General features: G+C 49.8%; 6 protein-coding genes across 10 annotated transcripts; 4 read left to right on the top strand and 2 right to left on the bottom strand.

The window, feature by feature from the left end:
- Positions 1-36,689: 36,689 nt before the first annotated feature.
- TCF7L1 (transcription factor 7 like 1) lies at positions 36,690-183,026 on the top strand. Its single transcript, XM_058667682.1, has 12 exons — positions 36,690-37,395; positions 37,502-37,565; positions 37,784-37,911; positions 161,895-161,978; positions 178,243-178,375; positions 178,962-179,064; positions 179,237-179,320; positions 179,733-179,876; positions 180,424-180,583; positions 180,680-180,787; positions 181,749-181,824; positions 182,520-183,026. Exons 1-12 carry the CDS (start codon positions 37,150-37,152, stop codon positions 182,951-182,953), a joined length of 1,764 nt encoding a protein of 587 aa, XP_058523665.1. The 5' UTR covers positions 36,690-37,149; the 3' UTR covers positions 182,954-183,026.
- Positions 183,027-190,051: 7,025 nt separating this feature from the next.
- TGOLN2 (trans-golgi network protein 2) lies at positions 190,052-195,189 on the top strand. Its single transcript, XM_058668335.1, has 4 exons — positions 190,052-190,097; positions 190,317-191,044; positions 193,222-193,305; positions 194,507-195,189. The coding sequence occupies exons 1-4, from the start codon at positions 190,052-190,054 to the stop codon at positions 194,510-194,512; spliced, it is 864 nt and encodes a 287-aa protein (XP_058524318.1). The 3' UTR covers positions 194,513-195,189.
- A 3,344-nt stretch (positions 195,190-198,533) lies between these two features.
- Positions 198,534-210,307, bottom strand: RETSAT (retinol saturase). Of its 2 annotated transcripts, XM_004590797.2 has the most exons (11): positions 210,063-210,306; positions 207,937-208,119; positions 207,375-207,616; positions 206,666-206,867; positions 205,742-205,939; positions 204,604-204,723; positions 201,965-202,103; positions 201,591-201,700; positions 201,351-201,517; positions 200,992-201,151; positions 198,534-200,369 (listed from the first exon to the last, which is right to left on the bottom strand). In XM_004590797.2, the coding sequence occupies exons 1-11, from the start codon at positions 210,229-210,231 to the stop codon at positions 200,233-200,235; spliced, it is 1,827 nt and encodes a 608-aa protein (XP_004590854.2). In that variant the 5' UTR covers positions 210,232-210,306; the 3' UTR covers positions 198,534-200,232. The 2 variants fall into 2 exon arrangements, with proteins under 2 accessions (XP_004590854.2, XP_058523666.1); XM_058667683.1 differs by lacking the exon at positions 207,937-208,119 and having other exon boundaries at positions 210,063-210,307.
- Positions 210,308-210,388: 81 nt separating this feature from the next.
- Positions 210,389-232,792, top strand: ELMOD3 (ELMO domain containing 3). 2 transcript variants are annotated; one of them, XM_058667684.1, is made up of 11 exons: positions 210,389-210,566; positions 216,140-216,217; positions 216,683-216,752; positions 223,318-223,386; positions 224,369-224,460; positions 226,384-226,507; positions 226,735-226,857; positions 228,557-228,687; positions 231,187-231,263; positions 231,403-231,530; positions 231,946-232,792. In XM_058667684.1, exons 1-11 carry the CDS (start codon positions 210,537-210,539, stop codon positions 232,146-232,148), a joined length of 1,125 nt encoding a protein of 374 aa, XP_058523667.1. In that variant the 5' UTR covers positions 210,389-210,536; the 3' UTR covers positions 232,149-232,792. The 2 variants fall into 2 exon arrangements, with proteins under 2 accessions (XP_058523667.1, XP_058523668.1); XM_058667685.1 differs by lacking the exon at positions 210,389-210,566 and adding an exon at positions 211,686-211,824.
- Positions 232,793-234,981: 2,189 nt separating this feature from the next.
- Positions 234,982-248,587, bottom strand: CAPG (capping actin protein, gelsolin like). 3 transcript variants are annotated; one of them, XM_058667686.1, is made up of 10 exons: positions 248,519-248,587; positions 242,214-242,249; positions 241,905-242,074; positions 241,661-241,815; positions 241,351-241,518; positions 239,553-239,702; positions 239,171-239,263; positions 238,361-238,493; positions 235,942-236,030; positions 234,982-235,157 (listed from the first exon to the last, which is right to left on the bottom strand). In XM_058667686.1, the coding sequence occupies exons 2-10, from the start codon at positions 242,234-242,236 to the stop codon at positions 235,092-235,094; spliced, it is 1,047 nt and encodes a 348-aa protein (XP_058523669.1). In that variant the 5' UTR covers positions 242,237-242,249; positions 248,519-248,587; the 3' UTR covers positions 234,982-235,091. The 3 variants fall into 3 exon arrangements, with proteins under 3 accessions (XP_058523669.1, XP_058523670.1, XP_058523671.1); XM_058667687.1 differs by lacking the exon at positions 248,519-248,587 and adding an exon at positions 247,396-247,530; XM_058667688.1 differs by lacking the exon at positions 248,519-248,587 and adding an exon at positions 247,011-247,164.
- A 16,399-nt stretch (positions 248,588-264,986) lies between these two features.
- Positions 264,987-270,510, top strand: SH2D6 (SH2 domain containing 6). The gene is made up of 13 exons (XM_058668334.1): positions 264,987-264,994; positions 265,352-265,424; positions 265,525-265,642; positions 267,430-267,452; positions 267,828-267,871; positions 267,975-268,044; positions 268,168-268,262; positions 268,608-268,648; positions 268,918-268,976; positions 269,214-269,297; positions 269,415-269,573; positions 269,763-270,117; positions 270,461-270,510. Exons 1-13 carry the CDS (start codon positions 264,987-264,989, stop codon positions 270,508-270,510), a joined length of 1,179 nt encoding a protein of 392 aa, XP_058524317.1.
- The last annotated feature ends 7,747 nt before the right edge of the window (positions 270,511-278,257 follow it).

Raw genomic sequence — 278,257 nt, 5'->3', positions numbered from 1 at the left:
AAGAAAAAAAGAAAAGTGTGTAAATAATGGTCTCACCCAATATCCCCTGATCCTTGACCCTTCCCACCCTGATCAACTATGTAATCATCAAAAATAAAAGTTAAAACAAACAAACCAAAACATCAGGCCCCAGTTTATAAACACTGACTCCAGCCAGCCCGGCTTGCTGACACCCAGCTTATAGAGAAATTAGAAAGGACTAAAAGATACTGCTCCCAAGATACTCAAATGGACAACAAGCACAGGAAAATATCTGCAACATGGTTAGTCCTTGGGGGAAATGCAGACTAAAACCATAGCAGAATACCCTTTCACATTCACATGGAAACAATTAAAAATAAGGAAAAAAAAAAAGAGCAAGCATCGGGGAGGATGTGAGGAAGGTGGAACTCTTGTGCACAGTAAGATTGCTCAGTGGCTAAATCCTCACTTTGCACAAATCAGGTTCACATTTGAATGCCACTTCATGTCCCTGCTGTTCCACTTCCCATCCAGTTCCCTGCTTGTGGCCTGGGAAAGCAGTCAAGGATGACCCAAAGCCTTGGGATCCTGCACCCATGTGAGAGACCTGGAAAAATTTCTTGGCTCCTGGCTTTGGAGCAGCTAAGCTCTGGCCATTGCAGCTGCTTAGGGAGTGAACCAGCAGCAGATGGAAGATCTTTCTCTGTCTCTCTTCCTATCTGTAAATCTGACTTTCAAATTAAAAATAAATAAATCTTTTTAAAAATTGAAATTATTTCTTTTGTTAAAGATTTATCTTTTTTTGTTTTTTTAGAAAGGCAGATTTACAGAGTTAAGAGACAAAGATCCCTTCCAAGCCATTTATTCAAAAGATTAGCAAACGGGTCCAGTGCAGCAGCCTAGCGGTTGAAGTCCTCATCTGCATGCTTTAGGATCCCATCTGGGTGACGGTTTGTGTCCTGGTGATCCCGCTTCCCATCCAGCTCCCTGCTTCTGGCCTGGGAAAGCAGTCAAGGATGGCCCAAAGCTTTGGGACTGTGTATCTGCATGGGAGACCAGGAAGAAGCCCCTAGTTCCTGAACTGATGAGCAGTTAGCACCGGCCGTTGCGCTCACTTGGGGAGTGAATCATAGGATGGAAGATCTCCCTCTCTGTCTCTCCTCCTCTCTGTATATCTGAATTTACAATAAAAATAAATCTTTAAAAAGGATTAAAAAGCAGGGGGTCAATATTACGGCACAGTGTGCTAAGCCACTGCCTGCCCATATCAGAGTGCCAGGTTGAGTCCTAGGTTCCTCTGCTCCTGACTCAGCTCCCTGCTAACGCACCTGGTGAGGCAGGTGGCAATGGCCGAGTGCTACAGCCCCTGCCATTCATGTGAGAAATGCTAATAGAGCTCATGGCTCCCGGCTTTGGCCTGGGCTAGCCCTGGACACTGCTGTCATTTGGGAAGTCAGACCTCTGTCTTTCTCTCCCATTCCCCTCTCTGTAATTCTACTTTTCAAATGAATAAAAATAAATCTTCAAAAAGAAAAAAATGTGGACAGATCTTGAAAACATACTAAACAAAGAACCCAAAGTCCAGGCTGTTGCTGTGGCACAGTATGTTAAACTTCAGCCCGAAGGCATGATTTAAAAAATTTAGCCCGGCAGTGTGACCTAGTGGCTAAAGTCCTTGCCTTGAACGCCCCGGGATCCCATACAGGCGCCGGTTCTAATCCCAGCAGCTCCACTTCCTATCCAGCTCCCTGCTTGTGGCCTGGGAAAGCAGTCGAGGACGGCCCAAAGCCTTGGGATCCTGCACCCGTGTGAGAGACCTGGAAAAATTTCTTGGCTCCTGGCTTTGGAGCAGCTAAGCTCTGGCCATTGCAGCTGCTTAGGGAGTGAACCAGCAGATGGAAGATCTTTCTCTGTCTCTCTTTCTTTCTGTATGTCTCTGACTTTGGAATAAAAATGAATAAATCTTTTAAAAAAATTGAACATCATCAAAAGATAAACATTTTTTCTCTGGGAAAGACACCACTAGGGAGATGAAAAAATAGGTGAGAGATGGGAACAAAATATTTGCACATCATATATATTCTTGTATGCAGAATATATATATATAAAGCCACATGAGCTGGGTGTGGCTGTCAGTGAGTCGGGCTGGCTGGAGTCAGTGTTTATAAACTGGGGCCTGATGTTTTGGTTTGTTTGTTTTAACTTTTATATCCAAATGCACATGGAGTATATAGTAGTACATTGGAGCCTGCAGAGGACACCTGATACCATAACAGAGGTTGGAGGACAGAACAAATGGAACAACCACCCCAGTCAAGTGTTGACAGTGAATATCTGGGCAAACGGAGACTCTAAGGTGGACTATGTCAGCCAGCGGAATCTGGAGAGATTTCATCGTGATTGGAGTGGCGAGATCGGCAGTAATACAGAACTGTTGAACTATCAAAAGCTCTTGAGCAGTGCCCTCGGAGCATGCCCCACATTGGGGACCCTGGGATGGTATAGGGAGGCTGGATGGGGCTTCTCCCCAGATACAAGAATGAAAAAAAAAGAGAATGTGGAAATGGTGATCTCACCCACTTTCCTGTAGCCCCTGACCTTATACCCTAATTAACTATATAAAAATCATCTAAATAAATAAATCTAAAAAAAAAAGTACCTCTATATAGGCAGTCCCCAACATATAAAAAATTGACTAAATGATGAAAAAAAAGATTTATTTATTTTTATTGGAAAGGCAGATAGAGAGAAGGAGAGACAGAGAGATCTTCCATTCAAAGATTCACTCCCCAAGTAGCCACAATGGCCAGAGCTGAGCCACTCCAAAGCCAGGAGCCTCTTCTGGGTCTCCCATGTGGGTGCAGGGTCCCAAGGCTTCGGGCCATCCTCCCCTGCTTCCTCAGGGTACAAACAGGGAGTTGGATGGGAAGTTGGGCTGCCAAGACACAGAGAGGTGTCCATATGGGATTCTAGCATGTTCAAGGGAAGGACTTCAGCCGCTAGGCTACCATACCGGGCCCCCAAGGAAACTTATTCTAGGACCAGAGGCTTCTTCTAGGACCACTCTCAAGCCGAGAGCCCGAAAGTGCTTCTCCCTCACTGGTCTCTACCCTGTGGCCCCTGGCCCAGCTCCTGTAGTCCCAGCATGCTGCTTCTTCAACTAGGAACACCCCTCATCATTCATCCTGTGCTATCACAGATCGTGTCTCTGCCCATGGCCCCCAACCCTGGTTCCTGCCCACACCTGCCCCTGTGGCCAGTGGCCAAGCCTGGGCCATTGCCAAACCCTCAGGTGCATCTGTGTCCTGAGAGAAGGGCAGGCTGAGACAAGACCATGACAGACAGAGGTTGGGGAAGACCAGGATTTGGTGCTAGATCATGCGCTCTGGGAAGGGCCCAGCTCACAGCTGTGCAGGCTGTGGGCCTGTCCAGGGCTGTTGGGAAAACCAGGCAGTCTATACTCAGGGTTCTAGGACAGGGCAGTCCTAGGCCACAAGACAGCCCAGGAAGGACAGCAAGAATGGGATTCAGTGGGCAAACTTTAGATTAAGCACTGACTGGATGTCTCGCAGGAGAGAAACTGAGATGCCGCCCACCTGCTCCAAGGCCTTTGTTCCAATAACAGCACTTAATACTCCTGCTTTCCACATTGGAAATGCTCCTGGTTCTTCCTGATTGGGAAAGTAACTAAAGAGATGTGAAAATCGCAAGCCACAAGGAAGCAGACAGGAGGCGGAGGGGGTTCCCTCTGCTTCTTCACACTCCTTATTCCATCCAGCTCTCTGCTGGCAAAATCTGTAAGTGAAGAGGAAAAGCCGGCAGGCCTGGGTCCTGCAAGCCTGGGCAAGGGTGGGCTTGGCAGAAGAGGAGCAGAGTGGGAGGCAGAGGCGCAGAAGGCAGGGCAGGGCAGGGCAGGAGCTGTATCCCTGGGAGGACCTGAGGCTCAGCGGCAGGTTGACCCTCATGAATATTGCAAGCCCAGCTGGGCCTGGAGCTGGCAACCTGCACAGGACTTCCATCCCAGGGGCTCCAACGCCCTCTCTCTCCTGCCTCACTCACAAGCAGCCTGAGCCGCAGGCTGGGGAGAGAGAGCAGCGCCCCCAGCTTCCTCTAATGAGCCCCAGGAGGAGCTCTGGCTGTCAATCACCCGGACTGACAAACACTGCTTCAGCCTTTAGAGGAGGAACAGGCTGGTGTGTGGGAGCCAGGTGTAGGCGACACAGCTCGGGCAGCCCTCTGCGGGACCCCTAAACGAGGCAGGACCCTTAACAACCTTTCTTATGTCCCTTGACACTTCCGTGTCTCTCACCAAGTGGAAGGTTCCTGGAAGAGAGAAGCAAGCTGAGGGGTTGAGGACAGCCAGGCAGTGGGTGCTTCCTGGCCACGAAGGCTGTGGGGGATACAGGGCACCCCATTGTAAGGCGTCACCCGCGGAGGTCCCGGCTGCTGCGGGATCATGCAGACACCCAAGAACCAGGTCTGAGTGCCTCACTAGCCAGCTCTTGGGCTCAGCAGCTCAGGAACTCCCAAGTAGGAACTTCAGTTGTAGCCATCACTGTCCACCCTCTGACACCCAATGTAGAGCCCCCCCCTTGATGCTTTGATGTGCAGAATCCATTCACTCCTGCCCAGACCCCCCAGTCTCCTCCCATCATGACGTCAGCTTGAAGTCCAATGTTCTTGCATCTGAAGCAGGTCCAGGTGGGGTCAGACTCCTTCAGATATGTTCTGACTTTCAAGTACAGTTTGGTCTATAGATTTTTTTAAGGTTTACTTTTTTTTTTTTAATTGAAAAGGCAGATTTACAAAAAGAAGGGAAACAGAAAGATCTTCCATCAGCTGGTTCATTCCCCAAAGGGCTGCAACAGCTGGAGCTGAGATGATCTGAAGCCGGGAACCAGGAGCTTCTTCCTGGTCTCTCACACAGGTACAGGATCTTAAGGCTTTGAGCCATCCTCGACTGCTTTCCCAGGCCACAAGCAGGGAGCTGGATGGAAGTGGAGCAGCCAAGACACAAACTGAGACCCAAATAACAATTTACATGCCGTCCTTCCTCTATTTTCATGCCTGATATGGGTTTTTCTAGCCTGTTGCCTTTAGTAGCGTCTCAGGGGTGAGCAGGTCTCTCTCATTTTGCACATTTCTGCCCTTTGTGGTACAAGCTAATCGTATGGTTGCATCCACATTTTTCTCAAAGCTTTTTTTTTAAGATTTATTTATTTTTTATTGGAAAGTCAGATATACAGAGAGGAGGAGAGACAGAGAGGAAGATCTTCCGTCTGATGATTCACTCCCCAAGTGACCACAATGGGCAAAGCTGAGCTGATCTGAAACCAGGAGCCAGGAGCTTCTTCCTGGTCCCCCACGCGGGTACACAGTACCAAGGCATTGGGCCATCCTTGACTGCTCTCCCAGGCCACAAGCAGGGAGCTGAATGGGAAGTAGGGCCACTGGGATTAGAAGCAGCGCCCATATGGGATCCTGGCGCGTGCAAGATAAGGACATCAGTCGCTATGCTACTTCGCTGGACCCAGTGTTACATGCTTTTTAAAAAGCTCTCAGTAGCTAATTTATATACCAATGAGTCACTTATTTAAAATCTACAATTCAACATTTTAAATATTTTATTATGTTGTGCAATAATCATCAAAATTAATTTTAGAACATTTTCACTCACCCTTAAATATCACAGCCCTTTTTTCTCCTTCCCTCTCTTTTTTAAAGATTTATTTATTTTCATTGGGAAGGCAGATTTACAGAGAGATAGACAGAAAGATCTTCTATTTGCTGGTTTACTCCCCAAATGGCCACAACGGCTGATGCTGGGCTGATCTGAAGCCAGGAATCAGGAACCTCCTCTGGTTCTCCCCTGTGTGTGCAGAGGTAGAAGAACCACACCACCCTCCTCTGGTTTCCCAGGCCTTTGGCAGCAAGCTGGATTGGCAGTGGAGCTGCTCAGCACATACAGGTGCCCACGTGGGATGCCAGAACCCCAAAGCAGAGGACTGGCCTGTAGAGCCATTATGCCGGCCCCTCTCCTCCTTCTCTAACCCTTAATCCCTGGGGCCATTTAATGTTCTCTGGTACTGTGGGCTTTCTTATTCTGAACACTTTGTACAAGTGGAATCGTGGCACTTGTGGTCCTTTTTTGGCTGGCTTCTCTCACACGACTCATCCACTACTAGGACGTGGATCAGTACTTGTCCTGTTGAACAAAATTCCGTTGCACAGAGGGGCATCACTTTGTTGATGGAGTCAGTGATGAGCGTGACACATGAAGCTGCTCTGTGCTGCCTGAGTGCCCACACCTGCTCTGCTTGAACTTTCCCCTGGCTATTGCCCATCTCTGAGACCCAGCCCTGATCATGGGTAAGCACTGAGTGTCCTTGCTGACTTCATCTTGCACTTTCCCTCCTGCTGTGGTCACAAGTTTAAAATTCATGGGTTCAAACTGACTCCCCACTGTGGAGGCCTTTGGAACCTGAGCCTTTATGAAAGATTTTTTTTTTTAAGATTTATCTCATTTTTTAATTGGAAGGGCAGATTTATAGAAAGGAGAGACAGAAAGAAAGCTCTTCTGTCCACTGATTCACTCAAGTGGCAGTAACAGCCAGAGCTGAGCCAATTTGAAGCCAGGAGGCAGGAGCTTCCTCCAGGTCTCCCGCACAGGTTCAGGGTCACAAGACAGACCATCCAGGTCGGCTGAGGTCTCAGCCACACCTTCAGGTGGGCGGCACCAGCATTGCCCACCCATTTCCTAACTGATTAAGAGACCACCAATGGGGAACATCTTACCTGTAGGTTCCCTGCCCAACAAGGAGGGGTCAGGGAATACTTAAAATCCCAAGACCCTTCCTCAAACCTTTGGTGTCTCTCTCTCCCCACCCCCCTTTCGAGAGGCACCCCACCTCCTGGCTTTCTCTCCGGAGGTGATTTCCGCTTCCTTCTCCCTTCCCTGCTCACCTGGTCCCTTTGCAAATAAACTTTTCTGTCTGCAACAGATTTCCGGCTTTTTATTTCTATGCTAAGCTGAGAAAAGAACCCACCGGGCATTTCTGGTAACAGTCCTCCACTGTTTCAGAATGGAGCTGAAAGGGAAATGGAACAGCCAGGATACGAACTGTTACCCATATGGGATCCCAGTGCATGCAAGGCGAGGACTTTAGCCACTAGGCTACTGCTCCAGGTCCAGATTGGTGTCTTTAAGGGTTATTTATTTAAAAGAGAATGACAGAGCAAGGGAGAGATAGAAAGAGTTAGCCCGTTTGCTGGCTCACTGTCCAAGGTCCACAACAGGCAGGGCCAGGGCAGCCCAAAGTCAGGAGCCTGGAAGTCTGCCTGAGCTCCGACATGTGTGGCAGGGGCCCCCCCAGCATTTGGACCATCTTCTGCTGCCTTCCCAGGTACAATAGCAGGGAGCTGGATCCGAAAAGGAGCAGGCAGGACTGGAACTAGCACTCATATAGATCATGGGCGTGGACTTCGCAGGGCTACAGCACCGGGCCCTGGATTTGAACCTTTTATGAGAACCGGAGCCTTTAGTTGCTGCTCCTCTGTCCCTCCTACATGGAGGGGTGACAAACTGGTGCCCATATGGAATCCCAGCACTTGCAAGGTAAGGATTTAGAAATTGAAACATCATGCTGGACCCAAGAATAAATAAATCTCTCTCTTTTTTTTTTTAAAGAGCTGTTTCTGTTTACATGTTACCCAGACTCAGGTCTTTGCTCATAGCTGCACAGGCACTCCTTAGGTGTTGAGCCAAGGTTCCCCTCTCACCATACTCCACACAAGCATCCTACACACCCAGGTCTTTCCTGCCTGCTCCCCAACATGTCCCAGTGACTCCATGTGGTCCTCTATGCATGCTATGTCTCTCTTTCAAGGATCTGCTAGTAGAACCTCCTTCCATTTCCTGCCTCTTCTCTAAGTGCACTTCCTGCAGGATGCCTGCGGTGACACCCAAATGCCCGCAGGGGGACTGGCTCCCCCATCCCCTCCCCAGCCACACACAGCACCCCAAAATCATTTCCACTTTTCCACTGTTATGAATCATGCTGCAATGAATGTTTGCATCTGAGGTTTTGTGTGGACACGCTTGCATTTCACTTGCGTATATACTTAGGGTTGGAATGTCTGGGTCTTAAGATAACTCTGTACATTTTTGAGGAACTGCCAGATTATCTTCTATAATAGCTGCACCGTTTTACATCCCTGCGAGCGAGCGGCGCAGGAGGGTTCCAATTACTCACATCCTCATCCACACTTGCTATTGTCCATCCACGCAGTAAACAACCATCTGCGTAGGTGCGAAGTGCAACCACCCTATGATTTGCAAATGCATTTTGCTAAGGATTCATGAGATGTTGACCAACTTTTCACATGTGTATTTCAAATGATCCCTTGAAAATGTTAACAAGAAAATAAATACCTGAAATTGTGTACCCTGCAAAACCATCTTCATAAAGCAAGGAAGAAATTGTTTTATAACAAAAGACATTTTTTAAAAGATTTAATTAATTTTTTAAAGATTTATTCATTTATTTATTGTAAAGTCAGATATATACAGAGAGGAGGAGAGACAGAAAGAAACATCTTCCGTCCAAAGATTCACTCCCCAAGTGACCGCAATGGCCGGTGCTGCGCCGATCCGAAGCCAGGAGCCCAGATCCTTTTCCAGGTCTCCCACATGGAGGCAGGGTCCCAAGGCTTTGGGCTGTCCTTGACTGCTTTCCCAGGCCACAAGCAGGAAGTTGGGTGGGAAGTGGGGCTGCTGGGATTAGAACGGCGCCCAAATGGGATCCTGGCATGTTCAGGGTGAGGACGTTAGCTGCTAGGCCATGGCGCCGGGCCCTAAAGATTTAATTATTTATGGGGCCAGCAGAGTAACTCAATGAGCTATAGTTCATCTTCAAGGGAGAAGTTACAAGAGGAGGAGGAGAGACAGAGAGAGATCTTCCACTCACTGGCGCACTCCCCAAACATCTGCAACCGCCAGAGCTTGGCTGGTCTAAAGTCAGAGGTTTATTTCAGGTCTCCCACATTGGTTCAGGGTTCCAAGGTTTTGGGCCATCCTCTGCTGCCTTCCTAGGTCCTAAGCAGGGAGCTGGATCAGAGTGGAGCAGCTAGGACACGAACCAGTGTCCATATGAGATGCTGGCACCAGCAGGTGGAGGATTAGCCTGTTACACCACCATACCAGTCCCCAAGCTTTGTGAACTTAAAAGAGGGCTACCAGGGATAGGCATTTGACATGACAGTTAAGAGACCATATCAGAGTCCCTGGGGCCAAGCCCCGACCCCACTCTATAGTCCAGTTTCATACCTATGAGCACCCTGGGAAGCACTGGTGATAACTGAAGTACTTGGGTCCCTGCCACTGACACGGGAGACATGAAGTGAGTCCCAGGCTACAGCCTGGCCCAATACTGGCCGCTGCAGGCATTTGGGGGGCGGCCCAGTGGATAGAGCTCTCTCAGCCTATCTTTCTGACAACCAACTAATAGTTAAGTCTAACAACAGCTAAAAGGCCTTGACAAAATCATCAGTCTATTGCTTCCACCATGCCCTCTCCTCCACAGACTCCATCAATTGAGTTCATTTTATTTTACTACTTATCTCTATTAGCATTCACATTCTGCCTCTCTTGAAAATCAGTCTTATGGGCCCGGTGCCAAGGCCTAGAGGCTAAGATCCTTGCCTTGAATGCGTTGGGATCCCATCTGGGCGCCGGTTCTAATCCTGGCAGCCCTGCTTCCCATCCAGCTCCCTGCTTGTGGCCGTCGAGGACAGCCCAAAGCCTTGGGACCCTGCACCCGCATGGGAGACCCAGAAGAGGATCTGGGCCCCTGGCTTCGGATCGGTGCAGCACCAGCCATTGCGTTCACTTGGGGAGTGAATCATCAGACAGAAGATCTTGCCCTCTGTCTCTCCTCCTCTCTGTATATATCTGACTTTGCAATAAAAATAAATAAATCTTAAAAAATCAGTCTTATTTATCATTCATCATTCATGGGCTACCCAGCATGCAAAAACCAACTTTAGCTCTGTTAAGCCCACTCGTCCCCAAGTATGTCACAACATGGAGTGAAATCCATACCCGGCTTCCATGATTGTGTGCTCACAGCTGAGAAGGTGGGGCCTTATGAGTCTATCTCTTTTCTGATATGTGTGTTTGCCTCATTCTCTTTTCTTTTTTTAAAAAAGATTTATTTGTATTGGAAAATCAGATTTTGCAGAGAGGAGAGACAGAGACAAAGAACTTTCATCATCTGGTTCACTGCCTAAATGGCCACAACAGCCAGAGGAGCTAAGCCAATCCAAAGTCAGGAGCAAGGAGCTTCCTCCAGGTCTCCCATGTGGGTGCACGGGCCATCCTTGACTGCATTCCCACACCACAAGCCGTGAGCTGAAAGGGAAGTGGAGCAACCGGGACCCGAACCAGCACCCAGGTGGGATCCCAGTGATGCAAGGTGAGGGTTTTAGCCACTAGTCTATCACACTGGGCCCATTCTCTTAAAAAAAAAAAAAAAAGAATATTCATTTTATTTATTTGAAAGGTAGGATAGAGGCCTGGTGCGGTAGCCAAGTGGCTAAAGTCCTCGCCTTGTACAAGCCCAGGATTCCATATGGGCACAGTTCTAATCCTGGTGGCCACACTTCCCATCCAGCTCCCTGCTTGTGGCCTGGAAAAGCAGCTGATGATGGCCCAAAGCCTTAGGACCCTGTATCCACGTGGGAGACCCGAAAGAGGCTCCGGGGCTCCTGAGCTTCGGATGGGCTCAACTCCAGACATCGCAGCCGCTTGGGGAGTGAATCATCGGACAGAAGATCTCCCTCTCTGTCTCTCCTCCTCTCTGTATATCTGACTTTACAATAACAATAAATAAATCTTTTGGAAAACAAACAAAAAAGGTACGATAACAAAGGAAGTGAGAAAAGGTGATCTTGCTAGTTCCCTACCCAACATCTCCAACAGCTAGCACTGGGCTAGGCCCTCAACCTGGGTCTCCCACGGAGGTGGCGGGGACCAAAGTACCTGAGCCATGCCCTACTGCTTTTGCATATGCACTAGCAAGGAGCTGAATCAGAAGCAGAGCAGCCAGGGCTCAAACTTGAATTCATATCCGGTATCGGAATTCTAAGTGGTAGCTTAACTCACTGCAAACGGCATTGGCCTCTCGTTCTCTTTCATGTGTGTAGCTTTTTCAAAACCTCAGGCCACATGTTCCCATATTCCTACAGCTCTAGACAATGCCTCCTTGCATGGTTTTCTATAAAATCAGTCACTCACTCAGATATTTTCCTGGAAACTTCCATCCTAGGGATTCAGCCCACGTCCCCTGCTCCAGGCTGAACTGGTGGGTGTCAACTGTGACACACAGCAGCCTCTGGGGAAGGTCACATCTGTTGCTTGCTTCTCTGTTGGTTGTTTCCCTTGTTTACTTTGCAAGTCAAAGTACATTATTGTTTCACATATACTTCATGGGTGATTTGGCTAGGCATGGAAAGGGTTCTTGAGTTAAAAATACCTCATCAGAGCGTGGCGCAATGGCTTAGTGGCTAAATCCTCACCTGCGCTATGCCTGCATCCCATATGGGTACCAGTTCATTTTCTGGCAGCCCCGCTTCCCATCCAGCTCCCTGCTTCTGGCCTGGGAAAACAGTGAAGGACGGCCCAAAGCTTTGGGACCCTGCACCCACATGGGAGATCCAGAAGAGGTTCCTGGCTCCTGGCTTCAGATTGGCTCGGCTCCAGCCCACTGTGGCCACTTGGGGAGTGAGTCAGCAGACAGAATGTCTCTCCTCTCTCTGCAAATCTGCCTTTCCAATAAAAATAAATAACTCATAAAAAAATATTAAAAAAAAAACCCTCATCAGTCAAGATCTCCTTGGCGTGTCTCTACCACTGTTCATTTTTCAATGTTGTCACTCCTTTCCAAAATCAGATACTGTTTTATTCCAGTGTCATGGAAGTAGTATCTTATCTAAGAATGTTACTTATACTTCATTGGGTCTATTCCTGCTCAGCCATTCTGAACTCAGCACTCCCTCCTCTCATGATCCGAAGTTAATCTTAGCAAGTTAGGCCCAGGTGGGCGCAGGGCAAACGCTTGACATGGTCCTCCACCTGCAGTGTCCATTCTGACATGTGTGGGGCTTCACAGATCTGCACACCCAGACTCCTCTGGCCTAAGATACACTGAGACGGCAGGGCCGGGCTGGGAAGAAGCTCCTTAGCAAGCCTGTCCAGCCACCTTGGAAGGCGCCCTGCTGCTGAACGGCTCCGGGATTAGATGAAAACTCCTGACTCAGCTTGGACGTGTGCATGGCATCATCCTACAGGCTGGAACTTCCTGGGGAGCACAGCAGGATGCCATCCTCCCCCTGCGGTGCAGGGGCTCCTCCACCACCTAGCCTCCTCCCACAAAGGCAGCAGGAATGTGGGAGAAGCAGGGTTGGTGCTGTTTTCCTGGCCGAGGCTTGTACTGGAGTTGTTTCTTTTCACTTTTTAAAGATGTATTTATTTACTTGAAAGGCAGAGTTACAGAGAGATCTTCCATCTGCTGCTTGACTCCCCCACAGGATCACACTTGGCTGAAGCTAAGAGCCTGGAATTCCATCTGGGTCTTCCATTTGGGTGGCAGGGGCCCAAGCACTTGGGCCATCTTCCTCCTGTTTTCCCAGGTACATTAGCAGGGAGCTGGATCAGAAGTAGAACAGCTGGAACATGAACTGCACCTTTCTGGACTCTGAAGTCACAAGCAGCAGCTTAACTGGCTGTGCTACAAGCCTGACCCTGCACTGGAAGGTTTACAAGGTACCTGTGATGCTACAAGGGACACTTGGCCCCAGACCTCAAAGTCTCCAAAGATGAAATGCAGAGTCTGGATTTGGGGGTACTTGACCCCAGCTGCCCAGTAGGGATCATTTGCCAAGGTCAAGGTTGACCTCGCGACATTCTGACCTCATGGGCCTGGAGTACAGCCCAGGCATAGGTTTGTTTTAAGACACTCCTGAGTGATTATCTCCTATGCATCTGGCAACAGGATCTAGAAACTTCCAACAATTCTAAAAATGCTGAAAGGCCTGCTGGGGACTGGCAGGTCACAGGCACAGATGGTGGTATCGGACGGGCTGAGGCCCCACAGCACTTGTGGGCTCCCCCATCTCTGCTCAGCTCTAGCACGACCCACCCCCCAGCCAGATGGGCCCCCAATTCGCAATGCCCAGAGTGACTCACATGTTAAAGAGTCACAGCTGTGCACCTGCCAGCAGGCCCCAGCACACTGATGCTCATAGCTGGGGGGTGGCGCTGGGGATGGAGACAGGGGGCCCCAACACACTGACGCTAGCAGTCAGGGGATGGGGGTCAGCTGTCAATGTAGCAAGCAAGCTTTAGTGTCCACGCATTTGCAAACCTTGGGGAGTGAGGGCCTCCATGTGGGAAGGGTTGCATGTTTAAGGAACGTGCTTAGGAAAAGGGTTTTGACTTCATTAAAGTCACACATAATCATTATTTAAAGAAAAAATTCAAAACACAGAGTCACATATGAAGGAAAAAAGAAACACAGCTGAAAGTCACCCTGACACCACCAGCCAGCCAATACCCTTGGTTAGCATTTTAGAATGTGTAACGGTTTGGTCTGAGACCTGCACCGTTGGAGGACTTGGTCGTTGAGCAAACATCATGGAGTGTATTTACACAAACAGAGATGGCAACACTATGATCAGCCAGAGGAATTTTGCGGGGCCATGATGGTACCTGGACTGGCACATGACTGTGTTGGCAAACATCCACGTGTGCTTTCGCGTGTCTCTCCGCTGTGCTCAAAGGCTGGGTTTCACCTTTAAGGCCTGATGCGATTGTGCAGCATGCTGGAGGCAGCAGGTGAGCAAGCCAGGGGCAAGAAGCTGGCCCAAAGCAACTCACACCGAGCTGCTGTGCTGGCTTTCAAGGTTAACTCTCTCCAGCTCCAATGTTCTACAGTGAACCTCGCGAACGGCTAAAACACCAACATCCTCACATCATAGGACTTGTCATTCTAAAGAAAGTTCTAGATCCATTTTCATTATACCTGCTGATGGTTTCCCCCAGATCACTGAAATTCCCCCTTCAGTTTCTCTAGGAACCAAAGGGCAGAAAATCAAAGCAAGGAAGCATTGTTCACATATTGCACTGAGGACATTCCAAATGGCCAAACACTGGGGTTGTGTGGCTAAAACCGCCCCATAGGGGTACCAGTTGAACTCTGGCTACTCCACTTCCAACCCAGCTTCCTGCAAATGGCCTGGGAAAAGCAGCAGAAGATGGCCCAAGTGCTTGGGGCTCTGCACCCAAACGGAGTCCTGGAAGAAGCTCCTGGCTTCAGCCTGGCCCGGTGCTGCCTGCTGGCAGCTAATCTAAGAAGTGAACCAGTAGGTAAAAGGTCTCTCTCTCTCTCTTTCTCTCTCTGTCTTGCTCTGTAACTCTTTCAAAACACAAAATAAATTTAAAAGAAAGATGTCCACACATAGGTGGAATTTTGAGATGTTCAATTGCCTTGATTCAGTAATCCTATTTTAAGGAGCCATCCCAAAGAAATAGAAAGGTGACAGGAATTTTATTTGCAAGTATATTTGAGTGTAGAGAGGAGCAGAATATTCACCATGGCATTATTTTGAGCTGTGAAAATTGCTATGGAAAGGAATTTGAAAGCACGGCACGTACCTTCAGAAAACTATACCAGCCTTAAAAATCATGATATAAAATATATTCTATAGTAAATGAAAGAAAATATTTCCAGTATACATAAAGCATAAAAAAGTTGAAGACAACCCTGATATTGTAAATTCTGTGTAATGAATACATACAAATTAAAAACCAGGGGCTCAGTGCAGTAGTCTAGCGACTAAAGTCCTCACCTTGAACATGCTGGGATCCCATATGTGCACTAGTTCTAATCCCGGCAGCCCCACTTCCCATCCAGCTCCCTGCTTGTGGTCTGGAAAAGCATTTGAGGATGGCCTAAAGCTTTGGGACCCTGCACCCATGTGGGAGACCCAGAAGTGGCTCCAGGCTCCTGGCTTCGGATTGGCTCAGTTCCAGCCATTGCAGCCACTTGAGGAGTGAATCATCGACTGGAAGATCTTCCTCTTTGTATACCTGTCTTTCCAATAAAAACAAATGAATATTAAAAAAAAAAAAAAAAAGGCCTGGTGCAGTAGCCTAGCGGTTAAAGTCCTTGCTTTGCATGCCCGGAATTCCATATGGGTGCTACTTTTGATCCCAGCAGCCCTACTTCCCATCCAGATCCCTGTTTGTGGCCTGGGAAAGCCATCAAGGATGGCCCAAAGCCTTGGGACCCTGTACCCATGTGGGAGACCAGAAAGAAACTCCTGGCTCCTAGCTTCGGATTGCTGCAGCTCTGGCCGTTGCAGTTGTTTGGAGAGTGAATCATCAGACGGAAGATCTTCCTCTCTGTCTCTCCCCCTCTCTGTATATTTGGCTTTCCAATAAAAATAAAATAAATCTTTAAAAAAATTAAAAATCAGGTTTTGGGGTTGGTGCCACAGCATAGCAAGCTAAGCCTCTGCCTGTGATGTGGCATTCTCTATGGGTGCTGGTTTGTGTCCTGCCAGTTCCATCTCCCATCCAGCCCTCTGCTTTTGGCTGGGAAAGCAGGGGAGGATGGACCAAGTCCTTGGGCCACCAATCCATGGGGGAGATCCAGAAGAAACTTCTGGCTCCTGGCTTCAGATCAACTCAGCTCAAGCCCTTGTGGTCATTTGGGAAGTGAACCAGCAGATGGAAAATCTGTCTGTCTGTCTTCCTCCATGTAATTCTGCCTTTCAAATATAAGCAAAATAAATCTTTTAATAAAAAAAGCAGGTTCCTGATAATCCAAATTGTGAAAAGGAAGTGTTACCAGAGCCTTTGCAGCGGGTAACCCACACAGGAAGGGCCGAACTCCATGCCAGATTTCCCGGTAGAGGCACAGCTCCTCTCACAGGGATGCGCCTGATGGGCTGCACCGAGACAAGTAGCTATGCAAGTTCAAGGAGAGACCGGTGTGAGGGCCAGAAGGGCCCTGGCAAAGTGGGCAAAAAAGCTGGTTTCAGACATGTGCTCCAAATTCACAGTGCCAAGGGGCACAGGCTCCAATTTACAAGTGCCAATTTGCAAGCAAGTTGCTTGAGCCAAAAGTAACCCTGAGGTGTGGCTTCCTGGAGAGAAGCGGAGCACTGTGTTGACTTAACAGTGGTTCCTGACACTCTGGGTTAAGCAGGAGGCCAGGGCTTTGCAAATACAAACAGGAATAGCTTAGAAGAAAGGCTCACTGTTAGCAATGTTAACCCTCCACTAGTGGGATTAATCAGTTCCTTTGTATTTCCTACACATGTCTGCATTTTCTAATTTTTTTTCAACTCTGCACTTTTCTTAAAAAAAGATTTATTTATTTTATTGGAAAAGCAGATGTACAGAGAGGAGGCGAGACAGAGAGGAAGATCTTCCGTCCGATGATTCACTCCCCAAGTGGCTGCAACGGCCGGTGCTGAGCCAATCCGAAGCCAGGAGCCAGGAACTTCTTTCTGGGTCTCCCACGCGGGTGCAGGGTCCCAAGGCTTTGGGTCGCCCTCGACTGCTTTCCCAAGCCACAAGCTGGCTGGGAAGTGGAGCTGCCGGGATTAGAACAGGGGTCCATATGGGATTCTGGAGCGTTCAAGGCAAGGACCTTAACCATTACGCTATTGCGCCGGGCCCAACTCTACCCTTTTTAAAACTTCTTTAAGAAATTTTCCAAGCTGCAGCTTGAGACACCAATATCCCATATCAGGACCCAGTTTGAATCTTGGCCTTCAAATAAATAAATATACCTTGCAAAAATAAGTAAATAAATAAATAAATAGACAGAAAAAAAGAAAAAGAAAACTGTGAAATTACTAAAAGTAGGGTTCTAGTCCTTGCTGCTCCATTTTCCAACCCAGTTTTCTGTGAAGCTCTTGAGAAAGCAGCAGAGGATGGCCCAAACACTTGTGCCCGACTTACATGTGGGAGACCAGGATGGAATTCTAGGCTCCAAGCTTGGGCCTGCTGAGCCCCCAGCTATTGTGGTCATTTAGGGAGTGCACCCGTGGATCTTTCCTTCTCTCTGTGAATCTATATCTATATCTATATCTATATCTATATCTATATCTATATCCATATCATCTATATCTATATCTATATCTATATCCATATCTATATCCGTATCCATATCTATATCTATATCCACATCTGAACCTTAAAAGAAAGAAAAGAAGGAAAGACAGAGTTACAAAGAGAAGACACAGAAAGATCTTCTATCAGCTGGTTCAATTCCCAAATGGCCAATCCAAAGCCAGGAGCCAAGAGCTTCTTCAGGTTTCCTAATGGCTACAACATCCCAAACATCTGGGCTATCTTCCACCACATCCCACGGCCACAAGCGAGGAGCTGGATGGGAAGCAGAGCAGCCTGGACACAAATTGGCACCCATATCAGATCCTGGCACTTGTACGTGGTAGGGATCCTTTTTTTTTTTCTTTTTTTTTTTTTTTTGGCTTTCTAAAAATTTATTTTTATTTAAAAAGTAGAGTTACAGAGAGAAAAAGAGACAGTGCAAGATCTTTCACTCACTGGTTGACTCCCCAAGTGGCTGCAACAGCTGGAGCCAGAAGCTTTTTCTGGGTCTCACAGTTGGGTGCAGGGTCCCAAGGCGTTGGGCTGTCCTCAACTGCTTTCCCAGGCCACAGAAAAGGAGCTGGATGGGAAGCAGAGCAGCTGGGACACAAACCAGGCACATGTGGGATCCCGGCATATATAAGGTGAGGATTCAGCCATTAGGCTATTGCCCTGGGGCAGAAAAGCTGATTCTAATATTAACTTGGAATTGAAAGGGATATAGAATAGCCAAAATATCTTGCAAAAAGAAGCACAATGTTGGATGAGTCTAATTTCCTGATATGAAAACTCAACTACAAAGCAAAGTAAACAAAATGATGTTACTAGCATATTAACCTTTTTTTTTTTTTAAGCAGATTAGATTGTCAGAAAGAAAGAAAGCTTTTCCTTCCGCTGGTTCATTCCCCAAATGGCCAAACACTCAGAGCTGAACCAACCCGAAGTGAGGAGCCAGACGTTCTTCCAGGTCTCTCATGCACTTATTGGGTCCCAGGCTTTGTCCATCCTCAACTGCTGTCACAGTCATATGCAGGAAGCCCGATGGGAAGTGGAGCAGCCAGGACATGAACTGGCACCCATATGGGATCCCAGCAACACTTTCAACTTTAGCAACTGAGCATCGCATCCGGCCCCTGAACATTGACATACTGACTGACATATATTGATCAATTCTTAAGAGATTGGAAATAAAACCATGTGTTTATACTCAACTGATTCAAAAGTCCATTTATTGGGCCCGGTGTGGAAGCCTAGCAGCTGATGTCCTCACGTTGCACACGCTGGGATCCTATAAGAGCGTCGGTTCATATCCCAGCAGCCCCACTTCCATTCTAGCTCCCTGCTTCTGGCCTGGAGGGCATTCGAGGACGGCCCAAAGCCTTGGGACCCTGCACCCACGTGGGAGACCGGGAAGAACCTCCTGGCTTCTGGCTCCTGGCTTTGGATTGGCTCAGCTCCAGCAGTTGTGGCCACTTGGGGAGTGAATCATTAGATGGGAGATCTTCCTCTCTGTCTCTCCTCCTCTATGGATATCTGCCTTTCCAATTAAAAAAAAAATTTTTTTAAATCTTCAACAAAATGTAAAGGTTCATTTATTTTCATCTGCTTGAAAGGCAGAGAGGAAGGGGACAGGAAAACAAAATAGAGATCTTCCTAAATACCCACAAGCATCAGGGCTGGCTCAGACCAAAGACAGGAGCCTGGAACTCCATCCCAGACTCCCACATGGCCAGCAGGGGTCCAAGAACTTGAGTCATCATGTGTTGCCTTCCAGTATGAATAAGCAGGAAGCTGGATCAGGAGTAGGGTAGCCAGGACTCAATAAGCACCATGAAATGGGATGCAGATAGTATATATATCAAGGGATTTGATATAAATATATGAATAACACTGAACTATAACTCGATTTCCACTATAAATCTGTGTCCTTCTTGCTCTCCCTCTCCCCTTGCACTGATATGCCTGGTGGATAAGAAAATCCACTCAAAGGGCTCAGCACAATGGTTTAGTGTCAAAATCCTCTTCTTGCATATGCTAGGATCCCATATGAGTGACCCAGATGCTCGTTCATGTCCCAGATACTGCACTTCCCTTCCAGATCCCTGCTTGTGGCCTAGAAAGACAGTAGAGGAAGACCCAAAGCCTTGGGACCCTGCATCCACAAGGGAGACTGGTAGGAGGCTCCTGGTTCCTGGCTTCAGATTGGCTAGGCTCCCACCTTTGCAGCTACCTGGTAGATGGAAGATCTTTCTTTGTCTCTCCTTCTCTCTGTAAATCTGCTTATTAATAAAAATAAATAAATGTTAAAAAAAAATCAGACCCAGTGCGGTAGCTCAGCAGCTGAAGTCCTCACCTTACATGCGCCCCGGGATCCCATATGGGCGCCGGTTCTAATTCCGGCAGTCCCACCCCATCCAGCTTCCCGCTTGTGGCCTGGGAAAGCAGTTGAGGATGGCCCAATGCTTTGGGACCCTGCCCCCATATGGGAGACCTGGAAGAGGCTACAGGCTCTTGGCTCCTGGCTTCAGATCTGTGCAGCTCTGGCCGATCTGGCTGCTTGGGGACTGAATCATCGGACAGAAGATCTTCCTCTCTGTCTCTCCTCCTCTTTTTGTATTGATTTTTCAATAAAAATAAATAAATCTGTTTTTAAAAAAAAAGCAATATGTAGATTCAATGCAATCCCAATCAAACTCCCAGCAATATTCTTCTCAGAAATAGAAAAGATGATACAGAAGTTCATCTGGAACCACAAAAGACCACGAATAGCTAAAGCTGTCTTGAAAAATAGAAATCAAACCGGAGGAATCACAATTCCAGACCTCAAGACATACTATAGAGCAGTGGTTATCAAAACAGTCTGGTACTGGTACAGAAATAGAGAAGAAGATCAGTGGAACAGAATAGAAACACCAGAAGGGGATCCACACATGTATAGTCAACTAATCTTTGACAAGAAAACAGAAAACAATCCAGGTAAAAAACCAGGTCTATTCAATAAAAGCTACTGGGACAACTGGATAACAGCTTGCAGAATAAAGAAGCAGGACCCGTACCTGTCGCACTATACAAAAATCAGCTCTAATTGGCTCAAGGACTTAAATCTACACCCAGAAACCATTAAACTACTAAAGGAAAACATAGGAAGCACACTCCAAGATATAGGAACAGGGAAAGACTTTTTAGAAAAGACGCCTAAAGCAATGGCAATCAAATCCAAAATGAACAAATGGGACTATATCAAACTAAAAAGTTTCTGTACAGCAAAAGAAACAATTAAAAAAGTGAAGAAACAACCTACAGAATGGGAAAAAATTTTTGCATTCTACACAAGTGACAGGGGACTAATATCTAGGATCTACAAAGAGCTTCAGAAATCCAAGGATAGTGAAAAAATAAACCCTGTAGCAAAATGGGCAAAGGAAATGAACAGACGTTTCTCAAAAGAACAGATACAAATAGCTAATAAATATATGAAAAGATGCTCAGGCTCTCTAGCCATCAGAGAGATACAAATGAAAACCACTTTGAGGTACCACCTAACTCCTGTGAGACTGGCCTACATTCAGAATTCGAAAAACAACACATGCTGGCGTGAATGTGGGGAAAAAGGTCCCCTCCTTCACTGCTGGTGGGAGTGTAGGCTAGTACAATCATTGTGGAAATCCATATGGAGAGTGCTTGGAAAATTGCAAATAAACCTGCCATATGACCCAGCAATCCCGCTCTTAGGAATATACCCAACAGAAGTGAAATCTGCATACGAGAAGGGGATCTGTAATCCTATATTCACAGCAGCACAATCCACAATAGCAATGTCATGGAAACAAACCAGATGTGCGTCTAAGGAAGAATGGTTTAAAAAATTGTGGTACATCTATTCAATGGAATATTATTCAGCTGTCAAGAACGATATTATTCTATTCAAAACCAGGTGGTCCCAACTAGAAACTATTATGCTCAGCGAAATGAGTCAATCACAAAAGAATCAATACCATGTATTCTCTCTCATATAAGAAAGCCAACATGGAAAGGTAGAGTTCCTCAAGTGCCCATGGAGTTCTGATCTAAATATAGATTGCTGCAAGTCAGGTCCCACGGCAAGAGATGGTGAAAATTCTCTGTTCTAGGCATGTTGGCATTTCATGGATGAAGTAACAGCAGAGTATATTTAGCATGTTGTGAACATGAATATGGCAAATTGGCAGTTTCCGTCAGTAGTTGCTGGCAATAGTTTAGAGTGATGACAGATATTATTTTGATTTTTTTGTGTGTTATTTAGTTATGAGGAAAGTGTATGGTAAGCAGTCCATTTGATGGTTTACTAATTTCCTTGTTGTTGAGAAGTCCGAGTTGATTATGTATTTAATATGATAACCATTTGTGTGCTGTGAATTGCATTAAGAGTTATGTAGGGCAGAGATGATGCTTACTAAATGTACAAAATAGATTGATGAGATTAGCCAGTTAAATCTTTTCACCAGTAAGGCACTCAACAGCCCATGAGATATTTATTAAAAATGTCAAGTAAATCCTCTTATTTTTGTATCATAGTGTCAAATAGCAGTAAAATAAACATGTTAAGATCCTTAATCTACTGCTATGTTTCACTGTAAAATTTACCTTTGTTAAAATTTGCTTCTGTTCAAATTTGTTGAGATCGCACGTAAAAGTATCCTAATATTACTTTGGCTGGTATTTTCTAATTACTGTATAATATTTGGGAAATGCAAATTTTATTTGAATGTCAACTACAGTTAAGCATGTGCCGTTTGTTTTTCTTGCTCAGGTTTTGTAATTTGATGGAATGTTTTTATTATAGTTTAATAAATGTTTGCTTTATTAAAAAAAAAAAAGAAAACCCACACAAGAACAGGTTGCTAACATGTTATACAAAGTGCACAATCCAAAAGAAAGAAAAAAATAAAAAACAACACTCTCCATCCAAAACAGCATTACTGTTAATTTTTGGATGATTATAACCATAGCTTATTATTCATGCTAATGTACCATATGCTGTAGGCAAATGTATTTTTGCAGGGACCTCTGAGACCTCAAAATTACTTTAGGAGTTCATCTGCAGTAAACAGGTTGGGAAAGGCTGGTCCATAGGTAACCATTTACGATTTGTTTTCTTCCTCATGAAAATGTGTATAAGCTAATACATTTATATATTCATTCCCTCCATACTTCTCTTCCTTACGTAAAGGACAGCACCCTTGCTGCAATTACACCTTGCTATGTAGCAGTGTATTCTGGGATCGCGCCATGTCATCAGCTTGTGATTTTCCTCTATGATTTTCACATCCATCCAATCCTCTGCTGCATGGATGTAACATTCAACCAGTTCCCAAACATGTGGGCTGTTTCCCGTCTTCTGTTACCACTGTCTTTCAGTAGGTCTTCTTCCTTGCACTCTGTTTCTTAGTCATGCCATTTAGTCTTTGAGACAGATTCCTAGAAGTAGAATTGTTTACCCAAAGGGTAAACGCATGTTCCATTTTGCTGGGTACTGCCAAATTGCCTTCCATAAGGCATGTGTCATTCTGCATTCCACCAGCGGCGTGTGAGAGTTCCCAGTTTCCCACATCTCAGAGTGTGTTGTCAGACTTCTAGACTTTTGCCAATCTGATAGGGGAGAAACGTTATCTCAGAGTAATTTTAATTTGCATTTCCTGTACTATGAAAAACATGAATACTTTTGCCATTTTCCTTTCTTTTTCTATGATTTAGGTTCATATTTTGTGCCCATTCTAAAAGCCAGGAGCAATTCATATTTTAACTCTGTGATTTAAGTTATCAACACCTATTCCAGGTTTGTTAGTTTGTCTTAGAAAATGCATAGTTTTCTCCTATCTTTTTCTCACTTTCTCTATCTGCAAAAGCACGTTTGTCTTGATGCAGTAAAATGATCAATTTTTTCTCTCATGATTTGATGACCAAAGCTACAAATGCGTTCCTCACTCCCAAGATACAAAGACTTGTGCTTGGTTTTCCTTCTGGTATTTCTGTGTTTTCATTTTTTACATGTAGATCCTAGCCCTTAGTCGTTTCTCAGCTATTCTGGCATTTTAGAGGAATCAAACTGATGCAAACTACTTCCCTTTGGAGACACAGTTGTCCCAACTTCGTTTATTGAAAAGTCTGTCTTTTCCTTTTTGCTTTGAAATACTTCGTTTTTGAATACCAGATTTCATTTTGAAGTAGGGCTATTTCTGGATTTTCTACTGAGTTCCATTGATCTTTGTATTCATATGTCAATACTATATTCTTTTTACTGTAGAAAATTCATAATGTTTTAATATCTCAGAAAGCTAGTCCTTCTACAGTTTTCTTTTTTAAAGACTTTTTCTGGGGTGAACGTTGTAGTGCAGCAACGAGTTAAGCCGCCACTTGAGATGCCTACATATCTCCGACATAACATAGGGGAGTGCTGGTTTGAGTCTCAGCTTCTACTTCAGATTCAGCTTTCTGCTACTGCCTGGGAGGCAGCCGAGGATGGCCTGAGTGTCTGGGAGTCTGCCATCTACGTGGGAGATCTGGGCTGAAGCCTGGCTCAGCTCTGGCTGTTGCAGATATTTGGGGAGTGAACCAAGGAATGAGACAATCTCTCTCGTTGCTCTGCCTTTCAGGTAAATTAAAATAAAAATAAATAAACAGTATGAAAAGAATTTTACTAGCTTTTCTTGCTTGCTTATTCTTTCAAAAGAGATTTGTATAATCAACCTGCATGGGGCCCGGCATGGTAGCCCAGCAGCTAAAATCCTCACATTGAACACGATGGGATCCCATATAGGTGCCAGTTCTAACCCCGGTGACCCCACTTCCCATTCAACTCCCTGCTTCTGGCCTGGGAAATCAGTGTATGGCCCAAGGCCTTGGGACCCTGCACCCGCGTGGGAGACCCGGAAGAGGCTCAGGATTCCTGGCTTTGGATCTGGACAGCTTCGTCTGTTGTGGCTCACTTGGGGAGTGAATCATTGGACTGAAGATGTTCCTTTCTGTCTCTCCTCCTCTCTGTATATCTGACTTTCCAATAAACATTTCAAAAAACCTTTAAAAATAATAATAATAAACCTGTGTGGGTCTATAGAATAAGTATATGAATTAATTAGGGAGAATCAACATCTTAATTTATTGTTCACTTATTTATTTTTATCTACTTGAAAGGGAGATTGACAGAGAAGAGAAGGAGATAAAAAGAGAGAGAAGAGAAAAGAATGATGATAATAGCCAGGGATGGGCCAAGCTGAAGCCAGGAGCCAGGAACTTCAACCAGGTCTCTCACATGGTAGCAGGGACCCAAGAACTTGAGCGAGCATCAGCTGCTTCCCAGGATGCACATTATATTATCAGGAAGCAGAATCAGAAGCAGAGTAACCCAGATTTGAACCAGGAACTCCAAATATGAGATGAAGGTGTCCTAAGTGGTAATTCAACTACTGTGCCCCCAAATACCTATTCCCAAAGCTAGCCTCAGGATTGATAATTGGCATAAACCAAGAGAGGACTCTGAAGTAGTGTTGCATTATTTGAGAAGCCCTAAAAAGTGATCACAAGACAGTCTTCCCAGTGGTAGGTCGGGGTTTGGGGTGTTACACCTGGTCATTCACTTTGTGTGGAAAGAGACAGTGGCCCAAACATTAAAAGATACGTAGGTTCGATAACCGTGGTAAATGGCCTAATTAACCAAGAACATGAAAGGAAAAGGACTGGAAAACTGAGGACAATATTGAGAAGTAGTAAGTTTGATGAAAAGTCTGTACATTTTTTACTGTAAAGGGCCACAGTAAATATTTCAGACTCACAGACTATACGGCTCCTATGGCAACCACACAGCTCCATGGTGGCAGTATGAAAGCAGCCAGATTCAATACATAAATAAACCAGTGACCATGGCAGGGTTTCCATAGAGCATTATTCACCAAGCAGACAGTGGGTGGATTTGGCTTGTGGGTTCTGGTTTGCCAACCCTGGGTATAGACATACCTAGGATGTGGGAAAAAGTGTGACAATCTTGTTACTGCCTTTCTCGTTGGTCACATGAGACATCCACCAACAGAAGAGTGACTAGACAGCCGAACAGTGACTCAGCCAGTTGCTGTCAGTCTCCTGTTAGCACCCACCCCAGCTCAGGTCCAATCAGCTTAAGAATAGCACTGCTAGAGCCCAGGCATGAGCTCCTACCCACCAGGGCTGATGCGGCTACTCCTGGTGAATCCGTAATAGAGGGCCATTCCTCAAGCCCCTGGTGCCAAGATGGTGATCAGGCCCCTTCTATTCTAAAAGGAGAACTATTTCATCTTATCTGAAATCAACACAACTTCTAGCTAGTCCTCTTCAGCTTGCGGGGCCTTTGACAACCTGAACTGGGGACTTGCAGAGTGATTCACTGGAACAGAATTCTAACAGGGACCAGTGCTGAGGCATAGTAGGCTAAGGCTCTACCTGTGCAGCTGGCATCCCATATGCGCACCAGTTCTTGTCCTGGCTGTTATACTTCCCACAGCTCTCTGCTTATGGCCTGGGAAGGTAGTAGAGGATGACCTAACACTTTTTTTCTTTCTTTATTTTAGACAATCTTTCCATATTTCATTAGGGCACAAAGGTTCAAGGGCTACAGGAAAGTGGGTAAGACTATTATTTCCATATTTTTTTCCTGTATCTGTGGTAAAGGGGGAGATAAAGGGAGAAGCCCCACCCAGTCTCCCACCCATCCCAGGTCCCCAATGTGGGGCATGCTCCAAGGGTCTTGCTCAAGTGGTTTGGATAGTTCAACAGTTATGAATTGCTGCCAATCTCGCCATTCCCAGCACGATGAGGTCACTGCAGAATCCACTGATTGACATAGTCCACCTTAGAGTCTCTGTTTGCCCAGTTTTTCACTGCCAACATCTAGCTGGGGTAGTTGATTTGTTTGTTCTGTCCTCTGCTGTGGTGCCAGGTATTCTCTGCAGGTTCCGATAGACTGCCATATCCTCCATGTGCAGCTGGTTATGCTCTCCACTGCTCCGTCTGAGCTTCTGAGGAGGCTGGGCTCTGGCACTTGCACTCCATGGCAGACCATGGAACCTGCACCTCACTTCATGGTTAGGGTTCTGAGTTCGGCAGTTTGATTGGGGAGATCCCCAAAGCAACTTTGAGGTGTTTCCAGACCAGATTCTTATGTGTACTTGCAAGTACAGGGCCTGGCACAGTCCATCACCCCAATCAGTTTGTGGTTGCAATTGCTGGGTCGGTTCTGTCTCCAGTCCTGTCTTCCACTGGAAAAAATGGGTGTTGCAGTCCATCTTGATTCTGCCCAGCACACACTCAACCCTCACATAAACCAGTGGGAGCTGCAGCCTAGTCGAAGCAACCCACAATAACCCCCTCCAGGCCCATCCCTCTGTCCTGGTTCCCGTGTTTGCCAGTATGTGTAGTAGACCAGTCTAGTCTGTCCCACATCCCATTCAGCTCTAACACATGTCAATGGGCATTGAAGGCTAGTTCAACCTAACCAGCTCCACTATCCAGCCCACACAGATGCTGTTGGGTATCTTTCTATCTAGCCACCCCTGCCCCTGTCCTGGTTTTTGTGCTCTCCAGTGGAGTGGTAACCCAAGAGGGAGGAGCCCACTATTTCCCTTCTAGGCCAATCCCACTCCCAGATTAGGCACTCTCCAGGTGATTCTGGAATTTAACTTGACAGATTTAGCCTCCAGTGCCAGTTTCTGCCAGCTGATGCTGCGGCAAAGCCCAACCAACCCTCACCCACTCTAATTTTTGCTTGCACCAGTCGGAACAGTCAGCCCAACCTGGCTTTTCCCTGATCTAGTTCACATGAGGTCCATGTTGTAGCCCTGCCTGGCCTGGTCTGCCCCATCCCAACTCACACTCTCCAGTGGAAGTGGTTTTCCAGCAGGGGAGCCCACAATACCCCTGCTGCCTTTGCTCCCTCCCTCCCTGGTTCTCACATGTGCTGTTTGGGTGCTGTGGCCACATCTGGTACAGGTCACCTCACCTTGGCATTCCATAATGTGCACTGGTTTTTGTCGCGGCCTAACCGGGCCCGACCCACACTTTGTTCTGGCATCCAGATTCGCCAGCGGGTGATGTGAACTCGTTCAGCCTGGTCTGCCTCTGTATGCCAGTGGGTATCTTTCCATGGCCTGTTCTGGGCTGTTCCCTATAGTGCTTCTTGCACTTACCTGCAGGGACTGTGTCCTGCCAGAGGAGTTGCCCAGGCTCCTCCATCAGAACCTCTGCCAATGCCAGATTTTGCGCATATCGGTGGGTAACCTAAGATCTTGGACCCCTGCCCCACACATGGGAGTCCCAGAGGATTTCCTGGCTTCTAGTTTCTGATTGGCTCAGCTCCGGTTGTTGCAACTATTTGGAGGGTGAACCAGCAGGTAGAAGGACTCTCTCTCTGTCTCTCCTTTTCTCTGTGTCTTTCAAATAAAAATAAATCTTTTTTAGAAAAAGAATCCTGCATAAAATCACCCCTGACCAACAAACTATTTACAGCAAGAAAGTATGGCAGGGGCCATAGGACAATTTGACCCACAAGTCCTATCACATTCCACATCACTGGGAAGCTTCTGGAGTAACATAGTAAAGTGAAGGAGTCACCTTTTGAAGAGGATACGCAGAAGAAAAGGACAGTGTCCCCAAGAGGCAGCAGATGGCCTAATTTAACGGACATTCTAAAAGACAATGTCAATGTAGAAACCAGAGAATCTAGGTTCATTTGGCCCAGTGACCATCTTTTTATTGGTGTTCCTGGAAACTTTGTGTTTTCTGCTCCCTCAGAGTGTAATGAGCCTGGTACCCAGAGGGGAATACTTCCACTAAAGGCCATGGTAAGAATTCCTTGTAGTTTCTGCCAAGGCCTCTTGAGTTCCTCATGCCAAGAGACTGGCAAGGAAAGAAAGGTGCAACAACACCATCAACTGGATATATGGATATACTCTTCTTCTTTTTTTTTTTTAAGATTTTATATTTATTTTCATTGGAAAGGTGGATATACAGAGAGGAGGAGAGACAGAGAGGAAGATCTTCTGTGCAATGATTCACTCCTCAAGTGGTCGCAACAGCCAGAGCTGAGCCGATCCAAAGCCAGGAACCACAGGTGCAGGGTACCAAGGCTTTGGGCCATTCTTGATTGCTTTCCCAGACCACAAACAGGGAGTTGGATGGGAAGTGAAGTAGCCAGGACACGAACTAGTGCCCATATGGGATCCCAGAGCATGCAAGGCAAGGTCTTTAGCCACCAGGTTATTGCTCTGGGCCCAGGATATATCTTTTAATGAGGTATCTGTGCAAGTCTTTGGCCAGTTCTTCCCTTAAGTTGTCCCTTTTTGTTTTTTCTTTTACTTGAAAGACAGCCAGAGATCTTCCATCCACTGCTTTGCTTCTCAAATGTCCACAACAGTCAGGGCTGGGCTAAACTGAAATGAGAATGTCTCCCATGTGGGTGGCAGAGACAAAACTACTTGAACTGTCATCTGCTACCTCCCATAGTGCACTCTAGCAGGAAGCTGGAATTGGAAGTGGAGTAGGCTCTCAAGCCCAGGTATTCCAATATGGAATACAGGTACCCGAACTTAACCACTATACTAAATGCTCATCTCTCTATTTTTGTATGGATATATTTAGGATTTTTATCTAAATATGATTTTCTCGGCAAGTATGTGTAATGCAATTTTTATTTGATCTAATTTGCATTTTATTCAGTAATAATGTCATTTAAAAAACAAATTCTTGGGCCCGGCAGTGTGGCCTAGCGGCTAAAGTCCTCGCCTTGAACATGCCGCGATCCCATATGGGTACCGGTTCTGGTCCCGGCAGCTCCACTTCCCATCCAGCTCCCTGCTTGTGGCCTGGGAAAGCAGTAGAGGACGGCCCAGAGCACTGGGACCCTGCACCCGCGTGGGAGACCCGGAAGAGGTTCCTGGTTCCCAGCTTTGGATCGGCACAGCACCGGCTGTTGCAGCTCACTTGGGGAGTGAATCATCGGATGGAAGATCTTCCTCTCTGTCTCTCCTCCTCTCTGTATATCTGACTTTGTAATAAAAGTGAAATAAATATTTTTAAAAAATTCTTTTTAAAAATATTATATATTTATAAAAATAAATATATTTATATTGCAAAGGCAGATTCACAAAGAGAAGGAGAATCAAAGAGAAAGATCTCCCATGCACTAGTTCACTCTGCAAACGGCCATAACAGACAGAACTGAGCCAATCTGAAGCCAGTTGCCAGGAGCCTTCTCTTAGCTTCTCATGTGGGTGCAGGGCCCCAAGGCTGTAGGCCACCCGCTATTGCTTTCTCAGGCCACAGATAAGGAGCTGGACGGAAATAGAGCAGCTAAGACACAAACCAGCTCCCACATGAGATGCTGGTGCTTGCAAGTGGGGGATTGGTCAATTGAACCATCATCTGACTCCAAGAATATAAATTCTTTTTTAAAAACTGAGTAAGTTGCTGATTTATATTAAAGTTATTTAATTATAGACACACAACAAAACAGAAATGTCGTTCACATCTGCTGGTTCGGTTAGGGCTGGACAAGGTCAAAGTTGGGAGCTGGAAACTAAATCCAAGTTATCTCACGTGGGTGGCTGGAAACCAGCTGCTTGAGCCACCATCTGCTGTGTCCTAGGGTGTGCACTAACAGGCAGCTGGAATCGATAGTAGAATAGGGACTTAAACCCAGGAACTCTGAGAGCGGACACACACATCCTAGCCAGCATCTTAATAGCCAGGATGAATGCCCACTTTGCGTGAGAAATTTTTTTAAAGATTTATTTTATTTTTATTGGAAAGGCAGATCAGGTCTACGGAGAGAAAGACAAGAAGATCTTCCATCTGTTGATTCACTCCTCAGATGGCTGTTACAGCTAGAGATGAGCCCATGCGCAGCCAGGAGCCAGAAGTCAGGAGCCTGGAGCCTCTTCTGGGCCACCCGCATGGGTGCAGGGGCCCAAGCCTTGTGTCATCCTCTACTGCTTTCCCAGGCCACAAACAGTGAGCTGGATGGGAAGTGGAACAGCCGGGACACGAACTGGCACCCATATTGGATTCCGGCACTTGCAAGGTGAGGATTTAGCCACGGAGTCATCGCACTGGGCCCACAACAGAAATTCTTAGGTTTACATGAAGGTATTTGAAAAATCTCAGGGGAAAAAGAATGAAGAAAATATTTAGGGTGGGCATTTAAATTAGGTTACACTGCTGCTTTCAAATCCCATATTCCATATCAGAGTCCTTCGATCCAAGTCCTTGCTCTGCTTCTCACCCAGCTTCCCAACAGACACCCTGGAAGACAGCAGGTGATGGCTCAAGCATGGGGCAGATTCTGGGCTCCTGGTTCCAGCCTGGCATGGCCCTGTCTGCTGCAGACACTTGGGGAGAGAACCCGTGGATGGAGGATTTTTCTCTCTGTATACCTGCCTTTCCATTAAAAATAAATAAAACAAAAGAAGATAGCTTAAGGGAAAACAAAACAAAACAAACGAAAACCAGTTCGCTACCTGCATCAACCAAGAGCAAGCGGCATGCCACACAATGCAGGCCACACCAAACGGCCCCAGGGACAGTCAGGACAGAGGTAGAAGAAGTTAAGAGCCTTATCACAGGTAGGAATGTAAGAGGCAGGTGAACTGGCTAAGCAAGTTTAGTCCAAGCTAGTTCGGAAAAAAAAAGCAGGTTGCAGAGTAGGGGGTCTGTCCTGAGGTGACTGATACCTGGCCCTGGGCGATTAGGGCAGGGGAATTCTGGCCCAGAGTGTAAGTGACCTGGGAGAGCCCAATAGAAGAGGCTGGGTTGTTTTGCATATGAAAGGTTCCCTCACTAGGTAATTAGTTATCCAGCCCTGGGAGAGACAGCCCAGCCCAGATCAACAAGGCCTCCAGGAGGTCAAACACACAAAAGAATAAACACCTAGACTGTTAACACGTTGCTATTTCAGAACCAGTTACATACATAAATTGGCTGCAAGTCTTTGTTGGCTTCACACTAACTCACTAAAACAGTTTGGGAAGAATTAATATTTTTTTATTAACACTAAGTCTTTCCATTGATGAAAATAAAATACTCTAATTTTTCTTTCTTTTCGTCTTTTTTTAAAAGATTAATTGTATTGGCTCAGTAGCCTAGCGGCTAAAGTTCTCGCCTTACACACGCTGGGATCCCAAATGGACACCGGTTCTAACCCCGGTGGCCCTGCTTCCCATTTACCTTCCTGCTTGTGGCCTGGAAAAGCAGTAGAGGATGGCCCAAAGCCTTGGGACACTGCACTGGCATGGGAGACCCAGAAAAGACTCCTGGCTCCTGGCTTTGGAGCTCAGCTCCAGACGATGTGGCTATTCGGGGAGTGAATCGTTGGACAGAAGATCTTCCTCTCTGGGCTCGGCGACATCGCCTAGCGGCTAAAGTCCTCGCCTTGAACGCGCCCCGGTATCCCATATGGTCTCCGGTTCTAATCCCAGCAGCTCCACTTCCCATCCAGCTCCCTGCTTGTGGCCTGGGAAAGCAGTCGAGGACGGCCCAGAGCTTTGGGACACTGCACCCGCGTGGGAGACCCGGAAGAGGTTCCTGGTTCCCAGCTTTGGATCGGCACAGCACCGGCTGTTTTGGCTCACTTGGGGAGTGAATCATCGGACGGAAGATCTTCCTCTCTGTCTCTCCTCCTCTCTGTATATCCCGCTTTCCAATAAAAGTGAATAAATCTTTTTAAAAAAAAAAAGATCTTCCTCTCTGTCTCTCCTCCTCTTTGTATATCTGACTTTCCAATGATAAAGTAAAATAATAAAATCTAAAAAAAATTAATTATATTTATTTGAAAGAGTTATACATATGCATATACAATTATATCTGAAAATGATCATTTTAATTTTCCCTTTCAATTCACGTACTTTATTTCTTTGCTTATATGTTTATGCTGGCTGGGATCTTGTGCTGTAATGTAAATAGAAGTGACACATTTCTTATACCCAACCTCAGGAAGTTTTCAGTATTTCACATCAGCTTTGTATGTATCTTAATGTTTTGCTATGGCAAGCACATATTTCTAGTTTTGTAAGAACTTTTTTTAAAAAGATGTATTTATTTTCATTGAAAAGTCAGATATACAGAGAGGAGGAGAGACAGAGAGGAAGATCTTCTGCCTACTGATTCACTCTCCAAGTAACTGCAGCAGCTAGAGCTAAATTGACCTGAAGCCAGGAGCGAGGAACTTCTTCCAGGTCTCCCACGTGGGTGCAGGGTCCCAAGGTTTTGGGCTAAACAAGGTTATTTTCTCTGGAGACACTTCTGTGGCTTATCACAATCAAACATGATAAATCAACTAACCATCAGTAAATAGCTTTCATTGCTTGACCAACACTGAGCCTCTAGGAAACTTTGTGATGAAATTCTAGTGTGATGAGATAGTTTGCTTTTCCTTTCTAATTAATTGTTCTGACCAGTTGTTTCCAGTCACTGGGGAAAATTGCAAAGAGTGCTAATCTTGGAATGTTCACACATTCTTCAACAGAGCTGGTGTGGCTGCATAACGTAATGTTTTGTCATCTCATTGGATAAGCAAATAATCCATGATTCCTTGTGCTTCAGTAACGTAATCCTCACAGAAGATCCCAGCCAGCATAAACATATAAGCAAAGAAATAAAGCACGTGAATTGAAAGGGAAAATTAAAATGATCATTTTCAGATATAATTGTATATGCAGGAGATTAAAAATAATTTTTAGAGAAACTATAGAATTACTGTCTCTCATGGTGTCATTGTGCGTTTCACATCGCTTGCAAGGCTGGTGGCAAGTTTTGGGGGCCAGGTTCCCACTAGGATCTGGGTTTAAAGAAGTGGAGGACATAAGAAAATAAAAAGCAAATCCAGTTTTCCCACACCTCAAGATGTCTGTGCCTCAGAGGCTCTGTGTGTCGGCAGCAGGGAGTCTCCCCTTGGAGTCACCAGCACTTCTCTCAAAACTTGGGACTTCTTACTCTGGTAGTGGGGCACTTGAGCTATTATCTGCTGCCTTCCAGGGCATATCAGGAGGGAGCTGGATCACAGGCAGAGGTGCAACACTCGGATGTGAGATGCAGGCCGTGTCAATGGCGGCTTCCCTTGATGGGCCACACCTGTCGCTCTTGGCTAATTTTAATTTTAACTTGCTTCTTTCCACATTGATGAATGCATTTCCAAAATGTCTCAGTAATTACATTGGATAAATACACCACAAGTTTATTTCACAATTTCCTCTTTGGGGACCCAGAGGTTGTGGTTAGCTTTTCAGAGGAATGAACACACTTCCGCAGGCTACTTGTACAGCTGTACAGTACAAACTCTTAGGAGCCCGTAGACAAGTCACAACATTTATACTTTCAGAGGATTTTCCCAGGGATTGCCAGAATTCCCTTCAAAAACATTACATAATGGCATGCCCAGCAGCTACAGGTGCCTTTCAGCACGAAGCCAAGGCTGGCTGTTACCATTCTAGCCTCCCTTTGCCAATCAGATAGATAAAAAATGGCATCTCCGTGCTGTTTCCATTTGCATTTCTTTGAGGTTGACAGGTGTAGTAGGCTGATAATGGCTCATCCACAAAGAAAGGCCCATGACCTCATGCCTTGAACTTGCGGATGTTTAGGAAAAGGTGTGAAAAAATCAAGGTTCTTGACACAGTGGATTATGCAGGGTTAGTGTGGTGAATCCCAAATGCCATTACAAGTGTCCTTTCTAATAGGAAAAAAGGTTTGTGTGTGTGTGTGTGCATTTTTAAAAAGATTTGTTATTTGAAAAGTAGAGTTATGAAGAGAGAATGAGAGTGAGAAAGCTTACATTTATTTGTTCACTCCCTAAATGGTTGATATGGCCAGGGTTGGGCCTAAAGCCAGGAGCCAGGAGCTTTATTTGGGTCTCCCTCGTGGATGCAGGGGTCCAAGCACTTGAGATATCTTCTGCTGCTTTTACAGGCGCATTAGCAGAGAGCTGGATGGGAAAGGAAGCAGCCAGGATGCTGCTGTGTTTCAGACTGTAACTTAACATGATACACAACAACACCAACTCCAAAAGGAGAGATGAGACACCGACAAGATTCAGCAACCTAACTCCAGATCCAGGGACTGGAGGAATGTGACCACAGGTTAAGGAATGAGAAGAGAATGCTAGAGGAAGGAGGCTAGACACATTGCTTGTGGCGCCTCCAGAGAGAGCTGTTCTGTCTTTTTAAAAGTCTGTCTACCTATCTTAAAAGGCATAGTGATACACACACACACACACACACACACACACACACCTTGCAGTCTCTGGTTCACTCCCCAAATAACCCGCAGCAGCTGGTTGGGCTAGGCTGAAGCCGGGAGCCAGAACTCCATACAAGTCTTCCTGTGGGTGGCAGGATCCAAGCACTTAGTTCATCATCTACTGCCCATTAGGTGCGTTAGCACATAGTTACATCAGAGGCAGAGGAGCTGGGACTCACTCAGCCTTCGGGAATGAATGTGGGGATGCCAACCCTCAGTTTAACTGTGGCATCACAGCATCCATCTCTACAGCTAATGAACCTGATTTTGGACTTCTGTCCCTCACACGTGTGATGGAAGACATTCCAGGGGCTGGTATGGTGGCACAGGAAGTAAGTTACTGCACCTTATATCACATTGCTGAATATTCTACTTCCCTTCCAGCTCCCTGCTAATGTGCTTGCAAAGGCAGAGGTTAATGGCCCAAGAGATTGGGCCCTGGTCACCCGTGTGGGTAACTCAGGGTTTCAAACTTGCTGGTTCTGCCTGGCCTGTCCTTGCTGTTGTGGGTCTCTGGGGGAGTGAACCATCAATTGAAACATCTCTATCTTTTTGTCTGTAATGCAAGGAAAATACAACCAATTAAAAAAAAAAAAACAGATATAATTCAAGGGAACAGGTATTCGGCCTAACTTGGAGAACATCTGCATCCCATATTAGAGTACCTGGGTTTGACTGTGGACTATGGATGGCTCCCGATTTCACCTTCTTACTAATAGGGCCCATGGGAGGCAGTGAGGATGGCTCAACTAACTGGGTACCAGTAGGCCACCTGTGAGCCCTGGAGTGAATTCCTGGCTTCAGCCCAAACCCAAGCCCAGCTAGAGTGAGCATTTGGAAAATGAACCTGTGGATGGCAGTTCTCTTCCTTAAAACAACAAAAACAACAAATACATACATACTCATGATATATGCTTTTTGGAAGCATTGTATGAGGTTATTTTTATATATGGTCTAAAAAACACCAAAGGCATGTCTGCTTCTTGTAATTAAACACTAATAATATATGTGAAAGTCAAAAAGAACGCTTCCCCTCTCCTTATACTTACCTTCTTTCCCAAAGATATTCATGGGTGAGAACTGAACTCTCAGGCCAGTACTGTGGTACAGTGGGTTAGGCTGCCACGTGCTTCACCAGCATCCCATATGGTCACAGGTTTGAGTCCCAGCTGCTCCACTTCCCATCCAGTTCCATGCGGCACTGGAGAAGGCAACAGAAGATGGCCCAAGTGCTTGGGCCTCTGTACCCTCATGGGAAACCCAGATGAAGCTTCTGGCTCCTAGCTTGTGCCTGTTGTGGTCATTTGGGGAGTGAACCAGTGGACGGAATATCTCTCTCTTCTGAAACTCTGTCTTTTAAAATAAACAGAATGAAGATTGTAAAAAATAGAATTTTTTGGAAACGAGCAAAATGGTGTTAAAGATAATATCTTACACTTATAGGTGTTTCTTCAAAACCATTCCTGGTCCACGTGTCACATCCTTTCTCTTGTAGGAAAAACGAAGACTGTGTCCCTGGTGCTTGGCTCTTGGACTGGCTGGCTTCCTCTCCATTCGCAGGAATCTTTGTAGCAAAGTCCTCTCCGCCAGCTAGCTGCGCTTCAGGCAGTTCCAGGCTGCTCTCCTTAGTCCATCCCCACTGTGGGAAGGGTTTTTGTTGTTGTTGTTGTTTGTTTGTTTTTAAACTTGAAACTGGTTGCAGACGTTTGGTATGTTACTGTCATTCACTGTAACATTGTATTTCTCCACTTGAGAATTTTTTCTTATAGTCACTGACCTCCCAGTCAGGCTTTGCAACGAATGCAATCGAAATCCATTCTGAAGCCAGGACAGCGATGATACAAATTTGGAGTCGTGAGGAGAAAAGCGTCGAGGCCCTCTATGGACACCTGGACGTGTGGAAAGCCTGGGCCGGGACGAGAGGCGCGTAGAGATTCTTCCTCAGGAGAAAGATGCGGAATTCGGGAACGCCGCAGATCCCTCAGGACCCATGTTCCGCGCCCCTGACTGGCGGCCTCGCGGGAGCCGTCGGAGTCCCGCATTCCAGGGACGCGGGGCGGTGTGGGACCGTGGGCGGCCGACCTGCGCGGCCCAGGCTTTCCCGCAGGGGGCAGTGCCGGCCGCTGGGATTACGCGAGGGGGTGCGACGAGGCGCAGAGTTCTGGGGGGTTCTTGGGAAGAAAGTTCGGAGTTGCGAGGGGGCGGAAGCAGGGGCGGCGGGGCTCGGGGCGGGGTGGCGTGGGGACGCAGCCCCCGGAAGGTGCGAGCGAGCCGGGCGCGGGGAGCACCGAGTGAGCGCGCCGGCTCTCCGGGCTCCGCGGGCGCGCGGGTGTCAGCTTGCAGCCGGGCTCCTCCCTCCGGCCCCCCTGCCCGGCCGCGCGGTCCCTCCCTCCTTCCCTTGCTCGCCCCTCCCCGGCGGGCCAGGCGCTGGGACGCCCCGACCGACCAGGCGGCGGCGGCGGCGGCGGCGGCGGCAGCGGGCGAGTTGGGGAGCCCCAGGCTCGGTGCTGCCGCAGACACCGGAGCCGAGTCGTCCCCGCCCCGGCCGGGCCGCGCCGGGCCCGCTTCCCGCGGGGCCACGCCCTGTCAAACTTTGTTGCTGCGGCAGCGAGCGGAGCCGAGCGGGCCGGCCAGCAGGAGGGAGGGGCGCCGGGCCGGGCCGGGCGCGGGCGGCCAGGGGCTCCAAGAAGCGGCGGCCCCGGCCCCGCGGCCCCACCATGCCCCAGCTCGGTGGAGGCGGCGGCGGTGGCGGCGGCGGCGGGGGAGGCAGCGGCTCGGGCGCTGGCGCGGCCGGCGGAGGAGACGACCTCGGGGCGAACGACGAGCTGATCCCCTTCCAGGACGAGGGGGGCGAGGAACAAGAGCCGAGCAGCGACAGCGCCTCGGCGCAGCGGGACCTGGACGAAGTCAAGTCATCCTTGGTCAACGAGTCGGAGAACCAGAGCAGCAGCTCGGACTCGGAGGTGAGGCGACTTAGCGCGGCCGCCCCTCTCCCCAAGCCCCCCGGCAGGAGGGGGACCCCGGCCCGGCTCCCGCTCACCCGCCCTCGCCTTTGTGTCTCCTCCACAGGCGGAGAGGCGCCCGCAGCCCGTCCGGGACGCTTTCCAGAAGCCGCGAGACTATTTCGCCGAAGGTACGTGCTCGGCCGGCCAGTTCTGCCCCCGGCCCGCGCTGTGCACCTCGTTTCGTGCGGCCCACGCGACCCGGCTCCCTGCCCTGCGCCCCTCTCGTCTCTCGGCCTCCTGGGATCGCGCGTGGGGAGGTGGTGGTGTAGGGGGTGACATCGGAGTCCTTCTGTCGGGGCGCTGTCCGGGGGGCCCGGGCCTCACCCCGTCTTGGTCTCATCCGCAGTGAGAAGGCCCCAGGACGGCACGTTCTTCAAGGGCCCCCCGTACCCTGGGTACCCCTTCCTCATGATCCCGGACCTGAGCAGCCCGTACCTCTCCAACGGACCCCTGTCTCCGGGAGGAGCGCGCACGGTGAGCGTCCTTGGAGCTGCGCCGGGGCTGGCGGGTGGGGTCCGGGACCGACCCGCAGGATGCGCCCTCCACCCCTGCCCGACCGGGCCGTGGGGGGATGGGGCCTCCTGCACCGGTCGCGGGCAAAACTTGTTTGCGGAGTTGAACGGCTCTGGCGGCGGAGGAGAGGGCGAGGCTGCTTTGGCGGCTGCTTGGATGAAAAGTAAAGTTATTACAACTTCTCCAGTTCTGTGGGCCGTGGCCAAGGGGTCCACCTCTAGGATCTTCCTTGGTTTCCAAAAGTCTGTGCCCGCAGCACAGAACTTGGGAGTGTGTGTGTGCCTGCTCCTGGGGGTCTCGTTTTTTCTTCATAGGCTCTCCTTGGCAGTTGGGTGGGGAGCTAGGAGAGCTGAGGTTGGCAGTGTTGCATGGGCTCTCTCCTCTGGTTTCCTCGCGCGGGCGGACCGGCCGGGAGCTGGTTCCTAAGAAACCCAGTGCTGATGGCGGGTTATTCACAACTCCGCTCCCCGCCCCCAGGCCCCCCCCCCCCCCCCCCCCGCTTCTCTGCCGGCCTCAACTTTTCTGCGGGGCTCTGGATTTCAAACCGCCCTGAGGATCTTGAGGGCCACCCGAGGCATTCTTCAAGTTGAGGAACTTGGCTTTTTCCTTCTTTTGTTACTGGCTTTTCTCATTTAAAGCGAGCGCTGGGACACTTTAAACCTGTTAATGGGCATGCATTGTGTGCTGCAAGCTGGCATTTAGAGCGGTGATTAAGCAAATTGACCAGGGCCCCAGACGACCTGCAAATGAGGGCGGATTCCTGCGCCCCCCCTTCTCTGGTGCTCCGCTCCCGCCCCCCGCGTTGCGAGGGGCACGGCCTGGGACTGGTGAACCCTTTGTGTCCCTGGAGCCTCTGCCCTATTCCCAGCTTCCAGCCCAGGTGTTGGGGTTGATGGCTGAACTTGGCTGCGTCGGGGCCCCTGCCTCCTCTCACAGGGTCCGCACCTCCCCATCCCTGCTCACTTTCCAGGGTCTTCCAGTTCATTGTTGGTTGGGGACATACGGAGGCCTGGCTCTTAGAGGCAGGGTCCGAATAAACACACCTCATGCTGTAGCTGTCTTCAAATCATGATCATAGTTAGAGAAACGCTAGCGGCTGGAATGGGCCGTTCTGGCTGGTATTGATGTGGCCAGCTCTTTGGATTCAGTGGGGGCCGTTCTCACTGTCAGACTGGGTGTGTGAGTGTGCTCTTTACTGGAGGGAGCAGGAATGGGGCCAAATGGACCTTATAGCCTTGGACTTGATGCTCTGGAGCACCCCAAGAAGGTTTGAGGGTGTCATTGTGCCAGGAAACCTGGCTATGGGATTGTCTTATTCCTGGTGAAAGAAAAAAAGGTGTGTCTAGAAGCTGAGCCAAGCAAGCTGTGGCAGCTTTGGCGTTGGTGCCTGCAAATGGTGATGAGAGTGTAAGTCTGCAGCAGTGGTTACAGGGCAGGGTCATGTCGCTGGAATCCCGCTTGCCCAGTTACCATTGGGAAGGATTTGGGGAGAAAGAGGGACCTGCAAGAGCTGCCTTCCGAGTATGAGCTCTGAACTATGAGCTGGTGATGTCGAAGTCACTGAGTGTGACTGCTTCTGTTTGAAGCAGGCTGTTGCTCTTCCAGTGCTCTAGTTCACATCTTGAACCAGGATTGCATCAACTGCTCAGTCTGCAGCCCTGTCACCAAGGAGCCTACACGAAACAGGCTTTCTGCCTGTGTCCCCTCCTCCCATCCTTCTACTGTCTTTTGTGTTTTTTAGCCTAGAAATTTCCAAAAGCTGATTATTGCTGATATTGGGAATTCTTGGTTATTAAATCCAGGCCTGTGTGGGATTTGGGGGCCCTACTTGGGCAAGCTGACTCTTCTACATCCCCACTCATCCATGCAGCTGCTCCTTGCCCTGACCCATGTCACCATCCTGCCTTTTGACCCAGTCAGCATACCCACCACCCACTCTCTCAAGGACTTAGCATCCTACTCCCATACCAAATCTTGTCTGCTGGTGAATTGTTCTTTGAGAAGGAAGTTTTGTTTCCCTTGTGTTTTTGTGCCCCTCATGCCTGTACTGTATTGTCAGCCCACCTGGTTGGTCGTTGATGGACTGGGGAGGTTAGCTTGGTGCAGTGAAACCTTTGAACTGGTCAGTGCCCTAGGTTATCCTGGCCAGTAAGGAGACACCTGAGTGCTAGTTTGGACTGCAGGGCTGAGCTGATTAACACAGTCACCTCTGGGCGATTGTGTTAATGGTAGTCTCCCTGTAGGTGAAGGATAGGTACTGATCCAGTGGCCCTCTGTTGATTTCTCAGTCTGGTAAAATGATGTGCTGGATAAGGGGTGGGGAAGGAGGAAGGCAGGAGCCAATGGGCTTTTAGTGAGGAAAGGTACCAGGCATGTGTGAGCCAGTGTCTGTTCTTGATATCTTAGGTCTAAGTTGCACAACTTTTGGTGTTGTTTGCTGTAAGGGCTATAAGGGGTGTAAAGTTAAGTGACCCCAGTTCTCTGCTGCTTTAACACCTTCTGAAAGAAACAAGACAGAAGCAAAAGTGAAGCTGGTTGGATGTTAGAGGACCTTCAAATAGCAGGCAGCAGGCCCCAAAACCCTTATCCGCTGGTATAATTCTGCCGACCCAGCTGGGGGCGGCCAGTCCTACAGTCTAGCCACCTCCTCCCCCTGCAGCGTCACCTTTGCCCTCCACTCTTTCTTGGCCGGGAAGTGGCTTCTTCCTGAGGCTCTTTAGAGAAGAGGTCCCCTTAACCTGGGGTGTGTGCCAAGCTTTTCAGCTGCATGCAGCTTATCTGCTCTGGGACCCTGGGGCCTTAGCAGAGGGCAGGGGCTGCCACGAGCCATTTTCCACCATTTCTCAGAACTATATGAAATCATCCATTCATTCAGTATGTGGCTTTCTGGGTTTCCCAAACCAACTCTGTGCTGCTGAGTAGAGGTCTGTCGGGAAGATGTCATTGAGCACATTAGAAACTGGAGGCCAGAATGAGCTGGAAGGTGATAGCCAGAGAGCACCGACTGTGGTTCTGCAAGTTGACTGCAGAGTGGGAGAAAGGAGATCGGCTGGGACTGCCGTGGGAGTGTGCTGGTGACATTTAGGAAGGAAGTGGCCCCAGGAATGGCCACCTGGGGAGTCTGATTTGAGGGTCAGTGTACTGAACCAGCAGCTGCTACCCTGTACCACCAGCACAAGTTGCTCGTGTCTTTCAACTGTACGAGATGTTCCATAGGCTCATTTTAGGTCCTTTGTGGCCCACGGTTTAGCATGGACGGTTTGACCGTGCTCTGGATGTTCCTGTTACGCAGACAGAAAGGGGCCCCAGCAGCAATGCTTTGTATATGCGTAAAGACTGTTGAGGGGTTGTACGTAAATGCTAAGGAAAACCTTTCCTTGTAGAAGTTCAGAGTAAACATGCTGCTTTTGGTAAAATGCTTTAAAGACGTTTCATCTAAATATAGCTTCTGTTCCATTTTTTTTCTAAATATAACACAGGGTTTAATGAGGGCTTTTCACATGGAGGGAGCTTTGCTGAGGGCCCTGCCTGTGTGGCAGGAGTTTTGGCATTGGGGTTGCTGGAATGACATTTGGTGACAAACGCTGGGGAGGACTTTGAACTGTGTTCATCATTTTTCTTTGTGTGGGTGAATCTGACATGGTGGGTTATAATTTCCAAAAGTTACAGTTTGGTCTCATTTTTCATTGAATTTTGAAAAAAATCAGGCTGGCTCACTCACACACACACACACACACACACACACACACATTGACCCTTCAAGAAAGAGTGTTCCAGCCTTTTCTGTGATATACAGTGGTACAGAAAGAATTGTGGGATGAAAAAGAATTAACTCACTGGAAAATCTTGTCAATGGAAAGCTCTGCTGGCATTCCGATTTACAGGTAACTTCCATTTGTTAAATTGGGAAAATTCAGGTGCATGTTTTAAGCTTCACTAGTAATGCTTTGATTTTAATGGCTGATGTTTCTTGAGTATGTATCATGGCCAATGGCTGAGGGAGTATGGAAGATAAGATTATTGGATGCATTTTTTGTTGCAGAGAATTGGAAACCTGAGTTTTGATGAGGTAGTGTTAGTACTGCAGAAGAAAATCAGAAGAAAAGTTTCCAGAATAGAGAAGTCTGAAAACATTGCTTTGAGCAGGGGTGATTCAGAAGATAGGTAGAGAGGGTTGTAGTAAGCGAGTCCTGCAAACTCACTCATTTTTGAATTCAAAATAATCCTTATTAACTATTTTTAAATTATTCAATGCAGAGATATTTGGAGTAAAACATAAAAATCTTATGTCCCATTTTGTTTTATTTTTTAAGATTTATTTATTTTCATTGGAAAGGCAGATTTATACAGAGAAGGAGAGACAGCCATCAGTTGGCTTATTCCCCAAATGGCTGCAGTGCCTGGGCCTGAGCCACTTCAAAACCAGGAGCAGGAACTTCCTCTGGGTCTTCCATGCAGGTGCAGGGTCCCAGAGCTATCCTCCATTGCTTTCCCAGGTCACAAGCAGGGAGCTGGATGGGAAGTGGAGCAGCCTGGACATGAACCAATGCCCATATGGGATCTTGATGCTGGCAGGGGAAGGATTAGCTAGTTGAGTTAATGTGCCGGCCCTATTACATATTTTTTTTTTAAGATTTTTTTTACTGGAAAGTCAGATATACAGAGAGGAGGAGAGACACAGAAGAAGGCCTTCTGTCCGCTGATTCCCTCCTCAAGTGGCTGCAATGGCCAGAGCTGAGCTGATCTGAAGCCAGGAGACTCTTCTGGGTCTCCTATGTGGGTGCAGGGTCCCAAGGCTTTCCCAGGCCACAAGCAGGTTGCTGGAAGGGAAATGGGGCTGCCGGGACACGAACCAGTCCTTGTATGGGATCCTGGCGCATGCAAGGCAAGGACACTAGCCACTAGGCTACTGTGCCGGGCCCCCCATTCCATCTTTTTTCCTTAAGATTATTTATTTGAAAGAGTGACACTCCTCAATCTCTGGTTTACTCCCTAAGTGGCCACAATAGCCGGGGCTCAGCCACGCCTATGTCAAGAACCTAGAACTTCCTCAGAGTCTCCTGTGTTGGTGACAAGGACGCAAGTACTTGAGCCGTCATCTGCTGGCTCCTAGGATGGATTTGTAGACAGCGTGATTAGAAACTGAGGAATCAGTACTCGGACACTGATGAAATGCAGGAGTCTTTAACACAACTTACCCCACTGTGCTGCAACACCTGACTATTCTCATCTTAAGGTAGAAGCCAGTACAGGGAGAGTGAGTTTATGATGGCAGTTCAGGGTAATTGGAATACAGCTTACTTCATTCTGTTTGCCTGCAAGGCTAAGGGACCAGGACATGGGAGACCTTGGATGCCAAACAGGGACGCTGATCCAATTCAAGAGGCAGCACAAAACAATCAAAAGTTACACTGGGGGCCCGGCACCGTGGCCTAGCGACTAAAGTCCTCGCCTTGAATGCCCCGGGATCCCATATAGGCACTGGTTCTAATCCCGGCAGCCCTGCTTCCCATCCAGCTCCCTACTTGTGGCTTGGGAAAGCAGTAGAGGACGGCCCAAGGCTTTGGGCCCCTGCACCCGCATGGGAGACCTGGAGGAAGTTCCTGGTTCTCGGCTTCGGATCGGCACAGCACCGGCCATTGCGCTCACTTGGGGAGTGAATCATTGGGTGGAAGACCTTCCTCTCTGTCTCTCCTCTTCTCTGTATATCTGACTTTCCAATAAAAATAAATCTTTTTAAAAAAGGTTACACTGGAAGTGACCTGTATATCTATTTGCAAAGATGATGATAGTTTGGAGGGGATAATTGGAAGTTGTAGAGCAGTTAGGAGGTTCATGGGAGCCAAGCCTGAGGAGTAGCAGAGAAGTGGGGTAGGCTGGGAGGGACTGTGATGGTTGTCTGTATTTGCGTGGGGGAGGGCAGAAAATGGGTGATGTCACAGTTAAGTGCTGGGATCTGAGCCAGGTTGACTTGGGGAGTGGTTTGTGCAAGGGGAGTGCTGGCCTTGTGTCCTTGCCTCCCCAGCACTGGACAGATGCTGTCCAAATAGCTGGGCAATAACCAAGCCTGCACAGGACGTGAGAGGCTCCCATCTGGAGGGATTCAGCTTCATTGGAGACACTCAGGGGTTGAGGGTACGTTTGAGGATGTGGTTGAGATTCTAGCAGCTGGATGATGCAGAGTAACAAGAGAAGGGGGCAAAGAGCTCAGGAGAGAAAGAGGCAGGTGGGAAGGAGGCTGGAGAGCCCAGGGATTACAACATCCTGGAAGCTGATGGCAAAGAAAGGGGTGTGCCTTCCACACCTCACCTTCTGCCCATAGTGGTCCAGAAGATGCTGGGAAACCAGGCCAGAGACAACCTGGTTAAGTAGATTGGCAGTGGGAAGAGGGAAGGGAATAACTACAGGCTTAGGACAAAGCATATTCAGGATACTGCTGTGGAAATTTGTAGGACAGGGCTGGAGATGAATGGGGGAGAGACCATAGTGGAAGAGGAAATGAGACTGAGGGCTGGGCAGGAAGACTTCTCCCTTCACTGTGGAGGATGCTCTGCAGTTGATGTCCTCCCAATTTTAAGGATTAGTTCAAGAGTTAAGGATAAGGACACAGGAAATTGCAGAGGTGTGGAGCTGGGGAAAAAGGGAGATTGTGCTTTGGATAGCTGGCTGGCTTTTTGTTATTCTCAGTGACACTCAGGGCAAGTTGGCTGGGAGGGTGGTGGTCCTGGAGTCCTGTTGGCAGCAGGGAGACTGTGGACCCTTCATCTCTACCTGGCTATGAAGCTGCAGATGAAGTATATATTAAGTAATGCATTGATTGTTTGTGCATTGATTGTACTTGCAGGCACAACTGGGAAATTTTTCCTCCATTTCTGGAGCTGGATAAAAATGGTTTTGAAGGAGGATAGAGATGGGAGTCAAAATACAACCTGTTTGCAGTTGGCAGCAGAAACTGGGGTACTGGATGAGTCACTGAGAATGTGGAAGTACTTGGTATGTAGGAAACTACCCCAGGTTTTTAAGCAAGTGTGTACTTACTAAAGGTCTTTTACCCCGCCCCTTTTTAAAACTGATGCTCATCCAAGAGATAATGAATCAGTTGGCCTGGAATCCAGAGCTCAGCATCTGGATTTTTTTTTTAAAGACTTAGAGAATTTCCATCTACTGGTTCACTCCCCAGGTGACCATAATTGCCAGGGCTGGGCCAGGCTCAAGCTTCATCCAGGTCTTCCACCTGAGTGGCAAAGGCCCAAACAGTTGCTTTTTCCCAGGCCTTTAGCAGTGAACTGGATCAGAAGAATTACAGCCAGGACTTGAACCGGCAACCCTATGGGAAGCCAGTGACTTTATTTGCTATGTCACAGTATTGGCCCTTGCTTGTCCTTTGCATTATCTCATCCCAAACTGGATTGGATTTAGGAAATGGTAGAATAAATGCAGTTTCCAAAACCTTGGCGTTCAGGAATGAAGGGAATTTGAGGAGGTAGGGAACTGGCCTTTTACCTCCACCAGCAGGTGCTGCCCAGAAAACAATTCTGGGGTGCTGTACGGTTTTTTCCTGAGACTGGAGATGCTCTGACTCACCTTGGTTGATACCTTTAAGATTCTAGAGCAGATTAGCAAGCCCTCCATCTTTCCTTTTCCTTGTGTGCACCATCTATAGAGACTCATGGGAAAAAGAACGTAGACTTTACAAGTACACTTCTGACTTTGACACTAAAATCATACACGTATTTTCCTCAACCTAGCCCTTTTTAGGAGTTGTTATGGAATCATAAAAAGGTGATAATTGTTACTGGGAGTCCTTAGGACAGGAAATGAATTCACACTCATGCTCTCCGACGGTTACAGCATTTTTGGAAAACTATTTCCATTTCTATTCCAGAGGGGGAACAAGGCCTCAAGTGTTTACTGTAGTGCAGAAAATAAACATGAAGTTCACAAAAGAGCAAGTTGGAAGCGGTTCTTAAGTATGTGAAGTTGTGTTCAACCTCCCAGGTAGTTCAAAATATGCTAATGAAGGCAAGGATAATTTTTCTGGCCAGTAAAACTAACGTTAAGTTTGTCTGACTAAGGCCTTTGAATGCTGGAGATTGTGTGTTAAATGGCTGCTCTTTCTGGCTCTTGTTGAAGGGTGTACATAGCTCCACCCCATTTGGAAAACACTGGGCAATGGCTACACTAATCTTAGTATTTTTCATAGCTGCTGACCTGCTGAGAAGCTGATGCTTGTTACTCCCATTTTGCTGCTGTGCAAATAGACTTGTGGAGGTGAAGTATCTTGGACAAGGTTACACGACTTGGTAACCTTGTTACCAGCTTGGTTGTGAGTCAAAAGTCTAAGTCTTCCCACTGTACCTTTCCACACACGCCCGGTGACACCAGCTGCTCCTCCCTCAAGGGGAAGGACATAGACCTCTGTTTTCCCAGTTCAGCAAGCCCAGTCTGAGTTGTCTGTTGGGTGGAGAGCAAAAAGAGTAGCTCCAGCTTTACAAGTTGGGTCTGGGAGTGGATTCTCCGAAACAAGACCATGTGTCACTGAGTAGCAGCCTGTAGTAGTTATCCTCCTAGCCATGCTGCCCTGTATGGCCTGGGCCAAGGACCACCACACAGAACCTCGGACGAAGTGGGGCCTGCTACCATTCTATTCTGTTCGGAAGTGAGAGGTTGTTTTTCCTTGCTGGCATCAGTGAGAGTCTTAGATATGGGAGATTGTGGAGCAGTCAGCTTGCTTTCTCTCCCTGGATTTTGGATTATAGCACAGTTTGGCTAACAAGCCAAGCTCCGGCAAACTGAGTATGCAAATTCTATTTCTTCGTGGTTCACTTTATAAAGTACTTTCATAAATTGGTGGCTTTCTTTAAGCTGTCTACAAATCAAAGATCAGGCCTAGTCATCTACCAAAAAAAAAAAAAAAGCTATTTTGGTGTAAACTTAGTATTAAAGCAATAAATACTAAACATTTACATAGACTTTATTTTAAGAATGCAGAGGAGGTGTAAGTCTTTTTCCTGTTCCGTTCTCTCCATCTCTCTTTTTCTCTGTGTGTATATTAAGATACTTGCAGTTGGAAATCATGAAATTCAGTAGTTCAGTCTTGACTTTCCAAATAATCTCCAAGGTAGGTGGTCTCTGAAAACATTAGGGCAGAGGACGCCCTTCGGAGACTGGTTGCTGGAAGTTGGGGAGGCCCTTGGGATCCTAACTGAGCACCCCTGGAGATCTCAGGGTGACATACGTCCCTTAGACCTCATAAAAGAAATAGGGCCATTTGTTGTAGGTATGACTGCAAAATGTGCAGAAGAAAGCAGAAAGATTGTAAGTATGAGAGGCGGGAACTGAAATGAAGAAACAGATGGATCTGATGCTGAGGGAGAAAAACAAGAGGTCGGAATGAGTGGTATGAAAATCGGATCAATTTACAAGTCCAGAGTTGTTGGCAGTCACGATTTCTGATGGCTGGAACTGCACTCCCCTCCACAAATTCCAAAAAAGGATATGTCAGGGTCATTGAAATCAGTGGAGCGTGGAAGACATGCCTTCTAAGGGTGGAGTGTGCTGGATGTTCCCCGCCAAGGTTCTAATCGGGGACCCTCTGGGAGGGCTCTATAATCCTCAGAGCAGATGTACCTTTCCAGTCTGTCCCACAGGTGTCCAGGTTTGGCTCGGGAGGCCTGTGGCCTGAGAGTGGTAGGGCTGTCCTCTCTCTACCTCCCAGGGAGGTCCTCAGTCAGCCCCACAGACAATGCACCTCCAGACACTGCTTTATCTGAAATAAAACACCTGGTCTGTGATAAGAGGCTTGAATGTTGACACCATTGAATATTTAAACATCAGTATTTAAAAAGAACAGGCCTGTAGGCACCTTCTGTGTTCCCAGGCACAGTCTCGTGGTGTTACAACTGGTCCGGAGTGTTAGGCTGCACTCTGGTGCATCTGATACTGTAATCTTTGTTTCACCCTTGAGGAAGCTGAGATTTTGGAAGAAGTGAGGGGCCCAAAGTCTCCCCTTCCTCAGCAAAAGGTGCTAGAGCCTGCATTCCAGTTAGCCCAGTGGGTGGAGGTCTGGTTCCACAAGGTTGCAGCTTCACTACACGGAAAGCCAGTAGCCACATGAATGTGAAAAGCCCGTTTGGAGCAAGATGCAAAGAAGTGGCGTATACAAGTAAACGATGAGTAACATCTTGCACGTTCCCCATTTTCAGTGGCATTTCCATGCCTTTCACTGCAGTGCCTGGGGTGGAGTTAGAGCTCCACTGCTGCTTTATTTATGGTCTTAGAGGTGGTGTTAATTGCTGTCTTAATCTTTCTTTGCCTTTCTGCGAGTCACAGCTCTGTTTTTGTCTGTATTTCCTTCCTCCAAATTCCCTTGTGCTTTTCTAAAGTGTTTGTTTTCCAAATGATCAACTTTAAAAGTTTTTAAAAATCTTTAAAAAAGTGTGCGTGAATGGAAGAGAGGCCGCAGGGAAGATAAACAGCACTCTCCTTTGCTGGTTCATTTCTTAAATATCATTTATGGCTGGGACCGGGTCAGGCTGAGAGCCAGCAGAACAGTCGGCATCCAGTCACTTGATTCATCGCTGCCTCCTGTGGGTCTCTAGGAGTAACAAGAAACAAGTTAGGAGCCAGAGCTGGGAATTGAGCTGGGGCACAGGATGTGGGCCTCTTACCTGTGAGACTCAACACCCACCTCTTTTCTGACATCTTGGAGCAGTGAGACACTGGTGCTGAAGCTTTGGAGAAGGAATGCGGTCTTGACAAGGAGCTTTGACCATTGTTGTGGAGTGGGGACAGCCCTTATGTGCGGTGCCTTTGACCCAGCACTGAAGACTGGTGTAAGGCTCCAGGATTGAGGGGTGGTGAGCTCGGGACCTGCTGACAGTCCGCCTTCTCTTTCAGGGCCTGGGGGTATGGGCCTTGGGTCTTGGCCACTGTCTTTCTTGCCTTGAATCCTAGCCCACTGTGGGCTGGCTGTGCGCCTCAGAGCCCCAGGGCCCACTACAGCAGAATGAGATAATGGGAGTACTTTGAGAAGCCCTGAATTAACATTTAGGCTAAATGGACTGAGTTTAACATCAGAATTTGTCCAAGGGTGAGATGTTATTATCAGCATCCTAGAATCAATCTCTGACTTATAAAAAGGCATAGAAATGCCATCAAAGTAATTTGTGCTATTATTGCAACTTAATTAGGATGGCCCAGATTTTTTTAGCCAATACTTAATAAGTGAATACTTTTTTGTAATATTTTGAAATATGTTTATATTATTAAATAGTATACAATGAGGAGAACCCAAAAAATACTTCAGCAAAAATGCTTGAGCAACAGCCTTAGTACTTACTAAAGGCTTTTTAAAAAATGATTTGTTTTATCAGAATTTCTTGACTTTTTTAAAGATTTATTTTTTACAAGATAAATAAATTTATAAGTAAACTGTATATACACATATTCACCAAGAAGAACTGTATAATTGAGACTAGCATACCAAGAGTATGCTCCCGAATAAAACTGTTAAATATATCCTGACAATAGGATGCTGGTCTTTCTACCGTTGTCTATATCTTCAGTGCCGTGATACGCCTAAAAAGCAGTGTTGGATTGGTGACTGTTGCTCAAGGACTATGTTGTTGTAATAATATGGGGCCCAGCATGGTAGCCTAGTGGCTTAATTCTTCACCTTAAACGCACCAGGATCCCATATGGGTGCCGGTTCTAATCCCGGCAGCTCTGCTTCCCATCAAGCTCCCTGCTTGTGGCCTGAGAAAGCAATTGAGGATGGCCCAAAGTCATGGGGTCCTGCATCCGCGTGGGAGACCTGGAGGAAGCTCCCTGGTCCCTGGCTTTGCATGGGCTCAGCTCCAGCTGTTGCGCTCACTTGGGGAATGAATCATTGGACTGAAGATCTTCTCTGTCTCTCTTCCTCTCTGTATATCTAACTTTGCAATAAAAATAAATAACTCTTTAAAAAAGAAAAATTAAGGAAAAGATTTATTTTATTTATTTGGAAGACAGAGGGAGAGACAGAGAGGGGGATCTTCCATCTACTAGTTCACTTCTGACATGGCTGTCATGGCGAGGGCAGGATCAGACAGAAGCTGGAATCAGGATCTTCACTGGATCTCATCTTCCAAGTGAGTGCAGGGGCCGAGCACTTGGGACAAGGTCATTGTCTGCACATTAGCAGTGAGCTAGAAGGGAAGTGGAGCAGCCGGAACTTGAACTGGCACTCATGGAAGGGTGGCTTTTCCCACCATGCCACAATACCCATGCTTTTGGTATAGGTTTTGCCTTTATGTAATTCCCAGTTTGTGTGAATCCATAGTCAACATAAGTTATCAATACATTGGCATATGGGTTTATTTATACACACACATTTTACTTACATGTAAATTAAAATTTATACATAGAATATGAAGGTATTTCAAATAATTTGTGAAAAACTTGCCCTATCTCCTAATGTAAGAACACTTGGAAGCTCCTCTGTTTACAAGTAGTATAATATTATATGAGGATGCTTTTAAAAGTTCATGAAAATGGGATTAAAAGATGTATCTTTTGATGCAAAAACATTTTTTTTAAGATTTATGTTATTACAAAGTCAGATATACAGAGAGGAGGAGAGACAGAGAGGAAGATCTTCCATCCAATAATTCACTCCCCAAGTGAGTGCAACGGCCGGTGCTGTGCCAATCCGATGCTGGGAACCAGGAACCTCTTCCGGGTCTCCCACGCGCGGGTACAGGGTCCCAAAGCCTTGGGCTGTCCTCGACTGCTTTCCCAGGCCAGAAGCAGGGATCTGGATGGGAAGTAGAGCTCCCGGGATTAGAACCGGCAACCATATGGGATCCTGGGGCGTTCAAGGCGAGGACTTTAGCAGCTAGGCCACGCCGCCGGGCCCTTGATGCAAAATTTTTGAAATCCACACAAAACTTTTCCATGGACTCTTTGAAGATCTAGTGTATGTATGAATCTGTTTTTGTTTTTGTTTTTTGCACCAACGTGGGCTTATCTTTTGATTTCAGTTTCCATGAACTTTTTGAAATACTCTCATAAATGTACTTTTAATTTTGGAATGATTTCCAAAACAGAAAAGATGCAAAACTAATACAAAGATTTCCCATGTACTTTCCCCTAGAATTCCCCAAATGTTAATACTTAGTGTATTTTCTTTATCCTTCTTGTTTGGTGTAACTTTGTACTTAACAACGCAGCTGAGCCACCTGAGAGTACTTGCAGACACATTCCTCTTAACATGGCACATCAGAATGATTTATTGTTTGATAGAGAGAAAAAAAGATAGAGATGAGAGAGAGGAAGGAGCATCTTCCAAGCACAGGTTTACTCCTGAAAGGGCTGCAATGGCTGGGGATGTCCAGGCCAGAGCAAGGAGCTGGATTTAAGCAGAGCAACTAGGACTTGAACTGGCGCTCCTCTGTGGGATGCTGCCATCGTAAATTACACTTTATCCCACTGTGCCCCAGTGTGGGCCTGGGGAGGACATACTTAAAAAAAAGAAAGATTTATTTTTGTTGTTGAGAGAAGAGGAGAGACAGAGAGGACAATCTCTGTCCAATGATTCATTCCCCAAGTGACCGCAGTGGTCAGAGTTGAACCGGTCCAAATCCAGGATCCAGATCTTCCACACGGGTGCAGGGTCCCAAGGCTTTGGGTCGTCCTCAACTGCCCTCCTGGGCCACAAGCAGAGAGCTGTATGGGAAGGACTAGAACCAGTGCCTACATGGGATCCCGGTACATTCAAGGCAAGGACTTTAACAGCTAGGCCACCGTGCCAGGCTGGAGGGCAAACTTTTTTAAGTTGCTAGATTGTTTGCGTGACACCACGCAGCATGTTTGTGATTGCCAAGTAAGATAAAGGGATGAGGTTTGTTCCAAAAACAAGGACTTTCACCCTGGTGTAGCCAAAAGCAGAAATTTAGCATGGAAGCTTTACTGCTTTTTCACGTAAAGATCTGACTCAAGTTTTGGCAGTTGTCTTTTTAATTAATTAGTTTATTCACAAGGCAAAGTTAAAGAAGAAAGATTTTTCATGTGTTGGCTAACTTCCTGCAGCCAGATGCCAGGACCTCCATCCAGGTCTCCCACATACGTTGCGGGGACTCAAGCTTCTGGACCGTCACCCCCTGCTTTCCCAGGCACATTAGCAAGGAGGTGGATCAGAAGCAGAGCAGCTGGGATTCCAACCAGGACTGGAACCAGTGTTGCAAGTGGTGGTTTAACCCACTGTACCACTAACCCTGGCCCTGCCAATTGTCTAATATCGTTGATAGCAAACGAAAAGATTAAAAAAAAAATAGTTGCTGTGTAGCTTGTTTTGGATGCAGGATGAGTGCTAGGTCATGTGTGACATTTATGGTCTTGTCCTTCAGTCTCTTTCTGAAGTAGTTCTTTGTGCTGTATATCTGGTCTTGATTTTTTTTTTCTTTTTGAAAAATTACAAGCCACCTGTTTTGTAGAAGGAATTGACTTTTGTTTTCGTTTCTGGTATTTTCTTCTTGAGTAGATTCAGGCTGTGGATTTCCAGCAGGTATGATGCTGTCATCAGCGCCCGACTTCAGAAACTCCATCTGTTTTGACCTGTGTAGGTTGTTTCTTTGGATGACTTGATTATGGTCATGTCTGCCAGGTGTCTCCCAGGAAGCTACTCTTTTTCATTTTTGTAACTAAGTATTTCATGGGAAATACTCTTGGAGACTATGTAAAATACCCCACCTGTCATCTATATTGACTCATACTTGTTAGTAGACAGAAGCCCTTGATGAGTCATGCCAGAAACGATTATTAGTTGCTAAATTGGTTTTTAAAATTTGACACAGTGTAGTGCACTGTTGTCAGATTTTAAAAAATCTAACATGGTACAGGAACCATAAATTCTTTGCTTCTGTGACAGCATATGACATGATTCACTCTCCTAGTGCCCTCAGTGGCTGGTGCTGCACCAATCCAAAGCCAGGAGCCAGGAATCTCCTCCAGGTCTCCCACATGGTGCAGGATCCCAAGGCTTTGGGCTGTCCTGAATTGCTTTCCCAGGCCACAAGCTGGGAGCTGGATGGGAAGTGGGGCTGCTGGGATTAGAACCGGCGCCCATATGGGATCCCAGCTCTTGCAATGCAGTGATTAGCCACTGAGCCATGGTACTGCCCAGGGCCCTTTTTTGCAAGATTGCTTTATAGATGTTGCTCCATCATTGATGACCCTTTCAGTATATTTGTGTCTCAGTGTTGGTAATAATCACGGTCCATCAGCACCCACATCGTAGACGTCATTAGGTGTAAACCGACTATTGGTCATTTCCATCATTCCTTTGGCATCTCTCAGCTGCAACATTTTTCGAAAGAGAAATTACTGTATCAACTATGCAGTTACCCTAGATCAAATGTCAGCGAACTTTGAAGACAGACTGCCACTTACTATTGTAAATAAAGTTTTACTAGAACACAACATGCTCATCCCTCTGCATATTGTTTACGGCTGCCGTGTGCTGCAAGGTTCCATGGTGCAGTGGTGATTGAGGCCATATGTGGCCTACAGAGCTGGAAAGATTTATTATCTGGCCCATTACACAGTCAGTTTGCTGACCTTGCTCTGGAAGTGGGAAAAGCTATTTAAATGCTTGCCTCTTCGCATTTAATTATGTTTCTAGTTGGTTTCTTGTCACTCTGTAAAGGTGACCAGAGGGGTTTTTTGGTTATTGGTGGTATTGCTGTTTTGTGTTAATATTATCGGCTCATATAGTTAAACCCACTTTGGATCTTAAATTTGCAATCATTATCCTTATTGAAACTCAGATTGTCTCATCATTACTTGCTAGTAATCTCCTTAAGCTGGCTGCTGAGTTCCTGCCACGTAATCCTGGTGGTCTTTTATTTGTTTTACAGAAAGGTTGTTTTGGAGGGCAAGTGTTGTGATGCGGTGAGATAGGCTGCTCCCTGGGATCTCTGTGTCTCCTATCCGAGTTCTGGAATCAAGTTCTGCCTCTCCTTCTGATCCAGCTTCCTGCCTGTGTTCCTCCATGGCAGCAGATAATGGCCCCAGTCTTCCATAGGGGTGGGAGTACCCTGGTTACTTGAGCTGTCACGGCTGCTTTCCTGGGTCTGCATGGGTGGGAAGCTGCAGGCCTGCACTCTGATAGGGATGTGGCCTAAATGAACTCTGCAGTCCTGGTGGTCCTTGAGGCATCCTGCTTACTGTGTGCTTATCCATGGCAGGATATCCCAGACTTCTCACATGCATTTCCTGCCTCCTGTTTGTGAAAAAGATCGTCTAGAGACCACTGTCAGAGCACAAGGGTGCATTCCCATATAGCTACCAGGAGTGGTTCTGGCCACTATTCGTGAGTACACCATGCAATTTGGTAGAGGTCAAAAGGATAATATAATATGCCCATTCTAATTTTAAATCGTCATACAAACACTTATTTACCCTAAAAATAAATAATGTTATCTTTTTTTTTTTTAAAGATTTTATTATTATTGGAAAGCCGGATATATACAGAGGAGGAGAGACAGAAAGGAAGATCTTCCATCCGATGTTTCACTCCCCAAGTGAGCCGCAACGGGCCGGTGCGCGCCAATCCGATGCCGGGAACCAGGAACCTCTTCCGGGTCTCCCACACGGGTGCAGGGTCCCAAAGCATTGGGCCGTCCTCGACTGCTTTCCCAGGCCACAAGCAGGGAGCTGGATGGGAAGTGGAGCTGCCGGGACTAGAACCGGCGCCCACATGGGATCCCGGCGCGTTCAAGGCGAGGACTTTAGCTGCTAGGCCACGCCGCCGGGCCCAATAATGTTATCTTTTGTGGTGTACTGTTAATATTAATAATGGTGTTGTTAGTTATGTAGTAATTATAATTATGTATTTTCTATAAACTTAATGTCCTCATATTTGTTAGATTTTTTTTTTATTGGAAAGGCAGATATACAGAGAGGAGGAGAGACAAAGATCTTCAGTCTGATGGTTCACTCCCCACAACAGTTGAAGCGGAGTTGATCCAAAGCCAGTAGTCAGGAGCTTCTGGATTTCCCATGTGGGTCAGAATTTCAAGGCTTTGGGCCATCCTTGCCTGCTTTCCCAGCCACAAGCAGGGAGCTGGATAGAAAGTGGAGCAGCTGGGACATGAACTGGTGCCCATATGGGATCCTGGTGGATGCAAGCTGAGGATTTAGCCCCTAGGCTATCGTGCTGGGTCTCATGTTTATTATTTTAGTTAAAAAATAAGCATATTTGAGAGTACTCCAAAAATTCATGGCAAGTGGAATTAGGAGATAGCGTGTTTTGCTGCAAAATATGTATAGGATTTTTAAAAAATGATGTGTTTTATTTGTTTGAAAGGCAGTGTTGCAGAGAGAGAGGGAGAGATAGAGAGAAAGTGAACCCCCATCCTCTGTTCAGTCCTTAAGTAACTGCAATGGCTAGGACTAAGCCAGGCCAAAGCCAGGAGCTAGGAGCTTCTTCTGGGTCTTCTGTTTGAGTGCTGCTTTCTCAGGAGCATTATCAGGGAGCTGGATCAGAATTGGAGCAGCCGGGACTGGAACTAGTGCCCACATGGTATGTCAGAGTTGTAGGTAGCAGCTTACCGTACCGCACCACAACAACAGCCCCATAGTTTTGTTCTGTTTTTAAAATTTTAAAACAATTAAAATTAAAATAAAATTTACTGTAAGGCATAGTTAACAGAGAGAGTGAGGCAGAGAGGTCTTTTGCTCCTTGGTTTACTCACCAAATTGCTGCAGCCACCAGAGCTGATCTGATCTGAAACCAGGAGGCAGGAGATTCTTTCAAGTATCCCATGTGGGTGGAGCACATTAGCAGGGAGCTATATCAAAAGTGGAGCAGCTGGCTATCCAACCTGTTCTTCTATATGGGATGCTGGGATTGCAGGTGGCAGCTTCTCTTCTGCTTATCCCTAGTGCGGTGTCACTGGCTGAATGCGGTGCCTGTGTGGTCACTGATCCGGTAGAAGTTCAGATCTTCAGAAAGTTAAAACCGACACAGAATGACAGGACTTAGGCTGAGTGCCAGGACTGAGGTCATGCCTGAGGTGTTCCCAGGACCCACCTGATAACAGCAAGGATGATACAAGGCTGTATGTGAGCAGGTGGAACAGGCTAAGGTACACAGCATGTGATGGGGCCTGGTTTCCAGCCTCTCACAGCCCCTGTGAAGTTGAACCTCTCCACTAGATTCCCAGGACATTGACTTATTTAATTGTGGATGGCTGGTTTGCTAAGATCCGTATTCCCAAGGACTTGGCCTGTCATAATTCCCCTCTGATGGCCATTACCCGCTAAAACCGTGCCTTGCCTACAGAGCCTGTCTTCTCTCCGTGCATGTGGATGTCTGCAATGTTTGTTTACATTTCTGTCATTTTTATGTGATAAAATAAACAGCAGAAGCCTGCCATCCTCCTGGACATTTTGAGGCTAACAGGGAAATCATTGTTCACTGCTGGCATCTCTTTGTGAGTAATCTTTGATAAGCAGATAACTTTTGTTTTGCTTTTTGTGGACATTGTCTCAAATCATGCCAGATTTGAGGCCGTTCATCCTTTTAAAAATAAATAGAGCAGAGATCCGTGCTACAGGGAGACCCTCACACTCGGCTCCCTAGCTTGTGTCTGTGGACTTCCCTTCCGTAACCCTGGGAGTGTGTGAGCAGTTCTGGAGGCCTTTGGTTTTTACAGGCCCGGGCCAAGGAAAACACTCGAGAATTACATTAGCAACTCCAAGGTATTTTGGTTATTCTGAGAGGACACACGCTGACTCGCTGACTTTCCAGTTAAGTGAACACAAACACAAACTTTTGTTTTATGTGCTGGAGTTGCTTAGCGGCTGTGAGAACAATAGTGCCTCTGTCAGCATGGCCCAGGGTAACATCCTCATATGCTCACAGGTAGGGCTCACCTCCCTTGTGTCTGCAGAACTCCCCGAGTCTAGGAGGCACAGACCTGTGCCCTCCCAGGGGAATCTCTCAGGCAGCATTCCTGGCGCCCAGCTGACCATGCATTTGGAATACCACTGTCCACCTTGACTGCTCTCCTCTCCCTCAGTCCTGCTTGTTTGCTCCCAGACTTCCATGCAGTTCCCTGCATTTGAACTTGTCTCGGTGCTCCCATACTCACTCAGTCTATGTCAATCCTGGATCCTGCTGCAAAAGGCAGGGGATGAGGATGGATCTTGTGGCATTCCCTGCCCCACATGTGTTGTAGAAGCTGTGAGTATGAATCTGTTTAAGGAACACAGGATTGCAGAAGCTTTTCCTCCCCGTTAGCTTCTCCTGGGACCAGCCTCCCACAGAACCTGCTTTGAGAGCTGGTGCCGTGGTGCCACTCTATTCTTGCTGCTTCATTTTTATCTGTTACTATGTATAAAGATTTATTTGAAGGAGTTACAGAGGAAGAGGAAGGGAAAAAGACCATCCTTCATGCACTGATTGTCTAAATTGCTGTATCAGGGTGAAGGCAGGAGTATGGAACTCTGGTCAGGCAAGGGCACAGGTACTTGGGTCATCCTCCACTCCTTTTGTAGGGAGCTGGGTTGGTAGCTGAGCAGCTGGAACAGTCTCTCATGTGGGATGCTGGGGTCACCACACGACACCACAACGCCAGCCCTTGTTCCTTCATTTTTTAAGTGCAAAATAACTAGGATTTTGTGGCTCTTCATACCCTTAGTTAATTTACTCAGTGCATCCAGCTAGTGGGGAGCTGTTAGTTTATTTAAAGATGAGGCCCAGTGCTTGAAATAATAACCTGTCTCCACTGCACACAGTGACTCAGCTATGATTAGGACCTCAATTTCCTGATACCTGTCCTCGGGGCCCCTTCCCCACCAGGCCCGCCTGCGCCCCAGAGTAACACTGTTAGTTGCATCAATGGGAACCAGTGTTTCAGCCTGTTGGGGGAGGGAAGAAATCAGATGCCCCTTTGTACACTAATTAACGCAGGCAGAACAAAAGGCCCAGCTTGGTTCTCAAGTTCAAGTTTGGCTCATACGTGGCCCTTAACAAAGATTATGATCTTGGATAAATTAAAAACAAATGTTAAAGAAGTCATAATGAGGTGGAAAGGGAGTTCAGGATTGTTGTTTTAAGCATTTGGGTAAACAGGCCTCTCTTAAAAGCAGACAGTGTCCACCTTGCCCCTTCGACAGTGCCCACCCCTGCCCCATGTCTACTCTCAGCCCCTGTTTTGAACTTCAGGTGCTTGATCTTGGTGTTGTTCATTTTCTCTGCATTAGCTAGGGAAGTAGGGACTTAGGAATGGGCTCAAGTCAGTGCACACAAGCTTTGCCAGCCAAGAGGGTTGGTCACATCCACAACGGGTGTCTGAGGGAATGGCACGTTTGGCAGCATGCCCTGTGCCTCGGGAATGGCTGCCCTGGCCCGCCATGCCGGCCCAGCTTCCTTTTCCTTCAGCCTGCTCCCAGCCAGGTTCAGGAGGGAGCAACAGAATCCCCTTGTGTTCTGCAGCCCCAGGCCCGGCTCCCCAGCACATTCCTGCCAGACGCCGGAGCGCTGGGGCCCAGCGGGCTGACACTCTAAATAGGACTCTGTATTATGCCAAACGAAGTCTGCAGGCCGTCTTTATGAGCACAGTAACCCATTTACGGACGGCAGGACGCTCAAACGTCTTGTACAGGTTTGCCGCGTCCGTGCCCATGAAGTTTCCATGGGGCCCATCCGCGGAAATTCCCTGCCCCTGCTCGCAGCCTCCTTAGCTTATGTTGTGTAAGAGTCTGCTTCTGTGTGTGTGAGTGTGTACACGTGTGTGCAGACCAGTACCAAGAAGAATCTCAGCTGGGGGAATTTTGCTCCCTGAGAGACATTTGGCGACATCTGGAGGTATTTTTTTGCTGGTGGACTTGGCAACATACAGGCGTATACTGTTAGCATCTAAAGGGTAGTGGCCAAGATGTTGCTAAGCCTCTTACAGTTGGTCACAACCAAGAGTTAACTGTCCACATCAAGGTTGAGAAACCCTGGTGTAGCCATACACATTTCATATGATCATTAATAAAGCCACAAGCAAATGGTTTTACTCATTAGAGGGGATTGAAGAGATAATGAGTCAAGCTGGTTTTTTTTTTTAATTTACTTATTTTTATTGGAAAGTCAGATATACAGAGAGGAGAGACAGAGAGGAGGAAAGACAGAAAGGAACATCTTCAGTCTGATGATTCACTCCCCAAGAGGCCGCAATGACTGGAGCTGAACCAATCTGAAACCAGGAGTCAGGAGCTTCTTCCGGGTCTCCCACGGTGGTGCAGGTACCAAGGCTTTGGGCTATCCTCCACTGCTTTTCCAGGCCACAAGCAGGGAGCTGGAAGAGAAGTAGAGCAGCCGGGATACGAACCAGTGGCCATATTGGATCCCAGTGTGTGCGATGTGAGGACTTTAGTCACTAGACTACCGTGCCAGGTCCTGAACTGAACTTTTTGCAGCTGTGATTGTTCCGTGCTTTGATCCCAGGTTCCCAAGGAGATTGCATCTGTGACCTCGCTGACTCCTCAGTGTGACCTGCAGGTGGGCACAGTGCTTGTTTCTGCTTTGCTGGAGAAGGGATGGTGGCTCAGTAAAATCAGCACCTCGCCTGAGGCCGCTTGGGCAATCTGGGGGTAGCAATTAGAACAGCCTAAGAATGCACGTTTATACAGCCTCCACCATTCAGCACCACCTCACCTCTCATCGGTCTGAGGTCTATATGGTAGAGTCTGGGAGCTCTCTTCAGCAATTGCATTCTGGGGCTGTTCTTGGGCATGCTCAGGAAAGCCTGAGCTCTGTCACTGCAGGGCCCTGAGCTGCAGAACTTGTGGGGATTTCAGCCCCTGCGCTCTCTGATAGGTATGGCCTGCAGGACTGTGCATGCAGCACAGGCACTGGGGTGGCCACTTGGTCTGTGTGGGCCCACACTGGCTCTCCTGGCCCCCCTCACCTCCTTCCTTGCTCAAGGGAGGTCTTGGGGTTAGTGGGAGGTAAGGGACAATTAGTGGTAACTACTCATCATTGGCGTGCAAAGGAGCATGGCTTTCGAGGTACCTTCTGGGTCCATGAGAACCTGGGGTTTGTAGCGTGCTGTGTGGAGGACAGAGTGGGCAATCTAGGGGCTGAGGCTGGGTATAGCATCGCTGGATACGAGGAGCCAGACTCACCTTGCTGTGAGCACAGCGTCCACAGCCCTCTGCATCCACCCTGTAGCCTGTCCCAGGAGCTGACCCATGGCGTGTGGGCTGCACTTGGCTTCCTGTCTCTGCAGGCATGGGGCTCAAGACCTTGAGAGATCTGGGCTGCCTCTCTCTCTCACCTTTGGGTTTGCTGTCCCAGAGGCCATGTTCCAGACCCTGTGTGAGGGCTCCTCTGATGCTGCTCCGGTGTGTTTTTGTTGTGGGGAGGCTCATCCCTGGTTAAGGCTGATTTCTGTTGGCTGAGATGTGCTGTGGCCAGCAAGCAGGGCTGCAGTGACCTGTTTAGGAGAAGCATTGTGTTTGAATGGCCAGAATCCCAGTGGTTTAGGCAAGGTTCCCTCTTAGGAGATGATAAGGTTTCTTGTTCTTTTGAAGAAAAAAAAAACCATTCTGGAGTCTTCTGTTCCAGCTGCATCCTTCATCTCTCTGTGTGTCCTACTTTATAAAAATGTATTCAAAAGGTAGTTACAGAGATGGGGAGAGAGAGCTTGCACGAGCTTTCACCTGCTGGTTTATTTCCCCAGATGACTGTAACTGACAGGGCTGAGCCAGACCCAAGCCAGAAGCCAGGAGCTTCTTCTGGGTCTCCTATGTGGGTGCAGGGGCCAAGCACTTGAATCATATCCTCAGCTGCTTTCCCAGGCACATTAGCAACAAGCTGGATCAGAGGTGGAGCAGCCAGGACTTGAGCCAGCAAAGGTGGTGGCTTCACTTGTTCCAGCCCCTGTTGGTCCCACGACCTGCCTTTAGAAAATGCATTTCCTGGTGAGGCCTGATCCTTTGGAGATGGCCCCAGACCCCAGGGCCACAGCACACCTGCTCGAGCCTCTGCCACATACTCTGACCTCTAACAGGTTTCCTTCCTGGGAGAATGGCCCTTTACCTCAGCCTGTGTCTGCTTTCCTCAGGCCAGCCTCTGAGTCAGCACAGGCTGTGAGGAGATGGGAGCACAATTGTGCTTTGTGGTGCAGGAGCGCTCCCCGCCCCTACAAGGTGGGGTGCACCCCCTGTATAAATAAACAGCAGCAGGCTCGCGCCACAGGAGAAGGACATGCCTGGAACCAGGGGGACTGGCGTGCAGGACAGGAAGTGCTTCCTGGGGTCCTGCAGCCTCTATGGCTTCTTCCAGCCTGGATGTGCTTTCCTGGGTTTGCAGGCAGTCCCACAGCCTGTGCACTTCTCCTTCAGCTGCTGCCCTGGCTGCCAGCACAGACCTTGTGCCCCAGGAACCCCATCTGCACCTGCTTGTGGTCCCTTTGTACCCAGTGCATCTCCCCAGCCTGCAGCCCGCATGGGGGCAGCTCAGTTGCTCTGGGTCCCTCTGAGAGCAGGTGGGCAGCTTTGTTCTTCCTCAGTCTTCAGGTGGTGGTCATTCTCTGCTTGCCTTATGATAGCTTCTCCAGAGAGATCGCCTATGCTCCAGAAAGTGCATTCGTTGGTTGCCTGTTCTGTGGGAAGATGAAATGGGCAAAGAGGCAGCCCCTATTGCTTTTCTTGTCAGTGTGGCCCTGTGTCCTGCCGGGGGCAGGGGGATGCGGGGGGGGGGGGGAATGTCCTTTGATCTGAACAAGATAGGAGACGCCCTGGAGACGTGAAAGGTCAACGTCAGGCTTCTCTGGCTACTGTCAGGACTGCTTTAGGACAAGTGCGGCTTCCGGCAGTCCTTCTGAGTCCTCCCTCAAGGCTGCCAGCCAGGCCCCAGGAGGCCCCTCCTGCCATGCCACGCCTTTTTGGTTGCTTTTCTACTGTTTTCTAAGACCCTTGAGTTAGATGTTCCCCCATGCCTCTGTTGCTGCCCTGTTGTCTCAGCTTACCCTTTGCGCCAGGCACCTGACTGCTGCTGCCTGGGTTCTTTGGGTTTCAGTGCCTGCCTGTCCCAGAGCCATGCTGGCTGTATGTCCCACATGAACCCTGGGACACTCACACCTCCTGTGCGCAGGACATCACATGTCTTGTCTCTAGCCAGTTCTTTGTCCCCTCAACATAAAGATGTTCTTCTCCAGAGCAGACTCTTTGGGGGATGTGGTTGTGTTCATTGTAACATGGCTTCATCTCACCACCATGGCAGAATCAAGTTATTAAACCTCCTCCTGCAACCGCTGTCTGTTCTCTACTGTCCACCCACATATCTTGGACACATTGTGTGCATCTTAGAGTAAAGTCGTGGAGAGCAACTCCACCCCTCGGCAGCTCCGGCCTCGCATTGCCCCTGCTCTGACCGCACTCAGCTCATGCCCAGGCCAGATGGCAGCGGATCCTCAAGGAGAGACTGATGGTGCCTGCTTCTCATGGCTCTTCTGCATGCCTGCAGCTGCATCTGTGCTGCAGCATTTTAAGTCTTTCCTAGCGTGAGTTCCCTGTGCACGTTCAGAATGCTTTTCTTAGGCCAGAGATTCAAAACTGCAGATATTGGAAGAATCAGATATATTGTACGTTCACAGGATTCTATCTGTAACTCTATGTCAAATTGCCCAACAGGGAAAGAGTGGAGAAAAAATGTGCAGGAAACTTTTCATTTTTTTTAAATTGAAGTTGATTTTATTTGAGAGAGAGAGAGAGCTCAATCTAACCCACTGTTTTACTCCTCAGATACCCGTAACAGCTGGGTGTCTTAAACACTAGGCCCAACACTTACCCTGCAGTGTCGGCAGATTTGAACCGATCCCTTATTGCAGACATCTTTGTCCACCTTGTGAAAGCTGAAATAGGTTAATTTTGTTCTAGCACATTATTTGCAAGCATCAGTGAGAAGTCACAGTTCATTCCTGTTTTATCACAAGGAGCATTTGGTGGAGTCTGCCTGGGTATCCCTGGATTGAGAAGAGATAGGACCATAGTTGCTGCACACACACACACACACACACACACACACACACACACACACACACGGTGGGCTGGCTCTGGGAATGCACTCTCATCCCCACCCTTGCCCGCTGCACAACCTCCCTCCCCTGCTGGCGGCCTCCTGAGATGTGCCGCAAGCCTCAGCTCACAAAGGAAGTTTTTCTCTTCTCACCGAGTGTCGACTCTGGAGGTTCCAGGAGAATGTACAGTTTCCCAGTTTCCTGGTGAGGTTTCAGATGCTCTGGTGGTTTGCAGGCATGAATAAACTCAGGATATTGTTTAGGATCACTCTGTTCTGTAAAATGTGATGTGGGTGATTGCCCTTGCGTGCTGGAACTAAAGTGGTTTGCCATTGTTAGAGGGGATAGAGAGGAGTACCCGCCAGTGTGAAGTTTTCTGCAGGGTGAGGAGACACTGTGAGTTACATGAAGGGGTGCTACCTGGGGTGGAGGGCTGCTTTGCTGAGCTTGGAGCACTCGTGCTGGCCCAGGGCTTAGTGCTGCTGCCTTCTATAGTGGGGATTGTGGGGAAGGAGGAAGGGACAGTGTTCTGCCTGCGGAGCACAGCTACACTCCCATGTTGCTGGACATAGTACCATGTCTGTGGCACTAGGGGACTTACGGAAACACAGGAAGCAGAGAAGTACCTGTTGTGCATATTCGGTGCAACACTGGATGGTGGGCAGTGGTGAGTCACTTCTGGTGGGGCCTGTACCCTGGAGACATCTTCTTTCTGTAGGCTTGTGGGTTGGAGCCAGAACCTGGGGAGGAGGGAGTGGTGGACACGGAGGAGCCCTGGACCTGCCCAGGTGCTTCCAGGAAGAGCTCTGAGGTTTGCAGTGGTCAGCCACAGCCTGAGGTGGGAAGCAGGCCCAGTAGAACAAGCCAAGTGTTGGGCCACAGGCTCCTCCTTGAATTGCCCTCTGTAAAGAGGTTTGCAGATTTAAAACCTTGACATCCTGTGCTCGCTTTGGCAGCACACACACTAAATTTGAAATGAAACCTTGACAATCCCTGAAGGTTTTGCCCCCAGAATTCCCTGGGGCCCATGCTTTTTTAATGAGAGTATACTTGCCTGCCCATGAGGCCCCAGGTTACATGTTTATTTAAAAAGCTGGTGCATAGGCCAGGCAGGCTCCAGACCCTACCTGTGGCAGCAGTGGCAGCTGAGGCTGCTTTGCTGATAGAGCCAGATAGACCTGGCTAGAAGATCCGGCTCTGCCTCACCCAAAGCAGGCCTTCCCTTGTGAAATGCGGGTTTGCAGCAGCAGGCTCTTCAGAGCTCTGGATCACTGAAGATACCTGTTTCCTGCTTCCAGCTAAACAGAGCTGACTCCATCCTCCTGGGTCAGGCCTGCCCTCCCAGCTCTCTTGTCTTGGTGGAAAACGTTTTTGCTTCTCTGTTAAGACCCTCAGTGGCTCTGAGGGTGGCAGTGGCCCACTTCCTCCCCTAGGAGAACCTACATGCACTTTGGTTCTGGTGATGCATATTGCGCACAGCACCTGTCAGCTCTCAAATGATGTTGAGCTTCAAAGGTGTCTGGTTACTTGACTCTAAGCCATCTCTGAGCTCCGGGTGTGTAGGAGCTCTGTAATCAAAGCTTTTGTTTTGTTCTTAAATATTTATTTTTTTCTAAAGATTTGTTTATTTTCACTTGAAAGGCAGATTTACAGAGGAGACAGAGATCTTCCATCCCTAAGTGGACACAATGGCCGGGACTGAGCCGATCTGAAGCCCGCGGACTCTCCTGGGTCTCCCACAGAGGTGCAGAGTCCCAAATATTTTTTTTTTTGAGCCATTAGCAGGGAGCTAGTTTGGAAGTGGAGCAGCTGGGACTCAACTAGTGTCCATATGGGATGCTGGCAACACAGGTGACAGCTTTTGTCACTGTGCCGTAATGCCGATTACCAAAGATTTATTTGTTTTTTTGAAAGGCAGTGTTATAGGGTGGGGATGAGGAGGATCACCCCCCCATGGGTGTGTGTGTGTGTGTGTGCGCACGTGCGCGCACACACACACACAGATCTTCCATCTATGGTTCATTCCTCAAGTGGCTGCATTGGCTGGGATAATAAGGTCTGGTCTCCCACATGAGTGCAAGGGTCTAAACACTTAGATCATCTTCTGCTGCTTTTCCCAAGTACATTAGCAGGGGATGGGAAGAAGAATAGTTGGGACTCAAACCAGTGGCCCTCTGGGATGCCAGCATGACAGGCAACAGCTTTATGTGCTACGCCACATTACCTGTCCCAACCAAAGCTTACTGAATTGATGCTTCAATGAAAGGAGAAGGCTGTTTCAGCTCCCTGTATTCCCATCTGTTTTCCCCCAGAGTTGCACACTCCCTCCCAGCAAAGGGTGCCTGAGACTGAACCTGAAGCACAAAAAGATCCAGGGAAGTCCCGGAGCATGCTCCCAAGAACCTCTAAAATAAACACAAGTGCACTCTGGCCGAGTCCGGGGAAGGAGAGGCCCTCAGAGGTCACAAGGTCCAGTGGCTCTCAACCCTGGCTGCACAGCACAATCATCCGGGGACCTTTTCAGACATGCTCATGCCCAGCCCCCGTCCAGCAAGATTTTTGTTTCAACTTGGTCTGTGCTGGTTCTCCAGCTTGGGTGGAAGTTTCTAAAACGCTCCCCAGGGCCTTCTCCTAGGCAGCCAAGTTTGTGAAGCTCTGCTCTGGTGTAAAGCTCCGGGCTGAATACTTGAATGAGAGGATTTGAAAGCTGCCTGCCTGGGCGGGGTGGTGGCGGCCCCGCCCCTGCAGGACCCAGGGTTGCTGGTATTACTGCCAATAGTTCATCCCTGGAGCCAGCGCCCAGCCCTGTCATCCAACAGGCCTTGGCTTCAGCCCATCCCTCCCGTCTGGAGACCAGAGGCAGAACTCATTGTAAATTCATTCGTGGCAAACATTAGGAGACAGAGTGTGATGTGCTTGTTTTCTGAGGCTACACATTTAATTTTTTTTTTTTTTTTTTTGCTTTGAGAAGGGCCTGATGCAGTAGCCTAATGACGAAAGTCCTCTCCTTGCACATGCTGGGATCCAATATGGGTACCAGTTCGTATCCCAGCTGCTCCACTTCTCTTCCAGCTCCCTGCTTGTGGCCTGGAAAAGCAGTGGATGACAGCTCAAAGCCTTGGTACCCTGCACCCGCGTGGGAAACCTGGAGGAAGTTCCTGGTTCCTGGCTTTGGATCAGCTCAGCCCCAGCCTTTGCAGTCACTTGGGGAATGAACCAGCAGATGAAGATCTTTTTCTCTCTGTCTCCTTTCTATGTAAATTTTTCTGGTTAAAATTAATAAATCTTTTTTAAAAAAGAAAGAAAATCTCCTTGGGTCTGTCTCTCTTTACATTTTTTTTGAGAGGTAGAGATGACTGAAGAGAGAGGCAGACATGGGGAGAGCTCCTATCTGCTGGTTTGTTCCTCAGATGCTTGCAGTGACTGCGTGGGGCAGGACTGAAACAGAAGCTGGGAGTCAGGAACTCAGTCTTGCCTTTCATGTGGGTGGCAGGAATCCTGTGATTCAGACTGTCACCTGTGTCCCAGTACTGCATTAGCAGGAACCTGGAATCGGGAGCTAGGGCTGGGTCTCGAACCAAAGTACTTCATTCATGCTGCCATCTTACTGATTAAGTAAACTTAGCTGCTCAAACACCCACACTCATACACTTGTTTCTGAATATTGCAGTAATTTGCTACTGACTGCTGCTAACAAAGAGTACAGGCTACGTGGCTTCTCCACACAAGTTCGTTGTCACATGGTGCTGGGGGCTGGTGTCAGAAGGATCTGTCCCAGGCCCTCCTCCTTGCGATTATCTGTCTCCTCCCTGCCTTCATACTATGTCCTATGGATCTGGACCAGAGTTTGTCATTTCAATAAGGATGTGAGTCTTCTTGGATTATGACCCGCTTCATGATCTCATTTAATATGATGACCTCTGTAAAAATGCTGTGTCCCAATCACAGGGTTCCTGAGGGCTAGAACTGCAGGGTGCTGATGAACAGTCCCCGACTTACAGGGGCTCAGCTGAAGTATTCTCAACAGAAGTGATAAACACTGTGTTAGAAATCATACTATGAATATTTAAAAAAAAAATTTTTTTTTAATTTTACTTGCACGTCAGTGTTAACAGAGAGAGCAGAAAAAGACAAAAAGACATCTTCCATCCACTGGTTCATACCCCAAATGAGCAAAACGGGCAGAGCTCAGCTGGTCTGAAGCTGAGAGCCAGGAGCTTCCTCTGAGTATCCCAAATGCGTACAGGGACCCAAGGCCATTCTCTTCTACTTTCCTACTAGCAGAGAGCTAAATTATTAGTGGAGCAGCTGAGACATGAACTGCTGCCCACCTGGGATGTTGATAATACAGGCAGAGGATTAGCCTGCTTTGCTACCCATGCCTGCCCTGAATGTTTTTTTAAATTTATTTATTTGAATGAAAGAGAGAGGGAGAAAGAGGGAGATCTTATCCTTTGGTTCATTTCTTAAACTGCTGCAATGACCAGGGCTGATTTGATCCAAAACCAGGAGCCCGAAATCCCATGTGGGGTCTCCCACAGGATGGCAGGAGCCCAAGGACTTGAGTTATCATCTATTGCTTTCATTAACAGCTGGATCAGCAGCTGAGACCTGAATGGGCATTCTGATAAGGGGTGGTAGCCTTGCGGATGGCGGCGTAACCAGTTGGCACTTGCCAGAGGGCTGGCACTTGCTTAGAGTGCTGACGTTGTCATTGGTAGACAGGTGAGGGATTGCCAAGGTGTGGAGAGGAAGCAGTGCTGGATTCGAGTCAGGGATGCTCCAGATGGATACTTGAATGGGGAAAAATTCATCTTTTCTTGAGCCACTGGGAATTAGCTTCTCTTTCAATTGTGGATGTTGGCGACTAACCACACTAGTTTTAGAGGTACCTACAAATTCTGTCAATACTGAGTTTCTATGTCTTGAAACATTGTTAACTTTTTCACTACTTCAGAATTTAGGTGGTTATGCCAGGTCTTATTTAATGTGTTAGTGGAATATAACCGTAGTGAAAACGTTGATAATTTCGTCTTAGTGTGATTATTTCCCCTTCAGGGCCATGTATTTAATTTGTGCATTTAATACCATTTAGAAAAGGATTCGTGGGCTTCCTTCCCCCGACTACCAAGGTGGGGTTGGTAGCACTGAGGTTGGTAGCACCTGGTTTGCATCAAATTAGCTGTTCTCTGTCCCCTGTCACTGGGTGAATCCTATCAACAAGAGCTACAGTTAGACAACCACTTGATTTGGTTAAAATTAACAGCTTTTCTTTTTGATTCCTTGATGCTAAGCTGTGTTTGCATGTGTATATACAACACACTTGTGAACGTGGACTCATATTTTCAGAGATACCAAGGATCTAGTGGATGGCTTGGAACAATCCCATCCTTGGGTATGCCCCACCAGTCCTCTAGGCTCCTGCTTAGGAAAGCTGATCCCTGGGCCTTGCCATTACTCTAGAGTAGTGGAGCTGAGAGGGGCTTTTGGCAAAATAACCAGATGCTCTGAGACAGGTTCTGGATTGCTCTGTGCAAACCCCAAGCCCAGTGCCTGAGCTGCTTGTGTTGGAGTGACGTTGTCCTTCTCCCAGTGGTGACATCCAGTGGATCTGCAGCTCTGTGTCAAAACCAGGATGTTGAAAATGCTGAATTACTGTGAACTGGTCTGTAGATCTTCCCCTCACCCTCTTTCATTTGTCTTTGTGTCTAAGTGTATGTGTGTAGTTCTATCCCCTGTGTCAACTTGTGTCACTCCCACCACAGGACTTTTTCATGGGACATATTTTAAAAAAATGTGGTTGCAAGGCAAATAGTAGCAAGTCTTATCAGTTCGGTTAGACCATGCTTCAGCCCGAGGACACTATCTCTCCTGAGTCACCTGCCTGCTCAGCCCCCAACCTGGAGCACTGGGACTCTGGTGTGTGGCCTGGAGCATTGAGGCTGGATTCTCAGGTGGTGATAGCTCAGGGTTCCCCACAGCTTGAGTGTTCTGGGTCTAGACCTTGGAGCTCAAGTCCTTCTCTGAGTTGGAGAGGAGGGGAAAAAAAAAGGAAGAGACAGGAAACAGGAGCAAGCCAAGCTCTCTGTGGTTCAGAGGTGGGCTGCAGATCCAGAGACGGTGAGGAGGCAGATGAGGAATAGGTTCCTTGGCTGGGCTTGGGCACACATGACAGGCATTGTTGGGCATCATTCATAATGGGTGGCATTTAGCCTGGGGATTAACATGATGGTTAAGTTGCCCACATTCCCCATTGGAGCCCCGAGATTCAGTTTCCAGTGCCAGCTCCGGCTGCTATTGATAATAGAGGCCCTAGAAGGCAGCAGTGGCAGCCCCAGCTGTTGGGTCCCTCCTGCCCCCTTGGGAGCCCTAAATTGATTTTCCAGCTCCTCTCTTTGGTTCTAGTCCAGCATCAGGCATTGTGGGCATTTGGGAAGCAGATATGCAGGTGCTATTTGTGCCTCTTGCAAATAAATAATTAAAAAATTAAAGATAGGCTAACGGCTGAAGGGTCCATCAACAGATGAATAAGTAATGAGAATATCACATGTTGCACAATGGAATATTATTCACTCTTAAAAATGGAGGAGATCCTGCCATCTGTGACAACATGGGTGGACCTAAAAACATGCTGAATGAGATAAACCAGTTTGCAGGAGAAGATGTTGCATAATTGTACTCAAGCTTATAGTGGCCGAGTATAGCATGGCAGAGTGGGGAGGGCAGTGGGAGTTGCTTGCGGGATATGAAGCTGCAGTTACACCAGCTGAGGGATCATGGCACCTGTAGTTGATGCACTGTATTGTGCACTCAGATGGCAGAGAGGCTGAGAAGGCAGCTGTCATGTTAAGTCTTAAACCTCACCCAGCCCAAAGACACCAGGAGAAGGTGGTGATGGGATGCATACTATCCTGATTGTGGTTGAAGGAATCATGAGTGTATGGGCATGTGCCAGCACCTCAACTGTGTGTATTAAATGCATGTAATTTGTGGGGTATAGCCATCACACCTCAGTGAAGCTCTGTGTGGGGGAGGGTAGGGGGAAATAAGGAGTAAGTACTCGGACTTTAGACTGAGGAGGGGGAGGGGAAAGGGTGGTTTGGAGAGGCAGATCCAACCCCAGCCCCAGAGAGGAACTGAACCCCCAGAAGGGATGGAGCTAGGGCTGTGTGGGGGTTAGGGAGCCAGGTGCGGCCACACCGAGCACCGTGCATGCCTGATAAGGACAGGCTTGTGACAGCGTCCCTGAGCTGCAACTGGGCAGGTTACCAGTGGAAGACCTCAGATCCACTGGTAAATATTAATTTTTTAAAAGGCTTTATAATTTTTTTTTAAGATTTATTTTTATTGGAAATCCAGATATACAGAGAGGAGGAGAGACAAAGAGGAAAATCTTCCTTCCAAAGATTCACTCCCCAAGCAGCTGCAATGGCTGGAGCTGTGCTAATCTGAAGCCAGGGGCCCAGAGCCTCTTCTTGGTCTCCCATGCAGGTGCAAGGTCCCCAGGCTTTGGGCCATCCTCCTCTGCTTTCCCAGGCCACATGCAGGGAGCTGGATGGGAAGTGGAGTTGCCGGGATTGGAACCAGCGCTCAAATGGGATCCTGGCTCATGCAATGCGGGGACTACTGCATCAGGCCATGTAATTATTATTATTTTTTTAATGTTATTTGAAACTCACAGTAACCAGGACAGAGAGAGGGAGATAGTGAGAGAGAACTTGCATCCTCTGGTTCACTCCCCAAATGTCCTCAGCCAGAATAGGGCCAGGCCTGTTGCAGGAGTCAGGAACTGCTTCCTCCCAGGAGCAATTTGCAGGAAACTCGGGGGAACTCTCTCCCAGGTACTCCTATGGGATGTGGGCCTCTCAAGTGGTGGCCTAACTGGCTGTGCCACAGTAACTTCGTCTATGCTCTATTTGTTTGCTCGCTTTTATTTGAGAGGCTGGTTATGCCCCAAATATTAGCCAGAGGAAGTCCAGACTCCGGGAGCCAGAAACTCAATCCAGGTCCCCCACATGGGTGGAAGGACCCATCCATGGGAGTCATCTCTGCCGTTTCCTAGGGTGTGCACTACTGGGAAGCTGGGGGCTGGACAGGGAACTCAGGCACTTCAGTTGGGGATCTTAACTCACATCTCATCCCGCTCAGCCAAATGCCCACCCCTGTAAGTATAATTTTTGGAACTAAGTTTGTGGCAGGAGGCCAGGGTTGCCACAATCTCAGGACAGAAATCTGATGGAAAACATCCTGCCTGTATTTCCTGCACTCAGCCACCCGCCCCTTAGTATCAGTTCCATCTTCCAAAAACACCATCATGTGTGAGTTCATGTCTAGGAAGGCTGCAGTTGCTCCTTTCAATTCACACACCGAACTTCCACGTCTCTGGCCAATTCTCAAGTCCGCTCCCCGCCCACCATGTCTGACCTGCCTGCTGGGAGCAAACCTTACTTCTCATTCCTTCATGCACATGTCTCTGAACTCCAGCCCTCATCCTGCAATGTGTGCAGCTCCGTCTCTCCAAACTCCACCCCGCAACATCCCACTCCTATCCCAGTCCCAGTGGCTTTGGTGACCGGACCTCAAGTAGCCTGCTGTCCACATTTTTTCATGGACAGTTATTTATTTATTGCCTTAGCACTTGTGTTAGTTATCTGCAGTAGAGGAGTAAACGAGAGACCATACTGATTCTTTGCATGTGTAGGCTCATCTCCCCAACCGGAAGAGGGCAGGCACCTGTGGCATGTTTTTTCTGCCTGCCTTGTCCATCAGTGCTTACTGGGCAAGGGGTGTGGCCAACTCCCACCATGGAATGGGCTCTGGGCCCTTATGCTGCGGGCTGTTCCACTGCAGGCTGGAATTTATTGTTGCAGTTGTCATTAGCCTGGAATGCAAGGGGCTGGCAGTGAGGGTATTTATTTTAACTGACATGCAGGTTTTGTTCAGGCACAGGATAGTCAGTTAAGCTCATTTGAGATAACTGAAAGATCAGAGTTAAAAAAAAATAAAATAAACAGTATTTTCTTGTTACTACAAATAGTTGTAACTGAAAACTGCTTTGTGCAAACCTCGGATGCGGAGTTTGACTAGGTAGAAGACATCTCAGAGGCAGGGAGATGCCCGGGCCGAAGGCAGCCGCAATTTGCTGTTATCTGAAATAGCTCCCTTAGCCCAGAGTGGTGATGTCTACACCACCTTCCCTCCGTGCGCACAGAGGAAATAGCTTAGTTTTACGGGGTTGCTTATGGTTTGGAACTGAGACTGTGTCTCCCATAGGTGGGCTTCACTTTCAGAAACATCAATAAGCTGGGCTCTCTCTAGACTGTAAAACCAAGTCAGTTTTGGAGGAGAAATAAGTCCCTACATTAGAAATAAGTCCCTGTATGTGCCAGAGTCAGGAATCAGTTGGGTTTTCAGACTGTTTGAGGCAGGGATTGTATCAGAATGACACAGGGGTGCTGTTTCTGGATGCAAGTCACCAGGTTTCACACTGGCATGTCCCGGAACCCCTGGGGGATGCCGACAGCACCCCAGCTTAGGAGTCTTGCAGTGTGCTCCCATACACAGGACAGAGCAGGAGGCTAGGGTGGATAGATCTGCCCCTGCCAAGGACCTCAGGAGTGTCTGGGATGTTTGGAGTTCCGTGGGAGGGTTCGTGGGAGGCTGCTGTTTCTGGAAGCGACAAATAGTTGATTCCCACTCCATGTGTTTGGATTGCTAGAAAGAGCCAGGACATGGTATCTACCCAGCTTTGGAGTCCAGCATCTCCTACCTTCTAGATTTGAAGTTTTGGCCAAAGAATGGGCCAAGCCTCATCTTGTCATCTGTAGAGTAGGCATTGTGATAGCTCCTTTGCCCGACCAGCATGATGTATATACATCACATGTGTTAAGTGTCACTGGTACTCAGCGGCTGCTGCTCTTGGGGTAATCTCCCCTCGCACCTCCCAGGTCTCTGAAAACATACCCTTCATTCTGCTGCTGTGCTGGTAGCACCCTGGGGAGCTCCGTGTGTTCTGGGTCCTGCAATAAGATGGGTTCTTGTGAAATGTCTCCCCGATGTTGCATTGCATCTAGCTGTGCATCCCCCGTGAGAACCCCAGAGCGTCTCATTCTACTCTATCATGACACCGCAGTGTAGCCAACTCCATGTTCCCAACGGGGACATAGACAGACATAAGTAATCACATGATTGTCAAGGGACTATTGAAGTGCCAGGCTGTCATCTCCCATCAGAACTGGTCTCCCATGAGTCCTTTTGGGCCTCGCTGTGTTTGATCCCTACTTTCTGACCTCAAGCCCAGTTCTTGTCCAAGGGCCTTGGCACATCTGTGGGTCCTTCATTCAGAGCTTTGCTTCTCATCACTGCACGGCTTGTTCTTCCTGCCTTTTCTCTCCAAAGGTTTGGCTGTTACTTCCTTAGTGACCATACCATTTCCAGTGGCAGTGTCTGCCTCCTCAGCCTACTTTCTTCTACTCCCCCATGTTTTATTCTGGAGTGTGTACCAACAGCCTCTATCTGCACACTCCTGGGTGGGGCTGGGTCCACTGAACCATTTTAAAACATTGTAGTAATATATAAATAATAAATTGTTTAATGATAAATAAATAAATAATGCCAAATCAGACACCTGCTCCACGTCAGTTTCTGAATAACCATTTTATTGAGATTTACATATTGTAAAATTATCCTTTAGAGTCTTGAGCCATGGTGTAGCAAGCTAGTCTTTTGCCTGTGGTACCAGTATTCCATATAGGCACTGGTTCCAGGTCCAGCACTCCACTTATGATCCAAGTCCCCGCTAATGGCCTGGGAAGGCAGTGGAGGAGGGTTTGTACCCATGTGGGAGACCCAAAGGAAGTGCCTGGTTCCTAACTTTGGACTGCCTGGGCTCTGGCCATTGTGTCCATTTGGGGAAGGAACTAGCAGATGGAAGATCTCTCTCTTCCCCTCCCACCCCCAGTCTTAGTGTTTCCTTCTCTTCTTGTAACTCTGCTTTTCAAATTAAAATACAATAAATCTTAAAAAATTATCCTTGAAGGGTCCAATTTCAGGCAGACATTTCCTGCATCGCATATCAGAGTGCCTGGATTTGAGTCCTGCCACCCAGGTTGAATCGAATTTCTTGCTCACACATGCATGCCCTGGGAAGCAGCACTGATGGCTCGAGTAGTGAAGTCCGTATGGGAGACCTGGATTCGGTTTGGGGCTCCTAGCTTTCTCCTGGCCCAGTCCCATCTGCTATAATTGTTAGGGGGAGTCAGCTAGTGGATGGAAGATCTCCCTCTGTATCTGTTTGTGTCTGCCTGCCTTTCAGGTAGAAAAGAGATGAATGAAAGTTTTAAAATAATGAAAGGTACAATTCAGTGGTTTTTTTTAAAAAACCGTATGTTTACTCACAGAGTTACATGGCCATCAGAATGATGTAAATTGAGGACATTTTTGTTTTTGTTTTTTTTTTTAAAGATTTTATTATTATTGGAAAGCCGGATATACAGAGAGGAGGAGAGACAGCGAGGAAGATCTTCCATCCGATGTTTCACTCCCCAAGTGAGCCGCAACGGGCCGGTGCGCACCGATCCGAAGCCAGGAACCAGGAACCTCTTCCAGGTCTCCCACGCGGGTGCAGTGTCCCAATGCATTGGGCCGTCCTCAACTGCTTTCCCAGGCCACAAGCAGGGAGCTGGATGGGAAGTGGAGCTGCCGGGATTAGAACCGGCGCCCATATGGGATCCCGGGGCGTTCAAGGCGAGGACTTTAGCCGCTAGGCCACGCCGCTGGGCCCGAGGACATTTTCAGTCTCCCTGCAGCAGGCCCTCTCTATTCTCCTTTCCCCTGAGCCCTTGGCAGCCACTAACTCTTTTCTGTGTTCTGAATGTATCATGTACATGAACAAACATACATGGTTTTCTGCCTGGTTTTTTTTTACTTGGGGTCTCTTCATATTGTGGCATCTGCCAACACTGCATTTTGTCTTGCTTTATAAACAGAATGCCTTTGCACCAGTTCAGTCTCAATGCCCGCCTCAGCTGGGGCCAGGCCGAAGAGCTAGGACCTCAATCTGGTCTCCCATGTGGGTGTCAGGGGCCCAGCTACCGAGGCTTCATCATTCACTGCCTCCTGGGGTGCCCACTGCCTGGAGGCTGGAGTCCAGAGTGTGATCAGGACTTGAACCCAGGCACTCTGGTATGTGATATAAATGTCCTGTGCAGTCTTAACTACTGCACCATTTCTTTTGATGGCTAAATACTATTCCAGTGTATGGACACTATGCTACATCTGTGTGTCTGTTCCTCAGGTGATGACCATTTGGGTTTTTCTGCTGAGCCACTTTGAAATCTAATAAAAGGCAGGTCTGGTACAATGGCTCAACTGGCTACCGTTTCACCTTCAAGTGCCACGATCCCATATGGGCGCCAGTTCGTGTCCCAGCTGCTCCACTTCCCATCCATCTCCCTGCTTGTGGCCAGGGAAGACTGTGGAGGATGGTCCAAGGCCTTGGGACCCTGCACCTGCACAGGAAACCCAGAAGAAACTCCTGGCTTCAGTTCGGCTCAGCTCTAGCACTGTGGCCATTTGGAGAATGAACCAGCAAATGGAAGATCTTTCCGTCTCTCCTTCCTGTAAATCTGACTTTCCAATAAAAATAAATGACTTTTTAAAAATTAAACTTAAAAAGAAGGGAAAGAAATGTAGCAAAAGGCTTATTACCCACTTCGGAAATAGGCAGTGTTGCCCACCTAGCAGGTGTGAGGTTCAGTGGTGATGCCTGCATGCTGTTGTACTGATGTTTCTCTACTGTGATTGAAGAGACTTTCCTGCGCTGGTGTACAGTGTGTGAGAGGAGCTGCATGGGTAAGTTCCTCTGAACTCACCAGCATTTAAAAGTATCCCTCTGGGGCAGTGCCACCCTCATTTCTCTCCACCTTCCCTATTGGGATACCTAACCTCTTCTATTGTATTCTAGGCAGCAGTCCCTAACTAGCTCCACCTCCCCTACCTCTCATTAGGCCAACTCCCCAGGCCTTTTGTGCAATTACTGTCTCAAATTGTTCCCTGTGCTTAAGTGCATGTTTCCTTGTCTTTGTGTGTGTGATTTTGTGTCATTGAAGCTGTTGTCTTGCCTTATGGCCTCCACCAAACCCTGTGACCCTGCACAGAGTGCTTTGGGACCTCCTTGTGTCCAGGCCTTGTCACGGTGGCTAGCTGGCTGTGAATGCTGGTTGATAGGGAGTGTGGGAGTTGTGAGCCCTTTGCCATGTAACTGGAGAGAGTGGAAGGTGTGAATGAAGGCACCTGCTCAGTTGTACATGGTCTTTGGAGGAGATCAAATTTAAGTCATTGCAGTGTGCTTTTATCCCCTCATTGTTATTTCCTGAAAGCACAAGGTTGAACTAGGAGAAAGAGTGAACTGAATTTTGATCCAAACTCCAGCCTTTGATTTCCTCTCTGACTGCCCAGCTATGTCATTGCTACAGAACAGTAGCAGATGCTGGTCCCCAGCCTTGGAGATTTGTAGAAACTCCCCTGATGTGAGGAGCCACAGGGCTTCCCCTCCTTAGTCCTCACAGACTTGGTGTGGGGCTTGGAGGGGGTGGTGTGACTCCAGATAAGCACACTGATAACAATGCAGTTTACCCTGCTCTTTGTCCACTTGTCAACTTCTGATTGCCTGGTGGATCAGGTGATCAACCATCGCAGGTAATTGAGTCTTGCACTGCCTCTTGTCTGGATTCATTGTCTGTTGAGATAGTAGCCAGTAGAGAGAAAAGAAAATTAAAATAGGAGGCCCAGAAGAACAGGAAGAGAGGATCTGTAGCAAACCTGGTGAACAAAAGTTGACTGTAACATGAACCAGGATATAGAAGAGCCACCAAGGGCTTCTGATGGTCTAAGCGCAGGCCCTCAGCCATGTCACATGGCCAGGGCTCCTACCCTGGCTATGAGCAGACATTGTGAGCTCACTGTTTTCTTCTTGGCTGCAGTCCCTGAAGAACAAGGGAGGCAACCAGATGAATCTCCTAACACCAGGGTTGTGAGCTAGTTGGGACACTTCCCTTAAGGAGAACTTCCTTCTGATGAGCTGTTTACCCACGTGTTGGGAAGCCATCTGGTCCCTTTTGCTATGGTGCCGCACTCTAACCCCTCCTGCCTTCTGGCAGGGGTGGATAGTTATGCTGTTTGTACAGTACCCTGGGATGATACCCCATGGTGATGCAATATCCCACACCCTAGGGAACTCTGGTGTGGCTCTCCTGCATGACTCAGACCCTGGGGGATTGCCAGTACTCCACTGACCATGTGTTGACCTTGAAGCCGGTAGTAGTAAGAAGTGACACCTTGAAGCCCCTGAGGTCCCCAGTTCCCACAGGTTGCTGCTTGTTATGTTGCCTCCCACACATTTTTATGGTCAAGAGACCACCCTGGCCATCAACTCCTTCTGGTGCTGGACAGCTCCACTTGGGGGACTATCTTCCATGTGGCTGTTATCTTCTCTGTTCCATTTTCCAGAGTGTCCCCATTTTCCAGAGTGTCCCCTCCATGTATCTCTGTATCCCCTCAGATGGCCCTGGTTCTGATGGCTTTGGTGTAGACCCCCTCCCATCTTGGCAGAGCAGTGGTCACTTGGCATCATCATCTGTTTGGGCTATACCCAAGGACTGTGAGCTGGCCAGCTTGTATGCCAGGGACATATATACATTCCAGTTTTGGAGGGTAGAAGTTTAAAGTAGGGCTTGGGCAAGCATGATCAGGTTTGGGTGAGGGCTCTGTTCCAGGTCACTGAATGCTAACTTCTCACTGTCTCTTCAAGCAAGCAGGCTACCTCAAGGGCATACATCTCCTTCAGAGGGAATCTCCCTTCATTACCCCCTGGAGCTCCACTTCCACACTGGGATTTTGATTCCTACAGAGGAGGGTGGGGGTCAGGGCAAGGGATCTTGGAGCACAAACCTTCAGCCAATCGCACCTGATGCATTACCATATTTAAACATGTTTTATAAAGTAGTGCCTGCCACATTATATATTAAAGGGAAGAGAAGGCTGTCATCCTGTATTTCCTTGGCCTTAATTCTGACAAATATTGAATTTGTATAGTTGTAATCAAACAAGTTTTGGCTGACTCATTATTGAATAATTTTCTCCCACAATTCTAGGTGAGCGAGCACCAAGATCTCGCTGTGGAGGGGATGGAGGGTCATTTAGTGGCTGGTGACCCTGATCAGAGAGCAGGTCAGTGACAAGTGTGGCCCAAAGCCCTGAGCATAGCAGGACCTGTGGCATAGTTAGGGGAAAGGTGGTTGAGGTTGGGTCATGTTCTAGGGCTCCTAGGAGCCCTTCCCTAGATTGGATGGTGAGCTCTTCAGACAGGAAAGGAATATGCTTTTGAAGTATTTCAATCCTTTAGAAGAAATAGGAAAGCAGTGCCCTTCTTACACACTTTTCAGAATTTCCGGTGTTTCTACCTCCTATTCCTGGTTTCTGCTTCGGCTTCCTTTCAGGGTAGTAAACACTGTTTTGTTTGGCATTTCCTTCCCCTCAGATACCATCCCTGATCAGTTCTGCCTGGCCTGAGTCATACATTCATGTCCCTTTCCTTCCTCCTGTCCCCTCCCTCGCTCTATCTGTTGTACTCTTCTCATGTCTTCGAGGTTCCAGAAGGGACTGGAATCCCAGAATTCCCTGGGAGCACCCAGTTTGCAGTTATCTGTGAGTTTTGTAGACAGAAGAATTGAGGCCTTCCAGTGTTGGTTGGGACTTCTCCAAGGCATGGTGGAGTGAAGAGAATTTGAGGTGGGTATGACCTTCCTGAAGTTCTTACATGCCTGTCCTACCTGAGCTTTGAGGACTGCAGGGACGGGTCTTGAAACACTAGGTGCCTCAAAGTAGGAGCCACTTTGGGTCCTCTTCCATCCCGCCCTTAATGGAGGCTCCTGACCACAGCCTGTTTCAGGGGCCATGGCAAGGCGGACAGGAGAAAGGTGAAAGGAGAAAGATGGTGTGCCTGAGATGAGAGAACATGGGCACATGGACCCTTGTGCTGAGGAGGGCGTGCTCCTGCAAGGGTGAGCTGGTGTCCCAATGTTGTGCCACTGGCACCTGCATTGCCTCCAGGTGGTCCTGTGATGCTTGTCACAGCAGAGATGCTGTGCTTTCACAGCCATGTTAAAACCAGCAGCCCAGAATGAGCGCTGAAACTGGGAGCACCTGTTGTGTGTCTCCGGCTGGCGGGCACACAGCTGATTCTTGTTTCCCTGGCTTAGTGTGGCCCTCAGAGACATCCACGTCATCTGGAGAGCCTGGAACACACTGCTTGGTTCTTGGCATTTATATTTCTAGCAGGTTCTTTTTGATGTTGCTGATGTTGCTGCTGGTCCAAGCCCACACTTTTGAGGAGATGCCATGGAGTCTCCATCATGGGCTTTTGTTTTCGTCTTCATCTCCCCAAAACTTTACCCAAGATGTGTGATTGAGAGCAGTTGTCTTAACAGACTTTTGCTCTCTCCTCCACGCCCCCACCCCGACCTAGAGCACTGAAGAGTTTGGCCAAGTCTCAGAGCTAAGCTGCCTCCTTGCCCCGCCCACATCCTTGCCCCAACTCTGAGGCCTGCCAGTTACCTGCCACAGTGTAGGGATTAGATTAGGGCTGAGTGGGCTGGTCTGACAAGGGCCCTGCTGTAGTGTTGGTTTAGCTCTTTTTAGCACGAGGAATTTGATGAGCTAAGCATTTTCCAAGGCAAGTGTATAAAAAAGATTTCTTATCCATGTTTGAAGGAAAGATCCTCTTTCTCTGGAGTCACAGCTATTGTTAGAAGTGCATGAATAAAAAAAATGCTCTGTTTCCAATCCATTTTCTCTGGGTGACTTTTCTGGCCTCCAAAGATCTCCCAAATTAATTCTTAATGATCTTATAGGTTGTCTGTGTGCGTATGACTCTATGTATGGGCATCACTGTCTAGAACAGGGCTGGGCAAGGTCCTGACAAATGCCCTGAGGCTGAGTGGGGCTGAAGAGGAGGGAGGGTCAAAGAGAGAGATGTTGGTGAGGCTGCAAGCCTGATACTAATCTCCAGACTTCCCCAATGTCAAGTGCTCCTTGGTTAACTCAGAAGTCGCAGTGTGCTTGCCAAGGGCTCAGTTGCCTGCTAGGGTTGCTCACCTACTGTCCCAAGGCCATCTCCGCCTCCTTGGGGCCAGACCCAACATTCTTCTCCTCTTTCTTTGTTTTTTATTTTTTTTTAAGATGTATTTATTTTTATTACAAAGTCAGATATACAGAGAGGAGGAGCGAGAGAGGAAGATCTTCCGTCCAATGATTCACTCCCCAAGTGAGTGCATCGGCCAGTGCTGCGCCGATCTGAAGCCGGGAACTAGGAACTTCTTCCGGGTCTCCCACGAGGGTGCAGTGTCCCAAGGCTTTGGGCCATCCTCTACTGCTTTCCCAGGCCACAAGCAGGGAGCTGGATGGGAAGTGGAGCAGCCGGGATTAGAACCGGCGTCCATATGGGATCGCGGCGCGTTCAAGGTGAGGACTTTAGCTGCTAGGCCATGCTGCCGGGCCCTCTTGTCCTCTTTCAATGTGCCCTCCCCCATTCCCAGTCTTTGTAGTTTCCAGCCTAGTTTTTGAAAGACAGAGTTGCAGAGGAAGAGAAAGGGCTTCCCTTCACTGGCTTGCTCCCAAAAGAGCCGCAAAGGTCAGGACCAGGCCGAAGTTAGGTTTATCTGGGTCTTCCATGTGGGTGACAGGGGCCCAAGCACTGGGACCAAACTCCACTGCTTTGCCCAAACCATTAGTAGGGAGCTGAAAAGGAACTGGAACAGCCGAGACTCAAGCTGGCACCCATATGGGATGCCAGCACTACAGGCAGAGGCTTTATATACTGTGACGCAGAGGACTAGTGCTGGCCCCCATGAATCCACTCTGGTGTTCATGGAAGCTTCCACATCCCCTGGCTCCCAGGGGCCTCTCCTTCCTGCTTTTCCTGTCCATTGGAGGCCTCTGGCTTCCTGAAGTGAGAATCAGGGAAATGATAACAGTAACAGCTGACCTCTGTGGATGTTTCCTGTGTGCCAGGCGCCATTCGCAATGCCTGTATTTGTTCGCCCAGGTCACTATGGCAACCCTGGGTGCTTGGTTAGCACCCTATTACAGATGGGGAAACTGAAGCATAGGATTCCCAGCCCCCCACCCAAGTCCCAGCTTGCCCTGGGCCTCCAGATAACCCTCCTTGACCCTGGTGTCCTGAAGTAGCTCTGCTGGCAGGACAGTCAGCTGTTTCTATGCACTCACCAGAACAGGGAGAGTGGAAGGCTGTGGTTTCAACTTTCTTAGACCTCCGAGGCCAGTGCCCATTGCCCTGTGTAGCCAGTGGCAACTCCTAGGGGACTAGGAAAGTGACTTGGTAGGAGAGGCAGACTGGCCCGTGGCAGGGATAGGCTGTCCAATAGCAGTAGCCAGCATGGGTGTGTGAGTGTGTGTGCATACACATGGCATGGGGGACACACATTCCTTGTCCAGTTTGGTGTGTAGTCAGAAACCAGTTATAAGCGAGTAAAGCACAGCCTGTAAGACTGCCACCAGGGAAGAGTCTGAAAGGTCTGGCTTTGGAAAGTTGAGGTTCAGGAGACTCCCAGAGAGGTATGTATGTGTTCTGGGGTCAGGCCCCACTTGCTTGGGACAACAGCAGAAGAGAATAAATGAATCGTGTGTGTGTGTATGCGAGGGCAGCCCAGGCAGCTCTTGGCAAGAGGGAGCCTTCTGCCTGGTAGCTAAACAATCAGAAGGGAGCCTAGGGTGAGGGAGGAGAAGAGAACAACTGCTCCAAGTTGTGGGGCTCAGCCAAAGGACAGGGGAGAGGGGACTGTCTGGGGGCTTGGAGAGAGGCAGGATGTTCTTGGCACCTAGAGGCCAAGCTGGAATTTTGGTTAGGGGGAGACCAGACCCCTGAGGAGAATTGAACTCGGCTGTCCGACAGAAACCTGGACATCCAAGCCTCCCAGCACAGCCTGGGATGTGGTTTTTCTGCAGCCACAGCTGCTGGCCTGCACAAGCCCCTAGGACAGGCTTCCTGGTGCTCACTGTCTATGAAGGGAGGCACCGTTAACCTGAGAAGCAGGCAGCTCTTGGCCTTGGGTGCCCGGCAGAGCGAGGGCACAGGAATGTGTTAACACCAGCAGCTGGCTGCTATCTGATCCTGGCCCCCACAGACTTCCGCTTCACCCATTGTTAACATACCAGCCAGACTGTGAGTGAATGAATGAAGTGGGGAGAAGGATAAAATAACCCTGGCTGTCTGCACTCTGCCAGCCTTTGATGCTGGGAAACCCCAGGTGGGAAATGGCTGTAATGAGCAGACGAAAACTGAAGCCGGTGGTGATTATTGGGACAGAATAACCACTGTACAAAACAGCTCCCTCAACGGCTTCGCATAGCGCATTTATTTCTCCTTGCCACAGTCTGATACAAGTCGGCCCTGTGTATCTAGGGACCCAGAACTTTTTTGAGAGCCCTGGCTTCTTGCTGAGCCATAGTTGCCTCTGGAAGTGAGTCTTCCAGCTCACCCAAAGGTTTGTTAAAACACGGGTGGCTGGGCCCCACTCCACCGGAGAACCTGAGAATGTGCATTGCTGCCTAGTTCTCTGAGTAGTGCTGCTGCAGCTGCTGCAGCTGCTGGCCCAGGAAATGCAGGTGAGGAATCTCTGTTGGGAGCTGACTCATTCTCCCTGCAACTTCTGCTTCCAGCTGAGTGAGGAGAGAGAGCAGAAGTTAGGTGTGGTGACTGCACTTAACTCGGAGGGAGCCCAAAAAACACAGCTCTCTTGCGCACGTGTGGGGAAAATAGAATGCATGATCTTTGCCAGTCTACAAGAGCAGCACAGAGCCTGGTGAACTTGAACCTGGACTCTGCCTGCAGTCCTGACTTGAGCATCCATATCACGTGGATGGAGAGGGTCAACCCAGAGTTTCATTTGCTAATAGGCCTGAATGCCTTTCAGGAAGATAGGTTGTGAGGGTGTGACTGGTCCTACTATGGAAAATTCAAATCTGGGTCACCAACAACTTTTGTTTGTGGTACCCTAGATCCTAGGCCTAGAGAAGAACACTGCAAACAGTAGTCTGTTGATTATTGTATGTGATGGACTTTTTTCCCCAACATTTCTATTTTGTTCCTGGTGTCTTCTTCCTTCGTAGTTGCCTGGTGACTCAGGGCCCACAGTCCTACAGAATGGTGTTTTCTTTTTTATTCAAGGTCTTAGCCATAGAGAGAAAACATACTGTATAGTTCAGTCTTGATTTAAGGGTATCACTGATAGAGCAGCAAGTAGTTTTTTTCTTCCAGTGCTCAGCCCTGGGAAAGTGGCAACAGACACTTTCAATGAACTGACCTAGTTATAGATGCAAAGCCACCCAAATGAAATACATGGGGATTCACTATAGACTACAAGCCCAGTGCCCAGTGATCAAGTTAGAGTCCAGCCCCCAGAGTAGAGAATGGCTCCAGTAACAGTTAACTCCTAAAAAAAAAAAAAAAAAAAAAAAACAAATCTGGAGATTCAGGTTTGGTTTCTGGAGCTACAGTTGCAACAAGACTTAAATGGCCAATGGCAAAGGATGTATAGGTCCTGTGCTGGAGAGGAGGGAAGTCATGGGCAGGTGGGCCACTGGCTTTGTCCAACTGTACTGTGCTTCTGCTTAAAGTAATATGTTGTTTCCTGGGGGAGGACCAGGTTTGAGAGAGAGGGAGATGAGGTGAACTTGACTTTTGACTTTGTGTGCAGGGCTCCAGAACTATTCACATGGAGTTTGGCACATTCCATCTCTGTGCATGTATGTGTTTTAAAGATGTTTCTTGGAAGGGCAGATTTATAGGAGGAGAAAAGGAGGGAGAGAGAAAGCAAGGAAGGCAGACATCTTCCACCTTCTGGTTTACTTGCAGATGGCCACAAATGGCTGGTTCAGGCTAAAACTAGGTTCCTGGAACTCCATCCAGATCTCTGTTTGGGTGGCAGGGTCCCAAGTGCTAGGTCATCCTTCACTGCTTTCCTCAATGCATTAGCAGAGAGCTGGAGAAGAAGTGGAGCAGCTGGGCCAAACTGGAAGTGGTACTCATGGTATGTCAGTGCGTAGACAAAGGCTTATCCTGGTGTGCCACAAAGCCAGCCCATATTCCATGTCTTTGGAAGAGAAGTTGGACAAAAAGAAGAAAGTGTTTCTGTATGAGCTAGGAATCGAGAAGGACTTTTCCCATGGAAAATGAGCCAAGCTGCGAAGGACAGGTAGGGATTAGGTGGATAGGAGCAGGTGGTGGTTTTCTGGACAGCAGCATTAAGAATAGGGGCAGGAAACAGAGAGCTGAGAGATGGTCTGAGCCAGCCTTGATGACCAGGAAGAAGGACTGGATCAGGCCTGGTGTCAGAACTGGGATATAGTAGGCAGCAACGGTCTTACAAAAAGTGGAATCAGACTGAGGGCTGGAGGGTGACTGCCGTCCAGATTGGGCATGGGAGGGGGATGAGAGGGACAAGTGGTAAATCTAGGGGCCAGCTTGCATGGAAAGCCCTGATGTTGGTGGTGGTTCTGGTGTCTACAGCGGAGTGACTATGGAGAAGTCTTTGCCACTCTCACACTCAGAGCTTGAAGGGTTCCTTACCTAAAGAGTCCCATAGAAAGGTTTGGCTGGGTTAGGCAGAGTTCTCTAGAGAGACAGACCTGACAGTGTATATATGTAGAACGAGGAAGGGGCATCCATCATGGGTGATGGCTCCTGCCATGTTACAGCTATACAGGAGTAAACAGGTCCCTCTGCAGGCTGGAGACCCTGGGGATCCTGCAACTTGGCGAGGTCCAATTTCAAGGGCCTCAGAACCAGGGAAGGAGAAAATAGAATTCTCAGGTCACATCCTAAAGCCTGAGTGGATGTCCTGGACTGCAGAGGCATCAGCTGATGCCCAGGGCAGGAGTGTCCCCGCTCACCTAGCCACAGGCCAGTTCACCTTCTGTATTGGTATTGATTCTCGGCAGACCCTCCTGGACTCACATGCTATTCTCTGCAAAAACACTCCCTCTCCTGAAAACCCATTCCCTTCCCCCCGACAAACACATACACACGTTTTTTTTTTTCTTTTAGATGTCCAAGAACTTCTTATTCAGTTGACAACTGAAATTGACTCTTTTTTGTTATTGTTATTATTACAAAGTCAGATATACAGAGAGGAGGAGAGACAGAGGGCGAAGATCTTCCGTCCGGTGATTCACTCCCCAAGTGAGCCGCAATGGCTGGTGCTGCACCGATCCGAAGCCGGGAGCCCGGAACTTCTTCCGGGTCTCCCACGCGGGTGCGGGTCCCAAAGCTTTGGGCCGTCCTCAACTGCTTTCCCAGACCACAAGCAGGGAGCTGGATGGGAAGTGGAGCTGCCGAAATTAGAACCGGCGCCCATATGGGATCCCAGGGCGTGTTCAAGGCGAGGACTTTAGCCGAGCCCTGAAATTGACTCTTAACACTACCCATTTTGTATGTGTCCTTGAGGTGTGTCAAGGACAAGGCTGTAGCGCTTGAACTTCTCCCGGGAACATAGTGCACCCAGAGGGTGGCCCTGCCCCAGCCACCTTTCCTTGGTATGGTTTGGGACACTCAGAGGCAGCTCTCTCTGCCTCTGACGCAAAGCCAGGTCCTTGCTGTTAGATTCAGCCCCTGAACTCTTGTTAGGGTCACTGGGCCAGGCCTTCACAGGCACTATGCCTTCTCATCCTCCCAGCACCCCTGCAAAGTAAAGATTTTCTGGTTGGTGGTGTTTCCAGGATCAGATAACAAGTGCAGAGAGGTCAAGGATGTGGTTCAAGACTTTATGGCAAAGTTCGGTGACAGGTCCTGCCTGTCAGCTCTCTGCATAGCTGGAGTGGTCTGCTTCCATTATTGGGGTCTTCCATAGCTCAGATGAAGAATTTCAAGTTCCTTAGGCATGCAGCTGCCTGGGCAGGGGCTCCAACATGCCAGAGAAATTGGCTATTGGCAAGTGCCTGCTTAGAGTAATCAGTCTTGTGGATGGCCTGCTCTGTGCCTGGCAGCATGAGGGCTGCTAAGCCTGTCTTATAGCACTGTACAGACAGGAAAAAGGGGCGAACCACAGGGAAGCCAGTGTGCCTCCCAGAAGCCTACTAGGGTCAGAGAGTGGGGTCCAGCCTGGGCTTGAGGGCTTCTCGGGGGCCTGCCCGGGAGTGTCTGTCTCGACTACTGGTACCACACTGCACTGAGGTATAGGGATTAGGGCAGCTTCTGTAGCAGGAGCTCATGGCTTGGGGTGGGAGTTTGTAACTAGCTGGTAGAGAGGGAGATGGTCAGAACTGGAACGGTCCTGTTTGCTGATATGCCTGTAGCCTTTGCCAACTTGCTAGCCCTGTGTGCCTGGGTCTCTTTACCTATCTCTTTGATCTTTCATTTCCTCAAAAGGCAAAGCAACAGTAAGAAAGAAAAAGTTTTCATCCGCTGGTTCACTTCCCAAATGCCTGCAGTAGTTAAGGCTGGGCCAGACTGAAGCTAGGAGCCTGTAACTCCATCTGGGCCTGCCACATTAGTGGCAGGGGCCAGGCACAGGAACCATCATACAGCCTCCTAGGATGTATTAGCAGGGAGCTGAATCTGTAGTAGGGGAGCTGAGACTCAAACCAGCACTCTGAAATGGGATGTAGGCATCCCAGAGCGGTGGTCTAACCCCCAGTGCCATGTCATCTACCCTTTACTGTTTTAAAAAATGTATTTATTTGGGCCCGGCGGCGTGGCCTAGCGGCTAAAGTCCTCGCCTTGAAAGCCCCGGGATCCCATATGGGCGCCGGTTCTAATCCCGGCAGCTCCACTTCCCATCCAGCTCCCTGCTTGTGGCCTGGGAAAGCAGTCGAGGACGGTCCAAAGCTTTGGGACCCTGCACCCGCGTGGGAGACCTGGAAGAGGTTCCTGGTCCCGGCATCAGATTGGCGCGTACCAGTCCGTTGCGGCTCACTTGGGGAGTGAAACATCGGATGGAAGATCTTCCTCTCTGTCTCTCCTCCTCTCTGTATATCCGGCTTTCCAATAATAATAAAATCTTTTTTAAAAAAATGTATTTATTTTTATTGGGAAGGCAGATTTATACAGAGAAGGAGAGACAGAAAGAACCATCTTCATTCACTGGTTCACTCCCCAAGTGGCTACACAGCTAAACTTATTCAACACCAGGAGCCAGGAGGTTCTTTCAGGTCTCCCACAGGGATACAGGATCCCAAGGCTGTGGGCCATTGTTGGTTGCTTTCTCAGGCCACAAGCAGAGAGCTGGATGGGAAGTGGAACAGCCAGGATACAAACCAGTACCCATATGGTAAGCCACTTCTGGAAGGTGAAGAATTAGCTTTTTGAGCCACAGGACAAGCTGCTAGAAATTACATAGTTTTGTATTTTACATTTGAATCTGTTTTCTTTGAGTAATTTTTAAAAGTATTTATATGAAAGGCAGATTTGCAGGTGGAGGGGTGGGAGACAGATCTGTAACATAGAGGTTCATTCCCCAAATGACTGCAATGGAGGGAGACAGACTGATCCAAATGCCAGGAGCCAGGAGCTTCTTCTGTTTTCTCAAGAGGGTGCAGTGGCCCAAGCAATCGGGCCATTCTCTACTATGCATTAGCAGGGAGCTAGATCCAAAGTGGATCATCGGGAACTTGAAACTATCCATATGGGATGCCAGCACCAGAGAAGGCAGCTTTACTTGACATGCCACGGTGTTGGCCCCTTTGAATTACTTTAGATACAAAATTTAAAAAAAAATTTATTTATTTTTATTGGAAAGGCAAATCAACAGAAAGAGAGAAAATTTTCCATTCCCTGGTTTACTCCCCAAGTGGCCACAATGACTGGAGCTGAACTGATCTGAAGCCAGGAACTTCTTCTAGGTTTCCCGTGCAGGTGCAGGGTCCCAAGGCTTTATGCCATTCTTTACTGCCTTTCCAGGGCACAAGCAGGGAGCTAGAAGAGAAGTGGGGCCACCAGGATTAAAACCGATGCCTATATGGGAGCCTGGCGTGTTCAAGGCGAGGACTTTACCCGCTAGGCTACCATGCTGGACCCTCCTTTTTCTTTTTAAAATGTATCCCACAGTATTTAGAATTGCCAGCATGATTTTTTTTTTTCTTCTAACTTTCCATGCTATATATTTCTCATTACACTATTTTCAGTACAGGAGACAGAAATTGTACAAAGACTTGTGGAAAGTTCTGACTTGGTTTATACATTTTTTATTTGCAAATTTGACTCTGCAGTAGCACATTATTATAGTTTAGGCTTCGTGTGTGAATAGAAAAATGTCGAAACTTTTTTATGTTTTTGTACATCTGCATTAGTCAGCAGTGGAAGAACTGTAATAATACACTTTTGTCATTTCCTACACCTAAGGCAGGACAGATGGTTCCAGTGGTCCCAAAACGTTTCTTTTCTCAAACAAACAAAAAGACCTGGACTTGGGCTTGAAGCAAATATGACAAAATGTTAAATTTGGACTTAGGTTGATAGATTTATTATTTTTTGTTTTCTTTTTCTGTCTTTTTTGTTTGTTTGAATGAGGCCGTTCTTTAGGAAATACAATTAATGTAAATAAAAAAGTTATGGCAGGATTCAGATCTCTGTCTTCCCTCAGTCCCTTCACAAGAGTGGCCTGAATGATTAATATCTACTTAGCGAAGCTCCCGCTCAGTCACCAACTTCTCCCCAGGAATGACGAACTCCGGGTTGGAGAGTCCATGAATACCATCTGTCTTCTTTACGATGACAAGCTAATTTAATTTTAATTGCTCGTTATGGTATTGCACAATGAGGAGGAACTATCTTTAATTATCTTTCGGGGTGATTGTTTCTAAAGTAATGTGATCCCCAGAGCTGGGAGTGCAAAGTGGCCACCTGACGGTGAACTTCAAACATGCTAGTGTAGCAGCATAAATAGGCTTGCCTGCTCCCCCGCCTGGCCCAGCCGGGTCTGAAGCATGAAGAGGAATTCCAGGTGGGTGGCTCTCCCTTCCTGGTCCTGTTTAAAAATACAAATGTCACATCAGACGCCACCCCTCCCACCCTTGCCCCAGGATATGGTGAGTGAGTGACACTAGAATGGGACTGAACCTCTCCAATCCTCGTTTGAATATTAGCCACTTCCCTCAGAGATCATTTTTCTTGGTGACATGTTAAACAATTTCAGGTCAGCGGAGTCTTTAAAGGTCACTGTGGGTGTCAGGAATGCAGCTAACAAATGTCCCAGACGGGCACACGGAGGCGCCCTCCGGCACCCATGGCCTAGGTCCTGGCTTCCTTCTGTTTGTGGGATTTTGATTTCTGCCTCTGCCCCTCTCTGGCTTTTCGGTACAGTGCCATCCTCCCCTGCAGTCACCATTACGGGAGGCATGGAGAGCCTGAGACATACAGTTGGCTGCCTACGGATGCCATTGGAAGAGCAGATCATCTTCATACCGCCCTTTGTGGTGGGATGGCCTCCCTTCACTGGGCAGAGCCCTCCCGGCTGCCCAATGGCTTTTGTGTGCCTGCAGCTTTCAGCTCCTGTCCATCAGGCTGAATGGGCCCATTCAGGGGCATTCATGCGACTCCGAGACCCTGGCCGCCTGGACACAATCAGCTGAGAGGGGCACTGTGGGCCCCGCACAGGAGAATGCGCCTGTTCTGCCTCCAGAAGCCCATGGCCTGCAAGTGAGCCTAGAGCGCTGATGCTGTGCACTGGAAATGTGGGGTCTTGTGGAAGGGAAGATTGGAAGCACCTTACAGCAAGGGAACAGTGAGCAAGCTCTGACCTGTCTGGGCATGTTGTTAGCTCCAACAGTCAGCTTTGATCTCTCCTGTCTGCTGCCTAAGAGTGAAGCCCTTGTCCTTTTTGTCATTATAGTTCTCCTTACCTGAGGCACTCATCAATGCTTATGGAATGAGCGAACCCAGTTGTGCTTCATTTTGTGTAGCCTGGGCACACTGCTGTGCCTTAGGGTCCTTTGATGACACCATTAAATGCTCTGCTGCTTTGGGGTGTGACCAACTCAGTGGAAAGACTGGGGCCACCTCATGTTTCTAAGACAGTGGGATTGCAATCCTGGACCGACAAAGGACAGTTTCCTGTTTTAAAAAGTTGTATTTATTTGAAAGGCATAATGACTGAGAAAAGGCGGGACCCAGAGAGGGAGAAAAAACATACAGATCTTCCACCTGCTATTTTGTTGCCCCTTGTGGCCAAAACCAGGAGTTAGGAACTCCATCCTGGTCTCTCACATGGGTGGCAGGGACCCACATACTTGGGGCCATCCTTCCCTGCCTTCCCAGGTGATTTAGCGGGGAGCTGAACCAGAAACAGAGCAGGTAGGACTCCCTCACATATGGGATGCCAGCATCACAAGCCTGCAGGTTCACAATGCCGACCTCTGAATGAAGAACTGTTTTCATTGTGGGAAGTGTCCATAGGGCCAGGGATGTGCACCTGTAATTTGGGAGGTGATGGAAGGAGTACCTTAAGCCTCTGTAGAGGTTACTTCAGAGGTTGGGTGGCAGGAATGGGGCAATAACCCAGGTTTACCTGGGACCAGTTGGTGGCAGGTGTGGATTTGGAGCTTGGCCCGGATTGGCCCTCAACTCTTCTATGTGTTCCTGTATTGGGTGAGGTGCCATTGGACCATGCTGAGAACCTGGGGTGGGAGTTGGGTAAGTGCAGGAGAGCACTGGCCAAGATGCATAACAACGTTAGTGTTCCCCCCTTTTGCAAATTTGTGTTGTCAGACACAGCAGCAGCAGTCACCCTAGCAGCAGGAGAAACAACAGAATCTTTATTGGGAACTTACTGGACTAAGTGCTTTGTACTACATTTGACTTAAGCTGTTAAGTTGTTACATATACAAATCCACATGTATTTAAAGTGGTATGAAGCACTTTTCTAAGGTAGGAAAAATTATTCCCATGCACAAATGCAGTACCTGATGCCAGAAATGTTAAGTGGATTCCCAGGATGAGGGCCAGCTTGCATGGGAATAGGCTTAGGCTCTTAGTGTTGGAGTGAACCACTTTATCATTTCTACTTCAGTTTGCAATGTTATGAAAAAAGCAAGAGGGCAGGCATAGTGGTCAAGAACATTTGAGTTTGAGACCTTGCTCTGCTACCAATTCCAGCTTCTTACTAATACCCTGGGAGGCCAGAGGTGGTGACTTCGTTTCTCATTCTTCCTGTTTTGTTTGTTTTTGAAACATTTATTTCTTTTGAAAGACAGTGACAGAGAGCATTTCCATCCACTGGCTTTCTCCTTAAGTAGCCATGGTGGCCACGTTGTGTCAGGCAAAGGACATCCGTGCAGGTCTTGGACCATTTTCTGCTGCTTTCCCAGGTGCATTAGCAAGAAGCTGGGCCAGGAGTGGAACAGCTGAGGCACGATTCTTCACTCCAGCATGGGCTGTGGACTTCACAAGCAGTGGCTCAACCCACTACACAGCTCTGCCCCTGCAACGCAAGGCCGACAGGGAAAATAGTGGGGATTCAATGAGGTGATGCAGGGAAAACAGGTGGAGCCTGGTTAATCTGATTGAGTAATCATCCAATAAGATTAGCTTCATGCTACACTATTGGAAGGAATTTTATTTCTGCCAGGAGATGCCAAAGATTGCTCTGGTGTATGTGACCAGGCTGTCTGATATGCAACACCCTTGGACTAAAGTGCCTGTGACCTCTCTGTCCCTTTCTCCTCCTGGGTATCCAAGGGTGGAGCTCTGAGACTGGAAACCAACTCATCCAGTCTGGGTAGACGACGACCATTCTCTATCCAGGGCTCTTTGCACACACCGGGGAAGCCGTGGCAGGGGTAGGTATCGGCTTCCGTCTAGAAGCTGGCAAGAACAATATAAACCATGATCTATTTGGATGGGATTCTGGACTAGGACTTTGTCAACCACCCACCCCTCATCTCCCACTTTCAAGGAAAATGTGACAATGCCAGCGTTTGAACAGAGTCCGTAGATTGGATGATAGTTTTGTATCACTGTTAACATCCTGATTAGGTAATACACGTTGTGAGGTAAGGTGGTGTCTTTTCTAGGATATACACGCTGAAGTGTGTAGCAGTGAAGGACACATGTGATTCAAACAAAAATATACAAGGGCACTTCAAAGTTTGTGAAAAATGGAGTAAAAGATGCTTAGGGTTGGGTGCTATGGCATAACAAGTCAAGCTGACACTTGGAATCAGGTCCTGCCTCTGCTTCCAATCCAGTTCTCTGCTAATGTTCTCTGCTCTCATCCTGGGAGATAGCGGGTGATGGCTGAAGTGCTTGGGTTTCTGCCATCCACTTGGGAGACCTGGATAGAGTTGTAGGCTGCTGCTTTGGTCTGACCCAGCTCTGGCTGTTGCAGACATTTGATGAAAGAAGCAGTAGATGGAAGATTCTTTCTCTCATTCTGCCTTTCAAAAAGCAAAAATGAAGTTTTTTAAGAAGATTGTTTTAACATAAAAATTATTAGAATTTACTTATGACACATTTTTCACAAACTTTTTGAATTCTCTTCATATTCATGGATTTCAACATTTTGTGTACTGGAATGAACTTACAACTTCATTTGATTTCCATGACCTTTTCAAAGTGCCTAGGTATATGGAGAGAGAGGATAAAGCAAATGTATTTAAGTATTAACGTTTGGGGGTAGTTAGCTCAGAAGTATGTGAGAACTGATTTTACTGGTTCTTGCAACTTTTCTATCAGTCTTGGAGTTTTTTAAAAGTTAAAAAATATTAAGATCCTTCATGTGCAGTGTAATGACCCCAGGAGCATCAGGATGAAGACATGCAGTGATAAGAAGAGTGTCCCAGCATAAGCCACCTATCTTGGGGAGGCCTTCAGAACACTAATTGGCTGTCTCTAAGGACATTGCCAGGCTGGAATTCAGGAGATTTTGCCTGAGCCATGCAGAGAAACCAAGGCTGCCAGGGAAAATGTCTCCAATTTTGGTGCTGACAAATGCAAATTCTAGGAGAAATTAGCAAGGTAGATACAGACCCCAATATGTACTCATAAGACCACATGAATTTGATCGGGATCCAGTCCAACTTGAGGAATGTTGTGTTCTCCAGTCCTCTGAGCCAAAGGGTAACTGCCTTGTGTGAATAAAACAACCAGTAGTCACAGCAGGTCACTGTGGACTCTCTGAGAGTAGATTATCACAGGGGAGGCAGGAGGGAATCCTTGGCAAGGTTCAAGTTAATCACTGCAAAAATGCAGCTTTGTCATAAGGGCACACATGAATAGTTCTGATGCACAGGATACAAAGCAGACGGAAGGAACACTCCTTTGCCCTCCATTCCTGAAGCCCACCCCCCACCTCCTGCCCCAGTTTTGTTCCCCTCACAAGGTAGCAGATATTACTCCACAACCCTGTCCTAGAGTGTTTGCCACGTGGCACAGTGTCTGGGACTGGAGGCTCCGGAGCTAGACCACTAGTTTCACCAAGTACTGCTACTACCACAAACTTTGGAACTCGGGAAAAATTATTCCTTCTTTAATTTGTTTGAGAGAGATCACGTATCTGCTAGTCTATTTCCATGCACCTACAGTGGCTGGGCCTGGGCCACACCAAAACCAGGAGGTGAGAACGCAATCCAGGCTTCCCATGTGGTTGAGAGGAAGGGACCCAGCTACTTGAGCCTTCAGTTGCTGTTTCCCAGGGTCTGCCCTAGCAGGAAGTGGAGCCAGGACCCCAGGCCAGACACTCTGCTGTGGAATGAAGGCATTCTAATCAGGGTCTTCATCATCAGGTCAAATGACTGCCCTGGGACCATAGGAAGGAGAAATCGGAGAGCGGACTAATGGTAAGTTTGTGATTCTTGAGGCTTACCCCATGTCAGGTGGTCTGCCAAAAAAGAGATGCTCCCCACAGCCGCACATTAGAGTCACCTGTGGAGCTTTGACCATCAGTGACTTGCAGGCCAGGCCTGGTGGTAGGTCTCAGGCATCAAGACTTGCTGCTATTCCAGTGTGGGGTCAAGGGCCACCACTTCTAGGGTGGCAGCATTTAGTAACCATCGCCAACCTGGGAAAGATGATGCTATTCCTACTCTACAGGTTGACAGCCAATCCTGAGAAGGATCCTCAGTGAGTAAGATATTCTCACAGTCCAGTCCATAGCCAACCGCAGTGGCCACTGCTGCCTCCCCAGGTGAGGAGGGGAATGCAAGGTTCTTCTTCAGCCCCCTAGCCTCCCTCCAATCCCCATCTCCTTCACATGATCCAAACCCCACCATCTCTGGGTCTCTTCAAGGCTTGCTCTGCCTAGAATCATGCTACCCTCACTTTTCACTGAGACAGTTGCCTCTTGTCTCTTGTCTGCCACCCCTCCTCCACCCCAAACTAGGATCCTTTTTTCTTAATCCTGGAAACCATTTGCGATTTGGTTTGATTTTCCAGTTTGTGGGGCCCATAGTAGGTGCTCAGTAAATAGCCAGGGAGAAAGAATGGGAAGAAAGCCAGAAGTAACCTGACCACCTGCACAGGTAGAAAGTCAAGAATACCCTTGTCTGTGGGGTGGGGAGTAAGGACTGGCGCAGGACCTGGGGCAGCTGCCTGTGATCATGCTTGGAGTTGGTGCTACCTTCTGAAATGCAGGTGAAAATTGGGACCAGAGCCAGAGTTCTCAAGCACAGACATACACTGGATCACCCCAGGCCTGCTGGTAGTAGGAGAGGGTGAGGCTGAGGCTGAGAGACGCTGTCCCTGCGTGAGCCGGCGTTGGCCTAGGCTGTGTGAACAACACTCAAGGGTCCTGGAACAGCGCTGAGTGCTTTCCCATTCTCTGTTGGGGGTCCAGTACTTTGGGGGCTTCTCAAACATCAGAGATTGTTTTTCCATCCAATTCTATTGTTGACATTTAAAAACTGGAAGCAAAAGCAAACCATGCCTGATTAAAATATCCCACATGGCAGCATACTAGAGACCACCAGGATATAAGCTGGCACTGCCAGGGTGGCTCACGTTGGGGCATGGAAGCCACTCCCACTTTCTGTCTCTACTGGAATTTCTTGTAAATGTGGCATTGGTTAGGGAGCTTATAGCCAAGCACAAATTCTGTTAAACATTCAGACAAACATATGTCTTCTCACAGCTGTATCCAGATGTTTAACCACGCCCTTCCTGGGCATGGCTGGGAGAGTCCTTGTGGCTCATTGGGCAGCTTGATGATGTGTGACATGGGGGACTTGGTGGAGCTGTCACATGATGGCTGGTTTTGTGCTTCTTGCAAGTTTTGGGTGTGTCTTGCCTGGTTTTTATAAAGAATCATGAGCAGCCTGGTAGGTCTGTTGTTGGATGGCAACACTGCCTAGTGGATCAGGGGTGATAGAGATGCTACCGTGTTCCCCCTGTGTGACCCTGGGGACTTCGCTAATTCTCTGTGCCTCGTCTTCTATCAAATGAGGGTAACGATAACACTACAGGGCTGAAATGAATGGGTGTGAAATGCCTAGAACAGTGTCTGGAAGATAATTAAGATATAAGAAAATAGTTATAAAATAGAAAGTAAGATAATGAATAACAGTAATTCCCATTATTGTTTCTTATATAATCTTAATAGTTTTTGCTTTGAAACCAAGTTTTCTTGCGCCCATTTGAACCTTTGAATCAACTGAATTCATACATTCTCAGTGACAGCGATAAAATCTGCATTTGACTGTGAGGCATACGTGTCAAAGGACCACTGTAAATGAAGACACTTGATCTACAGGGGCAACATTCAGTGGTCAGGAGCACAGATAGGCACCATTAGCCTGTGAAGGCTCCTGAGGGTGATAATTAATAAAATAAAACCCAACATGGCACTGATTTAGATAACATTCATCTCAAGATCCGAAGAAAGCCTGCAAAGAAGCCTGTAACCATTCGCTACTGCATATTTGCTCAAATTCTCAACAACCCAAAGAAAATTCAGAAATCTGTTCCTGGAAGATATGGCTGACTTAAGACAGCTCTCAACCACAGATAATAGCGTTCAGGGTGCAAGAAATCACGTGCATTCTTCCCGTGGATTCTCTCTGACTTTTATGTTTGAGGATTTGTGTGAGATTTTGCTTCTGAATGAAAAGTTTTTCTCTGCTACAAGTTTGAGCAGACACCTGGGTACGCAGAGTCCGGGTGGTAGGTGTGGAATGGGGCTCTGGAAGCGGACTGCCTGTGGAAGGAGCAGTCAGTCCCCCTGGCTCCTGTAGAGCAGAAAATCAACAGTGTATCAGCAGAGGAATGGAGAACATAGCTGTCTCAGAGCTTTTCCAGGCTGTGTGCAGGACTCCTATGTGTCCAGAAAGACATGGGCTTGATTGATTATTCTGCCAGAGGCTGGGCAGCTGAAGCCCCCAGGAGGTGTGCTGACTTGAAAGCCCAATCAAGTTGACCAGCAGCCTTCCTTTGCAGGCCCATGGCATGCCTACTACTCCTGAATTTCCCATTGGAGTTTTATTAGCTTTTAGTGAAAGGCCACATTGTGAAGGAACTTAGTTCAAAATTCAACTTGTAAAACAGCTGAGTGAGTGAGAATGTGGGATAGAGGAGATGGGGAACTAAGCAGAACATCGTTAAGAGCTCACTCACCGGAGTTAGAGTCCAAACATTAGTGTTTGTGGGTGTTCTTGATCCAGCTTTGAGTTGGGCAAGGACACTGAGCAGGAGCCCAGGGAGAGGTGCCAGTCACTGCCTGGTTTCTGGGGCTAGGAGGGGTTTCTGCTGTGGAAATTTCCCTTTGGCAGTGGCTGGGACAGCCTCCTACAGTTGTGCTAAGCCTGCAGTGACTGTGGCAATTATAAAGTGCTTTGGAGCTCTGGAGTGAAGAAGGGGCCTACTGCAGACTCATTGTAGGTTTCACCAGCTTATAGAAAAATAAGGCACACATTTGTATAGATAACTGAGCGCCTTGGGGTGGGGGAGCGAATGGGAGATGGGAAAGCAACGTAAGTGTCAAGGTGCTAGTGCTGTAAAGAAAATACATTGCTGTGAGTCATGAGCTAGAGAAGGTGAACATGGTATTCCATTTTACCCAGTCCGAGTCTGGACTTGAGTTTGGTGGTTTCCCAAGCGATGAGGATTCACCCAGCAAACCTGCTAGTGACAAGGTACTTGCTCCTTATAGCTATGCTGAGAAGGCATCCCCAGTGTCCCTGGAGACTTATGTTTGAGGAACTAGAAGAATAACTCAATGAAATTCCCAAAGAGGAAACTGTGATTTGATCTCTGCTGCAACACATAGTAGTGACCTCAGCTGTGGTTCTGTGTGTGAAATAGCAATCTGTTGGTCTTCCAAAAAAAAAAAAAAAATCCCAGTTGTACTAAGTCTTAACATCCAAAAATTGCGAGCCACTTAAAAGTGTGCTTGTATCATGTTTATGGGAAATGATAAAATAACAGATACCTAAACCAACACCAGGGACTCTTAAAAGCTCAAATTCTAGGGCAGTGATTGTCAACTTTGGCCACACATTGAAATCAACTGGGGAACTTTTGAAAAGCAGCAATCCTCAAACTTCATCCCACACCAATTAAATCATTATCTTTGGAAGCAGGTCCAAGCATCTGTGTATTTTTAAAAGCTCCCCAAGTGGTTCTAACAGTCTATCTGGGTTAGGAACCACTATTGGGGTATGCCAGTTGGATCGAAATATTCGGGATTATTTTCAGAACTATTATGCAATATAAAATTTTCTCTCCTCTACTGGCTAAAAAATGTATTCTATTTATTTCAATATAAGTCATATGCAGAAATTCACCCTTTTATTCAAGCGTGCAATTCAGTGGCTTCAGTGTATTCACAGTTGTGTAACCATTACATTTCTATCAACCCTACAAAGACCTTTCACCCCTTAGCAGTCCTTTGTCTCTCTGCTAGCTCTGGCAACCATGAATCTACTCTCTGAGTCTATGGAGTTGCTTATTCTGGACATTATATGAAATGAATTATATGGGTTGTTTCCACTTTTTTACTATTATGAGCACTGCTTCTATGAGCATCCGTGTACACACTTCTGTATGGTCATAATGATACACACCTGCAGGTGGAATTGCTATTGTTATGTGACAACTCTGTGTTTGACCATTTGTGGAATTGTCATCCTGGTTTCCAAAGGGAGTGTGTACCACTTTGACACTCCCTGCATTGTTATATGAAGATGCCAGTTTCTCTTCATCCTCACCAGCATTTGTCATCATCTCTGCTTTTGTATCCTATTGGATGTGAAGTGTGTGTCTTTGTAGTTTGGTTTACATTTGCCAATGACTAATGCTATTGAGTGTCATTTTGTGTGCTTACTGGTTGTGGACATGTGTTTTGTTTTGAGAAAAATATGTTCAGGTCTGTTGACTTTTTGAGTTAGATTGTCTTTGTCTTTGAGTTGTGAAATTATTTATGCATTCTGGGTATTATATCCTTATCAGATGCATGATTTGCAAATATTTTCTTCCCTTCTTGTGGGATAGCTTTTCACTTTCTTTTATCGTATTCTTTGACACACAGAAATTTTAAATGTTGAAGCCCAGTGTAAAATTAGTGTAATTTTTTTTAAAAAGTAATCTTTTTATAATTTTAAAGATTTATTTATTTTTATTACAAAGTCAGATATACACAGAGGAGGAGAGACAGAGAGGAAGATCTTCCATCTGATGATTCACTCCCTAAGTGAAAGCAACGGCCGGTGCTATGCTGATCCGAAGCCAGGAACCAGGAACCTCTTCCGGGTCTCCCACGCGGGAGCAGGGTCCCAATGCATTGGGCCGTCCTCGACTGCTTTCCCAGGCCACAAGCAGGGAGCTGGATGGGAAGTGGAGCTGCCAGGATTAGAACCGGTGCCCATATGGGATCCGGGGGCGTTCAAGGCGAGGACTTTAGCCGCTAGGCCACGCCGCCGGGCCCTATACCTAATCTTAAATCAAGAAAATCTCTTCTTGTGGCTTTTTCTAAGAGCTTTGTAATAATATTATAGGTCTTGATCAGTTTTCAGTTCATTCTTATGTATGGTATGAGAGAGGTTTCATTACCCCTCAATAGTTAAAAGTGCTACTTCATTGTGGGCATGACCATTTGTTAATATCAGGGTATTGACACAATTAGGAATTGGTGTAAAATTTATTTTCTTCAGCTTAATTTAAATTTTTAAAATCAGCAAAGCATAGAAAATCACTTAATAATATTTATGGAATTGTAATTTCAGGAAATTTCTAAGATACAGATGTTATAGAATTCATTAAGATTTAAGGTACATATTTAGCATTAGATTGAATATCTCTATTGAGAATCTCTCCTGGAGACAGACTACTTTGTGACACACAGAGATTCATAAAAGGATATTTATACATGCATACATATGTTTTATATACACCAACATGTATTTGTGTATACATATGTATGCATGTTTACATATACACATATATACATGTAAATGTTGATCAACATGAGAATTGTTACAGCTTATATCTCTGACAAAATACAACTCAGCAGCTCAGAATTATAAGGTAGACCCTATGTACTTATCTGGAAAGGTGTCTGAGATACCTTTTTTTTTTTTATTCATTGATTACATTGTATTATGTGATACAGTTTCGTTGGAACTGGGAATCACCCCACCCCTCCCCCCTGAGATACCTTTTTTAAGGTGGAAGAGACAAGACCATTTATTTAATACGAATAATACAATCTTCTTTGTCATTAAAATTCATAATATATGACCAAAGCTGCTACACAATAGATTAAGCTGACGTGTGCAGTGTTGGCATTCCGCATAGACACCAATTTATTTCCAATTTATTTCTGGGTTGCTCTACTTCTTCTTCTTCTTTTTTTTTTTTTTTTTTAAAGATTTTTATTATTATTGGAAAGCCGGATATACAGAGAGGAGGAGAGACAGAGAGGAAGATCTTCCATCCGGTGTTTCACTCCCCAAGTGAGCCGCAACAGGCCGGTGTGCGCCGATCCGAAGCCGGGAACCAGGAACCTCTTCCAGGTCTCCCAAGCGGGTGCAGTGTTGTCCCAATGCATTGGGCCATCCTCGACTGCTTTCCCAGGCCACAAGCAGGGAGCTGGATGGGAAGTGGAGCTGCCGGGATTAGAACCGGCGCCCATATGGGATCCTGGGGCTTTCAAGGCAAGGACTTTAGCCGCTAGGCCACGCCGCTGGGCCCGGGTTGCTCTACTTCTGATCTAGCTTTCTGCCAATGTGCCCAGGAAAACATCAATAAAAGAAACCGAAATCCTTGGGCTCCTAAATATGTGGGAAATCTGGAGAACTGGCTCCTGGTTTCTATCTGGACTAGGTGTGGGAAGTGATCTAGTGGCTGGATGATTTCTCTGTCTCTCCCCTTATTCCCCTCTGTAACTCTTTCAAGTAAGTCTTTTTTAAAAAGTAAGATTCAGGCCCGGCGCGATAACCTAGTGGGTGAAGTCCTCACTGTGCACTTGCCAGGATCTCATATGGGCGCCATTTCTATCCCAGCAGCCCTGCTTTTCATCCATTTTCCTGCTTGCAGCCTGGGAAAGCAGTCGAGGATGGCTCATAGGCTTGGGACCCTGCACTCGCTTGGGAGACACAGAAGAGGCTCCTGGCTTTGGATTGGTTCAGCTCCGGCCATTGTATCTGCTTGAGGAGTGAATCAGCAGATGGAAGATATTCTCTGTCTTTCCTGCGGTCTGCATATTTGACTTTCCAATAAAAATTAAAAAAAAAAAAATTAGATTCAGGATGTGTAGGATATGTTCCATACTCAATATAAGTATATTTGAGCATGTTCAAACTGGCCAAAAAAAACCCCATTAGTTAATAATGTAGGGCAAAATGGAGTTTACACAGAGAAAATTGAAAGAGGTCAAAAAGGAATTTCATGCTGTTGGTACTGCCTGAATGACTGTATCAGTGCGTCAGTGGTAATTCAGGTGATAAAACAAAGATTGCATGAGTCATCACCATTCTTTCATGTTAGTGACAGTGATCCTTGCCAAGTCCTCAGTGGTCTTGGTAGGTCATCCTTTCATTAACTTCCTATAAGACCATTCGAGATCCTACAGTCCCACAGCTAGCACGTAGCTCGCACAGGCTGGACAGTGAGGTCTGTGCTAATCCACATTCCTGCAGAAGCCCTTCCTACCCTGGACCCTTTGATCTCATCATGGAAAATATTTTCAGGGTCTTGAATGGACCATGCACTGTTCTTGACATTGTGCTTCTCACAGGGAATGTTTCCCTTCAGAGACTTCGTAGTCCAATAAGAAGACCCTCATTTAATTAAGATTTAGTTCTAAGTGGAGAGCATGGATCTCTGGAAACTACTAGGCAATATTTTGGTGTAATAAAAAGAAAAAGATAATCTAGTTGCAGGGATTTGTTTTCAGGACAATACACATTCTATCGAGTCTCCTGGGCCAGAATCATGTCTCCAGCTTGTAACCAGAAATGCTCTAACAGCGGTGTGTAGGGGCTGCATCATAACCAACAGTGTCATAGCTGTGTTTGATCCTTACCTGTAGCTTTTTCTGTACCTAGAAAGCATCTTCGCTGATGCTCAGATGAAACGGCACTTCAACTCACACTGAGACATTTTCAAGGTATATTTTTCTTCATCTGAAAGGCAGCAAAACAGAGAGCTGTAGATCTTCCACCTGTTGGTTCTGATCCATCAGATCCATCGAATATCTGCAGCTGCCAGGGCTTGTAGACAATAGCCAATAGTTCAACCCAAGTCATCAGAATGAGTGGTTGGCAGGTTCCTGGAGGTGATAGGACTTGCAGATTTTGTGGAAGAGGCAGTTCCAGAGGGAAGAAGATATTTATGGACCACATTTTTTATTTCATCAATTCTTTTTTTTATTATTTTAAGGAAGTGATCATAAAAAAGGATTTTTTTTTAATCTCTTAAGAATCAGTGTGCTGTTAATATGAATACAATTACTTTACAAAACTATTTGGACTTGGAAGGCTTAGCTCTGCTTGTGTGTTGTTGCATTCTTGAACTTTTTTTTTTTAACTTTCACATCTGCTGTAGAATATTGTAAGAATTATTGATTGACAGGTCACATATTTCTGTGAAGCTGAAAGGTGCCACATTAAAACCGGGTGGTCTGGTTAAGAGTGCTCCTTCTCAATGGGAGAGGTGGCTGCTCCGCGCCCAGTCCAGGTGGTAGTGGTAAGCAAAGAGGCCATTAGAAGCAAGCCAGCCTCTGAATAGGAAAGAGCAAGTAAGGCAGAAAACCGATCCAGTAGCCCTAAGAGGGGCACAAAGACATGGAACCCCAAATGACACCTGTACTTTGCCTTGGCTGAACCTTTGACTGGAAGCTGCTGGCACTCGTCTTGTCTGGGCCTTGCATGGCATGGGAAGTTTTGGCCTGAGTTAGGTTGTTTGGTTCCGCAGCCTTCCCTATCTTGGATAGTTCCTGGCGTTGCAGAGCCCTGGTTGCCAGGAGACCTGCTGCTTTCCTGTGGTCTACCCATTGCTTGTGCTCCTGAAATATACTCCTGTAATCTTCAGTGTCCTGAGGGGCCTCTTGGGTCAGATAAAAGGAGTGAAGAAGGGCAAGTTGGATATTTGGGGCTACTAGTCTGCTGAAGGGCGGTGACAGGGCTGCTTACAACCCGACCCACCTGTGCTGTGGAATCGCCTCCACTGCTTGTTGATTGTGGGGGCTGCCCAGGGATGGGGATGTACCATTGGTGGCAGTGGGCTCCCCCCAGACTTGGGCAATGGGAAGAAAAACCTCTACACTGATAGCCTCTGTCCAACAATCTCATTTCTAAATTGCGAGATGATTCCCACCCACCTATCTCCAAATACAGTGTCCTATAGCCCTGTTCCCAGGGAGTCTTATTTAGTGGCGCAGGGAAGTCAGAACATTAATGAATTAGGAAACCCTGGTGGGGAGAAGGATGTGGGCAGGAATTTCTATTTGAAGCAAGGTGTCCAAAAAAAGCTTGACCTAGGTAGTGCCCATCTGGAATTGAACACACAGGTCAATGTTGATTCAGTATTGCTTAGCCCCCACTCTGTGTCAGGCCCCTTGGGGCCTACTCCCAGATAAATGACCAAGGCTGGCTCCTTTTAGTGACCCGGTTCTGCCTGTCTCCTAGCCTCTGACATGTCCTCATTCCACACTTGCATCAGTATCCTCCTCCATTCCAGCTTCTCCTGCCTTTTTTGGGAGTCCAAGAGAGGGCCCTGTGCAGATACGGTCCCTGGTTGGAACCCCATAGTCTCCTGCACTGGCAGGCAGCTGAATCATTGCCAACACTAAGCAAATGTAAGCGCAAGACAAAGAACAGTATGGTTGCATAGACACAGTAGCCAAGACAGTACAGACTGGAAACAAACATATAAAATGATCAGATTGCAAACCCACATGAGGGTTCAGTGAAGGGGCTTAGTATTATGGCAAAATGGATGAAGCTTCTAATTGCAAAGATAGCATCCCATATCAGAGTGCCATTTAGAGTCCCAACTGACCCATTACCCATCCAGCTTCCTGCTGACGTCCCCCAAAAAGCAGCAGAGAATGGTCCAAGCACTGGATGACTTAGATGGAGTTCCAAGCTGCTGGCTTTGGCCTGGCTCAAACTTGGCTGTTGCAGCCATTTGGGAAGTAAACTAGAAAATGGAAGCCTAGTCTCTATCTCCTGGTCTCTCCTGCCTCTCCTTTCTTGGTGTCACTCTGCCTTTCAAATACACAAGTAACCCGTGTGGCCAAGGCCTATCCCAGAGACGAAGAGTTCTCACCAAGCCATTGAATGAAGACTCAGATAGCAATGTGCACTACTGGGTTCAGCTTGTTCTCACCCTTTGTCATCAACTTTGGGAAACTCCTCCTTCCATGGGGATGACAAGGGTGACTTGGGGCTCCAATAGTAACATTTCATGCTTATGTGGTACTTGCCATGTGCCAGCCATTGTTCTCAATATATATCTCGAATGATCCAGCTTCAGCCCTGTGGGTGTTCTCTCATCCCCAGCAGAAAGGGCCAGAAGTCCCAAGAGCATTGAGGTCTCCAGAAGAGGGGGCTGTTCCCTGAAATGTCTTTGCTTTGTGCTCTTGTAGAATGGGTCCACCTTGTAGGAAACTTTGTTTTTAAATAATTGCTTAATTTTTCATTTGAAAGACAGAGTTAGAGTGAAGGAGAGACACACAGAGAGAGAGAAATATTCCATTAGCTGATCCACTCTTCAGATGACTGCAAGGGCTAGAACTGGGCCAGTCCAAAGCTAGGAACCAGGAACTTCTTCCAGGTCTCCCACATAGGTAAATGGATTCAAGGAGTCCAAGCCCTTGAGCCATCCTCCAACTGCTTTCCCAGGTGCCTTAGCAGAGAGCTGGATCAGAAGTGGAACAGTGAGGACACATATGGAATACTGATATCAGAGGCTTAGCCTGATACACCTCAACACTAGCCTTTCAGAAAACATTTTGAATAAGCCTTCTTCTCTAGGGCAGTGTTGTGTCTTCACTGTAACGAGCTCTAGGAATTTAGGTGTGCTGTTACCTACTGAAAGCTAGAGTTGTCTCTAGTGAGATCTTGTGAAATGTGTTAATGAATTTGGGAACTGATTTCTCTGGAACCCCCAAAGGGGAGAGGCCTATCAACAGCCATGGACATGGGTTCTGGGAGCTAAACAGCAGGTGCATGGTACTATTTAAGCCTTCACCTCTGATCTTCACCCTCTTCACTTGTTTCAAGAGGAAGAGCCAGACACTACCATCTGCTGACCTCAGCAGGTCCTTGTGAGGATGAGGGTGGACAGCTCCTGGGATGGGTCTGGTGTCGTACTGGTTTGTGGCAGGGTCTCCAGAAAGGCGGGACTCTCCCTGGCCTTTCCAGAAGTAGCAGAAGCCTGGGTCGGCTTTCACAGGGGATGACAAATGGTGAGCCCTGCTCACTGTTTTCGTTTAGCTTAGCATTTAGGCATGAAGAACTGTCTGAAACCACAAGCACTGAGATAGTAATTCCAGGCCACAGAAGAGGAGACACCTCCTTCCCCCTACACATACACAGGGCAGTGCCTGGTCAGGTGCAGGGTACATTGTTGATAGCTGGAATGACCTGTGTCCCACTAGCCTAATCTCCTTCCAGCTGTAGTTTGGGGCTGGAATTGTGATTTTTTTTTACAGTCAGAAAAATGTTGGTTATAAATCTAGACTGCCTGGATGAATCGGAAAGTACACCCTTGCTGGATTCCAATTCCTCTGTGTTGTAGGTTCGGGGCCCTCAGAGAGACCCTGGCCACGCCTCCTACAGAGCCGTGTCGTGTCTCAGTTCAAATTCTGACCCCACCACTTCTCTGGTGTGACCTTGAGCAGGTTACCTGACCTCTGTTCATTTGGGAAACGGCACCTACTGCTCAGACTTGCTGTGAAATTCAGTGAGGTTGTCCACGTGAGGGTCTGGCCATGCAAGGTGCATGATAGCTAATATTGTGGCCATTGCTATTGTATCAGTGACTGGCTGCCTGACCCTGGGAAGCATGCACACATTCAGTGGAAATTCCAAGGAAGTTAGATTCATTGCAGCCTAGGGATATGAAGTCCAAGAGGCCAGAGAAGCCAGGGAGCTGCAAAGATCCCAGCCCAGAAGTTAAAAATAGCTGTAAGACTCCGATCTCTCCTTTGGGCTGTTGAAGGTCTCCTGTGTCTGTGTGAGCTTCGCTGCATGTTGGCAACATCAGCCCCTGAGAAGGACCTGACTGCTCCCAGGTTGGGCACACGCACCCTTCAGGATAGGGACACTCGTCCACCAGCAGCCTGCCTGCAAGGTCACCATCGGGTGCAGAGACATGGCAAGGGTCAAGACACCCTCCTGGGTCACTGCAGGAGCAGGAAGATAGGGCCTTGAGACACCCCAGACCTAGACCACAAGGCCTCTTATGAGTCAGAGGGGAGTGGGAGTGCAGGCCTGAGGTTGGGAACAGGGAGCCCAGGAGATGCCAAGAAGGGGAGAAGGAACTGGCAGGACAATCTGACAGTTTCTCTGGTTACTGGGGGCAGGGCAGAGTTTGTATGTGTGTATGTGAACCCCAGCTCATTTTGGGAACAGATCAGCATTGACAGGAGACCACCCTAGAACTACTTATATGTGCCTGTGTCAGGGTTAAGCTCTGAATCCCCCAGCAGTCCCATTGCAAGCAGGTGTCTCCCTGCAGATGGGGAATAGGCTATTGTTCAATGTTTCCACATCCGAATGACAGCTCCTCGTTTGTCTCCTGCGTGTAGACTTAATACCTACAAATAGACCTTGAGGAATCCCGTGCCCTGAGGTTTTACTCGGAAGGAAAGGTCACTAGATTTCTGTGCCAGCCGTAAATAGTTGGAAGGCAGCACGGATGACTACGGATTTGCCACTTCCGGCTGACAGCATCAGATCTTTTGGAAATGTGCTGTGTCTTGATATGCCAACTGATTTAGAATTACCAACAGGTGCTCAGTGCTGCTGAAAATAGCCACCCTGGGCAGTGAGAGGGGGCAGTGCCAAGGAGCTAGGCTGGACAGCTCTGTGTTCCCCGGGGCAGGTCAGACTGAGGGGAGAAGATCCAACGCCCAAGAGTGGGTTTGCTTTTCTCACAATCTTGCTGCTGTGCTGCTCTTTCTGCATCATCTCGACTGGAACATCTCAAAACTCCAACCCACTGCCCCGTGTCTTGTAACAACTTTTCTACCTAGATTTTGGGCTGAGCCAAGAAAGGGAGTGGAGTCCCAGTGAGAGTAGATGAAGAGCAGACAGGGAAATCTGAGGTCGTCCTCCTGGCATGGCTCTAGCTAGCTACTTCAGGCATCCCTCCTCAGGGGGTGAGAAGTGTGTGGGATGACCAGCGAGTACATGGCTCAGCAATCAGCTTGGTCCCAGGGAGCTTGCAAATTCCAGACTGATGCATCCCCCTGCTCCTGGGAAGAGCCACAGCCCCATCCGCCATGCCCTGCTGCACTTCCTGAGGAGTGAACGATGGTGGCTGTCAGCATGTACAGGATGATGGGTGGCAAGTGGAGTAAGCCTAGCTTGTTACTAGCAGATTCGATTACCAGGCGATGCTCGATGCTCGAAGACAGATGGCCAAGGAGCCTCACCATCCCTGGAGGGTGGGGGCAATTTTAGTCACCAAGTGCAGAGTCCCCTAAAGAGGAGTCACACATATCACGGACAGTCTCCACAGCCAAGGCCAGCAGACAGGATTAGGTGTGTGTCCCACGGTCTCCTTTCTGGGGACTTAGGTGACCCTGAGAGTAACCAAAACCTCCCCCAAAAAATGTACATTCAGGAGACACAATAAAGTTCAAAAACAAAACTGTCTGTGGAAGTAAAGGTCAGAATACTGGTTACCTTGGGGGCAGAGGAATGTTCAGTGGGAGGGGTCAGGCAAGACTATTCTAGAATGGGTTCTGGGATGTTCTATATCTATAACCTGGCTTGATAAATATGTGAAAATCTATTGAGCTCTACATTTAAGTTGTGTGTACCTTACAGCATGATATTTTAATAAACAAGTAAAAATAAAGGTACATGAAGAAAATATGAATACAGAAACACCTAGGCAACCTTTGAGTAGCACAACTTTTACTGTTGTTGGAATTTACCAGTGCACTCCCCTAAGGCCCTGTAAACCTTAGGTCAGTCCAGACACTTAAAACAGCAACTACCTATGGAGAAGCAAAATAGCAAGTCTCTGAGTGCCACAGTCACAGAAAATAGATTTAGAAATATCCCCAAATGAAAGACTTGAAGCTGTTTTTCAGGGAAGGAATTCCTGAGATGTACTTGAGCCAGTCTGGGGCACAGCAAATGATGCTGCCTTTCTGTGGTTGTCATTGTCTCCACTGTCACAAATGGTGCAAGGTTTAAGAGAACCCTGGGGAAGCCACTGCTGCTCACCGGCCATCAAGCCTTGGACCTCTCCAACTGCTCCAAGCAGCAGTTACCACACCACCCAACTTTTTGTCCAGTTGGGCCAGCTGCAAGGCGCAACCCCCCCCCCCCCGCCCCCGCGGCTTGGCAGGATTGTTTGGCCCAAGCACTGCTGGTTCTCAGAGCAGGAGCATAGTGGAGTTGGCCAACAGTGTACCCACATCGAAGCAGCTGTGGTGAACATCTGGCTCTGATTATCTGGCTGGGAATGGCTGGAGGTGGGAGCGCCATGATTTATAGATTGCTCCTTTGGCTGTAAATCCCATCTGTAATTGTGACTTCTCTGTCCCTAATTGTTTGCAGAGAAGAGAGGAACTCAATGGCTTACAGTCCCTGGCAGGGCCCAAGGCTGCTGGGGGGTGAAGTTTGTTGCTAGGACACCACCGTCTTTGTTTTGGTCCCTGCTCAGCAGTGTTTTAAGGCCCTGTATACATTTCTCTGTATTGTTAATGTAATTTGTTCAGGCAGTGAACAGCCAAGTTCAGCCGAAGGAGTCCGATACTCATAACAGAAACACCAGAGGCTAGGTTTTTGTGGTCAAATTAAGGTTTTGAGGGTTCGGAAGAGAATGAAGCGGTTGAGCTATGCACAGCGGGACAATTGCCCTTTCTCTTGTTCTAACACTGGCCTGTGCTAACACTTCCTGGAGGAGCTTGGCTTCGGGGGCACCCGAGTCCTCCACATTCAGGCTGTGTTAGACAGGACGTGGGGCAGCCCTTCTCCCAGAAAGAAGGGAATGCAGATTTTATTCACAAGGGAAGAAAAGAAGACCCATGAGGATCCGAGGTTTGGATCCTGTACCCTGGCTCCAGGCAGCTTTTTTCTACCCTGCCCCCACCCCCAGATTACCAGAGTGATTCGGAAATTAGAGTTGGGATCGGTTGAGAGGGTATGTGACTGTGCAAAATGCAATTTGCCTGTGAAGACCCGGCGGCTCACTTGCCATCTGGGAGCCCTGCACCCTGCTGTGCTCGGGATTTTGGGGAAGGATAGATTCCAAACTACTTGCAGTGTAGTGCTTGCCTGGTGATACTCCTGTGAGTTGCTTCCTTTGGCTTCAGAAAGTCACACAAACAAAAAAATAAAAACAAACATGCCAGCCCACAGACATTTTACAGACTTTCTTTTGCTTCTCAAATACATACAGGTTGTGAAATTAATCCAACCAGCATTGTAAACTCCAGTCCTCTTGCTTTGGACAAATGCCAGCTGTGTGTCTATGCATGGACCTCCTTTTGTGGGTACCAAATTGAATCTGTTAAGAATTCCTGATTCGGGCCCAGCGGCGTGGCCTAGTGGCTAAAGTCCTTGCCTTGAACGCGCTGGGATCCCATATGGGCGCTGGTTCTAATTCTGGCAGCTCCACTTCCCATCCAGCTCCCTGCTTGTGGCCTGGGAAAGTAGTTGAGAACAGCCCAAAGCCTTGGGACCCTGCACCCGCGTGGGAGACCCGGAAGAAGTTCCTGGATCCTGGCTTCGGATCGGCGCAGCACCGGCCGTTGCACTCACTTGGGGAGTGAATCATCAGACCGAAGATCTTCCTCTCTGTCTCTCCTCCTCTCTGTATATCTGACTTTGTAATAAAAATAAAATAAATCTTTAAAAAAAATAAGAATCCTTGATTCTCCAGTTGAAGCGTAGGGGAATCCCCATGAAGATGACCATTTGCAACATGTATGATGATGGGTAGCTGACAAAGCTGAATCACTGGAATATTCTATCACCTGGAATACCTGAGAAAGGAGACATTCTAGCTTGGAGGAGCCAGCAGAGGCCTGCAAGAGAAGGTGTTGGAGATGAGCTGGGCACAACACCAGCTTAGGCTGTGGCACCATCTGGATCCAGGGCATCTTCTTCATGGCTGTCCTCTGTGGTCAGGAGTTACCTTCTTGTTAGTGACCAATTGCCTCTGGAATGTGGTGATTCACCAGGAGTCTTCTAGGACATGCATGCTTAGTTCAGAATGTAAATCTCCGCATGGTGCAGAAGCCTTCTGTCTGCACCACATTCACACGTGGACAGCTCTGCTTGAAGCAAGCTGGTGCATGGTGGACATTTTTGCTCCACAGTAAATGTTTGTGTATGACTTAATCCAATGGCCCAATGCATTTCCTAATCTTGATGCCATGCCAGCAGGACATACAGAGTTGTAGCTGGAAATCCCAGAGAAGTTCACCTGCTGTGTTAGCAGGACAGGGTTCTACAGATAACTGTTTACACAGAGGGGAAGTCAAAGTGATCAACTCTTCACTTCCAAGATCCTCCTGTCAAGTGCAAAGGCAGCAGAGACATGTTCTGTTCACACTGGCTGGCTGTCACCTATTGCTCTCAGGCTTATGCTGTCATCATGTCCCAGTTAATTCCTTTGGGTGCTGTGCCTGGAAGAGTCCCTTAGAGGTGATGTTGGCTCTGTATTTGTGGGGTAAAATTTTCTTGTAGAAATTTGGCTTTTAAAGTACTAAAATTAACCAGCCACTTTTGATGGAAACATTCTAAAATGCAACCTACCTTTTTCTAACCCATAGTGATTTCAAACATCTGTGTTAAAACTGAAAACTAGGAAATGTCTCATTAAAATAGATTATTTTTCCACTGGCAAGCAAGGGTCATAGCAGTTTTGCTTTTTAATCTGTGGGAGGAGTCTTTGCACTCCTACACAGACTGTCCCAACCTGACCTAGCACCTCCAATTGGTTATCAGATTTCTCAGTCACCTTCTGTAACATCTTGGCAAAAGGAAAGACATAGAGGGCTATGACTGAGCCAGCTCTAATAAGAAGGGCTACCCTAGAAGGATGCCCATTTTGGGGGGCTCTGGAGTCCTTGTGGCTGAATGATGAATGGGTTAGGACTGAGTCTGGTGTAGCTGAGGGGACTCTGGCTGTGAACCATGACTAACCCAGTCTTAGGTTGGCAGCCAGGCGAGAGACCCAGGTGTGCACAGTGCGGACTGGTGAAAGTATTCAAAGAGGTCTGGTATGGTAGATGGATGTTGCCAAATTATCATGATTTTAGGTCACAGTCACTGATTTCCAAGATCTAAGATCTTTTAAAAGAAAGACCGAAGATGGTGGATGGTGAACATAATATTTGGCAGAAATTAAGGCTACCATGATAATACTTGCATTGAGTGTAAAAATAGATGGTAACTTTCCAGGGAGTAGAAAGAGAACATAAAAACCTGAATGGGATACATATTATTTTCTTATTTTGTGATTTATTGAAATTGAGATTTATCAGGAAGAACTGAGTTTAATGAATCTTTATATTAGGCATTGTTTTGCTCACTATTAAATAAATTAATGAGATCATTATTTTTCAAATGACCTACAACACCAACCAAAAAAAAACATAGTTCTCTAAATATATAAGATATGCACTGCTTTTGTGGGGAAAAAATGTAAATAAATGAGAGCTATGACTTGGCATACGTGGAAAGACTAATAATAATATTAAAATGTTAGAGAATGTTAGAGAAGGGGCCGGTATGATAACCCACTTGTCTAATCCTCTGCCTGCAAGCACCAGTATCCTACATGGGGGCCAATTTGTACCCCAGCTTCCCCACTTCCAATCCAGCTCCCTGCTTTATGGCCTGAGAAAGCAGTGGAAGATAGCCCAAAGACTTGCTACCCTGCACCTACATGAGAGACCTGGGAGAGGCTCCTGGTTTCTGATCAGCTCAGTTCCACTGCTCCACTGTTGCAGTCTTCTTGGGAGTGAACCAGTGTATGGAAGATCTTTCTCTTTCTCTCTGTCTCAGTCTCTATAGATCTGCCCTTTCAATAAAAATAAATAAATCTTTTTAAAAAAAAAGATTTAGAGAAGATATGAAGTAATTGTGTAGAAGGGTACCTTATGGTGATTTAAGTTGTTCAGGGAAGACTAAATGTGTTCTCTGTTTTCTGTTGAAAAAAAGGAGAGAGATCGGATAAACTAAAGCAACAATAAGATGGCAAAAATTAGAGTTTTAAGAATACAGATTTTGCTAAGAGTATAAATCAATGAATGATGCTTACGTTAGCAAAACTACTTTGAGGAATAATACGCAATATCTTGTAAAGTTGAACATCTGTGGATGTTTAGCCTTGCGGTTAAGATGCCTATGTCCCACATCAGAATGCCTTATTTTAATATCTGGCTCTAACTCCTGCCTTCAATATCTTGTCTATGCACACCCTGGAAGGCAGTAGAGATGATTCCTTTGGGTGATGGGAGACTTGAATTGAGTTCTCAAACTCAGGGCCACTTGACCCCTGCAGTTACAGACAGTGGAGAAGTAAACTGTCAGACTCATGAGACAATTGTTCCAAGACTTGCTGGGGCTGAGGTTCCCTGCACAGAATGGGAGCCACTAGAGTGCAAGGAGGCCGTCGGCTTTAGGACTAGCTGCCGTGGGGTCCAGCATGCATCCACATGACTGTCAACAGGCTTCCCCACATCCCATGTCCAAGCCTGTTTGACAGTGTGAAGTCAAGTGTCTGCTGTGGTTTGGGCTTCTTGCTGGTCTGTACCTGGTCCAGCTCTGGGGTAGAGCTGACCAATAATGGGCAGGATGTTGCGGTTCAGCTACAGGCTGGGTAGGCTTAAATCCCAAGGACTGAGCCCAACTCAAAATCCAGAGACCCAGGCAAATCCCAGTGGGTCAAACAGAGTCATGTTTATATTCCTAGCAGCATTTAACATAAGGACCAAAAAACTGGCCAAAACTGAAATCATAAACTATTTTCATTAACCGCATTGTTGATGGTAGTGTTAGTGTTGTTATTCTGAGTCTTTTGTATTGCATGCTATTCTGGAAGTGGTAAATAAGTAAATATGTGGGTGTCACTGAAAATAAGGGTTTTCAATATGGGACAAAAGAGGTACTGCGGGCAAGGTCAGTGAGGCTGAGGGGGGAAAAATTCTGTAGACCTGGGTGGAAATTCAAGGGACCAGTATAAACTCATAATGTATTTTCATTTACTTGAGGAACTTATTGAGAATATATACTATCTTTAAATTTAATTTTGCTGGGAACTTTCTGAAGCTCCTGCATGCACACATTGTGTGAGTGTGTGTATGAGTGTGAGTGAATATAGGGAGAGAATACTTTCCAGCTTTGTCCAGTGAAACAGTGGTCATCTCCGTAGCATTGACTTGGATTTTGTTCTCCAAATACCATATCCCAATGGAAACAAAACAGGTATCCTGCGAAAAATAGCCAAGTTGAGATACGAGTCCAGCCCAGGGTAGTATTCACCACGAGCATGAATTCAGAGGTGGACTCTGTCATCCAGTGGACCTTAGAAGGATTTCCACATGCTTGAATTGGCAAGACTGACAGAGCTATTTCAGAGCTATTGAAACCACTTGAGCAGAACCCTTAGAGCATGCTCCACGTTGGGGACTATGGGATGACATCAGGTAGCCATTCCCATTTGAGGCGGTTGGGAGGCTGGGTGTGGCTGCTCCCTTTATCTCTCCCCTTCCCCCAGATACAGAAAGAAGGAAAAGAAAATATGGAAACAAAGGTCTCATCCACTTTCCCCTGATCCTGGACCCTCCCCACACCAATCAACTATGTAAACATCGTCAAAAACAAAATTTAGAAAAAAAGGAAAACTGTGAAGGATTACAAAAGATGCTGGTCTGCTGGGAAGTCAGGTGCTGAGACTCTTGGGACAGACAAAACTGAAGGGCCATTCTGAGATGGAAAAGACTCAAGCATCAGTTAAAAATACCTGCTTACTTAAATGCTTAACCTCTAAGTTAAGCACAACCAAACAAGTAGTGCTGGTCTCCTTTGCAGGTTAACAGGAACCCAGTCATTTTTTCGACCCGATAAACACAGAGCGAGAATCATCTCTTTCTCTTGTCTGTGCCATGTGCTCCCAGCCATTGGTTGAGGGAAATGTTTTATAGAAATGTATCCCAAATAAAGGAATATGGAGCTTAAAGTTGACCTGTTATTAGGTTCTCAAACAAATCTATATGGTTGAGAGAGACATGTTAAATGACACTATGCAGATCTGATTAATAAAATCCAGACTTTGCAAAAACTGTATAGCAATAACCTAGCTTCCTGTACAAATAATGGGAAAGTGGGGTAGAAGAAGTAGGGAAAGAATGTCCTAGAGGGATTAATAGGCTTGAAAAAGATAGATTGAGAACGAAATTGAAAACAGTTTTAAAATATGCATTGACTGATAGCAATGGACCACATTTGGGGATCCTGACGGAAATCCACTATTTTGGAAAAAAATCAAGCAGGAAAGTGTAACAGCATGACTAGGTCTTACTTAATATTAGAGAATTATTGTTAACTTTCAAAATGTGGCAGTCTTTGACAGGAATCTCTAGAATTAGTGATTTTTGAAGCTGCACATGGAAATATCCACCAGTGAACTGATGGCTATCTGAAATCTATTTCATAATAGTTTGGGGCTTAGGCATGGAGTGAACAGAATGCGCAGAGGGTAGATGGGTGGGGAACAGCTGGGATCCAGTTATTACGGTACCTGGTTGATGGTTTAACGAAGTAAATTGCTACTACCCTCTATAATGTCATTTCACCCGGAGCATTTTCACTAAGAAAAGGTAATAATAGTAAAGGAGGGGAGACAGGCCCACCCACCAAGTTTGGGTAGTACTTTAAATTATATATCTTTAGCATTAGTAGTAAGATTTTATTCCTTATTCCTTATTTCTCCCATTCTGGTGGAATGGTGTGTGCCAATTCATTGGAAACATTTATGTCTTACTTCCCGTCCTCAAGATAAACTTTTTGTTACCAAGGAATTTTTACTCGATATCGAGAAGTTTCCAAATGAATGCTTGCCTTTTGGTTGGCTTAAAATTAGTTAGAAACAGTTTCATGGTATTCAGGTTTTGGTTTTTCCACTCAGCTAATAATTATTGAGCTGATCCCAGTGGTCTAGCAGTGTCTTAAGGAATGATGTGACAGGGCCCGGCGGCGTGGCCTAGTGGCTAAAGTCCTCGCCTTGAAAGCCCCGGGATCCCATATGGGCGCCGGTTCTAATCCCGGCAGCTCCGCTTCCCATCCAGCTCCCTGCTTGTGGCCTGGGAAAGCAGGAGAGGACAGCCCAATGCATTGGGACCCTGCACCCGCGTGGGAGACCCGGAGGAGGTTCCTGGTTCCTGGCATCGGATTGGCGCGTACCGGCCCGTTGCGGCTCACTTGGGGAGTGAAACATCGGATGGAAGATCTTCCTCTCTGTCTCTCCTCCTCTGTGTATATCCGGCTTTCCAATAATAATAAAATCTTAAAAAAAAAAAAAAAAAAAAAAAAAGGAATGATGTGACAGCATCAAGTCCAGTCCCAGCTAAGGACTGATGAAAAGCAGTCTCCATGAGCATGGACCTTGGGGCCCAGTGGTAAAGAGTCTGAATAAACTGTCCGCATCCTGTGTTGAAGTCATTGGGTTCCTATACAAATAATGGGAAAATGGGGTAGAAGTAGTAGGGAAAAAGAATTTTCCCTACCGTTCTCAACTCTGGCTCCTGATTCCAACTTCCTGCTAGCGCAGACCCTGGAAGCAAGCAGTGATGGCTCCAGTCGTTGGGTTCTTGCATCCACATGAAGCGATCCGGGTTGAATTCCAGCCCTCGTCCTGCTCTGGCAGTTGCAGCATAGGGAATAAACTGATAGAAACTTTTACTGTCTATCTTTCCATCTGTCTGTCTCTCATTACAAAGACAAAACAACACAAGAAATGAGAGCGAACCTTGAAAGAGGAGGAGTGGGTTAGGGTCCATTCCATGATATTCATCCTCATTTGGGGTCCCCAAGGACTCGAAGATGGTTGAGATTGAGTCAGATGGAGCAAGAGATGGAATGTTGAGAAATGAGCTAAGGAAGAGAACAGAAACTAACAGGTTTCCTCTTGCTGTTCTTACAACTTAGTATCTCATTTTGAAGTTATCTGAGAAATTATCAAAAAGGTGTACCATTATCCCAATTCTGTTTATAAGAGAGAAGTGTGTGAGCCTTCGAACTAAATCGCAGGTTGAGACATCCACATCCCATATTTGAGTGCCTGGGTTCGAGTCCTGGCTGTACTCCCAACATCTACCATTGCACATCTTGGGAGGCATGTAGTTGTATTTCTGCGGGAGGCTGGGGTTGAGTTCCTAGCTTCCAGCTTTGGCCTGTCCCAGCCTCCGTTGTCGAGGAGGGTTTACCTGCAAATTTATTTCTGTGTGATCCTCTGTCCCTCAAAGGAGCAGGTTCCCAGCCATTGGAGAAGCAGATCCAGAGGGGCATTTCTTTGTCTTACTTGAGCTGCTACAGAGAGAAGGGAGGGAGAGGTTTGTTTCTAGAGGAAACTTGTAGATCAGGAAATTTTTACATGTCACTTCAGAATCCTGTCACTCAGAGTTCACCGTTGACTCACATTGGTCCAGTTTCTGTGGTTTTTCGCCTCTGGTGGGTGAGTTGTTTTCTTTCTTTTGTTCAAACATCAGTGTCTTCATCCCAAGGTACAACTTGATCCTGCTCTCCTCACTTAATATTTGGTCGTAAGCATTTTCTCCTATTGACTCATCTAACCATCCCCTTATTTTTAGAAACTCTGGTTTTTCTGGTATTTCACTCTCATAAACAATAGTGCAGTGAGTGTCTCTTGTGGGTGAAACATTTCTGAATTTACAGTTATGATGCTAAAGCAGATTCCCAGACTGGGGCTCATTCAGTAAAAGCCCAGGAACCTCCTTACAGCTCCTCATCATAGGCAAGAGACTGAGCCAGTTTGCACCTGGCACACCCATTTTCCCTGCACTCCTTCATGGCAGTCCTGTGTCTTACAGCCTTTTAATGGCCAAAAACTGGTACAATTACAAGTCCTTTAAAAAAAAAAAGAAAGAAAAGAAAAAAACAACTGTAATAGCTTCAAGACCTCACTGTTTTCCTTAGGCCTCTTACTCCATCAGGTGTTGCCAGAGAAAAAGCCTAAGGGGATGGGTGGGTAGCGCCTTTTAATGTGCTGCTAGTTTTTCATAATGGAACAAATGTCTGAAGCTTTCCAAAGCTGAGTCTAAGCTTGGACTGAGCCCTTGACTTTTGAAATCTTGGTCCCTTCAGGATTAATACTCTATTTAGGGTAGAAGAACATTGAAATTTTCCCAGAAACATTATTGGGTACATTGGAAATCCTTTGAAACATCTGCAGGAATCTTGCAGCTGGACAGGATTGTTAAGGCATGCCAGAAGGCTGGGCCAACTCTGGTGGGCACTGGGTTGGGGGATTGTGGGGATCAGGTCTATTAGGATGGGTCTGTGCAGTTCTGGCCCTCTCTCATACAGCTCTTCTCTGCCCAATGCTTGCTCCTAGCACTCTTGTGGATACTTCCTCTGTGGGTGAGAATGAGGGTTTGTCTATTCCCAAGAGATTCTCAGACACCTGAAAACCACTGACAGCTGAGAATAATCAATCACTAGCTGTGATCATAGGATTATCTGGTCCAACAGTTTGTTGTCTGACCTCTGCCTGAAGACCTTCCAAGGATGGGAGCAGTCCCTAGCAAACGGGGTGCCACATGTCCATGTGACTGCCAGCAGTCTCAGATCACCCTCTTCCTCTTTGTACTGAGGTCGCTGTAGTTGTTTGGAAGTCGTCGGCCTACCATTCCACTCTGTGTGTACGAGGCCAGATCACCATTCCCTAGGTACTGCATATAGAGCAACTGTGGATGGAACACCTCAGCTTTGGAAGCTGCCTTGTTTTCTAAGCGCCCACATTGCAGATTTAACCAGTGTTTCTGTCCATGCTGTGTTGCATTCAGTTCAGCCCTACCCGTTTATGGCACCTGCTCTTCATTCTTAGTCATGCCATGTCTGTAGCTACAGGGCTTCTCTGTTACCCTTCATCCTGAGTGATGTAGGAATTACGGATGCAGACTCCCCCTGTTCAGGGCTAGTTGAAAAGCCGACCCTGTGCCTCAATTTTCTCATCTGTAAGTGAGGCTGTTAATGACCTCCACCTCCAATCACAGTTGAGTGGTTAAATGAGTTAATGTGAGCAGAGCCTTAGGACAGCTTGTGACATGTTGTAGGATGGATATGTTAGCCATAGCTTCTGCTGCGATTCTCTAGGGTCTTGGTGTACAGATCTGACCAGGAAGCGTCCCAGATCAGCACCCAGCATGGGAATGAGGTCAGGGAAAGCAACAGGCCAGCACAGGCTGGATGGAGGCTTAGGGTCTCGTCCCATCAATTCTTGCCTCTCACCTGCTTTCTGTCTGTTGTTTGGGGGAGTTACTTTGTTCTCTATGGTTTGTTTTGGTTCTTGTAAGTCTCAGGAACGCCCTGTGACACACAGGCTGGCCTCATAAGCTGTGTAAGTTCTCCATGGATTTATTTTCCACTTCTCTCTAATCAGATTTTCTCCTTGGAGCTTGGCTCCTCAGATGCGTTCACCATTCAGTTACTGTTTGGTTTCCTCCCTGACACTGTTCTGGCTCCTGGGCCCACAGCAATGATGAGTATTCTGGACCTGACCTTCTAGGATCACACAAATGATGTGTCACATCTGGATGCCCTGTGTGGGATGGTGTTGACCCCTTTGTGTGACAATTCCTGCTTTTGCTCTCCTTTATTGAACATTCAGATACAAAAGCTTTCAGGATCGCAGCTGTAGTCTTGCATCTTTTTTGCCTTTGTTTGCTGTTACTCATCAATGAACATCTCCTCTGTTGCTATGTTTTCATCCCATCACATACTCGTTAGGAACAAGACCTCAGAAAATAGACGTACTGTCTCGGTATTCTCCGCCTCATGGTGGTTATCATTAGAGTAGCTGTCATTTTTCCATCAAGTGCTTCAGCTCCTGGATAAACAGCAGGAATTAAAAAGCAGTAGGCTGCCCTAACAGCCTAGCAGGTGCAACCACAGAAAACAAAGTAGTCTCAAGGGTAAGCACACTGTCCTTCCATGCTCTTCCAGGGGAAGAACTCCAACAACTCCAAGAATGTTTTAAACAGATCATAAAGTTTGTGTTTTGAGTTTTGACAGATTTTACCACCACTGTCCTGATACAGAGCAGTCCCATCTGCCCTGAAATTCTCCCTGGCATCCCCATTGGCAGTCAGCATCTCCCCAGAGGTCAGTCCCAAAGCCTGCACCTACCCCATCTGGTCTGCAGCCCTGTGCGTCTGCTTTTTCCAGAATGACACATACAGTATGTGACTTTGAGACTGGCTTTGAGACTCTCTTAGTAAAGCATGCTTGGGATTCAGCTGTGACTGCAGGTGTCAGCTGCTCCTTTTCCTTAGAGAGTAGTATTCCCCTGTGTGGATAATACACTTGCCTGTTGAAGGACATTTGGCTGGCTTCCCATTTTCAGTGATGATGTACTAAACTGCAGTAAATATTCTGCTCCAGGTTTTTATATGGAAGAATAATCTTGCTAAGGCATGTCATCATTTTGCTAATTTTATATTATTGTCTATTGTTCTGCTCTGAGATTAGGAAATATATATATATATATATTTCAGGAAATCCAAAGCACCAAAGAATGTCTCACCTCTGAGAAATTCCAGGCTGAAGCCTCGTACCCTCATCCCTTGGGATTTCTTTCATGCCTGAAGTGGATCACCTTTTTATCTTGAAATTCTTTGTGTTTTGGTTGACATCTGTCACAATAACAAAAGCTCCATGTGGCTGAGCCAATGATGAGGGGGCAGGGGCAGGTCTCAGAACAGGGGTCCTGTCTCTTACCATGGACAGGTGGGAAGAAAGGTGAGGTCAGCGTCCCCCATGTGCAGCCTCAGGTGAGTCTTGCTTTCTGGAGTCTGTGCAAGGACCAGGCCCTGGGAAGGGGCTAAGGAGGTTCCTGGACTTCATTTGTTCCCTGAGGGTATTCCCAAATCCTGCTCTGGGTAATTCCCTGACGACCATTTAGTCAGCTTCATTAAACCCTGCCATGTCTGGTGCACTGTGCTCCAGACAGAGCCCTCCTGGTCGCCCAGTAATGGCTCAATTGTGTGTAAGTGGCTGTGAAGAGGCTCTGTGTGCTGAATGAATAGGCCTCATCTCCATGGAAACCAGCCCTGGTGGAGGGGCTGACCTTTGACCCACTTGTTGCCACCATACTGTTAACCACTGGTGTCTCTTGGGTACAGAAAGCAAGCAAGGAAATGGCTGTCAGAGTTGTTTTGCCTTAGCAAAGGCCTGGGTCCGCACTAAGTAGAAATAATGCATCCGGTGGATTTAAAGTGAAAAATGAATGAATGCGTTTATTTTCATGATCAGTTCTGGTTGTTCCACCTGTCTGCCCTGGGTCTTTATCCTGCAATGCAAAGCTCAGCCTTGCAAACCAGGAGATTGGTTGATGCTGGGGCAGGATGGGGGGTGGTTCAGGGACTGTGCTGGGAGCCTAAGGCTCCAGATCCAAGGCAGGGATCCCGAGAACACTTTTGCATTTGCACACTAGAGCCTGTGACTCGGAGCCCTTGTGAGGGCCACCTGGGAAGAGGAGGTGGTCACGGCCTTCACCTGGGAAAGTCTACACTCACCAAGGCATTCGGACCTCAGGGGAAGGGCAGAAACAGGTACCTTTTGGCAAAAGCAGAAATAATAGTTTGGCTGCACAGCAACCGCGTAAGTCAGGCCAAGATGGTGTCGCCACCCCGTATTCCTGCAGCTGAGGCCTTGTCTTGGGTGTGTTCCATCCCCAGGGCACCCTACAGACAAGCAAATTCCTCTGGATCTCATTCTTTGCCATGGTTGCCCTGGACTCTGGGACACATAAAGGGCTAAAAGCTGGGCTGACCTGGATCTGGTTTCTGGGGGGCCCTGTGCTCTACAGACCTCTGCACGGGAGGGAGTGGGCTGACCTGTGTGTCCCTTAGGACCTAGAATGTGGCAAGAACTGTTTCAGAAGTAACAGGTAGAGGCTGGACTTGTCAGGTTTTTGGCTGGAGCCACCCCAGGAGACAAATCTGAGAATCCTTCTGTGAGCGTTATTGGCAGGACTTCTGCCCAGCCTGAATTGCAGGTCCCTACCCTCAGACGCATGTCAGGCTCCGGCTACAGGTGGGTGGGAGGCCCTGTCTTAGCTCCTAGAAGGTAGAGCAGGGACTCAACATTAAAAACTGAAGGCTTCAAGTCCATGGCTCTTTAGGAACTGCAGCCTGAGGTGAACGTCGCCAGCACCGGGTCAGCTGGCCCCAGCTGCCAGGGCATGAGCATGTGTTACATGGAATGCCTCAGACCAGGGTCGTCCCTTTGAGTTCTCTGTTGGCACTGTGATCTCAAATGACGTGCGTCGGTTCCAGCTACTAGCATCCCCATTGTAGTGCAAGGAGAGGTGCGGTCCTGCAGGTGAACATCTAGGGCTCTTCCTTACACCTCTCTGCAGTGGAGCGGCAGCAGATATCCCCCAGGCCTTTATTTAGTCCAATCATTAAGTATCTGTTGCAAGTGTTGGACAGTATGTTTCCATAGCACTTCTGGCAACTCACCTAGACCCTTAGCCAGGCCTTGGATTCTGGGACTTGCCCATCAAGGCTCCCCATGGCATTCGGGGTCCTTGGTTGGCACCCTGGTGACCCCCAGACCTGTAGTCCAGCCCCTTCCAAGCCTGTCACTCATTTCACATGGTGAAGGGGCAGCTGTCTCTGTCTGAGGCTATAGGAAGACTGGGTGCCTGCAGCCTGCAAAGGCACTGGTGGAATCACTGCCTGTGAGCAATTCAACGTGCCGTTGTCAACATAAGGCCTATTTACAAGAGATTGGACTGGGGATAGCATTCCCACTACCCAGAGTTGTGGGGAGCCGGAAATCCACATATATTAACCCTGGGCTTGGGAGGAGGGCTGGAGTGAGCATCCCTTGCCTGTGCAGCTGTGTAAACAGTCCAGGGGGAGATGGCCCCAAGCTAAGGATAATGGGGAGGAGGGCGGGTGCTGGGGGGCTGCCCAAGCAGGCAGGGTGGAGGAGGGGCAGGTAGAGCAGGAGGCACAAAGTAGGGAAGCAAGGCCACTCCACTTTTTCCCATGTGGAGATAACACTTCAGACATTAACGTGTGAACTCCAGCTGCACTGCCCTGCCCAGGGATGTTCGGAAAGTGGCACAGGCCAGCCAAGGCAGAGGTGACGTTCTGTCCTCCACAGGTGTGGAGTCAGCTGGAGGATGGACTCTCCTAATCTGGCTTAGGTCTAACAGCAAGCAACGATTAGGCTCCTGCTGTCTACCTAGAGCACTTCTGGCACAGTAGCCACAGGCAAGGGGCATGGAGATTCAGCTGTGTAAGACATGGGCCCTATTTATAAAGAGTCTGTTAGCTGATGGGGAAGAAAGGCTGGAGCACAAATGCCTGCTGGCCCCCTGGCCCTTTTGTGTCCTGCCAGGGTTCTTGGAGAAAGGGGAGGAGACATGAAGTCAGACCAGCATGGCGTTGGCTCAGGGGGAATGGCTTTGGGGCTCACCTGGGTCGTGTGAGCCTGTTTTCCAGGTGTGGGAGAAATGGAGAGCAACAGCATCTGTAAACACCTCCTCTGAAATGCAGACCACCTCTCCAAGCCCCTTGCACATGGCGTAGGGACCGGTCACCCCAGGCACCGTGGCTTCCTTCTTCTGCGTTCAACACTTAACCTTGGGTTATCACTGCTCCAGCATCCACAGATGGGGTCCAAACCAGTCTCTGCACATCTGTCACAGTTTACTGGGGGTAGGGGTGGGGCAGGCAGTGGTGTTTGAAGAATCACTTCAAATTGTGTGGACAGGGGGAATCCACTGGAGGATTTTAAGAGGGACTGGGTGTATGGGGTAATGGCTTCATCCAACATCAATTTTAAAGTTATTCTTCATTTTCTATAGCAGAGTGATGGAAGGAGGGACTAGAATTGTGTGTACAGGACCTGCTTGCTCTGCAGATGAGGATACCTCGCTTTTCCTGCCAGACCAGCCCATCGGGCTGAGGACTCCTCTCTGGCTCTGAACAAGCAGACTGCATGCTTCCCTGTGGTCCCCCTTACCTCTGCTGTGGACACAACCAGAGATCACTTCTCATCGGTGTTGGCACATGGTGCTCCAGCAGGTGGCTGTTCCCCACATGCACTTGGAGGAGTGGGTCTGGCCCATATCTAGCTCTGACCTGCTTGAGGACTCTGCTCTGATTCTTCCAGGATAATAGCACCATATGACTGCAGCAGAGATTTTAAATTTTCTAGTGGCCATAATTTTTGGAAAAAAATGTAAAAGGGTTTGTGTTTGGTGCAGGAGTTAGGATGCTGCCTGGCTTGTCCACAGCCCATATCACATTGCCTGGTGCTGGCCCCTGTTACTATTACTGTGCTTCAGTTTCCTGGGTCACCACAGGTGATGGCTTATGGACATAGATTGTCGCCTCCTTCACGACAGGCCCAAACTGAATTTCAAGGCTCCTGGCTGTTACAGGCAATTGAAGAATGAAAAAGTGGACTGAAGATATCTCTCTCTCTCACTCTCACTCCTGCTCTCAACCCTCTCTTTCAAGTTAAAATGAACAGTTCAAGAATGAAAAAGGTACTACATAAATTAATATTTTATTTCACCCTATCATCTAGATAAGCTGTTATTAAATTCTTTTTCTGTGCTCTGTTTTCCATATGTGTTCTTTGGGTACAAAGCAACGTTCAGTGTATTCAGGAGTGCTCACCGTATTGCCCAGAGCTGCTCAGGGGCCTCCCTTTCCCCTATACATTGGAGATGATGATGTCCCTGTACCCCTCTCCCTCCACGACTGCCTGTGCTGGGGAGACCTAGAGTTGCTATAAACCCCAACTGTGGTCCCAGAAGGTGTGGATGGCAAAGCTGGAGAGAGTTGAAAGGCTGATGTGGGCATCTCCTACCTGTTTGTGCCAGTTGCCTCGCTGGAGGTAAGGAAGATGACAGATGCACATGCAGCCTAAACAATTAAAGCCATCAGGTACCGAAAATAGCACTTACACTTAGGAACTACATTACGCAGAGGCAGAATTTAGTGGCTGCTGAAATTTGAAAAGATCATCTTGCAGCAAAATGAGAAAAATGTATTTTCTCCCTATACCATGGTAACGGTTAAAAGTGTGTTATGCTTTTTGTGTAGTTGTATTTTAATGGAAATATTAAATCTGGGCCTTTTGTTTTTGTTTTTAAGGAAACGGGGAAAGGAAGGAAGCTGGAGGGTTTAAATTCGTTATGCTAGCTTCAGATTCTGTAAAATCAGGAAATCAGAAAGTACAAGTTCTCAGAGCGGTGACATTTAACTTGATTGGGAAGGGCCCGCCCAAGGTCACTCTTTTAAAGGCCTTGTCTTCCTTTCTGACATTTTTCACACAGTGTGCTTTCCAGCACTCAGCACGTTTCTCTCATATTCCTTCTCTGTGTGGGACACACGTTGGAACGTGAATGGTTCTCTCTTGACTCTTGGAGTGCCCCGACTTTGTTGCCTTCCACACAGCACCTTTCCCTAGAACCCTGGTGGCTCCTGAAGGGGGAGGCAGGGAGCAGTCAAGGGGAGGCCTCTCCAAACTTTCCTGGTCCGGAGGACTGGAAGCATTTTATTTTCCTATTTTTGTGTTTAACCATTTTATTGATATATTTGAAACACAGAGCTACAGACACACGACACAGAGTTGTTCACCACCAAAATGGCTGCAGCAGGCAAGAATGGGCAGAGTCAGGATCCTGGAGCCCCATCCAGGTTTCCCAGGTGAATTAGCAGGGAGCTGGATTAGGAGTCTACCAGCTGTGCCACAACATTGGCCCCAACTAGATGTATTTTAAAGAAGTACAGTGAGTTATGCTGCTACGTGGCATACCTGTATATCATATCGTTTCCCATATTAGAGTGCCTGGGTTTGAGTCCTGGCACTGCTTCTGGTTCTGACTTCCTCCTAATGCATAGCCTGGAAGGCAGCAGATTATGACTCAAGGGTTTGGTACCTAACACCCACTCCTGTGGGAGCTCCACATGTACTGCCTGGCTCTCGCTGGCTTGACACTTGAGGGGAATGAGGCAACAGACAGAAGATAGATTTCTGTCTTGCCTCTTTTATTGTCTCTGCCTTTCAAATAAAAACTAATTAGCTAATATTTTTTTAAAAAACTGTCCTGTTTTTGTGCTGTAATTTATGCCTCAGGTGTATTTTTATTGGCTTGCTTAGAAGCTTTAAAAAACAAAGAGATTACATACAACCACTGTGTACTTTAGTATTTTAAGGAAACTTTGTTAGGGTTATTTGTTAGTGGTTCCTTAAGACCTGGGTAATTCTTGGGATCCAGGAATAGCTTTTTTTCTTAGTGAATATTTTTTTCTGGGTTTTCTTTTCTTTTTTTCTCTCTCTACCTCTATTTTTTTCCTCTACATTTGACTAAGGAAGGATTTTGAATCACTGGAATTCTGTAAGTCATGAAGACAACAGTGAGAATTTCTTCCTTGGACTGCTTCTTTGGACCACTGAAAAGACCAAACCACGTTTACCTAACAGATTTCCTGGGGAGGGGCACTTCGAAGTCCCCAGCAGGTGTGTTTCCTTCTGACATTTATGACTCCATAATTCTTCTGCTGGAAATCTTAAGGTTGCAGACTCCCCCAGGACAAGCCTGCTGCCCCACCCCCATCCCTAGGTGCCAGCATAGAGCCCATGCCAGAAGAAGTCTGGGCAGTCCAAATGCAGAGTTAGCCTTGGGCCACATGCATGCTTTCCTGTATGTGGCCACACCACACTTCAGATAACAAAAAGAGTGCCCCTGAGCTGCTTGAGGTTGTGCCAGCTTCACTTTCTCATCTGACCTAACCGTGGCTATTGTGACAGTTTGGCATGAATGCTACCTCCCCTGACCCCAATCACTGAGGTCTGCATGCACTTGGGAGAGCACACACTGAGGTCCATCCTCTGTCTTCCTCCTTTTTCTCGCATGGGGCTCAGCTCACACTGTATGGGCAAGGTGCCCAGGTGGCATGGATGAAGGCTAGTCTTGTCTTCCTGAAAGCCCCTTCACCCCTACTTGTGGCCCCTTTGTGCCTGGGAAAGTGCTGTTTCCTGCCCTTCTCATTGCATATGTCCTTCCAGAAATCTCCCTGACCCTGTGTGCTCCCTCTTCTCTGCTTTGGCGTGTGAAGAATCCTAACACACTGCATGTTTGTCAAACTCTTGAATGAATAAGTGTGTGTTTTTCTTCCCTTTTCTCACCGAGAATACAACCCTTTCTCTCATGCTGGATTGTGCATCTTCCAGTCTTCCAGACCTCAGTTTACCACATACAGCTTACTTGTAGGTATCTACAATAAGTCCCTAACTTCTAGCTGAACCTCATACTGAACATGTGTAAAATCAGTTTATCTTCTACTCCAGTTCTTCTTCTGCTGACTTTTGCAGTCTATTAATAATCGTTGAGGGGATAGAATTGTGGTGTGGCAAGTAAAGCCACCATCTGTGACACCAGCATCCCACATGGGTGCCAGTGAGAGTCCCAGCTGCTCCACTTCCAATCCAGATCCCTGTTAATGGCCTGGGAAAGACAGTAGAGAATAGCACCCATGTGAGAGACCCAGATGGTGTTGCTGGCTTTGGCCTGACCCAGCCCAGTCCTAGCCATTGTAACCAACTTGGGAATGAACCAACAGATGGAAGATCTTCTCTCTCTCTCTCTTCTCTCAACCTTTCTCTCTGTGTCTCCCCCTTCCTTCCCTTTTTCTGTAGCTCTTTCAAATAAATAATCTTTTAAAAAAAATGATCAATTTGGCATGGAGTTTCTAAAATGTCAGTTCTGTAATGTGACTATTGCTTGGTGTCTTTAGAGCATGAGCTCCCCTTGCTGTCTCTGTTTTTGTTGAAAAAAGAACACCCTGGTGTTTTCCCACCCACACTAGGTGCAGAAGCTTTGACTGCTGTAGTGTGTTGCCAGCGGTGGGTGAGGCTGAATGCAGTCTTTTCATAACTCAGATGGGACGCCAACGCTTTGCTTAGAATTTCCAAAGGACCATTCTGTGCCTTTTTCTTGAGGTGGCGCGTGTGACTTGTTGCTTCCTCTGTATGGAGTTTGAGAAGGAAGAAACTGGTGACCTGCTCCATGACTCCACGTAGGGGCACCTGTGTTTACCCATGGTTCATGAGAGATCCAGTGTTTTGAAATTGCCTAGAAGCTGAGCAAGGAGAGGGATGCCATGGGCCTGGCAGAGAAGGCTAGAGGGTGGCAGGTGGGGTGGAGTGAGGGGTCAGCATGGGGTGCCTGATCAGGGTGAAGGGCGCAGGCAGCATTTGTCTCACACATGTGGTAGATACGGATGAGCCACCTCCCACATACACAGCCGCCCATGTGCAGCCGAGTATGCGTGTTATGACACACAAGCTACACAACTCCCTGCTCTGAGAATTTCTGAGAGAGCCACCCCTACTATCAGGGATCACAATGTGAACAGCACCTCCTGGAGGTGTGCAGTGCAGTGGCCGAGGGCCAAGATCCAGCTCTGCAGGACAAACTAACACAGACTGGGCAAGCCGCTGGGATCCTGGGACGATTCCAGTTCATTTATTCATTACTAATTACCTTGAGGGCCTCAGTAGAGACCAAAGGAGCATACGCTACAGGTCTCCAGGGAGGACATTCTTGGTACACAGTACAGCAAGTGCAGAGGCCTCCAGGTGAGCCTATACCAGGAGTGCTTGAGGAAGCAAGGGAAACAGTGTAGCTGGGGTAGAGTGGATAGGGTTGGAAGCAGGGGCACTCCAAATGGACAGGAGCCTTGTGCAGTGTGAGAAAGCCTTGGGCCTTTTTACCCATGATATGCCATTTTAGAGGGTCTTAAATACATGGTCTGATCTTTGTCCTAACAAAACTCTCTCTCTGCTGTGATAAGAATAGACGGAAGGAGGGCAGGGGGAAAGTTGTTGGAGGGTGTGGTTTGAGGGAGGAAGAAGTGGGTGTGGGGAGGTTGTCAGCTCTGGATCTGCTTGGAAGGGACAGTGGCAGGAATTGTGGGGTGTGAGGGGAAGAAAAGAGTCAGGAAGAGCTCCTGAGCAGCAGGAAGGAAGGAAGTACCCTGGGCCAAAGTGAGGAAGACCAGGGGAGGGGCAGGACTAGGTGGAAATGGGTCCTGTGACATTTGAGATGCTTTGTGTACAGAGGGATGGTGTAAGCATGGGTGATTGAGTGTGTGTTGTGGGTGTGTCTGGGAGGAGCTCTAAGTTGATGGTCTCTCAAGCCATGAGGTGGGAGAATATCCCTTGGGAATGCAGCCTGAGCCAGGGGTGCTGCAGCTTTCACATTATGGAGACAGGAGTGGAAACTGGTGACAGTGGCTGAGCTGCAGCAGCCTGGGAGGCAGGGGGAGCCTGGAGAGTGTGAGTCTTGGAAGCTAGGATCATGCAAGTGCAAGTACAGTGATGATCAAGAACTCACCTCTGGAGTTCCTCAGCATCCTCAGACGATGGACTTGATCCTCCTGCAGGTGGCAGGACAGATGCCGCTGTGGGATACCAAGGATCATGCCAGGCAAAAGGGGCTCAGGCACTAACTGAGTGACTCTCCTTCACTCAAGGTCTCTTTCTCAATAATACAAGCAGGTATCCTCTTACCCAAAGCTTAGGGCAGGACCCTGTGCAGGACTGACTCCGTGGAATGGTGTGTTTTATTGCTGCTGCTGCTGCTGCTGGATCCAGTTCTGGCCTCCAGATGTAACTAACAGTGCCGACCAGGGAGTTTCCACCAGGGGTTGGGAGAAAATTTGTGATGGACAGCCCAGCGTTAGTGAGTGGGGTGGGGCTCTAGCTACTTCTAGGCTTCACAGGCTTATGGGAGCTGAATTCCTGTCAAAGGAAAGCTCAATTGAATCAAAAGGACCTAATTAAATAATAAAATCTCAGTGTGCTGAAATTGAAAGACAAGCCTGGGGTGGTAGCCTAGTGGCAAAGTCCTCACCTTGTATATATCAGGATCCCATGTGGATGCCTGTTTGTGACGTGGGTGTTCAGCTTCCCATCCAACTCCCTGCTTGTGGCCTGGGAAAGCAGTCAAGGACGGCCCAAAGCCTTGGACCCTGCACCCACAAGGGAGACCTGGAAGAGGCTCCTGGCTTTGGATTGGCTCAGCTCCGGCTGTTGTGGCCAGTTGGGTAGTGAACCAGTAGATGGAAGATCTTTCTGTTTCTCCTTCTCTCTAAATCTAACTTTTCAATCAAAATAAATTTTTCATAATGAATTTTTAAAGAAAAGCTTATTGGGAGATGCAAGGGGGCAGCATCATGAGAAGCATCGAGCACCCTGTAGGACAGTGAACCTCACAACTCGCACAGCTCCTCGCCCCTCCCCCCCCACTCCTATGTGATATGCCTGAGGACTCCCACTCATTACCTCTTGCAGTCCTCGGGGTAGTTCTCGGGGTTAAGTGAGGCTGGTATGATCACTTTGGTGTCAGAATCCAGGAGCCAGGGCTTGCTGAGGTGACAGCTTGGCCTCTGGCAGGGCCAGGTTCCCAGCTCAAGGCTCCTGCACATCTGGCCCGACTAGGCAAGGAGGGAGCCAGGACGAAAGTAGCCCGTTTGACAAGTGTGCTCTTGGAGACGGCCACTGGCACTAATGAAAAACAGATGAGCCTTGGACTCAGCAGAATTGCAATCCTGAGGGCTCCCACACCCTGAACTCCAGGGACATTGTTCCTTATCTCCTGAAATCATGCTATGTAATCGTGATCTGATCCTGGGACATAGTGGGTTTTGCTGGCATCTGCTTGGTAGATTGGGATGACTAATGACTTGCCTTCTCTCTAATTCAGATGTCATGAGTGTGGCTCTGTGGCCAAGGTCACCATAGGTCCTGGCAAGCCCTTAGTGAGATACACGTGTATTGCCTTTATGTGGGAGGTTGTGGCAGCTGAAAGATTCACTGGATTCTCCTAGAAACAAGTTCTGTATTCCCACAGAAGGCCTATTCCGTCTTCCTGCAGAGGCCTAAAAAGTTCAATAAACCCCATATTCTTGTGGAAACTGATTCTGTGAGCAAAGCTAAACAGAATGCCTATAACTGTTACTATTACTATGTGACAGGGACATTCCCTGGTATATATTCTGTTTAAGAAGATTTATATTCTTTTTTTTAAGATTTATTTGTGTATTTGAAAGACAGAGAGAAACAAAGGAGAGAGCGAGCGAGCTCTTCCATTTGCTAATTCACTCCCTTATGGCTACAGCACACATGTCTGGGCCAGGCTGATGTCAAGAGCCATAAGCTTCACCTGAGTCTCCTACGTGGGTGCAGGGGCCCAAGTACTTGGGCCATCCTTTGCTGCATTCCTAGACACATTTACAGGGAATTGGATGGGAGGCAGAACAGACCGAACTCGAACCATAACCACGTGGGATGCTGCTGCTATAGATAGTAGCTTAACGTGCTACACCACAGCAAAGGCATCAAGATTTGTCTTCTTAAGATCAATATGGTTTTTCACATCTTGTTTTAAAGCCTGACAACAAGAGGCCAGAATACAATATGAGTCCATAAATTCCAAAACCTTGCAAAAAATGTCTTCTAATTAGATAAGACTGTTATTTTCTGCCTCAAAGTGAACCTTTTGGGAAACTTAGCATCTGACCTGTTCATATGTTTGTATTTAGCTTGCAAAACTTAAGCAAATGGATGTTTTCTACTCGCATTGTTTAGGATTCACAGAAAGAAAAAAAATTAATCCAATCTCCTTCTCAAGTAGCTGAATTTAAGTTTTCACCAAAATTGTGAGGGTTTGAGAATTGGCTTTAAATTTAGAGCATGCCTATGGTAGATTTTCTGCGTGTGTCCTCTGGCTCTGCAGAATTAAGCATTAATGTTGCAGCTGGATTTTTTTCCTTTGTGAACATGCAAATCATCATCTTCGGTGACTCCCTCTGCCAGCATACTTATACAAGTCTCCAAATGTGTTATTTGTTATTAAAATCACCATATTTATGTGTGGAGGTTGCAATAACTCCCCCAGATGTGGCGATCCTAATTGTAACCATACAGATTATTCAAACACGACGTGGGTGTTTGCAACGGAAGAAAGCATGGCCCAGTGTGCCTGGTGTGTGGTGTGCCAGTGAAAGGGCACCCATGGCAGGTAGTGTTCACCTCTGTTAGATCCAAGGAGGTGTCTTTCTCTGTCCATTAACCAACAGGCCAAGGACCTGGGACCTTCCAAGTGACCTGATCTTTGCTTCTTGTGAACCCAATTGAGGGGGCCTGCTCTCTGCCCAGCCCAGCCGTTGCAATATGGAAGGCAGGAGTTCCCAGCACTTAACAACAGCTAGCTTGGGCTGTTTGAACTGGTGCTTCTCAAATTTGCCCATGCACAGGTCTCTCCTCCGGAAGGGGCAGGGGGGGTGCCCTGACCCAATGTGACAGGACATAACCTTGGTGCAAATTTGGCTTCAGGAATCCCGGGGCGGGGCCTGAAACTTTGCCTTCCCAAATAGGATCCCAGGCACTAGCTCTCGCCACTGGTCCATGAAACTCACTTGGCATTGCAGCATCCGGAGCCAAACTAGATGCCAAACTATAGAGCATAAGGCCTCCAGGAAGATTTTCCTAACCTCTCCCTGTCCAGTTCACACACTGTGAGCATGGGACGGCATTTGTTTCATTGTGATTGCTGTGAGGTCCTTGCAAAGTCAGAAGAAGAACATCTCAGCCAGCCACTGGTACTGCTCCCCACTCCTTACCCCTCCATCCCATCAAGATAACATTGTGCTTGCAGTTTTCCAAAAATGTGCTTGAACATGGTTCATCCACCCACTGTGGCCTTTCCAATAGCGCAACTAGGAAGGAGTGACTGATCCAGAATAATCCCACCCCAGGCGGCAGCCAGTTCTTCATCACCCTGTTTAGACCTGGTCCAGGGATTGACATTTCCTTTAACTGTCTTTCCTGGGCTTCCAGCAGCCCACGTCTCCTCCCAGACTCCACCATCCGGCATGCACTCCAGCTCCAGAAATACTTGTTGACTGACTTGACTCATTCCCTGGGAAGAGATGGAGAAAAAAGGAAGTAGGGAAAGGGGGAATGGACCGGGTTTTCTTTCTCTTCCAAGTGTCTTAAGGAAAGGCCCAGCCTAGTATCCCTCTGTGGGTAGGATATGGCTATTTTTATCCTCTGAAGCAGAGCTAAGTTGAGTTTGATAACTCTCTCCTTACAATCTCCTTCTTTGGAGGCAAAAGGTAAAAAGTGGCTCCCTGTAGAATTTCTAGCTGAGAACCCAGCAGCTGCTACAGCTCGTAGGAGGTGGCCCCTTTCTGTGATGGCTGAGACTCTGATGTTGCCATAGCCACTTACAAAGGCTTAAGAGTTGGGGTTTCCCCTGCCTTGCTCAGCCGTGAGACCCTGGGGATGCCTCTGTCCTCTGCCCAGGACCTCCTGTGCCTCTTGCTGCCTCTCCTCCAGAGAGGGATGCACTTCCCTGCCCTGGCTTAATGTGCCAGGAGATGGGGTAGACAGGGTTTGTTACAAGGAACTGTCATACCTCAGAATCCCTCTCCCAAGCTAGCTGCTGCAGCCATTCAGTGGCTTCAGTTGGGCCTGCATGAATTTATCATCTGCTGGTACATGGCCTTCCTAAACCTCCTGGCTCTTCGCTGAGGGTGCATGGCCTGCAGTTTTCACCCATGGGCCTTTTCATGAGAGAGAACCTATGGACTCTGGTGGGTGGGGCAAGCCCTTGGTTCTCCCTATGGAAGCATCACTTCTGGGTTGTGACTTGGAGCAGGGGACCAGAAGCAGAAGGTGTGAGAGATGTGATTAACACTTGAATTCTAAACAGCAGCCTAGAGCTAGTTAGGCGCCAAATGCTAAGAACAGGGCCAAAGGACACAGAAGGGGGTGTGAGATAAGCACTTCCTACTCAGAAGTAAAACAGATGGTAAGAACAGGACCTGGGCTTTGGGGTTTTTTGTTTTGTTTTGTTTTAAATTTTTCTTTCTCTTTTTTTAAACTGCAGTTTAATGATTTAAACAACTTAGGAGTGGAAAGGAAAATTAACCTATTTGTTTTGCTGTCTGAATAATGCTTTGAAATGACCAAGATCAGATCAGTGTGCCAAGTTGATAGGTCAGTGCCCTGGTTAATGGCTCACATCCTGATATTATGATGTCTGAGTGACAGTCAGTGCTTTTTTTCCATGCACCTGGACAGAAACTGATGGCAGAGAGAGAGAGAGAGAGAGAGAGAGAGAGAGAGGAAGCCTGCCTCTACCTTGTGTGGTGTGCAATATATAGGGTAAACTGTAAGAGTTTAATACATATTTTTCTACATGAAAACTTTTTCTGCCAGCTGTGCTCCATAGGAAGGGACCTGCCAAACGTCACACTGTTGATGGGATTTAGTTGGAGCCTGATCTTACTTCTATTGATGTCCAGCAGGGCCCAGTCAGTCCCTGGACCTGGGGCTGGAAGCATCATCTTAGGGCACTATGGTAGCTTGCAGACACTCCTGCCTTGTAACAGAACCCTCTTCCTGAGATCTGATTAAGGAGATGGCATGTGGAAAGGGACCGGCCTGTGTCCCACATTAGAATACCTGGGTTCCAGTGCCAGTTCCCACGTAGGATTCCAGCTTGCTGCTAGTACAGATCTTTGGAATTACCACTGATGGCCCAAGTCATTGGGCTGCTTCCACATACCTGGAAGACTTGGATTGTGTTGCTAGTTCCCAGTTTTTGTCTTGTCCCAGTCCCAGCCATTGGAAGTATTTGGTGAATAAATCAGCAGAAGAGAGCTCGCGCTCTCTGTTTCAAATAAATGAATAAAATGTCGCAGTAGGAAACTGCCATTAAGAGCCACAGCTGAAGCCATCTTCTTTTTGATGCTTGCATTCCATATTAAGCACTGGTTGGAGTGTGCCTGCTCCACTTCCAGTACAACTCTGCTGATATGCCTGGGGAAGCAGCAAGTGGGAGACACTGGAAGAGCCATTTCCACCATTCTGTGTAACTCTGCTTTTCCAATAAATAACAAATAAATATATATTTTAAAAATTTTGTTTAGACAAAAAGAAAATGCTGGCTGTTTCTCAGGTGGAGATGCCGCAGGCAGGGTGTGTGTTTTGGGAGTGTGGACAGTGCAGAGGGTAGAAGGAAGTAGGTAACCAGGCCTCTGAAAGCTGTGGGTAATGTACCTGGGACACAGACAGCTTTCAGCTTGTCCTCAGCCTCCATCCCCACAGGTTAGCCTGTGCATTTTCTACTCCCTTCTTTTGACCCAGTAGCCACGGAGGCTGCAGGACCCATGGATCCTGTCTGGTCGCAAGCCTGCAGCAGTGTCCTTGTGATGGTTGATAGTCAGTCCAACAAGTAGACCACACAAAGTGAATGAGCACTGTTAGTCCATGTCCTGTGACACTCTTATCTACACTTCCCGTAATCTCTCTGCACATCTCCTCTGAAAGCCAGTCCTTCCCTGACAGCTGGGGAGTCATTGCCCCTGAAAGTCAGTAATATGACAGAACCAAGAGGAAGAAGTTCATGAGCCAGTGGTATGAGCATGGAGCAAGTAGTCTGTGCAGCCTTGATCCAAAGGAAAGTCTAGAAATATCTAGCCACAAACTCATCCAGAGAGTGTGTGGCCCCACCCCTGCCTGGGACACCTCTGCCTGCCTGTCCGCCTCCACAACCCCTAGCATCCAGCTGCCCCTCTCAGGGCCCTGAAGGACAGGCTGTAACTTCTTGAACCAAATGGGTCATGGTCCAAGGCCACAGACAGGCTCTCTGAATTTTAAACCTAGGAAGCCTGAAAGTTTGGTCTCTGTTGCCTACTCTAGGAATTCGGGCTTGGGCAAACTGCATAACAGTTTGTCAGAAGGCCTAAAATTAGACCTGTGCCACTCCCAGCCAAGGCATGTTGTGACCTGGAAGGACATGGTCCCTAGCCTAATGACCCATTTCAATAAAAATGAGGTAGCCTGTGTGGATACTACAGTAAGGCTGTTAATCAGAGTGCCGTGGAGCCAGGGCCTCATGCATAAAAACATATAGGGACCAGAAGTGTTGGGAAGACAAGGTTTGTGGTCACTCCATGAATGCCAGACATATCACTTAGCATTTCATGAAAAGTCATGATGTCAGTGGTTAAAGACTTAGGCAGCTGGTTGGAAATCCAGTTCCTGCAGCGTGCAAGGTGTCACAGCAGATTACACAACTGCTTTTAACCTGGACATCCCACATCAGAGCATTGGTTCGAGTCCTGGCACTATTTTTTTTTTTTTAAGATTTATTTATTTTTATTGGAAAGTCAGTTCTACAGAGAGAAAGATTTTCCATGTGCTGGTTCAATCCCCAAATAGCCACAAAGGCTGGAGCTGAGCCGATCTGAAGCCAGCGACCTCTTCCAGGTCTCCCACGTGAGTGTAGGATCCCAAAGCTTTGGGCCATCCTTGACAGCTTTCCCATACCATAAGCAGGGAGCTGGAAGGGAAGTGGAGCAGTCGGGATATGAACTATCACCCATACAGGATCCCGGCACATGCAAAGTGAGGACTTTAGCCACTAGGTTACCTTTCTGAGCCCTGACTCCTGGCACTCTTATATCCAGTGCACCTGGGAAAGCAGTGGAAAATATCCCCAATTCCTGGGCCCCTGCCACCCACATGGGAGATTTGGAGGGAGTTCCAGGTCCCAGCCATTCCATTCCATTAGGGAGTGAAGCCTATCTGTCACCCTGCCTTTCAAATAATTCTTTTAATCTGATTTCTGATATTCCCTAAAAAACAGTATTGGAACCTACTTCCAGAGGGTGGGAGATCAGGTCTGTGTGGCTTTCTGGTCCATCAGATTATTTTGGCATTTGACACTTTGTCCCATGTTAGGCACACTAATGAGTAGCATCGATCTGGTTCTTACTGATTGCAATTGATTGAGCATTGCAGAAGATGAGTAAGACAGTGGTGTTGTGTAAGAACTTTCTGTTGAACCTAGTTCAGGATGTACTTGAGCTGATCTCAAGGTGAGAATGGCAGTGTTACAAGAGAACAGTATGTCTTAGGGCCTCAAAGGAGAGGTGTGAGACCGTTTTCCCTTCCCTTAAATTTTAAAAACCTTCTTATCTTTGATTACCATCATATGCATTCACTTCGTTCAAGTCCTGTTCCTGATAAACATCCACTCAGTTAAACCACAACATGGATTATACTAATACGGTTTTCCCAAGGGCCAAAAGGAATACCTTTTAATGAAGGTAACACTAATAATGGGTGCAGTGGGAATTCAGCCTCCTCTTGGTCAGACCCCACTGTCCTCCATGACTTTGCATTGGGCAGGGAGTGACTACAGGAGATTGCATGAGAGTCCTTTCAGTGCCCCGTGCCCTCGCCCTGCTATGAGAAGCCTGGCAAAGGACTCATGGCCTGGAGCAGGTGGAAGGGCAGGAAGCCCATTCTTACTTGGGGCAGCTGGATGAGGCTTCTTGCACATCATCAGATGATTAGGGGTAATCATTTGTGGACTTGCTGCCACTGCAAAGCATAAACCCCTCCCTGCTCAAATTTCCTCTACAGCAGTGATCTCTTGAGCAGCCTCTAGGGGCCTGGGGCATCACTGTTTGGTCACACAGTCCGTTGAGACTTGGGGTGGAAGTCAATGGGAATTAGGGAGAGTTCTGAATTCTGAAACCTTCCCGGGTGACTGTAAGTTCATTGCATCTGAACTCTGCCCGGGCTTTGAGCCAGGCTGGCCAGCAGGCTCCCTGGTTGAGGTCCTTTGTGGGTCCACTGTAGGTCAGCAGTGCCTTCCCCTGCATCTGTAGTCTTCTGCAGCCTATTTCCCAGCGATTTAAATATTCCCCTTGGAGTCTTATTTGCAATTAATGCGCTGCTGCCTAAGAGTTTGTCTAGCAAGGTAAACTCGAGCACCCCAACCCACACTAATGAGTTTTGCCTGTGTAAACCATATTAATTGTGGTTGTTGCTTTTTAATTGTCCTTAAGTTTCTCCTATGTTCACTGCCCTAAGGCTGGAACTCTGGTCTCTGTTTCCGGTGGGGGCCCTACTCCCACCCACACCTGGTAGCCTTGTGGGCATGCACTCGCTGAAGGTCTGCTCCTGCTCCCTGCTCCCGCCTCTGTCCTCATCAGAGAGCTTGAAAGTTTTCTCCAGAGGGAAGTAGGGCTAATGATGGGCATGGGGAGGGGCTGGTGTACTGTTGTGAAAGGTGGGTCTCCATCAGAACAGTCCACCCGAGATGCTGTGGAAGGATGGTGATGGTCTGCTGTTGCATGCTCCGTCCAGTGCCAGGCCCACCAGTCCTGCTAACCCAGACTCAGCAGTGTAGCAAGAACCTCAGCTCATTCATGGAATCCTTCATTGTGAGAGGCTCTGGTTGCATCAGAAACACTTGGAGGAGATTTTAAAACTAATACCAGACTCTTAGCATGCAGGAGAGCTAAGGATCCTTCCCAGCTGATGCTCCAGCTCTCTCCTCTCCATGTTCAAGCTTGTGTGCACTTGAGTCAGAATAGCGCTGGGGTATGTGATGAAGTCTACTGGCTGTTCTTGCTGAGAGCACAGGCGGCTTTCTGGGGGAGTCCCAGACGGAGGCCAGGAGCTCCTGCTTCCTATTGTTACCCATCCACCAGCTCCAGTTTGCCTGGAGGAAGGAGAACGGCTGAATTTTGAGGCCTGTGGATGGCTTCCCTCTTTGCTATCTGCAGGCATTCTTGTTCTTTTGGGTCTCTAGCAGGTCCTCTGGTTTCTGTTAGGACAGAAGTTCCCTGGGTGGAATATAGAAGGCAGGGTGGGTGCTCCCCATTCCTGTAGCCCCCAAGTCAGAGTAGCATGCTTGGCAATCCCTGCCATATGGGAAAGGTGTGTAGAGCCAGGAATGAGCTGGTTACGGGAATTTCCGGGTGTCCTATCTTGGGTCTGGGAGCCTCAGCACTTTGGGGCACTGTGTTGTAATTGACTGGGCCTGAACCTGGGGCTTTTATCCAAGCCCCTTGCATCACTCCTGGGGGCGGCCATTGTCTGGGTTGGTGGGTGTTAATCCGTTTCTTCTCTAAGAAGCTGCCTGGCAAATGGGAAGTTAATGTGCAAACAGCAGGGAGTGTTGTCAGCTTGTGAGGCTGGACAGCAAGTAGGAGGGAAATAGTTAAAAATCCTATTCAGGGCCCTGGAGGGGAGGAGGGGTGGGCGCTGGAGCAGGCCTGGCCTTGTGCTAATCTTGCTGGAATGTAACCAGTTCGGGCAGTTTCTGCCAGCAGGGTTCTGGGAGGCCAGAGCCCCCGCCCCCTGCAGCCTCTCAGGGCCTAGGGGCCCCCTCTACCTGTGTTGGCTGGATTTCTGTTTGCAGCAGCCAGAGCTTAGGGGAGTCCTCCTGGGTCCCAACTAGGCTGTTGGGAGTCCCAGCTAGACTGTAGGATGGGAGGCCCAAAGGGCTCGCCTGCCTCCGGAGGGTGGGTGCGTGGAGAGGCAGTTGCATTGTCCAGGTGGCAGAGGCACTTTATCTGCTGCAAGAATTGGGTGGTGAAAGGGTGGGCAGAAGAGAATGCTCTAGGAGAAAACCCTTAAAGCTATTGGCGCAGGCTGCTCAGCTGGCTTGGAGGCTGAGATAACTGCAGAGGGGGGACCTCTGCCTTTCTAAACACCGAATCAAGGAGAACTGCGGGGTTGTTTGGGGGATAAAGAGTGCCCTAGGAGAGTGGCAGAGGGGTATCAGGTCAGAGACAGAGTCTAATGTTGTACCAGGAGGGTGTGTGTCCTGAAATGCATAATCAGCCCGAAGCATATCTGAATGTTGGTTACAGAACATTTACACATGTAAAACTCCTAGAGTTGGACAAAGCTTTTGTGCGTTTACCTATGGGGGGGGAAAAATCAGCTCAGGGACAATTGTCGTGGTGTAGTGAGCCGTTCCACCGCCTGGGACAGCAGCATCCCACAGCAGAGTCCCTGGGTAGCAACCCTTCTGCCCCAGCTCTCTGCTGCTGGAGAACCTGGGAGGCTCCAAGAGTTGGGATCCTGTCACCCACTGGGAGAGCCAAATGGTGTTCCTGACTTCAGCCCAGCCCGGTTCTGGCTGATGCAGGCCTTAGGGGAATGAACCAACAGATGAAAGTATTCTCTCTCTCTCTCTCTTTTTTTCAAATAGAGACTTTTTAAAAGACATTTATTTGATAAAGATTGTTTTTACTTAAAAGGCAAAATTTATCTTTATTGGAAAGGACAAGAGGCAAAAAGGAAGATCTTCTGTTGATCCACTTCCCAAGTGGCCGCAAGGGCCGGAGCTGAGCTGATCTGAAGCCAGGTGCCAGGAGCTTCTTTCCTGGTTTCCCACGTGGGTGCAGGGTCCCAAACAGGGGGCTGGATGGGAAGTGGAGCAGGCAGGATTAGAACCAGCACCCATATGGGATCCCAGCAAGGTGAGGACTTGGCTAGCTAGGCTAGCTGCCAGGCCTGAAGGGCAAAATCTTAAATTTAAAAAAAATATTTATTTGTTTGTTTATTTAACATTTGAAATGCAAATTTACAGAGAGGGAGGAGAGAGAGAGAGAAAACAATCTTCCTTCCGCTGGTTCATTCCCCAACTGACCAAAATGGCCAGAGCTGGGCTGGTCCGAAGCCAGGAGCCTGGAACTTCTTCCAGGTCCACCATGCAGGTGCAGAGGCCCAAGCAGTTGGGCCTATACCATAAGCAGGAAGCCCACAGAGTTGACCTGATGCTTATATGCAATGGTGGAGTCATAGGCAGAGGATTAAGGTACTATGCCATGCGACTGGCACCAGCCCCGAGATTTACTTTATTTAAAAAAAAAAAAAGCAATTAAAGGAGATGTCCCTGCTGACCTACATGGCAGAATAGGAGCCAGGAACAGAGAGCTCAGCCCCAGTCCCAGCCATCATGCTCCACTGTGATCTCGCCCACTGGACTTGGGAAACAAAATGAAGTTGCTCAGCAGCTCTTCTGTTCTGGGGCTTCCCTATGCAGCCTACCATTTCCAGTCGTCTGCAGTGAGGTCATCTTCCTGTCTTCAGGAGGGCCTGCTACACTGGCCCCCTTAGGCTGCCCTGATTGGCTTCCCCATTCATCCCTGTGGCTCCTCTGCTGCTGCCCACCCTACAAATCCACCTTATGAGGACAGATTTCCTGGTTCCTTCCTGCTCCTTGTTTTCCATGATCCAGGCTCAGAAAATGACTTTCTTTAGAGCATAGTTTTAGGCCTTAGGACTCCATATGACGTTCAAATCCTGACTTTTCCATCCCCAGGTATGTGGCCTGGGGTAAATTATAATCTTGTATTATCTTAGTTTCCTCATGGAACACAAAAATCGCAGTGGCCCTGACCTCGTGGGCTGGTGAGAGGACTGAGTGCAAACCAGACAAGGGGTGAATTCCTTACCTGGGATAAAGAGGGGCGTTTGTCAAATCAGAACCACAAAGTACCCTATGCCTCTCGGGCCGGCAGGTCAAACCCTCGCTTGTGTGCTCTGTCACTCTTAGACTTCAGGAAGAGGGGTCCATTTCGAGGTGGCTCTGGCCACCCTCAGCCACTGCTTTCGCCCATGTGCATGTGAGGGCTGAAGAGCCAGAGAAAGCAGCCCTGAGACTTCTGGGCCTGTTGGGGAGCTTCCTTGAGTGCCTTCTCCCTGGATTGCACCCAGCGAGCCCCCTGTGTGCACACACCCAGATTGAGGAGGTCTTGGTTGACCTTCAACAGGGGGATAAGTGTCCAAAGGTGTTCCCATATTTGTTCCTGGGATAGAAAGGGAAAGGGGAGTGCCAAATGAGTCTCCCACCCAACCACCACAACCACGTTCCTGTTCAGCACTCAGAAACGTGGGAAGTCTACCTTTGGGCCTGGCCTTTCCATAGCATTGGGAATGCACTGGAGGACACTTCCGAAATTCATGAATATTAAAGTGAGGTTTTATTTTTGTGGGGAAAAAAAAAAGAACTGCGGTACAGGTACTGGTCAGTGTAGGAGGATAAAATGACTGGACAATGCATGAGCCTAAGTTGTCTTTGTACATTTGGTGAGCCCTCAACCCTTCCCTCTTATCTGGATCCTTTTTATCCCAACAGGTGGCCAGCACCGAGTTCTTAGACCCAGACCACACTTTCACAGTCTTTTTGGGGAAAGCAGTTGCCTAAGACCCCTTCAGCTCACAAATTCTGCACATTTAAACTCTGCAATGGCCTTGATTATGGAGTAGAGCCCTGGTCGGGGTCCAGCTCCAACCTGGTCTCCGGTCCTCTTCTCCCTATTTGTGCTGTCTTGGACATCCATCACGTGGAGCCTAAGGTCTGTTCTCTGGGCCCAGCTGAGGCCAGCTCCCAAGCCACAGTGTCTCACTGTCACCCACAGTACCCCATAAGGTCTTAGGCATGATAGGTGCACAGCAAGTATCTGTGAAATGGAGGCCACGCCCGCCGAGGCTGCTTAGCAGAGCTCCAGAACCTCTGTTGATTTTCTGAAAGTGCCATTGCCATAAGCCCCCACTCCGGTGTAAACACTGGGGCCCTAGAGAAAAACAGACAGCCAACCTCCAGTAAGTCCAACCTTTGCTTTTATTATCCTTGGGCTGGGTTTGCTTGGGAATTTGTATCTGTAGAAAATCTTAGTGTTCACCGCTGTGAGGCAAATTTTTTGCATTCATTTATTCTCTCGGTGGTTTGGCCCTATAAAACCAGCGGCTGGCCTCAGGGATTAGGGGAGAGAGAAGCCTGGCCTGAAGGAATCCAAGTTTGTCTTTGGTGGTAGAAATTAAACATCTGCTTTAGGTCTTGCCCTCAAACTTCAGTCCCATTTACTATTGAAAATTGTGTCTCAAGGGGTAAAAAGAGCCGTGGGATAATGAAGTTGGAAAAATGTTGAGATTTAGCCGTTTTGTTTTCTTTTTTCCTTGGAGAATAATCTTTTGGGAAAAATTTGGAGACTTAGAGCCACACGATTTTTTTTTTTTTTTTTTTAAGTTGAGTTCAAGCCTCAAGTCATGGCTTGATTGAGTTCTTTCTGAACAATGGACAAAGACCTGCTGGTGGAGAACTGAGATGGTGGAGGAGGAGAGGAGGCATCGGGCAGGACTGCAGCACTCTGCCCGGGACCCCAGATGGTGTAACTGTGTCAGGGAGAGCGGTGGCAGCCCCAAAGAGGCCTCCAGCAGCTCTCTCCGCATTTGTACCAAACTGCTGCTTTATCCCGGATCTCCATCTCCAGGACCTCTCCCGGAACTAAGACGGGGCCCTTCATTAGAGCCATGAAGAATGGCTCACAGCTATGGACGGGGCTTACAGAGAGCCAGGTGCATCTGCGCCTCAGGCAGGCATGACCAGGTGTAGGGTGCAATAGATAGCAGGCACAGATGCAGCCCCCATTTCATAGCAGGAGCCCGGAATTCAAACACTAGGAGAAATGTTGAGTCATCATTTAAAGAGCCCTTGTGGGTGAGGTTCAGGTGAGTCTGGGTCAAGGGGACCCCAGTAGTGGTTTAAGGAACATGTGTTGAGTGTGTTCTGTGCTGCGTATTCCAGATGCAAAAGTCAGGAAGGTAACCCCCAAAAAGTGACCCTCAACTCTACTGCTGGAACTGGGAGTTCCTTCTGCTATTACTAACAACCTACCCTCCCGGGTCATCTTTTCTTCAAATAGATTATTTGTTTACTTGTTCATTTATTAATTAAAAGGCAAAATGATAAGAGAAGTTTTTTAAATTCCCATCTGCTTGTGGAAGATAGCACAAGTACTTTCCAAATGGCTACAACAGCTGGCCTAGGGCAGGCTGAAGCCAAGGGTCAGAAACTCCATCCTGGTTTTCCACATGGCTGCAGGGCTCCTGAACTTGGACCATCTTGTGCCTCCTTCCCAGGTGCATTAGCAGGGAGCTGAATGGGAAGTGGAGCATCCAGGACTCAAGCCCTCACAATGATAAAGTGATGCTGATCACACAGTGTCTACTTAGCCTACTGTACTGCAGAACCAGCAACTGCCTTAGTCTTATCATTGAAGGCATGTGACAGGCCTTGCTAACAGCTTTGGAGATCTTACCTGCCCAGTAACCTTTGGACCATTTCTAATTAGCACCTTTGTGGTTTGTAATTACTGTGAGATAGTTGAATATAAACTCAGGAACATTATTATAGTTTTCAGCTGCTTATGAAATTAATTGCTGGGATGTGTGTGTGTGTGTGTGTGTGGTATTTCAAAGCTATCATTGTAAAATTTATTTCCAGTAATACTGTAAATTAATTTAGCCCCTAAAGTCCAACATAAAGTTATCAATAATAGCAGAAAGTCCCCATGGGCCCTTGCCGGAGGACAGTTGGTTTTGATCAGGTGCATCACACAGGCCAGCCCTCAGGTTCTCAGAGCCAGTGGATACGCTCTAAGCAGGTGTTCAAGGAAAGGGCACCTTACTTAGGTGGGTTCTTGTTTAGGAAGGTCATGAGTTCTAGGCTCATCGAGCCCATCTGTTAAGGGGACTGCAGTCCATACCTCCCAGGAGAAGGGGGCTTTGTGACATGCAGGCTTGGTGATTCTGCTGGTGACAGAAATTGCAGGGATAGGAGGAGGCTTGAGTTGTGAGCACAGGCCAACCTAAAGCAAAAAAAGGAATAGTGAATGTGGTGAGAGCCAATAAGACAGAAGGGAGGCTTTGAGCATTCTCCTGAGCATCTCCTGGTCCCCAAGCCCTTTCCAAGCCTCATGGAGTAGCTGAGAAGAGAGATTGCCTCCTGTCCAGCATCATGCTGACTGTTGACAGAATTTCATTAAGGAATCCTGAAAGCTACAAATTCCAAATCTCCAAAGAACATTTTTTTCCCTAAGATGTTGCTCTAAGGAAAAGTGAAGAACAAGGCATCGTATCCATGGTAATAGCTGGGACCAAGGAGACCATAATTAGAGAGCAAGAGTGTGGGTTTGTGGTTCCCCAGAGCCCAGCCACAGTGGGTCCTCCAGAGGTTCCCATTGGAACCCAGGACTGAGGAATCAATTACACCTGACGCGGGGAACCTGGGAGTTCATCACCCATTATGGCTTCAGGTATCCTGTTCTCATCCCTATGCTTGCCCCAGGCCAGTGACGAGTGGGGTGGAGAGAGCAGGGAATCTCCATGAATTCCAGGCCTGGTGAGATCTATTTGCCTTGTGAGAAGGGGATCAGTGTGCCTGCATGTCTCTCCCCCTTTCCCTTCTATGCTGTGGTCACTGCACTGGGGGAGAATCAAGGTCCCTCAGGAGCCCTGCTCTACACATGGGGGAGTGACCCAGGGGTCCACATCGGTTACCCAGCCCCTGGTGAGAGTGTGGGGATGTGAGTATCCTCGTATTCCAAGGATTGGGATGGCTAGGGCACTTTTGATGGAAGGTAGAGCTGGAGGGAGATGACAAGGACAGGCTGAGGATGTGGTGACCACCAAGCAGGCAGGTTTCTCCTGAGAACCATGGGGAACCAGTACCAGCACTGGTGGCAGGGCAATGACCCAGGGCAGCAAGAAGGATGGGCTGACCCTAGAAGGTGCTGCAGGCCAGTGTGATAATAAGGAGAAAGGAGCCAGGAGCAATTTGGAAGACAGTCCAGGATAGAAATGCCTGCAGCTGGCTCTGTCAGATACAGGAAACTGGGGAAGGAGCAAAGAAACCCAATCACCCCTGGGGTTTGCACAATAATCAGGGTGACCACATGACCTGATTTCTTTTTTAAAAAATGTATTTATCTTGAATTTTGAATTATGTGGTGCAATTTCATATAGGCTAGGATTACTACCCCCCCCAAACTCCCACCCCCCGATAGATTATCACCATTTTACACAATGGTAGTCCTTCATAAGGAATCATAATTCTGTCAGTCTCTTATTTAAGTGCACCCCGACGTTGTCGGTATAGACAATGTCAGACAGTCCAGCATCCCGTTGTCTACACATGTCCAGCAGTTTCATTGGGAATCCATCTTTCATCTGGAAGCAGGGATGCATGTTCCATTATATTCCCACATCTGTATATGATAGACCCCAGTAACTCCATCACTATATATTTCCATAATTGAGAAGCCACGAAACAAGGTCAACAATTGGTATGAGTTAGAACAGCCACAACAACAACAACAGCGACATCAACAACAAATTACAGCACCATGAATAAATGCGCCACTGAGTAGCCAACGCGTGGGTGACAAAAAGGAAACACAAAAGTCTCTTGGGAAAAAATGATGCCACCATGTAATCCATGAGCCAGTGATGAATTCGACAATTGAAAAGAAATTATTTGGAATAAACAAAACTGACATAAAAAACATCAAAACACATGGGATACAGCCAAACAAACAAACGGTATGTATGGATTAGATTATTGAAGTTACACTTTTCATGATGGTTTCCTTATATAAGAGAGAACATATGGTATATGGTATTTGTTCTTTTGTGATTGACTCATTTCACTGAGCATAATGGTCTCTAGTTGGGACCACCTGGTTGTAAATAGTATAATTTCATTCTTCTTAATAGTGACCTGATTTCTAGTCATCAGAAGTGATCCCTTCCACTTCCCAAATGGCCTGGTTTATCGGGTCTTTGGAAACCCAGTCTGTGCTGGACTTGGATTGTGTGGAGGTACCTGGAACTGAGGAGTGACACAGAGACACCGAGCTGTGAACTATCCATGTGGGGTAGCAAACCCAACTTTTGAGCTGGCTGCCCACGTGCAAGCAATTGGCTGGAGAAGTAGGAAAGCAACTAAAGCCATGCCCAAAAGGACTTACTAGGCTAGAGACCTGGAGGACAGCCTTGAGTTTGGGAATTGGGAGGTACGAGCAATGTCAGGAGCAGGAATGCCACGTCGCAGTGGGCCGAGGGGTCCAGAGGCGTGGAAGGATCAAGACTAATGCTGCAAACATCACAGGGATGTGCTTGACTGGGACTCTGGCCAACTGCACTGACTCCCCCTTCTGTCTTTTGGAGGAAAAATGGAAATTGAGAAGGAAGAAATCAGTGGTCCATTCGAACCAGAACTGTTCTGTTTTTTTAAAGATTTATTTATGTGACAGGCAGAATTACAGAGGTGGGAAGGAGAAATAAAGTCAGACGTATACAGTTTGACTCCATGAATGCTGCGATGGCCAGTGCTGGGCCAGGCAGCAGTCAGGAGCTTGGAATTCCATTGGGGTCTCCCACAGGGATGACAAGGACCCAGTACTCATGCGATCTTCCCTGGCTTTCTCTGGCACATTGTTGGGAGGAGCTGGATGAAAAGAAAAACAGCCAGGGGTATTGACATCTCAGGCATTGATCTCACTCACTGTACCACAATGCCAGCCCATAACTTTGTGTTTAATTCAGAATATATTTGAGCCATTATGAATGGAAAAAACTCTGACTGCAAGAAATCAAGAAATGTAGAGCATAGAAGAATGGGACCCAGGATATTAAAGTGTAGGGAATGGAACAGTCGCCCAAGGAACTTGGCGCAGAGGCAACCAGCGACCCCACCTCCCCAGTCTCTCTGTGTATGTGCATGCTAAAACCTGGGACATGGAAACAGATTTACTGCCCTGAGCAAGGCCATTCACATCCCAGTTTCTCCCTTAGAAAAAACTGCTTGTGGCAGTTCTGTACCAGCCTCATGCAGGGACTTAGAACGGGTACACTACCAGATCCTTGGGGAAACAGCCTACGATTCAAGAAATGTTTTTAAAGCTTCTGAACTCAGAAATGTGCCCTACTCCCCAGCCCAACCAGCCTGGCCTGGATGCTTGAAATTCCATGAAAACCAAGCCCTGGATTTGGTTGGGGAGGTTGGGGAATGCGTGGTCACAGCCCCTCTCTCAGCCCAGAAATCAGGCATGACCTGAGCTAGCACCACCAGAATGTGACCCTTCAGGGGTTGCCCTGAAGTTATGGGTTCTCCATATTTACCAGAAACTTCCAGTTAGGATTTTATCAGATAAGTTTCCAGGGCAAGGGGTTAGTCAAGAGAGAGACCACAGTGGCTACTATACAGTAGCACTAAAAAATGCTTGTGTTAGGTGGACAGCTACTAGCTCCGGGAATGAGAGCTTAAAAGGCCCATGGATCTGCACAAAGAGTTCTGCATAAAGGAGAAACCAATAATGGGTGGACATTGCAGAAGACACCAAGTGTAAGCATTTGCAGACAGCTCTAACCTCATGTTGGCCTCACTCAGGGGACCCTTAAAAAAAAGCCATAATTACGTCCAACTCTGAAATACTTGATCATAATGGGACTGGGAGGGAAGTGTGTGTATAAAGCTCCTCCTGGCAGCCCTAGTGCCCAGCAGGATCTGAGAATGGGCAGCCGAGTTGTCCACTGCCCTTTCCCTCTGGCCAAAGTGGCATTTAAACCTTTCTGCCTGAGGGACCCATCTGCTACAAACACAGGATGGAAGAACTGGTGACCACCAATGCCAAGGTCTCACTTTTTCATGTGTCTGGGAGACACCATTCAAAGGCAGATGGTGCTTATGCATTCAAGAGATTTGAGTAAAAACTATTGTTTTTTTTTAAATTGGTTTTATGTTTTTAAATTTCTTTGATTAGAAAGTGATTTTTATTACCTGTATGTTTTTACATTTCACAAGGTGATATACGTTTAGCCAGAAGAATAAACACACCAAGCACTGTCATGCAGAAATCTTTTCAGCCAACTCCTTAGTGTATGTCATTCCCAGCGATGTCTCTTCAGTGAATAGCCTCTGCCTTACAAAACTCACACTCCATGTTTTGCATCCTGCCTTTTCATTTCACTGTGTGTTGAAACACCTTTTCTCGGGCTCAGCACAGTAGCCTAGTGGCTAAAGTCCTTGCCTTGCATGTGCCAGCATCCCAGATGGGCACTGGTTCATGTCCCAGCTGCTCTACTTCCCATCAGCTCCTGGTTCCGGCTTCAGATCAGCCTAACTCCGACCTTTGCAGTTACTTGGGGAGTAAATCATCGGATGGAAGATCTTTCTCTATGTTTCTCCTTCTCTCTGTAAATCTGACTTTCCAACAAAATAAGTAAATCTTAAACACACACACACACACACTTTTACTTGTTTGTAAATCTTCATGTGTTGGGCCCGGCGGCGTAGCCTAGCGGCCAAAGTCCTTGCCTTGAACGCGCCGGGATCCCATATGGGCGCCGGTTCTAATCCCGGCAGCTCCACTTCCCATCCAGCTCCCTGCTTGTGGCCTGGGAAAGCAGTCGAGGATGGCCCAATGCATTGGGACCCTGCACCCGCGTGGGAGACCCGGAGGAGGTTCCTGGTTCCCGGCTTCGGATTGGCACGCATCGGCCCATTGCGGTCACTTGGGGAGTGAATCATCAGACGGAGGATCTTCCCCCTCTGTCTCTCCTCCTCTCTGTATATCTGACTTTGTAATAAAAAAAAAAAATCTTCATGTGCTACGTAAATTCAGATATCATGCTTGTAGCATAAAGTGTTCCATCACTCAGCTATGACTGAGTGCAGTGATATTTCATGTTATTCAGCTGAGCTTTGTGGAGCATTCTTGCAGCTCTGTTTTGCTCACTCCTTTAATTATTTCCCCAGGATACATTCTTAGAGGTGGTGTGTCTTGGGGGAAGACTTGATGCATACCTCCAAATTGCACAAGAAAGGAGTTGCTAATTTACTCTCCCACCAACACATTATGAAAAATTGCCCGTGGTTATTAATGGAGGCGGGATGGTTAGGGGAAGGCTAATTTCACAGTCTCGGTCATTATTGAGTTCATAGCTTCTTTATCTCAAATTATGCAAACAAATCGGAATGAAACCCCGAGATTTTCCTCCATGGCTTGACACTGTCTTATCCCCCAGGTCGCTGCCTCCTGGGATTCCCAGTGTGACAGGTATGCTCAGCTGGGCTCTTTGTTCCCACTGGCCTGACCTGGCTGGCTTCCGGTAGGCACTCTAGACCCACCAGGGGGCAGTGTGGAGTCACTGTTGTCTTCTGTCTTCCAGTTTTTAGAGTTACTCTTTTGTTGTGACTTGTGCAGACTGGCATTCATAGTATTGATTTGCTTATGTTAATATTTCATCTTCTAACAATCATTTTTATATTTGCCCCTCATTTACTTGGTGCTGGTACAAGATAACCCGATCCATTCATTTTCTGGAGCTCAAGGTCAGAACACGTGGGTAGTTCTAATTACAGCTCTCCTGTTGGCCCCACTGACCCTGATCGTAGGCTCACCCCTTCGGACCTTAGAGCCCTACATAAGGACCCCTCTTCTTCCAGCACTGTATAATGCATCGGTTGAGTGGCCATTGAGAGGACAAGTTATTTAACATCTCTTCAATAGCATCAACGTACAAGTTGTGAGAATTAAGTAAAACATGGAAGTGGCTTGGTGGAGTGACCACAGGATGACTGACTGGGCAGCAAATGTGATTTCTGAAGGAATCCCTTAATTCTGCCCAGAGTGTTTCTCTGATTTCTTGCCTTTTGTACACACTTGTTTGCTTACCCGGCATAATATCAAACAGAATGCAAATATCAAAACTGCTCTGTTCCTCCCCAAGAGTGAGCACACGTCAGCCTAGGCTACCTGCAGCTGTTGGGCCCCAGGAATCCCGAAGGTACCCAAACCCATAATGCCCAAGTTGCTTGTGAAATATGCTGATTTGCATATAACCTCTATTCATCCTCCTGTAGACCTTAAGTCACCTCAGGAGTGCTAATAATTACGCTGGCCTTTAGATTCCTTTTATGTTATCCATATAATCCATATATGTATTTGAGGAAATATATGCATATATATTTAGGAAAAGTATAGAAAGATCAGGAATACAGAATTAGTAAGTGTTTCGTTTATTTGATCAATCAGTGTATTAAGTAAGTGGAGTCTTGCCTGGCTGCCATATTGCACATTGGTAGGAGACTGCACATTGTCTCAATCCTCTGCCCTCCCACGAGGTTATAACTTCACTCTGGGTCAGCTGAATTAGGTCTAAAGCAACACTTCCAGGTGGATGATCTGCACCCCTAATTCCATTAAGCTAGATGATGTCAGGGACCCTGGAACAGTCAACTTGGCCTCCTGTCCGCAAGCAGCTTAGGGGGAGGAAATGTGAGCCTGGCTGTGAACAGGTTCTGTGTGCAGCAGAGGAGGGGCTCAGGCCAGGCAGGAAGACTGCTCAGGAGCCCTCACATCTGGCCGCGCACCCAGCAGGCAGATGGTGAAGCCAGGATAAGGTGTCTGTTGTTAGATTTTTGTGTTTTTTGGTAGGCAGAGTTAACAGGGAATGAGACAGAGATCTTCCACCCACTAGTTCACTCCCCAGGAGGCTGCCATGGCCAAGGTGGTGCTGGGTCAAAGACAGCCTGGGGCTTCTTCCAGGTCTCCCACATGGGTGCAGGGATCCAAAGACTCCAGCCAGCCTCTGCTACTTTCCCAGGCACATTAACAGGGAACTGGATCAGAAATAGAATAGCCCAGACTCAAACCAGCACTCCTATATCAAATATTGGCACTGTAGGGAGCAGCTTAACCCATTGCACAATAACGCCTATTTTATGTCTGAGATCGTGACCTAGGCATGATGAGCAGCATGGCCAAGCTGGGTGAGCAGCAATTTGGGAAGAAAACAGTGGTGTTACCATTTTTGTTTGTGTGCTTAACTTCACAGCTAGTTACCCTCACCCAAATTTCCGTAGTCCCTAGGTGCATAAATTTTTTACTCCAGAATGATTTCTAAGTGTCAATTGTTTGCATATTTCTTGTACATATTTCACTTTGAATTAATTCACTCCTTCTCCTTAAAAAGTTTCAGGGGCCAATGCAATGGCTCAATTGGCTAATCCTCCATCTGCAAGCATGGACATCCATATGGACTCTGGTCATGTCCCAGCTGTTCCACTTCCCATCCAGCTTCCTGCTTATGGCCTGGGAAGGCAGTAGAGAATGGTCCAGTGCCTTGGGCCACTTCAACCATGTGGGAGACCCAGAAGAAGCTCCTGGTTCTTGGCTTCAGATTGGCTTGGCTCCAGCCATCATGGTAACTCAGGGAGTAAACCAGTGAATGGAAGATTATTCTCTCTGTGTCTCCTTCTCTCTTTTCAATAAAAAACTAATTTTTTTTTAAATGTGGCTTTAGGTGCTGGCATTGTGCATAGCATATAAGCTGCAATGCTGTCATCCCATAGAGGTGCCAGTTCATGTTCCAGTTGCTCTGCTTTTTAAAAAATAGATTTATTTTTTTAGGAAAGTCAGATTTACAGAGAAGGAGAGACAGAGAAAAAAATCTTTCATCCACTGTTTTACTCCCCAAGTGGCCGCAATGACCAGAGTTGAGCCAGTCTGAAGCCAGGAGCCAGGAGCTTCTTCCCATGCAGGTGCAGGGTCCCAAGCCTTTGGGCCGTCCTTGACTGCTTTCCCAGGCCACAAGCAAGGGACTAGATGGGAATCGGGGCTGCCGGGATTAGAACTGATATCCATATGGGATCCCGGTGCGTGCAAGGGAAGGACTTTAGCCACTAGGCTAACCCAGTTGCTCCACTTTTATTCCAGTTATTTTGCCTAATATGTCCAGCAAAGCAGTTTAAGATGGCACGAGACATCAGGTATCCAGACAGGATACCTGAATGAAGTTCCTGGCTGCTACCTTTGGCCTGACCCAGACCAGACCACTACAGCCACTGGAGAGTGAGCCAACAGATGAAAGATCTCTCCCTCTCTCTTTGTAGTTCTTTCACATAAATGAGTCTTTAATTTAAAAAAAAAAAATAGCATCATTGTAAGTAACTATGTCCAAAAAATGTAAGTTTTCCAATGTTTTTATACATGACTATCTATGCATGTGGAATACAGATATATTTTAATGCCTATTCAAATGAATTTTTCAGGGACAAGAAGTAGGGACAAACCTTTGGTGTCTCCCTCCCTCCCCTTTCGAGAGGCACCCCACCTCCTGGCTTTCTCTCCGGAGGTGCTTCCCCTTCCTCTCCCTTCCCTGCTCACCTGGTCCCTTCGCAAATAAACTTTTCTGTCTGTAATGGGGAAAAGAAAAGAACCAATAGGGGATTAGAAACAGCATTTTGATAGAAAAGAGGCCTGGTGTTGTGGTCATGCACGTGACATACCACACTGTACGCCTGTGGTGAATGTTGACTTCTAAGCTCCCTTCAGGTGGAGTTATGTCATCCCCTGAATGTGTGTGACTGGTTCTGCTCACTCTGTGCACATACACATGTGTGTGCAAATTGCCTGCACGTGGGCTTTTTGTCAGGAGGCTAGTCCTGTGTTGAGGTGGCTGGGGTGGTGTTTGTTCTCAGAGTCCTTGCTCACCATTGGCGGCAGAACGATGCCCAGGAGCTTAGTCCGGGCACTGCCAGCCTGCCCTGGGGCGGGGGCTGCAGACCCTGAGTGGGGTGGGGCCCCTGAGATGCACTAGGAGGCTGCTTGAGCTGCCTGGGCTGTTCTTTGTGTTGTGTATTTTACTGACCCCAGATAAGCGCTTCCTGTTCCCCCATTGATTATACCCAGATCCTGCTTCCTTTCCCCTCAATACCTGGGATGCCTTCCAGCTTCTCCTCCCTCAAGGGAAAATCCACAAACTGCTGAATTCCCAGGCCTGCTTTTGGTCAATGGGCTTTCTGCAGGTCGTGCCTTTTTCTGTCCAGTCATGTCCTTGGTGGAGTCTGCATCTCTAAGAACTGAATTCCTGTAGGTTCCAGCCAGGTGAGAAAGGTGCGTAGGGCCTAGTTTCTCCCCCTCCCTCTCTCCAGACAAGATATCTATGTCTGCCTTCGTGCCTTGGACAGGGGAAATACATGGTTTACATGTCACATATTGGTTTTAATCAAGTTTTAATACCTGCCTGCTCTGCCGTATGGAGGATCCTGAGGTCTTGCCCAGCATTAATGTCAGAATGCTGTGAGCTGTTATCAGTGTCTGCCATGGACACAGAGAGGGGCATGATGGCAGCTGTGCTATCCCAACAGTCCAAGACAAAATTGAAGCTTCTAGAAGGCAAAAGCCATGCATTTGTGCTCTTGGAGATGAAGTACAAGTCCAGAGCTTAGGATTCTGATTTTAGTATCTACTGTCTTGGTGATTTGAGTAAATCCTTGAGTTTCCATTCAGTAGTCTAAGATGTATTTATTTGAAAGGCAGAGCATTAACCAGAGTGGGGGCATAGGAAGAGATGCAGAGATCTTTCATGTACATCATTCACTCTCCCAGTGCCTTTGGCAGCCAAATCTGTATGGGTTATGACAAGACAGGAACTCTGTCTGGTGCTCCCCTGTGGGTGCAGGGGCCCAGGCACTTGGGCCATCATCTGCCACTTTCCAAGGCTCATTAGCAGGGCCTGGATCTGAAGCACTGCAGTGCTTGAAACAAAAGATCTTTGACCATCTGCCTCTCTGCCGTCCCAAATAAAAAATGATTTTAAATTCTCCTCGCCTTCCCATGCCACTTCATGCACTTAAACCACCACCTTCTACAGGAGGACCTCTTGAAGCCTGCAGGAAGTGCTCTGTCAGAGCTGCCACTGCAGCTCTCTGATAACTGGATCCTTGCCAGCGGCGAGTAGCACAGTTCCTTGTTCAGAATGTTACAGGGGCGTGTGAAGGGTGGGTGGAAGTGACGCCGCGGTGCTGCTATGCAGAGGGGTTTGGGGCCCCTTTACTTACCCACTCTTAGATGCGGATCACAGATGTTTTGTCAGAAGTTACCTCTATGCTTCTCTTGGCTACCTCCAGCTCCTAAAACCAGGTAGTTGACCAAGCTCCTGTTGGACGGAGGGTCTGCGGGAAACCAGTTGAGGCACAGGACAGCTAGAGAAACCCAGTCATAAAACAGGGTCTGTCCAGAACCTACCACACGAGGTGGGCGACACAAGGAAGGAAGGGAGACAACTACAAATGGGAAGACAGATCATCAGGTTTCTGGTTAAGGATAAAAATAATCAGCCCGGGACTACTTTTGCTTAGTATTTGGTATGATGTCATATTTGGCCATTGTAAAAGAGTTCAAGTGCAAGTACTGGTGTTGTGGCATAATGGATTAAACCTTAGCTGTCTACAACACTGGCATCCCATGTGGGCACTGCTTTGGTTTCCAGCTGCTTCTTTTTTTTATATAAGATTTATCTTATTTTTATTGGAAAGTCTGATATGCAGAGAGGAGAGACAGAGAGGAAGATCTTCCGTCCGGTGATTCACTCCCCAAGTGGCCGCAGTGACCAGAGAGCTAAGCCAATCTGAAGCCAGGAGTCTCCTCCAGGTTTCCCACATGGGTGCAGGGTCCCAAGGCCTTAGGCTGTCCTCTACTGCTTTCTCAGGCCACAAACAGGGAGCTGGATGGGAAGTGGAGCCGCTGGGTTTAGAACCAGTGCCTATATGGGATCCCAGCGCGTTCGAGGCGAGGACTTTAACCGCTGTGCTATCTCACCGGGCCCTCCCAGCTGCTTCACTTCAACTGTAGCTCCCTGTTAATGCACGTAGGAAAACAGTAGAAGATAGCCCAATCCTTGGATCTCTGCACCCACAAGGGAGACCTGGATGAAGCCCCTGGCTTTGGCCTGGTTTAGTCTTGACCATTGTGGCTATTAGGGGGGTAAACCAACAGATGGAAGTTCTTTAGTTTTACCTTACCCCTCTCTGTAATTCTGCCCTCCCAGTAAATAAATAAATCTCTTAAAATAAAAAGATAATCTTTTAAAATATTTTAGATAAACCTGTTCTTATTGGAAAGGCAAATCAGATTTATGGAGAGAAGGAAACAGAGAAAAATTTTCCTTCTACTAGTTCTCTCCCCAAATGGCCATAATGACTGGAACTGAGCCAATCCAGTGCCAGGAGACTGGAGCTTCTTCTGGGTCTCCCACAGAAGTGCAGGGTCCCAAGGCAATGCTCCATGCTCCACTGCTTTCTCAAGCCATAAGCAGGGAGATGGATGGGAAGTGGAGTAGCCAGGACAGGTAAGGATTTAGCCATTAAGCCATCATGCTAGACCCAAATAAAATAAGTTTTCACACCCACCCCAAATACAAAGAAGAAACTAATACAGTGGCCCAAAATGCTCAAACCCAGTAGTAGCATTTTGATGAATTCCCTTTGAGAAATCTGTAATGCCTGCATTCAGGTCAATAATTGCAGATCACCAGAGGACTGACAGAACCTGAAACCACTGGGGAGGAGGAGTGGGAGAGCTTCAGGCAGGAAATAACTTCCCAGGACTCCCAGCAACTGAGAGGTGCTCATAGCGTGTGGCATGAAAAAGATGCCTAAATATCCTCCCTGAAGTCATCCATGGTCCCACAGAGACCGCAGGCTGACTGGATCAGTTGCTAGCCTGTGTCCATGCTGGGACAGCAGATGCTCGCCCAGGCTACCATAGCAGCTTCTCCTCCACACTAAGCCCGCCACTCCTATCAGGTCCACTCTCTTCCACCTGAGTGATGGTGCAGTGCAGTGCAGTGGAGCTTGAACCATCCTTTCCTTCCCTTACCCTGGAATGTGCCTGGGCCCAGCCCACCTCTTCACCTCGGCCATGCACCACATGTCTGTCTTCTCTCCTGTGCCTGTGTCAAGACATAGTCTGAGAAGGGTCCATGACTGGTTTTCACCTATTCATTGATAAGGATGAGAAAATGGACTATCTCCATGTGAGCAAGGATGTGGGAACATGAATTTTCTCCTCTTGGCGACAGTGGTGGCAGTGTAGATGGTGAGGCATTAAGCAACCCTTCTGAAAACCCAATGGAGGCATCTCTGTCCTAGCAGTTCCCTTCACAGCTGGAACTGCATCCAACAAGTGTTGATACCTGAGCAAAGTGACAAGTGCTCACTGCACCAACAACCAGGGCAAACCTCCAGCGCTGCTGGTGGAGGCCATTGGGTGAATTCTTCCACTTCCCTATAAAGGATACTTAACATTGGCTGGGCATACAGCAACTCTGTAGTAAGCGATGTGGAAGCAGGTCTGCTGTGGTGCTAATGAAGCAGGGGGGATTATCCATTCAGGTCAGAGAACAGAGCTACAGGCCGTGAGGGCCAGAGGCCAACATGTCTAAGGCAGGTAACCTCATCTGAGAGAAGGGGAATATTGCAAATGGATTTCCAGGCACGGCAGTTTGCAAGGGCCAAGCCAGAAAAGTCAGGGGGAAGGGAGGGACAGCAGAGGACAGCTCAGAAGGGCCAGCAAGTCAGGGCAGACTTAGGCCCCTCCGCCCCTGCCCACAGCCAGCTGACACCAGGCCAATCGTTGGCATCCTGCTCTGCTTCAGTGACTCACCATGGCACCTTGAGATCAGCCAGGGTGGGAACATTGACCCCCTGGATACCAGCAGATGCCACAGAGCAGGGTTTGGTGGTGTTTTATGTTTTGCTTAGAGAGTCAATTTTTGAGCACTTAGCCAACTGCTGTTAAATAGGGCCTGCTCCATAGAGTGCTGTAGAGGAGTGGGTAATCACACTCTATGTTAATTAGCTCTTCCCTGGCCAGAGTAAAGTGCAATGTGAGACAGACATCCAGGCTGGACAGGGTTGGGGATTATGGACTCTCGGAGTCACTGCCACTCCCCAGTCCACAACAAATTGTGCAGGAGTGAAATGGTCCCACTTGTGTGGCTCCACATTAGTGAAGCATGTGAGTAGAGACAGAATCCCTTTATATATATATATTTATATATATTTATATATATATATATATATATATATATATATAATTGCAAATTGAAGTATACAGAGAGGGGGAAAGACAGAGAGGAAAATCTTCCATCCAATGATTCACTCCCTAAATGACCACAACAGCCAGAGCTGAGCCAGTCAGGAGCCAGGAGCCAGGAGCTTCCGCTGGGTCTCCCACACAGGTGCAGGGTCTCAAGGCTTTGGGCTGTCCTCAGTTGCTTTCCCAGGCCACAAGCAGAGAGCCTGATGGGAAGCAGGGCTGCCGGGATTAGAACTGGTACCCATTGGGTCCTGGCGCGTTCAAGGCAAGGACTTTGACTGCCAGGCCACCGCACGGGGTCCACAACAGAATCCTTTGTTACAGACATGGATGGAAGCTGGTTGCACCAACTCACTCTATTATATGAGATAGAGGAGGCTTTCAACTAATCTGGCTTTTGGGCAAAAATTGGGCTGTAGATGTAACCCCAGGGGAGCTTGCAGCCCCAAGAACAGGAAGTATATAGCGGAAGGCAGTGCCGCCACACAGGTTCCATGAGAGCCCAAGGCAGCAGGGGTGCAGAGATCACTGGCTGACCCATGCCAGGCGCGGTGACTGGGGCCTTCTGGAGAAGGTAGTAGAGTTTCCTACCACTAACAGACACAGCAGGCAGGGTGCTGGCAGAGCTGAGTGTGGCATGACCTTCAGTCCATGACACCCAAAAGCCCAAGTTCAGGTTGGAATGAAGAGATCTAACATGTGCTCCAGAAACCATAACCAGGGAGGGTCTGAAGCCAAGAAAAGATTTGCCTGTTTCCTTTTTGCTTTCTTTACTTTCTTGTGTTTATGGGATGGAGAACTCCCATCAGCTGATGAACTGCCCCAATGCCTACAGTAGGCAGGCCAGGCGGGGAGGTGGGAATTCAATCAACATCAATCCCCATGGCAGCAGGGGCACAATCACTTGGGCTGTCATCTGCCTCCCAAGGTGTGCATGAGCAGGAATACTGGAATTCAGGGCTGTAACCCAGGTATCCTGCTTGGGAAGCAAGCAGTCATAGCCTCCAGCTAGGAGGCTGCCATAACCTGCTGAGAAATCATTAGGTTCCCAGCAGGGGCAGAATGCAAAGTAAGGAGAAACTGATAGCTCCTTCACACTTTCTTGGATAATAAAATGCTGTTTGTCACAAATGGCCGTAACAGGACAGGACATTTGGAACAGTGTCACCGTACTGTGAGGGAGAGGCCATCTCCCACAGGCTTTGGTGCTGGGTGGCTGCATGCACCTCGCCACCATAGAGGCAGCCCCAGGGAGCCTCACACTGCCATCCCCTCCTGACTCTGGGCTGGGAAGGCAGGAAGCGCTGACCACCTAACTAGGAAGCAGCAAAACATGAAACTAGAGCAAAGGGCTGTTTCTCTGACCCCAGGGCCCGGCTTGGGTGGACTGAGGCATTCTCACCTGGAGCTTGTGGCCATGCCTTGTTTTATAGCTTCAGGCCACTGCCCTTCTCTCTGAGGACTGAGGCTCTTCTCCCTTTTTCTTGGCCACTCTAGGGGATTGTCTTAAGGATGAGCCTGCCTGCTGCCAGAGCTGTGGGACAGGACCCCTCCCTCCCCGCTTTCCTTTCCGGGTGCCGAAGGGTTAATCTCCCAGCGCTCATGGGCAGTTCTGTCTCCTACAGGGCATGCTGGGATTTCCTCCCAGCTGTTTTACATCACGAAGATTTGCGTGTTGGGGAAATTCCAGCACACAGCTGCAGTTAATCTGCTGCAGGGTCTCTAGGCGAAGGGGCAGAATTGCGCGGGGCGAGCTGTCCACCCCTTGCAGGAAGGTGGCTCTAGCTGTCCCCTGAGCACATCCCTCCCAGGGATGCTGTCCTACGCCTGGTGGAGTAGAAACAGCACACCTGGCCCCAGTGCTGGCCGCATAGAGGGGTTGGGGGCCCCCAAGGAGCCGAGGAGGAGGAGGAGGAGGAACAGCACCCGTGTAAATAATGAAGTCCAAATCACACTGATAGCAGCACTTGATAAGGAGCTCAGCAACAACAAGCTTTTGTTTCCCCTGCTGGAATGTAGAAGTGAACTTTCAAAAACGTCCCGATTAGCATTCCACACAATAATACAAGAACCAACAAATCGCCGTGACCAAATAGGGTTTACCTGGGGAATGTAAAGGTGCTTTAGTGTAAGAAAATCCGTGACTATTTATACATCTTATGAATGAGGCCAACGAGAGAAACCGCATGACCGTTTTGGTAGATGGCTGAGAGAATGCGATGCCTGTTCCAAGGAAAACAATGTAAAAATAGGAATGGAATCATCCTTCCTTAACAAGACATGTTCTAAACCGCAGCAGCCTCACTCTGATGAGCTGGGAACCACAGCACTAGACACCCCAGGCCCCAAAACTGTCTCCTAAACTTGGTCAGGGTGGAAAACCAACTATCTGCTGTGTCTCAGTGTCACAACCCCTGTACCTGTGAAGTAATTTAAGCATGGTAGATTTGTGTTCTCTGTGTCCTACGTTTTGAGCATCAGAACAAGTGCTCGCCTGGAGACAGCACCTCGGCTAGGACCGCTAGCACTGTTGCTTGGCCGACCATTGTCTTGGTACCACACAGGCCACGGGTGTTTGACACTGAAGTGAGCACCCGCAGGAGGAAGCTCGCAGGACTGACCTTGGTGCACAGCATGGTTACACACTGACGCCCTGCCATGATGCTGCCCTGCTCAGGAGCTGGGCCTGGTGAGGAAGGTGCAGTGGAGCCTGAGCTGGGTGTGGAGAAACCAGCAGTTTTATTTGCCCAAATGCCACTGCTGTGCAAAGAACCCCAGCTCTGCTGCAAGCCGCTTAGTCCCCAGGACCTGCTCCAACCTTGAGCGATTACCCAAGGGAGAGGCTTTGGCAGAAAGCTGTTGACATTTAGTAAGCAAGAGGCCAGGAATGCTGGTAGACATCACAGGACAGACTCCCCTCACAGCAAGCAATCACCCGGCCTGAATGTCGGTGGCACTAGGGTTGGCAAACCCTTTGATATGGTCCGACAAGCCAGCAATGGCACATACCCCGTAAGGCCAGCTGATGGTGTTGTTTGCTATTCAGAATCCTTGCACCGTCCCATACTCAAATACAGCTTCCCTTGGGCTTTCTAAAGATGTGTCTGTAATGGCCAATAAGAGAGCAGAGTGTTCAGTCTAGGTGGGGCACACTTCTATAGTGTCCCCTGTTGGGGACAGACTTGGTTATGTGTTAGCACCTTGTGTTGTGCGGGGGATAGCAAAGGGGAGGGAATCCCAGCAGAAAAAAGCACATAGAGCAGGCAGGGTCCGCTTTGTGACTAGTGGGGTGGTAGGAGGTGTGGCATCTGAGGCCAGGAGACCCAGGCCCTGCCTCCAGCTCACATCCATATAGTTGGGTAAGTTGTGCAGCCTGTATCTGTGACCTTTAGCTCATCTGGAAAACAGAGGTAGCCACCCCCTGCTTGCAGCAGCATAGCTTTGTGTGTACAGATATTTCCAAAACTGCATATGTAGCATCAGTGTTGTCTGCTGAGGAAACGGGTTTTCAGTAATGACACGTGTTGTTCAGTGCTTCTGACTCGCCAGAGGCTTTGAAATTCCAGTTCGTTCTGGGAAGTTTGAATTCCAAATGGGGCCAGAGACAGGTTTGGCTAGAAAAGGAAGAAGAAGGTAGAAACGGCAGAGGAGCAGGACAGAGGTGTGAAGCTCCCTGGGAGCCTCAGAAGGAAAAGGCTGCTGAGGCTGCCTCCCGCCAGGCCTGCCTGCCCATCACACCTGCTCCTGATCCCCTTGCCACCACTTCTTTTCAAACTGTCCTCAGGGACAGGGTGTTCCTCCTGGCCTGTGGACACCATATGGACAGCCCCTGCCTCTTGGTCAAGCTGTGCTGGAGAGCTTGGTGGTAGCCTGCTGGAGCTCTGCCTCTCTGCTGCCCTGCTCCATGCAGCAGCAAGCCAGAGCAGGACAACTGATCCTGACTGAACCAGCAGGGCCTGGCTCCTTTCTGTCTCCCTGAAAAGCCAGCACTTCCCTCCTGGGGCTGGAGCTCTGAAAGCCGTCTGCAGAATTGTGCACGGAGGCCGCCTCGCTGCTCTGTAGCCCAGGAGCGCCCTATCAGTGTTGACACTAAGACAACACGTGTGCTTGTGCTCCTGGCAGAGATGAATGGTTTGCTTATGAAAATAATAGCTGCCATTTATCAACTGTACAGGACACTGTGTTGGATACTTGACATTGTCCCCGTTCCTGCTGACAACCTGTAGAGTTAGTGATAACGACCCAGCCTTGCAGTTGACAGAGGTGCCAGAGTTGTTAAGTCACTGGCCCTGGGTCACACAGCCTCCCTTGGCCAAGTGGCAAGCTGCACCCATGGAGGCTGGAGGCCAGGCAAGCCCGTCTAGGCACCCCTGTCTTCTGCTACTCCCACCTTCCAAAGACTCTGCCAAGCATGTGCTCACTGTGTGTGTGTGTGTGTGTGTGTGTGTGTGTGTACACGCGTGCGTAGGGTGTACTGTTTCGGTTTTTTGCAGTGAGACTTGGGGGAGGGGTGGCTGAATGCTGTGGTGTAGGAAGTTAAACCGGTGCCTACAGCACCAGCATCCCATATGGGCGCTGATTCATGTCCTGGCTGCTCCACTTCCAATCCAGCTTCCTGCTAATGCACCTGGCAGAGCAGCAGAAAGAAGCTCCTGGCTTCAGCATGTCCCAGCCCCTAGATGTTGCTGCCATTTGGAGAGTGGACAAGCAGATAGAAGGTTCTATTTGTTTACCCTTCATCCCCATAACTCTGTCTTTCAAATAAAAATGAATCTGGGGGGAGAGAAAACTATAACTGGGTAGAAGATGACCCAGTGATTCTTTTCAAGACCAAGAAATGCTTCAATCGGAGAAGAGCAGCGTCAGTATGAGTAGATAATGACTCATGACCCACAAGATGTGAAAGTTGTGTTTTTGGGGTTTTTTTGTTTTGTTAGCTAATTCATTTAAGGCTCTGGGACTGCCCCTCCCCCCCATTGATTTCTCTTATTTTATAGTCATACAGTGCTTCAGAATGTTGAGTTTATGTGTTTGTTTACTCAGTACTTCTAGGGTGGCCATTTCTTGGGACATTGTGTAAGAGTCTGGAGGGAATGCAAAGGTGTCAGGCAGGGTCTCCTAGAGGTTCTTGGGTTGTTTGGATTATTCTAGAAGGTTTCTGTGCTCTTCCCCTCTCACAGATCAGTTTTGTTGTTGTGTGTCATACCTATCCCTACTCCCAAAAAAGATGGAGTTGGTGATTATAGCTGTACACACGTCCCCATTATGATCATTTGGAGATTGTCCCTGTACAGAGGGTGTGGAGGTCAGAGGGCGTGTGTGACACGTTGTCTCACCACCTGCTGTGTGTGTTCTCATGTCTCCTATGCAGTACCTGCAGATGAAATGGCCCCTCCTCGATGTGCCCTCCAGTGCCACAGTCAAGGACGCGAGGTCACCATCTCCAGCACACTTGGTAAGTCCATTTCACCTTCAAGCCCCAAAGGGGCACCCTTGCTGGCCTCAGCCTGCATCACTTACCTCCCCAACACTCCCAGAAGTTGATGGAAGGCAGGCACGTGGCCGGGGATTGGGGATGCACAACCAGATGTGCCTGCTCTGCTTCTCCACCCCGTCTCAGCACACAGGCAGGGGCCACCTCAAGTGCTGAGGGAAAGGGGACCTGGCCCCTAGACCCCATGGCCTGGCCGTTAATATAACGCTGGCTCCTGGACATCGCTGCTGGCGTTGTCTCCCATACTGTCCCAGAGGTGCAGATGAAAGCCCTGCCAGACCCTGGAAAGTAGAGTCCCTACAGGTCTCTCCTCAGGCCATGCTGGGGGCTGAGATGCAGTGCCCATCAGAGGTGAGGCTTCTGAAATGGAACCGCATTCCTCATGGTTTGGTTTCTTGAAGTGATGCCTAACTAAAGACACACCTGTCCCTGTGAGTCTCAGATTCACAGATGTGCCAAATCTGACCTGACTCGTCCTGTTTTTAACGGACAATGATAGCTAGAGCTTCATGGCTGTTCCCCTGAGCTAGGAGTACAGCACTGGGGCCATGCATTTTTTAAAACTTTATCAAGGAACAGTGTAAGAAAATGTACAAGTAAAGTGCCATGAGCTACACCCTCCCACATTCCCGCCATGTGAGTTTTCCAGACATACAGTTTCCTCTCGAAGAGTATCCCAAGATACATCTACAGCAGTCCTTCTTCATCAAGAGTTAGAATGTAGGGGCAGGTGATGTACTACATCATGTTAGGGATATCTACATCCCATGTCAAGAATGGCTGCTTCAGGGCCCGGCGGTGTGACCTAGCGGCTAAAGTCCTCGCCTTGAACGCGCCGGGATCCCATATGGGCACTGGTTCTAGTCCTGGCAGCTCCACTTCCCATCCAGCTCCCTGCTTGTGGCCTGGGAAGGCAGTTGAGGACGGCCCAAGGCTTTGGGACCCTGCACCCGCGTGGGAGACCTGGAAGAGGTTCCAGGTTCCCGGCTTCGGATCGGCGCAGCACCGGCCGTTGCGGCTCACTTGGGGAGTGAATCATTGGATGGAAGATCTTCCCCTCTGTCTCTCCTGCTCTCTGTATATCTGACTTTGTTTAAAAAAAAAAAATCATCTAAAAAAAGAAAAAAAAACAATGGCTGCTTCAAATCCTGGCTCCTCCACTTACGATCCAGTTCCCTGTTGGTGCACCTGGCAAGGCAGCCGACGATGACCCAAGTGTCTGACCCCTTGAGCACACATGGTAGACATGGGTGAAACTCCTGTTTCCCAGCATTGGCTTATCCCAACCTCAGTTTTTTTGTTTTTTGTGCGTATATGGTTTTTTTTTTTTTAAGATTTACTTATTTTTATTGGAAAGTCAGATATACAGAAAGGAGCAGAGACGGAGAGGAAGATCTTCCATCCGATGATTCACTCTCCCAGTGGCCACAATGGCCTGAGCTGCGCCCATCTGGAGCAGGACTCATGAGCCTCTTCCAGGTCTCCCATGTGCGTGCAGGGTCCCAAGGCTTTGGGCCGTTCTCGACTGCTTTCCCAGGCCACAAACAGGGAGCTGGATGGGAAGCGGGGCCTCCCAGACATGATTTGGCACCCATATGGTATTCCGGCGCATGCAAGGCCAAGACTTTAGCCACTAGGCTACCATACCAGGCCCCCAACCTCAGTTTTTAATGACCGTTTGCAGTGTCATATCTCCAATGGGAGAGCTCTCTATATAAAATAAATCTTTAACAAAAAGCTAGAATATAGTTGAGGAGAATGAGGAGATACACAGAAAAGCCATGGTATGGTAAGCCTGCATGTCTTCCAGTAAACACAAGAGCAGCAGAGTTGGTGGGAATTTGCGTGGTGATATCACGCACAGTGGGGGCAGGCAAAGAGGACTATGTAAGGAATTGATTAGTGACAGGACCAGCCAGCCAGGCAGGCTGCTGCAAGAGGTGCCAATGCCTGCTGGCAGGTTCTGTGGTCCCAAGGCGTAAGCAGCCCTTTGAACCAGCACCTCAGAACCCTCCTGCGGATGGTGGGGCACAGGGTACAGGTGCCCTCTAGTGGTGGCCCTCCGCCACAGTCAAGGATTCCAGTGCAAACCTGATTTGTTCCCTCCGTGGCAAGCCATCTCCGTTTCACAGCTCTGTCCCACCCACCTCCAGCTAAGTCCTGCCCGCTGAACTTTATTCTGTCCACTGACTGCCCCTCTGCATGACATCTCATCTCCAGCTAGTTTTAAAGGACATGATTACCCTTTTAAAAAGGAACACACAAGGGCAGATGTTTGGCGTAGAGATTGAGACACATCTGCATCCAAATTGGAAAGTCTGGGTTGAAGTTCAGGCTCCATTCTGAAATGTGGCTTCCCTTTGCTGCGCAGCGGAGGCGGCCGTCACGGCACAAGCAGTGGTGTCCCTGCCACCTGCACAGGAGCCCTGGGTTAAATTTGAGGCTTCCAGCTTGGGCTTGTTCCAGCTCTGGCCATTGTGGGTATTTGGATGGGAGCTCTCACTGTCCTTTCTTCTGAGAGAAATAATTAACAGCACCAACAAGAGGATACATATGTTCTGAGTTTCTCTTCCCCCTGTGACACAGATCTTCCCGGGCTGGCCTTCCTTCCCGTGAGCACGATCCCAGTTCTCATCTGGTGTCAGCCTTGACTTCTCACACCTCCAGGGCCACCAGCCTGCTGCTCTGCCCAGCCACTGCAGCCTAGCCCTGCCCTACCATTGCCATTCGGCAGCCAAGTCTAGCCGGCTTGCTGCTTTTTCTTTTTTTCCTTTTTCTTAAGATTTATTTAGTTTTATTGGAAAGTCAGATTTACAGAGAGGAGACACAAAAAGATCTTCAATTCACTGATTAGCTCCCCAAATGGCTGCAATGGCCGAAGTTTAGCTGAGCTGAAGCCAGGAACCCCGAAGACTCTTCCAGGTCTCCCATGCGGGTACAGGATCCCAAGGCTTTGGGCCATCCTCAGCTGTTTTTGCAGGCCACAAGCAGGGAGCTGTAAAGGAATGGAGCAGCCAGGATACAAATTGGCTCCCATATGGGATCCCATTGCATGGAAGGTGAGGACTTTAGCCACCAGGCTACTGCATCAGGTCCTGCTTCCTGCTTTCTCTCAATACAGGTGGACTCTGACAGCACTTACTGCCCTGTCTCGTTAGCTCTTGATTCTCCTTTTTCATTTCTGTTTTTTCCTCAAAGGTTTATTTACTTTGATAGAAAGGTAGATCAGATCAGGGCCCAGCGGCGGTGTGACCTAGCGCCTAAGTCCTCGCCTTAAACGCCCCGGGATCCCATATGGGCGCCGGTTCTAATCCCGGCAGCTCCACTTCCCATCCAGCTCCCTGCTTGTGGCCTGGGAAAGCAGTTGAGGACGGCCCAATGCACTGGGACCCTGCACCCGCGTGGGAGACCCGGAAGAGGTTCCAGGTTCCCGGCATCGGATCGGCGCACACCGGGCCGTTGCGGCTCACTTGGGGAGTGAATCATCGGATGGAAGATCTTCCTCTCTGTCTCTCCTCCTCTCTGTATATCTGACTTTGTAATAAAATAAATAAATCGTTTTTAAAAATGTAGATCAGATCTGTAGAGAGAAGAAGAGACAGAAAAATCTTCCATGTGTTATTTCACTCCCCATGTGGCTGCAAAGGCTGGAGCTGAGCTGAGCCAACTCAAAGCCAGGAGCCAGGAGCTTCTTCTGGGTCTCCACCATGGCTATCAGAAGCCCAAGGCTTTGGGCTGTCCTCTACTGCTTTCCCAGGCCACAAGCAGGGAGCTGGATGGGAAGTGGAGCAGCTGGGACATGAATGGTGTCTACATGGGACCCCAGCACTTGCAAGGTGAGGATTTAACCATTGAGCCGTCTCACCAGGCTCTCTTTCTTCATTTTCTTTTTGTACTTTTCCTAGTAAATCAGTTCCTTCTTGTCAGTTTGTATCTTGGAACAAAAGACAGAAAGAGATAAGAAGTCTCTGCTTTCAGAAGGGTTCCACAGCTGTGATACAAGCATCCGGCCAGGGTCGGGAGTGGGGGGCCGAGGACAGTGACGTCCTGACACGTATGCAGCAGAATGAATCATTTCCTGGCAGGCTGCCTGTTACCATGCTGCAGGGTCAAACAGGGCAAAGCAGAAAGAGCCCTCAAATGCTCCGGAAGCAGTTACGGAAGAAAAACCTGAACATGAGTGAGGGGGCCAGCAGGTTGTCTGTGTCCTAGCATCTCTTCCTGGTCCCTGTGTACCCGCCGGAGCAAAGGCTGATATGCTGTAGGTTTCAGTCCCAGCCCCACCGCCTTCCATTTCTGCAGCTTCAGGTGATTCATCTTTCCTCTCTCTGACTCTGGTTTCCTCACCTGTTAAGTGGTCTTAGAAGAGCTCCAACTGCATGATACAAAAATGAGCCAGTATGTGAGAGCACTTCAAAATATTCCTGGAAAATAGAGTTAAAGGGAGATAGCACAGTGGCATAGCGTATTAATCCTCCACCTTCAATGCCAGCATCCCACTTGGGTGCTGGTTCAAGTCCAGGCTATTCGAATTCCAGTCCAGCTCTCTGCTTGTATCCTGGGAAAGGAGCTTTATGATGCCCAACTGCTTGGTCACTACACCCAGAGAAAGCTTTGGCTCCCAGCATTGGACCAACCCAGCAGTGGCCGTGTTGACCATTCAGTGGATGGAAGATCTCTCTGTGTAATTCTTTCAAGTAAAAATAAACCTTAATAAAATAAAAAGAAAACAGAATTTAAGGAGTTTATCTTGGTGCAACCATAGTGTGAAACTATGCATCTTTTTTTTCGCAATAAGTGTTTTAAAGACCCCCTTTCTGTGTCTGAATTTCAAGGTATTTTAACACCAACATAAACTGATCTTAATTCCATTTTCCAGGATCCTTCTGAAGGGCTGTTGTATTGTAATGAGTGTAGAATAGTGCCTAACTCAAAGTGAGCCTCCAGTCACTCCAGTCCTGCCCTAGCCATTTCCACCACTTTTGCTGCCATTACTATTACTAAGAAGTGACAGAGGGAGTGAACAATTAAAATCCTGTGTAATTAGCAAACTAAGAGGTAATGGGGGCCTGAAATAGGAGCCGGAACAAATGGGCAGATTGTAAAGGTAATAGAGATAATGAGCCTATAGAATTCAACACCTAATCCCCCAAGGATATGATTTAATTGGTTAGGGGTGGGGCTGATAGCTTGGTTCTTAGAGCTCGGCTGGAGATCCTAAGGGGCTTTTCCTTTCTGTAATTGCGGAACCCAAGTTTGCGGAGGGGAAGAGGAGCTGAAGTCAGTATAGGTTTCTCTCCAGGATGCAGGACCTGAATGCTCCCAGCAAGTAGTCCTGGAGGTTTGGGCCCTGGCCTTTCTAGTCAATGGATAAATTGGAGCACTTGAGACTGTAAAATTTAGTTTAGAATCCAGAGGGAAAAATTGTTTAAAAGTTTGTTTCTTTGAAAGTCATAGTTAGCAGTGAGATTTTCCATCTAACTGGCTTTCTCCCAAATGCCTGCAGTAGCAGAGCTGGACCAGGCTGAAGCCAGAAGTTGGCAATTCTGTCATGACTCCCACATGGGTGGTGGGTTATGAGCACATGGGCCGTTTTCTGCTGGCTTCTCGCATTAGCAGGAAGCTGAATCAGAAAGAGAGGAGCTGGGGCTCCCATCAGACCTCAGGAGTGAAATATGTCCTGGTGAAGCTTGTGCTGGGAGTGGAGCGCATGGAGCAAGTTCTGGAGAAGCTGCCCCTTGAGGAAGGGGATTAACAATCATGACAGGGTCAGGTTCAAGGGCCAAGATGAGTGTTACCACTACTTGTGTTTCACCCCTTCAGAAGAAGCGCTAAGATTATGTACAGCTATTTGTAATATCCTCTTACTAATTCCATCGCTTGTGGCTCTTACGCAGCCCCCGATCCTGGCCCATCCTTCCTTCCAGCCTTTCCCTAGAGCACTCTGCTCTTTGCATCTCTGTAAGTCTACCTTTTGAAAAAAAAGAGAAGGAAGGAGGGAGAATGAGAGGAAAAGAAAATAATGTTGATGCTTTATTTGCTTCTGAAACTAATTATTTGTTTGAAGGGAGAGAGAAAGGTCTTTAATTCGCTGACTTACTCCCTAAATAGCCACAACCACAGGACTAGGCCAAGCCAAATCCAAGACCCAGGAATTCCATCTGGCTCTCCCAGACGTGTACAGGGCCCCAACACTTGGGCCATCTCCTGCTGCTCTGCCAGGCCATTAGCAAGGAACCAGACAAGAAGTGGAGTAGCCCAGACTTATGTGGGATGCCAGCAGTGTAGATGGTGGTTTAACCCACCGACCACAATGCCAACTACTTCTACTTTTATATATATATATATATATATGATATATTAGAAAGGCAGATTTACAGAGAGGAGAGACATACAGAGAGAAGGATCTTCTGTCCACTGGTTCACTCCCCAAATGGCCACAATGGCCAGAGGTCGCTGATCTGAAGCCAGGAACTTCTTCCAGATCTACATAGGTGCAAGAGCAAAAGATTGAAGCCATCCTCCACTGTTTCCCCAGACCTCAGACAGGGAGCTGGATCCAAACCAGAGCAAATATGACAGGAACCAGGTGCCCATATGGGATGCCAACACCACAGGGTGGAGGATTAGTCTTTTGTGCCATAGTGCTGGCCCCATTTCTTCTACTTTTTAGGGTTTTTTTTTTAAGATTTTTTTTCTTTTAATTTTAAAGTCACAGTTACAGAGAGATCTTCCATCTATTGGTTGACTTCTCAGATGACCACAATGGCCAGAGCTGAGCTTCTCCAAAGCTCGGGGCCAGGAGCTGCTTCTGTATCTCGCTGGTGGTGGCAGGGGCCAAGGCCTTGGGCCAGCCTCTGCTGCTTTCCCAGGCCATTAACAGGTAACTGAAGTGAAGCAGCTGGGACTGAAACCCTACTGCCCATATGGGATGCCAGTGCCATAGGCAGAGGATAAGTATGCTAAGCCACTGCAGCAGTCCCCGTTTTAAGGCGTTTTTACAGTATTGCCCTTCTTCCTGGTTTAGGAATCTGTACTAGTCTGCTAGGGCTGCCGTGTTACAATGTCCCTGACTTAGAACTTGAGCATCAGACATTTACTGTCTCATTCTTCTGGAAGCTAGGCCTCCATGAGCAAGCATCAGCAGGTGTATCTCCCGAGCCCTCTCCTGTCTGGCAGACGGCCACATGCTGTGCCGCCACATGCTGTTTCCTTAGGACATGGGTATCCCTGGGCTTCCCTGTGTATGTCCACATTTCCTTGTCTTAGTGGGACACAAGTCAGATGGGCTGAGAGCTCACTCTGGTGTCCTCACTCTGAGTTAATACCCAGTGTGGATACAGTCACATCCTAGCCTGCTGGGGATTAGCCCTACCACACAGTCCATCCCAAGACAAGCTCTGGTGCCCCTTCCGATTCTCCTGTGCCCTTTTGGCAGCGCCCCTGTGGCCCCCATCCTGAACGACTCCTAACCTGTTTTCTATCCCTGTGGTTTTTGCCCTTTCCAGAATATTGTAGAAGTGAAATCATGCATCCCCTAAACTCTTGAGTCTGGCTTCCATTTATCAAGATGCAGTTGAGCCCCGTGTGTGTTGTTAGGTGTTCTTGGTCTTGATTGAGGACTTTATTACATAAACTACACTCGGTTTAGCCATTTGTCAGTTTTGTGTTATTTTTCAGATTTGAGTGGCCATGAATTATTACTATATAAGTGCATGTAAATAGATAATATAGTTATTAACACAGGTTTCAAGTCTATTCAGGTAAAACTGGTGTCAGATCTCTATAAAGGATCTATACTTAAAAGTTATAAAATGAATTATAAGATTTATATCGCTTTAAGGGAAAAGTGGAAATAATGGCTGCCTTTTGGGAAATCAGAGGAAGAAGGGGACTAAAGGCATGTTGTAAGATACAGTTTTTAAAAAGAGAGCAAGTGGGACTGGTATTATGGCACAGGAGATTAAGCTGCTGTGTGCAACGCCAGCATCCCACATGAACGCCAGTTCAAGCTCCACTTCTGGTCTGGCTCCCTGCTGATGAGTCTGAGAAAGCAACAGAAGGTGGTCCAAGTACCTGTGTCCCTGCCAACTGCAGGCTGCTGGCTTTGGCCTGGCCCAGCTCTAGCTGTTGGAGCCATTTGGGGAGTAAACCAACAGATGAGCGCTCTCTTCCTGTAGCTCTACCTTTCGAATAAATAAACCTTTTAAAAAGAGAACAAGATTTAAAAATTAAAAAAAGACCTATAGTAATTCCAGAACAAAAAAATATTAAGACCTGCAGGCTTGGCAACATCCAGGCTTGATGATGTTCCAACAGAAGTGCTGGATCGCCGCAGGTGTGAGCAGTGTCGCTGTGTGCAGTGACTGCACGCTCCAGCACCTGTAGCAGCAGCACGAGTAGGATTGTTCTTGGAGTCCAAGTGAGTTGAGCAAGTGTAGAAATCATTGGAGAGTAGCTTGGAAACATTGTTGGGAGTGAAGCAGTAGATGGCAGCTCTCTCCTCTCTGCCTCTCAAGTGTGTGTGTGTGTGTGTGTGTGTGTGTGATTTTTAAAAATGGGGAATGGAGGAGAAACTAGTGCCAAAGGATCAGAAGCCGAGGTGCCCTTAGCATTCCTGTTTGCCATTCTTCACCACAATTGACACTTTGCAAGGGGGCGTTGTGATAAGAAGAGGTTTGCTCAGTCCACTTTGCAAAGCCCTGCCTATCGGCGCCTGCACAGGGCCGTGGGACCTGAGGGCACATTCCAGTTCCCTGCATTGTCTGTATCTGTGCTACAGGAATAGGCTTATCTCCTCATCTCTCAGAGCCCGCAGCACCCTGCCTGCAGGAAGTGTGTGCCCACACACTAAGGCAGATCTTGCTCCTCTCTGCTCCAGCCCCCAGCCTCCCTGCAGTTCCTGCACCTTGCTGGCCGTTCTGCACCAGTGTTCCTCCTGCTCCAGGAGCTCCAGGCCTCCTCTGGAGATTTATTGAAAAGTCATGTTCTCTCTGTGACCTTTGGTCATCCTGCCTACAGTGTAACCCCAGGCTTCTCTCTTTTCACATTTGTTTAATGTTTTCATCTTATTTGAAAGACAGAGGTAGAGAGCTGCCATCTGCTGGTTCATTTCTCAAATGCTCAAAACAGCTGTGACTTAACCAAGCCAAAGCCAGGAGCCCCAAACTCCCTGGGGGGTTTCCCATGTGGGCATCTGGATCCCAGGTTCTTGAGCCATCACCTGCAGGCTTCAGGGGTATGCTTTCCCAAGACACTAGGTTGGAAGTAGGGGGACGGGAACTCTGACGGGGTGGGAGAGGCCTGCCCCACCGTGCATCTCTCCTGCTTGCCTCCCTGACTTAATTCTCCACTCTAGTGCTTTTCGCCATTTAATCAAAAAGCTCGTGAAAAAAAATGCATTTTAAAAAAGCATAGATTTCAGATTGTTTTATATCAGTGTAAACTTCTCCTTGTTTAAAACTTAAAAAAAAAAAAAAAAAATCCGTTTTCCATGAACTTTTTGAAGTTTGTTCCAGGGTCCCCTGCTTGCCTCGTCTGCTGTCCGTGGAATATAAGCACACAGAGATGGGTCTGCATTGATTGCTGCCTCGGGCAGACCTGACCCAGGGAGGGGCACACCACAGGGGCAGAACTGTCTGTTCGCCATGGTGATCTGAGTGTGCACAGTGTGGTCCAGCTCAGCGTGTCACTGGAAGCCCGATTGTTTGGGTTTCTTTGTGCCCTGTCAGCCTCCGTGCCTTCAACTGGCCGACTGTCGGTTCACATTCCCCCCAAGACTCTAAAACTGTGAGGTTCCACTGCTCTTGAGAGAGGAGAATTCTGCACAGGAGATTTTTGTTAGATGTCCTTGTCTTGTTAGATGACAAAATCGGCAAAGAGGGCATGCTCTGTCTTTAACGTGCTATCTGTGAGCAAAGGGTGGGCCAAATGTTGGTGTGTGAGCGGGGGATTCCCTTCTCCCAACTTTGAACTCTGTGCTTCAGCTTTTACTGTCTGTGGGCCTCTCAGCCTTGCTTTCCGCAACAGCCAGCTCTCTCTGGAATATTTTAAGAAAGGCATGGAGGTGGGGGTGGTTAGAAGCCAGGAGATGGGGAAGAATCTAGTGAGGAAGGCGTAGGAGGAAGATTAAAAAAAGAGAAGACTCAGGAAATAAGGTAACTCCCTTGGAATGCTTGGTGGCTTCTCTGTAGGTAGGAAAGACAGGACTCGTGCAACGAGATGTGTTGGTGGAGCACTCAGGTCAGAGCATAGAGGACCTGGAGTGGGATGCACACATAGAAAGTTCTCCAGCAGGAAGTTGGGATGGTGCCAGAGATCTGCTTTACTCTAAAAGCTTGAGGAAGGAATTAATCTTCATTATATGGCATGGTGAGTGTATTGGGGGCAGAAAGAGACAACATCTTGATGGGGAATGTATGAAGTTAGCACCTGTAGTGCTGGCATCCCAAATGAGCGCCATCTTGAGGCCAGTACTGCTTGCTGCTAATGTGCCTGGGAAAGCAGCAGGTGACCCAGATTCTTGGGCCAGTGCCATCCCCATGGGAGACCCAGATGGACTTCCAGGCTCCTGGCTGCAAACTGGCCCAGCCCCTACTGTTAATACCATTTCAGGGGTGAACCAGTGGATGGAAGATCCTGCCCTTACACACACATACTTTCTCTCTCTCCCCCACCCCCCAACTCTACCTTTAAAATAAAAAGAAAAAAAAAAAAAGAAAGAACAGAAGGGCCTGGCGCAGTAGCTTATTGGCTAAAGTCCTCACCTTGCACACGCCAGGATCCCATATGGGCACAGACTCTAATCCTGGTGGCCCTGCTTCCCATCTGGCTCCCTGCTTGTGACCTGGGAAAGCAGGCGAGGACAGTCCAAAACCTTGGGACCCTGCACCTGCGTGGGAGACCCAGAAGAGGCTCTGGGCTCCTGGCTTCAGACTGGTGCAGCACCGGCCGTTGTGGTCACTTGGGGAGTGAATCATTGGATGGAAGATCTTCCCCTCGGTCTCTTCTCTCTGTATATCTGACTTTCCAATAAAAAATAAAAATAAATCTTTAAAAAAAAAAGAAGAAAGAACAGAAAACAAGGATTCTCAGTGCAGGAAACAGGAACTTCATGTATTTTTGGTTTTCAGCATGGTTCAGCAAGCTGCAGCTTAACCAAAGCCCTGCTAGTTGCACGTATAGGTTACTACATTTTAACTAAACTAACCCTCTAAGGAAATGGACAAGAAGCTTGGAAAGATTTCTGCAACAAACTTCTGATTAAAAAAAAATGCTGCTACTAAGAGCATAAACAAAGGTCCCGGTGCAGCCGACTAGCAGTTAAAGATCTCGCCTTGCATGTGCCAGGATCCCATACGGGCGCCAGTTCTAATCCCGGCAGCCCTGGGGAAAGAAAATCCTGCACACCATTGTTGGGAATGTAAATTAATTTTTTCAAAAAGCATAAACAAATAGTGCAAGAGCCTAAACAAGACTGGCATTGACTTCGGCTGGATTTGTGTGATCAGGAATGGGCTGCAGGCTCAGGTGTCACCTGTCTCTGGCAGTAGGCAGGCGAGCAGCAGTCTGCAGCTGGAGCTGGAAGTCCCTGGGCCAGCTGCAGCTCGTCTGACCACTTCAGATTTCAGCCCTCCCTGCCCTGGGGTGGCACTCCACGAAGATCTGAATGGGTGAGTGTGCAGGGGTTTTCAGGTCTACTGTCGTCCTCGTCTCCGCCCCCTCTGCCACAAACCATACATATGGCATAGTCTCTTTTAATTGTTTTTTATAAGATTTATTTATTTTTATTGGAAAGGTGGATATACAGAGAAGAAGATCTTCCGTCCAATGGTTCACTCCCCAAGTGGCCGCAACGGCCAGTGCTGCACCGATCCGAAGCCGGGAACCAGGAACTTCTTCCAGGTCTCCCATGCGGGTGCAGGGTCCCAAGGCCTTGGGTCATCCTCAACTGCTTTCTCAGGCCACAAGCAGGGAGCTGGGATTAGAACTGGCGCCCGTATGGGATCCTGGTGCATTCAAGGCGAGGACTTTAACCACTACGCTGTCGCGCTGGACCTAGGCATAGTCTCTTAACAGCATCTCTGCCCACCATCTCTCCAAAGACAAGATTGTTTCCAAAACGAGGCACAACATTGAGTGTGGATAAAAGTTCTTACGTATGTAAAATCAGGTGCAGTTAGCAGCATGTGGAAGCTCTGAGCATCCATCATGGGCCGTCTGTCAGGTCTATGACTTTTTTTTTTTTTTTTTAAGAAAGATTTATTTATTGTTATTGGAAAGGCAGATACACAGAGAGGAGGAGAGACAGAGAGGAAGATCCTCCGTCCGTTGATTCACTCCCCAAGCGGCCACAGTGGCCGGAGCTAAGCCATTCCAAAGCGGGAGCCCAGAGCCTCCTCCAAGTCTCCCACATGGGTGCAGGGTCCCAAGGCTTTGGGCTGTCTGTGATTGCTTTCCCGGGCTACAGACAGAGAGCTGAATGGGAGGTGGGATCATGGTATGTTCAAGGCGAGGACTTTAAGAGTTATGGCTCATCTTTTCCAGAGCTGTAAACCTATATACTTCTGATCTTGAATTCGGGATGGAAGAGAAGACAGGGAGTGGCCAGGTGACCTGGAAGGGTTGCTCGGGCAAGCAGAGCTTGGGCTTCTCACTGGGGTGTGGTGTAGCGGGGTGGCTGTGGAGTCTTCAGAGGAGCTGTCTGGAGTTGCCTCCCATTTGATCTTGACTACGCATCTTGAAGACTAAAGGGGGGCCTGGCAAGGTAGCTAGTGGCTAAAGTCCTTACCTTGAATGCACCAGGATCCCATGTGGGCGCAGGTTCTAATCCTGGCAGCTCCACTTCCCATCCAGCTCCCTGCTTGTGGCCTGGGAAAGCAGTCAAGGACAGCCCAATGCTTTGGGACCCTGCACCCGTGAGGGAAACCTGGAAGAAGTTCCTGGTTCCCGGCTTCGGATTGGCGCAGCAACGGCCATTGCGTTCACTTGGGGAGTGAATCATCAGATGGAAGATCTTCCTCTCTGTCTCTCCTCTTCTCTCTATATCTGACTTTCCAATAAAAATAAATAAATCTTTTTTTAAAAAATCACTGCTACTATTAAAACCACTTGAGCAAGGATCTCAGAGCATGCCCCACATCTGGGACCTGGGGTGGGTGGGAAACTGGGTGGGGTGTCTCCCTCAATATCCCCCTTTACTTCAGATACAAGAAGGGAACAATATAGACATAATAGTCTTACCCACCTCCCTATAGCCCCTGAACCTTTTTACCGCAACTATGTAAAGATAAATTAGGGCCCGGCGGCGTGGCCTAGTGGCTAAAGTCCTCGCCTTGAACGCCCCGGGATCCCATATGGGCGCCGGTTCTAATCCCGGCAGCTCCACTTCCCATCCAGCTCCCTGCTTGTGGCCTGAGAAGGCAGTTGAGGACGGCCCAGGGCCTTGGGACCCTGCACCCGTGTGGGAGACCTGGAGGAGGTTCCTGGTTCCCAGCATCGGATCGGCGCGTACCGGCCCGTTGCGGCTCGCTTGGGGAGTGAATCATCAGATGGAAGATCTTCCTCTCTGTCTCTCCTCCTCTCTGTATATCCGGCTTTCCAATAACAATAAAATCTTTGAATAAATAAATAAAAATTAAAAATTAAAAAAATATCACTGCTTAATCTGTGTTTCCAGGAAAACTAATTGCATCATTTAGATGCACCAGGTTCTTAGAAATATGATCTTAAAATTATCTTTAATCCTCTTGCCTTCAAAAACCAATAAGTGAAGAGTAAAGACAGTAAGAGGAACAGTAAGAAAATAACTTTTGATTTATTACACTACCTCAAATGTTGGGGCCCTTGAGTGAGATCCATTGCCCGGAGCAGGGCCCAGCTGCACGCCAGCACCACCTAGTGGTTATGGGCAGTCAGGGCTCTGCCTCTACAAGCTACGCTGAAGATGAAGCAAACCATTGTCAGCCCGAGTACCTAGGCCTGGGCTTCTGTGGTGAGCACCAAGAGGGCCCCTGTGGGGTGAAAAATTCAAGCAGAAAGACAGCTGATGGGTGTTCAAGCTCTTGGGCCACCTCTAAATCACCATTTTTAAGTCTTTTTTTTTTTTCCTAAAGATTTATCCATATTTATTGGAAAGGCAGATCAGATTTTGTGGAGGACCATTTGCTGATTCTCTCCCCAAATGGCCGCAATGACCAGAGCTGGGCTGATCTGAATCAGGGAGCCAGGAGCTTCTTCCAGATCTCTTACACAGATGCAGGATCCCAAAGCATTGGGCCGTCCTCCACTGCTTTCCCAGGCCACAAGCAGGGAGCTGGATGGGAAGCCGAGCAACTGGGACATGAATTAATGCCCATGGGGATTTCAACACTTGCAAAGTGAGGATTCAGCCATTAAGCCATTGTGCCAGGCCTGTAAATCTTGCTTTTAACTGGTATCTTTGCCACCCTTAACTCATTTTTCTTTGTGATAGATAAGTTTTGATTAGGCTTTTGGGAAGCTGGTAGTGCAAGAGAAAATACCTTGGCTTCTTGAACCTAGAGGAGCTAAAAGAAAGCCCAGTTTTGCTGTTGCATATCGTGTGTCTGAGACTATATAGTTTAACTACATGAGGATAGGTATAGTCCTTTGCTAGGTTGGAGTTGGGGTGGGCATCTTGCCCTTAAGATGCTTGTGAGAACACCAGAGTACCTGAGTTCTATTCCCTCCTCCAGCCTTTTTGCCATTGCAAAGCCCAGGCAGCAGTGGGGATGGCATCAGTGATTGGGTCCCTGCTCAATTGGAGGACCTGAATTATGTTAAATAAATAAATAAATAGAAAGAGTTGAGCCCAGCATGATGGCTCAATGACTGAATACTCACTTTGCAATGCCTGGATCCCATATGGGTGCTAGTTTGTGTCCTGGCTGCTCCACTTCCCATCCAACTCCCTGCTTGTGGCCTGGGAAAGCAGTGGAGGATGGCCCAAAGCCTTGGGGCCCTGTGCCCTTCTGGGAGATCCGGAAGAAGCTCCTGGCCCCTAGCTTTGAATTGGCTCAGCTCTGGCCATTGCAGCCACGTGGGCAGCAAACTAGCGAATGGAAGATCTTTCTTCCCTCTGTCTCCTTCTCTCTATTTGATCTGTCTTTCCAATAAAAATGAAATATATCTACACACACACATATATATATATATATATTTTTAGTTATTTCAGCCTACCAATTCTAGAATATGCATGTTATTCCCATTTAGCATTTCTGCATTTGGGAGACAACCATGAGTGGTGGCATTGCAGTGCAGGAAATTAAGCTACCAGTATCCTACATGTGCATGCTGCTCTAAGTCCCAAGCTGCTGCTCCATCAATCATGCTCCCACCTAATTAATATGTCTGAGAAGTTTTGGTGCCAGGAGCTTCTTCTGGACCTCCCACATGTGTGCAGGGTCCCAAGGCTTGGGGCCACCCTCTTCTGCTTTCCCAGGCCACAAGCAGGGAGCTGGATGGGAAGTGGAGTAACAGGAGCACAAACAGGCTCCCATATGGGATCCTGGCGGGTGCAAGGTGAGGATTTAGCCCCTGAGCAATTGTATCAGGCCCACAGTTGGCAGCTTTATGGCCTACACCACAACACTGGTCGCAAAGAAATAGAACTTTAAAAAACAAACAAAAAATCATTCATGATATGCTGGTTATTTTTTTCCTTCTTGGTAGTTACATATAATAATGGCACTACCTACATTTGGTGTTATTGTCAGTGAAATGCAGTAATTAAGTCTGCAAGACATTGGACATGGTCTGTGAAGCCTGACCATGACTACAATTCCAAGATATGCGATGGGGGCCTCTCCCCCACTGCTCCAGACCAGCCTTAGGCTGGAACCTGCCAGCCTTTACTCCCGTGAAGGTTATTTGCAAACTGCACACTCAGCGTTCCCACACTGACATGACACAGCGCAGCGTGCCACTCAGCAGCCTGTAAGCCTTTCACACCACATGGTGTGTGTGGAGGCAGGGATATGGATAGGAAGGTTGGATGATGGGCATGCACCTCATGCACCTGTTGCGTGCTTTTCCTTCTATGCTGTGTAGTCCACCGCCTTCCTCCCAGGGCTATTTGAAGAAACGACTGGAATGAAGCATGGAAAATACCTGGCACACATCATTCCAGCAAGGAACAATGGACTGGCCTTCCCCGTCTCCCTCGGCAACAATGCCTAATCTTTTTTTTTTCCTCTGTGTCTTGCAGTCCAATAAAGTTCCTGTCGTGCAGCACCCACATCACATGCACCCGTTGACCCCACTCATCACCTACAGCAATGACCACTTCTCCCCCGGCTCCCCCCCTGCACATCTCTCCCCGGATATTGATCCAAAGACAGGTGAGTCGCCTGCAGTGACAGCCTGCACACAGGGCAGGGATGGATGCAAATGGCCCTACGTTCAAACCATCCCTCCACCTCTCAGGAGTGTCATGGTCTCGCCCAGTCACGGCATCTTTGTGGTGTCTTCCACACTGTGGGGTTACCATGAGGATGATACGGAATTCAGCAGGGGTCCAGCTGCAGACTGTGCCTCCTTAAACCAACACCTGCACCCTGAACCAGATGTGTTCCCACAGAGTCGTCAGTTGAACCAGGCTTGTTGGTAGAGCTGCAGAGTAGTAAGGCTGAGCTGGCTGTTATTTCTCCATGGATAGGCCAGGTTTTCTAGAAAGTTCTGGATGGTAGCCTGGGTCTTCATGTATCTTGGATTTTCTGCCTCTGAGGATGGAGTCTGTATGGCCAGAGGAAATGTCCCTGTATGCATCCTTATTGGACTAGCCAGGGTTGTTGCCAGTGAGAGGGGGCGACCTTTCAGGCTCAGCGTGAGAGGTGTAGGGAAGGCCCTTCCTCTCCCAGTGGAGGTACTTAAGGCACTGTGGTCAGGAGAGGGGGCAGGCTGACACCTTTCTTTCTTTGGATGCAGGAATCCCCCGGCCCCCACACCCATCCGAGCTGTCACCGTATTACCCACTGTCCCCGGGTGCTGTCGGACAGATCCCCCATCCCCTCGGCTGGCTCGTCCCACAGTAAGGAACCCGCAGCCCTTGTTGCCCTGGGCCTAGCACCCTGTCCTCCCTGCTCCCACCCAGCATTCCCTGCCTGCTTCCTGCCCCTGACCCCGCCACCTTCCTTTCTTCCAACCCATCTCTTTGGCCTCCCGGGCTGACTCAGGGCTTCTTGCCCCCCTGACCCTCACAGGCAAGGACAGCCCATGTACTCACTCCCTCCTGCCGGCTTCCGGCACCCTTACCCCGCCCTCGCCATGAATGCCTCCATGTCCAGGTAAGTGCTGGAGCCTCGAGCTGTGGGTTTGGCGAGTGCTTGCTGGCAAACCAGTCTTTCCCTGGCAGTGAGTGGGGAGGGACTGGGCTCCTTCCTTCTCCTCCATGGAAGCTCGAGGTTAGGATGGGTCGATACACGCTCCTGAGTTGATGTCAGGCGAGGAGGCAGTTCCAGGGGAGCTCGGTCCCCAGGGCCAGCTCTGCCTGACCCCTACACCTCTCGTGACCTGGAGAAGCAGACACACCGCAGGATCCCCCACTAGGCCCGGAGTCCCCTGCCTCTGTGGTTTTCCCTCCTCCTTGCTGCCAGCACCAGACGGAGGGGCCCTGTGTATGGATGTGTGGGGTCGGAGCAGCAGATCGCAGCCTCTCAGCCTGCACCTGTGTTGTCACTTGTCTCCTCCTGCACACAGCCTGGTCTCCAGTCGGTTCTCCCCACACATGGTGGCTCCCGCCCATCCTGGCCTGCCCACCTCAGGGATCCCCCACCCTGCCATCGTCTCCCCCATCGTCAAGCAGGAGCCAGCAGCCCCGAGCCTGAGCCCCGCGGTGAGCGTGTAAGTGAGCGGCAGCTGGGGATGGGATTGGTGGAAGGCAGCCATGGCCCCTCAAGCATTGGCCCCTTGGACTGGGCAGACTGCCCTCTTCTCAGGGGTGTCCTCATGCATCACCTGTCTCAGCAAGGAGGGCTTTCCAGGATGGAGGGAGAATCCCTGCAAGCTGCTGCTACCTCCCTGCCTTGTGGACACCTGCCACTGAGCAGCCCAGGAGAGAGCGTGTGCTCTGGGAAGGCCATGCAGGAGAGACAACAGAGCAGGGAGGAGCCAAAGCCAGGCCTCATGGCCTCAGAAACTTCTAGCTGAGCCCTCTGCCAGCTCAGGCCCAAGACCCTCCACATCCTCCACACTGCTTTTGACCCCACTGTCAAGTGCACCTGCAAGAGATAGCGCTGCAGGGGCATTAGCAGGTCGGGAACCCTTAGCCTCTGAGCTCCTCAGCTCCTACCATGCTCTGGCCATGCTCTGACGGCCCCAGGGAGAGGCAGGGCTTGCCCAGCGGGGTTGCCAGCTGGCCCTGCTGACCCACAGCCATATGCCTTCCCAGGAAGTCCCCTGTTACAGTGAAGAAGGAAGAGGAGAAGAAACCGCATGTGAAGAAGCCTCTGAACGCCTTCATGTTGTATATGAAGGAGATGAGGGCCAAGGTGGTGGCCGAGTGTACCCTGAAGGAGAGCGCGGCCATCAACCAGATCCTGGGACGGAAGGTCAGGCCTGCACCTGCCCCCTTCTCCCCCTACAATTAGACTTGGCATCACCACCCCCTGTCCTCACGGCTCTACCTCTCACCCTGTCTCCCTCAGTGGCACAACTTATCTCGAGAAGAACAAGCCAAGTACTATGAGCTGGCCAGGAAGGAGCGGCAGCTTCACTCCCAGCTCTACCCGACCTGGTCGGCCCGGGACAACTACGTAAGCACCTGCTCCGGGCAGGGGGATCCACAGACCCCAGCAGCAACATCTACAAGAGGCGGGGGGCAGGGGAAGCAGCTGTGTAGGTTTTTGTTTGTTTTTTAATTGTCACTGTATTTATTGGAAAAGCTGAGTGACACAAAAAGGAGATTTCTCATTCATTGGCTACCCTCCAAGTGGCTGCAACGCTTGGGCCAGGAGGTTGGGACTCCATCCTGGTCTCTCACGTGGGTAGCAGGAGCCCAGATAGACCAGAAGCAGAGCAGCCAGAATTCGAACCATTTTCCACTACAGGACACTTAAATCATGAGTGGTGGCTTCACCTACTGTGATACGACACTGGCCCCAAGTCACTGCCTTTAGGGAGGACTCCTAAGGCCAGGAAGATGTCCATCTTTGTTTAGAAGTCACACAGGCATGTGAGTCCAGGCAGCCAACAGGGAGGCTCTGCCCATGTGAGCCACACCCTGCCTTTGGTTCCCTAGTATGGGACACAGCACCGCCCCAGCGCTACAAGCTCCTGACCTGCGGCTTTCAGGCCACTGACTGCACGTCTGGCGGCGTGACTGTAAACACTGAACCAGGCAGGCTGCTACGCACATGTCTTTACTTGCTTTTTTCCTCGGGTTATGAGGATTTGTAACTGCATTTACGAGGACCCTAGGAGGCTCCTCAAAGATCAAAAATCTCTTTTTTAAAAAGAGAAATGGAAAAAACAGCCAGAAGTGCCTAGACAGCCCTGAGAGAGAGAAGAGACAGCTGTGGGATGGGGGTGTGGGGAGGCACCCTCAGTGTGCCTCCTTCTGGTCCCCCAGCCCCTCATGGAATGTAATCCCACCCTCTGACATCCTCCTGGGGGTCGGGGAGCAGTAGGGACGTTGTCCCATCTCTGGTCTTGGCGGGGACAGGGGCGGTTGTCCTCTCACCCCAGTTGAACTCTCCTTCTGGCTGTGTTTCCTAGGGTAAGAAAAAGAAGAGGAAGCGAGAAAAGCAGCTGTCCCAGGCCCAGACGCAGCAGCAAGTCCAAGAGGCAGAGGGTGAGTCGAGGGGCCCCATCTGTTTCATCCCTTGCTGGCATCCCAGCTGCCCCCTGCCTGTGTGCTGTGTCTGGGCTTCCCTGGAATGGTTCGGGGAGCTCCAGAAAGAGCTACTCTCTTCGGGCACCACATGCCAGAGGTTTTACAGCAGATCGAGTGGAGCTAATCTATCAAAGGGAGATGATGGCTGGTGTGGCCGATCGAGCTGTCTTCCCTCCCATCAGCCATCCATGGGCTGTCCGGTTGGCCAGTTTTGGGGCCTTGCTCCTTCTCCAAGTTCTTGGTTTTCTAGGACCCAAAGGGACATGGAAATAATCTTCAGTCCTTCCCATAAGAATTCTGATATCTCCAAGGGACAGTCGCTCTGGGCATCTCTGCAGGATGTGGCTATGCCAGAGTATCTATATAGAACTGCCATCTCCCCATAGACTTCATGCACCTTTGGGTGACTGGCGATCCCTAGCATGACACCTTATGTAGAGAGTCGGTATGTGGTTTAGGTAATAATGACTAGGAAAAGCAAGCACATGTTCAGACGAAATGCGGTGGGTGTTTTGACTTGTTGCAAACATTAGTATTTGGTTGGTTGGGTCCTTGCACATGGAGCTGTGCATGCAGGGCCCACTGGACGTGTGTACCTCTGCTTCTGCCCCTCCCCTGCCTCTCACACCCTGTCCTGTACATTTCCCTCCCAGGTGCCCTGGCCTCCAAGAGCAAGAAGCCGTGTGTCCAGTACCTGCCCCCGGAGAAGCCCTGTGACAGCCCAGCCTCCTCCCACGGCAGCATGTTGGACTCCCCTGCCACCCCCTCGGCAGCCCTGGCCTCCCCAGCCGCCCCTGCTGCCACCCACTCCGAGCAGGCACAGCCCCTGTCCCTCACCACCAAGCCGGAGACCCGGGCCCAGCTGGCCCTGCACTCGGCTGCCTTCCTGTCGGCCAAGGCCGCAGCCACCTCCTCGGGCCCAATGGGCAGCCAGCCTCCCCTCCTGTCCCGGCCCCTTCCGCTAGGGTCCATGCCCACCACTCTGCTGACCTCTCCCCCGTCCTTCCCGGCCACACTCCATGCCCACCAGACCCTGCCCGTGCTCCAGGCCCAGCCTCTCTCCTTGGTCACCAAGTCTGCCCATTAAAGCTGTCCCCTACCCTGACTCCTGACCTGACCTATGCAGGCTGTCAAGTGACTCATCGAGTAGTAATGATTCAGAAGAAAAAAAAAAAGGAAACTTTATTGGTCAATATTTGACCACCCTGGACTGTTGTGCAAAGTGGCTGGTAACAGCAGCACTTTGCACTTTGTAGATGTAACCAGTAGCTGAATCTCAAGGCTTTTTTAAAAAACAAAACAAAACAACAAAAAAAAAATTGTTACGAGCGAGAGAACTGAGAAGTAGTGCATTACTCTTCCTGTGCATGCAGTGGTGGACGGGCCTGGGCAGAAGACCCCTCCTCTCTACCTCCTTCTCTTCTCCCCGCCTCCTCTTCCTCTCCCCCGCACCCGGCCTCGGCTTCCCCACCTCCATGAGCACGTTGGCCGACGCTGCGGTTTCTAGCCTGGCACCTCTTCCTGGATTCCTGCCTTGGCGTTTCCCCAGCACCAGGCACCTCTCTGCCATGTCTTTTCTTGTCCTCTGCCCGGTATGAGGCCGTCACCTTGTGAGAAGATATCTTGGCCTGGTTGATGTCCACCAGCATCCCTGCTCCCTTGGTGGGCCCCCAGCCTACCAGCCCCCAACTTTCGGTGTGGAGGGAGGTCCTCTGAACCGGCCCCCCCGTCCCCACCACATTTAAAGGGACTCAACGTGCCTGCCACTTCCTCAGTGAAGAAGTCTGTGTCCACCCCGCCCTGCCCTTTTTCTTACCTGTCAAGATCCACCCCTCACAGTCCCTGCGTGGCAGGCAGGCCCTGGCTCCAGGGCCCGGTTCCTGTCACTGGGGTCAGTGCTAGCACAATCTGCCAAAGCTCTAAGGACCCTCCTCCCTGGCCCCTCACCTCACATGCTTCTTCCATGTGTATTTCGTTTTGTTTTTATGGTTTTTGGAGCAATTTAAACCCCCAGTTGGTTATTTTCACAAAATAAAACTGCAGTGGCAAGATCCCTTCTGAATGTTTCTTTAGTGCTTTTGATGTGTCAAAGCCACGTTCTCCATTGCAAGGCCCCTTGTTGGAGGGGAAAAGAAGATGTGCCTATGCAAGTTAAGCTCCCTGCTTTCACACCTGCTTGGGAATGCGGCAGAGAATGGCCCAGCGGCTTTCCCCCTTTCTGGATGGAGTTCCAGCCTCCTGGCTTTAGCCTGAACCAGCCCTAGTTGTCTGGCTCCTCTGCTTCCAATCCAGCTCTCTGCTTATAGCCTGGGAATACAGCAGAAAATGGCCCAAGTTCTGGCGCGCCTGCACCCTCATCAGAAACCTGCAAGAATCCTGGCTTTGGATCAGATCAGCTCTGTCGCAGCCGTGTGGGGAATAAACCAGCAGATGAAAGACTCTGCCCCAACCTTTTGAATAAAAGTAATTACATCTTTAAAAGGGGTGGGGGAGAAGGGCCTGGCACGGTAGCCTAGTGGCTAAAGTCCTCACCTTGCAGGCACCAAGATCCCATATGGGCGCTAGTTCTAATCCCAGCAGACCCTGCTTCCCATCCTGCTCCCTGCTTGTGGCCTGAAAAAGTGGTTGAGGACAGCCCAAAGCCTTGGAACCCTGCACCCACATGGGAGACCTGAAAGAGGCAAACGGCCCCTGGCTTTGGATAGACTCAGTTCCAGCCGTTGAGGCCACTTCTGGAGTGAATCAATAGATGGAGGATCTTCCTCTCTGTCTCTGTATATCTGACTTTCCAATAAAAATTAAAAATAAATTTTTTAAAAATAGCAAATACATAAATAAATAAATCTTTTTAACAAAAAAAAGGAGGGGAGGAAAAGAGGAAGGAAGAGAGAGAAAAGAGAAGAAACAATGCCCATTAAATAATAACTTCCCATTCCCCAGTCCCTGGGACCTCCAGTGCACCTGCTATAATTTGCCTGTTCCAGACACCTCATGTAAGTGGTTCAACACAGTTTGACCTTTGTGCCTGGCTGTTTTCACTGAGCATGTTTTAGGGTTCTTCCACATTACAACATGCACTATCACTTATGGCACAATACCTTGTTGCTCAACAAAAGAGTTGTATATTTTGTGAATTCTGCCGTGAATTCACACTCTGTCCGCAGAGGGGCTCCAAGCCCTCCCTCTGCTCCTGCTGACGCTCCGGTGGACTGCATCTTGAATGTTTACAGCAATGGCATGCCCTCCCCACAATGCATCCCATCACATGGCTCCAGCACCCCCAGGGTGACCAGATGTCCTCACAGGAAACTTGTTTGTACTGGCAGCTGCCCTTGTGGTTTTATCTGACCTGTGTCTACACTTGATCATAACCAAAAGGTTGAGACACATTCTGACCTCTATCTAGTTTATTGCAACTAGATAGCCACTCCTTTAGAGCCTTAATGAGGAAAGAGGAAGAGCTCAGGTGTGTGGGTCAGGTGAGGACGAGAGCAGGTGAAACACCAAAAGCTATAGGGCTTACACAGAAGAGAGCTGCATGCCCACCTACTCACTAGGACCAGGCAGGCTGGCAGGGGCACCTGCACAGGACCAGTGGGCAGGCAGTAAGAGACGGAGACAGTCCTGTGCTCCCAAGCCTTTCTTGGGGTTCAGGACATTCCCTGAGCAGGTCTCCTGCAGGGAGTTGTAGTTGGTGGATGCAGCACCAGCAAGTGCCCACTGTGACGGAACAGTGGCCCCCACAGTAGATGCTGGGCTGTCCTTAATCACCCCTAAGCCAGACCATGACCACCTGGGCTCAGGAGCCGTTAAAGTTTCTATTGCCTGAACTTTGGCCTGTTTGCTTTTGTCCCGTCGTTAGGTGGCTGTACGAGTCAGCCGGCATTGAGGAACTGGGACAAGGTGGAGGACTCGAGACCAGACAAGGATGACAGCCTTAGTTCTCACATGAGAAAACTGAATGCCCATTCAACATGGTGTCAAAAGCATGGCAAAGTGTAAGAATTCACTTCGGGTGTCCAAGTCACATTTTTGTTTGTTGTTACATGTGTGATTTCCACCTGTTTGATTGTTGTAATGAGGCAACCATGAACAGTCACAAGTGTGACGTTGGAGTCCCTATTTTCAGTTCCTTGGAGTATATAACTGGGCCGTGGACTGGCTGGATTACACAGCAACTCTGTGCTTAATCTCTTCTTTTTTTTTTTTTTTTTTTTTTTAAAGATTTATTCATTTTATTGCAGCCAGATATACAGAGAGGAGGAGAGACAGAGAGGAAGATCTTCCGTCCGATGATTCACTCCCCAAGTGAGCCGCAACGGGCCGGTGCGCGCCGATCCGATGCCGGGAACCTGGAACCTCTTCCAGGTCTCCCATGCGGGTACAGTGTCCCAATGCATTGGGCCATCCTCAACTGCTTTCCCAGGCCACAGGCAGGGAGCTGGATGGGAAGTGGAGCTGCCGGGATTAGAACCGGCGCCCATATGGGATCCCGGGGCGTTCAAGGCGAGGACTTTAGCCGCTAGGCCACCATGCTGGGCCCTTAATCTCTTCTTTTAAAAAGGGATCGGTTTAAGAGGCAAAGTAACACTCAGAGGGACAGAAAGAGACAGATCTTCCATTTCCTAGTTCACTCCCCACACCCTGTAACAGGCAAGACTGGGCCGGGCTGAAGCCCGGAGCCAGGAACTCCATATGGATCTCCCACATGAGTAAACAGGAATACAACTTCTCAAGTCGTCACCTGCTGAGTTCCAGGTGTGACAGCAGGAAGCTGGATTTGAAAATAGAATAGCTAGGACTCACACTAGGTATTCTAATCGGGGACGCCAGCATTGCAAGCTGTAGCTTAACCCACAGCACCACAACACCTACCCTTACGTTGAATTTTTTCACAGCAGTTGCATCATTTTACATCCCTGTGAGCACTGTGTGAGGGTTTCAATTCCTCCTCATCCTCCTCAGCGTTATTCTTTATTGTTGCAGCCATCCTTGTGGGCACGGACAGACACCTCATCGTGATGGTGGTTTGCATTCCCTAATCCTAATGACACTAGGTATATTTTCAAGTGCATATTGCTGTCTTTTTTCTTTTGGGGAGAAGTGATTAACAAGATCTCAAGCAGTTCTCTGAGAAATCCTTCATTTTTTTTAAGATTTTATTTTTATTGGAAAATCAGATATATAGAGAGGAGAAGAGTCAGAGAGGAAGATCTTCTGTCAGTTGATTCACTCCCCAGTCGGCCCCAACGGCCTGAGCTGAGCCGCTCCGAAGCCGGTGCCTGGAGCCTCTTCTGGGTCACCCACGTGGGTGCAGGGTCCCAAGGCTTTGGGCCGTCCTCGACTGCTTTCCCAGGCCAAGAGCAGGGAGCTGGATGGGAAGTAGGACCATTGGGATTAGAACCAGCGCCTTTATGGGATCCCGGCGCGTGCAAGTTGAGGACTTTAGCCGCTAGCTGCCTCACTGGACCTAAAATTCTTCACTTTTACAGGGACAAATGAACAGCTATTACACTGATTGGGCTGTAATGACTGCTACGAAACCTACAGGAAATGCACATGTTCCTGACACTCGAAATCCTGAGACTGACTCTGGCGTAAACTGCATGTTGAGTTACTCCCTGCAGTGCCACATCTCCCATGGGCGCCAGTTCAAGTCTCAGCTGCTCTGCTTCTGACCCAGATCCCTGCTAATGCACCTGGGAAAGAACCGGAGGATGTCCAAAAGCTTGGGAGGTTTGAATGAAGCTCCAGGCTCCTGGTTCCGGCTTGCCCAGCCTTGGCCCCCGCAGCCATCTGGAGAGTAAACCAGCAGCTCTCTCTCTCTCTCTGTGTGTCTTCCTCTATCTTCACAACTTTTATACATAAATCAATATTTTTCGCTGTATGATCTATTTTTTCAAAACCCTTTTGATTTCCACAGAGTATTTAGGAGGTCATCTGCATTGATTCCTCCTGAATACTTCTATTACCTAAATATTCTCCAGAATATTTACATATTTATTGTAAAGTCACAATTACAGAGAGGGATTTTCCGTCTTCTCAGTTGGTGCCCATATGGGATGACTGCATTACAGATGGTGGCCTAACCCACAGTGCCACAACACCATCCTCACATCTAGTCGCTTCCCTCCCATCTCACTGTCCCGACACTAGAACGACTTGGTCTAGTGCAGTGGTCTGACTAATGAACTTTCACATCGGCTTTTCCTTCCCAGAGTAGTTATTCAAAAATCCCTAACTCTGGTTAGATCTCTCTCCTACTTAAGCCTTTTGGCAAGCTTCCCATTACTGTTAAGATAGAATACAAAACCCTGGGCGTGGCCCACAGGTCCTGGATTCTTTGCTCTCCTACCTCGTGATGTGGACACCAGGTCAGGCTTAATAATTTGCCATTCTCCTTCTCCCACCTCCTCCCACACACCCTCACTAAACCAACATCCTTAAATGTTAGTCAAACATGCATTTAGAGGAAGTAGAGAGAATTTTCTTTTGAGTTCAGCAATTCACTTCCTTTAGTCAGAGACCGGTTCCGGAGCAATTCGCATTAAGATTTCTTTTTTTTTTTTTTTTCAATTACAGTCTTGAGTGTGTGTGTGAGAAGGTTTTTTCTTTGCTGTGGGTTTTTTTGTTTGTTTGTTTGTTTGTTCGTTTTTATATTGGAAAGGCAGATTTTACAAAGAGAAGGAGAGATAGAAAGAAGGTTTTCCATCCTCTGATTCACTCCCCAAATGGCCATAACAGCCAGAGCTGAGCTGATCTGAAGCCAAGAGTCAGAAATTTCTGCCGGGTCTCCCACAGGGGTGCAGGCTCCCAAGGCATTGGGCCGTGCTCAACTGCTTTCCCAGGCCACAAGCAGGGAGCTGGATGGGAAGTGGAGCTGCCAGAACTAGAACTGGCGCCCATATGGGATCCCAGCTTGTTCAAGGCGAGGACTTTAGGCCACGCCGCCGGGCCCTAGTTTCTGTATATTTCACACACAGATACACAATTTAATATTCATATGCCCAGTAGAACACATGCTCCATAAAGTTAGAAGCCAAATATTAAAAAAAAAAAAAAAAAAAACCGTCTGCAGGGTGCTGGTGTTGTGACACAGTGGGTTAAGCTGCCATCTCTGGCAAGTGCTCCACTTCAGGTGTTGTCCCCTGCGAATGCACCTGGGAAAGCATGGAGGATGGCCCAAAGCCACAAGCTCCTGCGCCCATATGAAGAAACTCCTGGTTTACCAGCTTCTGACCAGCCCAGCCCAGGCCACTGTGGCCATCTGGGGAGTGAACCAGCAGATGGAAGGCCTCTCTCCATCTCTCCGTAACTCTTTCAAGTAAACACACACACACACACACACACACACACACACACATATGTGTGTGTATCTATATATATTTATATGAATAATTTCTTATGTTTTTTCTTTTAAAATCATGTTTTGATTTTTCAGTCATTAGAATGTACAATTACTAGACCACACATTTGGTGGTTACTATCACTTGTCAGTTCATCCCTTATCGGAGTGTGCCGGCGCAGGCCCCAGGTCTGCTTCCAAGTCCAGCTGCCTGCTGATTTGCACCCTGGAGGTAGTAAGTGGACTGTGTCCTTGGGACCCTATCACCCAGTGGGAGTTCTGGCCTGTTCCTGGTGTCCTGTCCAGCCTGTCTCAACCCTGGCTGGCACAGTATTTGGGGAGTGAACCATTGGCTATAAGACCTTTCTCTGTCTTTCAAATAAATATTTTGAATTAAACAAAGAATGTTCTAGTATTGCCTAATTAAAAACATTGCATATTTGCAGGGCAAACATAAACAGATTACTCCAGAAGGGTGGGACTAAGGTTTTATTTTCTACTTGTACAATCTCATGATGGGGGTGTCTCGGGACGAAGGTGATGGATGGGCTGGATTTGTTCCCAGAGGGGTAAGACCAGCGCATCCTCACACTGCGGGCGCACCGGAAAGCCAGGGGGAACAGGTGCGGGGCCTGGCGACCTCCGGCGAGGGGAAGAGAAGCAAATAAGCTGCCACGGGGACAGTCACCAGGAGGAGCAGGGCGGGCCTGCCCCACCGGAACCGCCGATATCCCCGAGGCCGCCCCGAGGCGCGCGCAGCGAGAGGCGTGGCTCCGGGGAGGGCGCCCCGAGCGCGGCTCTCGCGAGAGCGGCAGAAAGCGGAAGGACGGTGCGTGCAGGATGCGGTTCCTGGTCGTGCTGGTCCTGCTGGGCGTCGCAGTGGCCGGTAAGACCCCCTTCCTCCCGCCCAGTGCACCCGCGCCCCCCGGGACTGCGCGGCCCTCCGCGGTCTGGGCTCGCTTGTCCCCGCTCTCCCCCGCCTGGCGCTCGCCACCGTCCGTCCGCCAGCACGCTGTGGTTTCTGGTCTCTCCTCAGTTCCTGTTCGGAGGCGTCTGCTGTCCCCGAACTGGGCGGTCAGAGCCTAACTGATTTCTCTTCTTTCAGGAGTTGAGAATGAGAATGCAGAAAACCCTTCTGTAGGAGCAGAGTCCGGGAATCCCGCTTTGATTTCGCAGAGCTCGGCTCCAGATTCTCCTCCTGCCGACGAGAACCCTGCAGAACCGGCTCACCCCAATAATCAGACTCAGAATGAACCGGACACAAGTTCTAACAGAACGAATTCTAACAACGCGGAGCCAGCCTCCCAGGTCACGACACAGTCCTTGGCGAAAACAAGCTCTGCTGCCATCGGCAGCTCACAGGTGAACACCCCAAAAGCGACCCCGCAGAGCGCGAGCACCTCGGTGTCACAGCAGCCCACGACGAAGAAAACGACCGCAGCAGCAAGAAGCCACCCCAACTCGAGCCCCGCTCCCACGACCGGCGGCCCCCAGGCTGAGCAAGCCACGACCCCGCAGCCTGCCTCCCAGGCCGAGCAGCAGGGGGAAGAGAAGTTCTCAGACGACGACGATGAGGAGGGGGAGGCCAAGGCCGAGGACGCGGAGCTGTTGCAGGAGGAGGACTCCCCGCTGCAGGAGGAGAAGGTGCGGGGCCCTGCCTCCGGGGAGCCCCGCGACGGCTCGCTGCTGGAACCCGGGAACAGGGAGGTGGAGGAGGTTTTCCCGAACACTGCCGTCAATGCGAGCGCCGAGAGCAGCCACTTCTTCGCCTACCTGGTGACTGCAGCCATTCTGGTGGCCGTGCTCTACATCGCCTATCACAACAAGCGCAAGGTGCGGGACACTTCCCCGGGGCAGGGGGTGGGCTCTCCTCTCCCCTGGGCTGGGGCCGTGAGCACGGGAGATTTATTTCAGACAAATTTCAGCTTTTCCTCACGACTCCGTGAGGGATCTTGACTCTGATCTCGTAAATTACACGTTTTCTTCCTGTTGTCCATTTCCTCCCGCGTGCCCTTGGCTGTCGAGGTAGGTTCAGGATTAGGCGCTGCCCTGATGGGGGAAATCTCCACCCGGAATCCTGCCTTGGGTCCCTCACAGCCTCTGAGCAGCAGAGCCAGGCTCCCTTCCTTGAATTCCCACCTTCCATCTCCCAGGGCAGAAGGACCAACTTCAGTCACTGTGGCTTTGATATCAACAACAGGGAGAAGAAAAGCCAGAAATTCCACAGGACCACAGCTTTTCTTTTGTCAGGGTTTGGCATGAAAGTGATATTGTGTGACCCTTAGCAACCAACCCCAAGGACAAAATTACTGCATTTCCTGTTAAATCCTAAGAGTTTGGAAGCCAGCTTCGATAGTCTGGTTAAAATGGGAGCTTTCAGTTCCATTTGGTCCTAAGGCCCTCAGTGTAAAGAATGAAGGATTGGGACAGACGTTTTATACAGCCGTTCACAGTCCCCCCGGGACACTATGTGCCACGTCCCAGTGTCCAGGTTCAAGGCCCAGCTCTGCTTTCACTCACCTTTCCTGCTGATGTGCACCCTGGAAGGTAGTGGTTGATGAATCCCTTGGGTCCCTGCCACCAGTGTGGGAGACCCGGATGGAGTTCCGGGTTCCTTGCTTCCGCCTGCCCAGTGCTGGCCATTGTGGGCATCTGCAGAGTGGACAGCCACAGAGAGAACTATTTCTGTTTCTCTCTTAAAATGTAATAATAAAATAAAGAGCAAAGATTTACAAAGAATGAGGAAAAAACATTATAGTAAAAATGTGCATTCAGTTTTCTATGTCCAAGTGTTTGCCGTGCAGAGTAATAACCTCAGAAGCAAAGTGGGAGTGATTAGAAAGTGAGTGTAGTTCTGGATGAAGCAAAGCATGGGCCAAAAGGGTGCTTTGTAGCTAAGAAATAATTATGGATTATGATGTTTTAAAAGGGAGTGTCCCTGAGCTCTGGGGAAGAATTGGCAGATCTTTGAGTAATTTAAAGATTTATTTATTCTTGGGTTTGGCGCAGTAGCCTAGTGGCTAAAGTCCTCAACTTTCATGTGCTGGGATCCCATTTGGTTGCTGATTTATATTCTAGCAGCTCTACTATCATCCAGCTCCCTGCTTGTGGCCTGGGAAAGCAGTTGACCATTGCGGCCACTTGGGTAGTGGACCAGCAGATGGAAGATCTATTGGAAAGTCAGGTTTACAGAGAGAAGGAGAGACAAGAGAGAAAGATCTCCCATCTGCTAGTTCACTCCCCAAGTGGCTGCAACGGCCAGAGCTAAACCAGTCTGAAGTCAGGAGCCAGGAGCTGCTTTTGTGTCTCCCACGTGGGTGCAGGGTCCCAAAGCTTTGGGTTTTCCACTGCTTTCCCAGGCCACAAGCAGGGAGCTGGATGGAAAGTGGAGCAACCAAGACATGAACTGGCACCCATATGGGATTCCAGCACATGCAAGGCAAGGGTTTAGCCACTAAGCCATCATGCCAGGCCCCCCCCCACCTTTTTTTAACTTATTTGAGAGCCAGAGAGGGCTCCCATCTCCTGATTCACTCCCAAATGTCCTCACTAGGTCAAGACTGGGCCAGGCTGATATCAGAGCTGGAACCCCTTCCAGCTCTTCCACATGGCAGCAGGGAGCCACTGCCTCCCAGGGTGTGTCTTAACAGGGATCTGGAGTCACAAATTGGAGCCCAGATTCACACCGGACACGCTGACGGGGAGTGAGGGCAGCCTGGCTGGCACCTGCCAGGCTGCTGCCTGCCCCCTGATTAAGTACTCTGAATACATCCTTCAGAGGGGCACACGCTGGAGCTCACAACATCCTCCCTCCACCTGTCATCTCCTGTAAAAGTACTGTAAGACATTCTAATGTGATGGACCCTCTCCTTGTTAAAATCCTGATGACTTGAATAGGCCTCTTTGGGCGAACTGTGCTCTCTACAGTCCTAACAAATGGGTGATGATTGTAGAGATTGAACTGTCATAACAGAACCACCCATTTATCATTTCCTTCTTCCTTTCCCCAGATTATTGCTTTTGTCCTGGAAGGAAAAAGATCCAAAGTCACTCGGCGGCCCAAGGCCGGCGACTACCAGCGCTTGGACCTGAAGGTAAGGAAGGAGGCAGGCTCGTGGGAGGGAAGTGCAGGATCAGATGGATCTGGCAGTGCACCTGAATGTGGGGTGACAAGAGCAGCCATCTCTGTGGGTGCTGGTGCCAAGGACCTCACCTACAATGCCAAAACTAGAAGCACTCCACAGTGACGGAACATGGGGACAGGCTGGTTCAGGGCCTGAGTGATCTTCCTCAAGTTCCACTGTAAGTTGACGGCCAAGTCGGGGCCTGATAGCAGCGTCCGAGACCCTGGGTCTGAGCTTCTGCATCACACCAGTGCTTCAGAAACTTCACTGACATCTGACCCTCGCCTTGGCAATCATGATAAAAGCCAACTCTGGCTCGCCAAGTATGCAATGGAGCCCATTCCTACATGTCCATTCCACAGTGATGCCAGATGCGGCTAGAACCGCACCCCCTGGATACACATCAACCCAGAAGCACGCAGGCCTGTGGGTCCCCAGATCAGCCCTGTGTTCATGCAGTGGGCCCAGGTGCTGCCAGTCCGTGCGCTTGCCACCCCACAGCGGCAGAAGCTGAGCTGGATTCTCCCAGAAATAACTGTTGGAGCAGGAAGAGTGGCCCCACCAGCCCCAACACCCACATTTCTACTTGTGCTTACTCACTTTTCCCTTCTGTTGAGCAACAGGGAGGACATTGGCCAAGACCAGTCGGGGTGGCCTAGCTAAAAATTCTTCGCAGCCTGCCTGCGGGGACACTGTTGACTTGCACAGCTGATAGTGGCTATGGAATAAGCCACTCAGCTCAGGGTATCTTTACTAACTACCGTTGACTAGCTTTTACTTAACTAACAGTAAGCTTCACAGTTGGCTCTGGCTTGCTACTTCCCCTCTGATAATAGATTTTAAGGTCTTTTTTCTTCCCTGATTTTCAGTTAGGGGGAAAAAAATACACATGCAGTCAGAACAATGCAGTAGAGTGCATTGTAGAGGCCAGGATTCCCATGATCCCTGTCAAGTGTCTTCCTATTCAAAAATGACTTTACAGATCATCTTATGTTCTTTTATTTTAATTGATTGCTGTTCATATGGCAGTGGATCAGTTTATCTTAATTCTGAAATTTCCCCCAGAACTGCAGCTCCTGTCATGTCTTCCCTCTTTCCCAAATTGCCAGAGTATTGTGAGTCCCCCTGAGAAGGGGTGCGTGGTACCAGCGGATTGTGTCTCTCGTTTCAGCTCTGACTGGTCTTCAAGAACCTTGTCCTCCCTGCTGATTTGTTTCTAAATCAAGAAATGAAGAGAAAAGTCCTGTGACCTCGGAGACATCGTCCTCTGGGGCTTGGTGGCGAGTCTGGGCTGGCAGCGGTGGGGGGGATTGATTGGGGTTTGGCACTTGCACTTTGGTGATGCTGTTCTCCTGTGCCCCCTTTATTTATGCTGGTATCTCCCTTTCCTCCTGAGTGTGAGCGGAGGGTCATGTGGAAGCATGACTGTGACCAGAGGGAGACCCCATCCCTGGCAGGCAGTGCTGCTGACCATCCCTCCTTTGGGCCTTGAGTTGGTGATAAAGGAAGCCCTTGACCGTGGCATTGCCCTCCCCACCTAGGAGCAGTCTACAGGTGGAGGAGCTTTTCCACTGAGGCCTCTTACTTGGGGGGATGTGCCCCAGAAAAGAAAAACGAAGAGATGGTGAGGTGCTGATGGGCAGAAGGCTGCCTCGGCCGCGTCGTTCTTCCAGAGGCTTCAGCAGCAAACCAAAACAGCAGGCTAAAAACACGCTAGCCTGCTGAGCCTGCGTTCTTCATGTTTTTCTTACGTTTTATATTCCTTGAGACAAAGTGAATCAACTCCCACTTTACTGAGTGTAAAACTGAACCTCAGGTTTCTGAAAGTAAAGCCGCTGCTCACATTGTTTGCAAGTGTGGTTATGATTATTGATTCCTGTGGCCGTGCTCAATAGGAGCTCTTTGAAACGAGGCAAGCTGTGAGAGGGTTTCAGTTAGGGTCAGTGGTTTTCCAGAGGGTGTCCCAACTGCATTTTGCCCCTTGCTGCCTCAAGTGGGCAAAAGAGACATTTAGCTGCCAGCTGGAGTCTGTGATCATTTCCCCTTAATCTTAATGATCTTCAGATCTGATATAAGATGCCAAGGGTAATTAGTAAAAAAAAAAAAATCCTCCTTCATTCCATGTTAGAGATTATTTTACAACTTAAGAGATCTCATAGGTCACCCTGGGATGACACTGTTCTTTGTAGTTTTTAAGGCTGTCCTATAAAGCGGAGTCCAGAGAGAGATGTTTCTCCGCTGATCTCATAGAATTGCAGTGTGTGGAGTGGTGAGCAAACTGTGATTCTGTGCTGTGAAAGAAGAAGGTCTGAGGAGGGGTCATCCTGGCTGGCACATGTTACTGTAACTTATAGCTGGCATGGCAGATAGTGTGCTTGCTGGCATGTTTATCTCTGCCTGGATGCCAGTCTTGTCAGACTCACCCCCAGCCCGAGGCATCCTGTTGGCCTCCTGTGGTGTCCCCCAAGACGTGGTGAGTTGGCTCTGTCTTTGTCTTTCCCTTTCTTCCCTTGGCCCAGCTGCTGTTTCTGTCTGTCTGTACTTTGCTTCCTGCACCCCCAGGGCTCCCCTGCTATCATCTCCTGTCTGTTTCTCATTCTGCTGTTTAACTTCTCCAGGAAGTGTTGCTTGTCTTACCTTGCCAGTCGCTCTCAGAATTTCTAGCTCACTTTGGTCCCTGTCTTTCCACTGTGTTTAGCCGGTTACCAATGTTTTGGTCACCAAATCCAAGGACTCAGTCTTGGCCTTGGTGGGATTAGACACTGTTGGTCATCCAGATCAAAATGCAACTTTCTTGAGGTCTGACACACTATTCTCTGCCTTACCCTATCCTGGTGGGGTACAGGGGCCTCTGACATCTCCTCAGAAGTGATCTGTTCTTCATGCTCCTGTGTCTCATGGCAGAGAGAATCCTGATCTTAGGAGGACTGGTCTTTCCAGAATGCTGGCCCTGATCTGAGGCTTGGCTTAGAGTAGACATACGGACTGGTACTTGCCACTCTGCACTCAGCCGCTGCCTGCCTGCCTTTGCGTCCCAGCCAGCACCCTTCCGGCTTCTGGGCCTTCTCCCGGCTGCAGTCTCCATTTCCCAGCTGCCTCTGGACAGGTCTTAGCTCTGTTTCTCCCTGCTTCTACTTCTCTTGCTTTCCCCAAATCTACTTATTTCTGCAGGGGCCAGTGCAAGTTTTCCCATGGACCTTCGTAACTGCCCCACCCCATGAGGCCCTTTCTGTTCTTTTCTGATGGCTCTTGGTAATGCCACTTGCTCATTTTGGAACTCCGGCAAATACAACTGATCCTTTTTTTTTTTTGTAAGCAGTGAGCATGCTAGTCATGTTTAATGAAGAATACATCTGGCAAACTAGGCCTGCACCTCAGGAAAGAACTGAGAGCCCAGAGCAACCAATATCTGATGTTTTTCTGGTCTAAACAATTAAGCTCCTGAGGGACAGCCTGTGGCACCATCTTTTGTATCTGCCAAGCACAGTGACATTCTTTGGGGACTCAGAATTACTTGCAAAGCAGCTCTCTCTCTTCTTAGTGGTAAAAGTGCTAGCAAAGTGAAGGAACTGAGGGCAGGGGATTTTTCTTCTTGCTATCTGGATGTGACACAAGTGAGGGTTGCCGGTTGCCGTGACCTTATACTTGTTGGGATTTGCTCTTAGGGGAAACAGGAAGAAAGCTTGGTTTCAGGAAGTAAGCATTGGCAGCCAGCAGACGTCCACATACCGTCCTTGAGACCACATTAGCTCAGCTTTTGCTCAGCACACCACCACTTGGGCAGAAAAAGTACAGTGGAAGTTAAGGTTGTCTTCAGAAGGGCACTGAAGGAGACAGTGCACACCAAAGGAAAACTCACTTTCAGCATGGTTCTTTCTGAAAGGAACAGTCTCAGAAGGACGCTTTCCCAGAGATGGTGGGGATGAGGGCGAGCTGCGGCATCTGCAGAGGCGGTGGGGGGCGGGGAAGGGAGGAAGCGCGTGGAGCCCAGTCGTGGACAGCAGTGAACTTCCCTTCCTGCCCCCAGCTTTCCGTTGAAGTGTGATTTCTGTTGGGAGGAAGCTTTGCTTCTGTCAAGGCTGTTAACTGAGGAGCTTGCTTTCTTGTCTGCTACAGGCACTGGGTAGAATTACTTAGAGTCCACTCCTGGGCTCTGAGTTGGGAGGCAAAGGCCAGTCCTTCTGGAAGAGCCATGAGAACTCAGCACGACTTGACAGCTCACTGTATTTTCTCTGGTGTTCTCCTGCCTCCCCTCCCCACGGCCCATCCCCCGATTGGCGGGAGGTAGAATTCTGTATCTTTCAAATTCCCCCAGTGGCAGTGTACACTTTTCTTCTCCAGCCTGTTGCCACATGGTCAGGATAGTGTGGTATGTGCAGTGAAAGCTGGAGCAACTTGCACACGCACTGTGAACCATTTGCACATGGAGGAGTGTGTGCCCTACATCACACTCTGCTGCTGCCAGGCTGTTTTCTGAAAACCCTCGACAGGAACGCTGACTGACTCTAGCTTTGCCTTGCTTAAGAATCCTGGATTATTTTCAGGTTCCATTTAACATCCAGAGGCAAACATGGCTATCAACCCAGCTCCACAGTCAAATCTGAATGTACCACCTATTTCCAACCAGGAAACTTCTGTGACAGGTTTGGTCTGAGCTGTCTAGGATTGGAAGCTGCCAGCAGAGCCCCTCCCGCTTTGGTACCTCCTCCGATTCCTAAGACTGCTTTGCTAAATAAATGACTGATCATTGCAGTGGGTTCCCTTCTTTTTTTATCTACCCAGTTAATAGATTGCCACTGTTTTGCAATGTTTTATATTTTTAGCTTTTTTTGTAACAGCTGTAATAATTTTCTTAAAGCTTATTGTGATAATTATTTTTTGGCACATGTTTTCCTGAGCTTCTATAAATGCCATCTCAATGTAGTTTTGTGTCAGTAGACAGAAACCAAAATAAATTTCAAATATTAAAGCAATTAAACCATTAAATTTATTAATATTACATCAAAGTAGGCTGGAATAAGGCCCTTAGTATTTTGGTTTACCACAAGCATTGTTCTCCAACGTTAGTCTTGATTCACCTTCCTGTCAGACCTGGGTATAGATCAGGCATTTCTAACCCAGAATTCAAAATGCTCAGAAGCCTACAACCACATTCCATACCATGAACCTGTTTCATACACAAAATTATTTTTAAAATATATATTATATACAACTACTTAGACTGTGTATATAAAGTGTGACTGGAATATAAAGAAATTTTCTGTTTAGACTTGGGCCCTGTCCCCAGGATATCACATTAGATCTCATTTGGAATATGAAAATATTCCCCATTCCAGTGCTTTTGCTCCCAAGCATTTCAGGGAAGGAATTCTCCACCTTGTATTATGGCTGTTCCTGGCCTGTGCACACTTTCCATGGCCTCCCGTGTTCTGGTTCTGACTGACTTCCTCCCCTCCGCACCCGTGCGCTTGCCTGCTGGGGAGCCTGCCATGCAGGAGGGACCTGGGCCCTTGTCACGGTGCATTCCTGAGGCCTCAGTGCCCTGTGCTGTGCCCTTGGCTGGGAATGCTGCTTCTGCCCCGATGCTGACTGCCAGCCTTTCCCTGTTTGCTTGAGAAGCTTGAGGCTCTGGTGTGGGCTTCCTGAGGTTGCCTTGGCGCTGGCACGTTGAGAACTAGCTGCCACAGTTACCAAATGAAAAGGAAGTTAGTGCTTGACTCTATCCAAACTGCAGATTATGGTCTCAGTGTTGCCCACAACCCTGTCTCCAGGACCACATGAGGCCTTTCACAGACATGCCCTATCCTCTTTTTTTTTTTTAAGATTTATGTGAAAGTTAGAAAGATACATCTTCTAGCCACTGTTTCAGTCCCCAAATGGCTGAAATGGCCTGGCTGTACCAGGCCAAAGCCAGCAGCCAGGAACTCCATCTGGTCTCCAGCATGGTACAGGAACCCAAGCACTTGGGCCATCTTCCACTGCTTTCCCAGGCACTAGCAGGGAGCTGGATCAGAAAATAGAGCAACTAGGATCTAAACAGGTGCCTGTATGGGATGCTGCTGTTGCTGGCAGTGGCTTAAACCTCTATGTCACTACACTGACTCATCGCATCCTCATAAAAGCGCTACTGGGACCAAGAAGATAGGATCTGGGACACTCTGAACTTATGGAACTACAGTCAAAGCTACGCCCAAGTCTATACCCTGGATACCCTTCTCCCTGGACTGTGGGACAGCGCTGATTGTAGATGAGGGGAAGGTGGCCAACTGACTTCAGCTGACCTCCATTGTCAGGGACTCTACCCATCTGACCCAAACAATATTCACTGGGATTGTGCATGCTGGGCAGTGATGCAGAAGGGCCCTGCTTTAGCAGGACAGTTTGTTTATACTGAAAAGTGTTAAGAGGTCATCATGTGGGCCCAGCACGATGGCTGAGTGGCTAAAATCCTCACCTTGCAAGTGCCAGGATCACATGTGGATGCTAGTTTGTGTCCCAGCTGTTTCTCTTCCCATGCAGTTCCCTGCTTGTGGCCTGGGGAAGCAATGGAGGACGGCTCAAAGCCTTGGGGCCTTGCCACCCGAATGGGAGACCCGGAAGAAGCTCCTGGCTCCTAGCTCTGAGTTGGCTCAGCTTCAGCAGTTGCAACCACTTGGGGAGTGAACCAGTAGATGGAGGATCTTTCTCTTTCCTTTCCATAAATCTGATCTACTTTTCTAATAAAAAAAAAAAAAGAATAAATGTTAAAAAAAAAAAGAAGCTGGGAGTTACGGTGGCCTTCTTCAGAATCAAAAAGTAAAATGCTTTACATGTGCAAGGAGCTAAAATGGAGACATCGTGGGCCAGAGTGCCTGCCTCAGCCAGCAGCCACATCCCTCAGACTCATCACTGAACACGCTAAGTCTTCTTCTTTGCTTGGATCCTGGAGCCAAGGGCCGTGAGGTCTGCATATAAGTTCCGCTTCAGGATAGTGCTACTGCACAGCAGGGCCCCATGGAGGGCCCCCATCAGCCCACAGGTGAAGATATCCTGGCCTGGAAGACAAGAGCAGAGACCTGTGACTGCCTCCACAGGGGAGATGGGAGGGCAGGGGCTCCCGTGTGCATCCCCTGCCATCCCAGCAATGTGGGGCAGACCCTCTAGACGGCTGCAGTTTGGGGCCAGGGCCAGAGCCACGCAGCGTGTACAGCAGCCCAGCTCCACGTAAGAGTTGCAGGGGTGGGTGATGAGGGAACAAAAGAATCCAGGGATCTGGGCCCGGCGGCGTGGCCTAGCAGCTAAAGTCCTCGCCTTGAACGCCCCGGGATCCCATATGGGCGCTGGTTCTAATCCCGGCAGCTCCACTTCCCATCCAGCTCCCTGCTTGTGGCCTTGGAAAGCAGTCGAGGACGGCCCAAGGCTTTGGGACCCTGCACCCGCATGGGAGACTTGGAGGAGGTTCCAGGTTCCTGGCATCAGATCGGCGCGCACCGGGCCGTTGCAGCTCACTTGGGGAGTGAATCATCGGACGGAAGATCTTCCTCTCTGTCTCTCCTCCTCTCTGTATATCTGACTTTGTAATAAAAATAAATAAATCTTTAGAAAACAAAAAAAAGAATCCAGGGATCAGGGAGGTCCAGGGTCTGAGATGGTGGCAAGAGGGGGTGGACTGTGTACCTGTCAGGTAGAGGTTAGGGATGGGGGTCTGGGCCCTCAAGGAGGCCATCACTTGAGGATGCAGGCGGCCCAGGTCATGGTCAGCCCCGTAGCAGGCACCCCGGGGAGCAGCCAGGTAGAACTGACTGGTCAGCGGGGATCCTCCAGTCACGCTGTCCACCTGGGGAGGCAACAATGCAGCCAAGGGCTGAGATGGCAGGTTCTTGACTCCTAAATGAGCGATGGTTCCTAAATGGGTGGGCTCCCTGGCTTTCCCTCAGCTTGGTTATCCCAAGGCCTTGTTTCCCTGGCCTGAGGACAAGGTAGAAGTGGCTGCAGGAGGCAGGTCCCCTAGGCTGCAGCACACTGCCCCGCCCTACCTTTCCCTCCAGGTGTGGGAACAGTCTCATGACCACCGCCATGCAGGCTTCCACAAAGGTGCCCTTGAACGTCTCGTAGTCATTGCCCCGCTTTCCCTTGGGCTCCTCCTGCCATTCTTCAAACCACTCGAAGGCAGTGGGCACCAGTATATTCATCGTGGACCGGCCTGGGGACACAAGCCAGAGTTTACTCCTGCCCCACCCCCAGCCTCCCTGCTTCCCTGACACCTACAGTCCCACCTGGGAACCGATCCTCCCAAGTTGGGTCCTTGGCTGATGGGAAAGCAATGAAGAGCAGGGGGATGTGTTCTGCTGCCTTGTCCTTGGGCATGGAGATGTAGCGCTCCATCCTGCAGATGGAAGGAGTCGTGCCTGCCTGTTCCCAGGCCTTTCCTCAGAGCACCCTCCTCCCCGCTGCCCACCCCCACCAGCACAGGACAGCCCAGGGCCTCCCCACAGGGAGGGATGCGAAAAAGCCCTGCTAACAGCACCCTGGAAATGGCCCTCCTCCCCCTACGCCACCACCACCGAACCCCAGCCCTGAAGGGGGAAGCAGAGGCTTCAGAGCCCCCTGGACATCCCCTCCCTCCAGGCTCCTCCCACGCAGGCCTTACGCCTTGTCCATGTCGGTGTCGAAGTAAACGTAGTAGTTGGTGGACTGCAGCCCCAGTTCCTCCTTGGTGCCACGGAGGCAGATGAAGATGGAGAACATGGCCAGGCCGGGCCGCACCAACCCCAGCTGCTGCTTCACTCCTGCCAGAGGGAGTGGGCAGGGACTGCTGACCTTGAGGTTCTAGGGACTCCCTGCTCTAGGAGAGCTCCTGGCTGCTGCCCCTGGATCTGCTGCCTGGTGCCCAGGTGCCACTGAGGACCCAGGCCATCTCTACAGCTGCTCACCCTGAGCTTGACCAGGGCCTGCTTCCTGCCTATGGAGGGCACAGCTTCAGCCTCCTGCTCTCCCAAGTCATCCCACCTCACATCTGGGCAGGCACCTTTCTTCACCCCCGTTTGAGAGGCATAATTACAGAGAAGGAGAGACATATCGAAAGGTTTTCCATCTGCTGGTTTGCTCCCCAGATGGTCACAATGCCTAGAGCTGAGTTGTTCCTAAGCCCATGAACCAAGAGCTTCTTCCAGGTCTCACACGTGAGTGCCAGGACCCAAGGACTTGGGCCATCTTCTGTTGCTATCTCAGGCCATAAGCAGGGAACTAGATGGGAAGTGGAGCAGTCAGGACATGAATTGGTATCTATATGGGAAGCCGGCAAGAAAGGAGGCTTAGCCTACTACGTCATGGTGCCAGCCCCACAGGCCCCTTTCTAAGCAGGTGACGCCCAGTCTCTGGCCACCAGGTGGCTCACACACCAGCAGGAGTCGCACTAACTGCCTCCCATCTTCCCCTTTGTGTCCTTGAGGGATAAACTCATGACTGGGCTCCAAGCTCTGAAGACCACACACTTGAACAGTAGCTCATTCCAAGCCTTGATTTCATTATTAACACAAGCCACCTAATGTATGAATATGCATGATTCTCACATACGAAGTAGTGCATATGACCAGATGCAATTGCATTATGGGCATTTGGCATTTGAGAGCCTGGGCTGCAGGAGAGAGGGAGGAGTCCCTGTGTCTGGGCTGCCCTACCTCTCCATGTGTGACCCCAGGCCAGCTTTCTAGAAGCTCACTCCCACTCTTCCTGTTTGTCCCCTGCCTGAGGAATGACTCGGTCCTGGTTGCACTGCCTCATTCACTGAACAGACACTGCTGAGGACCTAAAATGGGCTGGAGCCCTGGGTATGCAGGCCTTGGGAAACAACAGGAACTGGGCACGATGCCTGTCCATTGAGGAAAGGCTGGCAGTCCTAGCAGAGGCTCTGGGCAGGGTAACTGGAATCCATCATCCGAGCAGCCTGCTCATGGGTGGGGCAGGGGGTAGTACTGCCAACAAGCATAGCGGCAGGATAGTGGCCCCAGCCTCAGGCGCCCCCAGCTGTGGGCACCCACCGAGGAGGAAGAGGGGAGCATGTGACTGTCCCACCTCCCGCACTGTGCCTGGAGGTGGGTGGGGCTGGGTATTCAGAAGCCTCTTGGAACAGCAAGAATCCCCCCACTCAGCCTACTCCCTCACCCCCCCTCAAGCTAGGAGGAAAGGACAGGGAGCCCCATCCCTTCCTCTGCACCCCATCTTGCTAGTTGGCGACAGATTTCAGAAGGGCTTCTCTGCCTGACCATGCCACCCCTACATGTGACAGCAGCTGGCACTGCCTGAAGTGTCCTCAAGGTGGGATGTACACGGGGCAGCACCCCTCCCTGACCCAGTGCAGGAGGGCAGTTCCTAAGTCACCTTGGGCAGGCACCATGACATTCTCATGGCAGAGAATGTCAGATCGGTGTGAACCCAGTGGACTGTGAGCAGGGAGCAGGGGACCAGGAAACTTCCCACATGGCGGCCTCAGAGAGCCTGGGAGAGACAGGAGGGGTTCCGGGGACGGGAGGTAGCAAAGACCAAAAGAAAGGTCTGTCCACCTTGCTAACCTCAGCTTACCCAGGCTGGGAGGGGTGGACCTGTGTAGTGAGGCAAAGAGCGCGAGGCTGGTTGTGGTGTTGCCCAACCTGCACCTTAAGAGGCACAACTTAAGGTGCTTTCCCACCAAGAGTCTAGGACCTCACAGACCCAAGAGCACACCCCCTGGAGAAAGTGAGCGCCCTTCTTCCTGCTCTCGCTACCCCTCCAGGCTACGGTCCTCATCCACTTACATCCTGAGCTGCTCTGTACTCCCTCTCTGACTCCAAACAGAATCCTGCATCTGCACCTTGTCACCACCACTCCTCACTCCGGCCGGCGGTCTCCTTCCCAAACTCACGCAGGCAGTAAGCACTCCACTAAGCGAGCTTAGCCACATTGCTCCCTAGCGGCTGACCTGCTCCCCTGCCTCATGCATGAGGTCTTTTCTCTGCAAGCTAGATCCTTTCCAGTGCAGGGGATACCAAGAATCTGGTCTGTCTGAGACTATGGTTCTCTGCCAGCTCAGCCACACTCAGTGTGGTGGTCTCGGGGCGTGAGTGCACCTGCACGGGCCTCGGCTTCCTCCAGCACAAGTGTTCAGAGAATGACCTCAGAGAGCAGTGTTCTTGCACTTGGTGTATGAGGACCATCAAAGGTGAAGCACACTGCTCCCCAACTCCTTGCCAGGCTCACCCCTGGGCAATTGAGGGTGGTGGGTGGACTGGAAGAGGAGCATTCCGACCTTACCTGGCAAGCAGCGGGCGGTCTCAGGCAGTAAGTGCTCATACGTATTGAACAGTCCTGCACTGGAGATCACGATGGGGCAATAGATGTTAACCAGCTCCGACCCCTTCCTCACACTGACGCCTGCAGGAACGAGAGGTTGGCCAGATACTCTGAGCTCCAGGAGGCTGACCTCTGCCAGCCAGAGCTGCTGTTCACTTGTAGAATGGTCCAAATCCTGTGCCTCTGAAAGCCTTCCCTGTGCCCTGCACTGCCTCCCTCAGCCCATGCTGCTCCTTGGTACTTCAGTTATTTTGCCAGGAGCATCCCCTATGATTCTGGAAACTTCCTGGGACAGACTTATCTTGCCATCTCCATTCTTCATCACCTAACCCATAAAAAGACAGCTAGGATTCGATAATGGGAGGACCCTGCCATCTGGTTGGTTGGACCCTTCTGGGCGGGAAGCAGACACGGGGGGTGGTCACCCTGCCACCACCCCACAATTCCTGGTCCCTTCAACAAGTGTCCTCTGCCATCACCAATGGCCTTTCTTCCTTGATTTTTATTTCCCATTGAGCCTCCCACCCACCAGCTCCCCTTCCTTGAAAGCATCCTCAGGTAATCAGCTCTGTCACCCTCAGTCTTCTTTTTGTCCCTAGGCTTCTTTAGGCCTCTCTGGATGCCCACACTGCTTAGCAGAGGCCTTTCTCGCATAGTCCTTGTCTTCAGAGTTTCCCTGTACAGTGACCACCCCGAACTGAGTCCAGGGGACACCAGGCCCCACCCTGCCTCTCACAGACTGAGGGCAGGAAGCCCTGCTGGGGCTGGTGACCTGTGACATACCTAGGACATTCATTGAGCCTGTACAACCTTCTAAGACCTATAGATATATATAAAAAAAAAAGACCCTGCCTCTGCCCTCAAGGTCAAGGTCACAGGTGGCGGGGCAAGCTTTTTTAATGTTCTGGGTCTAAGGGACCACGCTCTCCCTTAGCCCTCTTGCTCCCCTTTCTATCTCCAGTCTCATCCTTATCTCTCAGCACCTGCTGCAAAGAAGGTTCTAGCTTTTCTCCTTGAGCCAGGAAGTCCGTTCTGCTATACCTCCATCCTCAGAGAGGACCTGGGCTTGTCCCACCCGAGCAAAGTGCAAGGCCCTCACCGCAAGCCCTCCCGGCAGAGTCCAGCAGCACCCGGTGCACAGAGGCCTTCGTCAGCACGGCGCCCCCTGCCCGTTGAATCACCGGAATGATGTGGAAGGCGATTTCACTGGAACCACCTCGTGGATAAAAGCTTCCTTTGATGTAGTGGTTAACCAGAACAGCATGCATGGCGAAGGCGGCGTGGCTGGGGGTCACGCCTGCAGAGGGCAGAACAGGCTTCAGAACAGGTGCCATTTGGAAGCAACGTGGCCTCTTGCAATGGACCCCACAACCCGCCTCCACCCCCAGATCCATGCGTTCCCCACCAGGGTCCAGGACGGCCAGAGGAACCACCTCTGAACAAATACAGGGTCCTGTGCAGACCTCGGGGCCAGGGGGATCTCCTGTCTGCCAACCGCTGAGGACAGCGTTGGTTGGAAAGAAAAGTCATCCAGGGCACGGATGAAGGGAGTTTCTAGCAGGGGGTCCAACAGGTGGATGGGCTGCTCTTCCACAGGCTCCAGAAGGCCTGGGGTTTGCTCATTTGCATTTTCATCCACTTGAAAGGCAGAGAAAGAGACGAGATCTTCTGACCACTGGTTCATTCCCCAAATGGTGGCAACAGCCAGGGCCAGGTTTAAGCCAGGAACCAAAAACCCTAGGCTGGTCTTTCATATAGGTCAAAGTACATCTGTGGTCTCCCAAGATATGTTAGAAGGAAGCTGGATCAAAAACAGAGCTAGGTCTCCAGCCAACACTCTCCCGCATAGCAGCTTAACCCACTGTGCCACCACAAACGTGTCCCTGCCCCTGAGGGCCTAGGGTTTATGCTGCTCCACTTCCTTCCACCTCCCACAGGTTCCCTGGGGAAGAGAGAACAAGAGCTCTGACAGGCAACATCTCCTACTGCAGGAACCCCCAGAGGCCCTGGTGTCAAGACCCACCGTAAGTGGGGAAGATGTAGCTGAGCACGGCCTGCAGCTGAGGGGAGGCCCCCAGCTGCCGCAGGACCTCAGCCAGGCTCTGCGTGGACGCCCGCAGGAACGGAGACAGACGCATGAGCGGCCCACACTTGCTGAGCAGCTGAGCCAAGGGCAAGGGCAGGAACTTGAGCAGAACGGCATGGACGGCTCCACGGGAAACCACCTGGGGAAGGAGATGTCATTGCTGCCACAGCTACCAACCCCACAGCCTGCACACGGTCAGCCCACCACACCCAGCCCGGCTGAACTCAGCTGCAGGTGTGAATTTTTTAAAAATCTGGATTCTGCATGTTTCCCACTCACACCCAGACTTTTTTTTTTTTTTTTTTTTGCTTTTGTTTTTTGGTCTTCAGTTCATTTTCTGCTCAGTTCCCTTATCAAAAAAACTTCAGCCTGACCTAGATCGAAGCAAAAAGGCGCGCTGATCAACTGGCCAGCCAAGTTAGGGGAAGGGTAGAGTGCCCCCCCCTAGAAGCCACAGTGAGAGCAGCATGAGCTAAGCTGAAGCTCCAGGGCCAGGAGCTCATGTGACAGAAGGGTGGACAGGGCAAAGGCCAAGTTCAAGACACATGACTCTCTCTCCCTTTTTGCCTCCCCATAGTCACTGCTCTAAGGAGGAAGGTCAGCCGGGCTGGGAGTAAACCAGAGGCTTCTCTGCACATCCTGTTACCTTAACCAACTTCATATACTTGTCAATGGCAGCTTCCTCCCCTGGAAACTTCTCCTTCAGGCCCTGAATGTATGGCTCCTCCCCACTACACATGGGGAACTGCTTACGGCCATCGGGCCCTTCCAGCACCATGATGTCAAAAGGAGAGGACAGGGCAGCCCAGTCGAGCTGTCCCTCCGTGATCTGGTCCAAGATAAATCGGTCACTGCTGCCCTCTTGCATGCGCCCGACGTAATGGATTCCTGTTGGGAGATGCGAAAGTGAGTGGTATTGGGAGAAGGGGCGGAGCCCTGGAAAGGTGGGCGAGGGAGGATATAAGAGGCTGCCCAGTCTGGTCAAGTTCAAGCCCAGGGTGGGCTAGCTATCCTTTCTGCAGGGAGGTGTCCCAGCCCTCCTGGCCAGTTGAGTCCCCCTCCCCAGTAGAGGTGGTCTGTGAGACAAGGAAAGAGGTGCACAGGAAGAAGACAGCAGCTACCCCCAAAGCCCGTGGAAATGCACAGTAGCCTCCCACAGCACAGCCCCACGCTACCTGGACACAGCCACAAGCCCACAGGAGGCTCACCTGTATCAAATTCAAGGCCGTTCTTCCCAAAGGTGTGACAACAGCCCCCGGCCTTGGCATGTTGCTCCAGCACCAGAACTCGCTTGCCGGCTTTAGCCAGAATTGCAGCTGCTGCCAGACCCCCAATGCCACTGCCAATCACCACCGCATCCAACTGCTCGGGGACTAGGGTAGCTGAGAAAACTGCAGAAGGAGAGGAGGGAGAGAGTGGGCCTCCGGGCGGGGCACAGGGAGGTCAGAGAAGCCCTTCAGTGGCACAGAGCTCACGGCTGTGAGACCCCAACCACTTCCCCCAGCAAGACTCAGGACTAAATGAAGTGATCTGAAACGGTTAAAGACAACCAAGCTGTGTGGTAGGCTCGTCCAGACCCTGATGGACAGGCTTGGAGGGGACAGAGCCGCTCAGAGGAATCACAGCCCCACCCCCTCTCTTTAGGGGAGCTGTGGGCAGAGCCAGGGGGGCCAGGGGACACAGCACCTCAAGGCAGAACTGGATAGCACTTTTTTTTTTTTAAAGATTTTATTTTTATTGGAAATGCAGATTTACAGAGAGAAGGAGAGACAGAGAGAAGGTTCTTTCATCTGCTGGTTCATTCTCCAAGTGGCCCCAACAGTCAGAGCTGAGCTGATCTGAAGCCAGGAGTCAGGAATTTCTTCCAGGTCTCCCACGTGGGTTCAGGGTCCAAGGCCTTGGGACGTCCTCTACTGCTTTCCCAGACACCAAGCAAGGAGCTAGAAGGGAAGTGGAGCAGCCGGGACACAAACTGGCATCCCAGTGCATGCAAGGTGAGGATTTAGCCACTAGGCTATTGCGCTAGGCCCTTTTATCATTTTTTTTTAAAGATTTATTTATGTGAAAGCATAGAAACAGAAAGAGAGGGAGACAAGACAGAGAGAGATCTTCCATTTGCTGATTCACTCCCTCAAATCCCCCCAAAGCCAGGGCTAGATCAAGTTGAACCCAGGAGCCAGGTGCTACATACACATCTCCCATACAGGTAGCAGGGGCAAAGTGCTTAGGCCGTCTCCCACTGCCTTCTGAGGCCCATCAGCAGGGAGCTGGGCCGGAAGCAGAGGCACTGGGACCTGCGCCAGGATGCCCATGTGGGACGCCAGCATCACAAGTGGTGGTTTGTCTTCCTGTGCCATAACACTGGCCCCAAGATTTGCTCTTAAACAAACAACAGAAACACTGTGGAAGGACTGAAATTTGGAATTTCGAAGCGGCAAGATAATTTGATAGACTTTTCACTCACCAAACATTTTTAGAGCCCCATAGTGAGAAAAAAACACACACATTTTAAATCACAACTCCAAACATGTAAATGAAGAACATAATACAGAAATATCACTAGACAATACTCCAGGCACTCTGGCATCTTCCGTCCTACTGCGTTCATAACAGCTAGCTGCCACCCATCCTCTGGATTTCCTCAACCATTAGCACATAGTAACCAGATTTAAACACACAGATAAACTAGCAATCTCACATTTTATGGCCATCCAGGCTAGGTGGAGTGGCTTGTTAATGGCTATGCAGCAAATCGGGGACAGACTCTGTCTTCCTTGGGGAGACACCCTGGAACTCAAGGGGGCTGTCTGCTTTCGAAGATGTGACTTCCAGATGTGTTTGAAAAAGGAAATATGAAGAGCAGGCTCTGAGCCTGATGCTGCCAGTGTCTCTGAAAGCTCAAGAAACAAAGTTTAACCCTCTGAATGGAACCCGGCTTCACCTGTGGAATCCATCACAAAACGCCCTCTCCAGTGTATTTAGGGAGGCATTTCTGTGCAGCTCTCTCAGGGCCCCCAAACAACGAAACGGCTGAAGCGAGCAGCCAGGCAGGGAAAGGTCTTTGACCTCTCGTTGGCTGTGAAGATGCCAAAGGGCAGTGCCAGCACTCGGCTGCTCCAGGACAGTGTCGGCGCCTAGGGGCTAAATACACGGGTTTGTTGGGCGGCGAAGGCGCTTGCTAGCGGCAGACCTTCCCACAGGCGCCTTCACGTGCACGGAAGCAGTCTCCACACTTCACCCGTGGGTAAACTGAGGCTCAAACCTGGCCGAATGGGAATGCAACCAGCAAGAACGCCTGAGCTCAGCCCGGGACCCCAGGCTCCCTTCCGCTGACCTTGTCTGAGAACCTTTTTCCTGGCCTCTTTGTCGGTCACCAGGGGCGCGGGAGGCCGCTTGACGTCCTCCGAGAAGGGGTTCGGGGAGCTGCTAGCGAACAGCCCCAGGTAAACTTTGCGAAGAACCAGCAGCAGCAGCGCGGCCGGCAGCAGCAGCACGAGCCACATCCCGTCTGCCGTGCCGGGTCCGGGGGAATCTGCTGGCTCCGACTCCGCCGGGTTCAAGGGGCAGTGGCTCCGCCCGGCTCTTCTGCCCTCCCCAGGTCGGGAGGCGGAGGCCGCTTTTGACCATTGATAAAGAGAAGTCTTTCGGGAGCGAAGCCAACCCGGATGCAGATTGACCCTCCTGGCTCTCCGTCCCGGCTTGGCAGCGCGAAGTTTCCATTGCCTGCTGGGTAGTGTAGTCCTCGAGGCCGCGGGAGCCGGCGCCGCTGGCGGCGCTGTGCGCCTGCGCGGGTGCGGCCCAGCGGGGGATGCGAAGCCCCCCAGCCGGAAAAGCTCTGGTAACGCGGGGGCCGCGGCCTGCGAGCTGCGGGGTGGGCTGAGGAGGGAGCGTCGGGGACCGGGGAGACCAGGCCTGGGCAAAGTTTCTGTTTTCCGCTCAGCGGCTCCAGATTCGCGGAGCTCTGTTGGGAGCCGACGAGCACCGGCCCTGCGCCCCCAACAAGGGGCCCGCCTGGCACGGTGGGCGCGAGCGGCGCTCCCAGGCCAGTGCTGGCTGCCCCCCAAATCGAGCCTGGCTGCGGGGAGCTGGAACCGCCCGGGGACAAGCCTGACGCTAGAATCAGCGAATGCTTGTCCTAGCTTTTGTAAGCATTTATAGTTAAGGATAACCCCGGCTTCTAAGTGAGATACCTATTCAGCGATCTTGCAGTTGAAAACTCCTACCTCCTTAAAGAAGCTTCTTGCCCAATGCAAACTTGGGAGAGTGGGTGAGAAGGAGAGAGAGATTGCACTTGAGATATCTCATTCACTTCCCATATGCCTGCACTGCAACGGCCGGAAAAGGTCTCCGCCATGGGTGTCAGGGACCCAAGGCCTTCCCGGGTATATTAGCAGAAAGCTGGAGGAAGCCTGGAGCAGCCCGGACGTGAAGCAGACTCTCTGAGTGGCGATTTCAGGGGCCGTGCCAACACCCCCGACACCAGCACTTGCTTGTTCGGCCGTTTCCGCTCTTCTGTTTGTCCGACAGTGTCTGCCCCGGCCCTGCAGCGCAGTGGGCACAGCTGCTCACGCTGTGGGCTACTGGCTTCCTTCCATCTGAATGGATTTATCCGCTGTCATTTGGCCAAGGTCAGCTGATGTGTGTTTTGTCATGTGCTGTCTTGGAGGCCCAAGTGCAGGGAAAGGAAAAGATTGGGTGAGGCTGAGATCTGAGAGAGAGAGAGAGAGAGAAAGTTCCTGAGGTGTCAACAATGAGGTTGCAGGGAGCCAGCCAGGAGGTGGTCCCCGCTCTGGATTCATAGTGCCTCCTGACAAAGGTCCCAGGGTGACCACAGAGCCAGTTCTCAGGGAATCCTGCTGGCCTCATCCAGGGGCCACTGTCCTCCCGTGTTTAGCCAAGCTGATGAGCATGGTTGTCCATGGTGTGGGGCCTGCTTTGAATAAGAGAGGCAGCCATGGCTGTCTACTTCCCCAGGAAAAGGTGTGAGCCCGTCCAGCCGTTTTTCCTGAGGCAGGCAAGGTGAGATGAGGGCCTCGGTACTCACCAAGCTGGCTGCGTAGCCGCCACCAGCACTGTGTTGGCAATGACCCAGGAAGGTGAGAACATGGTGCTACGTTTTGAGTTTCCATCATCATGGAATGAGGCCCTGAGCTAGGATAAACCCCACCAGATCCAGCCTGTGCCGGGCCTGAGCAAAACCTGAGCCCTTCAGCTGAGACCACCCACCAAGGTGCCGGGGCTTACCCCTTGATAAACCCACCCAGATCCCAGGAACTTCCTTACCACCTCAAACGTGAGTCCCTCCCCTCCCTCCAGGGGTCTTTTCTTTCCAGCCAGGGCTTTGGGTAGTAAGAGGCCAGTATTTGACTTGTTTACTGAGAACACATTGACACAGCTTTTTTCTTTTTTTTTTTTTTAAGATTTATTTATTTTCATTACAAAGTCAGATATACAGAGAGGAGGAGAGACAGAGAGGAAGATCTTCCATCTGATGATTCACTCCCCAAGTGACCGCAATGGCCGGTGCTGTGCCAGTCCAAAGCCAGGACCCTAGGAACTTCCTCCAGGTTTCCCTCATGGATGCAGGGTCCCAAGGCCCTGGGCTGTCCTTGACTGCTTTCTCAGGCCACAAGCAGGAGCTGGATGGGAAGTGGGACTGCCAGGATTAGAACCGGCGCCCATATGGGATCCCGGGGCGTTCAAGGTGAGGACTTTACCCTCTAGGCCACGGCGCCAGGCCCAGACACAGCAGCTTTAAGGACTCTGTCATTTTTGGTTTTCTCCAGAGATGAACAGAATGATGAAATCCATTTCCCTTGTCACTGTGTGTTTTTCCAGAGCCAAGGCTCCACGGGCCCCAGGGACTTCTCTGGGGGCTCACAGAAGCCTCCTGCACCCCGGGGAGTGCACAGGGGCCCAGTTTTCTTGCTTGCAGTCTGAGTAACCACTGAGAGGGAAGGCGAGGGTACAGCAGCCGGGTGCCAGCTCTCCCTGTGGCTCCTGATCTCAGATCCTAACTGAGCCCTAACAAAGCCCTTGAGCAAATGCTTTTGTGTCATGAGTGAGAAATTGGGCTCTTTCCCTAATGAGAAAGAATCCAGAGATGAACAGGTAAGCAACTGCTGCTTAGGAAAAACTAAAACCAGAAACGTTGGGTTGAATTATATATGCTTAATAATAACACAGAGGGTCTACTTATCAAAAAGAAAAATGTAGCGCTTGAGACATATTCCTAGAAAGGACTAGCATTCTCTCTGTTCTGTTAGATTTTTAATTGCCTCTTCTGGTAGCTTGCTTTCTGAATGAATTGCTCGAATTCTCTTTTGGATTTGATTGTGTGAAAGGTAGAATTTCAGTGAGGAATCTCCCAAGAAACCTGGATTTCATGCATTTGCTTTTCCTGCCTGGCTCTTTACGTGTAAAACACCTACTTGGCCTGTTAGTCTCAAGTGTCTACGTCAGTGTGATGTGCCTCGTAGGAGCCTGGCAGTTCAGCCTGCATTCCTTACCTGTGCCCTGCCGTGCCCACCTGGAAGTGGTCCTGCATGGAGCCTGTAGGGTCTGGTAAGGGACAGACCCATGCTCTGAGACCCCAGGGAGCTTTTTTTTTTTCACTGTAGGGAGATAGGTGAACTGTCCATCAGAGGGAAGTGCCAGGTCATTGCCGGGGACCACTTTAGGAGGAAAAGCAAGCTTGTGGCGAACCCTGGCGCATAGACCCACAGGGAGTTGCTCGGCACTATGCATCACCTAATATCTTCTTTTTCATAAAATAGAGATAAAAATTGAGACATGTATATAATGCCTAGTTCTATGCTAATAAGGGTAGGAAATGTAAAAGAAATAATGCAGATTTTTGGAGGGGAACCTGTGTGCTACATACTGAGGCTGCAGGACTTGAAGACAGGAGATACCATTGGAGCCCCAAGGGGTGAGGTAGGCCATGTCCTCAGGAGGTGCACCCAGAGGACCTGGAGAAGATGGGGGGGATGGGGCTGCATTCTGCAGGAAAATCATATATATCAAGGGGTGGCCGGGATGGGAACTGCCACAGTGGTTAGATTGCAGTGAGGAACGGGTGTTCGTGGGTCATAAGGTCTGTGATGGGAGAGTTGTCCCAGCTGTGGTGTGTTTAGACTTCTGTTTCCACATCTGATACATAAATACATCAAAGGTGGGGGCCAGTGTTGTCGTTGAGCGAGGAACCCCCTGGCTTCAGATTGGCGCAGCACCGGCCGTTGCGCTCACTTGGGGAGTGAATCATCAGATGGAAGATCTTCCTCTCTGTCTCTCCTCCTCTCTCTATATATCTGACTTTGCAATAAAAATGAATCTTATATTTTCATTACTGTTTTTTCCTTTGAGGAAATAATACATTCCCCTGGTTTAAAGGCTGAAAGGCACAGAATGTTGTATGTACAATGTGAAAATCTCATCCTTGTCCCTAGATCACTCGGTTCCTGCTGGAGGCCGAATTCCTAGCTCCTTGGAGACCATTCTGGAAGTAATCACAGAGATAAGAAATTTGTTGCTTTATAGGTGTTTTTTTAAATAAGATTTATTTATTTATTATTTATTTATTTTGCAAAGTCAGATATATATGTAGAGAGAAGAAGAGAGTCTCCCATTTGGGTGCAGGGTTCCAAGGCTTTGGGCCATCCTCGACTGCTTTCCCAGGCCACAAGCAGGGAGCTGGATGGGAAATGGAGCTGCCGGGATTAGAACTGGTGCCCATATGGGATCCTGGCACGTTCAAGGCGAGGACTTTAGCTGCTAGGCCACTACACCAGGTCCTAAGTTTTTGTCTTAATTCAGTGGTAAACTGGTGTGTTTACTCTGTCTTTTGCTTTCCTGTTTAGCCGGCTATGAAGCTGCTCCCATATTGCCCATAAAGCAGTCTCACTCTGTTAGTGAACATGTTGGATTTTCCCAGTCTTTTGCTATTTATAAACTGCTCCAATGAATGACAGCTATAAATGTAAGTGTATGTCTGTTAGTTCCATGACTGGGACACAATTGCTGGCCTTAGAAACCGGATATCCCAAGCGTGAACTTGTCAATTATGGTCAAGCTGTAGAGGTGGCAGCTGTTTGTTCTCCAGGGTGCTGGGACCCTTGCCCTCCAGCCAACATGGTGTGTTATCAAAATGTCAGCCTTTGATAGTGCGACACATGACGGACACATAGCACCGCAGAGTTGATTTACAAGTTTTTGTCCTTTTGTTTTCTCCTAGGAGTGAGGTTGAGCACTTGTTTATATGTTTAAACATGATATGTGCTTTGCTTTAAACTAAACTGTCAATATCTTTGGCCCATTTTTCTATCAACTGTTAAGTTCATCATTTGTAGAATTGTTTTAATCTTCTTTAAAAAATGGCTTTGTATCTGTGATATGAATTGCAAACAGATAAGTTTGTTTTGCTTTCTAATTTTGAACTCTAATAGAGGAAAGGCCCGACCAAGCTGAAAGGCTGCAGGAAAACTGCCTCATTGAATTTGACCTGTTCAGAGCCCCACAATTACTAACAGAGCCAAGAAATTGGAATAGCATTTTTTGAAAGACTGATTTTACTTTATTTGAAGAGCAGAGGTTGGGCCCAGCAGTGTGGCCTAACGGCTTAAGTCCTCGGCTTGAAAGTGCCGGAATCCCATATGGTCGCCAGTTCTAATCCCGGCCGACCTGCTTCCCATCCAGCTCCTGCTTGTGGCCTGGGAAAACAGTCAAGGATGGCCCAAAGCATTGGGACCCTGCACCTGTGTGGGAGACCTGGAGGAAGTTCCTAGGGTCCTGGCTCTGGATCGGCACAGCACTGCCGTTGCGCTCACTTGGGGAGTGAATCATCGGACGGAAGATCTTCCTCTCTGTCTCTCCTCCTCTCTGTATATCTGACTTTGTAATGAAAATAAAATAAATCTTAAAAAAAAAAAAAGAGCAAAGGTAAGGAGAGTGAGCATGAGCAAGCTTCCATCCACTGGTCCGCTACCAAAAATGTCCACAGTGGCCAGGGCTGGCCCAGGCTGAACCCAGCATCCAGGAACTTCATTCCTGTCTCCAAAATGGGTGCAGGGACCCAAGCACTGGGGCCATCTTCTGCTGCTTTCCCAGGCACAACAGCAGGGAGCTACATCAGAGCTAGAACAGCTGGAACTCAATGTGGTGCTCGTATGGGATGCCAACATCATGTGTGATGTTTTAGCCCCTACTGAGCAATGACATCGATTTCTGTATAATGGTCTTGAGATAGCTTTAACTAAATCTTTTGAAGTTTTCTTGAGACCAGATTAAACAACTTTGTTTTTTCCCCCTGTTGTATTCCTCTGGAGAGCACCTGGTTTGGGTGCTTTTTTTGTGTGTTGTGGTCTTCAGGGGATTGAGATGTAGCTGGGAAACTGATCCTGGTTTCTCTTACAGGTTGAAACCATGTCTGCTGAGTTGGCTCCATCATGTGACAAGGGCAACAGTCCTCTTCCGGCTTTCAGAGGAATCTCTGTATGTCTCACCTTCCCCTGGGGACCTCCAGCTAGTTCAAGCTGTCGCATGCCGCTAGGTGGTGTCAGGCAAGGGACTGAGCAAGGGGAACACAGGATGGCATAGACCCCACCCTCCAGGAGCGCACACTTGTTGGGAGGGGCTATGGAGCACCAACATGCACCACAGAGAGAAATGCCTTAGGGCACAGGGCAGAACGAAGAGGAACAGCAAAGCAAAGGCACACCAGGTCTGAAAGGAATAGTGTGAAACTTTGTTTACTTACTACTCAAGTAGGGTATGTGATTGTCACCACGTCACCCAGGTCTCTCACTTTTAAGTGAACTTTAATCCACCTCCTGGACCCCCCAGCTCCTTCTGGCCTCCGGGTTCATGTCACGGTCGTTGAGTACAGTGGGTGGGAAGAGCTTGTGTGCATTGGGGATGTGGCTTCTGCTCTCGCTCTAAATGCCAGTGCCCCTACAGATCTCGGAGCTGCGGAACCACAGCCTTCTCCGTGCCCTGACAGCAGATGCTCATGGATGGAAACCCCCCGGTAAGCTCTCCTTTGGGATGTTTCGAGTCTGAGCAGAACACAAGGCATAACTGCCCTTGGACGGATGTTCGTTTGTTCTTTCTTTCTTTCAATTCCTGGAGTTATCCTTTTTTTTTTTTTTTAATTTTTCATTGGAAAGGCGGATATACAGAGAGGAGAGACAGAGAGGAAGATCCTCTGTCTGATGGTTCACTCCCCATGCGGCTATAACGGCTGGAGCTGAGCCAATCCGAAGCCAGGAGCCAGGAGCTCTTCTGGGTCTCCCATGTGGGTGCAGGGTTCCAAGGCTTTGGGCCATCCTCGACTGCTTTCCCAGGCCACAAGCAGGGAGCTGGATGGGAAGCAGGGCCACTGGGATAAGAACTGGTGCCTATATGGGACCCCGGCGCGTACAAGGCAAGGGCTTTAACCACTACGTTATTGCACTGAGCCTTGGAGGTATCCTTTATTGAATTAAACAATACAGTACTTTTTTAAAATCTGAAACTGCTACACATTTCATTTTGAAGTCACTACAAAACATACAACCATCAACTTCAAAAAAACACAGGAAAGTGATTTTGTACCAAAGATTTTTTCCTCATTCAAAAGCAAAGGAGATAATTTTAGAAGCTAAAGCCATTAGGTTTACAGAAGTGCAAAATTCTAAGACATTAAAGAAAAATTCTCTATAATCTTCATCTATGACGCCAGCTCCTACATCTATTAAGTGTTTTGCAGCCAAGACAGAACGTGGAGCTACTCTTCCATAGTACCCAGAAGGAAGTGCTGTCTGAATGTCTGTTTTCACAACAGCTTTTTCCATGGGTGGTGTTGTATAATCATAGGCACTGTACAGGTCGTAGCCTGTGGCCCATGCAGAGCCCTGGGTTGGGGCCGTGGCGTGCTCTGAGAGCCGGGTAAAGCGCAGCCACAGCGTCCCCTCCTCTGCAGACCAGCCCGCTTGCTAGGGGAGATGGCGGGAATCTCTTAGAGCAGGGCATGGCAGAAAGAGCGAGGGCACAGGAGAGCACAGGGTAAGGCCACCCGCAGAAACCACCTCAAACCCTAAATTTGCTGCCAACGCCTGCCGAGCCCGTCCCACTCCAGGACGAGTCTTGGACGTACTTTCTGGTCCTTGAATTTCTCTTGCGCTTTGACCTTCATAATCCTGAGGATTTGTCATTCCTTAAGAAAACTAGGTCAGGAACCAAAAGTCTGAGTTCTAATCTTTCTGTGCCAATGGTTTACCTTGTGTTTCTTGGCAATGTGATGTATCTGTCGGGAATGTTAATACCTCTCTCATCCTCAAAGGGATATTGTGAAAATGAGACACTGTGTGAAGTCGCTTAGAGGCCCGGCGCAGTAGCCTGGCAGCTAAAGTCCTCACTTTGCATGTGCTGGGATCCCATGTGGATGCCTTGCTTCCCATCCATCTCCCTGCCTGTGGCCTGGGAAAGCAGCCAAAGACGGCCCAAAGCCTTGGGAGCCTGCACCCACGTGGGAGACCCAGAGGAGGCTTCTGGCTCCTGGCTTCAGATCGGCTCAGCTCCAGCCATTGCAGTAACTTGGGGAGTGAATCATCGGATGGGAGATCTCCCTCTCTGTCTCTCCTCCTCTCTGTATATCTGACTTTCCAATAAATAAATAAATCTCAAAAAAAAAAGTCACTTACTATTTTTACTTAATTACTTAATTAACCTGCTTAACATGACACTATTCTATATATATTTAAAAATTTTTTTTAAAATTTCTGTATTTGAAAGGCAGAAATACAGATAGATGCAAAGATTTTTCCATTGATTTGTTCATTATCTAACTGTCCACAACAGCCAGGGGTGGTCCAGGCCAAAGCCAGAAGCTGGGAACTCAACCTGGGCCTCTCAGGTAGCTGGAAGGGCTAGGCTCCTTGCGCCATTGCCTCCAGGGGGACATTAGCAGGAAGCTGGAATGGGAAGCAGAGCCTGGAACTCAGTCACTAGGACATGTGTTGCAGACGTCCAGGTGGTGTCTTAGCCACTATGCCAAACAGCTGCCCTCCTGAACTACATGTAAAGCCCACCCTGCTTGCTAACTTATTGTGGAGAAAAACACACCTGCCTCTACTTGGCTCTACAAAATAGAGTTCAGTAAATGAAAAGTAGAAAGAGTATAGTTAGCAGGAAAATAGGCACAATAAACAATCAAATGAAGACATGTTCACCTTCATTCATACAAAGTAAATTTGAAAATAGTCACACAATTATTAAAATTATAATAGTATAATTATTAACAATTTGTCACAGAGTTTTAAAAAAGATGTATGTATCTCTATTGGAAAGGCAAATCAGATTTATGGAGAGAGAAAGATCTTCCATCTGCTATTTCACTCCCCAGATGGCTGCAATGGCCAGAGCTGAGCTGATCCGAAGCCAGGAGCCAGGAGCCTCTTCTGGGTCTCCAGTGTGGGTGCAGGGTCCCAAGGCTTTGGACTGCTGCTTTCCAGGTCACAAGCAGGGAGCTGGATGGGAAGTGGAGCAGCTAGGATATAAACCAGTGCCCATGTGGGATCCCAGTGTGTGCGAGGAGAGGCTTGAGCCATTGAGCCATCATGATGGGCCCAGAACAGGCATTCAGGGAGCAAACAGATGGAAGCCTGCTCTCCTCTCTCTCTCTACCTGTCAAATGAAAATGAATAAAATAAACCTTAAAAATAATATGCCTCCCTAAATATTTCTGCTCTCCTTAGGCATGAAGTTTATCTTGAACAATCCTTAGAAGGGTGATGGGGAGGAGGAGCTGGCTGACAGAAATGGAACAGCCTCTGGACACAGGGTGTGCGTTGATAGCGACGTCACGGGGACCGTCTGTTCGCGTCCTCCTTACCCAGTGCCCTCCAGCCCCGATCCCCACTCACATAACGGGTGTGGACCTTGGTCCCAGGTGGCAAGCCAGGTTCCTCAGTGTGGGGGTATGGGCATCTTAACTGCCAGGTGAGGTGCCTGCCCTTGCACTTCCTTTTAATGGAATTTTATCCTTACTGTGGGGCAAGGGTGGAGAAACTTTTTTTTTCTGCCAAGGGTCATTTGGATATTTATAACATCAATCATGAGTCATAACAAAATTTTTAGCTTAAAAATTAACCTACTATAGATTTATTGAATTTCTAGTCCCGCCTGCAGTTGCCTGGGCAGATTTCATGGGCCTTGGACTGCCTGCAGGCCACATGTTCCCACCACTGCTGTAGGGAAACACACCCCACACTGATAAGTTAGTAACTTTAATACTGTCAACTAATGGAGTTTAAACCTATGAAAAAAAAATAGTTTTTGAAAAAAGTTAATAACTTTTGCCTTAAATGCCAAAATATTTTGTTTAAATACAACTTATACTTTGTGCCTGGTATTTTTCATCACATAAAATAATCATAATTCCTTGTGAATTTTTTTTACCTTCATTTTCATTTATTTGATTGAGAGGTAGAGAGATGGAGACAAACAGAGCTGTCATTCCCAAAGTCCCTCCACAGCTGGACGGGGCCAGTCAAAGGCAGGACCGTCCCCCCCAGTGCAGAAGACTAATGTCCCAGCTTCTCGGATCTCTGTTAGTGAATGCCAGGACTGCAGCATGAGAAGCAGGCGCCCCAAGGGGCATCTCGGCCCCTAGGCCAAATGCCTACCCTCTTATTCATGTAAATTAGTGAGCCGAGAAAGTTAACATTGCTGTCTGCTGTATGAGTAAATGGAAGAGAGCCAAAATAAAGGAAGAAATTTTTAAAAGATTAAAAAAGAGGTGAGTGTTGTTGCACAGTGAGTTAAGCTGACAGAGTTAAGCTGACACTTCATGGCAGTTTAAGGCCCAGCTACTATACTCCTAACCCAGTTTTCTGCCAATGCATCCTGGGAGGCAACAAATAATGGTTCAAGTACTTAGGTCCCGACCACACCCTGTGGGAGGCCCAAGTGGAGTTCCTGGCTCCTGGCTTTGACTGGGCCCAGCCCTGACTGTTGCAGGCATTTGGGGGATTGAACCAGTGGATGGAAGATCTCTCTCTCTCTCTTTCTCTTTCTCTCTGTGTTTCTGTCTCCATCACTTTGCCTTTCAAGAAGGTGAAAATAAGCATTTTTAGAAGGAAAAATATGAAACATCATACTGATACAAGCTATGTTAATCATCCTAATGATTTGTCCTTTGCTTCTTAGTTCTTCTCTTGGTTTGAGGAAAAGAGTGTTTTTTTTCTTTAAGAAAGACTTATTTATTTTTATTTGAAAAGCAAAATTATAGAATGAGACAGAGAGAGACAAAGAGGTCTTCCATCTGCTAGGTCACTCCCCAAATGGCTGCAATGGCCAGATCTAGGCTGATCCGAAGCCAGGAGCCAGGAGCCTCTTCTGGGTCTCCCGTGTGGGTGCAGGCTCCCAAGGCTTTTAGCCATCCTGCACTGCTTTCCTGGTCATTAGCAGGAACCCGTGACTGGAACCAGCGGCTATACGGGATGCCAGTGCCACAGGTGGAGATTCAACACGCAACCGCATAGCACCAGCCCCAGAAAACAGTATTTCTGTCAGGCTGATTTTTCCTGGTTCCAAGAAGAAAGAAGTTTTTGTGTGGTCTGAGCCTTTGTCACCAGTTTTTAGGCCCTAGATTGCTATTGCTAGTTGAAACCTTGTACTTCGTGTGTGCTTAGCCTGTTGAGAGCAAATCCCCACCAGCTTGCTGTGGAGCGCTCCGCTCCCGGCTCACGGACTTTGACCCGGGTTTTTGCAGGTGAGGGTGTGCTGGGGTGAAAGGTTGATCACATTGTCTGTAGATGAGGGTCTGACGGGTGACGATCAAAACATCTGCCTGTGAGTGAGGGACTGAAGGCAGAGAGATCCTGGTGGAATGCAGAACACACATCCCATATTTTAAAAAAATAAACATGGTTTGTATGTATCGAGGGGAGGGTGTTTGATAGTGAAGATGCTGCCTGGACCACCCCATCCCGGGTGTCCAGCTGCCTGCTCACGTGCGTCCTGGGAGGCAATAGGTGATTGCTCAGCGCTGGCTTCCTACCACCCATGTGGAAAACACAGATTGGGTTCCAAGCTCCTGGCTCTGGCCTGGCTGTTGTAAGCATTTAAAAGTTTTCTGTCTCTGTGCCTTTCAAGTTAATAAAATATAAATTAAAAAATTTTTTTTGTTTACTAGAGAGATGGAGATAGAGAGAAAGGTAGAGACAGAACTCCCATCCACTGGTCCACTCCCTGGCCCCACGGCTGCAATGGCCAAGGGCCAGAAACCCAATGCAGGTGCTCCATGTGGGTGACAAGTATCTTATTCCTTGAGGCCTTGTCTGCGTCCTCCTTGGGTCTGCATTAGCAGGGAGCTGCAGTTAGAGCCAGAGACAGGGGTCAAACGCTGGTGCCCTGATACAGGTTGTGGATGTGCTGACTGGACGCTTACCCTGCAGGCTGTACACCCATCCTTGTTTTGTTAAGCCGCTTTCTCCCTCTTAATGCACAAGGTTCCAGCTTGATAAATGTGAGTTTTGTTTTCTGTACTATCTACACTCAAATATTCTGTTGAGGGTGTCTAGCTTAGAAGCCCCGAGGCTCAATGTCTGTCACCCCAGACTAAAAGTGCAAGGTGGAATTTACGAGAGGTTCAAAGAAACCCTGATCCTACTCTCGTCTGCCCTGTGCAGGGCCTGAGCCCACAACTGACATTTACTGAACCATTACCTCTGGGTCACATACCCCTCTGAGAAGCCAGTGAGTTAACATATCCTCCCAGCAGGCCATGACAGTTGCACATGACTAGGTAACTTGCTAGAAACACAGCTGGTAAATGGCAGAGATGAAGCCTTCATGTCGGTCAGCTCTCAGATGTGCTTGCAGAAGCTGTACAGCTCCCCAATCCTGTTCTCTTCCTTCACATCCATTGGCATTGCAGCTAATCCCTGGGTCTACTCTCCATCACTGTCTAGTCATGTGATGTCCTCTGCTTTCATTCATTTCCCCACACATGTGATGAGCACCTATCATGGGCCAGACACTGCTGTTCTCTGGACACGCCTGGAGTGATGTAGTGTGAGAGACGGTTCTGAGAGTTCAGAAAGCAGCAGCTATCATTGTCTCACAGAGATGGATAGGTTTACCAAGACTGTGAGGTCAGAGAGAAGCTGCAGGAGAGGGAGGCGTCAGAGCTAACCAGAGGATGAGGAGGAGCTCTGCCTGCAGAGTCCCTGGAGTCCTTCTTCAGCAGGAGGACAGCCTGTGCACAGGCACAGAGGCTGGGAGGATGCAGAGCACGATGAGGGAATACCTGGTGTTTCTGTGCAGCTCTGGAGCAGTGCTAGAGGGGGTAAGAAGGATCTAGATTGTGAAGGGATTCGGATGCTGTGCTGTAGAGCATGGGTTTAAGGCAAGGGTCATGGGGAATCCCTGGAGGGTTTTGCAAACCGTGTGGCTGATATCAGCTCTGTTTCTGAAGCTCTTTCTGGAAGCTGTTTGAAGTGGGAGTGTTTGGATCACAAGGCCCAAAGCAGGCGGGCAGATGAGGCTGGGTTCTGCAGGAGCAGTCCAGACATGCCTGAGCTGAGAATCTCCTTTTGTCACTCCTGCAGCTGTGAGTACAGAGGTGCTCCGAGCCCAAGAGGAATGGGAAGCCGTGGACACCATCCAGCCAGAGACAGGTAACCTCAAGAATGGCACTGTCTAAACAAAACAAACAAACAAAAATGGCACTGTCCTTGTGTGATCTGGCTGCTGGCAATGGCAGCTTTCACGTCAGCATAAGGCTTCTGGGACCAAGAGAATTCCTGAGTATTTGCATTTTGGCCATTTGACATGGAATAGAATCTCTTCCAAATCCAAAGAGAAATATGTTCCAGCTTTGAAGAAAATGGAAATGAATGCCATGGGGAAGGGGCTGCCGCCCTGTCCATCTTGCAGCCCGGAGGGAAGATAGGATGGTGTGGGTCGGCTTTCTGGGGCTGGAGGTGGATGGCTGAAGGGCCGGTGTAAGGCTGCTCAGCTTGTTCACTGCCAAGGGCAGCTGTGGGGATGGCGTCTGAAGCCGGTCTCTGGAAGGCTTAAAGGCTGAGCTAATGTTGTCTTGCGCCTCTTTCTGGGAGGCTTGGAGAGAGCCAGGGGAGGGCAGAACTTGGACCTGGATCCAGCCTGAGCTCCCCTTGAGCTCCTGGGGAGATGCGTGCGTGAGCAGTATCAGCCATGACCTCCATTGCTGACGGGTCAGTGCATTCCCGACGGGCTGTAACAGAGCTAGGGAGCGGCATCCTACAGAGGGTTTGAGAGGGGCCAAGTGGCCATCAGGAAAGGCCCCGACAACCTGAGGACTACTCCTGCATGCAGGCCTGCTCTGGGCAGGGACTTGCTGCCTCACAGATGAGTGGGATGTGGGGAGGCCTTGCAAGGCAGAGCTGTCTGCTCCTCACTACAGAGATAGCCCAGCAAGAGCCTCAGCAGCCTGGTCCAAAAAGAGCCAGCCTGGGAGAGGATGCTGGCTCCTTGGAGGAGGATTGGTTGTGGCTGAAGGGATCTGACCTTCAGCTGGAAACCAGTACCTGACTTGGAGGTGACAGCCAGGAGACCCTGGGTGAAGGCTGCTGATGGAATAGCTCCCATAACAAATCCTGTGCCTTCCCTTTGCCACAGGGAGCCAGGCCCGCCCCGAGCAACCTGAGCAGCTGGTCTCCTTCAGTGAAGCTCTGCAGCACTTCCAGACAGCGGACCTCTCCCCCTTTAAGGTATGGCTGCAGGGAGGCTTGGGTCTCACACAAGGCCCCCTCTTCCCAGGAGCCAGTTTCTACCCCAATCAATGCTTCATGCCACATGGGAGCTTCTTGTTGGGGGGCCACAATTTGGCTCACATCTCAGGACACAGGATCATGGAGAGCCAAGGACTCCCGCAGGGCCTTGGTAGCCTGTGGGACTGGAGCTGTGGCCCGCTGGGTGCTGTTTCCCTACTCTCCTTCCTTCATGAGGTCTGCAGTCAAGTACTAGGTGGCTCCCAGCAAGCTGTCCAGGGAGCTGACTGGTTCATGGCCAGTGGAGGAGAAGCTTCCACTCCCTTAAGCATTTATGAACTTATGAAGGAGATGGAGTAGGGTAAAGAAAGAATATTTGGAGCTGGATGGCTTCTGAGGAGAGTGTGAGTGTGCAGAAGTAAGTTTAGAGGAACACAACTTCCACCCAAAACTCTGCACAGGAAAGCATTCCTTTCTTTTTTCTTCTTCTGGTTTTGTTTGTTTGTTTGTTTTGTTTTTTGTAAGATTTGTTTATTTGACTTAAAAGAGTTATGAAAAGCAGAGAAGATACAAAGAGATCTTCTGTCTGCTAGCTCACTCCCCAAATGGCTGGAATTGGGCCAGAAGCTGGGAGTCAGAAGCTTCTTCCAGTTCTTCCACACAGGTGCAGGGGCCCACAGACTTGAGCCTTCCTCTACTGTTTTCCTAGACCACAAGCAGAGAACTGGATCAGAACTGGAGCAGCTGGGACACAAACTGGCACCCATATGGGACACCAGTCCTGCAGACAGAGGACTAGCCTGATATGCCACTGCACAAGCCCCAACAGAATATTGTGATGCCCACAGTAATGGGCCTGAACCATGAGAATGGACATAACCTAGTTTAGAAGGTCCTGGTTGTGACCAGAAAGCTCTGTGTACTCACTCCTCAGATGAATTTCGCCATAGTAAATCCCCACTGTGCTTTTCTTCCCCCCAACCCTGTCAGTACAGAAGTCAAGAGGGATGCTAGCCTGTATAATGTACATCCTTCACAAAGAGAAAGACAAAGGATAGAAGCGGGGCCCGGCGCGATGGCCTAGCAGCTAAAGTCCTCGCCTTGAATGTGCAAGGATCCCATATGGGCGCTCGTTCTAATCCTGGCAGCTCCACTTCCCGTCCAACTACCTACTTGTGGCCTGGGAAAGCAGTCGAGGACGGCCCAAAGCCTGCACCCGTGTGAGAGACCTGGAGGAAGTTCCTAGCTCCTGGCTCTGGATTGACACAGCACTGGCTGCTGTGGTCACTTGGGGAGTGAATCATCGAACGGAACATCTTCCTTTCTGTCTATCCTCCTCTCTGTATATCTGCCTTTGCAAAAAAATTAAATAAATCTTTAAAAAAAAACCACAAAGGATAGAAGTGCCAGTGCTGGGAATCCAGGCCAAGCTGGCCTTGTGGCCGTCACGAGTCAGCAGACTTGCTAACTGGGAAAGCCCAAGGAGCTGGCTGGCAGTGTCTGCCCCTGAGGTCAGTCTTTTTCCTTGCAAAGAACCTGGGTCTTAGGGTGCTGATGTAGTTTGACTATAGGGAGCAACTCCCTTCCTTGACCCCCCCACACCCCCAGGGACACAGAAAAAAAAAAGAAGAAATGAACTGAACTGTTTGTCCTCCCTTCCTATGTGTGTTGAGCCTTCCTATCCTATTTGGAGCCCTAGATGGGTGGGCATCCCTCTCAACTACTTAAACAATATTAAAAATAGAATTAAAACTTGGGGGAAAAAAGCCTTGGGGGTGGGAAGCACCTTATTCTAGAGATTCAATCTGTGCTTTGCAGTCCCTGCCCCCTTTCCCTGGTCCAGTGACCAGCAGCTGGCTGGGAGACTGGCTGGTCTAAACCTGAGTGCACCTGCCTAAATGAACTTCCCACCTTTCTCCGCAGAAAAGAATCCAGCCAACTGTTCGAAGGACTGGGCTCGCCGCCCTCCGGCACTGCCTCTTTGGGCCTCCAAAGCTCCACCAGGGCCTTCGGGATGAAAGGGACTTGGTTCTGACCATTGCTCAGTGTGAGTGTTCCGGAGCTGCCATGGGTGCTGCACGTGTGGTCAGGCAGGGAGTACTGTCGGGCCAGCCCCTACCTAAGGCAAAGCCAGAGCCCTTGCACATCCCCAGGCAGTGGGGGAAAGGGAAGCTGGGACGTGTCATGCACCCAGTCCACGTGAACCATTCTCTGAGAGGCACCTCGTCTTTCATGATGGAAATGCTAGTGGATTGTGGATATGTTTTGGGGCAGGTGGCCTGGATAGTCAAGACCCAATGCATGGCCGAGTCCTCCAGACCATCTATAAGAAGCTGACTGGCTCCAAGTTTGACTGCGCCCTGTTCGGAGACCACTGGGAGGACCTGGGCTTCCAGGGTAAGAGGGAGGAGTGGTTCAGCTCCTCTGCCTGGCGTGAGAGACCAGTGCACCCTTTCCGTCACTCCGGCTCTGTGACCCAGCAGAGGGGAGGCCCGCTGGAGGGCACAGCACGTATAGAGGCACTGAGCTGCAGCAAGCTTGCCCTTCAGAGACTAGCAAGTGCAGCAGAGGGAGCCCAGAGTGGAAGGCCCTAAGCTCTCTCTGGGGCTCTGCAGGCAATTGTAAAGCATTTACTGTAGTGACATGTTAGCCCAGTAGTAACAAAATTTAGAATCTGGCTCATTTGGAAGGTTTTTTTTCCTTGCCCTTTTTAATTTAATAGTGGTGAACATTTATTATTATTATTATTATTATATTATTATTATTATTTTGAGATAAATGATTTGACCCATTTTTTACTTATGCTGCAATCAGAATCAAAAAACTGACTACTTGCTGTTTGAAAGCCAGTATCAGAGAGACAAGACGAAAACCATCTCAGATTCTCAAGTTACCATGAGGATACAGGGCAGTGGAGGGGAGCTCAGGGCAGAGGACCACTTTGTTGGCTGTGAGCAGATTCTCCTGGTCAACTTTTTAAAAAAAGATTTATTTATTTTTATTGGAAAGTCAGTTATACAGAGAGGAAGATCTTCCATCTGCTGAGTCACTCCCCAAGTAGCCACAACAGCCATAGCTGTGCCTATCTGAAGCCAGGAGCCCGGAGCTTCTTCTGAGTCTCCCACACAGATGCAGGGTCCCAAGGCTTTGAGCCATCCTCAGTTGCTTTTCCAGGCCACAAGTAGGGAGCTGGATGGGAAGTAGAACAGCAAGGACACAAACTAGCATGCATATATCCCAGTGCATACAAGGTGAAGATTTAGTCACTGGGCTATTGCACCGGGCCCAACACTCAGTAGTTTTTAAAGAATCTCAAGCTTGCAGTTGAGAGGCTGGAAAGCCCAAGAGGGTGATGCTGGCCTCTGGCAAGGGCCTCATCCTGCATCATAGCCTGGCCACAAGTGTCACATGGTGAGACTGCAAGTGTGTCAGCTCTGGTCGCCCTTCCTCTTCACAAGGCCTGCCACGAGGCCCTACCTTGGTGCCTTTATCTACTCCCAGTTACTTGCCAAAGGCCTCTCTCCACACGCCATCAACATAGGGTTTTGGGGTTTACATTTCTAGCACAGCACATTCTAATCATTGCCTGCTCCTGTTGACATTCCTTCACTGACACAGTCAGAATGTTAAGCAGAGACCAGGAGAGTCACCACAGTGTCACTTCTCCACTCTCAATGTCCCCAGCCAGTCTGCCTTCCTCTCTGCAGGTCTTCAGAGTCTTCCGAAAGACTCTTGATTCCTGTAGTAGTGTCCAGGGCTTGTGGTGGCAGGAGGAACAGGGAGAACTGTGCTCATCATCTCACCCCAGAGCCAGCAGTTCAGTTTTGCCTTGCTAAGGATCTTCCCAGTTGTTCTGGGAGCAAGACTGTGGATGGTCATGCAGAACGGCAGGAAAATGGCAGGAGGCCGCCCCCAGGGCCCTGGGTGATCACAGACCCGGGGCAGGAAGTGGACCTGAGCTCCTTGCAGTCCTTTGGCCCGGGAGAGCATCCACTGTCAGAACAGCTTTCCAGACAAAGCCCTTGAAGGTCAAGGGAGTAGAAGTTCAGTAAGCATGCTCACCATCACATCCCATGTCCTGTGGATTCTTTGGCAGGAGCGAATCCAGCCACAGACCTGAGGGGGGCAGGCTTCCTTGCCCTGCTGCACCTGCTGTATCTGGTGATGGACTCGAAGACCTGGCTGATGGCACAGGAGATCTTCCGCCTGTCTCGTCACCACATCCAGGTGGGCCTGGGTGGGAGAGCGGCCGGTGGACCTCCCTGATTGCCGAGGGCTCTCAGGACAACAGAGGAGAGCCGGGAGTGGGCCTCCTGGCCAGCCTCAGCTGTGTGGGACTCCATGCTCACCCACTCACAAACTGTGGGTGGCCATCAAGTTCCTCCCCTCCGCAGAGCCTTGGGTTCCTCAGCCACAGGGCAAGCCTCAAAACCCTCAGCTGGCTCCCTGGGAAAATGAGACGAGACAGTGTCCAAAAAATACTGGGGCAACAATGATGTCATTATTTCAGCTCTCTGCTCTGCCTGAGGAAACCCTGACCCTGTATGGAAAGGGAGCCCCTTGGTCCTTGTCCAGACCTGCCTTCTGGCATTGGTTCTGATGGTTTTCCTAAGAGGTGAAAGGGGTGATTCCCCCCAACTTTAGAAATCAGATTTGGCCTGTTTCCTTCCACTTGCCTATCCCGAATGCATTCATTCCCTGAACAAAGATCTGTTTGGTGTCCTCCGTGCTGTTTTTCTAGTGCCAGTTATATATCAGTAAACAAAACAAAGATCCCTCCAGCAGGGACAACAAGGCAACATCCTTTTTAAAGATACAACTTATTTATTTGAAAGGCAGATTGATAGAAAGGCAGAGAGAGGGATATTCCATCCACTGGCCTATTCCCCAAATGGCGCAGTGGCCAGGCCTGTGCCAGGCTGAAGCCAGGAGTTTCATCTGGGTCTCCCTCATGGGTGCAGAAACCCAATACTTGGGCCATCTTATACTGCTTTTCCAGGTATATTAGCAGGGGATCGGATTGGAAGTGGATTAGCCAGCATGAGATGCCCACGTCACAGGTGTTGTCTCAGCCCTCTATGCCATACCGCCAGCTCCCAGCTTCACATTTGCTAACGGATTTTACCAGCTGCTAGGTTGAGAACAGCTTCTAGTGAGGGTGTGTGTATAGGCCGGGGTGTTTTCCTAACAGGTCTCCAGTGTGGTCCTGAGAGCACAGAGCCAACTTGTGTTTTGGATGGCTTGGGCATGGGGTGAAGACAGAGGCAAGCAGTAGTCTGTTCAGTCTGAGCCACGGGTTAGACGGAACTGCCACCAACCAAGACAGGCAGCTTGGGGGACTCTGTTCTGAGATTTCAGGGGGTCTGTCAGTCTTCCAATGGGTAAGCAATAAGATCTATGAGGATGAAATAGGGAGGAAATTCTGGACAAGTGTATCAGCTCATAGACCAGTGGCTGTAAACGTGCCATCCCCAGATCAGCAGCATCAGTGCCTCCTGAGAGGTTGTCACAAAGGCAGATTCCAAGTCCTCCAAAGGCTTCATGATCCCGACATTACAGATGAGATTGCAAAATCTGTGGGGTTTTGTTGTTGTTGTTAAGATTTACTTATTTGGGCCAGTGTTGTGGTGCACTAGGTTAAGCTGCTGCCTACAATGCCAGCATATCTCATGTGGGTGCTGGTTAGAATCCTGACTGCTCTACTTCTTCTTCTTCTTCTTCTTCTTTTTTTTTAATGTTTATTTATTTTTATTGGAAAGCCAGATATACAGAGAAAAGGAAGCACAGAGAGAAAGATCTTCCATCCACTGATTCACTCCCCAAATGACTGCAATGGCAGAACTAAGCTGAGCCAAAGCCAGGAACCAGGAGCTTCTTCCAGGTCTCCCATGAAGGTGCAGAATCCCAAGGCTTTGGGCTGTCCTCGACTGCTTTCCCAGGCCACAAGCAGGTAGCTGGATGGGAGAGCAGTTGAGGACGGCCCAAAACCTTGGATTCCTGCAGCCACGTGGGAGACCTAGAAGGAGGTTCCTGCTCCTGACTTCGGATCAGTGCAACACCAGCCATTGCAGTCACTTGGGGAGGGAATCATCGGATGGAAGATCTTACTCTGTCTCTCCTCCTGTCTGTATATCTAACTTTGTAATAAAAATAAATAAATTTAAATCTTAAAAAAAAAAAAGCAGCAAGATGGACCTTGGGTTGCTGAGGCCATCCTGTGACATGCCCCCGCCCGAGCCTGTGCTACATCCTCCCAGTCATGAAGAGGCGGAGCTGTCCACCTGCTGGCGTCTTTGTCTGCTCCTGCATGTGATGCTCTGGAGCAACCGGATCCCCAGGAACCTGGAGAACTGCGGGGAGGCTCCAAGGACTTCAGAGTGACAGAACCAGCCTCACTCCTCCTGTGTTCACCCCACTGCCAAGAGCTGGCCTGGTCCTGGGTCAGGCCGCACAGCAGGTGCAGGCCCAGGAGAGCTGAGAAGAGATGCTGAGGCTGGAGGCTTCACACACAGGGGTCCTGCACACCCACTTTGAAGCAAATAACCTTAGGCGGATCCCTGGTCCCACACCTTACAGAGGTTACATAGGGTCACAAGCCTTAGGTTCCACTTTTGGAAGATGATTGGGAAAACAGTATGAGTAGCAATAACGGTACTGCCTCTGGGGCTGTGCTTGCCTGTGGACACACAGTAGGGTTGTCCCTGACCGCTGCCCCTTCCTTTGCAGCAATTCCCCTTCTGTCTGATGTCGGTGAATATCACCCGCATCGCCATCCAGGCCCTGAGAGAGGAGTGTCTCTCCAGGTGAGCAGCAGGGGCCCTGCAGGGCCTTTGTAAAGCCCACCCCTATCCCACTCATCTGCCCAGTGCCCAGCAGTGGGGGAGTCCCAGGCTGGGGCTGGCTCTTGTGGCAGGAGCTGAGCAGGTGCCTCCCTGTGCTCAGGGAGTGTAACCGACAGCAGAAGGTCTTCCCAGTGGTGAATAGCTTCTACGCGGCCACTTTCCTCCGTCTTGCCCACATCTGGAGGACCCAGCAGAAGACCATCTCAGACTCAGGCTTCGTCCTTAAAGGTGAGCTTGCCCTTCTGGGCACACTGGACACCCTGGGGCAGCCGCTGCACTGTCTGGAGCTGCGGTTCCCCACTCCCACTCCCACTTGTCAGGCCCCTCTGGAGCACCTGTGCCTTGTACACCCCCGGCCTCCTTCCTTTCCCTGTGATGGGGGTGAGGTGATCACATGATGTGAATCCAGACCTGGGAGGCAGGCTCCAGCGGGGCACTGACCATTCAAAGTGGCAATTTTCTTAGAGTGCAGTGTGAGGTCCCTGGGTGGTCTCCCCCATCCTCCAGTGGCCTCTGTTTTGGGAGGCTTGTTTGCCCTTGGCCTGAGGTTCAGGGCACTCCCTGGAGTGACTGGGTCAGAGACCCAAGTCCCACGCCATCCTAAGAGCCCCCTGCCTCTGTTCCTGAATCCTCTCCACTCCAGACTTGGAAATGTTGGCCAAGAAGAGCCCCCGACGACTGCTCAAGACCCTGGATGTCTACCTGGCTGGAGTGGCAAAGGGCCAGACCTCCTTGTTGGGGGCCCAGAAGTGCCCTGGGCCGCCCAGCCCTCACTCCAAGGACCTCACCTTCACGGGCGTGTGTGACCTGCAGCCGCACTCCACTGAAGGATCCGGGCTTATCTGAGCCTGCCCCAGCCCCAACCGAGCACTTGAAAGACTTAGAGGCCGGGCCACTGGGGCTCTCCTAGTGGTACATGGCAGGCCATGTTCACAGCACCCTAGCCAAGCAGGCAGGTGTAGGAAGCTCCCAAGCCGGCAGGAGACATGGGGCAGCTAGATGTATCACCGCTCCCAGCGGACCTGACCTGCCTTTAGGGCTGGGTTCCAGGTGATCACAGCGGGTAGTGAATGGATCCCCAGACAGGACAGCCCCAGGTGCTCTACAGATTACCAAGAGAGGGCACATGGCTTAAGGTAGAATTTGAAATGGTGACGACGGCAGTGGCAACAGCCAGCAGGGGGCAGCATAAGCCAGGACAAGCTGCTGTGCTCCAAATGTGGACCTTGCTTTCCTCCAGTCAACAGGCCAGGCCAACATCAGGGCCCCTCTGGGCCTTGGTGCCTAACACTTGTCCCACCCTGCTCTCTCAGCCCCTGCCCTCCAGAGCTCACCATCTAGAAAGGGGCTTCAGTCCTGGGGCAATTCTGTCCTAGCAGTCCCAAGCTGAGGCTTCCTCGTGTGGAGGCTGCACACGTCTGGTAAGGGTGGAAGGAAGGAGGAAATCCTCACACCAGCACTTTCCCAGTAAAAGAACTGTTCTCATTTAAGGGTCTCAAGTGTTTCCTTTCAGGACAAGCCTGTGCTGCCCAGGGTCCCAGACAGAGCCAGGCATACTGTGGGTGAGGCCCAGTCACATGTCCAGCAAGAGAAGTTGCCTGCTGTGTTCATGTGACACTCCCCACTGCCCTACTGCTCTCGCAGGCTCCAGCTTCGCAGCACACCCCAGCTGGCAGATTTCGGGGAGGTCCTGGCTGTGGCCACGGTATGAGGTACCCCACGGGCTTTCCCTCCAGGCCAGCAGTGCTGCCTCTGTCCTCTGTCCCCCTCAAATGGAGCTACAGAAGACTGTCATCTTGCCCCTGTAGGGCTCCCCACATCTGCCTTGGGGGAACTAGGACACATCATGGGCAGAGACCACAGATGGCTACCCAAGTACAGAGAGGAACATCCCCCACCTGCTGCTGCCATCAGTCACCTCGAGCATGGACTGGCAGGAGCCTCATGCCACGTTTCCCCAGCCTGAGCTAATCCCTTGTTCCTATTCCTTCTTTCAGCCTGGCCATCAACTGACTGCGAGGTGGCCAGGGTGGGCCAGCAGATGCCTGGAGGCAGCTCAGTATCTGCTCTGGAGGGAGGGTCAGGTCTGGGGACTGCCTTACCCCCAAAACCTTCTTTGATTGCTGAGCCCATTAGGCCAGCTCAGCTGGCACAACTATGAATACAAAGCCCCCGGCACATCCGGGGCCCCCTGACTGTGGACCCCTAGCAAGGGTGGAGCAGGCAATCACCCTGGGCCTCCCTGGGTCTATTCTCCAGACAGTTCATGGATTCAGACTTCAGGACATCAGCAGTGCAGTCTGGGAGTTTTGTAAGTTGCAGCTGTCCTCACAAACAGACTGGTTTTTCAGGATATGTGGACCCTCTGAAAAGCACAGTCAAAAATCTCAGTCCATGCATTTTTCTTAACGAAGAGCCTAGGTCCTTCATGGCAGAATTACGATACTACATAAATCTAAAAATATTGTCAGAGCCACTGAAGGCAACACTTACTCCCCAGGGCCAGGCTGGTGCCACACAGGTCTAGTGCTGGTTGCAGTGCCAGTATCCCATACTGGGGTGCCAGCTCAAGTCCTGGCTGCTCCACTTCTGATCCAGCTCCCTGCTAACGCACCTGGGAATGCAGTGGAGGATGGACCACGTGCTTGTGTTCCTATCACCCCCATGGGAGACCAGGATGGAGTCCCTGGCTCCTGGCTGGTGTGGCCCTCCAGAGAGTGAGCCAAGCAGGTGAAAGATCCTCACACTGTACCCTATTTTTTCTTTTTCCATCTCTCTCCCTCACACTCTGTTACTCTGCCTTTCAAATAATTAAATACATCTTCAAAACAAAACCCCAAATCATCCCTGGCACTTACTCTTCCCAAAGACTGGTGAGGGCCAGGAAGTCCATGCAGAGGATGGGGACACACAGAGGAGCCATTTTTCCTAGGAATCTTGGCATAAAGTTAGGAAGATGACCTTGACCAGCCTTCCTGTTCTGGTTGCAGATTGAGGAATCCAGCATGTCAGGTCAGAAGGCGCATAACCCCTAGGACGCAGGACTGAGGGGCGTGCGGCCAGCTGCAGCTCCGCCAGGCCCTGTGGCCTCGGGTGCATGTTCACATTGGCTCACGGCTCCCTGGGTCACGCCCTCCAGGACAAGATGGGACCTTTTGTTTGCCTTTCCCTACCCCACCACCATCTAGATTTCTGGCCGCTGATGTTCCCAGCAGCACCCCATTATACAGGAGAGTCTGGCCTAAGGTGTAGATCGGGAACAGACCCAGGGCTCCTGCACAGCCCAGCCCGGCACTTGCCACATGGCTGCACAGTGGCCCCAGGCCCATCAGCCTGCCTAGAGAGGAACAGCCAGGCTTCAGGGCAGCTGAACTCTGCGAGCGGCCATTGTTGGAAGCTGCCACTACTCCCTGGTTGCGGGAGGCAGCTGAGGCAGGACTGCTGGGGCGGGGGTGCATACCAAGCCCACTGACACACAGGTCCTTGGTGGGGAAAGTGAGAGTAAGCAGAGCTGAGCTCTTGGCTGAAAGTGACATTGAGGCCTGACACCACACCCCTCCCTGGCTTCATCAGACCAGTCCTGCTGGGACTCCCGGCTGCTCTGTCTCAACCACACAAAGCCTGGGCTGGTAGCTTGGAGGCTGAGACGTTGGTGTCCTTGGCCCTGGGGCAGACGGTGCGGGAAGGCCCAGGAAAGCTCTTGCTTTATTGAACATCTGCTGGGGGGAGGGGAGAGGCACTCTGGCACTGACTGTGCAGCCAGAGGAGCAGAAGAGAGCAGAGGGCCTTTCATTTCCAGTCCTTGAAGAATTGCTTGAAGATGGGGCTCTCACGGCCCTGGGGCAGAATCTCCACCTGCAGGGACAGTGGGAGAGAAGTTGGGCTTACAAGCTGTCGCCTTTGCCTCAGCCAGGACAGTGCAGGAGGGTGTGGGCACCAGGTCCAGGATGTAAGTCAAGGGACAAGATCACAGGGGCCTGTGACGAAGCACAGGCTAAGCCACTATTCGCATCATTGGCATTCCATATCATCATGCTGGTTCAAGTCCCAGTTGTTACACTTCCCATCCAGGTCCCTGCTAATGCACCTGGGAAAGCAGCAGAGGATGGCCCACCACATGGGGGCTCTGGATGGAGTCCCAGGCTCCTGGCTTCAGCCTGGCCCAGCCCCAGCCATTGCTATTTGGAGAGTGAACCAGCAAACCAATGACCTCTCTCTACACTTCTCTGCCCTTCAGATGAGATTGGGCATGTTCAGGGTGGTATGGCCATAGACTCTGCCTTTCAAACAAATAATCAGCAGGGGGAAAAAAACACAGCTGAGAAGAAAACATTGCTTAAAAAACTGCAAGCACAGTCTGACATGCCCCCAGTTACAGAGAAGCATGCCCCAGCTCTCCCAGGAAGGACTTGAGGACCCACCATATGGGTTTAAACAGGTGGCACCTGCCAAGGGCAACAGCCCAAGCTACCCAAACACATGCCTTACTGCCCAACATCCTCTTACAAACCTGAAAGACCGAGCAGGCTTTCTAAGCAGTGGCTGCGTTGGAGAGGGAGGCCTGACTATGCCCAACTATTCGAGTCTTCCCTGTCCTGCGTGTTTGGTCTGCCAATGTGGGAGCCCGGCGGCGACTCACCTGAGTGTTAGGCGCATACTGCATGCGGGAGATGAAGCCCTCGGCCACCTGCAGGGCCGCCTGCCGCTCCTTCTCGTTGGCTTTCCTTCCTGGGTCACAAGGGAGAGAAAAGGGGCTTCCGTAAGAGTGGGGTCCTTCTCTAGCTCCCACTCCAGTATCAGGAAAAGTCCCAGGAGTGCTGAGGGGCTCCAGGGGGTGTGAATCCCACCCCTTTTCTCCCAAACCTGCGGCTCCAAGCTCACCACCAGATGCCAAAGACACCTCAAGGAAAACCGGGGGCCTTCCTGCTGGCATCCTAGCGCAAGGCCAGGCTCCCCCACCCCCCATCAGCACCCCTTGCCTCTTGCCTCCAGTATCTGCTGTTATCAAGCCTCTTCTGCAAAAAATAACAGGACAAAGGGTGCAATTTATTATGGGTGACCTGGCTCCCACAATGCCAGCAAGCCCATGTCAACTCAATGCTGGCACTCAGGATATGCTTACAAAAACAAAGACCAAGGGACAGTATTGTGGCACAGTGAGCTAAGCTGCCATTTGCCGTGCTTACACCTCATAATGAAGAGCCAGTTCAAATCCTACTTCCTGCTTGCCTAGGAAGGTAGCAGGTGATGACCAAAAGCACTTGGGCACCTGCTACCCATGTGGGAGACCCAAATGGAGCTCCTGAGTGCTGGCTCTGGCCTGGCCAGCCTGGATGTAGTCACCATTTGAGGAGTAAACCAGGAGACAGGAGATCAATTCTCTCTGTTTCTCTCCTACTCTTTGTCACTTTGCCTTTCAAATAGATTTTTTTAAGCTTTTTTTTTTTTTTTTTAATTTAAAGGCAGATTTATAGAGAGACAGAGAAGACCTTGCATTCACTGGTTTACTCTCTGTATGACCAAAATGGTCAGAGCTGAGCCAATTCAAATCCAGGAGCCAGGAATTTCATACAGGTCTCCCATGTAGGCACAGGGGCCCAAATGTTTGGTCCATTCTCTGCTGCTTTCCCAGGCCATAAGCAGGGAGCTGGGTGGGAAATGGAGCAGCCAGGACATGAATCAGCACCCATATGGGATGCTGGCACTGCAAGATGGAGATTAGCTTGTTGAAGCATTACTCAATCTTGGGCAAAGAAAAAAAAAAGCCCACTCACAATCCATTTGCTCCTGCAGGCTGGCTGACCCTCGAATGTAAACTGTGCCCCAACTGACAGCATTTTCCCAAGAAAATAATGGTATGACCAGTACTGGTAGCTGCATCCAGGCTAGAAAAACTCCCTGAAGACCACAGGTCTAAAATTCTAAGCCATGCCCCACCGTGAGCAGCCAGACTCATAACTGCTAACTCTTCCAACAGGTCCCCTCTGGCTTCTCTTTTGGTTAACAGTCCAGTTCCTTGCTTCCCTGGGACCCTTCCTGCGCCTGGCATTGGTCTGATGGGGTGTTCTTCCTCTCGGAAGCCAGGCATCCCAACAGCACCTGTCTCCCCTCCACTCCTTACCCCTCACTAACCGGCCCAGCTGCTGCTCCCTAGCCCTCCCTTCTTCCTGTCTGCTGAGTTGAGACAGCAGTAGGAACTGCCCAATAGCAGCTGTTCCTGGTCCATAACTCCTCTTTCTTCCTGACCAGATTGGGGGGCAGGCTTTGGTTGATGACATAACTGTTTCTAATACTATGTAGTCAAGACCCTCAGATGAGAAGGATTCTTGCTTTCAAAAAGAAAGATAAGACAAGCTCAAGATGAGACAGTGTGGAACAGTGCTCCCCTGCCCCACTCCCGCCAGGGTCACGTGGAGGCTCCACCTGATGGAATCAGCAAACCATGCGGTAGTTTCTCCCCAGGGCAGCGTTTCTACAACAGTTGACATAATCTCTTGGAAAATCAAGTTCTGCAAGTTCACCCCTCCCCTCCAACCCCCACACTGCATAAAGTGATACGGTCTAAAATTTGTCCCTGAATGCAACTCAAGGCAAAATGCTAGGTTCAGGGGCTCCCAGTGACCCTGAAGGACCTGAAGTGGGCCAGGACAATGGCTCTCAAAGTGTGGCCACTGGATTCAGCAGTGAAAGTACTGCTGGATGACAGCCACACTTCATGGGCCCCACTCAGGCCTAGTGAATCAGCATTTCCAGGCAGGGGCCTTGGCAACCTGCTGGGACAAGCCGGGGTGGAACTGAGGTCCGGAACTGCTGTCCTGACCTTAAGGGAGCGAGAAGGGGCTATGAGAGACCGCAACCGGGAGCTACTGAGGCTCTTCTGCAATCAACCAAGGGAGCAGCCAGAGGCACTTGAAAAAGATAAGTCTGGCTTCCCAGTGTGGTGGCTGCCGGGAGACACGCGCACACACACACACACACAGGAACACACATGTGCATGCACACACGCATACGTGCATGCACACATGGACGCGCATGCTAGCTGCCAGGAGACACCACACCTTTCCAGATGTAGATCTTGCCGCACAGCCCATTGTCCAGCACGAAGCAATCATCTGCTACCAGCAGCTCGGGCGCAAAGGGGCTGGAATCTGCCACCTTGGTCAGGTTCATCTGTCCAGTAGCATCGGAGACCTAGGGAGCAAGGGCAGTGCCTGGATCTCACCTTCATCCCTGACACCTCAGCCCTGCCCAGCTCCCCCCTGCTCTGCATCCCTACCCTCTGCCCCACTCCAGACCTTGAATAACCAATCACAGCAACTTCTGGCCGCTCCCATCACCCACAACCACTTATAGCTAGTGCCTTGAACCCATCAGGAAAGGAGGCCCAAATTACAGACATATATGCAGGATTCAAAGAGGGAAACTTGTGGCATGGGTTGAAGGGTGGTGGTTAAACTGCCACCTGGGATGCTAGAATCCCCTGGGAGCCCAGGTTCAAGGTCCAGCTGTTCCAGTTCTGATCCACCTCCCTGCTAATGCACCTGGGAAAGCAGCGGAGGATGGCTCAGGTGTTGGGCTGTTGCACCCAAGTGAGAGACTAGATAAATTCCAAGCCTCTGCTGTTGAGACCCTGTGGGGAATAAACCAGCAAATGTCTCTCCTCGTCTCTCTCTCTCCCTCGTTCAAACAAATAAATACATCTTTAAGGAAAGCTCAGCTTTGCTTTCCACCACTCACCAAAAACTGGCTCCAAGCTGAGCACAAACCTTGCCCTTCCTGCAGCCTCCCCTCTCTGCAGCCCCACACGCACACCTGCTGTATGTGTGCTCCCGACCCTACCTGGCCCCAGGCTGGCCTGGAGCACCCACCTTATACAGAGCTGAGGCCTGGGCATTGGTCTGGTCAGCTGTGAGGTCTTCCTCGGGGTTGCCCTCCTTCAGAGGAGGTTTGGGTCCCAGCACCTGCAGGGTCAGGGTCATCTAAGTTCACAGTCATTCTTGCTGCCAAACCTCCCAAGCCACCAACCAAGCTCCTGCCTCAGTTGGGGCATACCGTATCCTTCACTGGGGTACTGGGCAGAGGGGAGTTGGGCCTGGGTCCAGCCAGGCTGCTCTTCCAATCAGAGGGGCACCTTGCCCTCAGTCACACATAAAGGCACCCAGGGACCCCTGCCACAGTCACCCCTACCCCTCTCCCAGCCACTTCCAGGCAGAGGGTCCCACCATGCCACCCAACCTTGCACCCCCCAACCTGGATCATCTCCGCAGGCTCCTCCCCGTCAGTGACGATTTCCACCTGGGCCTTGCCCTGCCGCTCGCTGTCCCGGATGGCCAGGGCCAAGTCCCTGGCTTTGTTACGCTCCAGGATGTTGGACTTGCCACCACACCAGGCAAAGATGTTCTGCAGAAGGTGGGGTGAGGCGGAGGGTGGTGAGTGGTCAAAGCCAGTGACTTACCACTCAGTGCCCCTCCCACACAGGCAGCTCAAGGAATGGCCATGACAGCGCCACCCGCTCTTACCTCTCCTCCTCTTTGATTTTTCTCCACCTCACTCATTGCTGTGCATTGAAATATTACCCTGTATGTCCCCCTATGTTGCATAGAGCTTACTGACCCAGCAGCTGAAACATAGGCTGGCTTGGGGTCTGAATGTTTTGTTCTGCTTTATTCAGGCACAAAGTGAATGCTTCTTGAATGAATGAGTGAACAAATGCCATGCAAGTAGAGCCCTCTCTCCTCTCCTGAAGGCAATGGGAGGTGTGCTCCTGGTCCCCACTTCCCTTCCTCCTGGGTTGACCTTCCCACCCCCAACAATCAGCCCACAACCTCCCACAGACAGAAAGTGAACGTCCTCCTGACCCAGTCCCAGCTTCCCCAGCCATTTTTATGGCCACTGCCTCTGGCTCAGGTCCCCAGTCAACGTGGACCCCTCCCTGCTACCCATAACCTTCCCCGCCGCTGTGCCACACCTGTTCCAAAGGTTCTGACCCAATAGCCACCTGGCTTCAGCTCAGGCGAGAGGGCCCCCTCCCTGCACCCAGCTTCCCAGCATATGGCTGCCACCCTCCTTCAAGCCCCCGTACCCCCTCAGTGGCCAGCCCAGGACCAACTGCGGTGGTCCTAACGCTGCCTCAGCAAGGTCATCATAGACGCACTGAATGAACAAGTGGAATGAACGAACGAATGAATGATGGTCTGGCAGGCAGGCAGCTCACTCACAGCCACAATGACTTCCCAGAAGCTTTGAGAAGCAGGAAGTGAGCTCCAGAGGTGTCAAGGCCAGGTGAGGCCTCAGCAAGGCCAGCTTGTGTCCTGACACACAGTTGTAACTCCACACCTGTGGATCCAATAACCACAGACCAGAAACCTTCAGAAAAACAATTCAGTCTGCACTAACCATGCATAGGCTTCCTTTCCTTGTCGTTATTCCCTAAATACTACAGTAGAGTAATTATTGCCATCACATCTACACTACATTAGAAATCAGAACCCATCCAGGGAGGCCAAATCTGTGGCATAGTGAGTTAAGCTGCCACCTGGAACGTGGGTGTCCCCTATAGGTGCTGGTTCAAGTCTTAGCTGCTTCATTTCCCATCCTGCTCCCTGCTAATGTGCCTAAGAAAGCAGCACGTGATGGTCCAAGTATTTAAGCCACTATACCCACGAGGGAGTCCTAGATGAAGTTCCAGGCACCTGGCTTTGGCCTGGCCCAGTCCTAGCGAGTGCAGCCATTTGGGAAGAATACCAGTAAGTGAAAGATCTCTCTCTCTCTTCCCCCTTCCCTTTCTCTCTGTAATTCTACATTTCAAGTAAGTATTTTTCTTTAAAAAGATGCCTTTTGGGGAAGGCTTGAAGTACGCAAGAAGACAGGTGGTATGCAAACATTATGGCACCTTGTATAAAGGACTTGGGTGGGGGAGTAGTTTCGGAACCCACCACCCATACATGTCCAGGGAGGAGCGTGCAGGGCATCAGCTTTTTCTCGTCTCTCCCAGCCTGTTAAAGGACAGTGGTCACACACAGCTCTCAGTGCGGCCTGGCTTGCCTACCTGGCCCAGGTCGAGGATGAAGCAGTCACCGGTGTTGAAGCTGTCCCAGGCAAGTGGCCGCTCGGTGGCACGGATGTTCTTCTTACCCTTCACCTGGTACAGTTTCTTGATGGCAGCCGGGGCGGCCCCCAGGGAGGTCTTGTGAAAAGCCGATTCCACACCCCCTTCCTGTAGCACAGACAGCTCGTCTGAGTATACTGTTGGGGACCCCCATGCCAGCCTGGGGACCCCGGGATAGCTGTGTCTTGAGGGGGCAGGAACTAGCCAGAGTGGGGCAAGAGGAGGGGGATGCTAGGAGGCAGGCTCTGACCTGGTACTTGAGGCCGCGTGGGAAGTAGCTCATGAAGAGGTCGGACTCATTGCCTTGCACCTCGCGGTGCTGCACGGGCCGCTCCCCAAGCTGGGTGTTGAGATGCACAGCCAGCACGGCACAGGCGCCCTGCTCGTCCCGAGATGACTGCTGGCCTGGGACAGGTGCAAGTGGCAGGGCCAGCCCCGGGAGACCCATGGCAGCACCAGCCCCTCCCACTCACCCCAGCCCTCCGCCTGCTTACCGATCCACAGGTGCAGGTGGGAAACCTCTTCCGGGCCATTGTGCAGCACCAGGTAGGAGTCCCCAGAGAAGAAGACGCCCTGATTCTCCCGCGCCACAGGCACCGGCTTCAGCTTCTCCACCCGCCAAATGTGCAGGCCTGGATCCTGCACCGAGGCTGGAAATGGAGAGCTGCCGACGGCAAGGGAGAGGGTTGGTGGTCGCAGGGCCCATGGGGGGCTAGGCCTGGGACAAGGAAGGACTAAAGCAGGACAGAGGTTGGGAGTGAAGCAGGCTGGAGGGTGGGGAGGAGGCACGACACTGAGCTTACCTCTGGGGGGTGGGAGTGTACATGTCGGTCCCAGATCTGTAGAGAGAAGAGGGTGTTATTGCTGCACGCATCCTAGCAACACGCATCTTGTCATGCTGGTCTGGGGATGACATCCAGGGGGCCAAGGCCTTTCACCTTCACACACTGCATCATCAGCAGGAGCCTAGTTAAGGGCACTTATTCCTGGTCCCATGATGCAGACAAAGAAAGGGGGCTCAGAGTTCGAGTCCAAGGTCACACAACTGGTAAGCGGCATGAGGATATCAGATCTGTGACCCTAGGCCAGGGTCTTTACTGGACTCTGACCTGGCTGTCATATCTGTTTTCTATTCCTCACCTCCTGGCTCTGGGATTGCACAAGCCTGGGACACAGCTCTCTAAGCAATAACTGCATACATTCAAATTAATGTAAACTTAATTGCTCATTAAAAGTAATGACTTGGGCTTCCACCCTAAGAAAGGTAATTATAAGAGCCTGTGGCATCTGGTAGATGAAGATACCTCTTGCCACATGGCCATCCCACAGTAGAGGGCCTGGCTGGAGTCCCAGCTGCTCCCTGCTTCTCATCCAGCTTCCTGCTGAGGTGCCTGGGAAGGCAGCATATGACGGCCCTGCCACCCAATGGGAGACCAGAAAGGAGTTCCTGCCTACTGCTGCCAGCCAGCCCAGGCCCAGCTGCCGAGGGCATCTGGGAATAAACCAGCAGAGAGAAGCACGGGCTTATTTTTTATTCTAGCTGTTGTTCTGCCTTTCAAATAAATAAATCTTCATTTTTTTCTAATGTTCAAAAGGGGCTAGTGTTGCAGCACAGCAAGCTAAGCAGTTGCATGTAGTGCTCACATTCCCTTATCAGAGTGCTGGTTCAATTCCCAGTGACACCACCTCAGAGTCAGCTCCCTGCTAAGGCAGTGGAAGATGGCCCGGGTGTCTGGACTTGGATGGTGTTTCTGGCTCCTGAATTCTGCTTAGCCAACCCCCAGCTGTTGTGGCTATATGAGGTGTGAACCAGCAGATGGAAGATCTCCTTTATTTTTAGTTTTTTTAATATATTTTTTTAAGAATAATTTTTTATTGGAAAGGTGGATATACAGAGAGGAGGAGAGACAGAGAGGAAGATCTTCCGTCTGATGGTTCACTCCCCAAGCGGCCGCAACAGCTGGAGCTGAGCCGATCTGAAGCCAGGAGCTGCAGCGTCCCAAGGCTTTGGGCCGTCCTCGACTGCTTTCCCAGGCCACAAGCAGGGAGCTGGATGGGAAGCAGGGCCGCCGGGATTAGAACTGGTGCCCGTATGGGATCCTGGCGCGTGCAAGGCGAGGACCTTAACCACTACACTATCTTGCCGGGCCCTGGAAGATCTCCTTTTTTTTCTTTCTTTTTAAAGATGTATTTGTTTTATTGGAAAGGCAGATACAGAGAGAAAGAAAAACAAAAACAGAAAGATCACTGGTTCATTCCCCAGGGGCTGCAATGACCAGAGTTGAGACAATCTGAAGCCAGGAGCCAGGAGCTTCTTCCAGGTCTCTCAACGTGAGTGCAGTCAAGCTGTCCTTGACTGCTTTCCCAGGCCCCAAGCAGTGAACTGGATGGGAAGTGGAGCAGCCGGGACATGAACCGGTGCCCATATGGGATCCTGGCACTTTGCAAAAAGAGAGGATTAGCCAATTGAGCTACTGTGTTGGGCCCATTGCTGCCTTTCAAATAAATAGATCTTTTAAAAAAAAAAAAGTTCTTTTTTCTTCAGGAAGTGTAGCCACTATGGCTTCTCTCACTACTTTTCATGTTTCTTTTTTTGGCTTAAAATGCAGAGACCACATTTCCACAAGTACTTCAAGACTGTGCTGTGCCTTCTCCATCCAAAAGAGTTTTTCTAAGATGAGGCTTGGGTGCTTGAGGGCGAAAACGCACGTGGACACCCAAAGCAGATCCTTGGGGCGGGGAGGGGGAAGAACTGTCTGTCTCGAAGAGATCTGAGTGTGAACAGGAGCTAAGGGGACGCAGGTCACCAACAGGGATGTGAATCCTGACTTTGTTATTCCAGACGTGCAGACTGGAAGGCACTGGGCCCCACCCCACGCTTCCCTAAAGCCAGAAGCAGCGGGTGCGGAGTGGGGCTGGGGAAAGGAAGGGGGAATGGTTGGGGGGTGCCGGAGGAGGGAAACCACGGATTCTCCCTCCCACACAGATCATATGCTCTGCCCACATCCCCTGCAAGGGACAGCCCAGTGGTGACTCAGGTCTGGGGAGGTGGGGAGGGAGGCGTGACAAACCTCGGGAGGGGCAGTGGGTTGGCTCTGAGGCTACAGTGAGGGGCCGCCAACTTCACTTTTCCCCACATGGCTGGGATGGGAGTGCAGACCCAACTTCAGAAGCAGGTGGCCTGCACCGCCCAGCTGCTGTGTACAGGGCTTTCCCAAAGGGTGGCAGTGGGGGGTGTGGGGTCACTGCCTTCTCCTTCATTGGGACCTTATAAAAATTGAGGTCGGGTCTGGTGCAGTAGCCTAGTGGCTAAATTCCTCGCCTTGCACACGCTGTGATCCCACATGAGTGCCAGTTCTAATCCTGGCTGCTCCGCTTCCCATCCAGCTCCCTGCTTGTGCCTGTGGCCTGGGGAAGCAGTCAAGGACAGCCCAAGGCCTTGGGATCCTGCACCCGTGGGGGAGACCCAGAGGAGGCTGCTGGTTCCTGGCTTCAGATTGACCTAGCTCCAGTCATTGTGGCCAGTGCAGTGAACCAGCGGACGGAAGATCTTTCTGTCTCTCCTCCCTGTATATCTGCCTTTCCAATAAAAATAAACAAATATTTAAAACAAAAACAAGGTCTTCTTTTGGCTGGGCTCTGGACTTGCTCCTAGTGTGTGTCCACGTAAAATCCAGTTTCAGCAACAAAGCCCTGCTGAGGCTGAGTCAGAGCCTCCCATCCTGGACGTCAGGTTCGCTTATCAGCTTCCCCACCCTCCTCCAGGACCTCCAGGCCTGGCCCCAGGGAAGGGCTGATCTTCCTGCCCTGCCTTCAGCAAGAATCCTGATGGGTCAGGTTGACCAGAACTCCGCCAACTCCTGCCACCACTACACGCCCATTCATCGCCTGTCAAGGGGCTTGGTCCTGGGGAGGCTGGGGTGATGGTGCCCAGGGTTTAAGGGGGCAGCAGGAAGACACCATGAAGCAGGGAGTCACACGCTCAAGCCCAGGGACAGGAACTTGGCAGAACTGCATATGTCGCCGCTCAGAGATCTCTGCCCTTATCGGGTCCGCTCGGCATGTGACAGCCCACAGCCCCTGCCCCCGCACCGGCCTTCCACCTGCACCCCACACTTAGAAGACTCTTGTGATGTCTTCCCACTCTCTTCCGCAAGTTCCCCCTTTTTCTGCTTTAGCAACAGGTCTGATCATGTATAGTTATAAGCTCCCACTTTCCTAGGAAAGCAAGCCCGGCGTGAGCCTGGCTCCAGCCCAAACTCCTTTCAGCAGCATTTCTGCCTATCAGCTCCCTCCTGCTGAACCTGACCCACACAAACCTGTCCCAGGCCCCTGAGCCAGGAGCCAGAGCTGGGCGTTACTGCTGACTTGGCTACCCTGTAACATGCTTTCTCTGGCTTTCTGAGGCACGTGGACAGACTCATCTTGGTTGGTTCACATCCCCACCTCTCAACACACATGTGTAAACTCACAGTGCCCAAATCCCAACTGGAGTATTCTCCCATTCTCCTCCTCTTCCTCAGCACCCCGTGTTGGGGACCTCGCCTGTTCATGAGGCAGCCCCTTCTGTGTTTTTCTGCTCTGCCACAGCAGCGCATGACAAACCTGCCCATGACCCTAGCCTGGAAGGGCCTGCTGTATAAGAAGTGTGTTTAGCCTCTCTGGATCTAGCTGGACCCTCACACCCCGACTTCTAGGATACCCCAGGATTGCAACAGGCTGGGACTGCAACAGCTCCTGAAGGGGCGCATAGGGGCTCATTAGACTTTCACAGCCTCAGGCATGCCCTGCTGATGTGGCCCTGTCTCCTTTACAGCTCAGTCATTACAAAGAGATAGTAACAGTTCTCTGGTTGTTCCCTAAATGCCCTTCACAGCCAGGGCTGGTCAGGTGGAAGCCAGAAGCAGAATATCCAATCAGGGTTTTCCCCCATGGTGGCGGGGGTCCAAGCACCTGGGGCGTTACCTGCACATTAGCAGGAAGTGGAAATCAGCACTCCAATATGAGAATGTGGGGGCATCCCAACAGCTGTCCCGACCACCTGCCCCCTGGCCTGTATGAGGCCACGCAGAGGGACACTGTCATGTACATCATGAAGCAAATGTCTGACGGCTGTCAGAGTGGTACCATCGTGCCGGCACGGTGATCCCTGTCCTTAGACCCTGGCCCCAGCTCCCTTCCCTGCGTGGGCCCTGTTTGCCCTTAGCAGGATGAAATAACATCTATCCTTCTCCTGGACAAAGGGTGCAGAGGAGTGGCAGCACAGGAAGCTACACGGGCCACCGCCCCTCGGCCCCCACACCTGGACTGTGGTCAGTTCTCAGGGGCTTGGACCACTGGGTCTCCTCCCTTCCCTGTGGTCCTCTTTTTGCCTCCCTCACCCTACCTAGACCAGCCAGACCAGATTTTCCTCAGCTTGGATCTTGTTCAGTGTACTCTGTCAAATGGCCAGGCATGGCCCACCCGCTCCCCTACTCCTCCATTCCAGAATCCACCTCTAGGCCGGCCCAGAGCCTTCTGAAGGCCTGGAGCTCCCGCACGGAAGCTAGGCCCTCCTGCCTGTTTGGCTCGGGTACCACCCATCCTCCCGGAGAACATACCTGGAACCTAGCCTGAGACGCCAGGGACAGCAGGCTGCGGAGCGCCGCGCCCGGCTTGGTTTCTGCACTTCGGCAGCCAGGCCTGCTCCCAGGGGCCACTGCCCAGGCCCAGACTCCACTGACACTTTCCCACACTCTCCTCTTCCTTCCTCCCACTCTGCCTCTCTCAGCTCCTCTTCCTCCAGTCAGCCCCACCCTGGCTTCTCACTTCCCTCTTACTCCTCCAGGCTACCCCACCCACCTGCCACACCCTGAGCGGGGGCTGCCGCCAAGCCAGCTACTCCCTGGGGCCCACCTGGGAGGCTGGAGGTCCACCTCAGCCTAAAGCCACCCTGGATGCCAGCTGAGGCTGGGACTGGCCAGTAAAGCCGTTCGTTCCACTCACCAGCTCCAGCAGGCGTCTGCACAGCCCTGGCTGCTGTAACTGCGACAGTCACAAGTCCTGGGCGGGGTCACCAGCTTCTAGCTTCCCACCACTTTTTCCTCCTCCCACTGCTCCTGTCTTGAATGCAGGCCTTTGATTCTCCTTAAACCTCTCTGCTGAGGGCATGGCAGGAAGTCTCTGCAGCTCACCCTATGGCCAGCTGGGGCGCACATTGCCCGTTTGGCCACAGTCTGGCCACTGGGCACTCTGACTCATGCCAATGGAAACACAGTTCAGATAGGCCCCCTAGGGTGGCCACCCCTCCCACTCCAGAGCCCAGGAGTTAGTCCTGACAGCCTGAGACTGCCCATGGTCACAAACGGGGAGGGTAGACCTTGTAGGGCTGTAAAGAAATGAGCATTGAGCTTCACAGCCACACGCTCTGGCCCCTGTGCCCCGAGTCCCAGCCTGTTGTTGAGACAAGACCCGGCCCCCAGACCAGAGCAGTGGAAGGAAATCTGGTATAAGGCCTCCCATGGAGCAGACCTTCAAAGCAAACCTCATTATTTGACCATCCGGGAAAGCATGAAGAAAACAGAGTGCCCGATAGCTGTAGCTCTCTCAGGATGAAATCAGTCTGTGCTAAATGTGTCATTAAGGCAAGAAGGGAAGTGAAATGTTCTCCCTAGAGAACACACAGCTTGTAGCAGCCACCCAAGCGTCTCCACCACCAGACTGTCAACTTCCGAAACCAAATGGGCCAGTGGGGACCCCAGGGGGCACTTCCAGCCCATGGGGCACCAGGGAACTTGGTAGAATGGTTGAGAGTTGGACAATCTGGGCATCCCCTGTGGGAGCTGGTGCCAGTTCTGGCTGCTCCACTTTCAATCCAGCTCCCTGCTGGTGGCCTGGGAGGAACTGTAGATGTTTCAAGCGCTTGCACCCTGCCACCCATATGGGAGACCTAGAAAAAGCTCCAGGCTGCTTGCTGACTTAAGCCTGGCCCAGCTCCAGTCAAGGGGCCATCTGGGGCGTGAACCAGTGGGTGGAAGATCTCTCCATGTCTCCCTCTCTAACTGTTGAAGAAATATATCAATAAATCTTAAGTAAAGGAGGGAGTGGCTTGGACAGTTTGACTGCTTACCAGCTGCACTTTAGAATGCCAGCAACTCCTCCCCGTGAGGCCTCTGTGTATGATCTGTAAAATGGGTGCACAGACAAATGTGAAGATGAAATGAATGATCCAACAACGGGTGCCCAATGAATCCGACTTCCTTCTCTTCTGGGTTTTGGCTGCTCACCTGGCAGACAACTCAGTACCTGGGGACCTGTGTCACCCAGTCCTTGCCCCTCCTCCTGGCTGCGAGTTTAGCCAGGGAAAGGCAAGCTAAACCACAGCCCAGTCTCCTGCTGCAGCCACATCTTCCGCGGCCCAGCCCCTGGGAGGCGAGGCCAATGGATTCCTTTCCTGTCCAGGCAGCACCCGGATGCGGATGGCTCTCAGCTCCTGACTCTCTGCACCCACGGAGGGCACGGGCATGAATGGGAATCTGTTCCCACACTGGAGCCTCCCAGGCCAAGGAGGCCCCAGCGCCACGAGGGAGGGAGGCGGAGCCGGTGGAGAGGAAGAGGTTTGCAAATGAGCAGCAACCCCCCAAAAAAGCAGGTAACTCTCTCTAGCCCGCGTCTGAAGAAGGAGCTGCTAACTCAACCGCAGAGCCTCCTTCTCAGCAGAACCACACGCTTCTCCCCCAGCAGTGTTTCCCAAATGCAAACAAAAACATCCCCCTCAGCACGGACCCAGCCTCTTCCGCCCCCAAGAGATGGGGCGCTCCCAGCGGCAGCCGCCACGTGCAGGGAGAGAGCAAGGCGACAGAGGACCCCCAAACCCTGACCCCCGCCTCGGCGCCCTCCGAGAGCGCGCTGTACTTGCCTGCAAGCCCCGTCCTGGCTCTGGCCGCGGTTTGGGCAGCCGCCGCCCGTCCTCGCCCTCGTTCCGCCCTTGCCCCTGGGGTGAGCGGCAGAAACCGCTGGAGTGAGTCACAGGGAAGGGCTCTGAGCTGGCAATTCTAGGACCCGAGAAAGAGGTAGAGCTGGGGGCTCACGGAGCAGGGGAGGCCGAGGACAGCCTTGCCATGCCGGAAGCTGCAAGCTCATAGGATTCACCTCTCACTAGCCCCTAGCTGGGCCTCGAGGACGCTTCCCACCTCAGGCTGACACCTGCCTAGATGAAGAAGCTCAGACAGGCCTAGAAGGCGCCCAGCTATCACGCTGCTAGTTCAGATTCTAACCCAGGCCAGCCTCACCTGCAACACCGCACCTTCTCCAAGTTCACAGGAAAGGGGCCGGCCAGAGTCTGCCCTGGCCCCGACCCAGGCCTTTCGGTCAGGCCGATGTCCACACTTCCCCTAACACTGTCAGCTGACACAGAACCAGGCTGTGGCCTTGGACTACTGTGGTTGTGGGGACCTTTTTCATTTCTTGCGCAGTCTCATGGAAAGGTCCAACCAGAATGAGTGAGTTTGAGGCCCAAGCATTGGGGCCTGGAGCAGCAGAAAACAATCCAAGCCCTACCCATCTGGTCTGCCTAGAATGACCACATCCCACTGGGGCTGTGTGTGTTCTCACCATGCGGTGCTCCCTACAGGCCCAATTCAACACACTCCTTTTCTCATAATGTGCCACCAGGCTCTCCGGACCATCTGGTCTACCCCTCATGGGGCAAACTTAGCAGTGACACTCTACAGTAGCAAAGGTGATTTTACATCCTGGAGCAGCCTGGGAGGCCCCTGGCTGGCCCCCAGACTGCTGGCCCTAGCAGGCCTAGTCCTCCCAGAGCCTTCACATTTCTGAGGTCGGTTACAACGACAAAATACACCAATCAGGGGCGTAGAGTTCAATGAGTTTTGACATAGGCAGCACCCATGGAACCCACATCCTCCCCCAGATACAAAACTCCCACTACCCCAGAAAGTTCTCTCGCCACTGCGTTTCATGGTCTGCTACCCCCCAGACCCCACGAACGCCTCTAGCCCGGGGCCTGTCTCCAGCCTCTGCATTCAGCACAGCACACAGCAGATGGCAGGCCCTCAGAATATTCCTGAACGCATCTGCAGATTACAGAGCACTTCCGCACAATCCAAGACTGCTCCAGTCTCTGATAGTGTTCCAAGGCTCTCCTGGGAAGCAGGAGCAGCTTGTGGGGGGCGGTGGGGGGACACGGTGAGAGGACCTGCCAGAGGCTCTTTCGAAAGAATGAAGGCCTGGACACGTGCAAGGTGCTTGCCCCAAGACTATGAAGACACCCCGACTTCCAGGATGAACATGTGGTTCAGATAAACCAGCCGGAAGGCACCAGACCTTGATTTTTGCACAGACGTGGCTCCTGACGCATGGGGCATGCCTGGAGCCGCAGGCGGTGTCTACCTTCCTGCTTCCGTCCACAGATCAGAGCACACCCTGATTTCTGGTTCGAGAACTTCCTGAAATGGCTCTCCCCAGCGAGTTCCCCATCTGGCTTCTAACTGCCTGCCAGGTGCTCCTCTCAGGCCTTTCGTTCCTCAGGTACAAGAGGAACGACTGGACCAGCAGTGTCTCTTTGCAGGACTCCAACTGACATGGGCAGCCCAGACTGAGCTATTGCCTGGTCTCCTTGCAAGGGACTGCTTAAGGATCTATTGGCAATATTTAACAATTCCAACAGCAAAATCCCCTTTCTGTTCATTCCAAGCCTTGACTCAGCCTTTCTCTGGCCATTAAACTTGATCTACAATTTAACTTTGTTTAAGATTTATTTACAGGGCCAGTGCTGTGGCACAGCAGGCAAAGCCTCCACCTGCAGCATCAATATTTCATACAAGTGCTGGTTCGAGTTCCGGCTGCTCCAGCTGGGATTTCTGCTCCAGTTTCCTGCTAACGTGCCTGAGAAAGCGGGGCCCTACATACCTTCTTTTAAAAACCTCAGAGGCAGACTTCTGGCACGCAGTTAAGCCACCACTTGGGATCCTGTCAGAGTGCCTGGGTTGGAGTCCGACTGTGCTCTTTATCTCAATTCCTGCTCATAGGCACAGGTCACGACTCAACGAATTGGGTCCCTGGGGCCAGCGCAGTGGTCCAGCAGGCTAATCCTCTGCCCTGTGTACCAGAATGTCATATGGACACTCATTCATGTCCCAGATACTCCACTTCCAGTCCAGCTCTCTGTTGCGGCCTGGGAAAGCAGTAGAGGATGGTTTAAAGCCTTGGGAATCCTGCTCCCATGTGGGGGAACCAGAAGAAGCTCCTGGCTTTGGGTCGGCTCGGCTCCAGCCGTTGCAGCCATTTGGGGAGTGAATCAGCAGACAGAAGACTTCTCTGCCTCTCCTCCTCGCTGTAAAATCTGCCTTTCCAGTAAAAAGAAATAAATCTTAAAAAAAAAAAAAATATGCAGTTTGCATGGAGGATGGCCCCAGAGCATGGTTGGAGTCCCCTAAGCTAAAAGGGATCTAAATTCCCACTTCCATCCAGTGATGCTAATCGCATACTCGGTCCCTAATAAACTCACCCTAACTAGGAAGTCTTGCAGTTACAGGATGTTGCTTGGTCACAGTCCACATTATGAGGCTGCCAGTCTGCTGCTAGTCTCCCAACTCAAAAGCGGCTGCTCTTATAGGTGAACCGCTCACATGCCCACGGCTGCTGACAGCCTGTATTATGGTGTGTTCAATGACTAACTGTTCACAGTCCCCGATCTCCTGGGTTCACTCACCACTGTGTCAGTTTGTTGCAAAATAATTATAGGCTCACAAAGGTGCATATATAGTATGGGAGACTTCATTATATACTACAATTTCAAGGAATCAAAAAGATGCTAAATTGGGGCAGGTGTACTGAGTTTGCAATTTCTCTGTTACTCCACCTTTCAAATAAAAAATAAAATAAATCCTACAAAACAAAAATACTAAGTGGGGCTGGCATGATGCCTGAACAGGCTAATCCTCCACCTTCAAGCATAGCATCCCATACGGGTACTAGCTCCTGTTACTTCTCCACTTGCCATCCAGCTCCCTGCTTGTGGCCTGGGAAAGCAGCAGAGGATGGCTCAAAGTCTCGGTTACCTGCACCGGCCTGGGAGACCTGGAAGAAGCTCTTGGCTCCTGGACCACCCCAATCCTAGCCTTCTTTTGTTATGGCCACAGCTCGCCTTAAGCACCCCTCCAGACCCAGCTTTCCTGTGGCAAACAAGCAATGAGCATATGTCCTCCGGGACCAAGCCCCTATAAACTATAAACCCGCTGGCAGCGGGGCGGGAGCAGAAGACCCCCAGGCCACCACTGACCTGGGGACACCCAAGGCAACACGCACGCACACGCAAGCACACTCTCGCGAGCGCTCTGCAGTCCTGGCGCCGGTCTCACTAACTACAAATCCCAGCAGGCTGCGGGTCTGGGGTTGCAAACCCGACGCTCAGAGATGCCCCGGGCGGGTGGGGCTCCCCACCTCTGTCCACGCTGCTCCACTCTGCAGCGGGACACAGGACCCTTTCCTCCGAGAACCCAAACAGGCCGGGGCGCCGGACCGGCAGGGTGGGTGGGGCTTGGGTTCACCGTCTAGCACGGATTCCCCAGGCGAGCGCTTGCTCGTCCTTCCTCCATCCCCGGGAGCAAGCTAACCTTCCGGGGCCCGAAGCGGGGTTAGAGCCAGAAGGACGCCGTACAAGGCCGGGTCCTCCAGGGCTGACCTGTGGAGTGGCACAGGCGACAGTTCTGCGTGGCTGAGCCAAGATGGAGGATAGGGGCGGGGGTGGGGGGGTGCCAGGTAATACCATCAGGGACTTGTCCCTCAGCGTCCTTTCTCGGCTTATACCTCAGGACCCAGTGTGGAACACTTGTTTGTTCCCATCTCCCCCAGCTGCCCCAGGAGGGACTTACCCTAAGGCTTCGGGGCCAGCCCAGCCTGCTCGATGCCCAGAGCCCTGCAGTCTCTCCGGAAGCCTCTGCTCAGCTTGTTTCTGGTTCCCAGGTGGGGATTCAGGTTACATCTGTCTCAGGAGCAGTGACACCACCTTGCCTGGGAACACCTTGGACTTTGTCTCCTGCCCCATTTGCAGCTGTTGCATACTCCCTGATCTGGTCTTAGACAACCACATCCCTCATCAGCTAGCAGGTGGGAGAGTACCTAGTCTGCGGAAGTGTAACCATGATCCTGTAACATCTGATTGTCCTTGGGATGGGTCAAGAGCAGCTGCATCCTGAAAATGTTAGTATTTATTTTTTGTTGGAAAGGAATATTTACAGAGAGAAGGAGAGACTGAGAGAGTACACTTCTGTTCACTGTCTCACTCCCCCAAGTGGCCAAAATGGCTGGCTCTTAGCCAATCCGAAGCCAAGAACCAGGAGCCTCTTCTGGGTCTTCCATGTAGATGCAGGGTCCCAAGGATTTGAGCCATCCTCTACTGCTTTCCTAGGCCACAAGCAGGGAGCTGGATGGGAAGTGGAGCAGCCAGGACATGAACCAGCACCCGTATAGGATGCTATGCTTGAAACAATCAGCTGCAGAAGTGATCTTCAAAGCTGATTGCTAGGTTAACTCTCGGTGGCAAGGGTGGGTTCTAAAGTGCTCCTTTTTCCCCTTGGGAAATTCATTAGGGCTTCTTTTCTGGACTGTTTCACTTCAGACGGCCAGCCCTGTGCTGAGTGCCTCTGCTATCCCTGGAGATGAGAGATAAATGCCATAGAAACTTGGAGACAGCCTTCGTGTCAGTCCCAGGCTCCTTCATCAGAGCCCTGTTTCCTAGGACTAGGAATCTTCACATTTAAAAATGAGCTTCTGGGCCTGGTACAATGACTCAGTGGCTAAATCCTCCTCTTGCAACTGCCAGGATCCCGTATGGGCACCGATTCGTGTTCTCTCTGCTCAGTTTCCCATCCAGCTCCCTGCTTGTGGCCTGGGAAGCAGTAAAGGATGGCCCAAAGCCTTGGGACCCTGCACCCATGTGGGAGATTGGAGGAAGCTCCTGGCTCCTGACTTCAGATTGGCTCAGCTCTGGCCATTGCGGCCATTTGTAGAGTGAACCTGCAGACAGAAGATCTTTTTCTCTGTCTCTCCTTGTCTGCATAAATCTGATCTGTCTTTCCAATAAATACAAATACACCTTTACAACAAAAGCTGTGGGCTCGGTATGGTGGCCTGGTGGCTAAAGTCCTCGCCCTGAATGCACCGAGATTCCATGTGGGTGCCGGTTCTAATTCAGCAGCCCCAGTTCCCACCCAGGTCCCTGCTTGTGGCCTGGGAGGGCAGTCAAGGACAGCCCAAAGCCTTGGACCCTGCACCTGCATGGGAGACCTGGAGGAAGTTTCTGGCTTCTGATTTCAGATCAGCGCAGCACCGGCCATTGTGGTCACTTGGGAGTGAATCATCGGACTGAAGATGTTCCTCTCTATCTCTCCTCTCTGTATATCTGACTTTGCAATAAAGAATAAATAAATCTTTTTTTTTTTAAAGATTTATTCATTTTATTACAGCCAGATATACAGAGAGGAGGAGAGACAGAGAGGAAGATCTTCCATCCGATGATTCACTCCCCAGGTGAGCCACAGCGGGCCAGTGCGCACCGATCCGAAGCCGGGAACTTGGAACCTCTTCCAGGTCTCCCACGTGGGTGCAGGGTCCCAATGCATTGGGCCGTCCTCAACTGCTTTCCCAGGCCACAAGCAGGGAGCTGGATGGGAAGTGGAGCTGCCGGGATTAGAACCGGCGCCCATATGGGATCCCGGGGCTTTCAAGGCGAGGACTTTAGCCGTTAGGCCATGCCGCCGGGCCCAAGAATAAATAAATCTTAAAGCAAAAACAAAAGCTGTGTAAGCCTGCCCTTGCTTCTTTTTTTTTTTTTTTTAAGATTTATTTTATTTTTATTACAAAGTCAGATATACTGAGAGGAGGAGAGATAGAGAGGAAGTGGAGCTGCCGGGATTAGAACCAGCAGCCATATGGGATCAAGGCGAAGACCCTAGCCACTAGGCCACACCGCCGAGCCCCTGCCCTTGCTTCTTGAAGATCTCGTCCACAGGGTGCGGTCACAAGACGGTGTAATTAGATCATTACAGGGAATGTAGCTAAGGGTAAGGTGCAACAAAGCATAAATTCTTTGCATTAACGGGCTCCAACTCCCTGATGCCTAGGCTGCTTGCTCTGGCAGCCTGGGGTCTAGGGACTGAGCAACATGGTGCCATGCTCCTCTTGGCCACCAGGCGTCACCCTTTCCCTCGTAGCCGCGGCCCGGGGCCCTTTAGGGGCCTGGGAGAAAGCGGGAGAACGTCCGGCTGTGGCTCTGGGCACGGAATTAGCTGGCCTTGCCTCGGCCCGGCGTCCATCTCCTCTCGCTGTCAGCTCTTCCGTTGATAAAAGGTGGGGAGGGTGATCCCACGACCCTCCACGCCCATCCAGGAAGGGGGCGAGGAGGGAGACACCTCAGTGTCTGATGGAAGGCTGGGCCCGTGTTCCGGACCGTCTTTCCTCACTGGGCCTGTGGGAATGGGCGATGCGGGGCTCTGAATGCTCAGCTCTGGAAGGAAACTCCGGCGGAACCACATCCTGTGAATGGGACGGGAGGGCTTGGGAGGAAGGGGCAGGTGTCGAACACTGCCTCCAGAAGGTACATGGAGCAAAGGATCCCGTGGATGGGGGCGGGGTGGCGTTGGTCCAGGGCGTAGTGTCCAGAGATGGGCTTGTTTTCTGCAGGGATACGCCCTGGGCTCCAGGCCCCGTGGTTGGTGACATATGGGCCGGAAAGGGACAAGAAGTGGGCCTTTGCCAAGGAGGAAGGCCAGTGAGGGCAGGCTGTGAATGGGCCATTAAGACGAGCACAATCTGAAAAGGCAGCTACAACAAATATTGATTGAGGGCCGGCCATGTGCCACGCTGTGGCTGGGCACCTGGGATTCAGTGTGACACAGTGCAGCCTCGAGCCGGTGTGGGAGTCAGTGGTCCCGCAGTCATACAAAGTAGCAGCCTCTTCCCCTCTCCCATCCCACCCCATCACCAAGGGTGGGCCTGGGGGCTGCCTGGGACACCCCCCAGCTGTGGGAGGCCTGCAGAACAGGGCCAAGGAGCCAGCCAAGGTGTGACCAGGGCTCAGCCTGCGGACCAGAAGGAGGCAGAAGGAAAAACCCTGAAACATTCGATGTGTTTACAACCTGGCTCCCAAACAGGTGTCTCCTGCCCTCAGCTTTCCCACCGCTGGGGCACCTCCCGGCTGCTCCGTGTAGAATTTGGGCCTAGGGCTAATGGCACAAGCTGAGAGTCAACTCAGGAGGCTATGGCCTTGTGTAGAACAAGGGGGCGGAGCGGGGAGGGGGCTGGGTTACCAGGCAGCTACATCACCCTTTTTCATGTATAAAAAATTATTGCAAGTGTGATATCCATACGAAAGAAGGATGTTTTCCCACCCGTTTTTTTCCTCCCTGTTGCTATATATCCAGGACATTAAGGGTTGATGAGAACCCCAGTTCCAACTGAAATACCTTTATGTCAACAGGATGGGGACCAGCTAGGCTCCACTCAGCCTGGACAGGCAGACAGTGTAAGCGAAGCCTCTAGAAAAAAAAAAAAAAAATTTAAGCAAGCTATGGGAGCTGCCAAGCTGAGGCTTTGCCAGGCAGGAGCTATGGGGAGTCGCTGCCAAGCTAAGGCATGGCGGATCCCCTGTGGGCAAAGGTTCGTGAACGGGGCAAGGTGGGCAGGAGACGGGACCTGAAGGCAGCTGAGCAGGGGCGGAGGGAAGTAGGACACTGCTGCTTTGCCCGGGGAGGCTGGGGAAAGCTGTCCTACCCCTGGGAGACGCTGACCCAGTTGGAGAAGTGCCTTCCAGCAAAGCACATAGAGGGAAGCCACCCAGCAGGCCTCCCGACTCGGGCCTGGGAAGCTGCAGCCATCACTGGTCGCACACAAGGGAAGGATGGGGCAAGGACCCCTTGGGAGCTGTGGAGCCCTCCGTCACCCGTCATGGCTGTCACCCTGGAAAGCTGAGTAAGAAGCAGGGCAGGAGGAGGAGCCCCTCCAGCTTGTGCTAAAGCAGCCCCTCCATCCATTAGACCTGGACAGTGCCCTGTCTCCCCGAGCCAGCTGCCTACCTTCAAGATTGTCCTTGACATCCCCTTGGATCCTGCCACGCAGAGTTCAGCTGGCCTGTGGCGCCTCCTGAAGATTCCAGCCCTCGTCCCTCGCAGGACCTCCTGAGCTACCCCCAGCCTTTCTCTCCCTGTTCCAATGCCAGCTGCCTGGCCCAAATTTCATGTTCAGAAAGCTTTCCCTTCTGATTCTGACCTTAGCTAAACTCCCACTGGGCCCTGTGAGCTCCCCTTTCTCTAGGGGACGCCCCCCAGCCCCGCGCCCTTGACCATTGTCCAGCTGCTCCTCCACCTGGCCAGCTAACAAAGCCTGGCTGTCCCATGGCGGCCCCTGGCCCTGACCTCACCTTGGTGACCCAGCCCAGGGCGTGCCTCCGGCAGTACACAGGCCCTTTGTACTTCCTCCAGCTGGAAAGCCAGGCCACCACCCTCCCTCCTCCCCATCCTCCCTTCTTGATGATTTTTCTTTCTATCTTTATGGGCTGACTTTTTTTTTAAGATTTATTTATTTTTATTGGAAAAGCAGGCTTACAGAGAAGAGAGACAGAGAGAAAGATCTTCCATCTGCTGGTTCACTCTCCAATTGGCTACAGTAGCCAGAGCTGAGCCGATCTGAACTCAGGAACCAGGAGCTTCCTCCGGGTCTCCCATGTGGCTGCAGAGTCTCAAGGCTTGTGGTTTCCCAGGCCATAGGCAGGGAGCTGGATGGGAAAGTGGGGCCGCCGGGACACGAACCAGCACCCATATGGGATCCTAGTATACGCAGGGTGAGGACTTTAGCCACTAGGCTCCTGCGCCAGACCCAGGTTGACTTTTCTAGTAGTAAAAATAATTCATGCTGGGCCTGGGCATAGCTCAGTGGCTAAGTCCTTGCCTTGCAAGCGCCGGGATTGCATGTGCGTGCTGGCTCATATCCCAGCTGCTCCGCTCCCTTCCAGCTCCCTGCTTGTGGCCTAGGAAAGCACCAGAGGATGGTCCAGGGCCTTGGAACCTGCATGGGGGACTCAGAAGAAACTCCTGGTTCCTGACTTTGGATCAGCTCAGCTCTGGCCACTGTGGCCACTTGGGGAGTGAACCAGCAGACAGAAGACCTTTCTCCTTCTCTCTGTAAATCTGCCTAAAGGCATTTTTAAGGTAAGTAATGCTTTTTGTTAAACAGTCATAAAAGTAGAAAAACATAAATGTATATAAGGCATATTTTTAGTTTGCTTTAATACAAAGCTCAGCGCTTCTACCTGGCTCCACCTTCGCGGGAGACACCAACACCTACTCTCTGTTGGGTATCCCAACACAGAGCAGGCATCAATGAGGGGTCTTTCTTTTTTTTTTTTTTTTTTTAAGATGTATTAATTTGGGCCCGGCGGCGTGGCCTAGCGGCTAAAGTCCTCGCCTTGAACGCCCCGGGATCCCATATGGGCACCGGTTCTAATCCCAGCAGCTCCACTTCCCATCCAGCTCCCTGCTTGTGGCCTGGGAAAGCAGTCGAGGACGGCCCAATGCATTGGGACACTGCACCCGCGTGGGAGACCCGGAAGAGGTTCCAGGTTCCCGGCTTTGGATCGGCGCGCACCGGCCTGTTGCGGCTCACTTGGGGAGTGAATCATCGGATGGAAGATCTTCCTCTCTGTCTCTCCTCCTCTGTGTATATCTGATTGTAATAAAATGAATACATCTTTTAAAAAAAAAGATGTATTAATTTTTATTGGGAAATCAGATCTACAGAGAGAAAGAGAGACAGAAAGACCCTCTGTCCACTGGCTCACTGCCCAAAGTGCTGCAATGGCTGGAACTGATCCGAAGCCAGGAGCCAGGAGCCTCCTCCGGAGCCCCCATATGGGTACAGGGTCCCAAGACTTTGAGCCATCCTTGACTGCCCTCCCGGACCACAGGCAAGGAGCTGGATGGGAAGTGGAGCAGCTGGGATACGAACCGGCACCCATATGGAATCCCAGTGCATGCAAGGTGAAGACTTCAGCCACTAGGCTACTGCACTGGACCCCCAGCAGAAGAGGTCTTAAGGTAAAGTGAGAGAAAGCAGTTTGACTTGTTAAGGCTGAAAATAATTTATCAAAAAACATTCTGGATAAGTTTTTAGATTAAAAATAAAAATAAAACATTTGGGGTAAGCATTTGGCTCAGTGGTTGAGACCACTGTGCGGAGCACGCCCATCCTGAATCAGAGAGCCTGGGTTTGGCTCCTGGCTCTTCTTCCATTTGAGGTGCTCACATTGCCCATGGGAAAGTGCTGAGTTTGAATCCCAGATCCACTTCCCATTCCCAGCTAACATGTAGCTTGAGAGGCACTCTAGTGCTTTGGCTCCGGTTACCTACGTGGGAGACCCAGGAGGAGTTCCTGGCTCCTGATGCTGGCCTGGCTCAGCCCTGGCTGTGAAGGATATGGATGAGAGATTTCTGAATGTCTACCTGTTGCAATACATCCAACAGGGTAGCTGGGATAGCAGAGGCCTGTGGAGCCTGTTGAGAAGAGGCGCAATAGGGAAGAGCAGGCGGAAGGCCTCTCACCCGGAGTGCACTTTGTCCCCAGTGCGTCCTAGGATGTGCTTTCCTGCTTCCCTGATATACGGCGAACATCTGTGCTTCATTAGCCTATTATCCTAGATCAAAGTAGTGCTCCTTATCAATAGCTCACACCAATGGTGCTTTGATCTTGGTGCCTTGGTAGGTCTCCTGGAACGCCCTGCTTACACACGTGTGACACGAGTTGTATATCAAACCTGATCATTGTAACCGATGTCTGAGCTGAAGTATGTTTGAAGCGTTGTTTTGTTGAATGAATATAAACTGGAACCCTGGAAATAAACCGTGTCAGTTGCCCAAGAGAGCACTGTCCCCCCATTTCTTTTCTGTTCTCCTCCCCAGGAACCCACAAGGTAAACTGCCTACCTATCCAAGAACAAAATGAACAGTTCTTTTAAAATGAGAGAAGTGTCCCTCTTTCACAATGACGACATATTCTCCAAGGAGGAGCAGGCTGTGCCTGGGCAGATGGGGGAGGGATGGAGAAGACCAACCACACAAAGAGGACTGTGCCCACTCTTGTCCTGCAACCGGATTCACAAGGACTTGCCTTGCTCTGAAGGGCCCTGTTGGATGGGCCTCTGGGGGCGATGTGCTTGTCCGTTCTAGCCCAGCGGGCAGCTAAGCTAACCTCTGCTCCTCCCACCGATATTTCCGTGGCGTGTCTAGAATCAGATAATGGGAACGTTATGATTCAGAGACACAGTGACATCATGATGACTGAGCACAAAATGGCTACTTGCCTCTGATCAGATTTCCAGTAGCCTGGCATAGGCACTGGATGGTAGCTACATGGATGTTTTAAAGGGCTATTCAAGTTCCATCAGTGAAGTTATTCATTGCATGTTCTGTGGGTACTTTTCTGTTTATTTTATCTTAGAGTAAGTTGCTCTGTAATACTGGAGGGGCTGGCTGACCTATTGAGATATTAATAAGAGGGGCCGGCCTTTGGCGTAGCGCTCAAGGCACAGGTCAGGACGCCTACATCCTGCATGGGAATGTGTGGATTCCAGACCTGGTTCTCATCCCAGCTTCCAGCTAATGCAGCCCCCAGGCAGCAGTGATGCTCTGGTGGCTGGATTCCTGCCACCCATGCAGGAGACCCAGATTGAAGTCCAGCCTCTTGACTTCAACCTGGCCCAGTCCTGACTTTGAAAGCATTTGGGGAGTAAACCAGTGAATGAAAGATCTTTGTCTCTCAAATATTTTTAAATGTGTATTTGTCACCATTCTATTTCTAGGAATTCATCCTGAGGGAACATCTGTGGTCTATACAAGCCAGAGATGAAGACACAGGCTGTCCACCTCTGCTTGCGTGATTAGCAGGAGGCGCGGTCCTGTGGGCTGGCGGGGATGAGCCCAGGTCGCTGAGGCGGGCCCTCCCCTGGATCTGTCCAGGTGGCACAGGTGGAATCCCCCTCTGCCCGCGGCCTTTGCTTTCCCTGGCCTTGGTATTTGCATATAAAAATGGTGTAGGAGGAAACAGTGAAGACCAGGGCAGTGCATCCTGGAGAACTCAGGTTGGGATTTGTAGTGGTGTGGTGTGGTGACTTGCTCACTCTGACCCACTGGGTCCCCTTGGATGAGGGAAACTGCAAGAAAGCACATCTGAAAAGGATGGAGAACAAGGAGGAGGCCAGTCTCCATTGCACAGTTTTCCCATGGTACTTTCTGGGCCCTGTTAAACCAACTCAACGGCTCCTTGTGGCTTCTGAAGTGTTCCTGTGCCTGTAGATCCCAGGAACTAGCTGGTGTTCTGTTAAGGCAGTGCTGGCTCTAATCATGGGCCCAGGCTAGCCCAAGCCCCATCCTAACGACAGACAGGCACACACACAGACACACACAGAAACACACACACACACACACACAGAAACACACACATACACACAGACACACACACACAGGTATCATGTCTTTCCAGGGGTCAACAGCCAGGACATTGCTAAGGTCATAAACACAAGAAAGGCACAGACCATCTCAGAGCCTATGGTCTGTCTTCCCGTTCTCTTGGTTGAATTCCACGTCCCGGCCCTCTGTTTCCCTTCAACACTTAACAGAAGGCAGAGATCCAAACTTCACCCCCAGGAAGAGAGTCCTTGGAAACAGTTGGCAGATACCCAAGAGCCTAATCCCATCTCAGGGATGGAGGGTCCACATCCAATCTCCAGATGAGGAGCTGGAAGGTTCCTGGTCAATGCACAGGCTCTGGGTCAGGCAAACCAAGGACTGAATGTTGCCTTCTTGATGACCCTGTGACCTTGGGAAAGTCACCCACCTTGTAGGAGCCTCCTGGGTGCAGCAGACTGAACTGGATCTCCACCTGGGCTGTAGGTAGAAGCTCTCATCTAATAGGAGGAGTATGCATTTGGCCGGGAGTTAAGATGCTCACTTCCCATATGGGTACAAATCCCACCTCTACTTTGGATTTCAGCTTTCTGTTAATGTGCACCTGGGAGGCAGTGGGTGATGGCTCTAGTGGGTCCCTGCCACCCATATGGGAGATTCAGACTGAGTTCTAAGCTACTGGCTTTGGCCTGGCTCAACCTGGGGTATTGTGAATATTTCGAGACTGAACCAGCTGATGGAAGCGCTTTGTCTGTGTGTACCTTTCTCTGTGTCCATCTGCCTTTTGAATAAAATGAGAATAAATACATTTTTTAAAAAAAAAGAGAGAGAGAGAAAGAGTTATCAGAGCTGCTTCTCTCTGTGCAAGCAGACAAGAGGTCCTGTGAGGACACAGGGAGAAGGCGGCTGTCTACAAGCCCGAGGGAGAGGCAGAGAGAGAGAAAGCACCCGTAACCAACCCTGATGGCGCCTTGATCCTGAACTTGTCACCTCCAGAACTAATAGGAAAAGACATTTCTGTTGTGTAAGCTGCGCAGTTTCTGATCTCAGTCACGGCAGTCAGAGCTGACTAATACCCGGCTGCCTGGTCTGAAAAGCAGGGCTGGGCATCAGCACTTGCATCATCAGGATATTTGGGACTACAACAAGGAAGCACACGTGAACAGCCTGCCAGCTTACTGGGGCGACAGCACCTTCAGCGTCCGGAACACTGCCTTGGCTGTAGCGGCTGTTTGCTCAATACCCACCAAATGCATCAATGCAGCTGTCAGAAACGGAAGCTGCCACACTGAATGCCCAGCCTTTATTTCCTTGATTATTCATCACTGATCCACAGAAAATGACAACTGGATTAAAGGGGTTAATGGGGCCAGTACAGTGGCTCAATCGGCTGATCCTCCACCTCCAAGCATCTACATTCTATATGGGTTCATTTCACAGGTGCTCTTTTTCCCATCTAGCTCCCTGCTTATGACCTGGGAAAACAGTAAAGGGTGACTCAAAGCCTTGATGCCCACATGGGAGGCCCAGAAGAAGCTTCTGGCTCCTGGTTTTGGATCAACTCAGTTTTAACTGCAGTGGCCATTTGGGGAATGAACCAGCAAATGGACGCTCTCTCTGATTCTCCCTCTCTGTAAATTTGTCTAATAAAAAATAATTGTTTAAAAAAAGTGATTTTAGGGGCCTGGCGGCGTGGCCTAGCGGCTAAAGTCCTCGCCTTGAATGCTCCGGGATCCCATATGGGCTCCGGTTCTAATCCCGGCAGCTCCACTTCCCATCCAGCTCCCTGCTTGTGGCCTGGGAAGGCAGTTGAGGACGGTCCAATGCTTTGGGACACTGCACCCAAATGGGAGACCTGGAAGAGGTTCCTGGTTCCCGGATTCGGATCGGTATAGCACCGGGCCGTTGTGGCTCACTTGGGGAGTGAATCATCGGATGGAAGATCTTCCTCTTTGTCTCTCCTCCTATCTGTTTATCTGATTTTGTAATAAAATAAATAAATCTTTAAAAAAAAAAAGTAATTTTATGGGCCCGGCACCGTGGCCTACCAGCTAAAGTCCTCGCCTTGAACATAGCCAGAGCTGAGCCCAGAGTCACGAGCTTCTTTTGGGTCTCTCAGAGTGAGTGCAGAGTCCCAAGGCTTTGGGCCATCCTCCACTGCTTTCCATGCCATTAGCAGGAAGCTGGATGGGAAATGAAGCAGCCATGATAAGAACTGGTGCCTATATCGGATCCTGCCATGTGTAAGGTGAGCAATTAACGATTAGGCTACTGTGCCAGACCCCAAGCTCCCATTTCTAGTTGGATTATTGACTTTGTATTGTCGATGAACTGGGAAAGGTGGCATTGAGCTGTGAACCCTGGTTGGAGCCTTAAGACCACAGGTGGGGGAGGCTGACTGGGGAAGGTTGCAGGATTGCTGGAGTTTGGCCCTGGGAGTGTCCTGGGAGGGGCTGATCTGGGGTAGAAAGCTGCAGGGCCCCCTCCAGGTGCTTGGAGATGCAAATGATGGGACAATAGGACCTTGTCTCTGTTCCCAGCCCACTTGAGGTAGATCTGGGTCCCTGGGAGGCAAGGCTCCTCCAGTTCAGCCATGGTGAGATTGGGCTCTGGGGCCCTGGCCTGTGGCAGGGAGAGGCCCCCCCGGCTGCACTGACCACCCCTCTCCTCCCCCGCTCTCTCCAGGACAATCTTAGTAGGAGCAAACCCCGGTGAGTACTTGGGCTCCTGATTCCTGCTGTCTCCTCTCTCGTCTTCACCTCTCTCTCCTGTGCTTTGCAGGACACAGCCATCCTAGGAGCTAGGCTGGCTCTGCCCGAGCCCTCCCAGCCAGTGAGGCCATTCCTGTGCCTTTCCATCCCTGGTACGAGGCTCCCTCAGCCTCCCACTCACGACCTGAACTTCACCTTCACCGCCAGCTTGTCCTTCCTGGACACTAGCTCTGCCCCAGTCTCCTGCTGCTGCTTCTGCCTCACTCACACCCTTGTGCTTCTGGGCTCCTGGTGTGCAGTGTGCAGCCAACACAACCTCGGGGCCAGGTGCCTGGGGCAGGGTCGGGGGACCTCTTAGGCAGAGCTGATGAGATTCTGCTTGCAGGTTGGGGTCCCCCATCCTACCCCCAAGATGCATGGGTAAGTGGCATGTTGAGCAAGGGGCTCCCCAAGCTGGGCTCCCCTTAGATGGCTCTGGATCCCTGCTGCTCACCAGGGTCCAGCTGTGGAGACTGGCTCTCTCACCCACCTAGGTCTGAACATACAGTTGCAGGGGCAGGGGACTGGCATGGGTGGCATGGGTAGCTAGCTGGGAGGCTCTCTGGTTTCCAAAATGCCTGCTTCACTGGCCTGCACCCATGGTTAGTGGTGTCTCTGAGCTGAAGCACTAAAGGCCACTGTCAAGGGTAGATGCTTTATTGTTCTGGGGAGAGTCAGGTGTGATACGGGGCCAGGCAGGGAGGGGGCGAGGCCACTGTGTCTGTCCAGGCTCCCAAGCTTGGCATCTTCTTTCCAAGAAGATGCCCCCAGGCCAGCTCCTCCAGCTGCTCCAGAGACCTGGAAACAGAGGGTAAGTCCAGCTGCTGAGCTGCGGCAGGGCGGGGGCTGAGGCAGCGGCCACTGACCACCCCAGACTGCTGCGTCCCTGTGCTTAGCATCTTTTCTTGAAGGCCCAGGACGAGGAGCAGGAAGAAGAGGACAAATATGAACTGCCGCCCTGTGAGGCTCTGCCCCTCAGTCTGGCCCCTGCCCACCTTGCTGGTACTGAGGAGGACTCCTTGTACCTGGGTGAGGGTTGGCATGGAGGGCGGATGTTTGGGCACCACTGAGAAAAAGAAAACAAGCCTTGCCTCTAACTCCGGGCTGGGCATGGGCACAGGGGTGGAGGGAATGAGGCAGGGAGGAAGGCAGAGGGCATGGAAGGGGTGTGGAAAGGGAGAACTGTGGCGCATGGTAACCACGGTAACAGAGTGAGCAGGAGGTGCAAAAAGGACCCCCTCTGAGAGCCCAGCATAAATTCAGGCTGGGCAGAGGTGCCAGGAGAGAGACAGGCGGGGGCAGGGCAGCTGGCCACCTCCTGTTGCCATAGAGACGGAGCTGTCAGGAAGCTAGTGAGCTGGCAGCAGAGGGAGGGAGGAGGAGATGGAGATGGGGGAGGGAGGGAACCGGGAATCTAGGAGGGAGGAACCCAGCAACCCACATGCCCTGGGATCTCTTTCAGATCGCTCCGGCCCCTGGGCCCATCTAAGGCTCAGCCAGCCCTGCCTTGGTCTCTTGACAGCCCCTCCCTCCCTCCCCAGCCGCCCCTCCCCAGGCTGCTGGGTTCCAGTGAGTAAATCTTATTGGCAGCTCCTTCAAATGCCAGAATTTGCCCTCAAGAGGTCTCTGTCTGCTCAGAGGCGCCTGCATGTGTCCTGTGTCTTGAGTCGAGGCAGGGCCATTACCAGAGCCCTGGAGCCTTTGTCGCCTGGCTGGGCCTCTCAGCCCCACCACATTGGTTACCACCAGTAGAGGACAGGCTCAGCTGTCCCTCATCCAAACAGAAAAGAAGCCCTCCACTCCCATCATGACCCTGGCTGTGGCCTTTGAAAGTTACCACTTTCATCATGTATTTTATTGACATTAAAAAAAAAAAAAATCCAGGGCGAGGCACAGCCGGGAGGAGCCACAGCAGAGGGACAGAGTGCAGTACCTCCTTTCCTGGCTGCCTCCCTGTGCGTTGCAGCATGGCGTCTTAGAGACTGCACAGATAGCCACAGCCCTCAGTGCCCCCAACCTTGCCCTCCCCGTGGCTCAGTTCCCCTCCTCCAACCCCCGCTCACGGGCCACACTGTGTCCACAGGTGAAAGTGGCCCTGAACCAACAGGTCACCTTGACACAGAGCCCCATCGTGGTGGGGAGGCAAGGTAATAAGGCCCTCCCTCTTTCTGTCGCTCCATCTTGGAGAGGTGTGTTCTTCCTGGGGCTGTGCCTGCCCTGCCCCGGCCTGGGCGGGCTGCCTGCTGCCTGCCATGCCCCTAATGCAGGCAGTCCAGGTGGCATTATCCCCAAAGAGGGCAACAAGTCCAGGGTCCTGATGTACTGTGCTTGAGATCACACCAAAGCAGACTCCCTTGACCTTCCCTGGCGGGGCCTACTGGTCTCGCTGTCTCCCATTCCCCCCACGTCGCCATTGCTATTCTATGTCAGTGATCCCCGAACCCTGGGGTGTCAGGACATGGAGAGATCTCACCAACACACTTTTGTCCATAACAGGCCCCAAGAAGGGAGGCCTCCTCCTGCCAAGGCCAAACAGCTAATGTGTGCACCCAGTAGTCAATGAACCTGAATGACCTTGGGAGTTGCTTTGAACTTTGGAGCTGCCTAAGGTCGCTCCGTGGGGTGCCTGGTTAACTGGCTAGAAGGTCAAGCCAGGCAACCTTGGGGCACTGGAGTGCTGGGCCAGGGGTGAGGTGGGGCGCCTTGTGGCCGCCCTCAGGGTGCCCCTCAGAGCTTTACCACAGACCTTTCACTTCTGAGCTCCCTCCTCCTACCCCCTGCTACCCCTGACCAAAGGGTCCCCTTTCTCCTTCCAGAGCAGAGTAGACCAGCCAGAGTGGTGAGTGGTCCTTCATACACACTTTAGGGTTCAGGCTGGGAAGTTGGTGGGGAACCTGCAAGGCAAGGACCAGTCTCCCAGCAAAGCCTTCCTCCATCTGCCTCGGGCCCCTGGCAGGTATAGGCGGGCTGGTTGCCCAAGCCTCCCTCCCTGCTACCCACATGCTCTGAGAGTTGGGAGAAGGGATCCCCGCTTGTAGGCAGAGGAACCATCAGAATCACCAAGCTGGCTCCCATGAGAGAGGCACCTTCTGAGCAGGCAGTGTGGTTCCCAGAACTGCCCCTTAAGTCACTGGCCCTTACGTGAAGCCCCAGGGCTGGTCAAATGCATGGTCCCATATACTCCTCCTGACCTCAGGGGCTGTGTCTTCCAAAGCCACCTGAGGAGAACATCTACTTGGAGTGTGAGCCCGGCCCCGGGTGAGTGCCTCCCTACCCCCTGCAGACCTGGCCTGCCCTGCATGCGCAGCTGGCTCATCTTCCATTTGTCCCTTCCTCCCCTCCACCACATATCCACTTTCAGACACCCTTCTGCCTTTGGTCCTGCTGACCTGAACTGGGACCAGGGAGATGATGCCTATGGCATGGGCTGGGTGGGGTCTCCCGGATGCCACAGCCTGGGCTGGACGGCTCAGGTGGCGGAACGGCAGCTATTCTCTGTGCCCGTCTGGCCAGCCTGGCTTTCTTCATCCCCTGTCCTGGCTGACCGAGCGTAGCCTGGCCTCTCTGTTTTACTCTCGGCCTTGACTCAGGATCTGAGCTCCCTGGTCCTGGTGTCCCCAGTCCTGCCAAGGACACCAGTGACACCCAGGTGAGAGCCCCACATGAGAAGGAGAGAGACACCAACCTGGGGACTTCCCCATCCCAGAGCCATGGACAGGGGAACCTTCTTGCCTTGCCCCAGGGGAGCTGGCAGTGGTAACCGTAAGGGGGTAGCTTGGGCCACTGGGCTTCCTCATGAAGGAGAGAAGAAAGACCCTGTGCTCTGTTTCACAGGTGCTCTGCAGCAACTCAGGGAGTTCGCGATGTAAGAGGCTGGTGGTTGAGGGGATAAGAACCAGGAACAGGGCAAGGGGTGGGGGCCAAAGTTAAGAGTGGGACCTCCCCCCCACCCAGAGGGGGGCAGGCCTGCTGGGTCACATCCTTTCTTGACCAGACCTACTGCATCCCAGGGAGCAGCAGGGATCCCCTCTAAAGGTGAGTGGGGGCGGGGAGCATCTGCAGCATGAGCCAGGTGGTCCCTTTGGGTTCCCTTCATCCAGGGGTCCCTGCAGCACCACCTCCAGCTGTAATCAGGCCTAGAGAGGACCCTTTGTGGGCACCAGCTCAGGAAGCTGCAGTTAGTCCTGAGAACATTCCCCTAGCTGGGTGTGGGACACTGGGTGCCCTGCCCTGGGGAAGCTGCCCCCAGCCACCTCCTAGGCCAAAAGCCCTCCCAGTCCCAGCTCCCACATTGCTTCTTGCAGCAGAAAGGAGACCATCTCTTCCTCCTGAGGCTCCCAGCCAGAGCAGCTCAGCTGCGGAGGTGAGGAGGGACTGGGTAGGGGAGGGCAGAGCCCCAGCATCCTCACCCAGGAACCTGCCCGGGCTGAGGCGGGCACCCCCACCAGGAGCAGGAACCCCAGCCTGTGCACAGGCCAGCACCTGCAGGGACGGTTGTTCGGTGGGCTGGGAGACACAGAGGACTGCGTCCGGTGCTTCTCGGCTGTCCATGCCGAACCCGTGCCCTGAAGGGCTGTGTGTGTATGTGGAGCGTGTGCAGTACGCCAGCTTCCTGGGGCAGCCCTGGTATTCCAGCATCTCTGATCGTCAGGCGGTGGAGAGTGCCCTGTTCCGCTTGCAAAAGGTGGGATGCCTCAGGGCTGTGATTGGCTGAGATGGCAGAAGTGGGCGGGACCGGTGGGGTCTGGGCAGAGAGTCCACTGCTGGAAAGTGAGGTTGACAGCCCGCATCTGCTCCACAGGACGGGACCTACACGGTGCGCCCCAGCTCAGGGCCCCATAGCTCGCAACCCCTCACCCTAGCCGTGTTCCTCCAAGGCCGAGTCTACAACGTCCCCATCCGCCGGCTGGATGGTGGAGGCCACTTTGTCCTGGGCCGGGAGAGCAGGCTCCACAAAGAGGTGGGAGCTGGGGAAGACGCCTAAGGCTAACTCTGTATTTTTCTGGGATGGGTCCGAATAAGGGGACCTCCTGTTTGCATGCGGGTGAGGGGTGTTTGTACATAGAATAAAGCCAGCTGGGAGAAGGGAAGGGACCAGGTAGTCCAGCTCCCCTGGCCTCACCCCGTTTCTCCCATGGGAGACTCACAGGACCTGCCTCCCACACCGCTCTTCTCCTCTGTGGTGGCCATGGTCCAGCACTACACCCAGCACCCCCTGCCCCTTGTGGACAGCCACGGGGGCAGCCGGGGAGTCACCAGACTGCTATTTCCCACCAAGCCCTGGGGGCCAGGTATACATCCCTCTTCGGCCCTGCGTGTCCCTCTCACCTGTCTCTGGCACACCAATCTCTCCCCCAGCCCCCTACCAGCCTCCCACGAGAAGCTCTGGCAATGCTACTGGAGTGGAAGAAGGGTGCTGAAGGCCCCACCCAGGCTCACCCAGATCTTGACACTGCCCCCTTCTAGCTATGTCTCCAAGGTTACTCCCCAGTCGCAGCCTCAAGGTGTCTTACCTCGGTTGCCCTGGCCTCCCACACCATGGGAACAGGAGAGATGGGCCTGCCCCATCAGGCTGAGTCCCAGAAGAGAGCAGTGGCACTGCTTGGACGGGAAAAAAAATCGGGACACATTCACCATCTCTCTAGCCCCAGGGGAGGGCATGGGTTCTGCACCAGAAACAGTTGCAATAAACATTTATTGAACCAAATCTTGAACCTGGGTGAAGCCAAGGTAGCCGCTGCCAGGCTCGGGTTCTCACTGTGCCAGGGCCGACTCACTGGCAATCTCCCACGGAGCTGCAGCAGGCCAGTTTTCGAGGGGAAAGGGCCAAGTCTCACTTCTGCCCAGATCGGGCCTTTAGCCCTCAGACGGCCAGTGCCAAAAAGGACAAAGGCTAGGCGGCCGACTTGGGGCTTTGGCTTGTTTGTGGGGCTTGCAGGGAGACGCAGACCTGTCTCTGCCACCGCCCTCATGATGAGAATGGAGCCCAGGAACTCCTCGTTCAACACCAGCTAACTGTCCAGGATGGAGAGATGAGCCTGCGAGCATGTGGTGTAGTCTACAGTGAGGAGACAGCGGATTCCAGCAGATAACTGGGACGTCCCAGTGCGGGATCCTACGCGATGGAAGGCTGGACGCAGCAGCGCCCGAGCTAGCGGGCGGTGGAGAGGCTGGAGGCCCTCCGGGGGCGCGGACCCGAAGGCGCGCGGCTAGGGCCGGGGGGCTCAGAGACAGGCAGCTGCCTGCACTCGGGATCCAGGGGCGGCCCTGGCGCAGCGCCCGGAACACCCCGTGCCGGAAGCGCCATGTGACCGTGACAAGGCAGAAATCAGGACCGCAGCGAAACAAAGAGCTGCTCTGGGGCGGGTGTGGGGTTGTTGCCTCTCCACCAACTCCTGGCGCGGGAGCGCGGGGTGCGGCCGGGAGGCAGGGCGGGGTCTGAGGACGCGTGCAGGTACAAGTGCGAGGCCTGGGGCGGGGAGCGTCCGTGCAGGAACTGGCCGGGTCTGCTTTCCGGGCCTCTGTGATAGAGGGGAAGACGATAGCCGGTGCTCCATCGACCCACGGACTCGGGCCTAAGTGGGGACGGCCGCAGAGTGAGGCGCCCGGTGGGCGGTCCGCTTGCTTGTCCCGCCCGAACACGTGAGCGCAAGACACTGTCAAAGTCACCGCCGGGCTGTCGTTTCCGGCTAGGCGCCGGGAGGGGGCTGGGACGAGAAGCAGATGGCTTGGCTGGAAGGACAGACGAGGATCTGCAGCTAGTAGAAGCAGAAGCGGGCGGATGGGAGACTGCTCCCCACCCCAGGCTTCTCTGTCAAGCCCAGACAGTCCAGCCCTGGCGTCTTCGGGTGGCAGTGGTGTTCCCCAGGCAGGAACCCAGGGCTGGGGAGGTTGGAGAGCCTTAGGGTACAGACGACCTATTGCATCCTCCTGGGAGAGCCTTCTACTTGTCTTCACTGACCCTAAATGATTCCCGACCGGCTGGGGGCGTGAGGTCTGCGGTGGGAGAGTAAAAGGCAGGAGGCGCTCCTGTCGAAAGTAAGCCTGGTGGCTCCCTTCCTCAGTCCCGGCCAGGGTGAGGACAGTTGTGTGACTTGGACCACGGGTCAGAAAAGCGGCATCCCAGTGCCACAGGGCTCTGGGGGCAGGTGCCTTGGGCACTCCCTGGCAATCGCCTGTGCACTCCCAGGACCCTGCAGCTACCACCACCCACAATTGTGAAATCACGCCCAGAGAACTTGGAATGGGTGGCAGGGATCACCAAGTAGGCCAAGTATCCTGGATTCCTGTAAGCTGCCAACATTCCCTTGATCAAGACTTGCTTTGTTCCAGCGTCCAGCCCAGTACTAACCCACGGAGCTTTCTGTGAAGATAGGAGCCCTTTATTTATGCATTGTCCACCAGCCTCAAGTGGTTATTGAGCGCTTGTCATGTGACCAGGAGGACCAAGGAACTGACCTGCTTGTTGATAATTTGTTTAATGTAACTAGCCCTGTTGTAGTAATGCCTGTTGTTTTGTGCCAAAATGGGGGTAGAGGGGAGGGGGCAGGGTGTGGAGAGAGGCAGTGGCAGGAAGGGGCTAGGTCTGCAGGAGCCTGTCTCTGGCAGGAATGTGGGTACTGGGAGGCAAGAAGGATGTGAGCCAGGGGTATGGTGCAGGCAGGGATGGCATTGACGGCATTTTAGCAGTGCTAGTGTGTCACCATGACTGTGTAGTGCCCAAGGGGCTGAAGGGGCAGCCCACAGGTGGGGAAGAATTAGGGGTGCAGGCTTTTCAAGGCCAGGCTTTTCCACAAGTCAGGCAAGTGATGGTATTCCTGGATTGCTTACCATGTTAGTGTCCCCATTAGATCCCACCCAGATTTCCCCCTACCCAATAAACTGGATGCTAGAAAATCCTTGGCAGGGCCAGTGCGGTGGTCTAGCACCTAGTCCTCACCTTGAATGTGCCAGGATCCCATGTGGGTGCCAGTTCTAATCCTGGCAGCCCTGCTTCCCATCCAGCTCCTTGCTTGTAGCCTGGGAAAGCAGTTGAGGATGGCCCAAAGCCTTGGGACCCTGCACCTGTGTGGGAGACCCAGAAGAGGCTCCTGGCTCCTGACTTTGGATTGGCGCAGCTCCAGCTGTTGCAGTCACTTGGGGAGTGAATCATCAGACGGAAGATCTTCTCTCTCTCTCTGTCTCTCTCCTTCTATCTGTTTATCTGACTTTGCAATAAAAATAAATCTTAAAAAAAAAATCCTCGGCAGGGTTACCAGTTGGGGGTGGGGGTAAATTGAAGGAACTGAGAAAAGCCAGCTGGTGAAGAAGTCCACGTGTGCCTGGAGGTGGTTTGTCTGTGGGATAAGGTAAGCCAAGGCACTGTTCAGCTGGGAAGGATTGGAAAGCCATGGCTAAAGCTGCAGGCATAGCTGTACGTTGTGGGGCTCAGAGGGTTTCAGCTGCCACCCGGCAAACTTTTGGCTTTGATTTCTGAAGAAGCAGTCTGGCTTTGGACAGGAAAATGTGTGGGACACAAGTTTGATTCTGCCTCAGTTGCTTACTTCCTCTTTAATCATAACTTCAATCTCTTCACTTTAAAAATACATATATGGGCCCAGTGCAGTTCACGCCTAGTGTCTACCGGAATGCCACATGGGTGCTGGTTTGTGTCCTGGCTGCTCCACTTCACATCCAGTTCCTTACTTGTGGCCTGGGAAAGCAGTAGAGGATGGCTCAAAACCTTGGGACTCTTACGCCCACATGGGAGACCCAGAAGAAGGTCTTGGCTCCTGGTTTCAGATCGGCTCAGCTCTGGTTGTTGTGATCACTTAGGGAGTGAACCAAGGATGGAAGATCTTTCTCTATATATCTCCTTCTTGCTGTATATCTGCATTTCCAATAAAATCTGACATATATATGGAAAAAAATATATATATATGGAAAATACATATATATACCTCTTCCCAGTATTTGAAAGGTAGCATGACAGGATGACAGGAGCTTGGGCAGGGGTCAGGGGACAGGGTGGGTAACAAGTTCTTTCATCCACTGGTTTACTGCCTAAATGCCTAAGACTAGAGCTGGGCCAGGCCAAAGCCAGTAACTTCAGATTTTCCATCTGCGTAGCAGGGCCCAAGCAGCTGCGTTGGATTGGAACCAGAAGACCAACAGGGGATACAGGTGATCTTAGCTTCATCTTAACACTGTACCACAGAGACTGCCCATCTTCACTTTTTTTTTTTCAAATCGGGATTTTTGTTGTTGTTAATCAGGGGTTTAAAAAAAATCCCTCCCTCCTTTCCTTCCTTCCTTTCTATCGTAGTTACAGAAAGAAAGGGAGAAACAGAGAGGGAGAGAATCTTCCACCTGCTGTTACATTCCCCAGATGGCTGCAAAGGCCAGAGCTGGATCCAGGAGCTTCCTCTAGGTCTGCCACACGGATACAGAGGCCCAAGCACCTGGGCTACTTTTCACTGCTTTCTTGGGTGCTTTAGTAGGGAACTGGATCAGAAATAGAACAGCCAGGACACCAACCAGTACCCATATAGCATGCCAGCATTGCAGCTTGTGGCTTTATCTGCTTTGCCACAGTGCCGTCCCTGCCACCCACCTCCCTACTTCTAAAATGTGTCTCACAAGGGCAGTTGTGTGGGACAGCAGATTAAATCACTGCGGGACACCTGCATCCTATGTTGGAATCCCTGGTTGGAGTATTGGTTGCTCTGCTTCTGATTCCATTTCCTGTGTTGTACACCTGGAAGGTATATGATGATCCAGCTGCGTGGGCCCCTGCCACCCATCCGGTGCTCTGGGCTCCTCTGCTTCAGCCTGACCCAACCTTTCCTGTGGCAGGCATGTGGGGAGTGAAGCAGAAGATGGAAGTTCATTCTCTGTCTCTCTTTCTCTTTCTCCTTCTTCAAATAAAATGAAATGCAGATGAAAAAGAAAATCGGGCTAGTTATACCATGTTACATCTAGGGTTCTTGTGAAAATGAGAAATAACAGCTATAATGTATGTCACATATACTTAGCAGAACAGAGGCTGACATGTATGGGAGCCAAACGGTTAGTCCCTGAGAATAAGCACAGCTTTGGACAGGCAAGTCCTGGACAGCAGGTGCCCCATTTTGTAGGGCTTTGCTTGGCTTGGTCTTCCCCTATGCGCAAGCGTGCGTACACACACACTCACAGCCTGTGGGTGTGGCAGCACTGTGGTGATTATGGTTTTGTTTACTCACTTTGCTGTCCCATTGTTAGGGGAGCAGGCATGTGACCTGGGTCTGGCTTGAGCCAACAGGGCTGATCCTACTGTCCAGAGGGCTCCAATGGTCATTTATGGAAAGGACTTTTAAAAAATTATTTACTGGGCCCAGCACGGTAGCCTAGTGGCTAAAGTCCTTGCTTTGCACATGCCAGAATCCCATATGGGTGCCGGTTCTATTTCTGGCTGCCCCACTTCCTATCAGGCTCCCTGTTTGTGGCCTGGGAAAGCAGTCGAGGATGACCCAAAGCCTTGGGACCCTGCACCCACACTGAAGACCCAGAAGAGGCTCCTGGCTTCGGATCAGCTTAGCTCTGGCCATTGCAGCCATCTGGGGAGTGAAACAGCAGATGGAAGATCTTGCTCTCTGTCTCTCCTCCTCTCTGTATATCCGCCTTTCCAATGAAAAAGAATAAATCTTTTACAAAATGATTTGTTACTTATTTTGAGAAGAGTTACAGAGAGAGAGAGAGAGAGAGAGAGAGAGACTCCCTTAGTTGACTGCAAGAACTCCCACACTGGGCCAGCTCAAGGCCAGGAGACAGGAGCTTCCCCCAGGCCTCCCATGTAGGTGCATGGGCCCAAATACTTGGCTCATCCTCTGCTGCTTTCTCAGGCACATTAGTAGAGATTTGGACCAAGGTGGAACAGCCAGTACTCAAACCAGAATCCATATGAGATGCTGGCATTCCAGGCCATGACGAACCCACTATGCCACCGCTCTGGCCCCTGTAAAAAATGCTTCTTTTCCATACTTTGAAAACCCGTTTTGCAGAAGTCCACTGGGAACAGAAAAATACCAGGATGGTGGCTTCCGAATGTGGATCATTATGATGACATCATGGGAGAGAAAACACAGACACACACAACCAATGGAGTCAGCATTTTGTGGAAGAACATTATTTCATTTAAAAGGTTTTCCTTGGAACTCACGCTGTTCCTTTTTGGGCGTGGGGGTGGGTGTTAGGGAGTAAAAACATGACAAGTAAGTGTCCAAGTATGCATGTTCACTACAGCTGCAGTTTTGTAAAAAGATTTGTTTATTTTTATTAGAAACATTTACAGAGAGAAGGTGAGAACACAGAAAGAAACATCTTCCATTCCCTGATTCACTCCCCCAAATGGCCCTAACAGCTACAGCTGTGCTGATCTGAAGCCAGGAGCCTGGAGCTTTTTCTAGGTCTCCCATGTGAGTGCAGGATCTCAAGGCTTTGGGCTGTCCTCAGCTGCTTTCCCAGGCCACAAGCAGGGAGCTGGATGGGCAGTGGAGCAACTGGAACATGAACCAGCATCCAGGTGGGTTATTGGTACTTAAGGGCGGAAGATTAGCCAACAGAATCACGGCGCTGGCCCCTGAAGCTTTCTGTTGTTGTTGGGTTATTTTTGTTTGTTTGCTTTTAATAGTTTCTCAATCCATGATTACTTAAACCCATATTCGTGTAATCCATGGATTCAGAGGACCTCATGTCCTTTCTTTCACGTCATTTGATTTTACTGGGCTTGTTCTCTCATCTTTAGATGACATAGGATGAGGCGGCTTAGGTGTCCCTTAAGTGCCTTCCCCTAAGTGCCTGGGATCACATACAGGCTCTTGGGGTTGAGCCTCTCTCCCTGCCTTGGCAGCTTCAGCTGCCTACCCCCTGCTCAGCCCCACCAGGTTTGCCACTGTGTGACCTTTGGGGACCAGTGCCTGATGCACCCTGGATTAAATGCTCACCCTGGAGACACAGCCTATAAAAAGCAGGTGTGTAAAGGCAGGCATGTCCTGGGATCAGGCATGGATTGACATGACCTCCCCACAGGCCTGAAAGTAAGAATGACAGAAGGTTAGAGATGAGAAGCAAATGCAACAGCACACAATAAGATAGGGGCTGTGTGGGGAGAGACAGAAGTTCTGCCAAGCCGATCCAGGACACAGGAGCTACCAACAGGGCAGCTATGGATTGCAGACCCTGGGGCTGGGTTTTTGGGACAGCATCAGAACCAGGTGTATTTTCTGGGAACTCTCATGCCTGTCACACGTTGCTCTGAGATGCAATGGTCATAAGCCAAGGCCACATTAAAAGTGTCCTTGCCCAGGTGCACACTTCCTGATTGGGCCTGAAGAAGCCTTCTCTGCCTTTAGGAAGGCTTCCAGCAGAGAGACCTTGGCAGGCTGGGTGATGGCCAGGCCCCCAGCTGTGCAGGTTCTTGAAGCTGGGAGCTAGGGCAGCTGGGAGGCCTGGGAGAAGAGCGACTGGTGAGCCCTGGCCTTGGCTGCCCCTGGTTGCCACCCCCCTCCCTGTGAGGCAGAGGCAAGGCTGGGAGGCTCCTGCCTAATTCCCAAAGCCTGGCAGCTGGCCCTGCAGCTGATGCAAGGCCAGGGCTGACTGAGCTCAGCCTGTTCCCAGCACCAGGAACCTCTCCTACTCATCCACCCTGGAAACCATGGCTGCTTACTAGCTCTCCCCACCTCAGCCCTGCTGGGTTTCCAGCTCCATTCCTTCTCAGAGCAGAGCCCGGCTACCCAGCAGTAGGAAAGCAGGAGAGCTGAGGGGTATCCTTGAGTTAGTCTTTCCTATTTTTTAAGAGGCCTAAGTATTTATTTGGTAGGCAGAGCAGGAGGTGTGGGGGAAATGAGGCATTGATGCTTACAACAGCTGAGGCTGAGCCAAGCCAAAGCCAGAAGCCTGGAACTCCGACTGGGTCTCCCATGGCTAGAGGCAGGGAGGACTCAAGTTCTTGCACCATCATCTGCTGCTTCTTAGGTGCATTAGCAGCAAGGCGGATCAGAAGCACAATAGTCAGCACTATAGCCAAGCACTACGATAGAGGGAGCAGGTATCCCCAGTAACAGCTTAAGCCACTGCACCACAACACCGACTCCTCCCTGGGGAGTTCTGAACCACTCCTTACTACCCTGCACAGGAACCCAGAGGTCCTTGCTGTCCCCCTGGGGAACTCATCCAGGAAAAATGGAGGGCCTGAGCACTCCTCCAGTTCTGACCTCCAGTTCTGTTCATGCTAGCACATTCCCTCTTCAGAGAGAGGTCAGACAACCCCAGGGCAGCATCCTCCAGGTTTTCTGACTCTGAAACGAGGTGGGTTTGCCGCCATCTGCCTGTCCCTCTTATTCTAGACAGTTGGGACCAGAGTAGGGCCTGCAGCCAGCCCATCCATGGCCCTCAACATGCCATCCACTCAGAACTGGGATTCCTTCAGCATCTGTCATCTGAGAGCCCAATAGTAGGGGTCAGTATGATGGCTCAACTTGCCAATCCTTCACCTGTAAGCACTGGGATTCCAAAGGGACAATGATTCATGTCCTGGCTGTTCCAGTTCCCTGCTTATGGACTGAGAAAGCAGCGGAACATGGCCCAAATCCTTGGGACCTTGCACCTGAATGGAAAGCCTTGAAGAAG

The sequence above is a fragment of the Ochotona princeps genome, chromosome 8, assembly GCF_030435755.1.
Source record: "Ochotona princeps isolate mOchPri1 chromosome 8, mOchPri1.hap1, whole genome shotgun sequence".
In the NCBI taxonomy this organism is placed as follows: Eukaryota; Metazoa; Chordata; class Mammalia; order Lagomorpha; family Ochotonidae; genus Ochotona; species Ochotona princeps.
This window is presented reverse-complemented; position numbering and strand designations above follow the sequence as displayed.

Excerpts from the sequence above, each read along its gene's own strand:
- TCF7L1 (XM_058667682.1), top strand. The coding sequence starts at position 37,150 with ATGCCCCAGCTCGGTGGAGGCGGCGGCGGTGGCGGCGGCGGCGGGGGA. Across the intron at positions 37,566-37,783 it reads GCGAGACTATTTCGCCGAAG|TGAGAAGGCCCCAGGACGGC; the intron begins GTACGTGCTCGG and ends TCTCATCCGCAG. Across the intron at positions 178,376-178,961 it reads GGATATTGATCCAAAGACAG|GAATCCCCCGGCCCCCACAC; the intron begins GTGAGTCGCCTG and ends CTTTGGATGCAG.
- TGOLN2 (XM_058668335.1), top strand. The coding sequence starts at position 190,052 with ATGCGGTTCCTGGTCGTGCTGGTCCTGCTGGGCGTCGCAGTGGCCG. Across the intron at positions 190,098-190,316 it reads GCTGGGCGTCGCAGTGGCCG|GAGTTGAGAATGAGAATGCA; the intron begins GTAAGACCCCCT and ends CTCTTCTTTCAG. Across the intron at positions 191,045-193,221 it reads CCTATCACAACAAGCGCAAG|ATTATTGCTTTTGTCCTGGA; the intron begins GTGCGGGACACT and ends TCCTTTCCCCAG.
- RETSAT (XM_004590797.2), bottom strand. The coding sequence starts at position 210,231 with ATGTGGCTCGTGCTGCTGCTGCCGGCCGCGCTGCTGCTGCTGGTTCTT. Across the intron at positions 201,701-201,964 it reads GACACCGACATGGACAAGGC|GATGGAGCGCTACATCTCCA; the intron begins GTAAGGCCTGCG and ends TTCCATCTGCAG. Across the intron at positions 201,152-201,350 it reads TCCCACACCTGGAGGGAAAG|GTGGACAGCGTGACTGGAGG; the intron begins GTAGGGCGGGGC and ends TTGCCTCCCCAG.
- ELMOD3 (XM_058667684.1), top strand. The coding sequence starts at position 210,537 with ATGCGAAGCCCCCCAGCCGGAAAAGCTCTG. Across the intron at positions 216,753-223,317 it reads TCATGGATGGAAACCCCCCG|CTGTGAGTACAGAGGTGCTC; the intron begins GTAAGCTCTCCT and ends TCACTCCTGCAG. Across the intron at positions 223,387-224,368 it reads CACCATCCAGCCAGAGACAG|GGAGCCAGGCCCGCCCCGAG; the intron begins GTAACCTCAAGA and ends CCTTTGCCACAG.
- CAPG (XM_058667686.1), bottom strand. The coding sequence starts at position 242,236 with ATGTACACTCCCACCCCCCAGAG. Across the intron at positions 241,816-241,904 it reads CCACCTGCACCTGTGGATCG|GCCAGCAGTCATCTCGGGAC; the intron begins GTAAGCAGGCGG and ends CACCTGTCCCAG. Across the intron at positions 241,519-241,660 it reads CACGCGGCCTCAAGTACCAG|GAAGGGGGTGTGGAATCGGC; the intron begins GTCAGAGCCTGC and ends TCTGTGCTACAG.
- SH2D6 (XM_058668334.1), top strand. Across the intron at positions 265,643-267,429 it reads GGAGGACTCCTTGTACCTGG|AGCAGAGTAGACCAGCCAGA; the intron begins GTGAGGGTTGGC and ends TTCTCCTTCCAG. Across the intron at positions 268,649-268,917 it reads AGCAGGGATCCCCTCTAAAG|CAGAAAGGAGACCATCTCTT; the intron begins GTGAGTGGGGGC and ends TGCTTCTTGCAG.